We start from the raw sequence: 240859 nt of genomic DNA on the forward strand, positions 1-240859 counted from the left end.
ATTGCACTTCTTGTAGTGTTGACCTTCGACAGCATGTGCAGACAAAGTAAAAAAATAAATAAAAAGAATAAAAAAGAATATACGACTTCTGACCATGTGTAGTATTATTTTTCATATACACAATTTAATTTAGGTGATACAAACTATAACTGTCTAAGTTGCAAAAGACTTTGTCAAAGACATAGATCAGCCATTATTAAATTGTTTTTAATGATAACAATGTTCCCATTGATAGTAAAAAGACCTTTTATATGGAATTGTAAACATCAAAGATTGAGGAAAGCTCTTCTTAATATTAATACTGGGCCACAAATATCAGGTCAATGCTGTATTAGAAACACTTTTAGTTGGAACCGTCTTCCCCCGTTTGGGTCACCATGGAGTCTCATGTGGACAATAAGATTTCTTTACCTTAAAGATATATTGTCCTGTATGGATTTGGAAAACATTAGATACACAGTTGGTGGATCTGAAGACAATTTTTATAAATGATGTTGCCCTTTCCTGGATTACTTTGAAAGACCCACAACTTTATGTCTTTGTCCTTTTTGTTTTGTTTGGCAGCTGGTTACCAGTGATTTTCTGTTTAATGTTTATGTGGTAAAATCAAAGAAAATGTCAAATTCAACATATGTTTATTGTACATTGATACATTGTTTTAAAAAAAATAAAGACTTTTACTGTACATTGATACATTGTTAAAAAAAAAAAAAAAAAAGACTGTCGAAAAATAATGAGGGGACCGTGCCTCTGGTGGAGGAGGCACCCCTAGTTGGTTTGTCCAGGGGTGGGGGTTCTGTCACGGGTCCGGTAGCTGTGCTGAGGCTGTGGAATGCTATGAACCATTCCTGACACCTTCTTTTAGGGTTCCCAAGCTGGAGCAGCTGGATTTAACGCCTGGGGAAGGAAAAGGTTGAAGATGAGTTCAAACACAGAAGCACCAACAGTTTAAGAACAAGTGAGGGGGGGCTTTCTGCTCCCTGGGTTACCTGGCACTTCCTGTTGGGGACGGTGAGGGGGGAGGAATGTGTGCTCCCCTCATCAGATGAACCCGAGTGATAGAAAAATGTCATCTCATTCTTATCAGTGGAAAATGTGGCAATTGAGAAATCAAAATTCTGCTCTCCGTACCTGTGCAACAATAACACACACACACACACACACACACACACACACACATGTCAGTTCAATGACAAACCATTTGAGTTTGATTTTAATAATAAACACGACCAATGGCTGAACAGTATGACCCCAGACACACATATCTGACATGAACATACCAATATCTGACCCCTCCCACATATCAGATTAAATGTTAAAACGTCCAGCCCCCCATTTTACAGGAAAAATACCTTGGAAATGTTTGAGTTGGTCCCAAAACATGAGGGTTTAGTCTGTGTCATTTAGCTGTTTCCTTTTGGACTCACCCTCAAGTTTTGCACAAAATCCCACCCAGCCATGTGTTTACGTAGAGTGAGATTATGATCGAGATTGTGTATGTAACACTCGCTATTTATGGAATAAAAATTGCATGTATATGTGTGATATTGTCCTAAAACATGCATGTGAAGCATTTCCATGTCATATTGGGACCAGATTTTAAATAAAGAGAAAAAACTAAAAAGGTTTGGATTTAATTTTATGATTCAGAACATGAATTCCACGATCATAGATAATCAGAGGCCCTAATGTATATTATTTTTCTTTGATTATCAATAAATATTGTACTTTGTAAACCAGACGTCAAATGGGGGTGGGGCTAAACATAAGCTTGGTCTGACCAGAGTGTATACTGTTTATGCTCTGACTGACCAATAAACCAATAAACCAAACCTAGGAATAGAAAGTCTAAAAACAGAGTGAAGAATAATTGTGTGTTTTTGTTCCTCACCTGCCACAAACCTCTCCTGGATCCACCCACAGAGTGATTTCCCAGGGCAGCCCCAGGTCACCGTAGTGAACCCCACTTTCCCTGCAGGCACGCAGCAGCTCTGGGTCATATTTGTGGAACGCGTTCACTCTGATGCACCTGAAAAACACACAAGGATCAGCACTTTTAGCTGCTGAGGCTGACCAGAGGACAGCTAGGGTCACTCCATGTCATTTCAACACATTTTCAGGACATCACATGCACTTTGGTCTTAAAGAATTCTGAAATGTTTACCAATTGTTCCTTAATTATTCAATTGTCACAATGTTAATGACCCACAAACCATGGGTGTCCCACTGAGCGTACCTGTACGCCTGGCCTTTGCTGGGCTTTTCAGGGACCCAGTGTCCCTCAAACTTCTCCTGCAGCACCACTGTTAGCCTCTCAGCAAACAAATCCATTTTCTCCACCTCCACCTTATTCTTTAATTTCACCAGCCTTTTCAGGAAGGAAACCACCGCTGCAATCTCGCTCTTCATCCTCTATAAGTAAAATAATAAAAACTTATATGATGATATACATAAAACAAATAAAACCAAACTTAGTCTAAAAAAGTCAAGAGATGGAAAACCAGAATCCTGACCCAAAATCTCAACCCTATAATAAAATCCAAAATATTTTTGTTTGCTTACATGTAAATAAAATAAAACAAAATAAAACTTACTATGAATATCACAAACTGAACAGTCAATCAAATCAATATCAAAAGGTTGATGTAAGAAATTATTACATGGATATTATTTAACATTTCTTTAGCCTTTGGAGTGATCAGCAAACACACACATCTTCTTTCATATCTTTCAGGTGAGATACACTTAACAATATCATTTATTTTCAAAGGAAGAGAAATAAATTAGAATTCAATGCTTGTCTATCGAATTTACTTTTTATCCATAAAAAAATTAATTTGAAATTGTGAAAAACGTGGCTAAGTTTAATTATCTACACTTATGAATATGAAATTATGCAAAAAAATAAAACTGACTTTCACAAAAAAATATTTACTTTAATCTTTTCTTTTAAAATTAAACTTCATCTGACAAAACTCAAGTAAATCAATCCAAGAAAAAGAAAGAAAGAAAGAAAAAAAAAAGCCGTATTGCTGTAAAATCTCACACATTGCTCACGGGGAGCCCCTAGTGGTCGAGATGTAAAATGCATATTTAAAATATTACACTTACTTTATTTGTTTGTGTTCGTCTTTAGTTTTTCACTCTGATGGGGAGGATAAAACATGTAGTTTATCACCAGACTTTGTCTTAGAACTACTTCAGAAGCTGCTTTCATCTTCTATTAAGTTGTGCTTTATGACAGTTGATAACCATGGCAACCGGAGCAGAATCTGCGCATGCTCAGATGGCTCTAGCTGTGGTAGACACGTGTGTTGTCTGTCGTCTCCATCCGTGCCTGCTTCATACAGTCTACTTAAATATTCCCTGCTAGGTGAGCTGAAAATATTCACGGTGTAACACTGACTGTACTGCAATTGACTGTCATGGAATATACATTTAAATGTCTTGTTAAGTTGTATTTTCTGATGGAATGTTACTAGCATGCTAATCGCTATTTAAGCTAATCGCTATTTAAGCTAATCGCTATTTAAGCTAATCGCTATTTAAGCTAATCGCTATTTAAGCTAATCGCTAGTTAGCTGCTGCGTTCAGTAGCTTAAGAAAAGATGGTAATTTCTTTTTGTACATTAAGAGCTATGTAATTTAGTTTTGCTGTCCAGAAATTTTCATTTTAAAAAAAAAAAACAAAAAACAAAAATCGAAGGACATCTGTTTATTTTTTTATTGAAAGGACTATATTTTTTTGAAACAAGATTGTTTAACTATTTTTTTTATATATCATGGGCTGAGACAGAGTCTATAAAAGCACAAGCTTATTGGATTTGAATCATTTATTTTTTTCTGAGTCTTTTATTTTGCTTGGTACATATGTCAGTTTTGTTTGGGTGTGAATAAATGATATGAGGTTGACTGTATTTATTCTCATAATATTTTGTTTTATTTGGACTGATAATAAACTGCTGTCAAAAAGTCGTCTGCTCCTTGGTTACATTATGTTATGTTATACGTGGTCAAACTTACAGCTTTGAGGATAGATTTCTGTTAGCATCTCTGATAATATCGAGTCCTAAATCAGCTGTAAAATACACTCAGAACAAATATCTATCATCTAATTTCTTTTCCATCTATTCCTAATCTATGAAAATATAGGTTTTAATATTTTGGGCGTGAGCATCTGAGCCTTTTTTTGTGTATACCTCTTGATTTAAAATTTTTTTTCAAAGGGAACATATGAAAAGTCCACTTTTGCAGTGTTTTTGAACACATATGAGGTAACGTGAGTGTCCACCGGCACACAACATGTGAAATAAACCATCCAGTCCTATGTTTGTGGTCTGTGTAAGTCTTACAACACAGAAAAGTGCCCTGTTTCAAATTTTCTCAGTTTGTGATGTCACAAACTAAATCTGGAACGAAAATACCCTCCCCTCCGCTGGTATCTCCACCCATGGGCTCCACCCCCAACCTGATGAAAACTTTTGCGAAAGTCCGCCATTGTTTTTCTCACTAGATAAGGAGGGATGGCTACCGTAAAAGTAAATACACAACTTTTTACGGCGTACGAATAAAACGTAAAGACGACATGAAGTCGATAAGTTACCATTGAGAAACGTCTCCCTGAGGTCTTGGTTGACGTACTACTTAGGGAGAGCCTTCTCCCTCAGGGTCGGATTCAGGTTCATATTGATACGGCTGCACCGCTGTGTGGTCTCCGGAAGCCATGTTTTTCTCAGGGGTCACGCTGACTAGTTGCCATGGAAGCTCAAAGCTGACCCTGACCTGAACTTGTTTCGGCACACCCTGGGGAAGAGAAGGGGAGGTCTTTGTAACTCCAGGGACACACCCTCCAAAACGGAGCGCTCTGAAAGAGCTGGATGATACAGGGTCATAAACCTCATGTTATATTTTGACCAAACCCCAGCACAGATGTCATTTAGAGCACATGTAACTGTTATAAAAGGTGAAAAATAAGTATAAGATTTCCCCTTTAATGGTAAAATGTGGTAAAGTATGATTTGAAACATATTTTAATATTTGTTAACTACATATATGTTGAACTGTACATAGAACTGTAACATGGTTCGTGAGTTTTGCATTTAAATTATTATTGACAATATTTATAGAATTTCTATGGCAATTACAATTACAGTTGCAATTTTGCCAGCAACAGTTAAAAAAAAAAAATACAATTATGCCAGAATTACGTATCATCACAAAAGAAGACACATTGTGAGTCATGTTTCAAGCTAAATGGAAGAGGGACACTAAATAACAACCAATGCTGAGAAAAACTACATTCTGGGCTGGAGTCAAAGTGAGATATTTCAAGCCTTTAGTTGTTTTAATTCTTATGAATATGGCTTACACCTTATAAAAACCCCAAATTAAAAATTTCAGAAAATTAGATTCCATTAAATCAATAAAGAATGCTTTTATAACAGAAATGTCTCCTCCCTCTCCCTAAAAAAAAAGAATCCCAAGCATTTGATATTCAGCTGACACACACAAAAAAAACAAGCAAGAAACCTGTTTGCATACATTTTTATTTATCTTAAATTTTGTGTAAAAAAAAAAAAAAAAAGGAGATCAGATCAGAGAAACAGGCATTCTCCTTTTCCTTCAGCCAATCATTTTTCCTGTTAACATTTCATTAGTAACAGGAAAAGATAATTCTTACAAACGCATGTACAAAAAAAAAAACAACCTCAGTCAATTAGTTCATGTGAAGCACAAAGTTGGAAGGTCAGGAATAATTTACACACATTAACGCAGAGACAACAAAGTGAGCAGGATTGTAACGCGAGAAGAGAAGGATCAGCGGATGTTGGCTGGTTGGATGTTGGCTGGTTGGATGTGTGACATGTTCCAGTGGTTAAAAAAAGACCAGTCAGACCACAAGCTCCGAACCACCCGTCCTGAGCCTAAGAGCTGCAGGCAGGGCTGAAAAAAAAAAAGGGCTTTTTACTCCCATCGTCATCATCACCATGGCAACAGCTCTAAGATCATGTTGATAAAACAAACACAAATAGTGTTTAGAACTTACAGAAAAAAAAAAAAAAACTGATCAGTATTTAGATAATGTAAAGCTTTTATTTATTCTATTTTTTTCTGCATTATTATTTTTTACATACTTCTACCACATGATGTCATACTTAATTATACATTTTCATTGAATAATGTGAAATGTTTCTGTCTGTATCATAAAAATTTCAAAGTGAGGAAATTAATATTTTTAAACTGAGGTGCGTGGCCTCTGTTGTGGTCAGTTATTTACAGTAGAAGGCATGGAATACTGTAGAAAAATGATATTAACATCATATATATATAGTATGGATGGATGGAGGATTTGATGCAGTAGTAGTTTGGGGCCTTAAAACAGGCTGCTTCAACATACAGTCAGCCTTATTATAATATGTTAAAGAAATTAAGTGTACAGTGCAACATTTTGGAGTAATTAAACGTCCTTTAACACATTACACAACGCTGAACTGTTGCTTTAATTAAACCCAACAGATCGTCTTATACAAACCTTGATTATAACAAGTTTTAGTATTTTTTTTAATTAACAGGAATTTCATCAAACAGGGCAAAATAAAAACAAAAAAGTTATAGATCAAAGCTGGACAATTGTTTATATAAATATTAATCTTACAGAAAATTGATCGAGGAGCAACTGTGGCTCAGGTGGTAGAGGGTTGTCTTCTGATCGAGAGGTTGGGGGTTCGATCCCAGTACCTGACTATGTGTCGAAGTGTCCTTGGGCAAGACACTGAACCCTAAGTTGCTCCCAGTGGTCGACTAGCGCCTTGCATGGCAGTCCTGTCCCACTGGTGTGTGAATGTGAGAGTGATTGGGTGAATGAGCTGATATGTAAAGCGCTTTGAGACTGTTTCAGTGTGGTGATAAAGCGCTATATAAAATCAAGTCCATTTACCATCTAGAATAAGTTTTCTGTCTTTACCCTGAAAAAAAAAACACTTCCAACTCCTCAGAAACAGGAACATTATCTACTATCAAGATATCGCATTCGTTACAGCGTCATCAATAAACTTATGGTCAGATTAAAGGCCAACAAAGAACATACTTTAACTCTTCTTTTTTTTCTTGCTTGGTCCCCAATTTACCTCTGAGATGGTTCAGGTTGTGGTTTGATTTGGATCCTTTCACAACAATGAGATGATCATGCCAGCCACACAAACACAAATGAGGTGTTTAGTTTCACTGTACATGTAAATAAGGTCAGAGAAAAAGAACGAGGTAGATGGCAGAAGGAATTACAAGAAAAAACCGTCCTGGAAAAGGAGCCGAAAAATCATCTGAATGATGGGTCTGAAAGCTGAGGTGTTTTTCCAACACCTGGAGAATAATAAGGAACATCAGGAAGGTCCAGTTCTTTCACTGTACACTGAATAGGCCTTTTTCTTCATTTAACCTCATTGTGCGCTTTATTTTTTTAAATTGTTGAGTAAAACGCAGGGTCTCAGTGCTGGTTCCTGTTCTATCCTGGTCTCATTTTACACCAGTGTGTTAGCGCCACAAGAACCAACTAAAGCACAGAGTCAGGAGAACAAATTCAACACATCAGGAATAAAAAAAATCAAACCGGGAATAAATAAAGCGGACGTGGAATGAGGAGGGGAATAAAAATAAAAGTTTGAGGACCAGGTTAAAATGTGTGACAACAATTCCTCAAAAAAAGGTTCAATAAAAAAATAAAACTTTGATTCCAAATAAAGCTTTTGTTTGGATGGATTTTTGAGGGGGTTTGAAGTTCTGCGTCAATTATTAATATTATTATTAATATTTTAGAACTGGGCAATAATGAAAAGACAGCAAGACCAAAGAAAAACCAAATAAAAATAACAATAACAGAGAGGAGTTAAGGACACGCACGCACACACACGCACACACACGCACGCACGCACACAAAGGAAAAGTCTAAAATGAAAGCAGAACAGGCTTCAACTTCTCTCCTTGACCTGAGATTTAATTAGAACGCCTGGCCTCAGCGCACACAGCATGTCCACGTCGTCTCAATCGTAACGTGAAGGAGGGGGCGGGGCTAAATGGTTGGTGTTTTCCAGCACAAGACAGAACTGTTGTAGCTTTGAGGCAAAAAACAAACGAAACACAAAAGCAGCTGAAAAACACTGCAACACAACAACAAGCACTAAAAAAATGACTCATGAAAACAATCAAAGATCTGACCTGAAGGAGCCTTTTTCTCTTTTTAATATATAGATATCGACTATATTACAACCACAAGAGAGATAAGGAATAGCAGCTTCTTTCTGTACACGATGAACATCTCCAACTGTAGAAAAGTTAGAAAAAGTGACACAAAAAAACAAGAACTGGTGTGTACATAAACGTGCTGCCCAAGAGGAGATGTTTTAATGTTTGTAGGCCTCTGATGGCGGCCCGCCACTCATCCTTCCATGTCGTAGATTTTTGCTTCCCGTTCGGCCAGTTAACCATTAGTGGAACAGCATTTTGTGAAAAAAAAAAAAAAAAAAAAAGACGCTCCCTGTGAGAGGATTCAGCATTAGCAACGCAAAAATGACGTCAATTTGATCAATAGCAGCAGAGACGGAGCAGCCGTAAAAAAGGAGAGCTGCTCCTCTGACTGCCAATTTACAGGTTTATTCAAAATCATGTAAGAAAAATAAAATCAATAATTTGGCAACACGTTTGGCACGTTTAAACTCGCTCTCTTTAAGTGGGCTGCTGACTCAGCGTAACAGCCACTCACAGCCTATAGTCATCGTCCTCTCTGAAGTGCTTTTTCTTCGTTAGATATGCTTAACAGCTCTCCCCATAATGCCCCGTTCACAAGCCAACAAACCACGGTCATTTATAAAGGCTTTACACATTTGGATTTCCCATTTGGAAACACATAAAAAAAGTAACAAAAGGACAATTTATAAAATATGTTCAGCCACAACGAGAAAGCCAGAGCTCCCTCACACTATTTTTCTAGTTTTCTTTTCCAGTATTGTTTTTTTTTTTGAGATGTTCTTCCCTCGTTGCAGCGAGCTGGTAGCAACCAAACCTAAAGTGTGGAGATACAGCAGAACATGAACCTTCCTCTGAGTGTGTGCCTCGTGCTGCCACACCACACTAGTGTTTAAAAAAGAACAAAAAAAGTACTCCCACACACCGAGACTCGCTCCTGTGGATGTGGCCAATCAGCAGGCGGACGACTGAGGGAGGGGCATCGTGCGTTCGTTTTTGCGCCCTCCGTTCATGTGTGCGTACGGTGGTAAGTCGTCCAGAGGCGCTCGCATGGCGACGTTGGAGCCTGAGAGGCCGTTGGCCGCCTGCTGCTGCTGCTCTGAAGGCTGCTTGTCCGTGGTGTTGCTGGAAGTGGAGGGAGAGGAGGGGGAAGGCGGGGCTAGTGATGGCACGGGCGGAGCCTCTGACGTGGGAGTGGGGGGCGTCTGTTGGGGGGCGGGGCTCTGCTGGGGCTGAGTATGCATGGAGGAGGCGTCCAGCTCCGTGTGGCCCTCGTCCTCCTCCAGCTGGTCCAGGTGCAGCTGTGCCTGCAGCTGGACGTCCACAGGCTTGTTGTCGGAGCTGTAGAAGAAACTGACCTCTCTGAAGGACGGCTCCAGCTCCTCCTTCAAGCTGCTGATGATCTCCACGAAGGACGGACGCATCTTAGGGTTGTACTGCCAACACATTCTCATCAGCTCAAACCTGCAGAGAAACACACTTTTACCTTCATTGGACTTCATTAAGAAACGTTCCTCAACCTTTAAGAAACATGTGATGGTGTTTGTGGTGAGATGAAGTCTCACTAGGAGAAATACGATATCAGGTTCACGATGCCAAATACTCACGATATGATATAATAAAATTGGAGAACATTCCCATCGAAGAGTAACAAATGTGTAACCAATCTTTGTTGATGAAAAACTATTTGACTGAAAAAGATGGAGACAGTGTGTGGGAGTGTTCATTGTTCATTGTTGCCAGATTGGGCTGTTTTCTGCCAAGACATTTGAGGGTTTTTGAGTGTGTTTAGATTTTAAAACATAATGTATATCTGGCAACAGTGCTGGTTGTATTAACCCTACATTTCCCATGAACACTATGTTGTGACGTGTCATACAACAATTGGCTATGTGCTTACGTTAGCATGATTGTTATGGTTTGGTATCAGAGAAGACAAACGAAACGGCGAAAAACAAACAATAGGAGCTGAAATTAAGTAGGAAAAACCAAACACACGTAGAGATATTTATCAGGTGTTGAAAAACCTGAAATGCTAAAAAAGAAGGCTGCTGCTGACACAGGGGAAAATGAAGATGAAAGAGGATCTGAAAAGAAGAAGAAATTGAGGAATTTTATTACTAAATGGATGTCGGTCGTGAATGGCTGGTATTCCACCATTTGTTCACCTTTAAAATGTGCACTATACAGTTTGTGGCGAGTGGGATTTGTTTACAGTTGAAGAGCATGCATGTTAGTAAAACATGTTTTCTCTACAGTACATGTAATTCTTAGTACTGATCACTTCTATTCTTTCTAACTTCAGTGTTCCAGGGATTCAATTTTCATCTGAGTTAAGGTTGTTTATTAAGTTATGAGAAAATACTTTATTCACTTCTCCGACACACCCAAAGTTCCATTTTACACCTTTTAGGGATTGTTATAACATTATTTTTAAATTAAATATTTATATTTTTACCATTTTAATATATTTCTGCAATCCACTAAAATAAAAACTATTTCAAGAAACATGAACGCTTAAATTTATTCTGTGGCACTCATAATGTTGTTTATTTATACTGGGAAAAAATTTGGCTGGTGGAAAATCCGGTTGGTTGGTAACTGAGTATATCCGAGCCTGTGGTCCCGTGAATGCCATCAAGTGATACATTCTCCAGGTCACATGACCTGGCCAAATACGGTCCGTCTCGCCAAACTTACATGGGCGGTATTTCAAGAGGGAAGCCCCGCGCGGGGCATTTATACTGTCAAACCCTGTATATTGGCCCGAGGAATCATTTAAAATAACTCATATTGGTCAAATCTTTAGGTCACAAAGTCAGCAATGTGGCTTTAAAGATGGAAAGCATTGAAAGGAATGTATTTGGACACAAACTCAAAGTGTGGGTGTTTCTTACAGCATGTCGGGACAGTTCTGCGGTTTCTCCAGCAGTCCTCCTTCCATGACAAAACGGAGAACCTGTTCGTTGGACAGACCCTGGTAAGGCTGCTCTGCCAGAGTGGAGATCTCCCACAGCACCACCCCGAAGGACCTGCACCCACACAAAGGACAGAGGGAAGACGTCAGCTTTGATCAGGACACACTATAAAGTCCCAAAAAAAATGGATGGCTGCTGATGCTGCTCGTCTGCTCACCAAACATCCGAGTAGGTGGTGAACACTCCATCCTTCAGGGACTCGGGGGACATCCATCGGACAGGGAGCAAACCTTTGCCTCCTTTGCGGTAGTAGTCCGTCTCATAGATGTCTCTGGTCATACCGAAGTCTGACAAAGACGGACAAAGACGGTGAAGATAAATCAGGGAAAGGAAAAGGTCAGACACCACATAAAGAGAAACTACGCTACCATTTAAAAACCTCACATATTTATAAAACAAAAGAGCAGAAATTAGATTTATGCTTCAAGTTTGACATTAGCTAATAAAATCTGGTGCTATATCTGGCATATTTATGCACTGTTATGTCCATTAATATGCATTCTCCCTCCGAAATAAACAATTCTAAATTAATTACCAGAAAATATTTCAAACATTGAAACATTGATTTACGACATTTAAATGACAATTAAGGCCTCATTTTTAGATTCATGAATTGAATGCCTTTTAAGACTTTTTAAGGATCCATGGGAACCCTGTTGATGTTCAACTATTGTAAGCATGAGTTGTTATACTTGGACAATACATATTTGTTGTCAGGAACAAAACACTTTAACATGACATGAGTCTATTTTTTATTATTATTGTACTTTTTAAATATTAAAATTGACCTTTTTTTTTTTTTTTTAAAGGAATATATGAATTTACAAGGGAGGTGGAAGCTGCGTTTGTTCCCTGTGGGTTTACCTCCTATTTTTACAGTGAAGTCCTCGGCAACCATGCAGTTCCTGGCAGCCAGATCTCTGTGCACAAACTTGTTGGCGTTGAGGTAAGCCATGCCATCTGCGATCTGGCCCGCCATCTGAAGCATCGTCTTGAGGGGAGGGAGCGATAAGCTGGACCACTGCTGCTGTGGACGGACACACACACACACACAGACAGGATAAGTTCCTCCAAACCTTCAGCTTCTCCAGCTGGGTTCCAGCGACTTACTCAACTCCAGGATGTTGCACAGCGACACTAATCTAAATCTAAAACTTGCTAGTTTGATCTTGAAAATCCAGTAGTTTATGTTTTTAGTCTTTTTAAGGTTCTTGTTTCAAGAACTACTTTAAAGACAGAAAAAGCTGTTTGTTTAAATTTTTGTGTTATTATAGTCATTGTTATTGTTTTGCTCCCTTAAAGAGTAAGTACACCTCCAGGTTGTTGCTGATCTGCCACTAGGGGGAAATTCCAAAGGTGGATTAGGATGATGAGTGTTCCCACTGAAGTATACGGCCAACGACAAAAACCTGAATTACACTGAGGCTAAATATATCTGTTGATTCTCCACCTTTGAAAGTTCTGAAAACATTTTAAGTGACAATGTGACCAAGTAGAATATTAACATGTGGTCATTTGATCCATAAAACTCACATATACACATTTCATGTCGATATTTTGGAGATTTTCGGAGACCCTCCATTGTGCTACTGACAAAACTTCAGGTTAACTTCAAAACAAGAGCCTTATTTATAAAAGTGTTAAAACCTAATGAAACACAAGAAGAGACGCTTTTGTTTTGAAAAAGGGATGTTTGATATTTAGCGTGAAGCCGGTCCCAGGACAATTTAACATTCTGCTTGCAATGCATCATGGGACAGGTGAGTATAAGTAGTGTGCCCGCCGTGCATAAAATGTCCCAATTTAGTAAACATCTGGTTATTTCTCACGTACTGAATCTTTCCATATTATCTAATGTAAATGCACTACATACTCATTTTGCTGTCAAATTTAGTAAAAGTAGTAGATTATTACATTTACAACACAGCCTTGGACTAAAATGTGAAGAGTGGGACTAGAATAAATAAACTGCATCACTTCATACCAAATCATTGATGTATTCAGCAGAAAAAGTGGTTTTAAGGTATACTTAGACTTTATGACCTAAAACAATGTGTAACACCTGTTTAATTATTCTTTCCTCTGTTCAACCTGTTTTCACACTCAATATGAAATAAACTGGGTTTTCCAGGTTTAAAGTGTTGTTTTGTTTTGTTCCCAGGAGTATGATAAGTGCTGTACCTCTTTAGGGCGAAGGGAGCGTAAGTAGCTCTTCAGATCTCCTCTAGTCATCAACTCCATGATGACCAGGGTGGGCTGACCCTGGGAGACCACACCCAGGAGGCGTACCTGCAACAGACAGGACGTGATTACTAACGGCTGACTTCAGATGGGCTCCTGGTCCACCGTGTGCGCCCAACATACCACATGGTGACAGTTGAACTCCTTCATGACGGAGGCTTCGTTGAGGAACTCGATGCGCTCCCTCATGCTGGCCGTCTCGTTGACGGTCTTGATGGCGACGCGAGTCTCCGGCTCGTCTTTAACCACGCCCTTGGCCATGCCCTCGTACACCATGCCGAACGAACCCTGACCCAGCTCTCGACTCAGGGCGATCTTTTCTCGGGCCACCTCCCAGTCGTCCGGCACATACACTGCAACGGGAACAAAGCTCATCACGTCAGCACGCGATGACGCCGCCACTTTAAGAGCTGCCAAACAAACGTCACTCACTCTCTGCAGCACTGAAGTACTCTGGGTTCACTGAAGCATACAGGACTCCGTTTCCCAGCCGGTCACTGTTCCTGACCAACACACACAAAAGCATGAATAAAAGGTGCTGATAGGCTGGGGTCAATTACATTTTTCAATTACAATTACATCTTCAATTATACATGTTCAATTACAAATCAATTATCATGACAGTGGCTGGCATTTTTTCCAATTACAATTATTCATTTTTTTACAATCACGTCCTCAATTACTAAAGTTCAATTATAATTAATCACAGTTACATTTTAACTATGATTATAACAGAAACAGTTTTTTCCAATTACAATTTCAATTATAATTATGCCATAATTGTAATTAATCATCAATTACGCGATTACAATTATCATTGACTCCAAACCTTGGCTGGCACACAGCCTCAAACGCACATGATGCACTCACAGTGTGTAATGATCACATATTTATTATCACAGCTTTGAACAAGCACTGGAAAAGAAAACCATCAAAAACATTATGTGAGAAAACTCTCTGAAGTTATGCTGCAAACATTACGTTACTGTATGAATGGCTGCAGTGACATCCTTCACAAATAATACATTAATGAGTATTTATTCACATTTCTATAGAGTGAGTCATTTAAATGTGTTTTTAAAATAAAAATGCTTAGCACTATTTGGCTAAAACAAGGATAAAACACAAGCTGTTATACTGAAAACTAAAGGTTATATTGCCACCTGTTGGTTCAACTGGCCATATACATATTTGATGGTTTAATATTTTAAGGATGAGGGATTTCTTTTCTCCCCATAACATTTTGTCACATTTCAACAAAGCTGAGAATAGTTACGTTAAAGTAGTTCAGTGAGAAAGTAATTATAACTTGTGAGGAATACAGATTTCTGAAAACACCAAATGAAGAACAGTGACAAAAGAAAGGTCAGGGGGTCAGACTATGGAACAATCTAAATGACGACATCAAATATCAAGATCACTTAAGAATGTGAAATGTATTATGTTTAAGAAATATGAGACAGAGGTGTAACTGTATTGTGTTTTCAAATGAGTTGTGACAATGACTGTTTTGCAGTTTGCCTTTGTTTAAAGCAGAACTAAGTAACATGTGCTTAGCGCTCCCCCTAAAGGTCCCTTTTGGTTATGTCACTGTCGTAAACACTCCGCACCCCCCGCCCCACAGCTACATGTGCACCTTTGCTCTCCGAAGACCGTAGCAACCGATCACTGAAAAATTACAATACAACAGTGACACTAAGGGTGCTTTCACACATATAGTCCCATGTGACCATGTGAACAGTATGAGGAAGAGAGACAAGTAAAATAAATGAATGATGTGGGAGTAATACAGAAGGGAGTGTGGGAATGTGTGTGATGTTTTTGTTTGTGTGCTGACAAAACAGCTCTGAAAATGGATGGATGAATAGATAGATGGATATTTGTGTGTGTGCTGCCTGATGACCGGTGGATTGTGAGTGTGTGCCTGTTGCCGTGACAACCGTGTGTGTGATTGTTGTGTTGCTGCTGCTGAGCTGTCACTGCATGGAGTTGCTCCGTTCCTTGGACAAAGGTCTTCTCTGCCTTTTTTTTGCTGACTCCGCCATGATAAAAGTTTGAGAAAAGTGAATTTGTAGACAACCGTGTGCAGCCACGGGGCTGGTCATAATCTAGCATTAGTTTGTACTGAGCTGCCGTAAGGCAGTACGTCTGCCACCTGGTCGGAGGCAGGAAACTTGCAAGTGCTGTTTTCTGGCCAAAGACAGCAGGGGGAGATGAAAGACCCCCCAATCACCCCATAAACACCTGTATTACCCTCACAGGGACTACGAGAAGGATTTATTAAGGTGAATGGAAGGGGCAGATGTTATAAGTTTTACTTATTTCTGCTCCTTTTCTTTTTCTTCTTTTTTTCAATGTAGAGAAAGACAATGGTTTTAATGTCTTAAAATAAACAAACAAACAAAAGCTGAGAATGGCAAGAGATGAAGGCTAAAAGCTTAATAGATTATTTACCATAACTTTACTGTTATTATGTTTTACAGATAATGTTTATATTGAAAAAAAAAATGGTTAAAAACCAAAAAGTTACCTTTGAGACAAAGCTATACTAGTATTATTATGTCCTAATGTAAAGTTGACAAACTAATCACTAACTAATGACTTGATCTTGTATGTTTTTTACTGCTGTATTTTAGCTCTTCAGTCTGTTGTGTGAAACTAAATTCTGTGTGTGATTTAGATATAAAAATACAAACGTTAGCACACCTTTTCTTGTTGAGGACGACCAGCAAACCAACCATTGAGCAGATGAGGAAGACGATAGCGAGAGGAACGAAGATCATAGCGTAGAGGAAGTTGTCGTAACCTTTGATGTGTAAAAAAAAAAAACCTTGGTTATTCCAGTTGTTGTTGACCAAACCATGTACAGTACGTGATGTAAGCAGTGTTAGGCTTTGACGTTTCTTACGTTTGGCGACGTAGAGATCCACGGTGTGCGTCCACGAGCCGTTTCCTGCCAGTGACGTCGCTCTCACTCTCACTGAGTAGTTTCCTGGACTCAGGTTAGAAAGTCGCATTCCACGCTGGGTTCGAAACGCTTGACCAGAGACGCACTCGTGCTTCTCAGGCTGTGAGACACACACACACACACAAAAACAGAGACAAATCAGCTATTAATATAGGCTGCCATTTAATCCAGGCTGACCCACCATTAGTCTTTGGTTCAGACTCTGTAGGTACACAGTATTACACTCAGGCTGCCTCAGAAATAATAAATGGTAGAAGTGACTACATCTAGTCCAAAAGGGACTTAATAGTGTTATAATATTTACACATGAAAACAATAAAAGAACAGTTCCTTCTGTTTTTTGTTTTGTTTTCTTAAAATCACTTTATAATGGTTTTGCTACAGTTTATTGTTTATTTATAAGGATCCCCATTAGCTGCAGCTTTGCAGCAGCTTCTCTTCCAAGTAGAACAAAAAAACACAATCAATGTTATTCTCATTACCTTTACCTCCTTCCCAACCAACCAACCACCTCACCCTACAAGTCTGCACACAATTGAAGAACAAAATAGGCCACACGAACACAGGGTACACAGATGGACAACAATCCCACTATATACACACAAACCAAACCCAGGCCACCCTGTATACTGTAAATCCCTTTAGCCTCATTCAGAGGGCCAAAGTGGAAAAAGTTCTGTTTCTTTCCTCCCTTGTTATTCCACATTTTGTAAAAAGTCAGCTCCAAATGGGCCAGTTGGATTTTTCTCGCGTTGTGTCGTCACAATCTCAAACTACCTCACAGGTAAAACAAACACTGCGTTTTAATATAGAATACATATTATACTTTATTGTCATACATGTAAAGGTAAAGTGACTTAGCAGCTTAACACGCCAGTGAGTGTTTGAAACAGCTGAATGACTCTGCTGCTGCTGTGGACTCACAATCACAATAGCCGCTTAAATACATAGCCATGTGTTTTACTGTAATGTGCATTTTTTTTTTGGCTAAAAACCATAACAACAGTGTGTGGATAGCAAAAGAAAATCGCTTTAATGATCATTGATCTTGCTAGCAAGAGCGAGGCATGAATTCTGCGTCTATAGACACGCCCCCTCATGAATATGCATGAAGGCCCCAAAACAGTCTGTTTATAGAAATGTCATTAAAGTGACTTTTCAGAGGACTAAAACTCCAGAAAAACAGCGAATTTGGGAAAATAAACCTCAAATACTATGTTTTTTTTTTTCTTCTTGTCTGCACATGCTGTCAAAGGTCAACACCACAGGAAGGGCAATCATTATGAGACAGCAATGCATATTTTGTTATTGCAATAAAATACATTGATTTATTTTATTGACCATCACCAGCCCTCCCTAAGGAAGGGTAAGAAATCTTTTATTATAGGGAGGATATAAAAAGGGAGAGCAGTGTTACACCTAAGTGGAGGGGGAGGGGGAAGGGGAGGGGAAAGGGAGCAGGGAGGAGAGACTCAAGGCAGGAAATAGAAAAGGTGGGGAAGAATAGACTGTTCTTCGTATACCAGCATATGTGCAAAAAAAAAAAAAAAAAAAAAAACGCTCCTGCAAGCCCAGGAACTGCCCTGGGCCCGCAGATGCAGCCAGGCCAGCAGAAAGAGCGGAGGCCAGGGAGCCCCAGGCAACCCCCCCGCGGCCGAGCAACCCCCCAGATGCCCCCAAGATCCCAGGCCGAGAGGCAGCCACCGCCCCCCACACACACATCCGAGGAAGCCCCAAGCAGCCGAGCACCCAGCGCATCCCCCCACCGACCCCAACCCCCAACCCCAAGGCCCCCCGCCAGCATCCAGCCACAAGTAAAGTTATTATTACATTTCAACACCCAACCATTACTGAGTAAATTCATGTTTTTTGTGATTATCATGTTTTGTTTCCAACCTCAGGCCAGCAGGTTATGACGGCACATTGAACGTGGCATTTCTGATCAAAGCCCAGCCACTTTCTATGGTTCAGGATCTGGTTTCTACCTATTATGTTGTTACCACCATGACACGTTTAGCATGGCACTGTTTTTAATTTAACTGAGCTACTTTTTACTTGTACGTGAGTATTTTATGTATGACATACTTGTACTTGAGTACAATTTCAATCAAGTAACAGTACTTCTACTTGAGTAGATATATCAGTACTCTTTACACCTCTGGTTGTCAGTGTGTTGTGGTGTTTAGCAGACGGTGTGCTACCTCTGCGCCCAGTTTGAACTTGATCTCATACATGAGGATGAGTCCATTGGGGTGAGGAGGCTCCGCCCAGTGCAGGAATACAGACTCCTCCTTCCCCTCCCAGCTCACTTTTCCTGGAATGTCATCGGCTTTTTCTGGAAACACAGAGGCACAAAGTGTTACCATGACATTAGACCAGCAGCAGTGCAGGTGGTACAGATGTGAGTCTTACCTGCAGGTTTGGTTCTGGAGAACACAAACTCTGCTGCGCTGCACCGCTGCACTTGGCGGTTGCACGCGTGAATGTCAATGCGGTAAACCGTGAAGGGCTGCAGGCCCGAGATCTGCAGCTCACGCTCCGTCACCGCCTGCTCCACAAACTCAAACTCTCGCTCTGCTGCCTCCGGCTCCCCAGCGTTGCTGCTGTTGCCAGCGGTTTGAAGAGGTGGGACCGTGCTGCTATTTGTGTGGGGCCGCGTGCGCCGAAACGACAGGTGAGTGGCGTTGGCGATGCCAAAAACATCTCTGCGGCGTCGGTCCGGTGGTCTGGAATAAATGAAGGGAAATAGGTGAGGACAAAACAGGTCAGTTTAGGTGTGAGAAAAACAAAAAAAACACATCGTCTCAGAGCTATCCTCCATGATGCAGAAAATGACCTGAAATGTAACAAGACCTGAATTATTATTTTTAAAAATGCAATAAAACCCAAAATGTAATAACTGGTCAATAAATGTAAGAAGATGCTGATGCTACGTTTTATATGTACGCATATGCATGTGTGTATGATAATCCATAAATCATTGACTCAGTCCATGATGTAATAACCTTATTACACTATTAGGGGGAAAATGATTTGCTGCCCTATAATGTAATAATGAATATAACACAAAAAGTTTTTAGGATCAGCATTTTGTTACATTATTGACCAGTTATTACATTTTGGGCTTTATTACATTGTTTCTTTATAATAACTTGGGAAGTTTTTACAAATCGGGCTCTAACAAGGCTGTAAAATGTTGTATTAGATCAATGGTTCCCAAACAGGGGTACAGGAGCACATTACAGAAAGATTTGATTAATAATTCAAAAATAATCAGGAAATGTTCCTAGTTCCTTTTTAGGCTATTTTTTGGACAAAATTAACCACAAATTAACAGTACTATTGCTACAAACTCCCACTATATTTTATTTTAATTTATTGAAACAGGATAATTTTATGCTGAGGCTATTTTATGACACTTTTTACAATAATAATTAGCTACATTTTACATCGAAAGCCACATTTTCTTACTATTGAAGTAATGACATAAAAGTTGCATTGGTAATTTAAAAATAAAATACGTTTTTAATTTTATTGTTTTGAATTTGTAGATGAAGCCTTAGTCAACCAATGTTCAAGACGCATTTATAGGGTTAGGAGAGCTCGCTGTTCCACAAATGAAAAAGCATATGTGAAATTATGGAGAGTGTATTTATGATATGAAGAGGGGGTACACATGAGCTGACAAAAAAGCAAAGGGGGTACACGGGACAAAAAAGATTGGGAAGCACTGTATTAGATTAATGTGGTGTGTGTTTCGGTGCTAAACATGTCAGCCCGATTTCAGTTAAAAAACAAAACAAATTCAGTTCCTTAAAAGTCCTAAGGCCTTGTTTTTCAGTGAGATTTAGTCTCCACATCAGCAGCCTTTATTAGGCAGAAGTCAAAATGTGACAAACGTAGGAAGTGGCTTGGCTTGAATGACAAAGAAGCAGCAGTCCTCTCTCTACTGTTTAGCAGTTTGTTTTTAGTCCAAAACAAACCGTGGAACCGTTTAAACATTTCAATATTATTTGTATCCTCGCTCACTGCAAATGAGGCGTGTGTGACCGACACACCTCTTTGAGCATCCATTACAGACTGACAAATAACAATTGGAATAATTCCAATAAGTTAATTTTCTCTTCTTCTTTGACTAATCTGTTAAAATCCGTGTAAAGCAAATTCAGCCATTTTCTTCTAAACACATTAAATAAGTCATAAATGTATTCCTTAAAACATGTACAAAGCCATTTAATTATTTATAATTTTATTGATGAGCTAGGCTTCACAAACTGTTTCAAATTTCTGTGTTAGGGATTTCATGGGCGTGTCAGAAATCATAGCCGCGTTACGTAACAGAGCCATCATTAGCATTAACCTGCCTCTGCTGCTGAGGCACTCCAGCGAGCGCAATTCGGCCCCTAGCCGAAAACAAACCACATATTCGGACTCGGGGGGAATAAAACGTGTCCGCTGGTTTTACATGAAATAAGCACTTTTTTTGCACTGCAATTGTGTATTTCGCCTCTAGTGGGTGCAGTCCTGACTCTACTCGGGAGAGATGCACATATTCGGACTCGGGCGAAGCAGACCTTTCCATTGACACGAAGTTTGGCCCGATCCAAGCACTTTTGGAAAACCAATGGGAGAAGCAATATCGATGCTGGAGCTGCTTTCACACTGCTCTCTCCCATAGACACAGTACATGAAGGCGGAGCCCTTCCCACACATGGGCGTGGTTCCAGCGCCTCTAACTGACACGCCCCCAGCGTCTCAGAGCAGAGAGAAGTGCTTGTTTTTCAATGATTTTGAGACCTAATTGTATATACTTCTGTGGTCTGACAAAATCTTAACCCGAATTTATTTCTGCTTTACACGGACTTTGTTTCAATTATTCAGACAACGTTTTTCAGGAAAAATGGCTTCTTTGATCCAGCTTTTGTCTTTGTTTCCTTCTGTCCCAATTATTTTTGCGTTTCCCCATCGACCTCAGGAAGCTGAGCTTCAACATCAACAGGGATGAGTGAACATTTTTACTCTCCCACACCTGGGACTCTCTTCTCCAGAAACCATCAGGCAACAGGGAGTGTCAAGTTGGCCATGCCTGAAAAGACCTCATAACGACACATCAAAGCATTCAGCAGACACCTCTGAGGAAGTCTGACAGTTGGCAGTCGAAACATGTCAAGAGATCAAAGTAAATTTCCTGAAAAACTTTGTCTGAATAAAGGAAACCATAACATGTGAAACAAATACCAACTGTGTTTTTGTCATTTGTTATGTAGATTATTTCTGTCTGAATGCTAAATAGCATTAACTAAGGAAATGTGTGTGTTAGAGGAGACATCATGTAATGCAGGGGTTCTCAACTGGTCTCACCCTGGGACCCACATTTTGCCACGGTTATTAAATCGCGACCCAATTTTTTTTTAGAATTAAACCAACCAAATTTTGTTTTTCAAAAATAGCTGTTGAAAACACACATATGTAATCTTTTCTAAAAACATAAATCTATACATTTTCCTGTGCAGCATGCATTTCACAGCATGCCTGTCAAAAGAAAAGTTTCTTTAAAAATGAAAGGCATATTGAGTAATGATTTATTTTTGACTAGTTGTCCGCGACCCACCCAGTACAGGTCGGCGACCCACTTTTGGGTCGCGACCCACCAGTTGAGAATCACTGATGTAATGCAAACATCTTTTTACAGAGAGACAGCAAGTCAACAGCTCAGAGTATCACAGCGCCGTGTACCTGTAGGCAGCACTCAGGGAAAACCTAGCAGCATTGTCTGCCCTAAATATAAGTCTAGAACCTGGTTATTCAGCTGAGTTTCATCAAACACACACACGCCTGCCCCTATTCACTGATTCCCAGGATTTTCTCACATTAGTGTTGCCAATGCCAAAATAATTTATATATATATATATATATATATATATAGCATCGACAACATCACCTATAAATGAGTTCCCATGAATGCCTCAGCTGTTCTTCCTCCACTCAGTGTCAGATAATAAACTCTGGCAGGACATGAAGACTTTCAGATGAAGGTTTGCCTACAGGGCGACTGCTATTAAAGTTGTCCATAAAATTCTAAATAATTCAGGTCATGCAGTGTTGAACTATCTGTGGGGTTTGTGCAGTTTGTTTCTGTTGACACATGTTTATTTTGTACACACCATGTCCTGTTTTTATCAGCCTGATGCATGTCCCCATAGTGTGGAGATCACACTATCATCAGGGGCAGAACATTTAAATAAAGTACATTTTATTTTGAATTCTTTTTGGAAAATATATTTGGGAAATTGGCAAACAAACGCTTCAACTAGGGTTTCAAAATTCAGGGAATTTTAAAAGTGTGAAAGTTTTCATGGGAATTAACAAAACAAAATGGGGAATTGTACTAAATTAAAAATTAGCCCTTAACAGAGATGTTAAATGTAGTTTGAAATTGAATTTTAGCATCATCTAAAATATCAGCATCTGTTATTAAAAATTACTTCAAATTTCCGGTTAATTCCAATCAATAATTCCCATGAAAAGTTTATATTTTTGAATATTCCCAAATGTCCCTAACTCTAGCCCTAATAGGGAACGTGAGCTGGGTTTAGACTGAGACAGGTTATTTATACCTTACTGATGGTGTGTTGTTGCAATAGTTCTAAGTTCCTGTAGAAATTTACCAGAAATATTCCATCCCTTTGCAACCCTAAACCTACATACTGTATAACACTTGCAGGTGATATTACCTAAAGACTTCAAATAGTTCAAAAGTTAAATTCTGTAATAGGAATAAAGATGTTTGTTCTAGATCGAGATAAACGAATGGTACGGCTTCAGGTCCTGTGAACCAATAAAAAGCTGCGAAGTTGTTAAAGTTTAGAGAAGTAAATCAATGTAGTTAACATTTACAAAAATAAGTTTATGTTGAAACAAAATGTACGAGAGGGGAAAAAAAATCCTCTTTTCTCTCAATGAAGAGCTTTTAAAGGTCACACGTCATGCTATTTGTCACCCATCTCCATTTTGTTCTAAGAACTCCAAAAATAATAGTATTTGAGGTTTATTTTCCCAAACTCGTCCGGTTTTCCAGAGTTTTAGCCTCTGAAAAGTCACTTTCTGAGCAACTCTACACAAATAAGCTGATTTGCGGCCTCGTTATGAATATTCGTGAGTGGGAGTGTCCATAAACGGGACACTGACTTCCTCCTCCCCGCACGGTAACGTATGGCCAGAGGACGGCCCGCCCTCCCCCCACCCACTCCGTAGTTGAGCTCATGCTGCTTTATAAACACGAGACAGAGTGTGGGGGCGGGGCATTCACCGGTACATACATTGACTGTAGAAAATACATACATAGCACTCAAGTGTTTGGAATAACAGCGTTTAAAATATGGACGTTTAGGTAACTGCGTTTTTTTTTCAGTAACGAGGTAATCTAACTAATTACTTTTTATGCCGTTACAACGCCGTTAACGTTTCTGAACGCTAAATATGGTGCGTTACATGCATTGATTGAATAAACTGTTATCTGAAAGCATCCCTGGCTTCATACACAGCTGTAGTGAGGAGGTGGGTTAAAAACAAGGTGAGCGATTATGATTGGCTAAGGCAGCATCATGTTCCATGGTAGCCAATCAGAGCCAGTGTTTTTACACATGTGCCAGCACACACACACACACACACACACACACATACACACACACTACAGATTTGATGAAGCAGCAGTGATGCGAGCGTGGAGCAGTCCAATGAAAAGTTGGCATTTTAAAGGTATTTTAAACAAACACTACTTTAAATTAATTGTGGTCAAAGACAATTGACCACATTATATCAGGAGTGAAGACTTTGTCCACATCCGTTGTAAGTAACTCAAATTTAATGAAGCACCTCACAACGACACACGCATCTAAAAAAAAATCTGAATTCTTTGACATAGAGCAACTTTTTTTTTTTTTTAAACAGTAACGCAAATAGTTACTTTCCTTGGTAATGAGTTACTTTTATTATAGAGTAATTCAGTTACTAACGCAGTTACTTTTTGGATCAAGTAGTGAGTAACTATAACTAATTACTTTTTTAAAGTAACGTTCCCAACACTGATAGCGCTGCGTGAAGGACGCTGAAATGTGCACCTTGGTGGGTGTGTCTGTTTACATGTCAATCACGGCAGAGAGCTTCCTGGAGGCGCGGCTTCTCCAGCTCAGTGCAGCATCAAATTCGTCATCAAAGTGGGAATGCATCAAATTGGAGTGAGGTGTTTGGGCTCACCCTGCAGTAAGAAAGGAGCAAATCACCCTGAGGGAATCAATGAAAAAAACACTTTGGGCATGTGTATGAAGCCCTAATAACACTTTGATGTTTGAAGCACAGAAAAGTTAATTTAGTGTAACATGGGCCCTTTAATCCATACCTGAATATTTCACTGTAGAAACAACATCGATTTTCAATCACAAATTAATTAAACCGTTTACGGCCTAGTAATTTGACTGAACAACAGACATTCCATGAGTGCTGATAATATAGAGTAACAATGGCACTGGGCCTTTTTACAGACATTATCACTCCACTGTTCAGGCATTCTAATAAAGGTCAACTTTCAGTTAAAGAATGTTTGTGTTGCCTGGCAACAGCCTCGTCTCCCTTACAGTTGTGGACCTTTTTGATTTGGCGGAGCCAAAAAAAAAAGAATAAATAAAGAAATCATAATCTCTTGTCATTTATTACTTTTGACTAATAAAATGTGCTTGCAGAACTAAGGATGTCCTGATCCGATCACGTGATCGGAACACGGGCCCAATCATGTGGTTTCAGACTCGATCAGAATAGGACTTTATCTCCCAATAAGGACTCGGATATATATGTATATTTATTATCATTATAGGGGTGGGCAGTATACCGGTTCATACCAAATACCGCTATATATTTTCTTTGTATATACACTTTTAATATACCGCCGTACCGGTATATTGATTACACAATGTTCGGAACGCTGCGCCGCATCAGACTGGAGCCTTTTCAATGTTGCACTGTGAACAGTAGCGCTCTGGTTACCCTGGTTACGGTGTAAATGAATAAGAAAGCTTTGAAGCTGCAGAACTAGTAGAACATGATGACAGAAGAACTTGCGTCAAAAAGAGGAGAAGCCCTGTCTGTTGTTTGGTCGGCAGAACAAGTTGGATGCAGAGCGGAGGTGGAGAGTCAGACCCAAGTTCTCAGACATTTGTGAATAAAGGAGATCAACAGCAGGTAAATCCCTACAACATTTGTTCTGTTTGGAAGAAATTAATCATATCTTTAGCCTCTCTGGTAACTAGCCTGATGCTAGTGTGTGTGCGCACTGCTGGCCCCCCACCCCACGCAAAACTCTGTGAAAATGGTCTCAATCATTGGTGCTGCGTTAGTGCTGAAAGAATTATCGTTTGTGCTTTTTCATTTTTAAGATACAACAAGTTTGTTATAAGGTGATGTCATCACTCAGCTCCCCACATCGTCCAGATTGAACAAAAATGGTGTCAATTGTTTGTGCTGCGTTAATGCTGAAAGAATGACGCTAATACATTACATGCTCTGCACCTGCACTGCCAACAAAATTAAGTTGTCATACTTTTCATCAAGAAAAACATACATTTAAATCTGTGAAACTAAATGAGGAGAGTAAGAATTAAAGTGCAGTTCCTAAAGCACATTACTGGCCTTACTTTACAGCACTGTGGCACTTTTATTTTATATTATTTAATCTTGCACTAAAATCTAACGTGATTTTTTTAATTTTTTTATTGCTTGATTGATCAAGCTACGTCACAGAAGTGTTCTGTTTAGGGTTGAATGTTAAAATAAGGTGAATAAAATAAATTAGGGACATCCTGGATCTGTTTTTTTGCTCTTCTTTATCTTTTTAATGTATTATAGAAGTATCGGATCGGAACGCGCTATCGGCAAGTTCTCAAAATCAAAGGACTCGGAGGCAAAAAACCTGATCGGGACATCCCTATATAGAACTGTTGTATAAAAGCAATATCACACTTGAGGTCGTAATGTTGTGCTGAACTGGTGTGATTCGGTTGTAGATAATCACACCAGTGCTGATATTTTTAGCACAACAGCACTTCCACTCGTGTGATATTGCTTAAATGAAACACTATAAAAGGGTATTTATATACCTTTTTTTGGGGTGTATAATCAGCATTCTGCTGCAAACATACCTACCTTTCAAAGTAAAAGCACACTTTTTTTCTCCTTTTTGGGGCAGAGGTATAAACTACCGACTAAATGAAAATGGTTCTGTAGCACCTGTTGAGAACCTTGGTTGTAGATGATCTTTAATGGTTTAGGCAGAATATGAGCACACTGGTGTTGCTCGGTGAAAGCGGGGATGGACTGGGTACCTTGGGGTGAAAATGGAGTTGTGCAAGAAGTTCTCAAAGACTTTTCTGTAGGAGGCGTCGGCAGCTTCTGCCTCCAGGTCCTCCACTGACTTGGGGCAGGGGCAGCAGGGGCCCTTCTCTGGCCCGTCGAAATCGGTCTTGGTCGGCTTGGTGTCCTCCTCTTGATCTCCCACTCCGATCGCAGCCATTCTGATGGGAATCTTCAGCTCTGGGAGAGGTAGAGAATGTATGAGCTTCTAAATTCAACTTTATTTATACTTAGTGCAAATTACAACAATAATAATCTTGAAGTTCTTAAATTCTTAAGAAAAAAGAAAAAACCCAATAAATGAGTGGTGCTTGTCACGAGTGGCTGCTATAATGGATGTGTACTGGTGCAGAGGTGATAGTAATGGAGTACAAGAACTCACGTTACTGCAATTGAGTTGCTTTTATGTGTACTTGTACTTTTTTGAATATATTGCTAAATCAGTATTTTTACTTGTACTTAAGTACCTTTTAAAAGAAGAAAGGTAATTGGTTACATTTCTACACCCAACCGTTGCTGAGTAAATTATTATTTTTTGTTTAAAATAATCAACGGAAAATGTGAAACAAAAAAAATAAATAAATGATCAGACAACGATCAAATGCATCACATCAAAGCCGACCAATGAGATTAAACGTAATAAACGGTGCCAAAACAGCACTGAATGCAGGTTATTTAACGTTAGCCAGACAGAAACATCACAGTAATATAACATGCTCTGTTAAAAGCATATTACTGCAGCATTTCACTCTCTCAATGTGCACACACCTCAGCAGCAGCAGCAACAACACAGTGTCACTTACAGCAGCCCACACGGAGGCTGCTGCGCACACATGAACAACATCTGAACTACAGAGTTCTAGTGTAACAATTACAAATCAAACATAATGTAAATCAAGCAGCAGTAATTAGACGGCACTACAGCACCAGGAAAGGGGCGGGGACTGTGAGCAACAGCTGTCAGACAACCCATCAAACAGTCCTGGCTCTGATTGGTTCTTTTTGCTCGGTCGCGGTGCACTCTGGCATCTGCCAAAGGCTGCAGGAGCAGCATGGAGGACTCAATGAGTCTGTTTTTTTCACACAAACTACTAGTTTGATGTAAAGCTGTCCTTACATAGTGACAGCTTTAGCAAATATGACAAAAATTCAGTTTTACAAGAGTTGCAGACTGCACCTTTAAGAGTTCATAAATTGATTTATATCCTGAGAATTAAATTGTTTTTAATTTAATTTATTGTTGTCATTTTATCTAAAAAAGAATTGTACATTTTGACAAACCTTTTATTTTATACAGATGTCTTTGTGGGAAATAAATCAAGTTTTAATTGTGCAGGATTTGGTCTCTTCCTTTTTAAGTTTATACATGAGTTGTTTACTGTATGCAAGGGAACGTGGCAAGATTTATTACCAACAATAAACATGGCGTTAGAAAGTAACTAGAAACTTTTTCTTTGAGTACTATTTAAATGAGCTAATTTTTACTTTTACTTGAGTATTTTATGCATGACTTGCTTGTACTTGAGTAGAATTTTAATCAAGCAACAGTACTTCTACTTGCGTAGGATATATCTGTACTGTACTGGTGTGTGTGCGTACCTTTGGAGCAGTAGTTGTGCTGATACAGCTCTCGGTCCTCAGCTTGTTGCTGCCATCTCACCAAGTAGTAGGTCTGGTTCCCATTGGGAGAGACTGGGGGCGACCAGCGTACCACCAGCTGTGTGGATGAGTTGGAGTATGCTCGAACATCCAGAGGCATGGAGGGGGCTGAGGGAGAGAAGAAGACAAAAGGTTTCCTCTGTGAGGCTGTGATGCACACCGGCTGCCGGGAGCGGATGTGATTTTCTGACATTACAGAGCGCTGCAGCTGGATCCATTTACAGCACACTCCCATTTCATCTAACTGTATCCCAGTTCCTGTAAACTCGATTTTTTTTCCTCCCCGGGGCCTTTGAGTTGCAGCTGTGTTTATCTCAAGTGGTCTTTCCCTCTGGAGCTTCACAGTTTGTTTGGATTACTTCCTGAAAATGCCATCAAAATGTCACAGGAAAACATTTTTATCCTTAAAGAAGCAAAAGTGCGAGGTTGCGTTTGAATTTTTCTGTTTTCTCTACATATTACCGAACTCTAACCAAGGCCTGCTACAATCATCACATATTTTAAAAAGGTGAAATCTTTCAAATCAAACCCCTCTTTAGGAACTCATATCAATGTACTGCCATTATCAAAACAAGCCACCAGGGGTCAGTATTAACACAGCCAGTAGGCTCAGTGAGGGTGAATGGGCATAGGATGAGACACAATTTAGGGGTGTGCATTGCCATGAATCTGACGATACTATACAATTCACGATTTGCAATATAATTTACAATATAATATATCCCAATAACAAACAACACAATAGCTATCATGATATCAATAATTATAAATTTTCCCATTTACAAGTACAAAATTATATGAAATATAGTTTATTTCTTTTTTTTTTTTAAACTTGTGAGAACAAATACATTTTAATTAGCTGTAACTCAAGTACCAATATCATAAACAAGTGATATGTTTATTAAACCGTCAAAACATTTTTCAAAAAAGTTACATTTTTGCTTCCAAGACAGATTCCGATTCTGTTAAGTTCTTAAATTCTTTTTTAAAAAGTAACCACATACATCTATAAAAGTGTCCAGTATGTTGTATGAAACTAAAGTGCAATCAACTTCTAAGCTAAAATGCATTGAGCAGTGAGGTAGTTTTACAAGGTCTGATGTGGTTCACTGATACCTAGTGACCGGGCGTTTACGTTTATTGTTTAAAAAAAACATAAAACAAATGACTTGGATCGATGCGATAACCACACGGTGAAATATCACGATATATCGCCAATTCGATTTTTTTCTTACACCTTTACAATGTACATTCAAATGTTAAAATGAACATTAAAGAAGACAAATAAAAAGGATGATTCAACAACGCATCGTGACATTAGAGACTCATGATTTGAGGGGGGCCACATTAGGGCTTTTGAGGGGATATCCGATTTCCTGGAGGCGTGTTCTCATCGTGTTGGACAAATTTTCAAAATTTCCATGTTGTTGATTGAAGGCAAGAAACAAGGCAATGCACCTTAAAGCTGCTGGAGAATTTTTTTTATTTAGATAAAGACATAGTGGAGCCCTCAGAGATCAATAAATCAAAGATCATTTACTGAAAAAAAAAATGTAAAAAGTTGAAATTGCTGCTTGAAAGTTTGTTCTCATCTCCACTGGAGAAACTATCTTGTTGACATCCTCTGTTGCACATTGCATTGTGGGATGTGGAGTCCTGTAGACAGATTCATGGAAGTGTTTTTACTTCATTCATTCTGTGATTTTTGTTGTTTGACCCCAAAACACGACAATACAAAAGGGACTTCCCAACACATTTCTGGTGTTTTCACTGAAAGTTGATGCAAAACAATGGCAGATGTTTGTTTTGGGGTTTACACGGGATTGTATGAGCGTGAGGTAACGTTTCGGGAACAAACTAGAAAAAAAATGGGTCAAACCAAATCACTGTCCTTGTCTTGCAAATAAACACAAGATAAGAATGACAGAAAAACACTTCTATGCATCCGTCTATGGAAACAACATCCCGTGATGCAATGTGTGAAACTTTTTGACAATGTCAATGAGAGTGTTTACAGTGGAGATGAGAACAAACTTTCCAGCAGCAATTCTAACTTTTTACATTTGGAGTAAATTATTATATATTATTTATTGATCTAAGAGGGCTACATTATGAATTTATCTGATAAATAATTATCATCATAATTTTACCATTTATATTCTGGCATATATGGATACACATTGATTCAGCTACAACGTTCTCTATTGTGAAAATGTGTTAAAGTAAAAGACCTTTAATGAACAGATGTCTTTATACAGATCAGTCTTAACAATATGCCCACTGACAGATGATGTGCTGAACACTGATATAGCTTCTTCATGGCACCTGTGAGTAGGTGGAAAGCATCAGGGGAACATTTTGTCCTCTTGTGTGGGAAGGAGGGAAATTAGTGAAAATAGACATTTCAGTGGATTGATAAGGGCGAGACTGTGATGGCTCAACCACAGCCTGAGAGCATTTGTCAACACCTGCAGCTCTTGATGGCTGTTCTCTTTACAGCATCTATAGAAGTAGGTCAGGAAAGGCAAAGCAGTGAACCTGTGTGCGTGTGGTGATCACCTGTGGAACACTTTCCACAAGGCAGCACTCTAAGGAAAAAAGGCATGCTGGGAAGCCTTTGGCCCTGCCATCAATCCGTCAGTGACGCGTATCTCTTACTAAAACAGTATTCCTGTCCTTCTGTGTCAGTTACACCTTCCCTTCCAGCACAATCTTTCAGAAAGCAACAGTAGTTTGGAAGTGGTATCACAAATCCAATCTGACCAATGCCTGGAGGGTGGAGCCAAACCATATAACTTGCAAATATTTGTTGCAGACACCACAGTACACCTTTTAGGACCTGTACTACGAAACTGGATTTACCAATTTCCGGGATTAATTTGTCGTGTCCTGTACTGCGACACTGGTTAACTTCTTACCAAACTAAATCATCATAGTAACTTAGGCTAAACCCCTAGCCTGGTCAGGACCAGGTTATGAAGTGGATCAGATATGAGCGAGTACAAAAGTCCCGCCTTCTGACCAATCAGTTCTCTTGAAAATTGAGCTGTCCATACTTAGAAGATCCTGGTTTGTGCAGATCAGACAGCTGCGTTTAGGAAAGAAAGACTATTAATAGATAAACGCAATCTTTTAATTTACCAATGACATCCTTTAGGAAAGGTATAGATTTACTGTACATCTGATGGACTAATCTATAGTCAGCTGATGATGCCTGCCGGACGGATGAACTCATTCTTTCATTCATACGTACATAAGTTATCGTGACACTGTCAGCATCAGCAGGAACATATTACAGTGAAACAATGACTGAACAGAAACACGTCTGTGATGCTATAAAGTGAAACTGATCAGAGCGCTGTCCGTTTATCATCCCATGAATTAATATGGTATAATCTCACGCTTTTACGCATCAACAGTGTCAGCAGATTCCTGGTCCTACCTGTATTCTTCTTTTCTTGCTTTTTCTGCAGCAACAGTGTTGTTTTTGGTCTGAATTGTAGATTTTAATTCTTCAAGAATTATTCCTCAATTCTGACGTAAGTTGCTCTACACAGTTTCTCTGTGATTGTGGTTGGTCTGACGCTGCAATCTCCACAATCTGCCGCAGGAGCGTGCACGTAGCCCAGCTGAAACCATTTAGCTTAAGTGAACATGTTTATATCCTGCTTCTTAGTACAGCTGCTCTCTGACAGAAAATGTTTGGTTAGATGACGGAGAGATATCCGGGATATACTCATCCAGTTTCATAGAACAGGCCCTACAAGCCCAATAAAATGCCTAACTGGATAGGCCAGGGACTGTTATCGCAACAAAAACGAGACCTACACAAATTAAACAAGTGGTCCAAATCGTATGTTGTTCCCATAGCAACACTAGTCTTACAGTCATCCTCTCTGTCCTCACCTGAGGGGCTGGTGCGGATGTAGACCACTTTGCTCTTGGCCCCCGGCATGTGTTTGTCCTCCACCATGAGCGTGATAGCTTTGACAAAGATGGCGTACTGCGTCCACGGCTTCAGACCGGCCAGGAGTACTCCAGGGTCCGAGTCCTTATCCGGCCTCAGCTCCACGTCCACCATGTTCCAACTGTTAGAGCCACAGCCGTCCTGGCCCTCGAACTCAGTGATGTTCTGAAAAGGCCTGGAAGGAAAGAAGAAAGAAAGATAAAAAAAATTAGCCTTTATATACTGTACCTTATAGATCAATAAAATGAAGATCATTAGCATAAGAAAAAGGTTAATATTGCTGCTCAGGAGTTTGTTTTGATCTCAACTGTTAACACGGTTTATTGACATTGTCGCAAAAGTCTCAGAAAGAAAGGGCTCAAAAATACTAAAGTAAGTGTTTTAGGTTTAACAATTAGAGACAAGGAAACATATATTTTCACATTTCTTTTCTTAATGTGAAATGCAAAAAATAAAGACAGCATAGCTTTGAAAAATCAATAAATGTAAAATAATTTACTCACAAACAATTGTGCTTTGCATTGTGGGATGTAGAGTCCCATAAGTGTTTTATATTGATTCTTACTGATTCTTCTGTTTCATCCCCAATAATGAAGGACAGTGATTTGCTTGACGTCATTTTTGTTCTAGTTTGTTCCTAGTTTTACTACGTAGATCTGTCTGGGCAAGGCCCAAAATAATTTTCTACCATGGGTTTGTTGCTACTTTCAATGAAAACATCAAAAATGTGCTGGGAAATCATTTTGGCAGAGTTAAGAATCAAGTAAAAACACTTCTATGCAACCGTTTTACAGGATTCCACATCCTACAATGCAATGGCCAAAACTTTTCCGACAATGTCAATAACTGAGTTTTTACGCTGGAGATCAAAACAAACTTTCAAGCAATTCTTTTACAGGTTATTTTTTTGACCAGATGATCTTCGATTTATTAAAATATGAGGCCTAAACTATGCCTTTATCTGATAAAATAGTTATCTTGAGCAGCTTTTAAAAAATTCCCCTGCTGTGAAATCACTGTGAACAAATTACAAATATAATCAAACTCTTAGTTTTATAAGCTGCTGGGAACCTATTGTTATCCAGCATGTTCTTCTTTTACAGAGGAAATCCTACTTCCCATGCATAAACAATCACCAAATTTGCAAAAAGAATAAGTCTCATGCCAGACTGTCTCAGCTGCAATAAAGGTGGCACTACAGGGAGACTTGGAAGTTTAAAGTTTTTTAAATTCATAACAAATCAACCATATGGACGACAGATTTCCAACTTCCACCAAAATGTGGCCCCAATACTACAGAAACTTTGGTACATTTAAGTTTATTGCAAATTATGAAGCTTTGCACTGAGTTTTTTTAAAAAAAAAATCTATCAAAATGTGTTGCTTAATTGACACAAACTGTCCGACACAAACAATCGACAAAGATTTAGCCTATGATGTAAACTTTACATCAGCATGCCACCTTTTTCCCCTTCTTTCTACACTATAGCACGTAAGCCATGGGCGACCGTGACTCAGGTGGTAGAGGGATCGTATTCTGATCAAGAGGTTGTGGGTTTGATCCCAAGGCTATGTGTCGATGAGCAGGACACTGAACTCTAAGTTGCTCCAAATGGTCGACTAGTGTCTTCCATGTTTTAGTTTTGCCTGAAATTGGCAACGTGGCCATCCACATCCCATGCACGTTACATGCTCACTGACGATTTAACAAAATGAATGTGTTAGTAGTGTTATGGTTCCACTGATGATAGAAAACATACGCCTCTTTGTAGTAGACGATGAAGCTGATGAGGTCTCTGTAGTCAGGAGGCCGGTAGCGCTGCCATGTCAGCTTGATTCTTGTGCTGCTTGTACTGTTCGACTTAAACCTCAAGATTGTGCTTTCACCTGTGGGGGCAGCAGAGAGTCAGAACGGAGCATACAAAATCACATTCAATGATGATATAGTGCAGTGTTTCTCAAATGGGATTAGAGCACGCGAGAGAGAGGGGAAAATTAACATATCAAATCATTAAAAATATGAGGTTTTATAATGTTTATTTTTTAGTTAAAAATGATACACACTAAATATTACCAGCAACTCACAAAATGACAACAAAATAAGAGAAAAATATACTGAATAATAAAAAGAACAGAAACAACAACAAAACAAACAAAATGACACCAAAAACACACACACTAACAGAGAAAAATACTTACTATTAACAGCAACACACAAAACAACAACAACAAAGACAGTAAATGAGAGAAAAATACACAAGATCACGACAAAATACACACAAATAATAAACATACAACATACAAAACGACATAAGAAACAACCAAATGACACCAAACACACACACAGAGAGAACAATTTAAATAATACCAACACAACACAAAACAACGACAAAAATACACAAAATAAGAGAAAAATATACTGAATCATAAAAAGGATAAACAAACAACAACAAAATACACAATATGATGGCAATTATGTTGATTAGAATGTTCTAATGTTCTAGTCCCTAAGTTCCCAAAGTGGGGTACGGAAACTGTCATGGGGGTTACGTGAATAAATAATTAAAACACTGACAACATTGGAAACTAGAATATATATAGAGCAGTTAATGTTAATGCTAGGTTAATGCTAATGTTAGGCTAATGCCGGGTTATAGCTATAGATAGGTGAATGCTAATGCTAGGTTATTGCAATTGCTAAGTTAATGCTAGGTTAATGCTAAAGCTAGGCTAATGCTATTGCTGGGTTAAAGCTGATACTGAGTCAATATTTATTCTAGGCTAATGTTAATATTGCTATGCCAATGTTAATGATGATGGTAAGTTAATGTTACTGCTAATGCTAGAAAATGCTGATGCTAGCTAATGCCAATGATAAGCTAATGCAGTGTGACGCTGGCCAGCATTTGCAAACACTTCTATTTTCTACAGGAAATGAAAATATTCTAGTTAGTAATATTATTATATATTATTCCTCAACAGGATAGGTAAAATTCACTGTAGTGCTACATTGTATATTACATTACATTATTATGTTTTTTAAGTTTGCAGGAGTAGGGCGTACATGGCCTCAGGTTAAATGTCTGAAAGGGTACAGGACTGTGTAAAGTTTGGGAACCACTGTTCTAGTGGGACAAAGGGGGTACTTGGATTCAGAAATCAGATAAAGGGGGAAGTGATGAAGTTAATGTTTGTCGCATACAGCTGGCTCTGTCGCCGTTGTTCCTGAAGTCTCCCTCGTCAAAGCGGCCCTGGATGCTGGTCTTGTCCCACATGCTGCGGATCTCAGACATGCAGAGCTTGGGGTTGGCTCTGAAGAACAGCTTTCCCATTTTGATGGTGAGGTTGTGCTGCTTCCAGTCCCACAGATACTGGAGCTGCTGGTTGTCAAACGCTGAGAAGGCGTACATGCTGGGGAGAAAAACGAAGAAGAAACCAGGATGACGGTGGGAAAGATGCTGACGTTTATCCATCAGTGCATTATGGGAACAGTAATTCATGGGTTTGTGCTTTTTCGCCAAGGACAGCCACTTATTTACAGTGCATGGAGAAAACTCCTCCACCTTTCCTCAGCCTCCTTTTCTATAGGGCTAAAACAGCACTAATTTGGGCTAATGCTACCATTTCACCATTCTCTGTAGATTTCTATTTTCATCTCCTGTTTAATGACCCAGTTAGCCAGCAGAGGGACTGCTTATCAGGAGGATAAAAATCACCTGGCAAATCGGATTAAGCAGGGTCTGTGCTTTTTTGTGCTTTTTATGAGTCACTGGGTAACACCCAGACATCAAGGAATGACTGTAATGTTGGCCTTGGGACAGAAAGATTCCAGTGAACTCAAAGACAAACAGAGGAAGGAGGGAGTGAAGGCCTTTCAGTGACCATGACAAAAGTTCACAGGAACTGGTGGAGGTTTTGTTGCATTCAAGGTCCAATCGAGACAAAGGCGTGCGACGTTTACTTCAGCAGGGTGAAAAATAAAGGGAATTATGCAAACTCATTGCAAGGGCTATCTATTTCCAAAAAATGGCCAAAATATATATATATAAAAAAAACATTGATGTATACATATAAATGTGTGAATAAAAGCCTCAAATACTTGGGTATTTTCCTTTTAAGCCAAAAAGCTAGAATATGCTACTGTATATGATTGGAGGAGTTTTTAATTTCAGTAAGTTCATTTTGTCTTCTTTTTGAGTGATATGATAAGCTTTCATTTATTTAGACAACTTTTTTCATAAAAATGTACTTTGATCTCCTGACATTTTTCAACTGTAAACTGCCAGTGTTCTTCAGCGGCGTCGGCTGATCGCTTTGATGTTTTTTTGACTTCCGTTCCACGTGATAACATTATATTATCCAAGAAAAAAAAAAAAAAAAATACAAAAAAACTTGCTGGAATTATCCCGCGGAAGTCAGGAAAACATCAAAGCAATCAGCAGATGCCTCTGAAGAAGACTGATCTCCTGACATGTTTCGACTGTCACCTGCCAGTCTTCTTCAGCGACGTCTGCTGTTCGCTTTGATATTTTCTTGACTTAGTTCAGCGTGATAATTCCATCAAGTTCATTTTGTCTTCTTCTTGAATAAGGCAGAAGTCAAGAAAACAAAACGATTAGCAGATGCCTCTGAAGAAGGCTGGCAGGTGACAGTCTAAAACATGTCAGGAGATCAAAGTACATTTCTTTAAAAAAAATTGCCTCAATAAATGAAAGCTTAACATATTATGGAGGGAGTTTAGCCTGCCTTTCCATATGTTTGATAATCAATCTGAAGCTAATCTTTAATTAGCCACATTATTAAGGTCAATGTGTGAAACTGAATAGTATCTATCCTCACGCGTCTACAGAGCACAGTGGTTGGTGTATGATGCAGTAGCACAGACATGGTCACATGTTGAATACTTGAGCCTCACTTGAAGAACTTAAGAATCTTCAAACTGCAAGTCAAAAGATTATTTTGTATCTCTTATCCATCAAACAACGTCATGGCCTTGATTAACTACATCAGAACTAAATAGACTAATTACGCTGGTTGGTAACTATGGCAACCCGGTTCAAAAAGGGATATTCATTCACAAAAATCTCCTCTGTTTAATTGAATGCCTCAAGTCTCATAAAACTGATTCACAAAATGTTCAAAGTTGGTTTGACCTTATCTTTATGGACCAGAACACATTGTAATCGGTTTGTATCAATAACATTAAAATTGGGGGTAAACAAAGATTGGTCACTGTATGTGTGACATCCATGTTCTTTAGTATGCTAGTTATAGAAATACACAATAAATTGAATTGGGCTACGTTCCAATGGAAGGCAAATTCAGCCCAAATCCGATTATGAATTTCTCTTACGGGTCATTTTCAATAGGCAGGTGAAGTCATAGTTACTGGTACCAAAAATATTAGGAAAAACCACCAATAATGTTTCTGTTGGTTTTACACCACAGTCATTCCACAGGCTGAACTTTTCCCCCTGATGGACTGCAGGCTAAAGCTTTAGCAGCTCTATGCAGGATTGGGGTCAATTACATTTATCATTTACAATTACGTTTTCAATTACCCATGTTCAATTACAATTCAATTACGATTACAGTGACCAGCTATTTTTCCAATTACAATTATTTTTTTGTCCTCAGAAAGTCAATTACAATTATGTTCCCAACCTAACCTTCCTCTTGTGTTAGCTTTCTGTCATCATCTCTAATGACAACAGGTCCTAAATCAGCTGTAAAATACACTAAATACGAATAACCCTCATCAAATCTCTTTCATATATATTGATTCTGGAACTCACTCCCCATCCACATCAGAAACTCAGACTCACTGACCACCTACAAAAAACTGCTCAAAACTCAACTGTTTCAGCTCGCCTACAACCTACAATAGCACTCCCATCTTTGTTTGTCTGTTTCAATTTGTAAAGCTTCTTTGAGTTCCTTGAAAAGTGCTGTATAAGACTTATGTATTATTGAAGTACACATACAATTATAATTACAACATAATTGTAATTAATTATCAAATTACACAAACATACGTGATCACAACTCTGGCCCTATGCTACTAGCTTTTCTTTTTCTGTGTTTTGACAGACTTTGAATAGGTTTGACTTAAAAACATGACATTGGAGGCTTTTTCTTTTTAACATGAATACTAAAAGTATTCCTTTACTTTTTAATCAGATAAAGACATGCAGACGTGCAGGCTTCAAAGATCAATACATCTAAAATGATTTACTCACAAACAAGTGTGCATTGCATCGTGGGATGTGAAGTCCAGTAGACGGATGCAAAGAACTGTTTTTACTTCATTGTTCAAGTGATGTCTTGTGTTTGCTCCCAAAAACTCTGCTAAAGTGACTTCCCAACACATTTCTGGTGTTTTCATGGACTGAAAGAGGATAGGGAATGTTTATTTTGTGGCTTACACGGAACGACCTAAATCTGGCTGATATTGAATGTCTCGCAGAGTGAGGTGATATTACACGGAACACTGGGAACGAACTAGAACAAAAATTGTGTCAAGTGAATCTCTGCCTTCTTTATTTGACAAAGAAACACAAGAAATCACCCTTCTATGCACATCCCACAATGCAATGCACACTTGTTTGTGAGTAAATCATTTTATATTTATTGATCTTTGAGGCCTGCACGTCTGCATGTCTTTATCTGATTAAAAAGTAAAGGAATGTGAAAATATATCAGGTTTCAAACCTAAAACACTCAGTCATCTTTAAGCACAAATATTTTTTTAGCCTTTTCTCTTGAAAAAAAAAACCCCTGAAGTTAAAATGTATCAAGATCTATGGAGTCACAGTTAGATACAAACTATATTTTTACATCTTTGCTTTTATTTAGTTGACCAAATAATATTCCTTAAGATGTTGAGGTTTTTTGTTTATTTATTTATTTAAAGAAAAAGAAAAGAAAGAAGCAAAACGTAAAAGTTATCCATATAGCTTCTGTAACTGATCTGATCAGTACAGCCCTAGTACAGAGCCATACTTATCACACGAGAACTCCCAGAATGCTTTTCCTTCTTATGTTTGTTTAGGAATTACAAGGCTGCATGTTGCAGCTTGTTGTGCCATAAATTATCTGAGTGTGTGTGTGTGTGAGTGTGCATCCTTACTCGTCCTGGAGCGTTTCCCCATCGATGTACCTCAGGCTCCGCAGGAAGGCCAGGGAGCTGAGCGTGTGAGAGTGTGTGATGCGTACGTAGCCTGTCACCCTCTGGATGAGGCCTGTGAAACTCTCCAGCTCTGCCACCATGTTGTCTACACACAGGAATGAAGGCACACACGCACACACACGCACACACGCACACACGCACACACGCACACACGCACACACGCACACACGCACACACGCACACACGCACACACGCACACACACACACACACACACACACACATCAACTCTTCCCTCTCTATTGTGTGGTAGAAGCTTCCTGCTGCATTAACCCTTCAGTAACATGCCTTTTTAGCACTTTGACCTCAAAATCTCTCCGATGTTGACTTAATTCATTAAAAAATATAAACATTTTATATTTGCATTATTCTTTTACACATCAATTTAGACTTTTTCAGACCTTTAACGTGTCTTTCTTTGAAACTCTCCACCTGATCAAGCCTAAGGCTTCTGTCTGGGTTGGGATCAACTACATTTTTAAATTACAATTACGTCTTGAATTATCCATGTTAAATTACAATTAATCTACAATTACGCTGACCGGCATTTTTTCTCAATTACAATTAACATTAAAAAGCCCATGTTACGCTAAATCAACTTTTCTGTGCTTTAAACATCAAAGTGTTATTTGGGCTTCATACACATGCCCAAAGTGTTTTTTCCCTCACTCATTAGTTAGAGGGTGATTTGCTCCTTTCTTACTACAGGGTGAGCCCAAACACCTCACTCCAATTTGATGATGCGTTCCCACTTTGATGACGAATTTGACGCTGCACTGAGCTGGAGAAGCCACGCCTCCAGGAAGCTCTCTGCCGTGATTGACATGTAAACAAACACGCCCACCAAGGTGAGCATGTCACCGTCCTTCGCGCAGTGCTATATATGTATTTTCTACAGTCTACGTATGTACCGGTGAACGCCCCGCCCCCACGCTCTGTCTCGTGTTTATAAAGCAGCATGAGCTCAGCTACGGAGTGGGTGGGAGGAGGGCGGGCCGTCCCCTGGCCCTACGACACCGTGCGGGGAGGAGGAAGTCAGTGTCTCGTCTATAGACACGCCCACTCATGAATATGGATAAGTCGGACGCAAATCAGCATGTTTGTGTAGAGTTGATCAGAAAGTGACTTTTCAGAGGCTAAAACTTTAGAAGACAGGCGAGTTTGGGAAAATAAAATTCAAATACTATGTTTTTGGTGTTCTTAGAACAAATGGAGATTGGTGACAAATAGCACGACATGGGACCTCTAAAATTATAATTTCCCCCTGAAAGTCAATTACAATTACATTCTCAATTACTAAAGTTCAATTAAAATTCATCCCAATTATTGAGACTTTAATAAATAAGCCCCTTGTGTTAGCTTTTATTATAATCTCTTATGACAACAGATTGGTTTTGTCCCATGTCTTAAATTAGCTGTAAAATTACACTAAAAAACATTATCTAACATCCAATTGGTTTCTCATCTCTTGGTTAGCGTGTTAGGCTTCCTCATCAATGAAAATATTGGTTTTAATGTGCGTGGTGATGGCGTCTCAGCATTTTTTGTGCCAGTACACCCCTCGATTTTATTTTATTTTTTAAATGGTAAAATGATCCTCAAGAAAATTGACAGGAAAGCTTGATAATTAACATATTTTAATAATTGTTAACTACAGTACGTACAGTATGTGTCTGCCATACAACTGTAACTTGATTCCCCCGGTTTGTGTTTGATTAAATAGTAATTGGAAGTTCTTATAGAATGTTCATGCCAATTGCAATTACAAAGTCAATTATTTGAATTTAATTGCAATTCAATTATGATTAAAACAGCAACAGATTTATCCAATTTCAATTACAATTCATAACTAAAATATTTGCATTTCCTGAAGAAAATGGAAGTGATGATGCAGGTGCTGGCCCGCGTCATTGAACACTGCAATAACCTAGCATTACTATTAGCCTAGTGTTAGCTAGCATTAGCATTAACTTGCATTAGCATTAGCTAACATTAACCTAGCAATATCATTAGCATTGGCTAACATTAATTTTACCATAGCATTAACCTAACAATAGTATTAGACTAGCATAAACACAAGCTAGCATTAACCTAGCATTAAAACTTAACCTAGCATTAACGTTAGCCTAGCACTAACATTAGCTAGCATTAGCCTAACATTACCATTATCTAGTAGGGATGTAACGATTAATCGTAAGGCAGTTAAAAATCGATTAATTAGTATCACGGTTCACATTGATACTGTGAAAATTGAATCGCAGTATATATATATATATATATTTATCCTTCTCTTGTCCAGAAGTGTTGGCGGCGGGCGGAATCTGTTACAACTATTATGCAGTTTTGCATTGTTTACTATAGAACCAGAATTTAAATTAATAGGCTTCTTCTTCATTTGTATTATTCCTTTATTTATTTATTTTAAGATTTATTTTTAGTTAAATTACATTGTTTTGAATAGTTTATCAAGGGATTCTTTTGACAATGAAAAATAAAAGGAAAATAATACAGTATTTTCTAAAAAAATAAAGGAATATTTTTCAGTCATCATTTGTCTACAGTCCCATTTTGTAAAATAAATCGTGAGAGAATTGTATTGTGAACCCAGTATCGTGAATCGTATCGTATCGGGAGTTGAGTGAATCGTTACATCCCTATTATCTAGCATTAAGTTGCATTAACATTAACCTAGCGATAGCATTAACGATTGCCTAGCATTAACATAGCAATAGTATTAGCCTAGCATAAACATTAGCAGGCAACAATATTTAGCTTAGCATTAACATTAACCTAGCATTAATCTAATAGTATTAGCCAAGCATTAGCATTAACTAGAATTAACATTTACCTAACATTAAAATAGCAATAGCTATTGATTAACATTTGCTTAGCATTAGCCTAACACAAACATTAGCTAGCAATAACATTTACCTAGCATTAGCAGTAGCCATCAAACAGCTGAAATTTGTAAAAGTTGAATGGTGTAAATCAGTTGAAGAATGGCTGAAGAGCTAAAGCCAATAAATCTTAAAACACTGAAATTCCCAATCAAAATAAAAGGGACATTTTTGAACAAAAAACCCTAAAAAATGATTATTGATAAAAGTTACAAATCACAAAAGTACACTCCGCTCTGTGCTGAATTTTTGACACATTCTGATATCTTAATTGTCAAAATCAGTCAAATGCTGAAGGAGTTGAAACACGCCAAAATTCTGTGACGGAAGAAAAAACATTCTGTGATGGATGCCTCCTGACCTGCATCCTCACTAATTATGTCATAATTGTAATTAATTACCAATTACGCGATTACAATTATAACCGACCCCAACCACGGCTTCTGTTGAGCTGTTTGTAGCCAACGTATCTTTATTCTCTCTCTAATTCCAGCGTCTGTGCTACTCACGGCCTCTGCGGATGTTGATGTGCAGGTTGCCTTTGATAACGGTGCAGCCTTTCAGAGACTGAGCTGCATCCATGGAGTCGATGACCTTCTCCTCACACACTTTATCACACAGGCCATCGCAGGCTGTGCACAACATGCTGCAACACACACACACACACACACACACACACAGGCAAGAAACACACATCATCAGACACATGCTCAACTCTGTAATTTCCCCTTATCTACGTTAATCATCTGTTGAGCGAGACTTTTCAGCTTATACAATCCAAGCAAGAGGATATCTATCCAGAAAAATATACAATTTCACTACATTGTTTTCAGGTTTGTTCAAGTATTGCTACTTTAACATAATTAATGAATAATGACATTAATTAGATTAAGTATTTAAATACCCCCTGCAAAAAAATGTAAACCTAAGGTCACCTGGAATTTAAATGGGGTCACCTGAAATGTTTAGTAATTGATTCAAATAATTAGTGATTTAAAATATATTTACAAAAAAATCAGTTACTAACTTCTTAATAATAATCTATATATTCTTATATATATAGATTATTCTATTAATGTATCAAATAAATTATTGTATTATATGTTGTAATTATCGCTATGTAAATAAAGTTGAACTGAATCATTATTCAATTATTTTATAATTAAAACACAATAGACAATTTTAAACAAATGTAATTTCTACTTTCACTTTCTCAAATATAAATCTAGTTCAAATAAAATGCAGTGTAAGAATATCTGAGCTAATGCCATTTGTCAAATAACAAAATGATCAAAAACTCATTCTAGAAGAAAAAAAAGTGTCTTTGAGGTCAAATTTGTGAAATCCAAATGTGGAAAAGTTTGGGAACCATTGCTGCTTATTACAGTTTAATTTTTAAAAACGGCTTTCATCAGAAACTGTAAGCCTTGATCAGAAACGTATTTAATCATTTGAATGAGATTGTGAGGATATAATTCTTTTATATGACGATAAAACACTGTCAGAATTTCTAAAATATGTAAAAGGAAATGTTTCAGATCAAAACATGAATTTAAAAATAAAGAAAACCACTCATTGGAGTTCAGATTAAACCAATAAAGCAGTATTTTTCAACCTTGGGGTTGTGACCCCGTGTGGGGTCGCCTGCAATGTCTAGTAATTGGTAAATATAAAAATATAAATAAAAAAACTGCTTAAAATTATATATTGACATTTTTTGAATTATTATTCCTTTTCAAATTAACACATCACACACAATAAATATCAAACAACTGCTTTCTATACTCAAACTCTCTTGAATAAAAACATCTGAGGTGGTGCATCTTGTCACTTTGTGCACTAATCCTGGCAATTACTCTAACACACATGATCAAACACTTATTCTTGACATTTGTGATATCAAAATGGGGTCACGACCAGAAAAAGGTTGGGAACCTCTGCAATAAAGAGTCGTCAAAAAATAAGACCTGTTGTCGTGCTTAAACATGTAAAACCATCTAAAAATCCTACTTCCCACAGGTAAAATGTTTAATGGTATTTTCTATCACTTGCAGACACATTGGTTGTGCATATTACTTTATTTATCCTATGATACAGCATTGGGCACCATCACTTTGATTTTCATTTTATTTACACTGACTGTGCTCGGTATTGGCAGATCAACAATAAAAGACCGTCCTCATACTGGTTTAATCCCAGTCTAATGGATGCTGACCTGTTGGGTGCAGTGCGTGTGTATCCTGAGGGGCATTCCTGCATGCACTCTCCTCCATGGATGACGAAGCTGTCAAAGTCCGGAAGATGAACTCTGGAGCAAAGCTCTGCACTGATGCATCGCCAGCCCTCGAACCTGTAGGTGTCTGGAGGACAGTCTGCCACGCAGCGCCCCTGGTGGTAGTAGTGCATGCATGCGGCACATGCACTGTCGCTGTCAGGGGCCGTGCAGCTGCCAAGACACTGAGGGTGGCAGCATTCACCGTCTGCTGTGCACGCCCGCCGTGCACACTTCTCAGGACACTCTGATGGGGCGACAGAAATAAAGAGAGGAAAGAAATCAGTGAGATGAACTGACAAAATAATATACTTAATATACGTCTTATTTAAATTTAATCAAGAATGTTTTTAAGCACTTGCACAAAATGTCCCATCATAGCATCACCGAACAGGTGCTTTATCCAAAACAATGTTCCCACATCTGGAAAAAATTCAGTGTCAAAACATTTGACTACAGTCCAAGATAATGTTCGGGCAATCAAGGAAAAGCAAGTAGTCCCAAAGCGATTTATATATCAGCTCATTCACCCAATCACTCTCACATTCACACACCAGTGGGACAGGACTGCCATGCAAGGCGTTAGTCAACCACCGGGAGCAACTTAGGGTTCAGTGTCTTGCCCAAGGACACTTCGACACATAGTCAGGTACTGGGATCGAACCCCCAACCTCTCGATCAGAAGACGACCCTCTACCACCTGATCCACGGTCGCCCAAAAGTAATAGATCCCCTCCACAATTATCCAACGTCCAGCCAATCCAGTTGGTTATGTGACACTGAAGCTAGAAGAGAAAGTAACGATGTCGGCCAACGGGAGTGATGGAGCTTTGGTCAAAAGTTTTACTTATTTGTGTTTGTAATAATTAGCAATAAAAGTTGGGAATTAAATTGAGGAGGGGATCTATTACTTTTCCTTGGTTGCCCGGATGTTGCAGTCACATTTTTAAACTGAATTTTTTGTAGGTGATTTTTTTAACACTGACAAATATTTATTTATTTATTTATTTTTTTTAAATATATTTGATTTTTAAAAAATGTTTAAAAATAAGAGTTTAAAAAGTTTTAAAAAGACAAATTCAAACTCTGATGGCACATATTTACTTCCATATTCCACACGAGAACCGACCAATAATCATGAACCCTTCTCCTCAGACCTGAAGCCACCACTGCTCCAATGCTATAAATACATTTGGTCAATGAACCATTTATTTGTGTTAAATGTTAAATAGGACAATGGATTTCCTGTGTAAGCAAAAGGTTTATGTGCAGAACACTAAACACAAAGAGGTGAGTGATAGTAAAGCATTTATTATATAAAAAAATTAATCTGGATATTAGAAATGCATATGGCATCAGTGTTCTGCATAGAGTGTGTATACATGACTTGTATCAGACAGTAGGGCTGGGCAATACAATTAGATAGATAGATGCTTTTTTTATCCCAGGAATGGGAAATTCAAGTGCCCAGTAGAATACCGTGTGTGCCACACATTCCACACACATACTCATAAATAAATAAATAAAAAAATAGTTAAAAAGTTATTAAAAATAGTAAATAAACTGCACATTAGCAGGATTTACATTCACGATATATCGAGTTTTCTATTTTGCCTATATATAGATATATTATAGCTTATTTTGTATTAAAATACTTGTTTCAGGAGTCGCTGCTTTTATTACTTCTCAGAACATCATGTAAAGCTCAGTTAGATGAGTGCGTTCTAACCCAAACCTGTCTTTAAACACGTCACACTATAGAACTCACTCACATGTGCTGTCCCTTAAAGGAGAAAAATACCAAAAGTGTCTCATAATAATGTTAATAAATGTGCTGTGCGGCATTTTGCATCAGCAAATTTAAACCTGAATTGTCTTTCTGGTTAAACTTCATCTGAATTCAAATGATTGAGATTTATATTGCATATCACTATTTTGAGGAGAATTATCAGGATATAAGTTTTGGTCTGTATCATCCAGCCCTAAGCAGCAGGACCTGAGGGTTTCAGTCAGATGTTGTTCCTGCCTTAGAATGCACTAAACTCTTAAATTTAAGCTACTGCTTTGCCTTTTATTACTTCTTATTGAGGTTGGGCGATATACGATATAAATCTCGATATTTTTAATTCAAATAAAGTCAGACCAGAAAAACAATTCTGATGCAAAATGTCACGCAGGCTCATTTATTAACAAACAGCTGCACAATGTGTCACTTTTGGCTTATTTCTCCTATAAGGGACAGCATGTGTGAGTGAGTTCTGTAGTGTGGCTTGTTTAAAGGAAGATCTGGTTTAGAAGTTTAGAATGCACTCAGTAATTCATCTCACTGTGCTTTACATGCTGTTCTGAGAAGTAGCGAAAGCAGCGACTCCGAAAACGATTATTTTAATACAAAATGAGCTAAAAAACTCAATATATCTTGAATCTTGATTATGATATATTGCCCAGCTCTACATCTTATACATTCAACAAATAAGAAAATTCTTCACCAAGTTGAAAAGATTCCGTTTTTAATTACCCCCCCCCCAAAAAAAACCTGTTTTAAAGTCAGCTGCTAATAACTAACTATAAACATTGGTTTGTATTAAACAAAAAAAAACAAGTTTTAACAGAAGACAAAAAACACAACAGTCCACAGAGTTCATCTGCCCGAGGCAAGACACAAATGACGTATGGAACAATGGCTCTGAACAGATGATTTGAATTAGCCATGGGATAGCTAACACACTTGTTAAGAACGAGAGAAACTAATGTGATGTTTGATTATTGTCTTTTGTTTAATAATAAGTAAACACAGCAAACCAAAACCATTCTACAGACAACCCCACGAGAGCTTTCCTCTAACCCAGTTGTTAGTGCTGAGACAGCAGCAATGAGCATCAATCCAGATCCAGTGAGGAAAAAAGGCTCACTCCAGGTTTTCCCACAAACACCGCTACAAATAACTCCTCCAGTTGCTGTGGTGTCACACAAAATTGGAAGATATTGTTACAGAAGAGTAAAAAAGTAAAGAGATGGTGGATGGATGCACATATACACATTAAACAATAAGCAGTTCTTGTAGTATGTGTAGTAGATGAGTTTTCCACAGGTAAGAGTTAATACAAGCATGACAGAAGCAGAAAAAAGTAAACATAAAAAGGCTTTGGATCCCTTTGAGGTTAAGCTGCTCACTTTAACTCAGCTTCTTTAGCTCAACAGGACTTTTCATGGTAAACATCTTTGACAACAAACTCCTGTAATGCTAAGTTTGTGCTTAAAGGTTTCTAGGTGTGTTCCTGTGTGTTAGAGAAAGAGAGTGTGTGACTGTGTCCTGTAAGGCCAAACAAATGAGATCTGAGGTAAAATACCAATGTTGTGAGACGCACAGATTCTGATTATGTCATCCACTTATGTTAGCGAGAAGCAGTGTTTAGGCCAAAACCAAACAAAGCGAAGTTAGAGGTATGTGTTGTTTCACAGATGCAAAGCGATAAACTCGTGAAACGCGTTTGTTTGACAGATTTGACAGAGCGAATACGTCTGAAGTGAAAACAATGGGCCAGAGGAAGCAGCTCTTGCTTACATTTCAATGATCTATCCATGAAAAGCCATAGCTTTAATGACAGTAAACAATAAAACAGCAGCTGGACAAACGTCTGCAGAGCTGCATTAGAATGAGAAACATTTTAATACACATGTCAATCCAAAACAGCAAATTAGTCTGACCTGCAGAATGACATTGCACTGATTTGAACAATCTGCTTCATCAGGAAGACGTGGGCGACTGCCTCGCTCTTATTTTATGCAGCCCCCACAATAAACTCACAAAATTACTCCAAAAACACAGAAATATACAGGAAAATATACTGGACAACAAAAATACATGAATAGATTAAAAATAATAATAATAGAACACACAAACAAGTAACATAAAATAAGAGATACATTTACAAAATGACAAACTTACAAAAACACACAAAAGTCAGACAAAATGAGAGTAAAACATGCAAAATGACCAAAAAACAACACAAAAGCGACGTCCAAAACGACTACAAGTATACACAATGTAACATAAAATCAGATAAAAATTAACAAAATGACAGAAACTTACAAAACAACAAAAATACATAACTCCAAAGTCACGAAAGGAGAACAAAAACACACAAAACAAAAGCAAAAAAACTGACAAAAAGCGAGGAAAAAAAGACTCAAAACGAGCACAAAACAACACAAAAGTGACACCCAAAAATACTAGAAAATACACAAATTGATAATAAAAAAAGAAAGAAAATTACAGCAATCCAAGAAAAATTTACAAAATGACAGAAACTTAAAAAAACAACAAAAATGGCTTCATAAACACAAAAGGACATGAAAAATACAGAAAATAAATCATTTCACACAAGACAAAATGACTCCAAGATGAAAAAAAGCAGAGCGAGAGCAAAAGACACAAAACGACCACAAAATATCACAAAAGTAACACCCAAAACGACTAAAAAATACACCAATTAATAAAAAAAAAAAGAAAGAAAACAGCAACAAGTAACAAAGTCAGAGAAAAATTTACAAAATGACAAAAATGAAAAAAAAAAAAAACATAAAAATGACTTTAAAGTCACAAAAGAAGAACAAAAATAAACAAAATGACTCACAACACACAAAACAACTTTGAAAACACACAAAACTACAACAAAAATACACACGACAAAAACAGCATCCGGACAAAATGAGAGGAAAAAATGCAAAACGACCACAAAATAACACAAAAGTGACACCCAAAACAAATACAAAAAACATCAATTAAGAAAAAAAAAAAAAAAAAAAGATAGCAAGTAACCAGAGAAAAATCTACAAAATGACAGAAACTTACAAAACGAAAATACACAAAAATGACACAAACACAAGATGAAAACAAAAAACGAACAAAGTGAGAGCAAAAGACGCAAAACAACCACAAAATATTATATAGGTGACACCCAAAACAACCACAAAATACACCAATTGATTAAATAATAAATAAAAAAATGGTAACAAGAATAAGTCAGAGAAAAAACTACAAAATGACAAAAACTTACAAAACAACAAAAATACATAAAAAATACACCAAAGTCACAAACTGACAACAAAAGTACACAGAATGACTCACAACACACAAAACAAAACGAAAATGACACCCAAAAACGTCGACAAACACACAGAACACCTTTGTTCTAATCTACATGTATCAATGTTTCTCCCATGCAGGTTTTAAACTCTCAGGCAGGTCGAATACTTTGCGTAACCTCTCAAACCTAGTGCTGCTGCAAATGTGCAAAACACCACCAGACTAGCACACCTGTTTACAAAGCCCCTGTCATAACATCAACCACAAGCAAAAAGGCAAACACAGCACCTGGCTGTGGGCTGTCACACACTCATAGCACTCTGATGTTGCAGGATTTGTTTTGACTGTTTCTGCCCTGATGACAGGTAAAGTAGAAATCTGCTGGCCTCCCCTTATCAGGCAGTGACCATGAGATGACCCTCCTGCCCGCCTCCTGAACAACACGGACCAATCGGGAGCTACGGACTGTGTGGTCCCACAAAATATGTAGCGGGCTGTGATCTGCAGCATGAGACAGACTGCTGCTACATTTTAGTGGCACAGAATGTTCTCTCCCTGCCCTGGCCTACATCATCCCTCTCCACTCCAGCCTCTGGCCTCCTGTGATGATGTGAAAGGAGCTGGAAATGTGTGATTGTTGCAGAGGGATAATGGAAGCTCTCTGCTGACGTTTCGCTCAGGATGGAGCTGCCACACAGCCCAGGTGAGGCTGGACTGGAGAGAACGAGGGTCACTGGGTGCACGGCACGCACTACAGCACATCAGCAACATAGTTTCTCATGGGTTTCCCCTCCATCTGTCCCTCCAACCCTTCTTTTTTGGCATCGCTTTTTTTTTTCTTGTAGCTAGAAACAAATTGATGCAGAGCTGCAGCACGAGGGGGAGGAGACTAGGAGGTGGATGAGGAAGAGGCAGCAGGGAGAAATGTGAAGGATGAAGAGCAGGGATGCACCGAAATGATAATCCAAAAATGGCCCAAAAGTGCATTTTCGGTTCTTGGCCGAAAATTTCCGGTGGCTGAAATTTCTGTGCATCACTAATGAAGATCATGTGATACAGCAGGTTGCAATCATGTGAAGCAGAGCAGAGAGAACCTTTACATGGAGATAAGCTGGTGGGAAAGAAGTAAGCTATATGTACCTGCATTAGCATGGAGCTAACTCAAACACATTTCACCAGAACAAGCTTCTACTTCTTCAGCGATTTAATCTAAACTTGCTCATCTGTTGAATATTAATGACACAATATGTATTTGCTACTTGATATATTCCATCAACCAACAGGTGATAATATATCCTTTTTATGGTTCACCTGTGTGCACTCATAGTGGTATGGCTGATAAATGTAATCTAAACTCTCTGCTGATCAGTCCAACAAAAACATTGATCTTTCTGGATAAAAACAAGGCACATTTTCACTGTCTGTGTCCATATGAACCAGCTGTTCAGCTGTTACTTTATTCCAAACTGTAGCGAGACACACGCACAATCTATTAAAGCTGGAGCTGCCAATGTCTGTCCTCTAATCAGACATGTGATAAGGAAAACTAACAGCCGTCTCCTTGTTAGTCATTGTTTTTGGCCCTAATCATGGAGGTTACGGTCACTCAGTCAGGCTTCACAGTAGAAACAACAGTGAGTGGAATAGCTGATGTAAAGACTGATGACCACCACACAGTTTATTAAATAACACGGATAAAGATCTAAACGGGTCTCGATTGTGGCATCAGTTACTGTTTTATAGGTCCAATACAGTATGTATGAGCAGGTACTGTATATAGTACTAATGCACTCAAATCACAGTTACAAGAGAGCTTCCCTGTCATTACAGGCAGCAGGGTTTACATCTTTAACAGGAAATATTTGTTTGAATAAAAAAAAAAAAAACCTCTAGTTCGTAAAGCTAACTGTATGCATACCTGTATGTAACAAAGTCTGCCAAGGCGTATGATGGTTGTAAGCTAAACAGACGATATTATGGACCCGACATCTGGCTAACTGTGACTTATGGTGCATTTCCATTGGTGGTATCGGCTCTACACGGCTCCGCACTCCTCGCTTTTGTAACCCGATACTGTTTTTTGAGAGCATTTCCTTTGAGCCCCAACCTGACACGCAAAACTGCCAGACTCCACGGATTGCACTTTTTTGCTGCCATCCTCACAAGATCGCCAACAAAAATCAATGGTGGCCAAATGCTTCCTCTCTGTGCGTGAGTTGATGGCTCTACGCTGTGAAGATTCTCTGAACCAATCAGTGTCTGCTATGAGCCTATGTCACAATTTCAGACCTTTTTTTGGAACCTCAATAAAGGAGGTACTAAAAATGGCAGCACCATTTACCACGGAGGAGGTACTTTTTCCCGGTGGAACGGGAAAAAGGAGAGTCAAGCCAAGCAGAGTAGCACCGATACCGCCAGTGGAAACACGCCATTAGTATCGTTCATTGACTTAGGGACTCAAAAGAAATGTTTCTGCAGGGTTTTTCTCTTGTTGTTATGGCAACCATTGACTTCACACTCTGCCATTGTTATGAAACTGTAGACCAACGGAATCAAACACACGTCATATCATGACCAAAATGGCGGCTCTATAGTTTATGCCCCAAGGTATAAAATCATTCTAGGCAAGGCAAGGCAGATTTATTAGTATAGCACATTTCATACACAAGGCAACTCAATGTGCTTTACACGATCAAAAAGTGCAACAGAAAACAGCTTAAAATCAATAACAACATTAAAGTAGGGAACAAAACATTTGAAATCATCAGTAAAAACATTTAAAATCATCATCAACAACATGACCAAAAATCTCTCTCTCAATCATACGCAGTAGAGAAAAAAAAGCCATTAACTTTGATTTAAAAATGTTCACATGTGATGCTGACTTCAGCTCTGCTGGCAGTTTGTTCTACTTCTTTGCAGCATAACAACTAAAAGCAGCATCACCATGTTTACTGTGAGCTCTGGGCTCCATTATCTGACCTGTGTCCACAGATCTGAGAGACCTGCTGGGTTCATACCTGACTAACATCTCACTGATGTATTCTGGACCAAACCCATTCACGGATTTATACACCAGTAGCAGAACTTTAAAGTCTATTCTGAGGCTGACTGGGAGCCAGTGTCAAGACTTTAAAATTGGAGTAATGTGTTCTGACCTCTTTGTTCTGGTTAAGACCTGAGCTGCAGCGTTCTGAATCAGCTGTAGCTGTTTGATGCTCTTTTGGGGGATTCCTGTCAGAAGACCATTACAATAGTCCAGTCTGCTGGAGATAAAAGCATGGACCAGTTTCTCCTGCTCTTTCTGAGTCATTAAACATTTCACTCTGGAGATGTTCTTTAGGTGGTAGAAGGCTGATTTTGTGATAGATTTGATCTGACTGCTGAATCTGAGTCAATCAGAACACCAAGGTTTTTGAGAGTCTCAAGGTACTTGCTGATAGCAGTCCTCTTTTCCTTGTTACCAAAGACAGTCACCTCCATCTTGTCATGGTTTAGCTGAAGGAAGTTTTCACTCATCCAGAAATATATTTTTTCTAAGCAGTCACATAACACCTCAATGGGACCAGTTATCTGGGTTCAGTGATAGATATAGTTGTGTGTCATCTGCGTAGCTCTGATAATCGACCTTACAGTTCTGTAAAATTTGTCCTAATGAAAGCATATAAAGGCTAAACAGAAGTGGTCCAAGAACAGAGCCCTGAGGCTAAAAAGTCCTTTTAATGTGTTTTTTTTTTTTTATAAAAAGGTAGTGGGTACACAAATTTTGTTCATTGGCAATGCATTAAACACTTTTTGTTATATACGTTTCCACTACAAGTACCTTTTAAATAACTCTGAGAGACTGACTATTGACAACATGTCTTATCTGTGATCAGGAACCCAGCAGAGCTTAGACGACGGTAAACAATGCACTGGGCCACAAAGGAGTCCACCCACTGACCTCACTTAACCTTTACCTTAGACCATTTATATAGATTCATCACACAAGGTTTCAAGCATTCGCTGTTAAAAATCCTTAGAAAACATATTTGTAATATATTATTATTGCTTTCAGGTAGCTAAAGATAACGAACACGTTGACGTTTTACTTTTTTCTGTTATTTGACATGAAAAAACAGACGATGAGGCTGAAAAATTGCCACAAGTTGAAAGTTTAAGACACACACTTTGTAGACTTATTCTACAGCCATTTAGTTTAAATCAATCTAAGTGACATAAAACCATGCAGTATTATGTTGTTCATATACCAGGGTTTAACATGAACGACCGTAGTTGTATATCCTACATAGAGCTGTCCAAAGCTCACGTGAGTGCACAAAGACGATGTAATGAAAGGCTGTAGAGTAAGTAAGTCCCACATTGTGTGTCTGTGCACTGCTGAGTCATAGAGGGCAATGACACTAAAAAACAAGACATTGATAATGTGCAGAAAACCAAACAATAGTGGCAAATTTCCTGTTTGTACAAAGCTTGTTCTGTTTTTAGCCAGACTGTCTTGTCTGCAGGTTAAGTCAGTGAATCAGTCATTCAGAAAAGCAGTCAGTCAGACGTCTGTGTGTGGTGTCCACAGGACGATGTGCACCAGTGGAACAACCAGCTCAATTCATTCAGCCTCCTCACGTCTGACTGGTGCTGTTCCGTTTGTCTGTGGAGGCTTCGAGCAGACGCTGGACATCTATCTATAAAGCAAATAATCTCTGTCTGTCTGTGTGTGGCTCAAATATCAATATCAAAATCAAATACTGTTGATTAATTATTTCATAAAATTGTCCACCGGAGGGAGTCACGTGCGCGGCAGAGCCAATCGCTGGATAGATCACCCCCACTTCCTGGTTTTGAGCAGAGCAGCGACTTACTGTGTGTGTGTGTGTGTAATTTAGAATTAAATTTACATTAGGAATTAAGTGTTTACAAGGTCAGTTTAAAGATAATTTAACTTTTGTTCTGAATTGAAGAGGAATTAAAGCTCCTATGTAAATGTAAGTGTTGCTTTTTCCTAATTTATTCATTTAAATATATGAAAACACAATAGTTATCACTCTACACATTTCACAACAAACCTAAACGTCCCTGATGTCCCACCTTCAAATACAACCTCATTTGGCATCCATGAAAAAGCTACTTAACCTCCCACTTTTCTATAGAAATACATACTTCCTACGGGCACTGCACTAGTCTCTATAAGACACTTCACCTGCTTAGAAATGTGGAGCTGAACTGTTCAACAAAGCTGTGCACAAAGTGATAGAATACACTGCCTCTCAACTGCTAAGGCTTTAGGACCCAACATTATCCCTTAATAATGGTTAGATTCTCTACCATAAGTTTAAAAGATAGTGCTTATAGTCACTTACAATCAGTTACAGTCAATAACTGGGGTATTTCTCTCTGTTACGAACACAAAACTAATACAAATACTACTCTACTAGAATATAAATCGACCGGGACTCAGGAGGCTCCTTGTATTGCAACAAATTACACATTGGTCAATGTAAGACTACCCATTGTTGTGACTTTCTTTATTGTTTTATATATGTATATTTTTAATCAGTATTTTTTTTTTTAATTATTATTATAAATTATTAGACATTACTGGGGACCCCATTTGAATTTCAGGTAACCTCACATGGGGTCATGACCCCAAGGTTGAAAAAATGATGCATTGCAATTTTTTTTTTTTTTTTTTTTTTTTTAGTGTGCAGAAGTAAGGAGTACATGGCTTCGGGTTAAATGTCTGAAGGGGTACGGGACTAACAAAAGTTTGGGAACCACTGATCTAACCTAACATGACCTACAGTAACCTCTCAAGCATTGTGCGTCATGTTTTAATTGTATCCTTTAGCATCTGAAAAGGGAACAAACCAACATTGTGAGTCCCTCTTTATAGTTAAATACATCAATGAACGTGTCAAAACGTGTCAAACATACAAAAAAACTCTAGCTTGTACAAACTAAAACATCAGGTGAATCACCTTCTTGTGAGGAATCGATTCCAGTAAAGACGTGTGAGAAGAAGCTTCCGCTTGATAATAACAGTTGGCCCACAAACTCCAAAAGACCATCATTGATGTAAGTGAGGAAAGATGAATGAGCCCAGGAAATGTGCTCTAAACTATGAACACCACCAACACCTGTCATATTACACTAACATGGACTGCAGTTCTAGACCTATTGAGTGGAATAAATAAGACTAATTTGATGATGGTTAAGGCTTTATCATGTAAAATTCACTTTTTCAAGTTTTTTATATCATGTTAGTGTGTCATTCCCTCCTGAAAAAAATACCTCCAGTGTTTCTCAGATTGATTCATATATTTTTGAGTAATCTTTAAATCTCCTGCTAGCAGCCATTTTCCCGCTGTTATGCGCTAGGGGACGAGGCTCCGCCTTGGGGATGAGGCCCATCCCCCTCCTATGTTCTCTTCCTTAGTTCAGCCCACAGCACCCGCCTCCGCAGATTTATTATTTATTTAATGCATTAAAATAAAAAAATTAAAATAAAATAAAAATGTAAATAAAACTTGCACCCCTCCCCTTCTTCCAGCTCCGTTAAAACAGCTGCAGTCACAGCAAACAGCTGAGAGATAACTGCGTGTCTATCGGTTTACTCTGCTCACCGTAGTAGCTACCTGCCTTTAGTTTTTAAAAATGCTTTCAACGAGAAAATGTATTTTTGGATGCAGAGAAAACAATGCGACCCCTACTCTGGACTACTTCTTCAGAGCCAGCAGCAGCACGGGTAAGCAGGTGTGTGTGTGTTAGCCAGTGGCAGGGGAGAGATCACTTCTCCTCCGACCGTAAGTTAGCATTCCTCACTTTCATAGCCATTAAAAAATGTAGAAAGTATCCAAATACAGCACGCAGAAAAACAGAAGTAAACAAAATCCATGTGAGTTTGTATGAGTACTGAAGGGGGCGTGTTCATGGGCGGGTCAGACAAGCTTGGAGTTTCTTAAAGAGACAGATGCGAAATTGAAGCGTCATGAACTGTGTGCTAGAGGGAAATTTCTTTTAAGTTTTTTTTTAATATTTGCTGCATTTTCCCCAAAAAATTTGGTAGTGTAGTTATTTGAGTATGCTATAGAGTGGTACTATGTGCGTGAAAAAAACATGATACCCCCACTAAAAAAATTATTGTATTTAGAAAATTAAAAAAAAAGAAAATCTAATTCTAATTTTTCTTTTTAAATCTGTTACCACTACCTGTAGAAATGGAGAAATTCTACAAACACTCAATGAGAACAGGCAAACACTGAAAAAACTTGGCTTGGTAAAATTGATGTTCTTAAGTAAAAATAACCTGTTACACATCTACAATTGAGGGAGGGGTCATGTTATCCATCATTTCATTTTTAAATTCTATCTTATTTAAAAAATGAGGTTTACAGCATTAATTTTGAAAAAAATAAATCTTCTTTTGATCATTCTTTATTAAGTTGCACAGAATTCAGCCAAAGTATAAATGGTAAGATACCATTTTAAAATGATTCATTTTGCATTAATTGCAATTACATTTTTAGTTTCTAGTGCAAACAATGATAGACAATACTAATATTGTCCATTTTACAAAAACAAAGATTATTCAGATGATTACCCATTTTGTGGGTTTTTATAATAAGCAGGTATTTGATTTCTAGCCTGCAAGGCAATAGTCAAAAGTTTTTAACAAAAAAAATATTACGAAACCCCGTTTATAGCAGTATTTAAAGCATTTAATCAGTATTTTCAAAGAGTGTTCCACCATTAGGGCCTCCAATTTTCCATGGTCGCAGAAGACGAACGGAAGAAAACGGAATTTGTAACAATTCAGATTACTTAAACTGCATTCAAATCAATTACAACAATTACACGGCTGCGCAGGTAGCCGGTATTTAAAGATTTCACAAATAATGTTTCAGAGCCATATGACATTTTTATTGTATTTTTCATGTTAACTGAATGGCTGAGGGTCTAGCTTTGTAGCTAATGTCGCTATTACGACAATATAATAAGGGTGTCTCAATCCAATATTGATATCGGATATCGTTCCAATATCAGCCAGAAAACGAATAACAGATTTTATTGGACTGCATCTAGAATCTCAGATATAAGTGCTCCGATAAGTTTTTTGTTGTTTTTGTCTCCGCCCTCAGTTGTTCCAATTATATACTGACAGTAAAAATAAGTGAAGTGAACTGGAATTGTTGACTATTGTTCTCGGTTAAAGTAACATCACTTGATCAAGCCTTTTCTAACATTACACACTACAAAATATGTAAGTAATAAAAGTATGTATAAATTGTGCTGATATCGGTATCGGCCAATACTCAAGGCCGCAACATCAGTATCGTATCGGAAGTGAAAAAGTTTTATCAGTTAATCTTGCACGATTGTAAAAGTAATGACAGTAGCTGACTAAGGATGTAAGGACAAACTGATTCTGCAATATATTGCGATATTTCACCGCGTGATTATCGTTTTGATCCAAAAAAAATGTCCAAATTGATTTTTGAATCATGGTTTTTCACGAAAAACCATTTCTAGGTGCCAGTGAACCACATCAGACCTTGTTAAACTACCTCACTACTCAATGCATTTTAGCTGGAAGTTGATTGCTTTTTATTTTTAGAAAACATACTGGGCACTTTTATAGATGAATGTGGTTACTTAACAGAATCAGAATCTGTACAAAATGTACAGTATTTTGACAGTTTAATAAATATACCACTTGTTTATGATGTTGGTACTTGAAATACAAATAGTTACCATTTACTTGTTCTCGGAAGTTTAAAAAAAATAAAATTGTATCTTGTAAAGGTGTAATTCTTGATATTGCGACATATCACAATGTATATCGTATTGTTTAGTATTGGGATATATTGTTTAGTATTTCGAATCATGACATGAAAGTCGTAAATTGTATCGTATTGTCAGATTCATGTCAATGAACACCCCTAGTTGACTCTACTGGGGGTAAACCCTAAAATAGAAATTGTGAAATTTGAAATGGACCCAACACCAGAGGACAGTATACGAGATGAAACTAATAAAAATTAACCTTGCAGTGAAGATTCTTTCTAAAACAAATAATCTTTAAAATAAATAAATGGCATGTTTCTATGAGGATCAGTTCTACAATACTTTCATATCACCCAAGGGTATATTGATCATAAAAACAGCGGTATGACATGTTCATAATGATGGCTGTCTGCCTTGAAAGCTGGGCCTCACACACAAGCACCTGATCAAAGACCTTGCACCAAAATATTTTACATAGTGTGACACACTATTCTGGTTTACGGGCTGTACAAGGGTGAAAATATGGCTGCCATTCAATACGCCTGGTTGGTACCCTTGTTGACGGCACACGCATTCTTGCATTCACGCCAGCACGACACAACAGCCAGAATCATTTAATAAACAGTGATTGTTGACGGAGCCAGTCAGTGCAACAGTCGGTGCTAATAAACCACTGTCAGAGACAGATCCTGTTTGAGGAAGTCTAAACAAAGCCAGAGATTAACCTAACGTCTTGTAGGAGCGACACATCCGTCAAATCAGCTGACGCTAAAGGAGAAAAGCAGACAAGGAATTCCTGGCATCCCTCTGTTGACTGACCTGTAACAGACAAGACTAATCAAATACTTTGCCCTTCTGGAGACTCCACAAAGCAAACGAGTAAAAAAAACAAAAAAATAAAAAACGGGGCAGGTGAGGTTTACCAGGAGCAGTATCTTGATCCCTCCTGTGCAATGATAAGATTAGGAAGGGAAATTGTAACGGCTGCAGTGAAGAAACAATACAAGGGTGTCTCCTCACAGTTGTGTCTAGTTTAACATCTAATACTTCTGAAACCTTAGACAGAGTGAGCTGTGGCCTTAACACATGCTCTACATGCCAGAGGTTCAATCAGCTCAGGCAGGATGAAGTCATGTGATAGAACCTCTGTCATCCTAACGTTTTCAATTTAAAATAAAAATCACGCCGTTCTATCTCCATATTTTTTCTCAAAATTGTGACATTCGATATAAACAAAGCCTTACCAGAAAAGATGATTCTGGGTTACATTTGCTGATGGAAAATGCCACACAGCCACATTTATTAACAAACAGCTGCACAATATGTGAGACTTTTTCTCCTCTAAGGGACAGCAGTAAAAACAATGACTCCTAACAGGAGTATTTTAATACAAAATAAGCTATAAAATAAAATATATCGTTACAGGCAATATTCTAATTTTCTACATCGCCAAAACGCATAGTCATATATAGGGATGTAATGATTCACTCAACTCCTGATACAATTTTCTCACAATTTTTTTTAGAGTGAAAAATATTCCTTTATTTTTTTGGGGAAAAAACTAGAAAATACTGTACTATTTTCCTTTTATTTTTCATTGTCAAAAGAATCCCTTGATAAACTATTCAAAACAATGCAATTTAACTAAAAATAAATCTTGAATGAAATAAATAAAGGAATAATACAAATGAAGAAGAAGCCTATTAATTTAAATTCTGGTTCTATAGTAAACAATGCAAAACTGCATAATAGTTCTTTTTCTTTGTAAAAGTGGAACTGAAAATGTATTTTGTGCCTTAACAATGTGACTTTAAAAAAAAAAAAAAACCAGTCTGCACTGTATTTATGTCAGATATTTGTTTGGACCAGCAGAGGGCGATGGTAACCCAGTGGTCGGTTGGGATGCAGCTATTCTGTGCAGTGAAGAAGAGATGGTATGCTAGCAGACAGAGCTAATAGAGAAACGTGACTTTTACAGATATTCTTTCGGTGCTAAAGGGGTAAGGAATCATTTATGAACATGTTTAAGAGTAGAAGGTGGCCAGAAAAAAGTAGTAGGAGATTCCGCCTGCCGCCTCAGCATTTGGACAAGAGAAGGATAAATATATATATATATTAAATAAGTACTGCGATTCAATTTTCAGAAAATCGACATGAGCCGTGATACCTATGAATTGATTTTTAACTGCCTTACGATTAATCGTTACATCCCTAGTCATATATATCATCAAGCTCAATATATTGCAGAGTCATACATCTTCACACATTCTTTAAAGCAGACTGGACTCTACTCCAACCAGTGCTTCTGATCTCAAGTACCGCCTTTGTCCGACTTGCTTAGAAAACTATTTAAAAACAACTATAGAGCATAATGATGTAATGAATCAGTGATAACACATATTTCAAAGAATGTCATTTTGTAAATAGGTGGAAAGAAACAGTATTTAGAGCAGTGGTTCCCAACCTTTTTTGAATCGTGACCCCAGTTTGATATCTAGAATTTCTGGCGACCCCAAATACATTTTTTTTTTAGAATTAGTTTTAAAATCGATTTAGATTTTTCAGAAATTTCAGTGACCCCACATGGGGTCATGACCCTAAGGATGAAAAAAAAACGATTTTGTTGCTCCTGAATAGATTAATTTCTAAAGTTTTCATCATTTCCGGTCATCTCACACCTGGGTTGGGTTTATTTTCCACTCTATCTCTCTGAAGCACCCCCTGTAGTACCATTATGTACTTTATCTAATTTATAAATGGAAGTGCAAACTTGAGCACATTAATGTTGAAATTGTTTGTTTTTCCCGCCTAAAACCTGAGGTCCACTTGTGATCAAACTGGTATTTGCCCTCTGATCTAAAATGAGTGTGACACCCCTGCTCTAAACATAGTGTTTACAAGTTGGGAAAAGTTGAGGGTGTGTGAGAGATGATTCAAAGTTATCTGGAAGGGGAAAAAGAAGAAGAAACGTCATCGAGGCTTACTTTCTGGCTAAACGGTCGAGCCTTAATGGACGCATATTAAAAAAAGATAACGTTTAATTCAACACCCCTAAACCCTGGCGTGCATTCTGCAGCCATGGCTTTTTCCCCACTATACAAACCATGCCAGATTAGGCCCAGAAACATTTATAGTGTTTATCCTCTAAACAATATGGCTCATTGTATGAAAATGTCAAAGTGTAGTAAACAGGGACACAGACTCAACAACTGACGACCCTTTGGGATCACCAGTGTTTTCAGTAAACAGTCCGTGCAGCGTTGCATCGCTACATCCCGTTCTACTGCTCAATTAGAGTAGTCCGAGTGGTTCCTAATACATTCAACCATTCAGTGCCATTAAGCTTGTTTATAAGGCTTTAAACTCTGGTCCAACCTGCAGCAAAATACGCGTGTATCTGCACTTTACAAGGGACTTTTTTACTTTAAAAGAAGATAATCCATTAATGATAAGCCATTCAGTGTACCTCAGGCTAACAGCTTTTATCTTTAAACAAAGACCTTTTGTGTTAAACTGGATGCAAAGTAACAGGTTTACAGGAAGGACGTCACCCCTATTAGTTAAAACCAGAGGATGCAAAATTAGAAAAACAGTATTTTCTACTTCTTTAGTTTTTCTGTAACAGCTTTAGCAGTACTCAACATTTCAGCTAAACTATATAATCAGGTGTTACATTTGACAAGATTTTACACTGAGACTTGATTGATTGACTTGCAACAATCAGGGATAATAACCATCATCTCCTCCTCTTCATTCTAATCAACAAGAATGTTTTCAACCACTGTGTAATGACGCACTAGTGTGCCATATAAAAATGTATAGTCAGTTGGTATAATGTAGCGGCTCAGATTTTCTGTTTATTCCCAAATGTGTGCAAAACTTGCTAAATACAGTTACGGTACTATTACTATTAATTTCATATTTCTCTGTAACTATTATATAATATAAATGTTGCTGTTTTTGTACCAAATGCATGTGAAAGCACATGAGATTGAGACTTCTGTCCATTTCTTCAAGTTACTACACATTAGACTACCCGTTTCACAGTGGAAATTGCGTGTATATGAGTGATTTTTTTACCATTTTAAAACACGTTGGTAAAGGTTTAGTCCGTGGTATACAGCAATTTCTATTTCAGGAGATGAACGCCATCATATTGTGTCATATTACTTCATATTTTGGGTAAGGATTGCCATTCCCGACTCTTTGTCTACTCGTTTACACTGAAAAATTGTGTGTAAACATTGGCTGTATCCAAAGGAATTATCTGCATTCCTGAGTCTTTGTTTTTGAATATTTTCTCTACGAGTAAAGACAGAAATATCCCAGGAATTTGATAGAAAGGGCTAAAGTTGGCAAGTCATGAGATTCCCAATTACCTTCCAGTCGCATTGACTGTACTTGATATTATGTACAGTACCTCTGAGGCTTCTTTTAGCACAACCTGAATGAGACCAGGAGCAGTATTACTTAAACCTTAATTTAGGTGATGAACAGACAAGGCAATTCTGCACAAATGCCTTTCATTTTAGAAGATGAATATAGGTAGCTGAGCATACAGGTGATCAGAATAACAATCAATTAAAATGTGCACTCAAGCAGTTCTACCTTTTGATCAGAAAAAGATTATTATACCTTTAACTAACTTCATAGTCATTTGTGGAATTTACTTAGATTTTATGAGCTGCAGACTAAGGATTCACCGAATATTCGGCCACATTCGGCCTTCGGTGGAGAGTTAAAAGCAAGGCCAAATAATAGCGTATGACACGATGACGCAATCAAACAACGTGCAGTGATTTTGAGTCGGAAAAGAGTGTGGGCGTTGCTGTAGAACCAGAGCAGCAACAGCTCCTCCTTTCCGCACACAAACACAGCCAGACTCTCTCCTTTCTTACCGCTCTCCGTCGTCCGTTACCGCGTAAAAGTTGGAAGCTGTCTATATCCACAACCAAGTCCGCTGTTAACGCTGTGAGCCACGAATCCATGAACATCCCCATCGTATCATCCACAGTTCACAAGCGATGTCAGGTCTCATTGCATAGACTGGTGTAGCATTAGCACAGAGTGCTAACAGCTGATGTGTGTAAACAATGGGTCAGTGGCTCCAAACAGCGACTCCAAACAAGATCGGCAGCAGAAAAAGTAGTGCAGTTTGTGCGTCCAGTAGTGCAGTTTGCATTTATATATATGGCAATATATATAATATATATTCTATATTAAACCGCAGTGTTTGTTTTAGCTGTAAGATAGTTGCAGAGGGAGGAGCTCACATTCTATGAGGTGTGTTAGGTGACGTCACCTGCCAATGTGGGCAAAATCCAACTCACCTGTTCAGAGCTTTTTACTAAATGTGGAATAACAAAGGAGGGAGGAAACAGAACTTTTTCAACTATGTCCCTCTGAATGAGGCTAAAGGGATGTATATCACTGTAGCAAAACCATTAGAAAGTGATTTTTGTGTTTGTTTGTTTTTTGGAATGCATGTTTTGTTTTATTTGAAAGGCTTTGTTGTGCTTTTTTTGAAAAGCAAAGGCTACTGGAATATTTAAAAAAATATTCAATAATCATTTACTTTTATGAAAAAACATGTCTAAAAATGTATTTTAGGCTATTCATGCACTATTAAAAAAATAGTGCAAAACTTAACAACCGCATTCGATATTTGGCCAAGCGATAATTATTTATTCGGCTTCGGCCACAAATTTTAATTTCGGTGCATCCCTATTGCAGACTTTAATTCATCAAATTAGGGATGCACCTATAGAATAGGGATATGCCTTACAAGAATGAGTATTTGAGCACTTACAGATGCAGGCTAGGGCTGGGCAATATGAACCAAAACTGATCTCTCAATATTTTCTCAAAATGGCAATAAAATATACAATATAAATCTTGATTATTTTAATACAAATGAAGTCTGACCAGTAAGACAATTCTTGGTTAAAGTTGCTGATGCAAAATGCCACACAGGCACATTTATTAACAAACAGCTGTACAATAAGTGTCACTTTAGGCTTTTTCTCCCCTAAGGGACAGCACGTGTGAGTGAGTTCTGTAGCGTGGCTTGTTTGGAGGAAGTTCTGTGTTAGGACACACTCAGCAATCCATCTAACTGTGCTTTTCATGATGTTCTGAGAAGTAACAAAAGCAGTGACTCCTAAAACAAGTATTTTGATACAAAATAAGCTATAGAAATATATATATATATATATATATTGATATAGGTGATATTGTAATTTTCTATATTGCCAAAAAAGAAGCCTCGATATATCTTAAATTTTAAAATATCGCCCAGCACTAATGCAAACCACACATAATAGTATTTGAAATTAAAGTTCCTAAGCTTTTTTTTATATGTTTGCTATTGTTATGACTAAACGTGAGTTTTACATTATCTGTCAATGAGAAGTTAATTAGCATGGCTCTGCAAAGGGTTTATTAAAAGCTGAAATAGTTTGGTTGGAGTGTAAACCAGTGAGGAGTGCACATTTAAAGCTGTGCTAGCATGCTGATGGTTGAAACAGGAGTGGTGCTGCTAGTCCAAATACCAGTAATGAAGCTAACGGACAGTTTATCCAGCGCTATCTCTGTATCATATGCTGAGGATCTCATAACATGGCATCAACGATGAACCGTGATGCCATCCAGTGTGGAGTCCTCAGTTACAGCTTCATTGTCACTGCACACGGGCTGCAAATTTTAGAATCGTGTCCGACCGTTAGCCACTTCCATTTTATGCTCTTTAAAGTAAGCAACACTTGTTTGCCAAAAGTTCCTATCAAGTTGCCAACATGAAAGGAAATTATTTTTGCAACTGTCTACTCTACGGTCTTCATTTCACATATCTCAGTATCAGTAATTAGATCAAAAAATTTTAAAAAATTGCAGCCTTTGCGATTAGAAAATTGCATTTTATGATATTGTGATATCGCAAATGCAATTAATTGTTCAGTCCTAGCATTTACACGCATTTTTTTTACGTAAACGGGTGGGCAAAGAGACCACAAGTCAAAACTCGTGCAAAATCTTGTGATATGATGGTCTTGAACTTCTGCACTGGAAATAGCTATAAGACAAAGGATAAACCATCACCTAAATGCCTCAGGACAATATCATACATTTCAACAAAATTTTGGCGAAACATTGGTCTTTCGTCTAGCAGTGTATACCAAAAACAGACGGGTTACCCTAGGATGATTTTGAGTTACGCAATTTCTGTACTTTCAGCGCAATTCTACAGTAATGATAAAATAGTAAGAAAAGTTAACTCAATTAATCATATATGTTACCATTTCGTTTATTCAGACAACTTTTTTCAGGAAATGTTTGGACTGTCAACTAACTGCCAGTCTTCCTCAGAGGTGATTGCTTTGATGTATCCCTACCAGTTCTTAAGAAGTCATGAGGACACATGAAAGCCATCAGAAGATGCTTTCCTCATGAAATAACTTGTCGGGATACATCAAAGCAATAATCTCTGAGGAAGACTGGTAGTTGACAGTCAAAACATATCAGGAGATAACATTTTCTGGAAAAAAAAATTAATAAACAAAACCTTAACACCTATTTCAATTAACCATGTTTGGCACAATTTCCAAAAGTTTAATTGACAGTAGTGAGTGACATCTAATTAGGGAAAGATAAGGGAATGTGTAAACTCTGAAAGTGAATTGTGGACATTCGAGAGGCTCTAAACTCATTGATATTTGCATTAGTGTCCACTTATTTTCACATTATTTCTTAGTATCAGCAATGAGCAAAATGATGCACTTACCGGTAATACTGTCTAACAGCTATTGCCGCCAAAAATTGTCAACCTCAAAATCCTCAGTGAGGAACTTCTTCTAGTTCACTGGTCACAGCTCATTCCTATACGACCGTGTTAACAGGGCACAATTAAAGGCTGCGTAATTACAGTAGGTCCTTTAACAGAGCCAAACCAGTAATGTTCTCCTGCAGGAATTCCACGATTGGGTGTGACTGTTCACTAAAAGCAGTCATGGATGTGCCTGCTTTACAAAGCAGCTCCTATAATTAGTGGCCCCAACAGACTCCAGGCTCTGGGTCAGGGTAAGGGGTGTAGCATCATTCTCTGTGATATTTGTGTTTTTGTGACAGTTTCAATTTGGAAGCTCTAACTTTGGAGATATATTCAATATGGCTACTGATGGAGGGCCAAAATGAGGAGACAATCAGGCATTGACACATCAACACAATTAGGGTGTTTTTTGATATTTGGTTTCAACTAAATATTACTAAATGGCACTTGTACTTTTAGGAATCAGGAAATTAATTTATTTACAGCATACTTAGTTAGCTGTGAAAAGTGAGATGGAAACCAATAATAACTTCAAAAACAGACAATTGTCAGAAAACATAATAGATCTCAATTTGATGACATTATTTGAAATAAAATAAAGCGTTTTAGACAGATGAGCAAAAAAATGTGAATAAAAACACGACAGCAATCCAATCATGCCACGATGAGCACAGATGTTGCTTCATTTCCCATTACCAGAAATGTGACGTCTTTCTCACAAAAGTCTGTCTAAACTTTGAAAACTATTTTGTGATACACAGTTAATCCTTTATTAGCTGAGTGACAATGTTTCAATATATTAGTATTAGTAGTACTGCACAATATAATTTGCCTCCAATGGAATCAAAAGCTCTGTAGGTATGTGATTACAGTCACTGATTGTTTTGAATAAGTATTAATATTTCACATAAACTTTAAATTATAGGAACTAGTTTGCATTGTGGCCACACAAAGAACAGGTGGTTTACTGGTGTTTTGGTGGAACTGGTCCACTTTTCTAATTAATATGGATGCACTGAATATTCGGGCACCAAATATATTCGGCCAAATATTGCAAAAAAAGCAATATTCGGCCTTCGGTGAGTGAAAAGCAAGGCAGAATAGTAGCGTGTGACGCAATCAAACAATGTGCAGTGATTTTTGAGTCAGATAAGTGTGTGCGTGTTGCTGCAGAACCAGCAGCTCCTCCTTTCCACACAAACACAACCAAACTCTCTCCTTTCTTAGTGCTCTCCGTCGTCCGTCACCGCGTTAAAGTTGGAAACTGTCCAATTCCACAACCAAGTCCGTTGTTAGCGCTGTGAGCCACGAATCCGTGAACATCCCCATCATTTCCTCCTTACACTCCACTGGGTCTCACTGCATAGACTGGTGTAGTGCAGTTTGTATTTACATATATGGCAATATATATATAATATATATTCTATATTAAACAGCAGTGTTTGTTTTAGCTGTAAGATAGTTGGAGAGGGAGGAGCTCACATTCTAGGAGGCGTGTTAGGTGACGTCTCCTGCCAACGTAGGTAAAATCCAACTCACCCGTTTAAAGCTGACTTTTTACTAAATGTTTAATAACAAAAGAGGGAGGAAACAGAACTTTTTCAACTCTGTCCCTCTGAATGAGGCTAAAGGGATGTATATCACTGTAGCAAAACCATTAGAAAGTGATTTTTTCATCATACCTCCCCTTTAATGCACTTAACTTTTTTTGGAATGCATGTTTTGTTTTATTTGAAGTGCTAATATAAATAAAAAACTTAGATAATATTCAATAAACATTTACTTTCTTTTAAAAAAAAAAACATGTCTAAAATGTATTCTCAGCTATTTAAGCACTATTTAAAAAAATTGTGAAAAACTTAACCGCATTCGATATTCGGCCAAGCGCTTCTATTTTATTCGGCTTCGGCCTCAAATTTCCATTTTGGTGCATCCCTACTAACTAATGATTATATGTCTAACTGTGTGTTATCTGAACAGTGTTTTTTGTAGCTGAGAGCTTTTTTCCTGGTTCTGTACTGTTCTCCTGTAGGGATTTCAATTCCAAATCTGCTTTTTTCCCTTACATCTCCTTATGTTGTTTTCCCATTTTTCAAATACGGGGGTGCCTCCAATGCCCCTTGGTGACCCAGAGTTCTCCCTTTCTTGTCTCCCATGTTATTTGTGACTGTTCTTCGATGTTCTCTTTAGACGGGATGATACTGAAATGTTTGTCCAGCACTTTGTAGTTTTTACCTGTGAAAAGCGCTCTAAAAATAATGATTTTTTTTTTTTACTTACGTACTTACTAATGACTGTTTACAATCAGGCTGTTTTCAGACCACCAATGTCCCATTTGTGATTTAGAAGTCTCTGAACAATGCAACTTCTTAGTGCAGTGTTTCTCAAATCGGGGCACGTGTATCCCTAGGGGTACGCGATGGTACTACAGTAGGTAGTTGTGAGATAAAGTGGAAAATTAACAAATAGTGTCAGTCTTGGTACCACCCAGGCGTGATAAGACCGGAAATGATAAAAACTATAGAAATAAATCTATTCAGGAGCTACTAAATCAGTATTTTATAATCTTGGGGTCGAAACCCCATATGGAGTCACCTGAAATTTCTGAAAAATTTGAAATGTTTTATTTATTATTATTAAAATAACAATCTTAAACAACTATTTCTATACTTTCACTTTGTGAATCCATATATATATATACACATATATATCCTAGAAAAAAAATAATTTGGGGTCGCCCAAAATTCTTGATGTCAAAATGGGGTCACAATCCAAAAAAGGTTGGGAACCACTGCACTAAATACTGTTTCATTACACTTATTTACAAAATGAGATTTTTTAAAATGTGTGTTATCACTCGTTCATTCCATCATTATGTTCTATAGTTGCTTTTTTACTTTTCTCAGCAAAATATTGGAGTCGGACAAAGGGGGACTTGGATTCAGAAATAAGATAAAGGGGGTACTTGAGCCAAAAAAGTTTGAGAACCACTGTCTTAGTGGACACATCAGAGGGTTGAAGTCTAGCTTTAGCAACTTGCACATTACGGAATACTGGGTGGATGGGAAGAGGGCGGGGCCCATTTGGTAACCGGTGTGTGAGCACTTCTGCTTACTATACATCGTTGACCCGGAGCAAAGACTTCTACGGTTTTATTTGGTGTATCATCTAGTTTGAATGACGACGAAAGAGCCCAATGATGTACTTGATGGTCAGAAGGGCACGGTGATTGGTCACTGAGCTAAGGGGGAGGGGCAGAGGAGCCACAAATGGCTCCAGAGTCAAAGGTTGCCAACTCCTGGTAAAGGGTTTTTGGCAACAAAAGGGCAAATCAATGTAGAAGAATGAATGTTTAGCTTAATGTTTTAAAATACAGTCAAAGCTCCTCTCTTTGATAACTTTGATTTAATATCTAAAATAACAATCTATTAAAGAGCTACTTTTTTATGTATTTATTGTCATTGACCAGTTCTATTTGGGCTTAGAGATACTGGGCCCCTCGTCTACAGCAGCCTTTAGTTTTCAAAGGTGATGTGCAACACGTCTAAGGCCTTTGACCACCAGGAGTCGCCAAAGTTGCGAGCATATCCAAAATAACTATGACAACCATGGGGCATTAAGTTCAGAAAACAACTTCCATTCTTGAGTTTTTACCTGGAAACAGACGGGCACAAAAGACTATTGTGAATGCATTATTGTCTCTGCTGCAAAGAGCTAAAAAGCTGTGATTTATGTGAAGCAGTGCAAACACTCTCACAGGTCAGTTAGAGTAGATTAAGCCATGAGTGAGCTCAAGAAGACGTCAAATGACAATCCCCATGGTTTAATGTGTAATCCTTTCTGCCAAGCGTTGACAAAAGACAAAAAAAAGTCTTTCCAGTAAATCTTAGCAGACCTCACTTTGTACTTTAATGATGTGCTTTCATCTTCTCAGACCATACAGAGCACCGGAAAAACATCCCCCATGCTGTTCAGTGTGTGACTGTAGTTCCCTTCGTGTGTGTGTGTGTTGGGTGGGGGTGGGGGGTGGGGTGCAATCTTGCGTGCGAGGGCAGGAGGGTTTGTGTGTTTGAATGAGTACAAGAGTCAAGCCATGCCGTTTGCTTCCCAGCGAGCATGTGCACAGCTCTTCTTAAGAAGATTATGACTTCAGGAAAAAAAAAGACAAAAACACTCCACCCAGATTCCAAAAAACAAATGAGGGAAGTAAACATGGGAAGCTGCAGCCCCCCCTTGACCACCGAGAGCAATACCACCAAAACAGGAAAATCTCTGCTGCTTCTTTACAAAAGGTGCAAATTTGAACATGTGTCTTTAATATGCAGTCTATAGGGAAAAGTAAGGCATTTGTCCTTAGTTTTTAGCACCTATTGATCACAGGAAGCACATGTGTTGGGATGCTTCAGGGCAGTAGAATGCCTGCAAACAAGGCACATAGTCAGACTATAGATGCAGAATATGAGTAAGTAAAGGTCACAGTATCTGAAACTATCATTGTTGCATCAAGTAAACAATACTTCCCAGGCGTAACTTCTCTTTAGCCTTGAATGCAACGTATTTATAAGCAGAGCTGGGTATCATGGCCAATTTCCTGAATCGATTTGATTAATACGATTTTGAATCGATTTATCATGATTTGATTCCGATTCAGTATTGATCTTTCAAATTTTACTTGGATATTATTAAGGTTTCAAACTTCTGACTTCAGTTGGGCTGGCTTTAGGGGTGTGCATTGACATTAATCTGATCACTAATGACAAATTTCACCTTTACAAGTACAAAATGATATGAAATACAATTGATTTATTTTTCTTACCAATTCAAGTACCAATATCAAAAACAAGTGATATCAAACTGTTGAATTACATTTTTCACAAAAAGTCAACAACAGATTCAAATTCTGTTAAGTTCTTAAACTCCTTTTTTTGTTTTAAAGTTACCACATACTGTATATCTATAAGTGCCCAGTATGTTTTCTGAAAATAACTTCAATGCTAAAATGCACTAAAGGGGTGAGTAAGTTTAACAATGTCTGATATGGTTCACCGTCACCTACTGATCGGGCGTTTACGTGCTATATAAACGTTAGCGCAGTTAAATGTTTTTTCATTAAAAACCCATGATTAAGAAGATCGATTTGGATCAATACAATAACTGCGCTGTAAAATATTCCGATATATCACCGAATCCATTTTTTCTTACCCAGCAAGGCTTGAATTGAATGCATTCTTGCTAATGCCAGACTAAAGCGCGAGACTACTGGGGTTAGAGTAAAAAATGAATAAAAAAATCCATTTCAGTACCTGTGAAACGATTTTGTAAAATTACAATGAAATCAATTGAAGATCGATTAAATCCATTTTTTACCCCAAGTGTAACAAAGAAATAACTAATGTGTTGTATCCATTATAATAGCGTCAGTTTAAAATGAGTCTTGTTGCCTTGTGAAGTAAATGACTTGAGTTTCATGACAAACGTTCTTTTTGTGGTTGCAGAGGAAGTTATGGCAGAGGGTCTACCCCTTAGACCCCTGGGATTTTCAAATGCCAATGTACAGGATTGAGAGTTGTCCTGTGTAAACTGTAAACTGTTTCTAATGTGCATGTGAGGTAGCTGCTAGCAGAAAACTGTCGTCCGGTCAGCCAGCTTGACCACCTAACTGTCGGCCTCTCACGCTTTAATGAAGCCTGACTTTACTGCCAGACTCCTCCAATAAACCGCCTAATAAATAGCACAACAGAGCAGTCTGCCGTGAGTGCAGCAGCTTTCATGTTGTCTGGGAATCAATTGTGCTTTGAGGAAACAGCGGCAGGCGCTGATGGCCTGTTTGCCCTCGCTGACATGCTCCCTTTGGAGCGCCAGTGCATTGCTTAAGCATGCACTCCGGGCTATTCTGCACCTTTTCTAGATTAAGGCTGCTTTGATCGACTAGAAAAATAAGAAAATCATGACCATCTCTTGGACGAAAAGATGCCACTAGCAGCACACAGCTAGGGGGAATCAGCACCTGTCCTTCCACTCTTTAAAAAATACTTTTTATACATGCTCATAGGCAGTTATGAACCACCCAGAGGTCTCTGATCATCTAGGACAAACCTGCTTTATGTTCCCAGAACAAAAACCAAACAAGGAGAAGCAGCGTTCAGGTTTTTATGCTCCTCATCTGTGGAACAAACTCCCAGAAAACTGCAGGTCCGCTAAAACTCTGAGCTCTTTTAAATCAAGGTTGAATAGATTTTTATTGAACACTGTTTTGAATAAAAAAATAAATAAATAAATTTAAAAAAAAACTTACAGTAGTCTCAACTATTTCTCTATCAATATGGGTAAAGCCGTCATGCAAATGTTATCGTTGCTGCTTCCTGGTTATTTTGTCTACAACTTCTGTTTTTTTGTTCATGCTTGGTTTATTGGAAAAGACCTTTTGGAGGAAGCTACTTAGTGGGTCAGAAGGTTGCAGCGTTTCTTCTCAATGAGAAAGCAGTGAGTTCAATTGGACGGTGTTCATGTCTTTCTGAGTGGAACTGGGCCTTTTCTCTCTCCGTTCCCGCTCCAATGATTAGGTATGTAATGGATTCTAAAACAATATAGATTTAATAGAATTGTTGGCATGCATTTATTTAGACTTTGTGTCTAGAACATCTGTATTCCTTAGGGGTGTGTCCTCAGTCCAATCCCTAACACCCGTTCCATCTCGACTGCATCGCATCCACATAGAGAACATCATCCTGAAATTTGCGGATGACAGTGACACAACCTCACCCTGAACACTAACAAGAAGAAGGAGATGATAGTCGACATGAGGAATCCATTCCAGTGGAGAGGGTGAGCAGCTTCAAATACCTGCGGGTGCACGACATCCGTGAGGACTAACTTCACACAGCTGGTGAAGAAGGCTCCACAGCAGCTGTATTTCCTGAGGAGACTGCAGAAAATTTGGTATGTCAGCAGAGTTCCTCAGGAACATTTACAGCTGCAACCTCGAGAGCATTATGATCAGCTGAATCTCTGTGTGGTACAGCAGCACGACCGCTTAGGACCGCAAACGCCTGCAGAGAGTGGTAAAGACCTTTGAGGATCAGCAGGACCCTACTGCACTCTCTGTAGAGTAGTTAACACCACAGAGTCCACTGGAGAGCTGCCTCCATCATCACCCACCCCCACCAGCATGGACTATTCACACCTCACAGGAGTGTGAAATGTAAAACGTCAAAGTTCTTTTCTGCCACCAGACTGGCAAACAATAAATAAGGATTCACCATACTTTGTACACAAAGTATGTAGTTTTCTCTATCTGTATATGACGTGTTTCCACTGGTGGTATCGGCTAGGGTGTCACGATCCGATATTGGTCCGATATCAGCCTGAAAACTTATATCAAATTCAAATTTACGATTTGAAAAAAAAAAAAATTCAAATCATTTTTTATTTATTTTATTCAATTGTAGAATGTGTAGATATTATGTTGAAGGTTAACATTTATGTAACCAATTGGTTAATAATAAATGAGTCAGTTTTTCTCATACCTACTGTTGCTGACTATTGTTCTCTGTTTCAGTAACATCATTTGATCAAGCCTTTCCTAACATTCCACACTATAAAATAAGTCATTATTTTTTTTTTATTAAAGAAAAAAAAGAAAAGTAATAAAAGTATGTATGATTCATGCTGAATAATATCGGTATCGGCCGATACGCAAGGCTGCAATATTGGTATCATCAGAAATGAAAAAGTTGTATTGGGACATCCCTAGTATTGGCTCTACTCAGCTCTCATTTTACGCATTTCCACTGGGAAAAAGTACCTCCTCCATGGTACATGGTGCTGCTTTTTTTAGTACATCCTTTGTTGAAGTTCCAAAAAAAGCAGCCCTGGTCTGAAAATGTGAGGCTCAAAGCAGATACTGATTGGTTCAGAGAATCATCACAGCGTAGAGTCATCAACTCACACACAGAGGGGAAGCATTTGGCCAACATTGATTTTTGTTGGCGATCTTGTGAGGATGACAGCAAAAGAGTGCATTCCGTGGCGTCTGGCTGTTTCGCATATCAGGTTGGTGCTCAATGGAAATGCTCCAGAAAGACAATATCGGGTCCCGAAAGCAAGGAGTGCAGAGTCATGTAGAGCTGATACCGCCAATGGAAACGCACCATTAGTGACATTCTTTGCAAGGAGCAAAATCAGTTACACATATTCCAACAAGAGCACAGGGGGCACAAACCTCTGCCAAGCGCCAAATTAATTGCCAAATATTGGCAGTTCGCTGGATCAGTGATCCTCATCATGTACCATGATCATTCACAATTTAAACAACGGCTTGGAATACATTTCTATGACATTTATTAAATATACAGCAAGTCCAAATGTATAGGCACCCCATTTAAAAAAAATGCATTGAAATAACCAATTTGGTCGATTTCTGCTGTGTAATTAATTATTTCTTATTTTTTAAACTATTAACTATATGTTCCAAATAAAGACATCAATCAATTTAAATCAATCAATCAATCTGGATGAAACTAAGAGTATTTGAGGAATCAACCTGACATAGTCAAATTTCATAAAGATCAGTTAATTAATGTGATTTTTTTCAAATTTCGCCAATGATGAGAGATAGGTTTTTTTTCAATTGATGAAACTGATCCAGAATCTTTATATTGATCTGGATCCCCTCAAAAATGTCATGGAATCTTTCATGGCTTAAGGACAGGTTCATCATTGTCTCAACTTCTGATGTAATCCTTCTAGCAGACAGAAAGAAAATAAACTCCGGTGAAAATACTACCTCTTTGGCCAAGTAATTAATTACAACTTGGGTTCATATTCTATCACACCTGAAGTTATTCAGAAAAAATCCTCCATTATATAACTGGAGGTCATCTACATCTGGAGCCACAGCTACCACAAGGTAGTCTGATGGAAGTGTGGGAAACAAATGTGGCACATCTGATACAGCTTGAATAATAGGAAAATGTTCAGTGACATGTCAATCATCAGAACATATTGTACAGTATTGTTCAGTTCATCTCATACTGATCTATATTATGAATACAGACTTCTTACAAACTAGAGTAATGATAAACATGCTAGATCTATGTATCCATCTAATTGTACCTCCTTCAGAAACCAAGCATCCCTGTCTTTTGGGACTTGTATCAGGTCGGTGCATACATACACATATTTGCTTCTTTGTGATTTTGTCTCTGAGTTCCAAAAACCTTCAGGGTGTGTACGTATGTATGTGCACATTTAGAAATCAATGCAGTACAGGCGAGTGCTGCGACAGCTTCATGTCAGAAGAGTGAAAACATCAACATGCTGAGGCTGCAGCAAGGCGCCAGTCACCAGGGAAACAATTCAGCCAGACGCACATACACACTCACACATACACAGTCAGCCAAAACACACTGTCTGCGAGGCAACAGCAAAACAAATCATCTAAAGCACTGCCCTCGTAAACACAAAATTAAAGGCAGCCTTTAGACCTTTTCATACTAAATGCAATTGCAACTGCTTAGCTGTACAAGCTTTTGTTTGTTTTGGAGGGTGGGAACAACTAAAGTGACCTGCCACTAAACACCTGAATAGACTGGATGCAATTCCAACAAGATCAATACATCAACACAATCCTTTAAAATGGGGGCAAATGTAGATTTTTCTAAACAATGTTTAGCCGTTAACACAAGGACCTACAGACTTGTACATCATTCCCTGCCAGCTTGCCAGCTTTCTCACAATCAAAATCTAAATTCACATTTACACAAATCAGGGCAAGAGAACAGAGCACTTGTGCACACCTATTTGCAATTCAAATCGCAATGAACACACAGGAGCGGCAGAAGGCTTACCTTTCTGACAGTGATTAGAATTCCAGCAGCGATAGTTGTAGTTGTTGTTGAACATAGTCTTCCTGCACTGGGGGTTGTTCTCCATGATTCCGGGGCAAACGTCGCTGCACTCCTTAGACTGCTTGTTCCCAGCGATGTAGTTGTTGAATTCCGCGTCCAGTATGAGGGACCAGTCGATGGAGTCTAGGTAGCAGAGCTCAGGGTTCTTCTCGATTCGAATGGCTCCCCGGGTGATGTTCCTCAGGTTGTACAAGCCAATGTCCTTCAAGCTCGTCATCTCAAAGATCACCAGTGCGTAGTTGTAGAAGAGGTTGCGGCCACGGATGACGGCCAGGTTGGGAAAGAGCGTGCTCAGGCTGTCCAGGCCGGACACTCGGAAGAGCAGCAGGTAGTCGGTGATCATGGTCAGCTTGGGGAAGCTGAGGGACCGGAAGACTTCCTGGTTGATGTTGTTGCTGTTTTTGTCACCAATGAGGAGGATCTGCAAGTAGCCCTCCACCACTGTGCAATTTTCCAGGCTCCGGAACTCACTGATGTCATTGCCAATGTCAATGCTTGGGCCACAAACTGGATTAGGGAGAAAGCAGAGATGAGGAGGTCATTATTCAATTTTTTTGCAGGTAACAATTATAAAACAATGAATTTACTCTCTTCTGTTTTCCCCCTTTTTTGTGGAAAACCCTATGATAGAAATGTAACCTCAAATCTGCATTGGTAACACAAACTGGGATTCCATTACAGATTTTCGTAAAATAAAAGCAATATTTCCAAATGTTGACAAAGTATAATTGTGCTTTGAACGTGTTTCCACTGAACATTGTTTTGGCCAAGAGCCTCGTAACTCCCGTGAAATCTCATCCCGTGAAACTTTGCTGCAGGAAGATGGACGCTCAGAACCACCTTATAACACTTCGTATTCTTTTCTTGTTTCACACCTAACACAGTAATCCTTTTTAAGTATAATGCTAAGAAACGTCTCGGTCTCCTCTTCTGTCTACACGTACTGCGCCATGTTTTCTCAGATATGTGACCAGGTACATCACACTCTGTGACGTGTATTTTGCGATACATTTCAATATCAAAACTTATCAAATTCCTCCTCATGAAAGCGTAAAAACTGTTTAGCTATATTTGAGGGGTTTTTTCAAAGTTCAGGTATTTCCATTACCAGTTTGTATTGGCCTATTTAGATTTTGCACATTTCCAAGGGTAATGGAAACAAAGCTACAATGACTCAGTCAAAGGATGCAGTTGGGCGACAGTGGCTCAGGTGGTAGTGGGTCATCTTCTGATCGAGAGGTTGGGGGTTCGATCCCAAGACCTGACTATGTGTCGAAGTGTCCTTGGGCAAGACACTGAACCCTAAGTTGCTCCCAGTGGTCGACTAGCGCCTTGCATGGCAGTCCTGTCCCATTGGTGTGTGAATGTGAGAGTGATTGGGTGAATGAGCTGATGTGTAAAGCGCTTTGAGACTGCTTCAGTGTGGGGATAAAGCGCTATAGAAAATCAAGTCCATTTACTAATCTATTTTGAGTTGAAAAACCACATTACACACAGGCATCACGCTCCACCTGTATGAATATTTATCCTTCTGATCCTCTAAAAGTTTTAGAAAAATCCTATTCTCAAAAGGCAGTAAGTATTAGATCACACAAGTGATTAAACCACTTTGTTCATCCATCAAAAGAAAGAGATTTTCCTTGAACGTGAAACAGATTCTAAGGAAATCTCCCTAAACGACACAAAATGTAAAAAACAAAAGAAAAAACAAAATACCCTATCTTTTTTCACTTACAATTTTAAGACTTTAGTATCTTAGGCAAAGCCAGAACTCAATCCATAAATCCTGAAAAACAATGACCTGAAAAGAAATCAGCTTGTTGACATCATGACATCCTATTAGTCAGACAGCATACACACAATAGTCCTTTGAGCCAACGTTTGCGTTTCACGGTGGGAGCTCTGTGTGGTAATAAAGGAAAACAACAAAACATGGGGCAGATGTAGGGTTGGTATCAATAAATCCATATTTGTTGTTTAGGACAATTAAATGCATGGATTTTTTCCATGACTCACGGCTAACTATAAAGTTAAATGATTGGATCAATCTCAAACAATCTTATATATTAAAAATTAGAGGTATCCTGATCCGATATTGATATCGGATATTGGTCCGATATCAGCCAGAAAACGAATATCGGATTTTATCGGCCAGCATCTAAAATCACTGATAAAAGCTCTCCGATAAAAATTTCCGCTCCAGCACTTCTATCCATAGGTGACTGTAGTTCACACTCCAACATAGTAACCTACTGTTGCTGACTATTGCTCCCTGTTTGAGTAACATCACTTCATCAAGCCTTTTCTAACATTCCACACTACAAAATAAGTAATAAAAGTATGTATGATTTGCGCTGATATCGTATCGGATGAATATTGGTATCGACCGATATGCAAGGCTGCAATATCGCTATCATATTGAAAGTGAAAAAGTTGTATTGAGACATCCCTAATAAAAACCCGAATGTCCAAACCTCACCGTGGGAATCCTGATTACTCAATCAAGAAAAAAAGCTTTGAGAGATTTAAACGGTATTGATTTGAGAAGTCCAACTACCCGCAAGTCTTCTTTTTATTCACTTTTATTTACAAAATAACTTAAGGGTAAAAAAAATGTGTTGAAAACATTAAGAAACACTCTTCAATACATATAGATAGTGATAAATACACAGAAAATGTCTCTATTTGCTCTTCAATATTGACAGTGCACATGAACAGTACTGTTGTTGACAGAACAGTTTTGCTTTGTCGTTCTTATTTCCAACCTCAACTTAAAATGAGTGACAGTGTAAATAATTTTGTTAGTCTTGATTTAGTAAACAATGACTTTTTTTTTATTTGCCCTGATACAATGACACTTGCTTGTCCACTATAGGGACAAGCTCAAAGTACCTTCAAGAAATCAAAGGCCCACACACTCCAAGTCCATAAAAGACATCATCAATAACACAGGGTACACACTGTCAGTGGATCAAAGAGCGTGTGAAGTGAAACCATTGACAATTACAAGGAGAGAAATAATGATGAAGTTTACCAGGCACTGTGGCATCACTGTTCTGCCACAGGTTCTCCATGACCTGGTGACAACCTCATATTTACAAAGCATGATTTTCCCTTTATTAACCATATTCATCTTCCAGGCAGCCACACAAAGAGCACTGGCTTACATGTTTTTGGTCTGGAGGATAAATCTTGGTAACTGAGAGAAACAGTTAAACTCTTCTTGTTAAAGTTGAGTCCTGAAATCAAACTAGTGACTCTCTAGGGCAGAGGTTTGTGAGTCACGTGGTTCTTGTAGTACAGGCTTATTTGTGCTGATATATAGAGATCCTTATTTAAATATTTCATGATTCAGTTTTCTTTAGATTAGAAACAGAATCACAAGGCAAAGTTATTCAAATAATAGACATATGAAAGGATTACAAAAACGGTATGTTCAAAAAATGGATTTTTCATGATCACGGAAAATGGCAATCCAAACCATTTTTGTTTTGGGACAATATCGTCCATTTACCTGCTATTTTTCCTTGGAAAACAGGTGACCGAATGTCTAGCAAGAAGTGTAGCAAACAAACATACGTCTAGTTTACCTTATAATCTTGTTTATAATTTGCGCTACGTAATCACACGGCTACGCGGGATTTCATGCAAAACAAAATGGAAATAGCTATACGACAAAGACTAAACCCGTGCTTACATATTTTATGAACATAGCACACATTTACATGTACATTGTCATGTAAAACGTTGGTTGAGTGCTGAGCAAATGTAACTAAAGGATATGTAAAATGACTCGCAATGTAATGTTGCGTGATTTTAGCGTAAACCTCCCTTTTTCTTTAAGGCATCTAAAGCATAGAAATATAAAACATGATTTAAGAAAGTTTAATAGCCAGAAAAGTCATCGACATAGACTATAGTGTAATTATTTGTGTCAGGTTTTTCTCAAAGTAACTACTGGTATAACTTTGGCTAAATATGGAGCTCATTCATGTGCAGATTCTAGTAGGATTTTGAATAAAACAAGTAGTCCTGTTCAAACTTTGATGGGTTGAGTAGCTTTGGATTGATCGATTCAGTAGAAATTCTTGCGGAGCTCAATTTTAAAAGTTCATGGAGCAACAAATCGGCAGCAAAAATGTTTTAGACTCGTTAGAGGAGAGGTGTCAAATATATAATCAATGAAACTTTTAAATAACTGCAAAATTTAATGGATGGTATTTATTAAATAAGACAGTTACCCATGAACTGAAACAGTGATGTTTGAGGTTCCTGATAACATTAGAAATTACACACTTTGATATACTTCACATGGATCATTTTTAGTTTTGAAGCTGGAGTTATTATATAGGTTATGCTGTGAATATATGGTTCCAGCTCTCTGGAGAATAACTTATATAGCTATATAGGGTCCAAAGAATGAACAGAGTTTGCAGTTGCAGCGAACAAGGCTAAAAATGGGTCGTAAATGAATGACCCAGTAACCTAAAAAAAAAAAATAACTGCTTTGATTTCATTTTAGATGACCAACTCTGTAAAAGACGGAAGGAATGTTCCATAAAGAAACTCCTGTTATACTCCTTAACTGATTACCAGTCTATGCATACTGTGTATTTACTTAGGCCTAACATCAAGATCATACATGGCAACTGGTGGCGTGGGGGCCACATGTGGTCCTCGGTCTAATTTTGTGCGACCCCCAAAGTAAATGCACAAAATGACTCAAAAAACAAACAGGATCACTACAAATAAATAACTGAAATGACAACAAAAATACACAAAAATGATTTCAAAAACCAACAAAAGGGCCAATAACAGACAAAACAACAAAAATATATGAATGAAAAAAACAAAAACACCAACAAAAATACTCCAAGTGACTCCATAAAAGCACACAAAACAACAAATAAAATACAGAAAAAAACAACAGAAATTTAATAATAATAATACATCAATTTTATATAGCGCTTTTTTGGACACAGAGAAAAAAAAGCAGGAAGGTGAATTTAAAAACAGCGTTGACATTTACCATCTGGCAAGCAGATAATTGTTGTTCATATTCAGTCTGTTGTTTAAAGGATTACTATTAGAATGCTACAGTTACAAATGATAGAGAATAGTTTGCATACATGGTGATTAGAGAGCATTTGAACCTGAAAACAATCTTGTAAAAATGTGATTCATCACCAAATAGATGTAAAGTGTTTTTCTGCCTATCTTAGTTTCTTATCCAAGACATTTTTTCTTTTCTTTTTGTTTTGTTCGTGCTTGGATAGGGACTTATATTACCATGAATAATTAATTAATGAATATAGTGTATGCTTAATGATAATTGAATCAATAGTGACAATAGAATGTAATAAAATAACTACATTTTCTATTTTTCTTCTTGTATTGGGACTAAGATTCAGTGTTTGAGATTAAAGGAAATTAAACGTTTGAAATTGAGCGAAAAGAATCTTAATATTAGATTAATACTGAATTCATAGGTGGAAATGTTTTCAGTCCCTCCTCAGTTGTATTTAGACAGCGGAGGTGAACAGAAAATAACAAATAAATATTTTGTTTTACTAAATTAAAACCAAAACAGAATACAGAAAAATCAAAAACCAGACAAGCAGCGTTTTTCTGTTTTAAAATTAAATCTTCCGTTTGTGTGATATTTGGATATTTACGAGAAAACTATGAACAAAAGCTTCATGTTTTAAGCTCAACACACAGAGGGGATCCACAGATGTTAGCGGACTTTTAGCAGCAGGAGGCGGAGCTTTTATACTCACTCAGATCTGATCCACTTCATAACTTGGTACCGACCAGGTTGCTGAAGTTTAAAATGAATAATTAAAATCCATAATTGAGACCAAAGACAACCCTGTTGTTATAGAAAAGGCAGGAATGAGAGAACTCCGGCAGGAAGCTGCTGACTCTGTTAATGTGTAAAAGCGCAAGATCATTTATTATATTAATCCACTGGATGATAAATGGACAGTGCTCTGTAGTTAAACTTTATTACAGCACACACACGCTTCTTTTAAGTACACCCATTTACCGCACACACTGGGATGAGAGATGAGAACACATTGTTTAACTGTAGTATGTACCTGCTGAGCCGTCAGCGTATGAATGAATGAATGAATTAATTAATTATTTCACCCGTCTGTGCATACGATCAAGACACAGGCTTCATAAGGTGACTGTAAATCAGTCCATCAGATACAAATCTTTGTAGTCCAGCACACACTGACTAAATCCCGGAAGTTAGCGCTATAAGAGCTAATCTAGGTTCGTAGCATACCCCCTCACTCCTGGACAAAATAAAAAAAAGGAGCAAAGCATAAGTCACATTACTGATGAACTGGTGAACTTATAAAGTTATTAATACATAAATAAATAAATAAATAAAAACAAAACAATGGATGCTACGTAAAACATGCACATATGTTATTAAAGGAACCAGAGGTGGTGTAATGATTCTACTGGTGCTCCTCGTTTCTTGTGATTGACTTCCTTGTGTGTTGGCGGAAAAATATTTTTACTGCCCTTAAAAAAGCTGTAATTGTTTTTGCAAAAGTGTCTAAGAAGTTTTACCATCTATTGTTCCTCACACCAGCCTCACAGTCGATAGTCAGTCACCAGTTTATTTGGATACTATTTGGACCGTAACACTGTTCGGTAAAGTTGGCAGATATTCACAGATTCAGACTTCCAGCATCTTTAACAAAACGTCAACTACACACAAATTGCGCCTCTTTACCATCGGTGTGAGGTGGACAACCCCAACCACCTCAGGAACTCTTTTTACCCCTGGGCCATCAGGCTCCTGAATGATGGACACTAAACACTTATGGTGCAATATCAGTATCTGTGTGCACATGTGCGGTTGGGGGGAGGGTTCTCATTGGTTGTAATAGGGGAGGGTATTTATAGAATGTAAATGTTTACAGTTTTTATGTTTATTATTCTTATATTGTAGGTATTTTTATATTTATATATATTTTTATGACTGTCACTGCACTGTAGAGGGAGTAGTCCATCATAATTTTGTTGTTCAGCTGTGATCAATCTATTCTATTCTAACAACATGCTACAAGACCATTTATCAAACGCAGAGAATAAGTCTGCCCCCGTCTGTGGGTCCCCTCTGTGTGGTGAGATTAAAACATGAAGCTCTTGTCCTAGTTTTCCTTAAACATCCAAATATCACACAAGCAGAAGATTTAATTTTAAAACAGAAAAAAAACGCTGCTTGTCTGGTTTATTATTTTTCTGTATTGCTGTTTTGGTTTTAAGTCAGTAAAACAAAAATAACCACAACATTTATTTGTTATTTTGATTTGATTTTAAAACTGAATAACCAAAGAACGAAGGGTACACAAATTCATTAGCTGCTGGCAAACTACTACAAAACAACCTTCACCATTTTATTTAAAAATGTAAGCAGTGTGACATCTACAGTACTCCTCCCCCACCAAGAATAAAGAAGTTTCAAAGTACATGACTTCAAATAAAGATGTGATATTAGATTGAAAGCTGCTCTGCATGAATTTGTAACTTGGGACTGGACGGGATTGGTATCTCTCTGGTGTCACTCATGGGGTTTTCACCATCACTCACGTGTACACTGTTGGTGGAGCAAAGAAACATAGTCCACCTTTCATTATAGCTTGTGATGAGGAGCAAAGTGCTCCATGAATAAAAACAGCAGCGCAGCCATACGGTTGACATGAATAAAAAGAAAAGAGTGCTCCTACAGCGTAGCGCCCCCTTACCACTACAGTGCCCCTCAAATCACACTGGTCTACTGAATTGTAGACTTAAAAGGTCTGCGCTTTTGATCAAATAGCAGACAACAAACCACAGCAGTGTGCTGCTTCTGGTGTCAACAAAATGCTAACGTGTATTGATAGGCTTTTGTGTGTTCAAGTGAACATTTGTCTCATGTTTTTAACCCCAAGAGGAGAAACTTGCCATTCACAGGAACCTTCCAGAAAGCAAAGCCTAGATTTAAAAAAAAAAAATGCAGCATCTGCATGGTCGCTGACTATTCACCATCAGACAATTATTGGTGCTGAATAATGGGGTCATTCTTTGGATCTCTAACTGTACCTCCAATCGGAGTGAGGTGCTCTGAACCAGTGATTTTTCTGGTGACCCCAAAGACATTTTTTTTTCTAGAGTTAGCTTTCAATCATGTTTGATCTCAGATATGTATACAGTATATATTTTATCTTTTTTTTTTTTTTTACTGCATTTTAGTTTAAATTTATATTGAAAGTGAAAGTATGGAAATACAGTTGTGTGTTGCTTAGGGCTGGGATAAACAATTATTTTTTTAAACGATTAATCTAGCAATAATTTTTTCTCTGCATCAATTAATCTAATGATTAATTTTTTCAGTTTGATTAGATTCGATTCGACTCAATTATCTCCCCATTAATTGACTAAAAGTAATTTATACATGTTGACTTGCATATCTAAAATGAAAAAAAAAAAACATGAATTCCTTAACAGTGCAATATATGTTTATTGCTCTTCAACTCAAAATTCCAAAATAAAGTTCAAGTAAGAATATAAAAGTACAAAATAATGTATTCAGAGTCAGAGGTAACATTCATTAAAAAACAAAAAGGCAGTGGAATGCGGCAGCCTGTCATGGTGTCCTTCCTGAATTAACAGAATTTAAGATTTATGTTGAAAACACAGGCCTAGCTTACTGAAAAAAATCTTTAAAATCTTTAAATTCTTCATTCGAATGAAAATAACAACAACTTAAAGCAATACACTGACACACATTTTTCTTAAACTCAAAATTCCAAATGCTAATACAGGAAGTGCTTTTCCAACAAAACATTTTACCTTAAGAATTGTGTGTGTGTGTGTGTGTGTGTGTGTGTGTGTGTGTGTGTGTGTGTGTGTGTGTGTGTGTGTGTGTGTGTGTGTGTGTGTGTGTGTGTGTGTGTGTGTGTGTGTGTGTGTGTGTGTGTGTGTGTGTGTGTGTGTGTGTGTGTTGCTGCTGATGTCATGGCGGGTCTTTCCCCCTTGTCCCGTCGACGCGCTGCCGTCCGGTCACACCCGGGATAAAGGACGAGGGTTACGGGAAACAGCTACCCTAGACGAACGAGTGCATGCCTTTACTGCCTTGCACTTTTGAAACTCGAGGAGCCACACGCATTAGTTATTCTCCGGCACCGCCATCTTTGTTTTTCTTCGGACGACGCATCGGCACGCATATTTTGCTTCAAAGTATTTTTTGCATTGATGTCATCGCTGACATCGACGCGTTGTCCCAGCCCTAGTGTTGCTATAATAATTTAAATAAAGGAATAATTCTAAAAATTCTAAAATCCATTTTAATTTAATAGAAATTTAAAGTGACCCCACATGGGGTCCTGACCTCAAGGTTGAAAAACCCTAATCTAGTGGCTCCTGAATAGAGTTTTTTCAATAGTTTTTATCCTTTCTAGTCATCTCACGCCTGGGGTAGGACCAAGACTGAAACTTTGTTAATTTTCCTCTATCTCCCAAGTAGTGCCATCGATAGCAGTCCGATAACAGCCTGAAAAAAAATATCGGATTGAAATTTCCGATTTTTTTTTTTTTTGCAATTAATTTTTCATTTAGAATACTGTAGATATTATGTTGAAGGCTAAAATGTATGTAACCATTTAATAATAAATAATAATTAATGGGTTAATAATAAATGGGTCAGTTTTTCCCCATACCTACTGCTGCTGACTACTGTTCTCTGTTTGAGTGACATCATTTGATCAAGTCTTTTCTAACATTCCACACTACAAAATACATATTTTTTCTTTTTCTTTATAAAAAAATAAATTAATAAAAAAAGTAATAAAAGTATGTATAATTCATGCTGATATCGTATCGGATCAATATCGGTATGAGCCGATATTTCAGCCTTGCGTATCGGCTCATACCGATATTGATCCGGTACGATATTATATCGGAAATGAAAATGTTGTATCGGGATATCCCTAATTGACATTAACACTTATTAATAAAAAAAATTGTGCTTACCACTAAAACAAAGTATATAATTTCTTTAAAAAAAAATAATGAGGTTTTCACTGTTGGGTCGAACTCGGATGAGAAAAACTGTGGCACAGTTATTTATTTACTTGCTGTTCATGTGAGTGTGTACTGCAAGACCTGTGCACATGCCTCTGCATACATCTGTGGAACCAAACAGTAGTTTAGTCCACTGTACTTTCTTCTTCTTCTTTTTTATTTCCAGTATTCAAGCCAACGAGAATGCGCACCAGCGTCATTTGACTTCATGTCCGCAGAACTGCGTGGGAAATATCACACAATCTTCTCAAAACAATAGGTAAAAATATGTGTGGGCTGAATACCTTTGGTTTAGAGCGCTTCATCACCCATAGCATTAAAAAAAAAAGTTTATTTTTTCTCGAATCCTGCCAGATGTTCCTTTGTAATTTGCCTAACTTGATAAAGAACAAAAGACCTTGACCGCATCAAGAATCCAAAAACTGTTAATAGTTAGCCTTGGAAAGCACACTTCAAGAATTTGGTGACAAGTATCTTGTGTGGAAGCAAATAGACTGGCAATGGTTGAGTGACCCTATCCTTTATGGTTCATTTTTCCATTCCGTTAGTTTTAAAGCTTCATTAGCAATAGCATTCCTCCTCCAACAGCATTGGATTCCTATTCATATAGGGCTCTGTTCTCCCCTGTGCGCAAGTCAAAAAAGCAGCGCAGCGGCGCAGTTATTGGCTGCGTGCTATTCTCCCCCTGTACTTAAGTCAGTTGCTGTGCGCCTCCATCTCAGTTACACACTCTGGGTGGAGCAGCCCTGAAATGTGGGCGTTCTCATTCAAATCTGGCCTTACGCCCATTCTCACCTCTGCTTAAGTCCTTTTACGTGTTTATGAACCTCGAATAAGCGCAGCGCCCCAATAAGGTCAAACATTATATTGCACTAATAGTTTGAACTTTCAGTTACAATTTCAGCCACACGGACTTATAATATTGCAGAAGAGACTCCCAGAAAGAATCTATCCAAACGGATGCTGTCAGGGGGGTGGGGGGAGTCACACAAGCACACCAAAGGATTGACCATCAGCATTTCTAATATGTTCACATTTCAGTTCTAGACGGGACAAAATTGTTACATTTAATTATATTTTATCCGTGTCGTCCACTCCTTGTCCTGGAAGGGGGTGCGTTGTGGAGCTGATCAGCTGTGCCGCGGTGCACGCGTCAGCTGCTGCAGCTTGTTACAATGAAACTCTGACAGAAGTCAGACTGATGAACCTATTTCAACACTGTGTATACAAGTGTAAATAACAAGTGAAACATTGACGGCAGATGATGAGAATGACTAATGCGTACTGATCATTTCTGAATGCAGGATGTATGAAGCTAATAAAATCAGGCTTTCCACACAAACAAATGTTAATCTGGCGTTAATATGAGGGGGAAAAGAGAGATTTTAACAGTGGCTTGGACAGAAAAACGTGTCCGATCCTCATCCTGCAACAATCTGATCAATAATTTGATCAAATCAACCTGTTACATTGTTTGTCAACGAAGGCCTTTCAATTTAAAAGTGTGCTTTATAAATTTCATGGATTTCAATGACATTTAAAAGTGTCAGGAAAACTCCTTGTTCGGTGATTTCTAAACAGCCCCAAAAAAATGACATCATGGCCCAGTCCGCCACCTTTGCTTCAGACCGCCTTCATTCACAGACTACATGCTTTTTGACAATTAACGCGTGGTGGGCGTGTCAGGATCCTGGAACAGAGAATACGCACAGGAGAGAGGCGCATAGCTACAGGTGCGTAAAAAAGCATTTCAGTCCATACCAGCGAATAAGCCCATTGTGAGAAGATGATCAGGTGGTTTTTCTGCTTCTAACAAAGCAAGGTATTACACTAAATCAGCGTTTCCTAAACTTCATTGCCCCATGTACCTCTTAGCCTTTATTTTTTATCGCAAGTAGCCCTTAGCTCATGTTATACATTATTTATTTGTGTCTGCAGGCTCGTCTAAACTCTTTCCTTTGTCTCGTCCAACATTAACCTTGAATTTAGGCTTTTTTATTCATTTATTTCTGATATTTCACTCGTTTCAGAATTTGAACTTCACCTTTTGGTGTATTTTAAAGAGTTGTGCCACAAATTATTATTGATGGATGAGCGTGTGTCTGGAAATTGGGCCTAATAATCAGCATAATAATTTATTTTGGTGTTTAGGTTTCGACCAAGAATTTTCATTTTGATGCATTTGTTTGTTATCATAGTTCTCCATTTGGTGATGTACAAAGTACTTTATCATGTTTTTATACAAACCATGATGAGAAATCATAGTATTGTTTAGGAGGAGCACAATTTTTTTTTCTCTTGTTGATCTTTCACAAAATCATTTTTAATCTACAAAGGAGACCATTTGATTACTTTAATTAGAGTACCATATTTTGGGGAGAAAAGATACACAATTATAATTCAGTTAAAGAAAAACACTTGTTTTTATTTCTATAAAAAAGCTAAGCATACTTTGTACTGTACGCTTCACAACTAAGTTTTATTCAGTATTGTCAGTATGTTTTATAACAAGTTGATACACAATGCATAGTCTATAAAGATAGCAAAGGTGTGCAAGTACTGCAAGTTAGCAATAAGCAATTTAAAGATTAAAAGCATATTCATAATTGAAGAGCTACAATTTCATTGCCTATATAGTTGTAAATTAAATTATTTTGGGGGAAATAAAATGCAAAACTGCCCTTTAGAGTTGCAAATAGAATGGAAGCTTCATCTCACAATGATAGCTACATTATCACAGAGGAATAAGGTGAATAACACATATTTACAAGAGTTTATTTCTATTCTAAAATAATAATGTCAGCTTTTGAAGAGTTGAATGAGTTGAAGTTACACATTTTTATTTTTACTGCAGGAACATAAATATTATGTGGTATGACCATTTAATGCAAACATTTTTTTAACACTTGGCATTTCGTACAGAAACTTCAAGTGGCCTCTGCAGAGATCATGAGGCAGGAAACTGCGTGCTGGTATGATGGTTATGTCTCTCTCTGTAATCTACTTGTCAGCACACACTGTCAGCGACCCTCAGCCAGCCGCATACCTGTTAATACTCTCCCCAACACCCTGGCCAGTAAAAAGACACACACAGTCTGGTGTAGTTACGTCACAGAAGCCCTGAATGCTTTCACCCTCTGTGGCCTCACTGCAGCGCCAGCATGGCCGTCTTTCATGGGAACTGCCCCTGACTGCATGTCGCAAAAACACTAAACAACAACACCAAAAAAAAAAGTGTTCAGCTTGTTCAGCAGATGGGTGAAAATACTAAAAAACGGGAGAAGGTGGTTAAAATGTCTACCTTGTGTTGCTGCTCCAGCTGTGTGCACAAGTCAACTTCACCAGCTTTGATGAGTGATAACCAATAATTATGTGAATCTTTGGGTGTCTCACGATTTGATTCCAAATCTTAGGGTCACGATTTGATTCAAAATCGATTCTCATTTTAACCGATTTTTAATTAAAAAATTGATACATTGCAGAGTGTGTTGAGGCAAATGATGGCATCAAAACAATTTGTAGAACAGTTTGTAGAAGATACTTTTAAATAAATTGATTCCAATGATGTAATCACACAAAGGTTACATGTCATTTACTCATGTTAAACAAATAAAAACACACACTTACACTCCTTGTGCTGTCTATGTGATACATTGTAAGTTGGGGTCACTGTTGTTTCCTGTTGGGATCGTGTCATAGACTGTAAAGTTTGTGTGTGAGTTTGTATGTTATGGCCTAACACTGTTGCCGTAGTGGTGGGAAGTGAAAAAACACATGCTTGTGAGTATGTTTAAGTGTACTGTTTGATAACACTCCTAAGACTGTTTGTGAAAGTTAAGCATAAACAGTGTGTTATATAAATCATAGTCGATCATGGTAAATTTTAGCATAAGCATATACATGGGTCTTCCCACAGACGTTAGCATGAAGCTAGCACACTTTTTGTATAGTGGTATTTTCTATTAGAATACTAATGTATTTGTATGTTCAGTTTACAGTCTTTAATGAGTAAAGACTCTAAGCAGATCAACTGAATCAGAGTTTTTCTTGAAAATAAATAATTTAAAAAATTATAATTTTTTTTTTTTAATTGATTTTTGAAGTTTATGAACCGATTCAGAATTGTGGATGATTAGAATCGCGATGCTTATGTGAATCGATTTTTTCCCCCCACCCCAATAACCAGGGTTGGGAATTGCATTTTTCAGTTACAATAACGTTCTCAATTACTAATGTTCAATTACAATTAATCACAATTACTGAGCCTCAAATAAATAATAACCTAATAAATGGTAAATGGTAAATGGACTTGATTTATATAGCGCTTTATCACCACACTGAAGCAGTTTCAAAGCGCTTTACATATCAGCTCATTCACCCAATCACTCTCACATTCACACACCAGTGGGACAGGACTGCCATGCAAGGCGCTAGTCGACCACTGGGAGCAACTTAGGGTTCAGTGTCTTGCCCAAGGACACTTCGACACATAGTCAGGTACTGGGATCGAACCCCCAACCTCTCGATCAGAAGACGACCCTCTACCACCTGAGCCAAAAGTTAACCATCCTCTTGTGATAGCATCTCTTATGATAATGGCTCCTAAATCAGCTGTAAAATACTTTAAAAACAAATATCTATAATCTCATTTATCTTGTTAGAATTATTATTGAATGAAAACATAGGTTTTAATATTTTTGGTGTGGACGTCTGAGCCTTTTATGTGTCAGTATAGCCCTCAATTTCATTTCTTTTTTAAATGTTAAAATGTGGGAAAGCTTTACATGAAACATATTTTGATTGTTAACTACATATGTGTAGAACTGTAACAAGGTTCCCCAGTTTTGTGTTAAACATTAATTGACTTTTTTTAAATAGAATTTTCAAGGCAATTACAATTACAAAGTAAATTATCTAAACTCAATTACAATTTAATTACGACAGCAACAGATTTTTTAAATTACAATTATAATTACACCATAATTGTAATTAATAATCAATTACATGATTACAATTATATTTGACCCCAACCATGGTGATAACCTTTCCACCGACGATCAGAGAAATGCAGAAAAAAAGCAGGTGACACAAACAGGCTCTCTAAGCCACTGCCACCAAACTGCAGCGAGTCTGTTTATCCCTCATTTCCATCCTGTTAATGACAGACTGCCTGTGGGGGATGGTATATATTCATAAATACTTTTCCACTTAAGAGCCTAGGTGAGAAGAAATGTGTCGGGAAGCCTTGGAATCGAGGGGGTTGGGGGGTTGTAGTAGGGAAAGATGGCGCTTCCTTGGCTAATCTGAAAAAACCATGTGTCTGCAACAGCGAGCTTAATGGCGTCAACTTAACCTGCATACACTGACTGAACCAGCATAGCCATATTAGCGGCGGCACTAGGAAGCTTTCCGGGTTCTACCATCGCGACTCGAGAGAATAAATGTGAAGAACCACAGAGTTGCTCCCAGGTTTGTCCTGTGACCACTGAGGCCAACTGTAAACCCCATAAAACCCAGTTGACAAGCTCCTCACTCTTTCCAATCAACAAAACCCAGTCTGTTTTGCTTGTGAATGTACTTTGGCATTTTCTATTTAAAAACCCCAGACCCTGGTTTAACCTCCAAAATGAATGGGATGAATCAGGACCAATAATTACTGGAAACATGGGAATGTTTAAGGTGGTAGAGTACAAAATAAAGAGTTAGGAATGAGTACAGAAGCTACAAATTAATCTAGTTTAACCATTTACAAGCCGGCAAAAGGAATGAAGTGCCTTACTCAACCTGAGGAAGACGCATTCCTTAGATTTCTGTTGTATCCAAAGTTTACTCTAAAACAAAAAGGCTTCTCTGATCTGAGATATTTCAGCTGATAAGAGAAGATTGAAGCGTCACAACCACGTTAAAAGTAACGATGTTGCTATTTTCCTTGTCGACTACGCTGATGATACCTTATTGGCTTTTGCTTCGTCTATTGCACGAGGTTTTTCCCAGAACAGTTTAATTTAAGCACAAAATAATCTACAAGGTCAAAACATGGTCTTTAGTTATATCGAGTGCATTTAATAACCACCTGATAACAGCCACTCCACACAGAGTTAGTGGTAGAAATACTACTGGAATGTGCAAATCGTGAGAGAGAGACGTGCAGCTAAACATCAAGGTATCTCCTCAGTGATGAATCAAAGGAAGCAAATCACCTTGAAATAAATTCAATTGAGAACTGGAATCAATGTGTGACATTTCCAAGAATGTATCTTCTCTCTATAAAAGCAAGGAATCTCTGTCTGTCTGTGTGTTCCTCAAATATCTCTGTGAATAAGGCTCTGATTGACCTTTCAACATGGCTGATGCAACATCAGATTTGTTCGGACTGCAATGATATCGTTAATTAATTATTTCATAAAATTGTCTGCCGGGAGCGAACAATTTGATCAAATTTTAGAACTGGTGACATCACCACTGTGGATTGAGCCTTTGCTGGTTTTGATGACGCGGAACAGTTGGCAAAAATTTTAGCATAATTGTAATCAGCAATTACGCGAATACAATTATAATTGACCTCAACCTTTGCGCGAGTTATCCTCTCCATAAATAAATCTTCTCCATAGATCATGACATTGTTCCCAAACAATAATGACATGCTAACGTTGGCTTGCCGAGCTGTGCTGCCTTTGCCATCGTCAGGCGCTGTTCTGAGCCGAGGTTTCACTTCGTCACGGTTCAAGATTAACATTTTGTTTTGTTGAAAAGTTTGCATAAAACTTTGTCATTTTTAAGCTGAAAGTATTTCTTAACATCACTAGTCTTCTTTCAAGCACTCATCGCTAATCCTTTAAAAATGTTGTTGTTGTGGGTGTGTTTTTCAATGTTGCTTTATATATAAATAAATAAATATATACATATATATCACACTTGCATTTATTTAAAACACTTGCTGTGGTTAGCTATTACATCACTAAAAACAACAACAAAAAAACAGCTATACCCCAACATCCTTAGTTAAAAGAGAAGTCTAAATGTTCAGTTTTAGTTTGGTTACCGTTTATCATTAGTGTTTACAGTGTGAGCGCCTTAGTTTAACTCCATTTTTTTCCACACTAAAATACAGAGAAACCACTTGGCTTGACCTAATTTTAGTTCACTGTAATCAACACCTTGAGTGCAGTAAATCTATTGTCATTGGGGGTTTTCCCACAGATAGAGACGGCAGACATCTCACTTTTGTAGTGTGCATTATGATTCATCACATTGTGACTCAGACCCAATCGTGTCTAAATATATGTATAGGCTTACTGGCTTTTTCTACTGAGTCATGGTAAGTAAGAGTACTTTAAAGTGACTAATGTTTGTCATGTTAGGGCTTTCATATCTGATGTATATATCACAAAGTAAGTGAGTTCTCCTTTTAAAACGCAAACAAATGATTACTCAAACATGAAATTACAAAGTTACAGGGTGTCAGTAAAAAAATAAATAAATAAAAAGAATGTAAAAACATTTAATAAATATGCACTAAAGCCAGGCTGATATGGATATTTAGGGCCGATACAGATATTGGGGAGTTTAAAAGGCAATAATTGGTGAATTTCATGGTACCATCATCATTCATACTCTAAAGCATGGCCATCCAATTTGATTTTATATATTTTTTTTTTTTATATACACAAATATGTAATCCAGTACAGTGAGCGAGTCTTCTTTGAAAAGCGCTATATAAAACTAATTTTTATTATTATTAAAGCTGAGGTCCAATTACATTATTGTTCTTGAGTTTTAAAGGATTGTTTAAAGGCAGTGAAAGTGTAGTGTTGATTGTATTGGCAAGGTATGTTGTGTCCCATGTTGTTGAATTTTAATTGCACTAAATATCTTTGAAGACATTTAGATGTTTCATAATTTTATGCCATGAAGTACAATAAAGAAAAGTGTTTATTTTGCACAGTTATATTATTGGCATATTAATTTCATGCACTGGAACATGAATGATTAGTTTTGGCCCGCGGCCTTCCACTGCAGTTAGTTTTTGGCCCTTCAATGAAATAAAAAAAAAATAAAAAAAAGTGGGCACCCCTGCTCTAAAGGCTTAAAATACATTTATATCCCCAATTAATAACGATACAGTAAGTCAAAATGTATGGGCACCAGCATTTAAAAAAAATAAAAAAAATTGCGTTGAAATGCGTAATCCAGATGTGATCCAGATGTAACTCTCTGGGGTGATTGAGTAACAAACCTGACATACAGATCGTTCAATTATAACCCAAGATATTAATTTTTTATTTTCTCTATGACGCAATATAGGAATTTTTCAATTCTTTAAACTGATCCACAGTCAGTATATTGATCCAGATCAAATTCATAATGTAATGGAATATAGGCATAAAGTCCAAGTATCTTTGGTTAAAATATTGCCAAAATCCATTAAGTACTATCAACTTGACATAATCCTGCCAACAGTCCAACAATCAAAAAACATACTGTATATTATGAAAATATTACTTTCTTGGTGGAGGTAATGATATTGTACACCAAGTGGAAACACTGACATAGATTTGAATATGGTCACAAAATCATATTTAATATCAAATGTAGCAGTTAACTTTCATCTGCTGATTACACAACAGCGCTCCATTTTCTGTTGTGACACTCATATCTACTGTATTCACGTACATCCCAAGTTTATGCTTGCACACCCCAAAGAGATTCATCACCATGACGTATCCACTTAAAGCCGGATCAATAGTCAGAAATGTGTTTGTTACCCTGGTTTACTGTCACAAGCAGGGTTTCCATTACAGATTTTTGCAAAATAAAAGCAATATTTCTAAATGTCGATAAAGTATAATTGCACTTTGAACGTGTTTCCTTTGAAGGTTGTTTCGGGCTGGAGCCTTGTAACTCCCATGAAATCTCATCCCGCGAGACTTCTCCTCAGAAAGATGGACACTCAGAACCTCCTTATAACATTCTGTCTTCCTTTGTTGTTTCAAGTCTAATATGGCACTAATCATTTTTAAGTATAATGCTAAGAAAAATCCCAGTCTCCTCTTCTGTTTAGACATACCACGCCATGTTTTCTCAGAGAGAAGTGGTCAGATGACCATGTAAGTCATGTTCTGTGATGTGTATTTGCAAAAAAAAAAGTGTTTCCATAGCGCCTTTGTGACACATTTCAATATTAAAACATCTGAAAATCCTCCTAATTAAAGCGTAAAAACTTTTTTGCGATACTCGAGTGTTTTTTTGAAATTCAGGTGTTTCCATCACCAGTTTCTATTGCGCTATTTAGATTTTGCACATTTCCAAGAGTAATAGAAACACAACTACAGAGAGCTCACAAAATCAAGCCAAGAAACTAAATGTTTGGGTAATTGTTTTACATGCTGTTCAACCTGTACGGCCCAACACACCTATGAAAATAAAGGTACATTTAAGTAGACAGACAGGATTAATGTTTTCTTCAACCTGTTCTTAAACAAGCAGTATGTGACTGCTACAGTATTTGTAGATATTTTGTTCTTAAAATAAAGAAAAAGGCTAAATGAGTAATTAAACATTGTATACATTCATAATAAGGATGCTACTATGCAGCTCTTTGCCTTTAAAAGAAATGCTGTTTCATTTTTGGAAGAAAACATGACCATTGACATCATAATGTGTATTGCTACACCACACACACCATTTAACCAGTGAATATTGTGTGTCCACTGAGTGTCATGTAGTATATGCAGTAGTTTGTTAAATCCTAAGTACTTAAACCTGTGAAATTCCTTTGTGGGATGAACTAAGCATCCACTTACCGTCCATTCTGAATGTGTTATTTAAAGCGAGGGCCAGTGATTTATTTTGTGTGCTTATGTTACATCTGGGCTGTGTAGACCGCTCTATTAATGTTAATGTTTTAATTTTAAACTGGGATGAATTTTGTCAGTTGTTTTTTTTTTTTTCTTCTCTATTTTCAGAGGGACACTTTCTGCACTTTAAATAGGAAACATTTGTCTTATTGTTTTATTTTCACCTGAGTTGAAAAGATCATAACCAGAATGTGTATATATTAGGGATGTAACGATTAATCGTAAGGCAGTTAAAAATCGATTCATAGGTATCACGGTTCACATCAATACTTTGAAAATTGAATCGCAGAACTTTTTTTAAACAGCAGAGGGCGCTATCCAGAACTGTTGGCAGCGGGTGGAATCTGCTACTACTTTCTTTCTGGCCGCCTTCTACTCTTAAACATGTTAATAAATGATTCCTTACCCCTTTAGCACCAAAAGAATATCTGTAATATTACGTGAACATCTGTAAAAGTCACGTTTTTCTATTAGCTCTGTCTGCTAGCATAGCATCTCTTCTTCACTGCAAGAATATCTGCATGCCAACCAACGATTGGGTTACCAGCGCCCTCTGCTGGTCCAAACAAATATCTGATGCAAATACAGCGCAATGACTGGTTGGTTTTTTTTAAAAGTCCAATTGTTAAGGCACAAAATACATTTTCAGTTGCACTTTTAAAAAGAAAAAGAACTATTATGCAGTTTTGCATTGTTTACTATAGGACCAGAATTTAAATGAATAGGCTTCTTCTTCATTTGTATTATTCCTTTATTTATTTCATTCAAGATTTATTTTTAGTTAAATTGCATTGTTTTGAATTGTTTATCAAGGGATTCTTTTGACAATGAAAAATAAAAGGAAAATGATAAAGTATTTTCTAGTTTTTTCAGTCATTTGTCTACAGTCCCATTTTGTAAAATAAATCATGAGAGAATCGTATCGTGAACCCAGTATCGTGAATCGAATCGTATCAGGAGTTGAGTGAATCATTAAATCCCTAGTGTGTGTGTATGCATGTATATATATATTAGGGCTGGGCAATATATAAGAATTCCAAGATATACTGAGTGTTCTATTTATATATATATACTGAGATAAAATATCTGTATCTTTTTAAACTTGTTTTTAATTATACAATCACATCATACACTACATAGAGTACAGTAAAAAAGTGTCCTTTACAATTTTTCCATATTCCTGAGATACATATTTTTATAGCTCATTTAATTTGTATTAAAATACTCATTTTAGGAGTCACTGCTTTGATACTTCTCAGAACAGCATGAAAAGCACAATTAGATGATTTTCTGAGTGTGTCCTAACCAAGATATTCCCCAAAAAAGCCACACTACAGAACTCACACACACGTGCTGTCCCTTAGAGGAGAAAAAGCTAAACGGGGAACATAATGAGCAATGGTTTGTTAATAAATGTGCCTGCGTGACATTTTTTCAGAATAGTCTTTCTGGTATGACAATATTGAGTTAAAAATATCAAAATTAATATGATATATCACCATTTTGAGAAATAAAATATTGAAATTTAAGTTTTGGTCCATATCGTCCAGCCTTATTAAAGATACTCAAATAAAAGCATGGTTATAAGGCTGCACGATTTTTGCTCAAAACAAAATCCAGATTTTTTTACTTTGAAAATTCGATTTTTGATTCACATTTTCTTTTTCTTAAAAAAAAAAAAAAAATGGCAATTATGGCAAGTATTTTTCTTTTAATTGAAAAAGGAAAAAACTAATTGGGAATAAAGTGCAACTGCAAAGCTTTAACAAAAAAAAAATTAAATCCCATGTGTGTTTGATAAAATAACAACCTGCCCAATTGAAAACGAATCCCTGAGCATTTCTAAAAAGAGAACCTTGTATGAGAAAGAAAAAAAAACCTTACATAAAATTCACATTAAAAAAGAACAGACTGTAACAAGGGTCTACCACATTAAACATGCATTTTAAACTTGTTTAACAGTTTGTAAAGGGAGCGAGACGTGCTGTGATTACACATGATTGAACAGGAAAATCCATTCTGACTTTTTTTTTAAACCCCCTCAATAAATAAAATGATTTAGATTTTATATCGATTAATTGTGCAGCCTTACATAGTTACTGTTTTTATTCTCTGCATTTTATGCATTTCCAAAAATATTGTCCACTATTGTATATCATACCGTCTCGTGGCCTTTGTATATCGTCCCACCTCTACTATCTGGACAGGTGAGGTAAAATGATCTCCAATGCCATTTCATTACAGACTATATTAAAAGATAAGAGACATTTTGCCTCAAAGGCCCGTCGCCCACACTAATGTAGTTGTGTCGCATTACGCAGTGATTGTATAGTGTTTTATACATATTTATATATGTATATATTATGTGGATGATGTTAGTGTTGGTGACTTACTCTCTGCGGTGGCGGGCCGGAGGCAGCAGGTCAGACCCAGCATCAGACCCCAAAACAAGGTCAAGCGCCTGCTTTCCCTTCCACACCTCATTCCTGAACAGGTGAAGCCTTCTTCTGATACAGTCACTTGTTAGTTGAAGGGCAGAGCCTAGTGAGAGCTGTTCAAACGCCTTTTTTATTTTTATTTTATATTTCAGCAGCTACCCAGCACCTTTAGCTGTTAGCCGGCTAATGGAGCTAATAGCCGCTACACAGGGGCTAGCTGCTGCTGCTGCTGCTGCTGCTTCCCTACGGGGGATCCACAAATCAACGATTTATCCGTGTGAGCATCCACTGCGCGGTCACTGATTAATTCTGAGACGACCTAACGTGTGTGGTTAAGTCATCAGGGGGATCTGGGGATCCCTCCGTCACCCACATCTTTACCCTCCATAACCGGAGGAAAATGCGTCCATCGTCCCGCTGCCGGAGGCTCCTCGGGAGGCAGAGAGCGGATCTCAGAGACGGGATGGAAGCACACGGTCCGGCCTGTGTGGTCTGCTACCTCATCGATACCCTGGTCCTAGACAGCAGGACGTGTGAGCAGCAGTAGTAGTGGTGGTGGTATAGAGGATGAATACAGGTCTGAGACCACAGCAACAGCCTCCTCCTCAGCCGTTCATCATGCGCACACACACGCACACGCAGCGCCTTGTTGTTGTGCTGCTGCAGCCCGTGATTCTGCTCCGTGGCGCCGTTAAACGGGACGCTTGACCTTATTAGAGCTGAGTATGTGTCGAGTCATTCGATCCTCCGGTGATAGCCGTCGATTGATGGTAGATGGCAGCGTGGTGGGGACCGATAAGCACACACAGGTACACGCACAGTCTCCTTGTATCAATCTGCCGAGCCTCGCTGTAAACACGGCGCCGTGTGCGCAGATCGTCTCCTCCTTATGGATGGATCACTCCGACTTATTATAGTGTGGATGAAACAGGGCGTCGCTCTCACTGCGGCCCAGTTAGAACAGTTAGTGGTTCTCAAACTTTCCACTGTCCAGTACCACTTCATACATTTGAACCTGAAGCCATGTACCCCCTACCCCTGCACACTTAAAAATGATAATAATAATAATAATAATAATAATAATAATAATAATAATAATAATAATAATAATAATAATAATAATGTAATGTCATATACTATGTAGCCCTACAGTGAAATTTGTCCCTGAATTTTACCTATCCTGTTGAGGAATAATATATAATAAAAAATACATAAGAAACATAAGAAAGCGTATAAGTTCTGTAACTTGATTGAAATTGTACTCAAGTACAAGTAAGTCATACATAAAATACTCATGTACAAATGAAAAGTAGCTCAATGAAATAGTACTCAATGTAAAAGTTACTTGCTTCTTTCACCCATGGTTCTCTTCCAGACAGTAAACATCTCATGTATAAACTTAAAAAGGAAAAGACCAAATCTTGCACATTTGGAACTGAATTTATTTTCCACAAAGGCATCTGTATAAAATAAAAGGTTTGTCAAAATGTACAGTTATTTTTCTTAAAATTAAAATAACACCAATGAATTCAAGTATAGTATAAAATAGCCAACATTCAGTGCTGTTTTGGTGCCGTGCATTATGTTTAATCTGATTGGTCGGCTATGATGTGATGTATTTGATTGTTGTCTGTCCATTTCATTTTTATTTATTGATTTATTTGTTTATTTTTTTGTAGTTTCACAATGTCCGATGATCATTTTAACACAAAAAATAATAATACTTTACTCAGTAACGGTTGAATGTAGAAATGTAACGGATTACTTCTTTCAAAACGTACTTAAGTACATACAAGTAAAATGACTGAATTAGAAATATACACAAAAAAGTGCAAGTACCCATGAAAGCAACTCAGTTACAGTAACGCGAGCACCTGTAATCTGTTACTTTCACAGACTACAACATTTTGCTCAGAATACTAAGAATAAACAACTATAGAGCATATGATGGATGAATGAGTGATAACACACATGTTAAAGAATCTAATTTTATAAATAAGTGGAATGAAACACAATTTAGTGCCTCCTGAATAAAGCGTCAAACATAAAGCTTCAGTTCAGGAGTATTCAGCCTTCATGTGGTGTTTGGATCAAATCTGATCCTCAAATAATTAGTAGTGATGAACGATATTAGAGTTTTTGGCCAATATCCAATAAGTGTTAACTTTAACAGCAAATTTAGATTTAGTTTTAGTCCAAATTTAAACAATTTTATTCATAGTCTATAGTGTGTATAGTCACCTTAGTTACATTAATATTTTAGTCCACTAAATCAAAGATATAATCAACTAAAGCAGTGGTTCCCAAACTTTCCACAGTCCCCTTCAGACATTTAACCACACTTAAAAACATAATAATGTAATGTCATATACATTGTAGCCATACAGTGAAATGTATCCTATAATTTTACCTATCCTGTTGAGGAATAATATATTATTCAGAATTATCATTTAATGTATTTAATTAATTAGCCTATTGGTATTTTCAGTGAGTAACAATCTTTCTTTCTTTCTTTCTTTTTTTTTTTTTTTTTAATTCATCTACCAAACATTGTTAATTGAACATATTGCAGTAATTATTATGACAATATTAATAATAATGATAATTATATTTAATAGTATTTATAAACTACCATCACAGTGATCAATGCGTTTGGCATGTTCTACCGCGGTGTTTCTCAAATGGGGGTACGCAATGGCAATACAGGCGGTACTTGAGAGTTAGAGAAACAATGAAAGCATTAAAAATGTGGGGTTTTATGTTAATTTTTAGTTAAAATTGATAATCATAATAATGATGATATAAATAATTTTGTTGAGAACATGAACTAAAAATACAAGGGTCAGTCTTGGTCCCACACTAGGAGAGAAATGACCGTAAATGATAAAAACTGTAGAAATTATTAAATTCACGAGGCACTAAATTCTCTTTCATTCCAATGTTTTTACAATGGGATTAAATAAAAATGTGTGTTATCTCTTATTCATTACATTATATAGATCAATAGTTGTGTTTTCATAGTTTTCTGAGCAAAATGTTGTCGGACAAAGGGGGTACTTGGATTCAGAAATAAGAGAATGGGGATACTTGAGCCAGAAAAGTTTGAGAACCACTGATCTACATCGTTGTCTGGAGCCATAAAACCGGAGGAGTGATAGGTCCTCGGCTTTCGTGCATCTCTGGGCTCCGACGAGGTGTGTCGGAAATCCGGGATGCAGATCCAGGATCAGGGTTATTTTGATGCTCATGTCGGCGGAGAGCCACCGACACAAAGATCGGGTCTGTCTGGAGCTCTAGGTCTGATACAGGGGCGCGCAGAGGTGTGGGTTGAGGGGTTCACAGCCCAAGATATAAATAAAAACAAACAATGAGATAGCTGATGTATTTTGTTTTTAAAAACCTGTGTGTTTACATTCTTTTCATCCAGAACCGACATGCCACACATGGCAGGTCTCCAGTCCACCTTAGGGTCTCCACTGGTTCTCAAACCTTTTCTGGTGCCTCCCTTTGAAGAATGAAACATTTTCATGGTCCTAACATCGCAACAAAATTACAACAAAATAGGTAAAAAATTGTAATCTTTATTAAAAAAGGTAAAAAAAAAAAAGAAAAAAATTACTATTTTTCTTCAAAACTCATTAATCAAGTTCGGATGAACCACTGGGCCGGAAGAATGGTTCCGTGCCGAATAGCACGTACTATGTAACTGAGAATTCAGTCAAATGACTCGGTTCCACCGAGTAAAACGAGCATTAAAGTAAGTAAGATCAAGTAGTCACTTGAAGAATGGAGCCCCCAGAGGCCCCCTGGCACCCCCGTGGCACATACGAAGTAATGGGCCCTATTTATGTATTAGTATGTACCAATGATTTGGCACCACCAACCGTCGTAATATTTGACTCACAGATAAATGAGAAATTGACTTGAATTTTGGGGTCCCAAATCAAAAATCGGGCTGAGAGCGTTGATACGTACACATCGATAGATTGTAGCTACCGAATTTCAGGCCGATCTGTTCACGTATAACAGAGGAGTAGCGATTTTAACTAGTGTACACAACAACAGCAACAACAAAGTGAGTGGTATTTGAGTCCTGGCCTAAAAATGACGTAAATTGTGCAATTATATTTGAGAACATTAATAATAAAGTTCTTTGAGTGCAAAGAAAAAGTATTTTTCTTCTTTTACAGCTCAATGTTCAGAGGGCCATTTTCGCACCTCCCACTCCCAGTGGTGATGTCTCGCCCCCTAGGGGACACGCCCCCCAGTTTGGAAACTAATGGGTTACACAGTGGTGGGGTTCAATATCAAATCACCCCAATGCTATCTACAGTCAAGTTAAGGGGGAACTGGGGTACATTTGTGTTAATACATCTCCCCCCAAAACACATGCTAGATCACTGATCTGTGAATTGGTTCTCTGATGATGATTTTTCTTTACATCCAAATATAATAATGATGACTGGTTTATTATTTAGGTTTCATTCTTTTAGGATTACAAAAATAATCATATTATGATTAATTTCCTAAAGGCAATTGACATTGTTTGTACAAATTTCATATTTCTGTCAGGGATAACAATGCAGGTGAAGCATACATTTTTCTATATATTTTTGATTAATGCCTAATAATATCTTACCACACTAGATGTGATTGAAAAGGGCCAAAGTTAATATTTTGGTAAAACCAAAACTTCCCTTTATAGTCAGGTTTTTTTCTGAGACATTTGAGGGTTTTATCTTTGATAAAATGCCAAAATACTGCCATCTTTAGGGGAGTTGTTGTAACTGCAGCACTCATAGCAACACCAGAATGTGTTATTTGTGTTGATCTGTCCTTTCTTGTTTAGATATAAATAAAATTGAGTAATTTGAGTTATTCAGTTGATTCTGTGTGACTCTGAGCTCCAAATATCACAACAAAGAAATACTGTTATATCATAGCTTCCCTACTCAGTAACAGTGGGATAGCTTTCTTCTTTTACACGTCAATGCTTTTAAGACCATTTGGTTTGATCACCTCAGCTTGTATCATTATGGGCCTGTACTACCAAGCTGGATAAGTATAAACGGAGTGGGCTTCACCTGACCAAACATTCTCTGTCAGAGAGCAGCTGTACTACGAAGCAGGATATAAATATGTTCATTTAATCGAGGTGATTTCAGACAGAATACGTGAACGCTCCTGTGACGGGGGTGGAGATTTCAGCGTCTGACTAACCACAATCACAGAGAAACAGTAGAGCAAGATACATCACAATTGAGGAATAATACAGCAAAAATCCATAATTGGCTACGGTTACATGATGTTTTTTAATTCAGAATTAATTATTCTGAATGAGATTATTCTGAATTAAAGTGTTCTGCTTTGTCTTTATATGGAAATAGTCATTCTGAATTGAGGTTTGCATGGAGAACATGTTTATTTGGCTTTATTAAATTCTGCTTTAGGTCTGGGGGTAGGGAAGGGTTCTGATTGGACAGGGGGCGAACATGACATATTCACGTCTATTGGGAAAAACACACAACAAACCTTTTCTTTTCAGCTACAACATAGAAGACCACATAATAAGAACTGTTTTCACTTTTATTTTGATTGTAATTTTGAAGCAGCAACGCAACAATAACATACGGTTTCACTTTCATCTGCTGAGCAGGAGAAGGAGATAGAAGATGTATTTTGGCCCCCTACATTCAGCGGGATCAAACGCACTGTGGTCAGAGATCCCGTAAAATCCCTTGTGCTACGTCACAAGGTAGTCACCCTTCTGGGGAAGGGTGCCATTGAGCTAGTGGAACCGGAGGCTTGCCTCAGGGGGGTTTACCCCACTTATTTTCTTGTGCCCAAAAAAGAGGGCGGATTTCGCCCAATCCTGGAATTGAGGGGGTTGAACCGGTTTCTCAAAGTTCTCCCCTTCCATATGCTGCATGTAGCAGATGTCCTTCAGACTGTCTCAGCAGGAGACTGGTTGGTGACGATTGATCTGAAAGATGCTTACTTTCATGTTCCCATTGCCCCTCATCACAGACCATTCCTTTGTTTCATGTTCATGGACAAGGTTTATCAGTTCAGGGTTCTGCCATTTGGGCTATCCCTGGCCCCTCAAATATTTACCCAGTGTGTGGCAGCTGCTCTGTCACCGTTACAGGCCAGCAGTTTCAATACTATCTGGACGACTGGCTCGTCATTTCTCCGACTCGGGAGCAGGTGTTGAGGGACACTGCTGCTCTTCTCAGTCACGTAGGCAATCGAGGCCTCAAGTTGAATTATGCCAAGAGCAACCTCGTACCCAGCCAGGTGGTGAGGTACTTGGGGCTTGCGCTGGATTCATCAGTAAAGTAACTTCTACGGCATTTCCAGCATGGCACCCTCCTGCAGTATGGCCTGGTCCTGCGACTCATGGGCATGTTGGCCTCGGCATCCATGGTTGTACCATTGGGGCTTCTAATACTGCGCCCGTTTCAGGTGTGGATGAACAGCCTGCCACCGGCACAAGGTGGTCAGGGTGTCTGCCCAGTGTCTCCTTACCCTCCGACCCTGGAGGAGGGAATACTTAATGTTGGGTGTAGCCATGGGGAGGGTAGCCTCCCGCCGGGGGGTTGTCGAGACCGGCGCCTCTCTTATGGGTTGGGGTGCTGTGTGGTAGTCCAGGACTGTCAGGGGCCTGTGGAGTGCCCAGTAGAAGCGGCAGCACATAAATGTGTTGGAACCTAAGGCTGTATTCCTGGTGCTCAGGCACTTTCTCCCTGTTCTGAAAGATCGGCATGTTCTCGTCCGGTCAGACAATACCTCAGCTGTGTACCACATCAACCACCAGGGTGGCATCAGATCTCTGACCTGTCTGCGGGTAGCACACCGGCTCCTCATGTGGGCTTACCTCAACTTCCTGAGCAATGCATGTTCCTGGTCTCGGGAACACTGCCACGGATCTCCTCTCCCATCAGAAGCCTCCATCCGGGGAGTGGAGACTTCACCCAGAGGTGGTGGCTGTGATATGGGCCACGTTTGGCAGAGCAACAGTGGACCTCTTTGCCTCAGAGGCGTGGACCCACTTTTGGTGTCCTGCGATAGGGCGGTTGCACCACACAATTTTAAACTACTCGAGCACCATCCACCAGGGCGCTTTATGCTAGCAGGTGCAGGCTAATTGTGGAGTGGTGTCACTCTCACAACGAGGTGCCGGGGACATGTTCAGTGGTGGCAATACTGCGTTTCCTGCAGTCAGTTTTTGACTACTTCCACCCTCAGGGTGTATGTGGCTGCTATCTCGGCCAATCATACAGTACAAAGGCGGATGGCCAGACAGTGGGATCACATTATCTGGTCAAGCAGTTTTTGAAAGGGACTCAGAGACTCAGACCACATCGGGTCTATGGGTCGCCATCATGGGACTTGCAAGTTGTCCTTCAGTCCCTTTCCCAGCCACCCTTTGAGCCGCTGGGACACACTAATTTGAAGTGGCTGTCTCTCAAGATGGCCTTTCTTCTTGTTGTGGTAACGGCGAAACGTGTGGGGGAGCTGCATGCGCCGTCAGTGAGCCAGGCATGTCTTCGCTGGAAGGCTGATGGCTCTGGGGTGAGTCTCATGCCAAATCCTTTATTTTTTCCCAAGCGGTTGCCCCCTCATCATGTGAACCACCCTATCGAGTTGGCTGCCTTCAGTCCTCCGGGCTCCTCTGGGGGGAATGGCAAGCCATCAACACTGTTGTGCCCCGTGCGGGTGCTTAAGGCTTACATGGAGGCGACAGCTAGCCTACGAACGACAGACTGCCTTTTCGTCTGCCATGTAGGGTCGGCACTTTCTAAACAGAGACTCTCTCACTGGGTAGTGGAGGTCATTCAGTATGCCTATAGTGCACTGAACATCCCGGTGCCTCAGGGCATAAAGTGCCATTCTACTAGAGGCATGGCCGCATCATGGGCCGCCTTGAGGGGCGTCCCCCTGCAGGACATCTGTGCTGCAGCTACCTGGTCCTCATCATGCACCTTTGGACGTTTCTACAGGGTGAACATTGCTGAGGTCCAGCCTATGACAATGGCCGTGCTGTCCACAGCTTTAGGCCTTGAGTAGGTGAGGATTCTTTCATGACCTTTCTGGTATAAGTCATCCAGTGCTTTAAGCACCGCCTCTGGCGGTCAGTAAGGATGAAATAGAATGAGAGTTACGTATGTAACTACGGTTCTATGAATCCTGGATGACCGCCAGAGCATCCTGTCACTTGTGATCATTGTGTCCTCGCGAGAAGATTTTGACAGGAACAGATCACCTGATGACACCGGTAGATATAGACTCTCCGGGTCATCCAGGGGTCACAGGTGACTTTGTTGATATAATTACTCAACCTGCGCATGCGCGAGATGGAACATCCAGTGCTTTAAGCACGGCCTCTGGCGGTCATCCAGGATTCATAGAACCGTAGTTACATACGTAACTCTCGGTTGTTGTGTCTGTGTCAGCTGTTTTGGTTGTTAAGGCTCAGATCAAAACGATGTGTAGCATATGCCTGCAGTAAATACGTAACTGTTTTTGTTTTTCCAACAAGGTCACCTAAACTCTATCCCCAGCTTAACCCCAGCTCCAGTCAGGGTTATGAACAATAACAGTGCGCTCCGGAGGTCTGAGGTCCAGGCCCGAGAAAGTGCACGACTGGTCTCCAGTGATGCTGTGAGAGCAGCAGACAGTAAACAAAGCCATCCTGAGGAGAGCCCCTGACAGTTTTGATTATCCCTGTAATTACAGGCTGCTTTCATCACTTCACAGAGCACAGAGGCATTATTCCAACGCCACGCATTACCTCAGCCCTGGCAGGCAACACTCCACATCCGTTACAATGCAACAATTAACACTGATCACAGACCAAAAATGCACATTAAAAATGAATTGTATATCAGTGGCCACCCAGGAGACTAAATACAGTGAGTCACTCACTAACAAGTGCTTACTGTACCAACAGTGATCATCCTGTGCCAGGGAATGTTGTGCCTGTCCACTTGCATTTGTTAAGCCCCTAATAAAGGCTTCATAAAGGCAGGCGGCAGGCCCACCTACATCGACTGTCCTGGTGCACTTCATTCTCACACTGCACTCATGTGGAAATAAGCCTGTTTACCACCAATGGGTCACACATGCTAATGAGCGCCTGTTTGTTTTCCACTGTGCCCATGAAGAGGAAGGGAATTTTTAGGGGAAATAACAGATGATACGCAGACAACAGCCCGGGTGGCTTCACAGCACTAATGATGAAAACACAGAATTATTGGATATGGAATCAGAGCAGGAAGTGTTATTTAGAACATTTGGACATGTGATCACATGGAGGTAGGACAGCTGTGCTTCAGCAGAACAAGCAGTCACAGTTTGATGGACTATGTGCACAAATTCAAACTTTAGTCTTGTAAACAATCATAAACAATAGTTTCTCTATAGCAACAGATTAATCTGTTTCTACACGATCCATCACTTTTATGAGAATTACACCAACTTGCCACGTCGACTTAGTTGTTCAAAGGATTAAATAATCCTATTGTTGAAATGTTTTTCTGAAATAGCAAATCAATTGCACAATGATTTTGCGTCTTCCATGTAAAGTATTTACTCATTGGTCCAATCCTGTTATGCAAATTAATGCACAAAGCAAATCAGAATCAGTTACCATAAGGCAGGGGTTCTCAACCTTCGTGTCAGGACCCCATTTAGGGTCGCAATACACTGGGAGGGGGTCGCCAGATGCTGACAAGAAAATAAGAATATTCTCTGAACAATTTGAGCCCATTTTTGCTTATTTTTACCCTTTTACTGCAACTAAACCAAACTCCATCACTTTTTCTTGCCATATTTTTGCTCTTTTTAATGCATTTTTGCTACATTACTCCCATTTTTGCCATTTCTCAATCAAATTTCAATGCCTTTTCTGCACATATTTGCCACTTTCAAGATATTTCCAGCACTTATAAACACTTTCCTCCGCTTTTCTCACCTAATGTCACATATGTTGACCCATTATTGTCACTTTTAACCTATTTTCACCATATTTCATGCTTATTGTTTGCCAATTTACCCTCATTCACAATTTCTCATGCCCATTATTTGCCATCTTAAATTAATTGTTCCAATATTGACACTTTGAACCCTTTTTACCACTTTTTTTTTGTCCGTTTTGGCCACTCGAGTTTGCATCTTTTAACCAATTTCCAAACCCATTTTATGTCTCATTAAAACAAGATTTAGATCTTTAAGATTAATATTTACTATTGCCCAAAAAATAATAATAATCATCATCATCATCCATCTTTATTTCAGACTCATGAGTCCATTTTAAAAGCAAATACACAGTTAGTATAGTACACAAGATAAAAGCACATACAGGGCCTGTACTATAAAGCTAGATTTCCTCTTATCGCGCCAACTTCAGGATTTATTCGGTGTGTCCTGTACTACGATGCTGGCTAATGTCTTAATGGGCTAAAAGAGCATTTTATAATGAAAACAACATTGCAAAAATTAGACCATTTATCCCTCTGAGCCAGACTGAGAGGCTAATGCTAGCTTTTATCACTAATAGGCTTGACTACTGTAATGCTCTTCTTTCTGGTCCACCAAAAAATACAATAAATCAAATCCAGCTCATTCAAAATTCTGTAGTGTAGACAGTATAATACTGTCCAAGATCAGAAAGAGAGCACATTATACTCTTATTTTGAAATTTTTGCACTGGTTTCCTGTTAGTTTTTGCATTGGTTTTAACATTCCATTATTAGTTTATAAAGCACTACATGACCTCGCCCTAGACTCAGAGATGGTTTTAGTTTAAGAACATAGACAGACCCTCTGATCCTCTGGTACTTCTCTATAACTGTTCCTAAGAGGAAAAACTAAAAGGTTTGGTGACTTCAGTTTTAATGCTCTATGACGGATCTGAGAGAAGATCACAATTTTTAAACACAGGCTGGAAACCTATTAATTCAGTCTGGCTTTCATGTAGTGCTTTATAATTTCTATGCTTCTAAATTTATTATTTGAATTGTTTGATATGTCAAATCTTTTATTGTTGTTGTTTTTAACTTTTACTGTTTTTATGCAATTTTTTATGTTCCATATTCTATAAATGATTTCCTTCCACCAAGTCACATCCCTTGTATTGTTTTAAAAACTCGACTTGGCAATACACACTTTTTTTTTTTTTTTTCCATCTCTGTCTCTTTCTTATTTGTCATCTTTTTAATTATTTTATTAAATTAAATTTTACCTTTTGTCAATCACTTTATTAAAATCCACCAAAGCATTTTGGACTAAAATTGCATTTGTATGAAAGTTGCTCTATAAATACAGTTTTATTGATTAATTGATTGATTGATTGATTGATCAGGTGTACAGTAAGCTACACCATGGACACAATGAATGATATCTAACTTATTAAATTAAATTACATGATCTATTTCTCAAAGCAGGCTGCAGTGACAGTGATTTATACAATATTCAATCTTCTCCCTTCAAAAGTTTTAATCACAACATTTTACAATAGAGTTTGAAGACATTATTCTTATTTTACAAAAACAAATTGTTTTCTGTTAGTTTAGTTTGGGGTCACCATTTGTCCTCCTTGTTTCCACTTATCTATGTCCTCAGCCTCTCGTTTTCACAAATTTTCAATTGATACTTTATGAAAAAATGAGAAAAGCTAAAGACAGAACTGATTTTCCGTGTCGCTTCAATGACCCCAGTGTATATATATATATATATATATTTTATTTATTTATTTATTTATTTATTTTTATTGCAGATTCATGCTGTAGCATGTTCCCAATAAATCTGCAGATCCTGGCATACCTGACACTATTTTAGTCACAGACATCAAAATCTGAAAATCTGAAAACCTAAAAATGTAAATCTGAATAATCAAAACTCAGAAATTATGTTTTATTCCTACGTATTGAGAACCTCTCTGGTCCCCTTTCTTGGTTTTCTACCTAATAATATTACACATGCTGCTACAATTCTGGGCATTCATGGACAATTGTACAAATATATCCCAAAGCTTTATATTTTCAGCCAAGGTTAAATGCAAATATAAAAATGACGCTGTTAGTAGTTGGTTGACAAAAAGTTATATTATATATGCATTGGTTTGGTAAAGTCAATTATTTATTTTTTACACTCATTTCTGAATCCATTAGTTAAAATGTTTAAATATTCACTCTATATTCTTTAAATAGGCTTGAGTCCTATACGTACATTTATTTATTTTTTTATTTGTATGTCTTGTACCACTTCCATATGTTCAGAAGAGGGCGATCTGCTGAAAAATATCCTCTTGTTTTTTTATTTTTTTAATTATAATTTCGAATTGTTTTACATGTACACCTTTTTGTAATTTGAAAATTGTTTTATCATTTATTATTATTTTACTTACTTATTTTATTTATTAACTTGGTGAACCCGGAACAATTTATAGTCAGTCTTTGTTTCAGATCGACTACTCCGCACAGAGACGCAGCCGGATGTTGTCAGTTGAGACTTCCTGTAGGCCGTCTAGCTTTTCAGGCTAACGCGATTAAAATTCACTAAACGTAATACTTTTATGATTATTTTTCGTTGCGTTTTGGACATTTCCCAATAGTAAACATGATTAAAGCAATATTGATCTTCAACAACCACGGGAAGCCCCGTTTGATCCGATTCTATCAGTATTTTGTGAGTATTATTTACACGATTCCGTTCAAAACATTGTTGGAGTCTAGTGGTGTTATTACAGTCAGGTTTACATTAGGTTTTTATTTCTACACATTAGTCAATGATCATTAACAAAGCCATCTTATGAGCATGACGTTATAATTCACGTTTTGCTCGCATCTTTCAGCTCCTTTTGTCCAAAGGGAAGCTTGTTTTAGTATAAAACTCTGTCAATATAAACGTATTGGTAATAGTGCATTTGGCAATGACAGTGCATGTCCGAGTTCATCTGTTTAGCTCTAACTGTGGCAAACCTTTGTTGTTCTGTAGCTTCCCTGATGTAAACTGTTTACAGACTGGGATTAAGGAAGGATTGATACTGGTAGGGTCATGAATCTATTGAGGTTCCAGTTATCATTCATACCAGATCTGGGTTTTTCCTGAATGTCGGGGTTGGTTGACTTTTTCATTAGTGAGGTAACTTGACATTGTCATTTATAAAAAAAAAAAGAAATAAATAAAAATCAGCTGATCTACCTGATAGAATAGAGAAATAGAGATCATTACTCGAACATTACCCTATGTTATGACTGGTTTATTTTGCATGTTAGATGTGCTGTCACATAAAAACTGGGTTTAGAAAAGCTAGTCAAAATATATATATATATATATATGTCATGCCTTAAAAATTTGTGTTTGTTTTGAGAATTATACATCTTTACATATTTCCACTGCTCCAGAGAATAGGTTTATGGGTCTATTTCTATACAAACTGGTATTTTTGAGTGCATTTTGCATGCTCACATTAATGTAGTAGGGCTGGTCGATGTAAATCTCGATATTTCAAATGAAGTGTCTAGAGTTCCGGACCCGGACCTCAGACTTCCTGGCTATAGTTCCGGCACTTCCTGTGCGCATGTGAAGTTCCGTCACTGCAGAACCTTTTCTATGTAAGCGTAATATGCCTGTGTTACCACTGTGTGGTCTAAGGCGCTAGAGTCAATATTTTTCCTTCCGCTGATGTGGGGTTTGAATCCCACTTCTGTCATACATACATACATATATATATATATATATATATATATATATAACATATTTAATATAAATAACATATTTAATGCGGCAAATTCCACCTTTAAAAATACATATACGAAAAAGAAAAAAAAGACATTTTAGGGTATTTCCTGCCTGGGTTAGAGATAGGGTTAGGGCTAAAATAAACTGATGGAACTTTAGCAAGAAGGATACGGGTCCGGCAGTGGAACGACCGGCATTCGGCTTTCTGCGCATGCAGACGCATGCGCGCAGGAAGTGCCGGAACAATAGTCAGGATTGTCTGAGGTCCGGGTCTGGACCAATAGCAACAGCCTATTTTAAATTAAAAGTCTTACTAGAAATACAATTTTAGGTTATATTTGCTGATGTAAAATGCCAAACAGGCACATTTATTAACAAACAGCTGCACAATATTTGCCTCTTTTAGTCTTTTTTTTCCTCTAAGGGGACAGCACGTGTGAGTGAGTTCTGTAGTGTGGCTTGTTTAAGGGAAGGTCTGGGTTAGAACGCACTCAGTGATCATCAGCTGTTAAGTAGTTATAGCTCCTAAAATGAGTATTTTATTCCAAAATAAGCTATAGATTAAAAATATATCAATATAGGCAATAATGTAATTTTCTATATCACCAAAAAAACAGAAAACTTGATATTTCTAAAATCTCAATATATTGCCCGGGTCTAAATGTGAGTAGATTTTTGTCTGTGGTAGTTCCCCTAAAACATATACACTACCGGTCAAAAGTTTTAGAACACCACACTTTTTCTAGTTTTTTTTTTATTGAAAATTAGTCAGTTTATTGTGTCATTGCATTCTGAAATGAAAGCATAGAAGAAATAAGCAATTTGAGTTGAAAAAGAAATGATGGATCCATGAACAATACTGTTCAGCTGGTGCTCATGAGGGTCTGATACCACAGTGTGTTCTAACATTGCTGTTATGCAGACAGAGGGGGTTGGAAGGAAGTAACCAGGAAAAGTGTGAACACATGTAGGAATGAGTAGCACCAGCTTTCATGGCTGATTCAACCTTCATTGCTGCAGAACAGCTTTAAATTATTAACCTACTTTGTGTTCCCTGAAAAAGGCCTATTTGTATAATTCTTAAATGTACAATATTTTTTAGTTTTAAATAACCAAACCTTTTTTTTCACCTCTGGCTGTTCAGTACTCACCTTTGTATCATTTCAAGCTATTCATTGGACTTGCACGACTTGAATTGCAATAAATAACTGGAAAAATTAAGGTGTTCTAAAACTTTTGACCGGTAGTGTATATTAGATTAGTTTGAGTCTGAAACTGATCATTAGTGTGAAAGTAGTTTCCAAAGGGTTTAACTTGTTTTTTTATTGTTGTTTTTTCAGCCCGAGGACATGCAACAGCAGATTATTCGAGAAACGTTCCATTTGGTGTCTAAAAGAGACGACAATGTCTGCAACTTCTTGGAGGGAGGAAGGCAAGGAGTGTTTTTCTGTTGATCTAATTGTAAAAATATGTGTTTTTCTGCCAATAATGACGTCCATTAAAAAAGATGAGAAAATAATCCCTGGTGACCGTTTAGAGAAAATAGAACAATTATTCCTAAACACATTCAATGTGACACTTTATCTGGACTTTAAGTAACGTTTCTCTCACTGCTAGTCTGCTCGTTTTGAGTCAGATCACACGTGATGATGTAATGATTCTCCTTTATCTTCTTGTTTCATTGTTCGGCCCATTTTAAGTTGCTGGTTTAAAAATGTATCCTAAATTAAAAAGCAATAGTCATGCTTAAAGACTAAGAGTTGTAACTGTAATATCAACAAGAAAGCTTACTGAGAAATGTAATGCATTTGTATGAATAACACTATCAACCACTAGAGGGAGCCAAACAAATGGAAGTCTTTAACTGACATGCCCTCATTGGTCCCCATTAATATGTTTTCCTGCCATGTGTAGGGCCCTATAAAATCCATTTTATTTCTTTCCAAATTCCGTTTTTTTCTTTTTTTAAATATGAATAATATAATAATAAATAAAATATTAGTTTTTAACTCCTGTGAGGACACAGAATAAGTACTAATAAAAAAGAAAACAATAATCAAACAAAAATGTATGTCAGAAATAAAAATGTAATTTTAAATAATGAGTAAGATACAATTAAAAGGTAGATATAAGTTGTACTGACATGGATTATTCTGACTGCTCCTTTTTAATTATTAATATGTCATATGCAGATGTATGAGATCAGCAATATTGTTTCCCTCAGGGATCAATGGTTTACTGAATCTGAGCAGGTTTATTGAATAAAGGTATAGAGGAGGATTTTACTGAAGTTTGGTAAAGAAACGCCCTCACCACTTTTTGAAAAAATGCACATGTGCAACACTCTACCTGCTCCCAAGAGGGAACGCCTATTAAACTTGTGCCAGAGAGCGTGCACGAGGCTCTGTTTACAAGTTGATGTCGGCATCGCTCATACAAGATTACTTTCTAAAAGAAGATTTGCACATTTTCCACTATGTCAGACTTGCTACCGGTAAGTGAAAAATGCACATGCACAGCAAGCGAAAACTAGCTAGGGACGAGCACGTACGACGGCCTTACGTAAACACATCATCAGAATGATTGACAATTAGGAGGACCAATAGTCTTGACGATCGACCCGGAATTTCAAGCCAAAATAACATCCTCCACAATACCTTTAAGTTTTGATCAACTTCATTTAAATGAACCTAATTTAAATGATCTTGATGACATTATTCCAGATCATAATGATTAAGCAAAAACAACAGAACAACTTTATCCACAGATCTTCTGTAGCTCTGATGAGATGTTTAAATGCTCTGAGCAGGTGAAACTGATCATGTTTTCAGGGAGCGCCGCTGCGCTGAAGAGAAACGAGCTTCACACACATTACACACATTAAAGTTAAGCAGGAACTGGTGGCTTCGTATTTTAGAGTCAGTGATGAGTTTGTGTAGTTTAGACGGTGTTTGGGTTAGTTTATACAGTGTTTGAAGCAGACAGGATGGGAGGGGGGCGAGCGGTGCACCTAATGAGCACTCCCCTAAAACATTTTTCTATATAAAAAAAAAAGGTTCCGTGCCTCACAGTGACTGAGTTTCTTCCACATCCTGTCAATTTCCACGTTCAACGGTGAATTCCGTTTTCATTAGTCGATTCCGTGATTCCGTCCGCGATTCTGTTAACGTAGATTTTATAGGGTTCTACATGTTCATCTTCTAGAATAACCTTTTTCTTATCTTTTAGTCTGATCGGTGGCTCTGATTATAAGCTGATTTACCGTCACTACGCCACGCTCTACTTTGTCTTCTGTGTTGACTCGTCTGAGAGCGAGCTGGGGATCCTGGACCTGATTCAGGTCAGTTGGCTTCTTTATACATTTCTTTTGATTTGTTTTCTTTTGGGTTTCCTTTTATGTCACAAAGACAGACTCTTTGGGTATCTGACGAGCACTGGTTGATGCTTCGAATTGAATTTGAATGTATTGATTATTTAAAAGGGACAATGCACATAAATATACATGCTGTAAATGAGCCAGAGTTAGCCAAAAGAGGCTTGTTTTCATCTGGTGTCCATGGCCAGATTGTAAAAGCCATCCTAGAATGTAAAAGGTATTAAAAACAGAGAGAATACAACAGTATTCAAAATGACAAATAACCACAATTACTGATAAAGCAAAACACCAAGCCTGGTGCTGTTTTTAGCAGGAGCTCAAATCTCACTTTACGTTCTTTTTGTTGTTGGAGAAAAATGTTTTTGTTTGACTTGTTTTAAGAAAAAAAGCCCCATTAGAGCCTGATATGTAGCAAGACCCAAAATTGTTGTATAAAAAAATTGTAATAAAACCCAAAATGTAATAACTGGTCAATAATGTAACAAGATGCATGTAAAAACGACTGAAAAACTTTTAGCTGTCGTTATTACATTTTGGGGCAGGCCAACCATTTTTCCCTAATAGTTTATTCATTTTATTGCATCATAAAGTGAGTCAATGATTTATGGATTAAAGGGTGCATGCGTGCGTGTTCCTCACATCTCTGCGGATCAGGATCAGACTGACCTGAGACTTTCAACATGGCTGCTGCTTAGTTCAAGAGTGGTCAACGTCAGATTTGTTTGGACGCCCCACCCTCACGCCCCACCTCCTGAGTCGACGGACTCAGTGATGATGTCATCAGTCCTATCTCCACAGTGATGACGTCCCACCTTCAAACACAACCTCATTTGCCCACTTTTCTATAGCAATAGATACTTCCTACGGGCACTGCACTAGTATTTATAAATTATGGATTATGGACAACATTTAATGGCAGATATATTCACATTTTATTTGAATAAAGTCCAACCAACACTTCAGTTTAACTTAACAAGATGGAAACTTTTCTGCTCTCATTTTCAATACGTTTTCAATAGAAATACTTGTTTTGGGCTCAGCATCTTGTTACATTATTGACCAGTTGTAACATTTTGGGTATTATTACATTTTTTTTAAAAAAGTAACTACATTTCAATGTGTTTTATTACATTCCTAACAGAACAATTTGGGTCATGTTGAATTTCGGGTCTTTGTTACTTATCAGGCTCTAACACGCCCCAAAAACCTTTAAGTAGCTTGATGCAGTTTTTTGTTGGTGATCTAAAGTGATTTATTTTCTGGTTTATCTTCTTTTCCAGGTTTTTGTAGAAACCCTGGACAAATGCTTTGAAAATGTGTGTGAGCTGGACCTAATCTTCCACATGGACAAGGTGAGTGCAGAGTCACATTGGGCTTTCTTTATGAAGACACTTGACTTCTGCTTAGTTCTACTACTGTCAATTTCATCAATCATTTGTGTTGACTATAGTTTTTCAATTTGAACAAACTAGATTGAGAGTGAGTGCATACAAAGCCAGGATGACTAAAATTAATATAAATGTTCTATACATGTATATATATATACTGTATGTAACAATTGATCGCACAATTTTTGAAACTGCAATTATACGTAACTTCACAAACAGACCTGAGGTTGTTTTAGTGGATTATTATTATTTTTTGGATATTATTGGATTGAAATGGAGTGAGTTTTGCTGTCGATCAGATAAAAAAAAAAAGGCAGATTTTCTTTTTTGTGTGCAAAATTAGAATTTAAGACCCTGAACCCTGTTGTTAGTCCCTTTAGAATCCAATAATAATAATAATGGCTTGGCTTTATACAGTATAGTGCTTTTTTTGAGGAGACTCAAAGAAACCATTATTCATTAATTCACACCAGTCACTTACATCAGTCATAGTGGTAGTGGTAAGCTACAATGTAGCCACGGCTGACAGAAGTGTGGCTGCCATTTTGCGCCTATGGCCCCTCTGACCACCACCAACATTCATGCACAATTCATACCTATTCATACGCAATGTGGGTAAAGTGCCTTGCCCAAGGACACAATGACTCGGATAGAGCGGGATTCTAACCCCCAACCCTTCGATTATCAGCCGACCCATAACAGAACTTGGCTTAAATGTGTAACTGGTTCACAGAGGTTTTTCCTAAAGACTTAAATATTAGAAATATATGTGCGTGAGTTTGAGTGTTGTTGTATATGTTCACATCTCAGATTTATCTGCTCAAGAAAACAAAACATTTCACTAAAACAAAGTTCTACACAGTTTACACTACAGTTCTCACCCAGGTAAGCGTTGTAGGGAAGACAAAGTTAAAACGCAACACTGTTGTTTTTTAACTCCCATTTTTCATGAGCTGAAAATCATCCAAAACTTTTTCTATGTTGACAAAAGATTAGTTTCTCTCAAATATTGTTAGCAAAATTTTGTGAACCCTTCATTACTCTAACCCTACTTAACCCCAGTAGAATGCCAACATAGCTCCAAAAGTGTCATAATTTAGCGGACGACACTTTATATATAACAGCTTCATGTATTACTGCTATATGTTCAATCAACTAATGTTTGGTAGATTTCTTTTTTCAAAAATAGATTGTTTCTCACTGAAAATTCCAGTTGGCTAATTAATTAAATAAATCAAACAAGTGATCATTCTGAATAACATGTTTATATGTGTGCTTACAGATCATAAAAATTATATACAGTATTATTGCTCAACAGGATTGGTAAAATTCACTGTCTAATTTCACTGTATGGCTACATTGTAAATAAAGTTGTTAGATTGTGTTTTTAAGTGTGCAGGAGTAGGGCGTACATGGCGTCAGGTTAAAACACGTATCAAACTGTTTGAGCATCAAATTCAGCCTGTTGGAGAAAATAAAAATTATAGAAAAAAAACATGAAATATTTAGTAAATTATCAACTCTTTCAGTTATCGATTTCTCCGCCCCTTCAAATACAAAAATTCAATTTAAATCCACAATATTTGCACAGCTCAGTTTTCCACTTCTTTTATCACATGACGGCAGTTATTTATTTATTTATTTATTTTTATCTCAAATTGTCGAAAGAAGTCTAATTCATTTTTTAAAATCTGGCAAATTTTTCCTTAAATTATTCAAAAATATTTTCCCAAATTTCCAAAATAGGTATAGGTTTAAATTTCAGTGGCAGGTACTAATATACTTACTGTACATACTGGTACTTTAATGTTTATTTATAATTTATACGTGGAAGTGCAAACTAGGGCACAATAATGTTGAATTTCCTCTTTTTCCCGCTTAAAATCTGTGGTCCACAAACTGGTCTGTATTTGGCCCCAGAACTAAAATGACTTTGACACCCCTGGGTTAAAGGTCTGAAGGGGTAGGGGACTGTGAAAAGTTTTGGAACCACTGATATATGGTAATAGGATTTGTGCAAAATTGTGCAAATCTCATCAGCATGAATCATTAGTCTCCTCTGAGCCGAGCTCCACGTGTTGCTGGAAGCTAATGGGACACATTCTCAGCCATCTTGATTGAATTTACACAGCAGGAAATTGATGTCATGTGGTGTGTGGTTTGACCTGAGGAATGTTTCCCCAACAAGAAACTGGGAACTATTTTGGCTTTGGTAGCTGTCAGTGAGTTTTGCTGGTGAGACGACGCTGAACTGTGTTGTAAACTTGTTATTTATAAACAAAAACATGAGTAGGAGAGGAAACAGTGCAGAAATCAGGGTGGGGTTTTATGTTCCCACAGTTATGAAAGCCCACGGGACGTGTAAACCCTGAAAGCGAAAGGCACGCAACACACAGGGGAGATGTCTTCTCCAGTGTGTGTTTTGCTCCTCTCTGCAGGTCCATTACATCCTGCAGGAGGTGGTGATGGGAGGCATGGTGCTGGAGACCAACATGAATGAGATCGTAGCCCAGGTGGAGCTGCAGAACCGCATGGAGAAGTCAGAGGTCAGAGCATTTCTCTTAGCCACATCAAAGACCAACAACATATGCTTTTAGCCATTAACCGCCCTGTGTGAGCCACACCAAAGCCAAAGCCCAGCTGGACGTACAGATAGATGTTTGTTGCTAATCAACACATTCTACTTTGCAATTAGAAGAAAAAGGAAACACTTTTAGGCTGGTTTGTTAGGTGGACCATCACGGTAAACTCCAGAGCTTTGTTTAGCACAGACTCAGTCGAATTTAATGTGGCCCTCAAAGCGAAGGTACAAAATGACAGAAAAAAACACAAAAGATACAAAGAATTACAACATTGCAGGAAAATACAGTAAAAGACCAGAAAAACACAAAGAATACGCAAAAATGAACCAAACTAGAACAATAATACACAAACAGCCTTCAAATAACACAAAACGACAACATAAATACACAAAATAAGTTTAAAAGAAAGTACACATTTACAGAAAATGACTCCGCAAACCCACATCACTAACAAACATGCAAAACAACAACACAAATACACAAAAATTACTCCAAAAAACATACATTTTTCAGGAAAAATACACAAAACTGCAACATAAATGCACAAAATCCCTCATAATAAGCATGACAACAAACATACACAGAATGACAGAAAAACATACAGAACTACTATAAAAACTTTTAGTTATTTCCTGTGTTAACGCTCAGATTATTATTATGGTTATTATTCTGAATGCTAACATGAAAGTACATAATGTGGCCCTTAAAATCAAACAAGCACATTTTTGTGGCCCCTGCTCTGATAGAAGTTTCCCACCTCTGGTTTAGCACGACAACGAGGTCAGATTTTACACACACATTTTTTACTGCTAATCTCAAGCATGTTGCTGGTTTATTTATAAGATAAATGCAAACCATACACAGCTTTTTTTTTTTTTAGGCAGTTTCACATATCGCAATCATTTTTTTTTAAAAAAAAAAGTTTTTTATCAACAGACTGACTCCATGCTGATTAAAAAGCCTGTAATTTCATTTCTAAAGTTTTTATTTGCTTGACAAAGAGGTTTTGTCATAGTTTTATATCCACTACACTAATTCTATCTGGCTATAAGTTGGTTTAAAAAAATTAAATAAAAACACTGTATCTTCAATTATGTTCAATTACAACTCAATTATGAACATTTTCCCCAATTACAGTTAAAATGGCAATTATTATTTTCCCCTGAAAATCAATTACAATTATGTTCTCAATTATTAAAGTTCAATTGCAATTAATCACAATTACTGAGCCTGAACTAAATAACTCCATAAAACTCAACCTTCCTCTTGTGTTAACTTTCTGTTAGCATCTCTTATGATGACTGGTCGTTTTGACCAATGTCTTAAACCAGTTGTAAAATACACTAAAAATATTATTCATCGTCTAATGTGTTTCTCATCAATTGGTTACCTTATCAGGCTTCCTAATCAATGAAAATATTGGTATTAATATTCTTGGTGTGGGCTCACTCTACCCCTAGATATAGATATTGTTTTTAAACTGTAAAATGATCCTAAAGATTCACTGACAGGTAGTGGGAAAATTTGACATGAAACATACTGTTAACTATGTACAGTATGCATAATCTATAGAACTGTAGATTCACAGGTTTGCATTTTAATTAAATTGTAAATGACTTTTATATGTTTTTCATACAAATTACATGTTTAAAATTACAATCATAATAACATCAGAATTGTGAATAATGATCAATAACGTGATTACAATTGTAATTGACCCCAACCCTGGGGTCAGCTTTACCAATCCTCGTTGTTTCTCCCTTAATTAAGCCTTTAAATGGACACCATGATGGGATGTTTGTTGGCAGAAGGCATTTGAACCTTGTTCAGGTCTCTTTTTTGTGACATAAGAACTGCACAAACACCTCCACTGGACAATTTCTCTCTTTAGCAAAATGTTAAAGTAGTTTTATGAATGTCAAGTAGTCCTACATCAAAACTCAAAAAACACACTTGTTATTGGGACACGGCTGAAGGAAATGTGATCAGATCCCAGCACGTGTTGTTTTAAACACGTCTACCGTGTTGCTTTCTGTGGACAGGGAGGTCTATCGGCAGCACCTGCTCGCGCCGTCTCCGCCGTGAAAAACATGAACCTGCCGGAGATTCCTCGCAACATCAACATCGGAGACATCAATATCAAAGTGCCGAGCCTCTCCCCTTTCTGAAAACAATTCCACTGAAGCCGCAGCGCTCCTCCACCCAGCACCACGACCCATGACTGAACACATGTACTACTGAAGCACTGCAGCTCGCCCTTCCCTCCCTGTTCTTAGAAGCTTTCCACATGTTAGAGCAGTGTTTCTCAAATGGGGGTACATGTACCTCTAGGGGTGCGCCACAGCACTACAGGGGGTATTTGAGAGAGAGAGAGAGAGGAAAATGAACAAATAAAGTGTCAGTTTTGCTCCCACCACAGGCGTAATATGTCCGCAAAAGATAAAAACTATAGAATTGAATCTATTCAGGAGGCACTAAATCGGTGTTTTTCAACCTTGGGGTCGGGACCACATGTGGGGTCGCCTGAAATTTCTGAAAAATCTAAATAGATTTTTTAAATTTTGTAATTATTATTATTATTATTTTTTTTATTAAAACAACACACAATCCTAAACAATGGTATATCTATACTTTCACTTTGTGAATATAGTTTAAACAAAAATGCAGTAAAAAAAAAAAATAGATATATCTGAGCTCAAACATGATCGAAAAGTTATTCTCAAAAAAAGTTGAGAACCACGGCACTGAATATTGTTTATTTTCACTTATTTACATAATGAGATTCTTTAAAATGTGTTTTATCCCTCGTTCATTCCATCATTATGCTCTATAGTTGTTTTTAAATAGTTTTCTAATGTCGTCAGAGGGAGAAATAAGAAAAAGTGGGTACTCGAGCCAAAAAAGTTTGGGAAACACTGTTAGAGGACGTACGCTGCAGTCCATCCTGTTGTATACATGTCGCTGCTTTTACTCCCATAGAAACAAATGCACAATAATGTTTAATTTGATTGTACAAATATTTGAAAATGGTATTTATCTTTGTATCTTCTGCTTTGATTTTATTCGTTTGTTTTGTACTTTCCTAAGAAAAATGAAGTGTGATTTTCCAGTTTGAGTGCTTGGACTTTTCTCCATCTCCGGTGTTCATCATCAACATCCTCAATAGGTTTTGGAAACAGTCCCTCTCCTGTACAGAGAAAGCGTCTGGACTCCATTCAACACTGTGAAATATGAGTCTCTGGTTTCTTTTCGTGGCCATAATTGTTTCAACACTGACTCGGGTTCTTGAGGCAGATTATTTTTCTTCCTCTGTAATTTATTTCTTCTCTGACATTATTTTACTTTGTGAATCCTGGTATTGCTCTCCTGGGGCCGAGCTGTGCTGAGTCTAAATGTAAATCCCGCTAAGCTCCAGCCAATGTTTCATGTGCTTTGATAAGACCCCACTAACATCTGCTCAACAAACTACAATGTTATTGATAGTTTTTACTTTTGTATCCCTTCTGTTGTCAAATGGGATCAAAGTTAGACATTGTTGTTATACTTTTTCATAAAATCAGATGATGCGTCTCTGTGTCGAATGCATTTCTCTTGAAGGTAAATACATAATTGGAAATTCCCATCATTCCGTCTGTGTTTCTTGGTGCTGTGCACTGTGGAGTCCTGCAGCAGGAAGGCGGAGAGCCCTGAGCTGTGTTCTAGCTGCATCATGTGAGCGTATCGTCACAATAGCCAGAGAACACTGAACCTCCAGGGATCACAGGCTCTTCCAGCTCCAACACAAGGAGTTTGTGATCGTGTTGATACAGCCACATTCTTTTAGTCCTTCCCACAAATGTAGAGATTTCGAGGGATGATGGGGGAGCCGTTTCCTCCCTCCCAGCCCCCCCCTCCCCGAAAGAATACCGTGCGGTAACCTTCCCCACCTCCCATATCCCCCCACACCAGTATTCCACATCAGCCAGAGTTCATTCCAGCTCAACTTGGACGTCTCGTGCTGTGAACATCCAGCCGCACTGAGTTTGGTATGTACCGTTTTCTTTCTACAGGGTCCCCTCAGTCAGCAAATTCCTGGAAAAGTTATGGAATTTGAAAAAACTATTTTTCAGTCTTGAAAAGTCCTGAAATAATTCGACTGTTTTGGAAAAGTTTTGAAATCATAGCCTATTTTATTCTAGTGTTTAAAATCCAACCTTTGCTGTTACTATGAGACGTTAAGCAAGTCCCTTAACTCTTGTGTGTGTGTGTGTGTGTGTGTGTGTGTGTGTGTGTGTGTGTGTGTGTGTGTGTGTGTGTGTGTGTGTGTGTGTGTGTGTGGTGTGAGTGTGAGTGTGAGTGTGAGTGTGAGTGTGAGTGTGAGTGTGAGTGTGTGTGTGTGTGTGTGTGTGTGGAGAGATAGAAACAAATCACCAGTTAAAAAAAAAAAATCCCAGTAAAACTCTAGAAAACAATCACCAGGAATGAATATTATCTCCCTGGTAAAGACAGTAGCTCTAACAACAGATAAAATGATAAACTTATGATATTACAGCCTGTACATGCAGTACTGGGATGCATTATTTCCACCTCTGGGTCCTAGTGCCTGCCTCCGGTGAAGCCTGTTCAACTTCCGTTTACTGAGGTCCGTGTGTGTTTAATTAATCCATGTGTGTGTCCGTGTGAAAGTCTGCATGTTTATGCCTCTGTCCATCCACTCTTTTCATTATATCCATGTCTTTTAAGGCTTTTATTACATAGTGTCGGCTGTAGTCCGGGCCGCCGCCATCTTGGATTATGTCGTCACCAGCGCGTCATCGCCGCAAGCACAGAATGACTCAAATAACTAAAGAGGACTTATATTAGTATATTTTCTTTTTAAAGTGTTGTTTTTTGTGGCTTTAGACTCCAATTACATATTTGTATATAATATGTTCCCTACAATATAAACAGGTTCACAATATAACTATTTTTTTATAGTTTCTGTTTCCACTGTATCCAGAATAATAATAATAATCTTTCTCAACAACAACTGTTGATTGATTTGTCACATGACTGTTCCAGGGTTTGAGATTGTTTTATTTAGTTTCACCATGTTATTTCTTGGCAGAAATACTTTTAAACACTAGCTGTACATTCAGCTGACATAAAAATGTTGTTTTCAAATATGTACAATAATTGTGAATTTATCAGTAGCAGTAGTAGTTTTAATATTTTAGTTATTTTTTTGCAGGTACCTTTTTTCTCCGTCAAATATATTTTAAAGAAACTAAAATTAAAGAGAGAATGTTATTTAACTGTCGAACCTTGTCATACGTATATTTATTTATATATTTTTTTAAATTTCAATGTTAATGGTCTTGACTCAGTCTCGGCTCCCGGAAGTCTTGGTCTTGTCTTGGTCTCGGTGCATTCTGGTCTCGGGCAAGTCTTGGTCTCGGATAGTGTGGTCTTGAACACAACACTGGTACGCAATGACTCTACAGAGGATATTTGAGAGAGAGAGAGAGAAGTGGAAAATGAACAAATGAAAGCATTTAAAATATGGGGTTTTGCCTTTAGTTAAAAATTATGAATATAATGATGATGGAAATGATCTTGATTAGAACAGGAACTGAAAATATATAGGCCAGTCTTGGTCCCACATCAGGAGGGAGATGACTGGAAATTATAAAAGCTATAGCAATAAATCTATTCAGGAGGCACAAAATATTGTTACATTCCACCTATGCAAGTTAAATTCTTTAAAATGTGTTTTTACTCATTCATTCCATCATTATGCTCTATAATGTTGTTTTTTCTAGTATTCTGTGCAAAATGTCTTAGTCAGACAAAAGGGGGTACTTGGATTCTGAAATTTGAGAAAGGGAGTACTCGAAACTAAAAAGTTTGAGATCCACTGTTCTAGATGTATTCCTTTGATGTCACTTTACATCATTTAAAATGGCTGCAATTTCTTCTGTGGTGTTTGCAGATGTCAGCTTTCAATGTAGTTTTGGAGTCTTTTTCTTTTTTTGGATCTAAGCCTAAATCTGACATCAATGATTTACTGGTGGTGTATCAACATAGTGAACAAGACCTTATTATTTACTGACGCAGACTATATACTATGTGTCACAGGTTGACATACAGGTGGAAAGCACAAGTGTTCCTATTTATTATAGATAAGTGCAGTTAGATGCTCAGACAATGAGACAATGGATCATTAGTTCACACGCCAAATATGGAGCAGTTTGATCTCAAGTGGGCTGCACTTTATAGGTGGAGAAAATTAGTCATTTCAACTTTATAGTGCTCTAGGTTGCACTTTCACGCATTTCACAATGATACATAAAGGATGTAAGGCACTGACAATATCCAGTCAATAAGTGACATATCAGTTCCTGTATGATCTTCACCTGAATTTTCCTTGATTCTACATGTCACAAATTATTATGTATTTGGGAAAATCGTGTGGAATAATTTGAGGAAAGTTGTAACTTTAGGAAAAATTGAGTTATATTAATTGAGATTAAAAAATGACTTCCATCATGTGATATAAGAATGGGGAAAACTGTGAGCCAATGCAAATATATGTTTATTTTTAGTTAAACTGTTAATCATACCAAATATTACCTGCAATTCACAAAATGACATCATAAACACACAAAATATAAGAAAAATATACTGAATAATAAAATAACTAACAACAAAATGACACCATCAAACACACTAAATGATGATGTAATTGATCTTGATGAAAACATGAACTGAAAATACAAGGGTCAGTGTTGGTCCAACATCAGGAGGGAGATGACCATAAATGATTAAAAAAAACTATGGAAATAAATCTATTCAGCTGGCAATAATTACTGTTTCAGTTTACTTATTTACAAAATAAGATCATTTCAGATGTGTGGATCACTCGTTCATTCTATCTTTATGCTCTATAGTTTTTTCTCCTCAAAGTATTCTGAGCAAAATGTTCTAGTTGGACAAAGGGGGGACTTGCACTCAAAAGTAAGAGAAAGGGGGTACTTTGGCCAAAAAAGTTTGAGAACCACTGCCCTAAAGGGCCAGATTTGGCCCCTGAGCCTTGAGTTTAACACAGTCATGCTGTCATTCTGGGGAGTAGGAGTCGTCATCAAAATGTGATCACATATCTTCATTAACTTGTGTCAGTAACTGAAACATGGTTTGATTCAACCTTAATCATTCCTGGTCCATGGTATCGTGCACTGTTTTAAATCCAATTATTCCTCACAAGGAACCAAGTAATGTGTGTGTTTAAAATACTACCATGACACAGCAATAGTCACATGGATCTTTTGTTCTTTTTTGTTTAGTTTTTTTCGGGGAAAATATGTGACATTGAGCCTCTAAGATAAACATTCCTACTCACAAGATTATCCAGGTTTCTGTTGGATTGAGGAAAGTTTCAGCGCTACCTTTTTGCATAGAGCCCCTAATCTCTCTAAATCCATCAGCCCGTCACTTCTCCTCAAATCTGACTTTATAAATGTGCTTTTCAGGAACACAAATGTTGGTCTGTTAGAGGGAATTCATGTACTGTTGGCAATGATGGAAAAGACGTTTTTTATTCTCATTGGAATAAGGATGAGACGAGCAAGGTAATGATTTCTTTTCAGCAATATATGAATGTCACCTCTTATGGAGAACAAAAACAAAGGACTGGTAAGAATTGTGTTAATGTGTAATTTACAGGTACAGGGTCTGCCCATTAGTAAGTCAAATAACAAACAAATGACAGCCTGAATACAAATATTCAGCAAAGTTATTCCTTCAAATGCAAACTTTTGTTTACTCATTTTTATCATCAACAAAAAGGCAGAAAATCAGTCTGTGGCCAATAAATCATTACACATTACTGTGAGAGATGCTATTTTTTTTTTTTTTTAGCATTTTTTATAAAAAAAAAAAAAACAAGAAATATATATTGAAGGCCGTTTGAGCATAAATCTGATATTGGTGATATCAACCATAGTTAAGCTTTACTAGCATTTAAATTTAGAGGACTCAATTTTGGTTAACGGGTGCACGGATACACATCGCAAAAAGTGTCACTTTTTAGTAAACTCTTTGGTTTATGGTCACGGTCTAAAAATAATGAGTACTACCAGTAACCAAGCAAATAAGTAGACCTTACAAGTAAAAAACATTTTGTGCCACTAGTAGTACTCGAATACTTTGAAAATGTTACTAGTAAACAGTGAAAGCTTTACTACTAGTTTACTAGTCACTTTTTCAACTAGTTGAAACACTTCCTAGTAAGTAAAGCACAACAGTTAAACACATTTTTTGTTAAGTAATTATACTCGTAAGCTCAATATTGTTTACTGTAGTTCTAGTATTTATTTGTCTACACTAACTAGTAGTTCTAGTGTTTTATTTTTTTTTATTTTTTAGTTGGTATAAAAAATAGATACTAGTAGTAAAGCTATTCACTAGTAGTACTAATAGACCCAATGCAAATAAGGTAGGAGGGATTATAACCAAATCCAGGACCCTGATTGGTTGTAATAATTTCAAAAGCCAACAGGAATTTTAAATTTGCTTAGCCCCGCCTCCTTTTTTAGCATATAATGCATATGAGTAGTACGAGTGAACCTTTTTAAGTCAAGTAGTTCTAGTAAACTAAAAAGTGTCTACCAGTGGTACTAGGTAGCATTTTTTGGACAACTTGTACAACTAGTGACACTGTTTGTTTCACTAGTAAAGTGTACTCACACACTAGTAAAGCAAAATTTAGTACATGTACTCCAAATGTCAGTACTAGTGAAACTTAACCATGGTTAAAGGTCACATGTCATGTTATTTTTCACCCATCTCCATTTGTTCCAAGAACCCCAAAAACATAGTATTTGAGGTTTATTTTCCCAAACTCGCCTGTTTTCTAGAGTTTTAGCCTCTGAAAAGTCACTTTCAGAACAACTCTACACAAACAGGCTGATTTGTGGCCTACTTATGCATATTCATGAGTGGGCGTGTCTATAGACGAGACACTGACTTCCTCCTCCCCGCACGGTGACGTAGGGCCAGAGGACGGCCCGCCCTCCTCCCACCCACTCTGTAGCCTAGCTCATGCTGCTTTATAAACACGAGACAGAGCGTGGGGGCGGGGCGTTCACCGGTACATACATTGAATGTAGAAAATACATACATAGCACTGTGCGAAGGACGCTGAAATGCTCACCTTGGTGGGCGTGTCTGTTTACATGTCATCAGAGCAGAGAGCTTCCTGGAGGCGCTCAGTGCCGCGTCAAGTTTGTCATCAAAGTGGGAACGCATCATCAAATTGGAGGAAGGTGTTTGGACACACCCTGTAGTTAGAAAGGAGCAAATCACCCTCTAACTAACGATTGAGGGAATCAATGAAAAAAACACGTTGGGCATGTGTATGAAGGCCAAATAGAACTTTATGACGTTTAAAACACAGAAAAGTTGATTTAGCGTGACATGGGACCTTTAATATCACTGATATCAAGTTTATGCTCAAATGGCTTTCTATAGAAATACATTTCACACAGACGTGAAGTGAAAACCAATGTCTTATTACTGTTGGATGGAATATTAGGCCAATAGCTTAGACCAGTAAAGTTGTCTTGAGTCCAGCTCTTCTACTGCACTTTGCTGAGTGTGAGATGACGAGACTCATCCCATGCCTGGACAGCTCCATCCTCCCTGACAACTCCATCCAGATTTGGAATTGAAAACCTTTATTTATTCAAACTGAAAAATGGCTTTGACAGGACCAGTCAAATAGACTTATTCATTTCAGGTTCTTAAAGAAACAAGTCAATGTTTTCAAAGTTCTGTCTGATGAATATTCCACTTAGTTTCAGCCTGGACAATATCTTGGCTCAAAACCATCAGTGGAAAAAACTCCGATTTAACTCATTCTAAACATGTTAAGCTCAGCAAGAATTCAGAGAAAAAACATTTTGTTTGTATGCTTTAGATCCTGATGAGTAAAAGCTACAAAATATTGATTAAAAAAGAGGAAAAAAAATCCATTTGTGTTACCGTTAGTGCTGGCCAACCCTTCTATGTATTTATTATTTTGTCTGTATGGAGCAGATCCATGTTATCGTCGCACTGATTATTATCAAAGTAACAGGTAAAGTGTTTTTGTATGCTTTTTTTCAATGGAAGCATGGAGGGATCAAAGACATACTGTATGAGAGCATGTTTGGTATTGGAGAAAGATCAGAAAGAGTGTGTTTGAGATCATCATATTAAGATGCATCACTTCCAGATGTTTTACTTGCAATGTGAAATGAAGGCCACCGAGTTCACACACACCACTGACAGAGGTGGGACACCTATTTACAAGCCTGATACCTTTATTCTTAATGTCTACATTAGTTACAGCTAGCGATCACCAATGGATCACATATACAATGGATTGATTGGGTGATGATTGCAAAACGATGCTGAGGAAACAGATGGACCCACTCTCATATCGGAATGTAGAAAGAGGTCATAGACTCCTCCAATCCAATCAAAAGATAAAAAAACTTGGAAAACCTGAGCAGTCAGGATTTTGTACTATAAGAGGTGTAAATCGCACAATGACTCAATCAACACAACTTGTTTTACTGCCGATCCTTTGCCATTAACTGTTAAAGAATAACTAAACCTTGATGTTTTGGCTAAATGCAAAAAATAAATTCACTGTGGGCGGGGCTCTTGTAGCAGTAAAGACACGCCCAGTCTACACTATAAAATCTTTGGAGAACGATCTATGCTATGCAGCTACTTACTCAATACTCACTATTCACATTCTCTCCATCCATGCTAGTTTTTCTAGAAGGGGCGGGGGCCAACTGTGGTGGTTCCTGACGTACGAGGCCACCAAGAACAAATCACATTTCTTAACCAATTGTAAAATGTGATCATAATAGCCTGGTTTTAAACCATAGAGGGCAGTCACTCTTTTATTTTTACAACAAAAAATGCCAAATTGAAATAGACTAGAATCCTTTTTTACTTAGTCAAAAAACTGTTACATGGAGTTCTGCATGGGTTTCTTGTGTTATAGAAAGTAGCTTGAAAAAAATGTGTTGTTTCCCTGGTGCTCTTCAGTTTGGGGATCCATCTTAGAGTTTCAAAAAGATCTGATGAAGGTCTTCATCATTAGGCTGAAACATGTTGGCATGGTTTTTATGATTAAATAGCCCTCATGGAATAAAGGCTTTTTAAATACGGTCTCTCTGAGTGCCTCAGATCTTTTTTAAAGTACTTGACTATAATGTCAAAATACATTTGTTTTCAGCTGTTAAAAAAAAAAAGAAAATGGTCAATGATATTTCATTTATGCAATCTGTAAAAAATATTTTCTACTTTAACTTTAGGTTTTGCTGCTTTTAGCAGGTACTGAGTTATCAATACAACTGGTTGAAAATATAACTGTCGGTGTACTGGATGTGCATTTAATCTCTGTTGTAATTTTAGGGATTTCTAAAATATCAAATGGGTTTGATGGTCCTGGGCTCAAACCCTCGGTTGGACACTTCTGTCCTGTCAGTGTGGAGTTTGCATGTTCTTCCCATTTTTCTGTGAATTCTTTCTGGGTGCTCCTTGTTTCCTTCCACCATTCAAATACTGTACATCAGTGCACTGTAATTGGAGTCTCTAGATTGTCCGTACCAGTAGATAGGAATGTGAGTGGTTGCTGGTCTGTTTGTTTGCCTGCAGTGAACTGGCACTTTGTTCAGGGTGTACCATCAAACATGCGAGTCAGAAGATAAATAAATAAATGACTGAAGGAAACAGATTGAATTTGCAAGCTATCAGTTATGTTTCTTGATAATAAAACAGTGAATCATATTCCTTTTCCCTCTAAAAGGGGAGTGATTGAGTTACTGATCACATCACAGTGTTACTTAGAACACACATCATTTAACAAAAAATTAGGTCAGTTTGAGCAACAGTCACTTTTATCTACTCCTGTATCTTGAGTTGGACAATTATTTTTCCCAAGGTGCAATGTGTTTATCAAGCACTTCCTTTGAACCATTAGCTACAGCAGTAGTTCTCACCCTTTTTAGCCTGTGATCCCCAAAATAAAGGTTCCAGAGACCAAGGACCTCCACTGTAACTGAAGGTGGTTGAAGAACAATCATGTGGAGACAGGTCCATCTATAGGGGGAATAAAGGGGAGAGCTTTTTTGGGCCTATCCATAAAGTCAGCAAAATGATGGTCCATTGTTCTATGAATCTGTGATCAATTTTATTTACCTGAATAATATTCACTGTTATTCAGAAAGTTTATTATTATCTGTTCCATAGTATATATTCATATTAAATATATAAATCCTTGTTATAATCAGAAATAAAATGGGTTAAAAGTGACCAAAAATGGTGAAAAAGGTGGTGAAATGGGATTTTAAAAGGTAAAAGCTGCAAACTAGAACATACAGACAGAACTAGAAAAGCACTCGGAGAGCGCAGACCTCTGCCAAGCAGCTTAAGCTCAGCTATCACAGGATTGCCATGACTACCTGTCAACATTGAGCTGTGTTGCGGATGAAAAAATGAGAATATATATGTATAAATAATAAGGAGGAAGAAAATGCAGGTGAGGATGCAGGTGCTGGCCTGCGTCGCACTGCATTAGCTTAGCATTAGCATAGCATAGATTGACATACATACACCATCAGTGTTCTAAAACATTGTTTAACAGAAGTTCCACAGTGTGGAGGGGAAAATTAATGGTATATATATATAAAATTTTGGTAGCCAGAACCTCACCAAAATTTAATCACCTGTTCCTTGTCACATTTACCAATTTTCCTGAAAATTTCATTCAAATCCATTCATAACTTTTCAAGTTATCCTGCTACACACGCACACATATGCGCGCGTGTGCATGCACACACACACACACAGAAATAAATGGAGGGTAATACATAATCTTACCGCTCTGCTCTGCGCTTCGCTCTTGGCAGAGGTAATAAGTGCTAAAAAGGGTTCAAAGTGTCAATATTGGTACAATAAGTTTAAACTGGCAAATAAAAGCATGACAATTTCTTAATGTGGTTAAATTGGCAAAAATAAGTGTGAATTATGGTGAAAACAGGTTAAAAGTGACAATATTTGGTCAATAAATGCGACAGGTGGAAAAATTGAAAATGTCTTGAAAGTGGAAAAATGTGCAGAAAAGGCATTGAAATTTGCAGAAATGGGAGTAATGTAGCAAATGCAATAAAAGGAACAAAAAAAGGTGAAAGTAGATTCAAATATAACACGTTTGGTGTAGTGTAAAGACTTGAAGGCATCTGGTGGACCCCCCTCAGTGTCTCACGACCCCCAGGTTGAAAACCCCTGAGCCATAATACACAGCATTTGGGATTCTGTTCATGTGTTCTTCAGAAATGATTGATAAAAACTTTGTATTTAGTGATAATTAAATCTTTAGTAAATACAATGAAGCATAAACTATATTGCATGTATAAACGGAACGTGAGAGACTGACTAAAATCATCATTTTTTTTGTGTGTCCCTTCAGGGTTAATGAACATGTGTTGTTTGCCATGATAATAAATCAGCCATTAACTGGGAAGGGAAGAGTCCTGGGCAAACACAGACCGAGACCCTTGAGAAATCTGGAATAACGTCCCAAACAAACATGGGGAAAGTGTACTACATCAGCAAGAACATTGGCATTGGATTACTTGTACTGGGGTTCATTGCACTGGCAACAATCATAGCTTTGTCCATTGCATATGACAAAGAAAGAGCCAAAAATAAAGTTAAGCCTGGAGATGGAGCATTGGAAAGCACCAGTACGCCTGCACTCCCAACCACTGCTTTCACACCTAAGGAGCCGTGGGATCGCTACCGACTTCCAGACTCCATCATTCCTGTTTCTTACAACGTGACCCTGTGGCCTCGGCTCCAGCCCAATGCACAGGGTCTGTATATCTTCACCGGACGCTCATCTGTCATCTTCGGATGCATGAAAGAAACAGATCTCATTATCATCCACTGCAGCAAACTCAATCTCACCACCACAAGCTCAGGGTACCATGTTAAACTGAACAGTCTGGGTCATGCCCCTGCACCCACCATTAGGAGCACTTGGCTCGTGGTGAAGACGGAGTATTTGGTTGTTCTACTGCAGCAGAAACTACAAGCTGGAAGCAAGTATGAACTTGAAGCTGAGTTTGTGGGGGAGCTGGCTGATGATCTGCAAGGTTTCTACAGGAGTGAATACATGCAGGATGGTGTGAAGAAGTAAGGCACTGCACGTTTCTCTGCTTTTGACCTTGAACACTAATAATAAAGCTGCTGGAGATGATATATTTGATCAGATAAAGACCTAGTGTAGACCTCATAGATCATTAAGGCAAAGATCATTTGTTAAAAACAAAAAGTAAAAGGTCTAAATTGCCTCTTGAAAAATCTGATTTGATCTCCAATGTAAACAATTTATTCACATTTTTGGTAAATTATAGCGTATTGCATTGTGGGATGTGGAGTCCCATAAACGGATGCGTTGAAGTGGATTTATTCCATTCTTACTGTGTTTCTTTGCCAGACAAGGGTTACAGTGGTTTGCTTGACACCATTTTGGTTCTATTTTCTATCACCTCACCCCCCGAGTCATTGAATTTTGACCAAATTTGCATCTTTCTCTAAGCTCCAAAATAAACCTCCGTCATTGTTTTGCCACAAATTTGAGTCTGTGAAAACACCAGAAATGTGTTGGGAAGTCACTTTGGCAGAATTTTTAGAGGCAAACACTAAAAATCACATTGCATCTTTGTTTACAGTGGAGGTCAAATTATCTTTGAATTATTGATTATGAGGCTTACTCTATGGGGCAGATTCACTAAAGGTTTTAGGGGTATTAAAACATGTGCAAACATTACTCCACGTGCTAATAAGGGGTACAAACCCCAGGGAATCAGGACTGTGTGTCACAATGTGCCCACAATCTATTTAGTGCATTTCCCTCTGATGAATATGTAACGTAGGCGGATCTCACAAGGGGAGCGAAAAATGGGAGGGGGAAGTTGAAATAAATTAATGCAGGTGGTGCAATGCCAATTCATCAAACCAGGAACTGTTTGCAGTGATTGTTTTATGACCCGAAAATAGTACAACCCACAGGCAGGTGCAAACTCACACACAGAGATCATTGCTGCATTGAATGTTGACACAAAACACAGCTGAGATGAAAAAAATGCTCCAGTTAACCTTTCTTGTATAAGAAAATAATTTTAATAAAACAATAGTCAATATTAACAGCCACTGAATAAGAAAATGTAAAGTGTGTGTAAGGGAGAGAAAAAGCTGGACATCCGCGGCAGCGCGTGTGGAGTCTGGTGTGGCTGCGGTGCAGAGGGTCGCTGTGCACGGAGCTCCATGGATGTCGCTCCGGACGCACCTCTCCAATGAGCTCCTGTGTCTTTCTCTCTATGTTTTGACCGTAAAACTCTCGTGTCGCATTGATGACAGGAGCGTCAGGCCAGAACCAGCTGATCAGCTGCATAATTTATGCAGTGATGGCACAATGTTCACATATGAGAGTGTGGTGACAAGCGCTCCTCTGGAGGTCAGACCTGCTGGATGATGCTCAGCAAATCATCTTCAAATGGTGCTGATCGCTGCATTAACTCAGATCAATGGCATCATCAGATCAATAGGACGGTGTCACGGCAAATTTGAGGTTGACCTCATTTGGAGACATGATTTATTGCTCTGGTTGAATGATGGAGTCCAGGCGAGGCATTGATGATTTTATAAAAAAGATTTATTATAAAATTAAAGAAAAAAGGAGTAAAAAAGAAGCTTTCATCCTAAAAGAATGAAAGGCAAAAGGCTCGTGGCAGAGCAAAAAGGCAAGACCCACTCTAACTAACAGTTTCACAGCTTAAGCTTTTATACAGATAACAGAAAAAGTTCCACCCTGAGGTGAGGAGAAGGAGGGAGTCAGATGCCCAACAGTGGAAACATTTGAGGATGATGAAGACGTGTATATTATGAGGAAGATTGGGCGCCACTCTTATCTATCCTTGATAGTGTGTGTGTGCGTGCATATCTGCACCTGAGTTTGAGTTTTGGCCTTCAGCAGAGACTCTGTGTTGCACTGAGTACAATACGATCTGTACTGTTTAATCTAACATGATTCAGCTGTTCAAAAGTGCAAAGAGTAATAGAGTCATCATGTATTAAAACATGACAAATTGTACACATGAACACACATTTGACGATATGATGATGAATATAAAAATTGCCATAACAACGGTTTCTGTCCAAATCTGCCTGTTTTCCATGGTCTGATAAGAGCAAAGTTACAGGACCTGACGGAGCAGCCACATTAAATTAGGTAGAAAAATATAATTAGGTTTTAAAGTTGTTGCTTAAAATTTTTTTTTTTTAATTTTTTTTAGTTTTCTACATTATTAAATGTTTGTGCAGCAGACAGAGAAGTCCACCAGCCTCCAAATTAACTTCTTCAAATGTAATTTTGTGCTCATGTGCACTCACCTCTCTACGTTTAATGAGCAAAATGTTCATTTAAATAGGGCAGTCTCAACCACGTCTATACGTGCACCTATTAGTGCCGCAATCTTAGTGAATTCCCCACAGCATGTGAAGAAACAGCGCCATCAATGGATTTAGGGACGCACCTGGTTTACCACCCTATATTTCAGGTCTTATTGAATCTGCCCCTTAGTATTTATAGTTTCCAGCAGCTTTAAGGTGCTCCAGTGTCCAGATGTTTTATATTTTTTTAGTATCAATCTGCATTAATGGCTCTGTGCAACAATTTCCAGAGTCGTCGCAACCTCACAGATGCAAGCAACACACGCCAGGAAAACATTCCCCTGCTTCGATGAACCAGCCATGAAAGCTGTTTTCAGTGTCACTATCATCCACTCCCCAGACACTGTGGCTCTGTCCAATGGAAAGGAAACTGGTTTGTTTCAGGAAAACCCACAGCACTCACTACAAACAACAATGCAAATAACCAATCTGTACATTTGACTTGTTTGTAGAGGGATATTATAAAGTGTCTTCTAGAGTGCCACTGCAAATCCTAAAAAAAAATTGAATCCTTTTTATGAAGATCAGCAACTTTGAACTAGAGTGACAAGGTCCAACTCTCCCTCTCTTTTGACAGACATTACAGACTCTCTCATTGACGGTGTGCGTGTCAAAGTCACTACATTTGAGCCGACAGAGCGAATGTCTACGTATGTGCTGGCATTCATCGTCTGTGACTTTGCAGAAATTCAGTCAAACCAAAACAATTTGCTGGTAAGAAATGTTTGTTTGTAACTTCCACTCACACCAAACACACAAGATTTACTGTATGTTAAACACATTTTATTCACATTTTTAAACTAAGTTTGACTTTGAGTTTAAACTACAGCTCAAATCTAACCATGTGCTGGCACTTCATCTCCTGACTATGTATGAGGCTAAGCCAGGAGCCGAAAAAATACCTTCTCAATGAAGACGATACAGTGTTAAATTCTATACAGTTAAAATTATATAGAATAATGTTTGATTTAATTCGACTTGATTTTTATTGATCATGTAAATGGAAACATAAAAACAGTTAAAAATCAAATAAAACAAATTGACATCAAGAAAGAAAACAGTATCTTGCATCTTCAAATTCTTACATCTCAAAAAGTAACTTGATTTTGATGATTTGATCATGTATATATATATTTAACATGCACATTGGTGGTCAAATGAATCTGTTCCCACACAATAAAAATCTCTATTTTCTTACAGAATAGTGTTTTTGTTGGTTTAGTTTTCTTACCAGGGATTTAAAACTTAAGGTTAGTCACAGGTGCAGGAAAGTTGATGGTCTGTAGATGTTGTAGGAGGTGAAGTAGGAAAGTGCTGAGTCATTGCACAACGTGATTTATTTTAGGTTAACAAAATTGTTATATCTCAATTTTATTTCAATAGTTTTTTTTTTTAAAGCTACAATATAGGGGGAGCCATTGCGAAAGAGTCAAAGAGCCACATTAGGCTCCAGAGCCGCAGGTTGCAGACCCCTGGGCTAAGCCAAGCAAAGCCTAGAAAGCAAACCTGAATATATGAATGTTTTTATGCATGCTTATATGAGTTTTCAATATCATGCAGATGAGGGTGGTCCTCATATTTTTTTTTATTTTTTTTTGTGGAAATCTTCAGGTCTCACTCTCTAATTTTGTTCTATCATAAAAAAAATAAAAAATAAAGCATGCAAAACAAAAAAAAAACTCCAGATCAGATAATGTTTAGAGGTGGCACATGAGCTCAGTATAGTTGCAGACGTACGGCATTACTGTCAATGCAGTCACGCTAGTAGAATGCACTGGTAGCAAGTTACTGCTGCTTTATGCTTAAATCTCCTTCCTAAAATCAGATGTAAATAGTTCTAGTTTTCTGTTCTAGATTCAACAAATTTAATCCAGAAAAGAATATGGCAGAAAATCCTAAATCAAAGAAATCAGTGATATATTTATTAGGAACAACAGATCAACACGTTTATGAATAAACATCAGCTATTTTTATGATTATAGATCAGTTTTTTATGAAAAAAGATCAGTTATTTTTATAAATATAGATCAGTTTTTTTTTTGACTATAGATCAGTTGTTTTTACGATTATAGATCAGTTTTTTTTATGGATATAGATCAATTGTTTTCATCAATATACAGGTGCTGGTCATGAAGAATATCATGAAAAAGTTGATTTATTTCAGTAATTCCATTCAAAAAGTGAAACTTGTATAATGTATACATTCATTTCACACAGACTGACATATTTCAAGTGTTTATTTATTTTAATGTTGATGATTATAACTGACAACTAATGAAAACCCCAAATTGAGTATCTCAGAAAATTAGAATATTGTGGAGAGGTTCAATATTGAAAACACCGGGTGGCCCACTCTAATCAGCTAATTAGCTCAAAACATCTGCAAAGGCCTTTAAATGGTCTCCAGTCTAGTTCTGTAGGTCTACACAATCATGGGGAAGACTGCTGACCTGGCAGTTTTCCAAAAGACGACCATTGACAACTTGTACAAGGAGGACAAGATACAAAAGGTCATGGCTAAAGAGGCTGGATGTTCACAGAGCTCTGTGTCCAAGCACATTAATAGAGAGGTGAAGGGAAGGAAAAGATGTGGGAGAAAAAGTGTACAACCAATAGGAATAACCACGCCCTGGAGAGGATTGTGAAACAAAACCCATTCAAAAATGTGGGAGAGATTCACAAAGAGTGGACTGCAGCTGGAGTCAGTGCTTCAAGGACCACCACACACAGACGTATGTAAGACATGGTTCCAGCTGTCACATTCCTTGTGTCAAGACACTCTTGAACAAGAGACAGCATCAGAAGCGTCTCGCCTGGGCTAAAGACAAAAAGGACTGGACTGCTGCTGAGTGGTCCAAAGTTATGTTCTCTGATCGAAGTACATTTAGCATGTCCTTTGGAGATCAAGGTCCCAGAGTCTGGAGGAAGAGAGGAGAGGCAGAATCCATGTTGCTTGAGGTTGAGTGTACATTTTCCACAGTCAGTGATGGTTTGAGGTGCCATGTCATGTGCTGGTGTTGGTCCACTGTGTTTCCTTAGGTCCAAGGTCAACGCAGCCGTCTACCAGGAAGTTTTAGAGCACTGCATGCTTCCTGCTGATGACCAACTTTATGGAGATGCAGATTTCATTTTCCAACAGGACTTGGCACCTGCACACAGTGCCAAAGCTACCAGTACCTGGTTTAAGGTCCATGGTATCCATGTTCTTGATTGGTCAGAAAACTCACTTGACCTTAATTTCATAGAAAATATGAGGTATTGTGAAGAGGAAGATGTGAGACACCAGACCCAACAATGCAGAAGAGCTGAAGGCCACTATCTCATAACACCTGAGCAGTGCCACAGACTGATCCACTCCAATTTTTTAATTTCTAATTTTCTGAGATACTGAATTTGGGATTTTCATTAGTTGTCAGTTATAATCATCAAAATGAAAAGAAATAAACATTTTAAATATATCAGTCTGTGTGTAATAAATGAATATAATATACAAGTGTCACTTTTTGAATGGAATTACTGAAATAAATCAACTTTTCATGATATTTTAATTATATGACCAGCACCTGTAGATCAGTTATTTTTATGAATATAAATCAGTTTTTTTATGATTATAGATCATTTTTCTTTCAGAATATAGATCAGTAGTTTTTATGAATATACAGTCAATCAGGTATTTTTTATGAATATAGATCATTCATTTTTAAGAATATAGAAAAGTTATCTTTGTAAATACTGACCAGTTATCTATTTATTTATTTATTTTTTCACTATAGATCAGTTATTATGAATAAAAAATAGTTATTTTTATGATATTGATATCAGTTATTTTTTATGAATATAGATGTGTTGTTTTTATGATTATAGATTTGTTATTTTCACGATTATAGATCATTTGTTTTTATGAATATAGATCTGTTATTTTTATGAATATGCTGACATTTGTGAGCAGGCGAGGGTGAAAAGAGTATCTGTTTACTGTTAGGAAGTCACTTTTTAAATGTATGGTTTTGAACTTGTTTTGTATTGCAGATTCGAATCTGGGCTCAAAGAAAAGCCATTGCAGACAAACAGGGCGACTACGCTCTGAACGTTACAGGGCCCATCCTCCAGTTCTATGAGCACTACTACAACACAACATACCCCCTGTCTAAGTCAGGTAGGCTTTCATCATCATTACCACCGTGTTTCTCCCTGGACTGTTCAAATAAAAAACTATATACAGCATTTAAATGCTTTAAGGACATAAAGCTGTGTTTTTCAACCATGGGGTCGGGACCCCATGTTGGGTTGCCTGAAATTTCTAGTAATTGAAAAAAATGAAAAAAAAATTACAGATAAAAAGAAATATTTAAAAAATGTTTAATAACAATAATAATAATAATAATAATAATAATAATAATAATAATAATAATAATAAAATGCAGTATAAAAATATCTGAGCTGGCGCAACTCTACAATTTTAATACAGTATAACAAACTTGATCAAAAAGTAATTCTAGAAAAAAAATGTCTTTAGGGTCGCCAAAAAAGGTTGAGAACCACTGCCAAAAATTATATATAGCCGGTATATACTGTATATATATATATAAATTTTTTTTACCTTAACTCTCCATCTGCTCATTGTAATGTAAAATTAATTCAAATCAATTCAACTTTATTTGTATAACGCAATTTACAACAAAGTCATCTCAATGCACTTATCAAAATGACTATTTGTTATTTCAGTCTGTTATATCCTTTATTCATTTTGTTCATTTTGTCAGTAATCTAATTTTTTCTCTCTTTGTGTGTGTGTGTGTGTGTGTGTGTGTGTGTGTGTGCGCGAGCTGAGAGAGTGAGTTAGTTTGAATCATTTTTTTAAATTTGTACTTTATTATATTTGGCAATTGAAAATTGAAAAATTGCCAAATACATTGTTCTCATAGGAGTTATTATTATTTTCTTTCAAAACTCTTTTGTCCTGGAACTCCTCCTAGTTTTTTTTTTGTTTTCTTTGGTCCTTAACTCCTCACCTCTCCCATGACACCCCACCTTGTGAAACTCATCCAGATTACGTTTTTTTTAAGACCTCAGTCTGACTCAGAGCGACATCATGTCTACCAAACACCAAAAAGGCTGAGACAATTGGTCTACACGAATCACAATAGCATAACACGGCAAGGATAATATTTAGGATTAATGTCAATGATAAAACACAATAGTTATTCCAAATATTCTGTGTTAACAGGGGCGGCTCCAGACATAGGGTTTCCCATTCCGGTTACCGGTTTAATTTCTACATCAGCGAGGCAGCGACACACGCGTGTGCGCACATATACAGTACCCACTTCACAACATTCTGTGCTAAACACAAGGCTAGCTCGTTTATGTTCACAAGCATACCTAAGTAAACACACCTCTGTATGAATATATAATTCAACACACACAAGTTTACTTTGTTTAAAAAAAAAAAAAAGTTTTCCTTGTGCACATTTCAGTCTCAGATTCAAAGATCACAAACAAATGCTGCCAGTTAACAACACATCGACTATCAACACAGCCCTAATATGAGGGGTCAGACAAGGAGTCAGAATTTGCAACTGAATCACCATTAAATTCACAATAGGCTACATACATATATCACGATTTTTAATTTTTTTTGTAAAATAATGATTTTTTTCATTTGGATCATTTAGACTATTTTAAAGGTCCTGTATCATGCAAATCCTCAATAATCCTGCTCTCTGGGCTGCTTCTCTGCCCTCTTCTGTAAAACGAGCAGTTCAGAATGCTAGTGATGTCACTAGCATTATGACCCGCCCCCTCCAGGAAGTGCCTGCGGCTGGTGCTGCACCTCCACAGTGAACACTGCAGTGTATGACCCAGGGAGTAGACATCGTATCACCTTTGATTTGATCTGACGTGTATGTGACCCAATGCGACGCAACGGTTGAGGTGATAAACAAATGATTATCACCTTTAATGTACTCTTCCTGTATTTAATAACGATGAGGAGGAGAAGAAAGTGAACGAGCAGCTTAAAACTCCGGCGAGTGTTTGAAGCTGCTGCTGCTGGATGAACACAGACGGACTCACACAATAGGCGCTTAAATATCCATGTGTTTTACTATAATGTGCAGTTTTTTGGATGAAAACAATAACAACAGTGTGTGGATAGCAAGAAAAAAGTGTATAGACACGCCCACTCATGAATATGCATAAGCAGGCAGCAAACCTCCCTTTGCTCAGAAAGTCTCTTTTCAGAAGCTAAAACTCTGGAAAACAGGCGCGTTTGGGAAAATTAACCTCAAATACTATGTTTTTGGGGTTCTTAGAACAAATAGAGATGGGTGATGTTATTGTTTGGACAGATTACCGCTGCCAGTGTTAAGCCTGAGATATGAACAGATTTAACAGACACAAAGTTTCAGAGAACCAATAATCAATTATTTATTCATCAAAAGCAGGAAAACGGAATACTTGTCAAAGACGCAGCTGCGGTCTTCTAATGACTATCTGGAACTCGTTCCCATGGGTTTTTATCCAGTTATTATTTCTCGAACCTCCCACATGGCATAAAACATAACTTTCAGCCTTTTATAATAATGCAAGCAGGATTTTTCCACTGCTCTCTGCATTGTCTTCTTTCTTCAGCCGTCAGATGGTGTGCACTATGTTCAATCTGTACTATCTCAGCCGCAGTGGTCATTATATCACGTTATTTGTAGAAAAAAATGAAAGAATCACATTTGTAGTAATGTCATTTATACTGTAAACACCCTCCAGTTTGTCTCTGAAGTTGAGAACAGAGTGAAACCAGCAGTGTTTATTAGGGCAAAATATGATTTAGATTATTCATTATTCTTTTAATTGTTATACATTCAGAGACAAATCTGAGGTCTTTATTCATTTGAATTACAGAAATCATCTTGACACAGTTTAACCAAGGGCATCACAAAAGCATTACACATCATCATATCTGCATAGATACTGTACAGTATGTTGGCGCCTGTCTGCATCCAGTACAAACATTAGCTGAGATATAATTTGTGGGAAATATCTCGATTGTAAAATCTAATGAGTATTATCTTAAAGGATAGTTTTCCCTACTTTAGATTGTTTCAAATGTAATGTTTTATAACCAAATCTAATGATTTTACTGTTTTCTAGATTGTTTTATTATTTCCAGTGGCAGTTCTAAACATGTAGAACACTGATTGGCATTGCAGGTTGTTATATAATTATTCATTTTTAAGTTTAGCTTATACAATCATTATGGAGTTAATTATTCTAAAGTATATGTTGTATGTGTCATTGTCTTTATTTTAAGCTGTGATTAGAGGTTAGATTTCTTTTAAAAAGCTTTTCTAATGTATTTTGGGCTGTTTTCTTTGTATGACGTTCCTTCTATGTCTAAAGATTGATTGGTTGAATATATTTTGTTATGCTGTAGATATTTTAAAAGAAGGTAATATACATACTGTATGGTTTATTTATTCTGAGACTGGAGCTCTTGTTATTCTAGTCGGTTTTGGCCTAACTGCCTCGGGTTTGTGCTTGAAGTCTGTGTCGCAGGTCGATTATCTGGTTTGCTCGAAGTCATGTTCATCTGTTGTTTTGGAACTCACTGTCCTCAGGATCAGACACAAATGATGTGTGGACTCAACCTTCTTATCGACGCCTACTTTTTGACCTGCACCTAAAAATGTACCCTCATGCTAACAGCGAATAATGCATGATATGGGACCTTTAAAGTTATTTACCAATAAAACAAACCAATTCACCTACTTAAAACCATCACCCTCAATGGAAAAATCTGGCACTAACTGAGCTTATTGAAGAAATTACCAATAACATTGATGCAAAAAAATTTCAATTGGCATATTCATTGACCTAGGGAAGGCCTTCGACACGATGGATCACAAATTACTCCTTGAATGTGTCTTTTATCAGATTCTACCTAAACCGCTGCATTGGTGAAAACTTTATTCATCAGTTTATCATGCGCATGTCTCATAGAATTAAATAGAGCATAGTTTCTGCACCGATGCAGCTCCAAATACCGTAAATCCAACACAATCACCACACGATCACCTTGTGTTGGATTTATGTTTGTAGTCTACAATTTTGTTTTATTTACTGCATGTATTTATTCATTTTCAAATGATGGGTAAATTATGGTAGTCTATTATGTCTAACATAAAAAAAGTCGAAATAAACCACAGAATTTTTGGGGGATGCTTGGGGAATGCTATGGGTTTCCTAGGGGTAGCTTCAAAACAATATTAACACAGTGTTAATATCGTTTTACACAATTTTTAGATTCATTGGTGGAAAAAAAAGGAGCCGTCTAATACCAAATTAGTGAATAAATGTTCCTTCTTCAGACTTATCAAAAAGGAACAAAATGCTTTTTTGGTTTAGCTGACCGTAGCATACCTCTGAATGTGATAAAAACAGACAAAATTAACTCAATCTGGAGATTATCATGAGGCAAATGGGTTTTTATTTAGAGTTAAAACAGTTGCACTTCCAGGGATTTCTAAGTGTTGGAATAGCAGGTAGCTCAATTGAACAGGCTTTTCTTCCAAATCCATTATAAATATGCTGAACATAGGATATGTTCAGTGCTTCTAGGGGTTTATTACCTCATACCTGAACTGATTTTTTGCCGCTATACAGCCAGATGATGTGTTCACAGATTCACCTCTTTTCTATCTAAACACTCACATAGTTACATTGTTGTTCGGAATTGCTTGAACAGCCTTACTGCTTTTAAATGTTTTTCCATTCTTGGTATCCATAGATCAGATAGCACTGCCTGATTTCCACGCTGGAGCAATGGAGAACTGGGGCCTGGTCACATATAGGGAAACAGCCTTGCTCTATGACCCCATCCTTTCCTCTACTGGAAACAAGGAACGGGTCACTACTGTCATCGCCCATGAACTGGCACACATGGTATTCCATTGTTTTTCTAATGAATATTGTCATCACTTTTTCCCTGCTTCAGTAAAGGCCACAAACGTGTCCAGATTTTAAACACATCTATTTTGGCCAAAGCAGTCACAATAGATAATACACAGTATGCCATAGACATGCTTTCACAACTCAACAGAGTTGATAAGACACAGAATTAAATACAACGTCCTTGCTCAGCAAAGAACGTCCAGCACTCCTCTGTTATTTGGAAAAGAAAATCTATGCTTCTTTCTTTTTTTTTTGCTTCATTATTACGTCTCATTTTCACTTGTCATTGATCCCTCTCCCTGTATATTAATGGTTAAGACACAGGCTTTTTATGTTTTTTGGTGCTAAATTATTATTTTTTTTATTTTTTTACAAATGAAAGCACACAGTCTTATACAACTGTATTGTCTACTTTCATCACTATGCCAAATACAGATGTAGTTAAAAATTTCTAAATAATACAGTACAATAATACACTAATTTTACTTGTACCAAAGTACTGTACGTTTTAAATGAAGTCAAGTCATTTGTTACAGAATTTAATACAACGTCCTTGCTCAGCAAAGAACGTCTAGCACTCACCTGTTATTTGGTTAAGAAAATCCATGCTTCTGTTTTTTTTTTCTTTAGTACTACGTCTCATCTGCACTTGCCATTGATCCTTCTCCCCGTATACAGTATTAACGGTTAAGCCACAGGCTTTTTATGTTCAGTTTTTGGTACTAAATTAGAAAGAACTTGCAAACCATTTAGCTTTTTGCTAGCTGTTAGCAACTCTAAACACTAGATGTAGCCAATCTTGAAAATGGCAAACGCAACATTTGCTGCTGCTCTTTTTCGTCCTTTAGCTTCAGTTCTTCAATATTTTAACCTCCACCAAGGAGGTAAAGATTGCACTGGCTTTTGAATGTTCGCCTGTCCGTCTGTTAATGTGGATGTTTTTTAGCAGGAAATCGGAAAAAGATCTAAATGGATTTAAATTCAATTTGGTGAGCTGATAGAATTTTTTGTCTAATTGAAGAAGGAGTTTGGGTTTGGAGATGATCCGGAAAGTACTGGAGATACAGTATCCAAAGATTTTTCAGCAAGAATATTTAAAAAAGTTTAAGTGAAATTTGGTGAACTGACAAGTAATGTAAAAAAAAAAGAACAAGTTTGATTTTGGAGATGATCTGGCTGGGCCGGGTTTGGTCAAAGATCTTCATCTCTAGTTTGAAGCTCTTAGCTTAAATGACTGGTGTGTCTCTAGTAAATATATGATGTGGCTTGGAAAGACACATTACATTACTGACCGGAATGACTCAAACACTGGTGTCATGGGCAGTTATTTGAAAAACGTAGGCCTACTTTGTAAGATAAACTCTTAACTAAAAAAATCATGTTATACAACAATAAAACTTTTTAGAAATAGCCATAGTGTCATTGTTCCATTTCAATTTTCTCAATAACATTAGAAATTCTATGGTTTAGAATGATTAATCCCCTCAAGATTAGGTTGTGTTTCACTTGGAGATTGTTTAAAATGTAACTCAACGTCTGCATTTTAGTGGTTTGGCAACCTCGTTACGCTGCAGTGGTGGAACGACTTATGGCTGAACGAGGGTTTTGCCTCATATGTGGAGTACCTCGGAGCTGACTATGCAGAGCCCACTTGGAACATCGTAAGATAGAGGCTTGTACTGTTGAATCTCCATCCCATAATGTTCTGTGGGGAAAATGAACGTCTACTTTCTTTGCTCAAACACAGAAAGACCAGATCATCTTGTATGATGTGCAGAAGGTGTTTGCAGTTGATGCTTTGGCCTCTTCTCATCCGCTCTCCAGACCAGAGGACGAAGTAAATGAGCCAGCTCAAATCAGCGAGATGTTCAACACTATCTCCTACAGTAAAGTATGATTTGCAGATTTTGCCTCTATCCATTTGAAGTAATGTCTTTAAATCAACTAAAAAGTAACCTACAGCTACAAATACAGTGAATAATGAAAGATTGTTTTTTTCAGAAGTCTTTTCTGTGTTTTTTTTCCAACTACTGTCAAATGTTGTGTTTCAGCTTGTCTTCATTGTATCCTGCTGCTGTTTAATGAAGCCAATAAAGCTTGTGTTTCAACAGACATAAATTTATTGCCCCTTAGAAGAAAAATCATAACCAATACCAGCGGCCGGACAATAACACTGCAGACTCTGAGATTTTCTCTTTAACTGTGTGTAGTTTATCAAACTAAAAAGTGTTATCACACATCACTGCCAAACATGAAAGGAAAAAAAATGTTTCATTATTAAAATTTTAGATTTTCATCTGCAAAGGAAGGACAAATTAATACATCTGGAAGAAGAATGGATGTAAAATCAATAATTAAAGGACTGATTTTTTATAGTTTTTTAAAAAATGTATATATATATTTTTAAGTTACTTGCTCAGTTACTGAACAAAAGAATGCGGGACTCTAAGTAGTTGAAAGTGTTAAAAAGAAAAAAGAAGAAAGTGTTTATATAAATCAGCGATTCTGAATAGCCGCAGACCGCTGGTCAAAAATAAATAAATACTTAATGTCTTTCATGTTGAACTTGTTTTTTTGAATTTTTTTTGAAAGAAACTTTTCTTTTAACAGGCATGCTGTGCAATGCATGATGCACAAGAAAATATGTAGATATATGTTTTTTAAAAATATTATATACAGTATGTGTGTTTTCAACAGCTATTTTTGAACAACCAAATTTGGTTGGTTGAATTCTAAAAAAAAAAAAGGGTCACAATTTAATGACTGTGGCAAAATGTGGGTCCAAGGGGGAGACCAGTTGAGAACCCCTGATATTAATAATAATAATAATAATAATAATAATAATAATAATAATAATAATAATAATAATAATGAGCAATACAATTATTTTGTTGCTGCAATGCCACAATATGAATGAAAAAAGAGTAAATGAAGAAATATTATTAACCTAATAATACTATTTTATATAATAATAGCTTTGACATAGAAACCTAACATATGAATGTAATGGTTAGGATAGGGTTTTGGAAATGTAAATGGTAATTATTATCATCATTATAAAGTACATACATACACACTATTGTTGTGCAAATGATATGCACAGTCTGTTCATCAATCTAATAGCTGTTGGGTAGAAACTGTTTCTCAATCTGGTTGTTTTATTTTTAACAATGTATCTCCTGCCAGACTCGGGGTTATTAGGGGTGTTTTTGGTGGGTTGGGTGGAGACTCCATCAAGGACTCTCATTGCAGTGAAATCCTGATGATCTACTGAGCAGCGTTCACCACCCTCTGCAGGCGGTTCTGGTCCTATGCACTACAGACAACACAGTGATAACAGCTGGTCAAAATAGACTCAACAATGCAGCTGAAGAAGCTCCTGAGGATCCTTATGACATACCAAATGTCTCTGCTGAGCTTTTTTTGAGCAGCTGGTTCAAGCATCATCATTAAGCAGTTAAAGTCCCAGTTATTCTGTTGATCCAGTTCATGTCACATATTCAGAGCAACATATGTCTTTGTAATTTGCTTCTGGTTTGCGCTTCCAACCTGTCACATTTTTGTTTTCAGGGTGCAGCCGTGATCAGGATGTTGTCAGAGTTTCTAACAGAGCCAGTGTTTGCCCAAGGACTGAGTGTGAGTGTCGTCTCTGATAAATTGATCTCATCACATTATGGCTGTGTTGGAAATTGCATACTAATAATACTCATATTAAGTCTGACGTCAAAATAAGTATGTAGTGCGCTCCAATTAGATAGTATGAAAACATTGAGTATGCGAGAAAAACTCAGATGTATATGCACGGTGGACACACTTCATACTTAACTATCCCATGATGCATTGCGAGCTGAATGTAAAATCGTCCTGGAACCGGCTTCAAGCTAAAAATCAAACATCCCCTTTTAAAAACAAAAGCATCTCTTCTTGTCTTCTGTTAGTTTTTAACCCTTTTGTAAATAGTTCTTTTGTTTTGAAGTTAACCTTGTCAGTAGCACATTGGAGGCTCTCAAAAAATCTTCAAAATGTTGGTATGAAATGTGTTTCTCCAAGTTTTATGGATCAAAAGACCTCATGTTGATATTCTACTTGGTCACTTTCTCACTTAGAATGTTTTCAGAACTTTCAAAGGTGGAGAATCAACAGAGATATTTAGCCTCAGTGTGATGCAGGTTTTTGTCGTTGCAGGTTCAAAATGTGCATATAGTATACTTCAGTGAGAACGGTCATCATCCTAATCATACTTATAGTATATACAGTAGTAGAATGTATATGCTGTACTCATTGGGTTTGTAATGTACTGTATAGTACGGAGTGTGCCATTTCAAACACAGCCTTTGACACATTTGTAAACAATATATGAGATAAATTGACCTTTTGTCTAAGTAGAAAATGCTTACAATGTGCTGGATCCCCCAACACTCAAACACACATATCTTTCTAATATTTAAGTCTTCTTGAAAAACCTCTCTGAACCAATCATTAAATATTTGACTGAAAAAAAAAATGCAGTTAGACATTTAAGCCAAGTCCTGTTAATAAAGGCTTTAAAGGCAAATTAGTTTGAATCAATAGAGATATTTAGCCTGAAGGGCGGATTCACTAAGATCTGAAATAAAGGGTGGTAAACCAGTTGCTTCCTTAAATCCTTTGGTGACACAGTTTCCTCACCTGCTGCGAGGAATTCACTAAGATTGCAGCGATAATTAGTGCACATGCAGAAGTGGTGGAGACCGCCCCATTTAAATGAGTGTTTTGCTCGTTCAATGTGGAGACGTGAGTGCACAGAAGATAACAATGACCTCCGAGGAAGTTAAATTGGAGGCAGATGGACTTATCTGTCTGCTGCACAAACATTTAATAAAATAACCCTAACTAAATAAACAAAAAATATTTTCTTTTCTTTTTCTCTCAGTCTTACTTGAACACGTTTGCCTTTGGAAACACAGTGTACACAGATCTGTGGGTGCATCTCCAACAGGTATGACTTGCTATCAAAGCTAAATGTTCTGAATTATTCCATGTGTAAATGAGTCAATGTGTGACTCCTTCTGGTTTTCAGGCTGTTGAAAACACTCCAGGTGTGCAGATCCCTCACTCTGTTGATGACATCATGAACCGCTGGACGCTGCAGATGGGCTTTCCAGTGGTTACGATTGACACAAGGACAGGAAGTATCACCCAGAACCACTTCCTGTTGGATCCAGACTCTGTAGTGGACAGACCATCTCAGTTCAAGTAGGAATCAGTTTAACGGGGATACAAAAAGTTAGCCTAAGACCATCAAACCAGACAGAGAGCACATGATTTTTTAGCCATAATATTTAGATTTATCTAACATTATTTACAATAACTAACTCCTTACAGCTATGGAGCAACATTAAGAAAAGGTTGCTAATTCAGAGTGTACTGCAACATACATTATATAGATGTGCAGAATCTTGGATGGCTGCTCGTGAACCAGAAACAATGAAGCTATATTTAATGAATTTCAACATAAAAACATGTATGTTTTAATACAAAAAACAAAACAAAACAGTTATATGATAATAACAAACCAAAGGGCTGTAATGAAAATAGAATTAAGGGTCCACAGTAACATCATGCTGTTTAACCTCCAAGATATACAAACCTCCAAAATGTGTAAAAACTCAATATTTATCACAAAAAAACATCTGATAAAACATCTGTTCCTCAAAATACTGCCTAGATAATGCTCTATGGCAATATTTTTTAACCTTGGGGTCATTACCTCATGTGGGGTTGCCTGAAATCTCTAGTAATTGATCAAATTAATTACTGAATAAAAATATATTTAACATTAAATGTATTTTTACAATTATTGTTCTTTTTCAAATTAAAACACAACACACTCTTAAATAATTATATTCTGTATTTGCACTTTCTCAAATATTAATCTAATTTAAATAAAATACAGTTTAAAGAAAAGAAGAAAGAGAAAAAAGTTAAATAAATTGATAAATATAATTTGGTATGAAAATATCTGAGCTGATTTAGAAATTTGTGATAGAAAAACTAACTTCAGGATCCAAAAAAGGTTGGGAACCACTGCTCTACTGGCATTTGTTCGATTTATGCTTATTTATTTGATCAAATCTCTGTTACAGGAGGATCTGTAGAAGCTTAGAGGAGTTTTAATAACATGAGTTTTAATAACATGACTAATAAGTAGTAGTAGTATTATGCAGAGCTGTAAACTACACAACACCTTAGCTTTAGGCAAAGATTCATCACTTTGTCAATGACGTAACAAACTGGGACAAATTCACTCAGATCTGAAATAAAGGGTGGTAAACCAGTTGCTTCCTTAAATCCTTTAGTGACACAGCAGATAGATAGATAGATAGATAGATAGATAGATAGATAGATATCAGATCAGGGTAGGCAAGGTAGGCAGTGCCTACCCAAGAGTGAATTGATATTTTTATTATTTGTGTTTTATGATGTTGATTTTGTTAGATGCTAAATGCTTGTTCATGTGGATCTTGTTGGGTTTTTTTCTTTCTTATTAAGAATTTTATGTTTTGCTAAGCGCATTGAGATGACTTTGTTGTAAATTGCGCTATACAAATAAAGTTTAATTGAATTAACACTTGCCAGCAGAAACATATGGAATTGTCATTGGTGTTGACATTGGTGGTCTCCTGCCTAGTGCTCACGGCACTCTCCTCCACCCATATTTTTGCTCCTCCTGGGAGATCCACCTACTATGCATATTCATTGGGAAGAAACAGGCTAAATGGATTGAGGGCGCATTGGGAAGCGCAGCAGTGGCGCACTCCTGATTCCCACGGCTTTGTACTCTTTATTAGCCCTTGGAGTGACATTTGTGTTTTAATACCACTAAACCTTTAAGTGAATCCGCTCCTTAGTGTCCTGTGGTTTTAGCTAGTGTCAGCTAGCTCACCATGCTAATGTCAGTGTCAGTTCCTAACCCTTTCACGGGCCTGATTTTTTTCAAATTCTTTCAACGCATGTGCATAGACTACGTCACTTCCTTCACTTGCAATCTTTACAACAGAGCTCCTGGGATGTGATATTTGAATGTAAACCAACCAAGCGACATTTGTTAAATATTTTAATAGTACACATGTAAATATGGGTTTTGTGGAGTTTTTCATTATAAATGCATTTTTAAAAAGACAAAAAGCAGGACGATACATACAAAAACGGATCAAAACACAATTCACAATATTGAAAATCAAAAACCAAACAGAAAATAAAATAGTGTTTTAAACTTTTAAATAATTCATAAACTACTGTAAAATAGGCCGACCGGATGTAGACGCATTTTGTGCATGCGTTGAAAGGTTCCGAAAGGATCAGGCCAACGAAAGGATTGGGCACTGACAGCTAGCTAGCTCACCATGCTAATGTCAGCTAGCTCACCAAGCTAATCTCAGCTAGCTCACCATGCTAATGTCAGCTAGCTCACCATGCTAATGTCAGCTAGCTCACCAAGCTAATCTCAGCTAGCTCACCATGCTAATGTCAGCTAGCTCACCATGCTAATGTCAGCTAGCTTACCTGGCAGTAAACATGCTAATAGCCAGAGCTTGATTTAGAGCAGAGTCTTAAACTTCTGCACACTATTGATTACACAACGCATTACAAACTTGTGTACTTCCCAACTATAGACTATATGTTTACTAATCATCCCTCTGTCTCTATCTCTCTCTACTGTATATTTCTGTCCAGTTACACGTGGTTTGTTCCCATTAAATGGATAAAGACAGGAGTGGAGCAACAACAATACTGGCTCCTTCAAAAGACAGGTATGGTTCTGATGGGTATATATTCATGTATTATATTAAATGTATGTGTGATATTGGCTCACCTGCAGGACTATTAAAAGTGAAATGTGTTACGACACATGAAAGACATAAAGTCATTAAATATTAGTAAATAAAATCCTTCATTTATCTGAATTAGGCACCAGCAGACCTCGTGACCACAGTTTGTCCATAGGATAGAAAAACCTGGATTTGGCCACTAAATGTGGTCTTTTACATTGGACTTAATGGGAATACATAGATTACAGTTTCACAGCCTTTATCAATCCAACTGTGTGTTGTGAGTTTCCTCCTTTTATAAAGCTTACCTTTGATTATAAAGACTTTATTCTTTGTTATCATGAAACAATGATCTACAAAAAAAAACATGCTTTAGGGTAGGGGTTCTCAACCTTGGGGTCTCGAGACACTGGGAGGGGGTTGCCAGAGGCCCTCAAGAAACTAGGAATATTTTTTTTCAACAATTCGAGCTAATTTTTACCCTTTTTCTGCAACTACTCTAAACTTGCCATATTTTAACCTATTTTCATCACTTTTTCTTGCTATATTTTTTACCCCTTTTAATGCATTTTTGCTACATTACTCCCATTTCTGCATTTTTCCAATTTCAAGCCATTACCGGCACTTATAAACCCTTTCCATCACGGTTTCACCTAATTTCAAATATGTTGACCCATTATTGTCACTTTTGAACTCTTTTCATCATATTTTATGCTTAATTTTTTGAAACAATTTTAACCACATTCACCATTTGTCATGTCCATTATTTTGCCAAACTAACTGTTCCAATATTGACACTTTAAACCCTTTTCAACCTTTTTTCTCTTTATTTTTGCCCACACTAGTTTGCAACTTTTAACCAATTTCTGTTGTTTTTAAAAATCCCATGTTACCACCTTTTCCACCATTATTTGTCACTTTTAAAACATTTTAGTACTGATTAAAACAGGGATTAAAATCTTTAAGATGACTATATACTCTGGCTCAAATAATAATACTAAACTTCCTGGATAACAGTTGATATTATTCAGATGAATAAATAAATGTGGTTCTCACAGATTCATAGAACAATGGACCATCATTTTGCTGAATTTATGGATGGGCCCAAAAAATCTCTCCCCTTTATCCCCCCTTATAGATGACCCTGTCTCCACATGACTGTTCTTCAATGTTCATGTCTGTGTTCAACCACCTTCAGGTACAGTGGGGGTCCCTGATCTCTGGAACCTTTATTTTGGGGGTCACGGGCTGAAAAGGTTGAGAACCACTGCTTTAGGCTACGACGCTTATATACAGTCAACATCCTGGCAGAATCAATCTTCTACTAAGATTTCTTTTGAAATCTCACCAGATACCTATCATCCAATGAGGGTATCGGGATCGGACTGGATTTTGGCAAACACAAACGTCTCTGGATATTTCAGGGTGAATTATGATCTTGACAACTGGAACCGCCTCCTCTCCATTCTCAATCTCAACCATCAGGTGAGATGGACTCGATAATCGTTGACTTTTTGGTTCTGCTTTGCTTCCTGGGAAAGAGCAAAAAGCAGAGATTTGAAATAACTTTGGCTGCACACAGCAGGCCTAATGCATTATTGCTCTTTTCATCTTTTACATCAGAGTGTGTCTTTAGTGATGCAGAGATGTCTGACAGCGTGAATACATTTTCAAAGGATTGTAAAAAAACTGTAATGTGTTCATGTGATTCCTTTCAGGAATTATCAGTCATCAACAGAGCACAGATTATAGACGATGCGTTCAACCTAGCAAGGTAAAGGAAAAACTGTTTGAAGTTTTGGCAAAGAATGGAAAGAATTAATTTATTTTGTGCAGGGCGAAAATGATCAGTACGACTCTGGCTCTGAAAACAACCAAATACCTGTTCAAGGAGAGAGACTACATCCCGTGGGAGTCATTTTTGAGAAACCTCGACTACTACACTCTCATGTTTGATCGTACTGAGGTCTATGGAGCTCTACAGGTGACAGAGCATAATAGACATTATTTCCTGTATATGTGATTTTGAATCCTGAAAAGATAGAAAAGACACATGACTATAATAATAATAATGCTGTTTTATTTACAGGCTTATCTCAAGCAACAAATACAACCTCTTTTTGAGTACTTCCAGACTGTGACTGAAAACTGGACCAGAGTGCCAACCATACACACAGACCAGTAAGGAGCTCACATCAGTTACCCAGAACATCATGGTCACTTTTTGTTGAGGAGGATGAAAACACTAATAGCCCTGATGTTATAGAAGCAGTGAAAGTGTGCACACACACAATGATTTAAGTGCTTTGTATCTAAAAGCAAAAGTGGTAAAGTAACAAACTGGAAACAAAAGTCAGAAAGAAACTGTTCAACGATGCAAATGTTTGTTCTGATCAATCAGATTAGACAGTATTGCTCTTTATTAGTACACATCCTCCGTTATAGTTCAGAACTGGTTTAAGTATGGTTTAGGTTACAATTTGGCCTCTAAATTCTACAGTTCTGTATTTAATTCAACTTGTCTGGCCGAAAATCAGCCTAAACTATTATCCTGGTTATTTAAAGAGTAAATGAACCTCAAAACCACTTTTTTTCTGCTGAAAACAAATGTATTTGGTTATGAAGTAGTGCTGGTAATTGATCCTGACACAACCCTCAACATTTTAGTCAAAGTATTTCAAGTTGACGTATTTTGTTGTAAAATGTCAGAGTGGCGGCCCTCTATGGGTTGAAACCCCATAGAGGGCCGCCAATTTTGCTATTGGCTGTGAACAAGATTCTGTTACATCATTGGACCATCATGCGTCACTGTTGGCTCCGCCCCTCCTAATAAAACTACACCTGTTGACTCTACAATTTGTGGTGAGTAAATTGGATTGAGAGAATTGTGAATAAAGAGCTATAGTGAGTAATGAGTAGCTAGTTAGCATAGCATAGATTGCTCTTTGGAGATTTTATAGTATAGACTGGGTGTGTCTTAACTGCTCCAGGAGCCCCGCCCATAATCAATGCATTTTTTTGAATTTCCCTCCTGGTGGCAGTTCAGGGGAAAGCAGGGGTTTAGTTACTCTTTAATTCAATGTAACTTCATTTATATAGCGCAAATTATAACAGTAGTCATTTAAAATATACATTTCTTAAGCGAAAAAGAAGAAAACCCAACAAATCCACATGAACAAGCATCAGCGACAGGCCCGGCCACCTTTGATTACGGTCGTATACGGTAGATAAACATGTATTATTTCCCCTTTACATGGAAATAAGATGTGAACAAAATAGTGCAGTGGAGATAGAGGAAGTCGACAGAAGCTGCGTTGCGATGGTAGAGTGTCTGAAGAAGGCGCTTGGGCAACATTTTATGGTGGAACTGTCTCTCTCCTGCTACATGGAGCAGACGCCTCTGAGGGTGAGACCCTAGAAGCACAAAGACATTGTTGGATGGAAGAAGTAAATAAACAGGAGACAGAAGCTGCTCATTTATGTTTGGTAGAGCTCCATATTAAAGTGAATGTCAGTAAACTCTAGTAAAAACATGTTACAATGCTACTTTTGAGAGTTTTCTGCCTTAAAAACAGCTGTTCATTTTAGAGTAAATAGAGCAGAAATGAACTGATGGTATGTAAAAGTATTGAATACTGAAACAAAAAAAATTGTTTTGTGGGATCCACATTTTCAACAAAAGAAAGTAGGGCTGGGCGATATATTGCGATTCAATATATATTGAATTTCCTATTTTGGCAATATAGAAAATTTGAATATCACCTATATCGATAGATATATCTTCTTATATTTTATTTTGTTTTAAAATGCTTGTTGTAGAAGTTGTTTCTTTCTCTACTTCTCAGAACATGTAAAGCTCAGTTAGATGATCACAGTGCGTCCTCACCCAGACCTTCCCCTAAACAAGCCACAGTATGGAACTCACTCACACATGCTGTCCCTTAGAGGAGAAAAAGACTAAAGTGGAACATATTGATCAGCTGTTTGGTAAAAATGTGTCTGTGTGGCATTTTGGATCAGCAAATTTTACCCATAATTATCTTTCTGGTTAGTCTTGAGTTAAAATGAGATGAGATTTATATTGTACAGTATTTTGGCATTTTAAGAAAAAAAATGAGATGAGTTGTGGACCATATTGCCCAGCCCTAAAAGAAAGTTCTATTATCACTCAAAAATGCTGTAGCTGAAGCACTGATTGTAACTAAGCTGTAAGAAATCCTACACTAAAACTGAAATAATTGAAGACTGTCTTTGTTGTATTTTTAGCATAAAATGTGACTTCCAACACTCTTTTCTTTTTTTAATTTATTTTTTTTCATTATTATTCTTCAGTTTTTTTCCTGACTTTGTCCTGAAAAAAAGGCCTTTGATCCAGTGTTATTGAAACGGCCTCCCTAAAAGAGACATGTAGGCTTTAGCTTACATTGGCCATGTTTACATGAGAGCTTTACTTCCTCTTTAAATCAGAATAAAAGTTAAATCCTCTTTAAACTCACCTTGTAAACACCTAAATCCGAATGCAAATGTAATTCCGAATTAAACTTTAAATCTGAATTCGGTGGCTGGTTTATTCCGACTTTAATTCCGAATTAAATAATTGTAAACGTTTAATTCCGCTTTCAATTAATTCCAGTTGTTCTGCGCATGCTCGGCCAGTCGCAATGACGCGCTGGTGATGACATAATCCAAGATGGCCACCCGGAGTAGAGCAGAGACTATTTATTTAATAAGAGCCTTGGAAGACATGGATATAAAGAAAAGAGTGGATGGATGGAGGCATAAACATTATTTCTGGTTATTGTTTTCTAGAGTTTTACTGAACTTTATTTTCTGGTGATTAGTTCCTATCTCCTTCTCCTGCTCAGCTGACCAAAGTGAAACCGTGTGTTATTGTCCAGCTGCTGCTTCAAAACTACAATAAAAACGAAAACAGTTCTCATGTGGTCTTTTATGTTGAAGCCGACAATAAAGGGTTTGTTGTGTATTTTTCCCGATAGACGTGATACATCACGTCGCCCCCTGTCCAATCAGAACCCTTCCCAACCCCCAGACCTAAAAAGGAATTGAATAAAGCTCAATTCGGAATAACGGTTTCCATGTAAACACGAAGCAGAACACTTTAATTCCGAATTAATAAACATCATGTAACCGTGTCCATTGGCTTACAACATTCAGCATTTAAAACATGGGCTGATGGGAAAAGTTACAGAGACAAAAAGCTTTGGTTTGCAACTGACTTTCCCCTCCTTTGTTCCTTTTGGTCTCTTTCCAAAACCGTTGCTCTGTATTCATAAATAATACTGTCAGATAATTCATAAATTATCTGACAGCATTGTCAATCATGTTCAGCTTGAATCAAACGAGTAGATGAACTTATATGACAGAAGTGTTGCTGGCACTGATATCTGATTTTTTTTTTTTAACATTAACGGAGATTTTGATTTATGAATAGGGTTGGGCACCGAGAACCGGTTCCGGAACCTTTACAACGATGTTTGCATTTCGATTATTTTTTTTCGATTCCTAAATGCCCGCACTAGTTTGTTACCGCGGCTTGCTCTGTTTGTTTTATGCTGGGTCTGTATAAGGTGGGTGGGTGGGTGTGTGTGTGTGCGTGCGTGTGTGCGCGTGTGTGCATGTGTGTGTGCGTGTGTGTGTCGACCATAGGCTGACAGGGGAGAGAGAGAGAACGCTGATCACTTCTTCGTGTCATAGACTGCAGTTCTACGGTTTAAATGATGAATTGAGGGAGTGACTAATGGATGAGTTCACCCAGAATGTAGCCTTATTCAAGAAGTTAGCTTTAATTTAGCCCCGCTAAATGAGGAAGTGTAGAACAGTCCTCTACTGCTGCTGTCTGTCTGTAGCGGGGGAGTGGCTTCTGCCTCGGCTCTACAGACAGTGACGGCCTGGGGAGTTGTTGCTTTTTTTATTTTTATTTTTTATTGACACGTTTACTCCATACAACAATTACAATATACACAATTCACACATTTACCCATTTATTTAAAACATGTAAATTATTTACAGTCATATACAATTTAGATATGTACATAAAGAAAAAAATACTTGGGGCACTTTTACTTTAATCAACAGATTTAAGGATTAAAAAATGTCCAAAGTTTCCACTGCTTTTTTGTCTTGTACTCTATGTGAAGAGGTCTTATATTAGTTCATTTTCTTTTTAAAGTGCTGCATTTTTTGTGGCTTTAGACTCCAATTACATTTATGTATATAATATCTTCTGTACAGTATAAAGACGTTCAAAATATATATTTATAGTTCCTGTTTCCACTGTAATCAGAATAATAGAACTGTTGATTGATTTGTCACATGACTGTTCCAGGGTTTGAGTTTGTTTTATTTAGTTTCACATCTGGGCTGTTGCTCTTTGTTTTTGAATACCCTAGTTACATTACAGCAACCAAATTAAACTGTATCAGCTAAGTTAATTAATAAAAATGGTCTGTGTAAAGGCTTTTTAAAATGAAAAAAATATCCTGTGACCTGTTGACCTGCACAACTCAATGAATGGGAATCGAAAATCAAAATCAGGAATCAAAATCGAGAATCGGAATCGGAATCAGAATCAGAATTAAAATCCAAACGATGCCCAACCCTATTTATGAAATTCTATTACGATGTTTTAACCTTCTGAGACTAATAAAAAAAAGTATTTCTTTTCCATAGGTATAATCAGATCAATGCTATTGGGATAGCATGCAATGTGGGCGTGGACGGCTGCAGGGAGCTGATCAAAGGCTGGTACAGGCAGTGGATGGACAATCAAGATCACAACCCGTGAGTTCAGAGTGCTTAGAGTCACTTGTGAGTGCAAATGTTTTGTCTCTCATTGGCTGACACTGTTTGGCCCTCAGGATTCATCCCAACCTGAAAAGCACTGTTTACTGCACTGCTATAGCTTTTGGCGGAGCAGAGGAGTGGAACTTCGCCTGGAGAATGTTCAAAAATTCCACCCTTGCATCAGAAGCTTCCAGGCTCAGATCAGCCATGGCCTGCACTAAATTACCTTGGCTTCTGAACAGGTGTGTGTGTGCAACGGTTTTCGAGGAGTGTAACTTAATCCCTTTTTGGCATTTGCACGTTTGTCTGAGTGCACATTTGTTTGTCTGTTCCCTAAAACCACAGCGTTCGATGACTGTTAAGGATTAATAGTTTTGATTTATTGAACACCAAACAACCAACCAGGAATGTTCTGGTATAACCTTTGAGATTAAGTGTACTACATAGTACTGTAGTGAATGCGTCTGGACCAATACAATCACAATGGCATGTTTGCGTGTGTGTACATGTGTGTGTGGCATTACTAGGTTTTGAACCACTAACCACCTAACTTTATTGCTTTCACATTAAATTAATTCTACAATAAAATGCATTTCTCCTGTAATCATAGTTGACCCTCCATTGTGCTACTGAGGAAACTTTCAAACAAGAGCCCCATTTACAAAAGAGTTAAAAACTAATGGAAGACAAGAAGAGATGCTTTTATTTTGAAAAGGGGATGTTTGATCATTTAGCTTGAAGCCGGTCCCAGGATGATTTCACGTTCCGCTTGCAATGCATCATGGGGCGGTTGAGTATAACTAGTGGGCTCACCGTGCATACTTAGGAAAAGTCTTCATATAGTATACGTCCAGGTATGTCTCGCATACTAAGTTATTTCATACTATGTACTGCGAATGTACTACATACTCATTTTGATGCTTTAGTGGTTAGCACGTTCGTCTCACAGCAAGAAGGTCGTGGGTTCAAGCCCTGTGTGCACAGAAAGCAAGGACATTTTAAGAAAATTAGGCCTCAAAACACTTATTGTTATATATGATACTGTACCGTGTTATGTTTTCTCGGAGAGCAGTGGTCACGTGACCAGGTACGTCATGTACGTCACATCCTATGACGTGTATTTGCAGAAAAAGTGTTTCCATGGCGCTTTTGCAACACATTTCAATATCGAAACATTTGAAATACCTCCTCATGAAAGCGTAAAAACGATTTTTCAGTGATATTTGTGTGTGTGTGTTTTTTTATATGCAGGTGTTTCCATTATCAGTTTCTATTGCGTTATTTAGATTTTGCACACTTCTAATGTAATGGAAACCCAGCTAGTGTGTCCTAAGGCCAGACACTTCCCCCACATTGCCTCGTATGTGAGTGAGTGTTGGTGGTGGGAGGAGCCGATGGGGCAGCCTCGCTTCTGTCAGTCTGCCCCAGAGCAGCTGTGGCAACAATAGTAGCTTACCACCATCATGTGTGAAGTGAAAGAATAATGCACATCAATGTAAAGCGCTTTGAGTGTCTATGAAAAAGTGCTATACATAATCGTATGCATTATTATTAACTTTTGATAGATTTTGCAATACGTTTTCACTACAGGTTTCCTCAACAACATAGCGGTTCCCAATCATTTTTGTCCCAAATCATGTGCACCCCCTCTTCATATCATTAGTAACCTTTCCATAATTTCATATGCTTTTTAATTTGTGGAACAGCGAGCTGTCCTAAACCCCTATCTGTGTCTCAAACATTGGTTCTCTAAGGTTAAATCTACAGATTCAAAACAGCGAGTGGAATTATTTTACATGCAACTTTTATGTGATTACTTAATGCGGTTTCCTTTGTAAAATGTAGCTAGTTATTGTCCTCTATTGTCAGAAGAGTGATGAAATGGCCTCTACATTAAATAATCCTGTTTAAATACATTACAAGAAAATATAGAACTTTGTTTAGCAAAAGTACTGTTAGTTTGTGGTGAATTTGTCAAAAAATAGCCTAAACTAGGAACATTTCTCAATTATTTTTAAATGAATTATTACATCTTTCCGAGTAACAAAGTGCTCCTGTACCCTGAGGGGTACATGTACCCCTGTTTGGGTTTGGGAACCATTGCTTTACAAGAAAGCTCAAAGATGCTGAATCATTACAAAGGGTTCCATTATTGGTGTATGATGACCTGTCTATGTGTTGTCAGTTTTCCATCATTGAAATGACTCCAAATGGGAGAATGCTTTTATTTATTTTTTACTATTAACTTTTATTTTATTAAAAGGTGTATCCTTTACAAACTGTAGGGATTATATCTATATTAAGCTATATTGTTTACCAAATGCGTGGTTGGTGTTTACAGAACATTGGGTTGGCTGCCTCACTGTTGTTTCAATTTGCAACGATAAGCAAAAGTTTGCATTTGTGAGACAAGAGATCTTGTTTATCTTTTCAAGTGTCTCCAAAAATTAAATAATGGCAACAGTATCAAGTAGGGCTGGGCGGTATGGACCAAAATTAATATCTTAATATTTTTTCTCAAAATGGCGATATATACAATATAAATCTCAATCATTTTAATTCAAATAAAGTCTCACCAGAAAGACAATTCTGGGTTAAATTTGCTGATAAAAATGCCGCACAGGCTAAAATAACATCATAGTGCTTTAAGAATGGTAAAAAAAATAACACAGATATGGACAACTAGCAGCCCAAAAAGTAAATGACAGCACACATACTTAATAGGACAACAAAATACACACACGGAGGAAATGCACAATGGGATAACAAAAATACATAAAAGAACAACAAAAATAAACAAAGAAAACCTACAAAAACATACAAACAACTGGAGAAATATGCAAAAACACCCAAAAAGAGAGAAAAAAAATGCCCAATGAGACAACAGAATTCCATAAAAGAACAAAAATAAACAAAAGGACAAGAAAAGACACAAAAGGAGGAAAAATACACATTGGGACAACAAAAATCCAAGAATATACAGACCAAAAAAAACACAAAATGACACAGAAAAACATCCAAAATTACCGGAAAAATACATAAAAGAACAACAAAAATACATGGGACAACAAAATACACAAAAGGAGTAAAATAAAAAATACACAATGGGACAGAGATATTTATTTAACAAAAAGCTGCACAATATGTGTCACTTTAGTCTTTTTCTTCTCTAAGGGACAGCACGTGTGAGTGAGTTCTTTAATATGGCTTGTTTAGATGAAGGTTTGGATTAGGACTCACTCAGTTGTCTGTTCTGTTATACAGTTATACATATATATAAGTTATACATTACTTTTCTCATTCTCATTTCTCCAAGTATCTGACCACTAGAGGACAGCCTCTCGTTGGACATCATGCTCTTATTGTGGTTTCAGGCTCCAACACTTACTGGTACCATGTGTAGGCTGCTTTTATATTCATGCAACTGTTGCATCGTTGTAATGTGAAATCCATATTCACATGCTTTTACTGTTGGATCCAGGTATCTGGAGTACACCTTGGATCCAACAAAAATCCGCAAGCAGGATGCCACCTCCACCATTCAGTACATAGCCCGGAACGTGGTGGGAATGCCTCTGGCCTGGAACTTTGTCAGATCAAGATGGAGCTTCATTTTTCAACAGTGAGTGATGTTGTCGAACAGGTAGATTATGTAACAATGAAAAAAAATAAATATCATGTTGACATTTACAACTGATAACATCTACAATAAAAACAAGTCGATGGATCCAATAATATGCTAAAAACACTGGGATTATGCCTAAGATTTTTGATATCACAGATTCTCCAGATTATTGTGTAGCGAAAATTCGATTGGAGTACAATTTGCATTCTAGCCTGAGAAAATCCAAAAGCCCTTTGTGTGAGTTATTATATACAGTAGTCCCTCGTTTATCGCAGGGTTACATTCTAAAAATAACTCGCAATAGGTGAAATCCGCGAAGTAGTCTTTTTACAATTATTATACATGTTTTGAGGCTGTAAAACTCCTCACCACACACTTTATACACTTTTCTCAGACAGGAATTAACATTTCTCCCTTGTTTAAACAATCTCAAAGTTCAAACCTTCATAGATTTTAAAACATAAACCTGTTTTCAAACATACGGCGCTTCAAAGTCACACTGCTAGTGATCAGACATTGATGCCGAACGCATTCAGAGTCTTTGTTGACGATGACGTCACATCAGCACAGACACTGGTCTGTTCACCTGTTCAACCATGGAGTAGAAGCTGTGTGTGACCACCTGGAGCTGTATGACACGCCCTTTATAACCGGAACCGGACTACGAAGGATTTGGCGTGGAGGAGAATCAGCGAAGAGGTGGTAGTAGCAGGTATAAGTTCTCTCTCTAGCACTGATCTAGGTTAGCATTAGCTGCTAATGACACCGGCTTTTTTCACTGGTGGTTTATGTTTATAAGAGGAGAAAAAGGAGCACAGCTTCTTGCTTCATCAGGCAGTGAAACTCACCCAGTTGTATGTGTCGCTGGTGGGTGAACGTAGCAATAACCAATCAGGATGCAGAACACAATGTGCGTTCATACGCCATAAAAAAAAATGCATCCAAAATTGCACTGTAAAAAAATCCACGAAACACCAAGGCCGCGAAAGGTGAACCGCGATAGAGCGAGGGACTACTTTATATCTATACAGCCTTGAAATAACTTCAGACTACTACATTTATATGGAAGTTATGTTTATACTTAGCTATTAATTTATTGTTTTAATTTGAAGTGTGTGTTTGTGTTCACCTGTGTATTTATAGTATGTATTTACATTTATGTGCATATGTCTTTTTTTTCCTCAGCCAAAACTCACAAAGACACTTTAACTGAAATGTCCCATCACCACAGTATTACTGGTTTTGTTTACAGACTGACCATTTGTTGCTATATTTAACCCTGATCTCCTCCTGAGGTGCCTATGCTCTGATTTATATTTTTATATTCATATTTATATTTGTGTATGCCCAACTCATATGGGAGCCCTGATGCATCTTATTGTTTGATTTGCACTATTTTGTTTTTCATTTTCCTTCAATGTACCCCCTTTTGTTTAGCTTTAGGGGGTACATTGAAGGAAAATGAAAAACTAAATATTGCAAATCAAACAAATCAAATTTTTTTCAACAGGAAAAAATACACTTTCAAATTACTAATTCAGTTTGAAGTTGTTACTTTCAAATTTAATAGCAACTATTCAAATTCAGTTTCTAGTGGCACAAATCTCAGTTTCCCACTTCACAGTTTGTGTTGTACTAGTTTCACAAATCGGCCTTATCTGACTTCCGAGTGCTAAGCTTTTTTTGTCTCTTCCAGTTATGGAAAAGGATCGTTTTCCTTCTCAAGTCTCATCAATGGAATCACAAGGAGGTTTTCCACAGAGTTTGAGTTGCAGGAGGTGCGCCGCCCACAAATCATTAGCCTCACTTAACTCCCTCTGGGTCTTCCCAGACTAAAAAGAAAATATTGTCATTTGTGTCTGCATGTTTTGTGTCTTTTCAGCTGGAGAAATTCAAAGAAGACAACCAGCATGTTGGTTTTGGTTCAGCTACTTTGGCTCTGGAGCAGGCCATTGAGAAAACTACAGCCAACATTAAGTGGGTGACAGAGAATGAAGCTGAAGTTCTCAGGTGGTTTACTGAGGAGTCTGCATGAGAGCAATAGACTCTCCTTCGTATGGTTAAAGACCGTTGTGACCTTAACAACCCTTGTACATCGGCTTCAGTGCAAAGAAAGCATGAAGCGTTACCATCATACCAGTTGGCTTTTGTACAACAAAGGGATTAACTGAGCCTCTGAGATTAACATTAAAAAATCACACTAATCTATACATCAAACTACACATCCAGTAAGATTTATAGTATGTCAGAAGGAATTTGTATTTATTACGCTGTTATAATCCGTGTACCATTTGTTCTGGTTATTTCATTTTAAACCAAATCAAAATAACAAATAAACAGAAATACAGAAATATCAAAAACCAGACGAGCAGCGTTTTTCTGTTTTAAAATGAAATCTTCTTTTTGTGTGGTATTTGGATATTTAAGGGGAGCTATGGATGAGAGCTTTATGTTTTTATGCTCACGACACAGAGTGGACCCACAGACGGGTGCGGACTTTTACTTCCTGGCAAAAAAAAAGAGCAACGCATAAGTCACATTACTGGTGAACTGGTGAATTGAAACGTTATTAATACATAAATAATAAAAAGAAGAATGTTACCTAAAACATGCACATGATATGTGATTAAAGGAACCAGAGGTGGTGTAATGATCCTACTGGTGCTACTCGTTTCTTGTAATCAACTTCCGTGTGTGTGAAAGGCTGCCGTGAGTGACTAGTGGTATTATACCGTGCAAAAAATATATATTTTTACTGCCTTCAAAAAAGCTGTAATTGTTTCTACAAAAGTGTCAAATTGTTGAAGTTCTAACATCTATTCCTCACACCAGCCTCACAGCTGATAGTCAGTCACCATTTTATTTGGATACTATTTGGACCGTAACACTGCAGACATTCACAGATTCAGACTTTCAGCATTAATAACTCTTTAACAAAACGTCATCTACACACAAATTATGCCTGTCTGTCATCAGTGTGAGGTGGACAACATGATACAAGATCATTTTTTCAAAAGCAGATGAGTAAAAGTCCTCCCCCATCTGTGGGTCCCCTCTGTGTGCTGAGCATAAAACATGAAGCTCTCACCCATAGTGTAGCTGTAAATATCCAAATATCACAAAAACAGAAGATTTCATTTTAAAACAAAAAAACGCTGCTTGTTTGTCTTTTTGAATTTTCTGTATTTCTGTTTATTAGTTATTTTATAACCACAGAACGAAGGGTACACAGATTTTTCTGACACGTATTTGGACTTTTCCTTTCAAACTTTTGAGTCTGAACTAATTTCTAGATCAAATAAAGTCAAAATTATTAAGCTAGTTAAATAGTACATCAGTTTAAGCTCATGTCGCAGCATAATAAAGGTAGATGTTAGCATCTAGCTAACTAATATTGACACCAATTGAGTTAGTGAGCAGAAAATAGCATTATGTTCCTGTTGATTGATTCCAAACATTGCTTTTAAGTAGAAATTTGTTGGTAGTTATAATTGCAAATGTCCGTTCTCAAACTGTATACAAGGGATCATGGGAACTGGTAATAACTGGAACCTATTGTTATCCTGCATGCTCTTCGGAGGAGGAGGAGTAATTTATGCTCCCTATGTGCAAAAAAATGAAAAAAACAATCATCAAATTTTGCACAAAGGTCTTGTTCCATGCCAGGTGGCCTCAGCAGCAAACACGGGCCAATCGTTCTATAGGTGGTGCTACAAAAAGCTTCTAAATTTTGAAAATTCACAACAAATCAACCGTTTTTTTCACCAAAATGTGACCACAATACTGAAGAATGTTTGTACATTTAAGCCTATTGCAAATTTCTTGTTTTTTTTTTTTTTTTCAAAAACTGTAAAACTTAAACCTAACTCCTCCCACAATCTTTGGTCAGTTGACACCAAACTTGCTACGCACATCATCAGACTGTCTTACACAAACTACACAGATTTTTGATTCATCGAATTTGAGCAAGTGTATCAAAATGTTTGACTGTAAACTGTGATGTAAATATGTAATTGCAAATTCCTACTGAATACAATGTCAATGTCACAATCAAAAGCCAATCCCAGCACTCACAACCAGAAACATGCTGAGGTGCTCAGAAAACCATGAGCAAATTGTGATGAGGCTGTTGTCCCCGATGAAGGTCCTCTGACACAAAGCTTAATGTATGTCATTTTGGAATCATGCCAGATGTTTATATGTCAGAATTTTATCTCAAAGACAATTTTTTACGGTATTTTACAGCAATTCATATTACACTCTCAGGCTAAAAATTGCAGTCACTGCAAAAATGCATTTTTAAACATCAGTTTTTCATTTATGGAGCCAATAAATCATTAAAAACAAATGACATCTTCGTGTTTTTGTTTTAATAAATGAATTCTGTTTGAATTTTTGCACAGCCACTTTGCTATGCTGCTTGTTGCTCAGAATTGCCTAATTTTGCCAGTCTCTGGCCGTTTCTGCACAGCAGCTACAGTACAATTCTGATTGTCCCTCACAAGCTTCTATATTGTAGGATATCTAATGTGGTCACGTGACTGCCGTAAAGTGATATGTTCTCCAGGCATTCTCCAGGTCACATGACCTGGCCAAAGACGGTTCGTCTCTCCAAACTCACGTGGTCGGTATTTCAAGAGGGAAGCCCTGCTCGATGCATTGATACCGTCAAGCGCTGTATATTGGCCTGAGGAATCATTGAGAATAACTCATGTGGGTCAACTCTTTAGGTCACAAAGTCCACAATGTGCCTTTAAGTACGTTTTAAAAGAAGTAAAGTAATTTGTTACATTTCTACACCCAATTATTACTGAGAACAATCAAATGCATCACATCATAACCGACTAACCAGATTAAACGTAATGAATGGCGCCAAAACAGCATTGAATGTAGGTTCTTTTCTCAGTTTTAGATTTCATAAATGTAGCTATACTTAGAGCCTGCGATGCCTTTGTGAAAAATAAATTAAGTTCCATTTGTGCAAAATTTGGTCTCTTCTTTTTGAAGTTTATACATGAGATGTTTACTGTATACAAGGAAACCGTGGCAAGATTTATCACCAAAAACAAATGTGGGGGGTGAAAGTAACTTAATATTTAATTGAGCTATTTTTTTACTTGTACTTTAGTATTTTATGTATGGCTTACTTGTACTTGTACTTAAGTACAATTTCAGTCATATACTGTATATATAGCAGTACTCTTTACTCTACAGCTAATGTACAACATGCAATTTAACACTTCATCAGAGTCTATAGGTCGCTGGGCAACAAACTGACCAAAAGGAGAGGAATCTGACCAAAGGTAAAACCCAGACAAAAGCAACAGGCTGTGTTCGAAATGGCACATAACGTACAATACATTACAAACTCAATGAGTATATACTGTCTATTATATACTATCAGTATGATTATGACCTTTCCCAGTGAAGTATACTTCCAAGTTTCCCAAGATACATTTCAAACGCACAGTACAACAAAAACCTGAAGCACACTGAGGCTAAATGTCTTTGATTCGTCACCTTTGAAAGTTCTGAAAGTATGTTAAGCTTGTGACCAAGTAGAATATCAACATGTACTCATTTGATCCATAAAACTCGCAGAAACTTATTTCATTCCGACATTTCCGAGATTCCACATTGTAAGTAAGTAATCTTAATATATAGAGCGCTTTTCACAGGTAAAAACCATAAAGTGCTGTACAAACATTTCAGTATCATCTCGTCTGAAGAGAACATGAAAGAACAGTCAAAAATAACAAGAACGGAAGAATTGTCCGCCATTTACTACTGACAAAAATTCTGGTTAACATCAAAACAAGAGCCTTATTTACAAAAGTGTTCAAAAACGAATGGAAGACAAGAAGAGATGCTTATACTTTGAAACGAGGGTGTATGATTTTTATCGTGAAGCCAGTCCCAGGACATTTTTACATTCCCTGAATGTCCACTCTCAATGCATCGTGGGGTGGTTGAGTGCCTAGTGAGCCCACCGTGCATACTTAAGAAATGTCCTGGTATAGTATACATCCAGGTATTTCTGAAAGCTCAAAAAGACACAAGAGAAAATAAAGAACACTAAAATGCTACACCGATATTATTACATTGAAACAATGAAATTATGAACCAAAGGAGGATCACAGAACCCAGACTGAGTTTCAACGCACAACCTTCAGCGTACAAGACGAACACAAACTGACAGCGAAACATGACAATCTGGGTATAAATACGGGGAAAAAACCTCATATCTATTTCATGGCCACAATATTATTATTATTTTTTTACCTTGACATGTCTGGGGCTGTGTACGAACTAGATTACAGCTGAACATGTAAAATGAACATAATTTCCACAAACCATCTCTGGTTCATGACAATTAGCCATCTTTCTAAAGAAGGAACCCTGTCTTTCACCTTGTGTGGCATGTGACCCAAAAGTATAGAATGAATAAACACATATTGAAAGTTACTGTACCAACTGATGCACTTGTTTTTGCTTTTTCTCTTCTTCAAGTGACAGACTAGAGTCATGTCTGCACCCGCCCTGCACTCGATGGGAGCTGGATACAAGCAAAAGCAAACTCCTGCAGCTCTTAAAGTATGAAGTTAGGACAGAAGTTGGAATCACAAATGAGTGTAACGATAATATTTTGTACAAGAAATTTATTTACAACAGTTTTGTCTTTGTAAAAAAAAAAAAGTGATCTCCAACAATCCACTGATGATCAACTTCAGTCGGAAAAGGGTGTGCATTACCATTAATCTGACAAAACGATACGATTCACGATTTACAGTACATGTCGCAATATGATATATCGCGATATATCCTGAATATGATATACATTGTGATATATCTAAATATCAATAGCTACAAATTTGACCTTTACAAGTACAAAATGGTATGAAATAGAATGTATTTAGGTTTTTATTTATTTATTTACGAGATCAAGTAAACAGTAACTAACTGTAATTCAAGTACCAACATCAAAAACAATGGTATGTTTGTCTCATTACATTATTCAAAAAAAGTTGAACTTTTGCTTCTACAACTATCATTCAGGTAAGTTTTTAAATTCTTAAAAAAAAGTAATTAAAGTGTATGTGCCATAAACTTTCAAGCTAAAATGCATTGATGAGTGAAGTAGTTTAAAGTGTAACTAAACCCTTTCTGCTGAATACATATGTATTTGGGTATTAAGTAGTGCTGTTTATTAATCCTAGTCCCACTCTTCACATTTTAGTAAAAGTATTTTAATTTTGCATATATAGTTGTAAAATGTCAGCTATAGTGGCCAATAGGGGGTGAACGCTGGCTATTGCAATAGAATTTTGCTATTGACTGCGACAGATTATTTTCGATTCCCCTGCGTCATGCCCCGCCCCTCCTCTAAAACCCGAGAGGGGGGAGGAGGGTTTCCTCCAATTACAGCCCACATTGAGCATTGATTGACAGGCTCAATGAGGAAGTCCACTGTTCCGTGTGAGGCAGCCCGCTGCAGCGGTGATGTTTTTGATTCTGTGTTTCTATAAAGAGCAGATTCCACTCATAGGGTTCATCAAGCTATGTGTGTGTGTGTACAGACACATCATGTGTGTATTCCCGTCTGTCTCTGCGTGTGCGCGAACGTGTATGTATGTATGATTGCTATGTGCGTGAGGTGGTGGGAGAGTAGGGCTGTAAGGCTGTGTGAGTTTCACATTGTGGTTGTGTGTGCCTGTGGTTGTACTGACACATCTCAGCTGTGAACTTGCTATGTGTGTGTGTGTACAGACACACCATTGAGTGTATTACCATTTGTCTCTGACCGGCTTCCTGAGTGGGCGTGTCTTACTGCTACAGCAGTAACGCCCATAATCAAGGCATTTTTTGAATTTCCCTCCTAGTGGCAGTCTGATGTGGTTCACTGACACCTTGTGACCGGGGGTTTACGTGCTATGCATATGTTAGCGCAATTAAATGTTTTTTCATTAAAAAAGAAAAAAAGAAATAGATACGATAATTGCGTGGTGAAATATTGCGGTATATCGCCAAATCGATTTTTTCTTACACACTCATCAGTTGATAATAGAAAAACAAAAAGTGACTGAATCACTGATGTCAGTTTACAAATAGGTTCTTTCTTGTTCCTAAGGACAAGTTTTTTGTGTTGTAGTGAGATTTGGCTTTTCATGTTTCACCACTTTTTGGGGTCAGTTTTGTGTTTGGATGAACATGTAATACTGTCTTTTGGTTTATTTCAGCATGTTGGTCATTCTGTGGGTTATAATTTGGGTTGTTTTGGTTTGGCTCTGCTCTTCCTTTAATCAGTATTTATATTTTTGACGGTTTAACTTGAACTCTCGTTCACTTGGTTTTTTTCCCATACTTTGGTTCATGTTGTTTTAGTCGCTCTGTTGGTAAGTCAGTTTGGCTCGTTCCCATTCTCTGTCTCTGTCTGTGAGTCAGGGTTCCTCTGTGTGTCTCAACACTCCCAGTCCTGTCTGTGATTGCGTGTGAGTCCCTCTTGTTTACACTGCACCAAATCTTCTCAATCTTATCTTCTCATTCCAATCCACAGTTTGTTTTTTGGGTTTGAACTCAATTTCCACCTACCTGCTTGCTTCCTGTTTCTATGTCGCTCAGTCTATTCCTATAATCCCACACTTCCAATCCCTATCATTGACTGTGACAACATCGACTTTGTTTGACATCTAAATATTATCCAGATATGGATCCTAGCCTGCTTTAACAATACAGAGGATTTGTTTTCACTTCAAAGGATTAAATATGAGTGTGTGCATCATACAAATTACTTGTAAGGAAAATTGTAGTCTACGAAAGATGCAACCTCTTAATAATAATAATAATAATAATAATAATAATAATAATAATAATAATAATAATAATAATAATAATAATGCGTAAAACATGGATAGAAGATAGATGTGTGAGGTCATTACTGAGCAGCCTGGGGGTAAATACCTTTAACTCCAACAGTATCAACATGACAGCTCATGTTGTTGGTGGAAGTCATTCAATGGTTTTATAAGCCAAGATCTGCCATAATTTTTCATGTTCGAATTTTGTTAAACAGGCAATTTATCAGATCAGAAATATATCACTAGATTAGATTTATAACCCATTTTCAACTTTAAGACACATCCATCAACCATGAAATCACAATCGTAAACCTTTCTTTTCTGTCCAATCTTGTTGTGTTTTTAGTATTGGTTTAGGCACGCAGGTTTTCCATGCTAGGTTAAGCTAAGTTAGGTTCATTGCTCTTTTGGCTAACACTGCCTCCACCACTCAATTCATTTGTTTTGAGGAAACACTTGAAACTTGCAAACCTCCGTCAAGCGCCAAATGTCCTTTTTACCTGATATTCACAGTTATCTGGATTACTGATCCTGACCATAGCACCATGATCATTCACACTTTAAAGCTGCAGTGTGCAAAATCCTCCCTCCACTCCCCTGTTTCAAAACCAAAACTTAACTTCCCTGTGGGGATCTGAGCAACTTTTTTGTCAATCAAGACTAATGAAAAATGTAGGGACTTTATCTTGAGTTATTGGAGAGTTTATTCATGTTTTAGACATGAATACATGTATTTCTCTGTAGTTACTGCCCTGAACAGCAGCTGCTGCCGTGAGCTTATCCCCGTCAGGCGCCTCAGGGCAGAATGACACCCAACACTCTGCATCCAGACTGTAAAATGAATTGCGTCTGCTCCCTCCACCTTGGAATTGCTTCTCTTGGGTTTACACACAATTTATCCCATCTGTTATCACTCTCCCTCTGACACCAGTACATGAGGTTGACCCTGCGTAGTCACGGGGATCCACGAGGACGCAAAGTGGTCTGTTACTCCGGAATATGTTTGTGCCTTTAAATTGTTGCTTCTCCACCTCGGTCTTCCTTTTTCCTCTTGCTTTGTCGTGTAACTGACGCCGCGATGGAGACGTCTCCTGGAGCATCCGTCATTACACTTTTACTACCGATGATACATTAACGCGCTTCACTTCACTCAAACAGCCAATAGTAACGCTCAAAACAGCTCATGGAGCACACATGTTTATAGAAAGATTATTGGCAGAAAACCTCTTATACAAAGACAAGATAAGGGGCAGAGATTCATTGTCTACTCAGAACACTTTGGATTACAATATGCTCAAAGATGGTTATGGATTTTTGACCAAATGATTCCAAAAAAAAAAAACTTACATACTGCAGCTTCAAATGCTTGGAGAAACTTTTATCCTCATTACATTAATAATGATGCAACGGGTCCAAATGTATGGGCACCCCCATTTTTGGTGCAATCCTGGACCAATCCAAATAAAACTCATCAGGGTGTACTCACACTGGCAACCAGGGCCGTTCCTAACCAGCTCTGTGCATGTGTGAAACAATGGGGGGCCATTGTCTGGCCTGCGTAGGTGTGAACTGCACCGCAGGGGGTTTAACAGCCCGATGGTCCTGCTGGAAGAGGTGGTCCAAACAGCGTGCCAGACTGGCACGGTTGGCTGCGCATGCGCACGCACAACTCGACTCGACCTGCGCGCAAAATGTGATGACGTTGGTACCGCGCGACGCTTTACGGCACATAAACATCCGCATTCCGCAATGATAGCGGTGTCAGAAGTGCTCGTTAGCCGATGAAAAGTTCAGAGTTGACGTTACCTGATATATATGATCAACACCACAGAGAACTCATGGAGGAAGAGGACAACATGACCGTCAGGACTTCTCTTTGTTCAGCCGACAGCGGGACAGTAACGAAGTGTAGCAGCTCATCATCAGGTCCGGGTATTTCCGAGGGTATAAATATACATATAAACACATATTACTGGTATAATAACCCATATAAACCAGAAAATATGGAAATAGGACATTTTACTGCTGCAAATGTGTAACATATTACTGGTATTTTGTGGACAGGACACATGTGGTTGGCTATTATATAACCCAGAAAAAAATGGAAATTGGACATTGTACTGCTGCTAATGTATAAATAATATAAATATATATATATATATGGTGTTTCAGTGTTCTGGAACACATACTCACTAACTTATAGAATGAAAACAAACACAGTGTCTTGGGGAGCAAAGTGTAGTGTATTAATTTATTCATCTAAATGTAACCAAAAACAGAACATCACAAATACAAGCCCAAATAAATGAAATGTCTGAAAGAAAGGGTAATAATTTTCCAAACAAAAATAAATAAGCCAGAAATAAAGTGCAACCTTTTGCAAAATGTAAGATGAACCTTAAAAACAAAACATTTAAACATTGGAAGTACAAGGATGGGAATATTATGACAGCAGAGCCTGGAACAATACTGCAAAATGTTGCAACTATTTATTTATTTTTAATCTTATTTTAGTTCTCTTCTTAGGTCGTGTCGCGTTAGTGCACATGTGGCAATACCAATTATCAGTATGTGGAGTTCCTGTTAGTCCTGCACAACTATAATGAATTGCTCAGAAATCTACATGTGTCCTGTTCTCAAAATACCAGTAATATGTTACACATTACACAGCCGTAAAATGTCCCATTTCTATATTTTTTGGTTTATATGGGTTAATATACCAGTAATGTGTTTATATGCATGTTTATATCCTCAAAATTACCATGGAATTTTGGGTTTTACTCGGACCCCTCATCATCACGTCTCTGCAGAAGAAGACCCTCCACTGCACCTCAGCACTTTAACAACTCACTAGTTTCATAATTTAAATAAACTATTTCTACCTTTGTTTTTCTGTTTGCATGTTGTTTGCTTTGTATTTAATAAAATAGTTTCTCCAACAGTTGGTTAAATCTACACATTTATACTGTATATAATGCACATGCAGGATGATGTGTAACAATAATCCGTAAAATTAGCAGTAAACACATTTTGTAGAACTAAATATAAGGTTATGCTGTGAACAGAAAGAAAGGAAGACGAGCCAGATAATCCTAAACTTTAGAATATAATACAATCATAACATTTCATCATAAATATGACTCTTCTCAAAACAACAAACTTTGATATCTTTGTCACACAATATCTAAGCTTCCAATGAATAATTTACAAAAAAATGGTGACATTGAGATCTCAATGTCACCATCAGTGAGATTTTTTTTAATTTGTAAATTATTCACTGGAAGCTTCTCTGGTGGCGTGTGTAGTGGTTGTTGTTATTATTATTATTGTATGAAGCCAACATTACTGCAGCTCTGCACATCATTGTTGTCCTGTTAAAGTATTTTTAAGACTTAAAAACAATCTGAAATTAGTGCTGACTCAAGTAAATCACCTGTATTATGCATTATAACAATCTGTTCCTTAAGTCTCTAAATTATTGAAACAATTAAAAGCATCTCTTAAAAAATAAAATTACAGAAAATTAAATAATCATTTAATATACATTTCAATAAATAAGTGCATCCCATGTTGACTCTGAGCTTTATTCTGTCTGTTGTCTGTAGAAGTGATGGGTCTAGACCAGATGATGGAAACTAGGATCAGCTCATGGTTTTAATGTCCAGGGAGGGTTGTGTCCACTCTGCATGGACTTAAAGAAGAAGAAATAAAAGAAGAGTTAGATAATTTAAATAATAATAATAATAAGGTTATTTAAATTAACGTGATGCGTTCAGGGGCCCTGGGAAACCCAGGCCGTGAAAAGAGCACGTCTCTGGGTAAATCTTGGTTTATAGTTACCCTACGCAACAGAAAATTTGAAATTAACAGAATGTACTGTCAACAACAAACCCAGAGTCGCTTAATGGTGACGTAATGCCATACGTGTGTCATAAATTAACGTGATGATGTGTTTCTCTGTGGGAACCGAGTTGAGCTGGTGATCACGTCCGTTCTACCGTGTCAGAAAAGGGACAGGGAGGGGGGGATTCCTGCTGTGAGCTTGGAACGGCCCCAGTTGCCAGTGTGAGTACACCCTAGTAGGGTGAGTGAGGAACCAACTTGACATAACAGTCAATTACATACCGAGATATGATTTTTTTTTTCTATTCAAACAATCCTATATATATCCTATATATATCAATGATAGTTTCAACCTGGTGCCCCGGCACCCGGGCAAACTTTTGTTTTTGAAGTCAGTACATATGTCTGTGCTCATTTTACTACGTGTTTGAAATAGCTCAGCTCACCAAATCAATTCCAGAAAACATTCCATCTCCTTGAAATGGCTCTGCTGGAGCTCAGAAGCTTTGAAATACTCCTTCCTTGATTTTAAACAAGCAGAAGAATCCAAACACCTCTTCATACAGTACTTCTGTTACTCCAGCTGTCCTTGAATGGCACCGTTACAGGATCAAATTAGGGTCATAAAGATTTTGTGTGTGCAAAAAAATCCGCACCTGTAAAAGACATTTTATGTCTGCAAAATTGCTTTTGTGTACATGTGAGAACTTTTCTCTTACAAGTACAAAACCAAATACACAGACAAATTGTGACCCTGATTTGACTGTGTTTGGGGCCAGCCAATCAGCATTCAGCTTCCAACACACCATCAGAAGGCTTCCAGCTGGAAACGGCGCCTTCCTCTTTCATTGCGTGATAAAAGATGGCGGAACAGGTGAGTTGATAAAATCTCTTAACAAGGGGCGTGGAAGTGAAGTTGAATTGTTAATTATGGTAGACAGTTCAAGCAACTGCATGCTGATGTGTTGATGTTCTCCTTCGGCAGATTCTTCATTTTTGTAGAAATGTTCTCACAAGCACACAAAAAACACACAAATGACCCTAATTGGATCCCATAATGACCTGTCCATGGATAAAAGAAACCTGATAAATGGAGAGATGGTATTTATGAGCTCATTCTCATTCACTCATAGTGAACTGACATTGTGTGACTGAAGTCTGCAGGTGAAAACATGTTATAATGAAACCAAACTGTCGGATGAGAACAGCATAGAAAAATAGTGATGTAATACTAACTGGTGTGTGAGAAAGGTTTACATCCTGTAGTCCTCAGCTCAGGATTAGAATGATTAAGTCTGTCAGTCTGCAGCAGGAGCATTTACCCAAAGGGTATTTTAGTATTTTATAATAATAATTATTATAAATAAGGTGTCACAAAGGCTGTCATTAGGTGTCATTTGCTGAATTATGACACCTATATATATATATATAATAGTTATATACAGACAGAAAAATCTACTATAATATGAAACAAAAACCTGTTCAATAAGATAAAAACTAGGACAAAAGAAACAACAGAAACGTGTTGTTCTTAGTCCTGTGACATGCTTGGTTGACTGGCTCCTGAGAAATTTTTCTTAGGAAGACGAGACTCAACAGGTCCAAAAGTATTTTTTTTTGGTAATGTAAGTAGGTCATCTGGGTCTAAGCATTGTGCAACAGTTGTGCGGCACCTCTTTGGTTCAACCGACACTTATTGGATCCAGATTGATATTCACAAAGGAAAATTTGGCCCGAAGTCTTTCAACTTTTCCCTCATAAATCCTTGCGGGCACATGACGAAAAGAAGGCTGTGGTATAATAATTGTTGCCTGTAAGTGAGGTGTCAGAAGGCATCCTGATAGACAAGAGTTTTGAAAGAAAGTATCAAGATCTGCAAGAGGAAAAAAAACAAGGTAAGAAGAATTAAAAATTCCTGCACGTGTGTCAATATGTGATAAACTATTTCCTAATTTTTATTCTCAATTATGTGCTAAAAATATGCAGGGTGTGTTTTCTCTGAATGGGATGAATCTGTCAAGCAGCCAATCATTTTAAGTACATGGTTATAAAAGTTACATCTTTGTGAACTATATAAGGGTCTAATACTGCTCCTATAAATAATATGGCTGTATTGGTAAATGTCTTGAATAATTTGTGTTGAACTATATACTGATGATAATGAACTTATGAATAGTTCTTTTTGTTTTTGGTTGTTTTTTTTTTGCACAAAAATAAAAAGTACTTTAATTAAACTGATTTTTACCCCAAAATACTGGAGACGGTAAGCTACAGCAGTAGCTATGAATACTCTAAGCCAGTCTGACAGGCGTGGCTCACAATTTGCACACAATAGCCCATATTCATCAACCTTGCATGAAAACAGGTGCAGATTTAAACACACATAGAAAGCTTAAATATTCCGTTTATATCGGCCTCAGTTGTCTGCACGCTGGAGGCAATAAATAAATAACACATTCAAAGAAATTAATTCAGTGTTTTTTAAATTCCGAATGGAATAATTCCTATATCGTGCATACGTTTAATTCCACTTAAAGTTGGGTCATTCTGCGCATTCTCGCAGATGACGAGCTCGTGGTGACATAATTCAAGATGGCCGCTCGAGCCGAGGCTATTTATTCAATAAGAACCTTAGAAGAGATGGATATAATGAAAAGAGTGGAGGGACAGAAGCATAAACAAGAGGACATTAACACAGACTTATAACACACACAGACTTATAACACACACACAGACATCAGTAAACAAAACAGACTACATACATAGGAGGACATGAATCCCTGCACCAGACCCATCATAAAGTTCTCTTTCCACTCAACATCCTGTAGAAGTAGAGCAGCTGTAACATTAATGCAGTGGCTATCCGTACAGTTCCCGTATCAATATACCGACATTCTAGCCGTACGAAGCGCCTCTATTTGGCCAGTTTAGGTCACGTGATAGGTCAGTCATTGGCCAGTTTAGGTTGCGTGACTAAGACTAAAACTAACCCTAAACCCTAACCCTAAAAATTGTTGCGATATTGGGTTATAACCTAACCCTAAACCTAACCCTAACCCTAAGATGCTACATACTTGTACTTCAGTAACCGTACCAATAGCACCGGGGGTTGTCCTTACGGCAACCGTACAAATAGACACTTTCTTACATTTACCGCTGAATTTGATTGGCCAAAGTACTGTTGTCTGCCTCACTTCTCCTCCTTAGTATGTTGTCTTTGAGCTGCTGCTTCAAAACTACAATCAAAATATAAGTGAAAACAGTTCTCAAGTGGTCTTCTATGTTGTAGCTGAAAAGAAAAGGGTTTATTGCGTTTTTTTCCAATAGACGGGAATAAGTCACATTTGCCCCTTGTCCAATCAGAACCCATCCCAACCCCAAACCAAAAGCAGAATTGAACAAAGCCGAATAAATGTGTTTCCATGTAAACCTCAATTCGGAATTACTTTTTCCATGTAAACACGAAACAGAACACTTTAATTCCGAATAACTTATTTTGAATTAAAGAAAACGTTTAACCGTGGTTGATGAGAGCACTGAACAGCAACAGATTCACAGAGGCACACAATCAAGCTATTTAACCTCCGAATCCCAGGGTGGTGTGTGACATAATAAACCCTGTGTCCACATCTGACCAGCAGCCCTAAAGCTTGACTGCATCTCATTCAGCATAATCGCCACAACAATCATGATGTTCTTCAAAAAAAAATTATTGCTATCGGTGCAAGTTTTTTTAAAAACATCAACCTCGAAGAGTCCACACAGGCCAGATTTAAGACAGGTTCTTTTTCAACAACAGTAGCATGGCTACATTTTCTGACAGCAAAGAAGATATTTAGACATTGATTATATCATCTGCAGTTAAAAAGACATGCTTGCTTGATTTAGAAAGATGTAGCAGAAATGGAAAGGTATGCTACACCATCACCCCACCCCTTGCAATGACACATTACCACTAGTTACCATTACTACATCAACATCATATCATGTTGTGACATTTTAATATTGCATCAAGCAGCATCAATCCCCCTATAGTGTAACTGTCACATTAGATTGATTCCCACTGTCAGCACTGCCTCTATTACTTATGTAAATGTAAGGTGTGTCACTCTCCAGGCAGTGTTTCATCTGTTAACTGGCTTATCCTGTGTGGGGGGTGCAGGAAGTAGGAGCTCCCCAGCTTCACAGAGTGGGAGATAAAAAAGATAATATTCCCTGCTCACAATGCACATCTGGAATGCAATGATCCCACCAGTGCAGTGAGATTTAACCACGTACCAGATGTCTGCTATTCTTTATTGTCCTTTTTTTTTCTTTTTTTTTCGCAATGCAAAACCCGACAAATGAGTTACCCGTGAGAAAGAAGAGCTGATGACATATGAAATTCAAAGTAGTTTCATAAATGTGCCAATGAATTATAATTCCCCTTGGTTCCCAAGCTTTTCCCAGATTTTTTTTATAACAAAGTGTGAAGTGTGATTGCCTCAGGAAAAATTTAAATTCTATCAAAACTTGATACTTAACATAATAATAATTACATTCACTATTGATTTCTTTTCATTTCTATTAATCTCCACATATTAATTAACATTTATAAATGATACAAAAATTTGATGAGTTTTCTTTTTCTTTTGGGGTGACCGTGGCTCAGGTGGTAGTGGGTCGTCTTCTGATCGAGAGGTTGGGGGTTCGATCCCAGTACCTGACTATGTGTCGAAGTGTCCTTGGGCAAGACACTGAACCCTAAGTGGCTCCCAGTGGTCGACTAGCGCCTTGCATGGCAGTCCTGTCCCACTGGTGTGTGAATGTGAGAGTGATTGGGTGAATGAGCTGATGTGTAAAGCGCTTTGAGACTGCTTCAGTGTGGTGATAAAGCGCTATATAAAATCAAGTCCATTTACCATTTAATCAGTTTTAATTAAAAATAATTATTATTTGGAGAAAGAATCAACTTAATGAGGTAATGTTAATGATAAACCTCATTTGTGCAGAAAAAACAATAAAATGTTTCAGGGGTTTTTAAGGTCAAGTGATGGAATCCAATTCATTTTGTAGCAAACAGAAGGAAACCCACCCAAAGAGAACATGTAATCCCCGTGCATTGTTGTTTTGTCTTTGGGGAGACACAATGGTTCTCATTTATCAACCGTACGCTCAGATCTGTGCGTACGACTGGCGTACGATCAAATTCACGCAAGCTTCGGTATTTGTCAATTTTGACGTGAGCGTACGCTACGATCAGATCTAGCATCACGTCCGACCTCTTGTACGCAAATCTGAGTGTGAAAGAAAATAGTACACAAACCTCAGCTGTATGTTTTTTTCCAACTGCATTTTTTTTGGTCTTTTTTTTTCCTTTTTTAAAGACATTAAAATAAATCAGGGACTTTCGTCTTTATTTATTGTCATATATGTTTACACTTATATGACATTTGTTCTCTGCGTTTGACCATCCCTGGGGAGCAGTGAGCAGTTGGGGGTTAAGGGACTCAATTTCCCACAGTGATGGCCCAAGTGAGATTCAAACCAGAGACCCTCCGATTACAAGCCCACTTCTTTAACCAATAGGTCACCACTCCCCGAAAAAATAAACTAGTGGGGTTTCCATTACAAATGTTTGCAAAATAAAAGTAAAATTTCTAAATGTCAAAAAAGTATAATTATGCTTTGAACGTGTTTCCAATGGACGTTGTTTTGGGCAGAAGCCTCGTAACTCCCGTGAAATCTCGTCCCGTGAGACTCACTTTTAATGTGGCAGTAATAATTTGTAAGTATAATGCCAAGAAATTTCCCGGTCTCCTCTTCTGTTTGCACGTACCGCGTCATGCTTTCTTGAAGAGAAGTGGTCACGTGACCATGTACGTCACATTCTGTGACATGTATTTGTGGAAAAATTGTTTCCAAAGCGCTTTTGCGTCACATTTCAATATCGAAGCGTCTGAATTTTCTCCTCATGAAAGTGTAAAACCTTTTTCGCGATTATTAAGTATTTTCTCAAAATTCAGGTGTTTCCATCACCGGTTTTTATTGCGCTATTTATGTGCGCATTTCAAAGAGTAGTGGTAACACAGCTACTGCCACATAGCGTGATTGTGAGCCCATGATCGTATATCGTTTCCTCTTGTGAACTTTGTAAAGTATCAAAGCGTGCTTGTTGTTGTCTGGATTGACATTGAGGCACGTATGTGAAGAACAGAGCGTGTGAAGAGTAACATGCAGGAATGCCAGTGTGTGCGTATACTAGTCTGCCAGTGTGAAGTGTGGATACGTGTGTGTGTGTGTGTGTGTGTGTGTGTGTGTGCTAATGTCATGAACATTTGAATAACAGAGAATATAAACCGATTGATTTCATTGTAACATTAACGAGTTTCAGGGCTTGGAATTAGAAAGAACAGCACTGTAAGTGAGCAACACACACACACACACACATTGTGACAGCTGAGGATCATTGTGAGTGACGGTAAATAAAAGGGTTGGTTTATAGTTTCACAGACAGCATTGGAGGCATTACTCAATTAGATTTCAAGATAAGAAAAAAACAAGTCCAAAAGTATTTGTGCTTGTGAAAAGGTCGTATGATCTGATTCCAAGGATTGTGCAACAGATTCGCTGCACCCTTTGAATCTGCCAACTTTTATTGGAAACAGATTCAAATTCACAGAGCAAGTTTTTTTGCCCCAAGTCTCCAAACTTCCTCACATCCTCAGTGTGAAGGTCGGGGCACGCGACGATGGAATGAAGGCTCTGGTGTAATAATTGCGTTTTGTTGGAATGGATCTTAATAAACACGAGTTTTGAAGGAAAGTTGCAGGATCTACAAGTGTAAAGAAGTGAATTTCCAGGGATAAGAAAATCTTAATGAAAGGTAAGACAGATGGAGCCTTTCTGCTTTTTTGACTGTAACATTGATTTCACACTTGCAGTAAAAACTACAGATTGCGCTGTCCTGGGAAACTTATAATTACATGCAATTACATTTCTAAACTTCTCCATTACTCCATAAAATTATCTTTTACTATAAAACATTACATCAGTATGATGGCATTGACTTTCAGCGTTTACTGATGATCATGACTGTATGACGAAACACTGAAAGCAATTTTAGCTGCTGCACAGCAATGGTCGGGGACAGTACAATGTTAGTCACAAAGAAGACAGCACCTGTTAGCGTTTAAAGACAGATTTGTACAGCTTTCAAAAATTCAGTCATTAAGACAAAAAATTGAAAACACATAACGTGCACCAAGACAGGATCAAGATGTCGGTCATTTTAACAATGATTTAATAGCTCTATAAGTGAAAAAAAAATTGCATTGACTTCATTAGTTCACATGAGAGCAAAACACAAAATGCTGTAAATAATAATTATTTTAGATGAAATGAATTCATCTCCCAGAACTCCAACATTTTGTACTTGTATTGCAAGAACTTGCAAGTATAGGTTTACATTTTTGTTTACAGTTAAACATTTTGATGCTCTGTAGGCACATTTTTTAATCAATCAAAACTCTGTGTGGAGGGTTTGTGTGGGAAACACTGAAGATGTGCTGTAACAAGTTTTGTGTCAGTTGAGCAAAAATTGTGGGAAAACAGAGTGATGGACTTTATAATTTGCAATTGGTTTAAATGTACCAATGTTTCTTTTAGTTCTGGGGCTAAGATTTGGTGAAAGTTGCAAATCTGTAGCACATACGGTTGACTTGTTGGGAATTTTCTTCAAGGACAATTGGTCTGTTTTTTGCAGCTGAGGTGTGGGACTGAACGTGGACTTTTGTGCAAAATTTGGTGATTGTTCAAAGCAGGTTTTCCTTGGAAGAAGAAGAAGAAGATGTCTGTTCCTCGTAATACTGCTCAGCCCATCCAGGAAACATTTTTCCTCTTCTTTTCGACACTTGTTTTCTACTCGAGTGAAATATGGGGGAGCATTGTTTGAACTCTAAAATACACTGCATGCATTCCATTCAGGTTGGAAACAGCTGGATGTTTTTTTCCTGTTAGTATCGTATCTGGAGTCTCAGCAGTACGGTTTTCTTTACCTTAACTCAGACTCTGTAGTTCCTACACATCTTGTCATTTTGTGACACAGGATTGGATGATTGGATGTTCTCTCACACTAAGTCAGTATTTTTAGAATGCCAAAAAGTAACTGATCTGAGCCTTTTCTTTTTTTAACAACTTGTTCTGTCCTGCTCGGCTATTTTTCTTGGGGTAAAAATAGTAGAAACAAGTTGACACTTGTCAGCTTTGACAATGATTTGTTATTATCTTCTGTTAAAGTGACATTTCTCGTTAAAGAAAGAATCTTACACATTTCTTAGCTCCAAAGAGGGAAGAAATGAACCAATCAGCTTTGTTACAAATCACGATTTATTATTCTATCATTGTTGACACAAAAGTGTCCAATTGAGGATCCTCCATTCTGTAAGTCTCACCATAGAAAGCTTGTTTTGTATGATATTGAAGACACAGATAAGCAGAGGTGTAAAGAGTACTGGTATATTCTACTCAAGTAGCAGTAGAAGTACTGTACTCAAGTACAAGACAAATAAGTCATACATAAACTACTCAAGTAAAAAGTTGCTTTTGTTGTTGTTTTTTTTCTTCCTTTTTTCTTTTCTCTTTTTTCCTTTTTTTTTTTGATTGTTGTCTGGTAATTTCATTTTTTGTAGTTTCACAATATTGTCGATCATTTTAAAACAAAAAATAATGATTTGCTCAGTAACGGTTGGGTGTAGAAATGTAACGGATTACTTTACTTCTTTTAAAACATACTTGAGTACAAGTAAAATGACTGATTTAAAAATATACTAAAAAAGTACCAAAAAAAGTAACTCAATTACAGTAACGTGAGTACTTGTAATCCATTACTTTCACCTCTGCAGATTAGTTTTATTTTCTGTAAAGTGTTTTCTTATTAAAATGCTGGTTGGTTCTATAACTGTCTTCATATCCACGTGGTCGAAACGAAGTGCAGTCAACAAGCAATAAAAAACATCTGGTTGTGACTTGGACATGGCTGTGTACTGGCTGGATCGTTGTGTTCCAGATGTGTGTTGAGAGCAGAGCATGTGAACTTTAGTCTCACACTCATCTCAGTCTTGGCTAATGTAGATTTGATGGACTTTATAAAAGTGTCGCTCAGACACTCATTTTTCAACTGTTTGTACGTTCAGATCTGAGCCTACGACGTGCATTCGACGATATTCACGCAAGCTTTGCTATTTATCAATTCTGACGTGACCGTACGCTACAATCAGATCTCACGTCAGGTTGTTATGACTAACACCACTTTTTTGGTTTTCCTTTAAAGGAATACTGTATAACCCCACTCATCACTGGGGGCTGTACAGCAGAAACAGGACCTCATTCATGCTTTTAAATGTAAATAATTCCTAAAACCTTTACAAATGCGCTACAGTAATCAGTAATGTGATGAATTATAAGTGAAATTGGCTGAAAGCATAATAAACAAAATCAAGGGACAAAAATGTGTCATTTTTAAGGCTATTTAATGTAATATTTATTGCCTAAAGCATGTGAACTGAGGTCGATCGCAATTGTAAAGTTGCTCGCAGAGCACACGGGGGGGCAGACGTCACTTGCTCAGTAGATGATCCTCTTAGCGTTTAAATGCGCTTCCTTAATTGCAGTTTTCACAAGTTCAAAAAGCACATCTTTGTTTTCCTCCACCTCAGATTGGAAAGGCTTCTTTTTTCTTTTCTTGTTTGACCTCAGTGGGCGGGGCCTTCGAAACAGGAGGGCATAACAAGTTAATGGCGATCAAACTCAGCCGCCTCATTTATCAACACCTGATCATTTGTACGCTGGGATTGATCAGATACGAGAGTTTCATAAATGACACATTGGTCCTGTAGTATGACCAAATGCACACTCAGACTTGCACTCGTTTTCACGCAAGGTTGATAAATGACGGCCAATGTGTGCTGCTTTTTTTGCCTTTTCTCACACGAACTCTGATCCGTGTCATGTCGAAAGTATCACTACACCCAAAACGCTGAAGTGTGAACTCTTAAATGGGAATCCGTAAAGTCAGCCGTAGAAAAAGTTAAGCTACTTATAAATAAGAGAATAGCATGAACCTGTTCACCACTTTTGCCTATGTCACCCTGAAAGTTTGGCCAGCAGAAGGAGTGAGTGGCTATATCACACACAGAGGAAGTTTAAAGGTAGTTTAATTTTCATTTTTTCATCAAACTATTTTTCTTAGACGTTATTTCAAAGTTAGAATTGACAGTGTTAATCAGTTCATCTGGTTACCTTTTGACTATGTTAGCTATTAAGTGTAAATACACTGTTTGTAAATGTTTTTTGTGTAATTTTTCTGGCAAAAAGAGACACACCAAAAAGGTGAATTCATTGAATATCATGATAATATGATTATCGTATTATTTCTGCCCATGTAAAAAATCTGTTATTGTGGCAGCCCTAGTCATGATGGACTAATTGCTTTAATGAGGCACGCAAATGAACTTGAGACTTCACATATGTAGAGATTAGAGATTAGACCAGGTCTGGGCTAATGGAGCATCCGCTGATGGACAGGAATCTGAGATTCAAGGCACAAAATGAAAGGGCTGCGCTTATGCTTCTTGAGACAGAAAACTGCAAAATGCTGCACAACTAAGAAAATCCGCATAGTGAAACAAACTCAGGAAGAAATTGTTGGACACTGAAAACCAAATAGGGAACGAATTGTGTTGTAAATAAGAAGAGGGTGAAGAACAGGTAAGTGAAACATAATGGGCCAGTATATCACAGCTGTGTTTTTACTGTAGTTACTTATGTAGAAGGTGGGGTACCTTTCTTTTCTTTGTGATAAATTAATACAAATGTATAACTCTGATTGCACTTTCAGTTCCTAAAAGAAAACAAATATGATGATCTTAAAACGTTTAATTGTGAAATGTCTTCGAAATATGAGCTGTTATACCTAAATGCATAAAGGTCCTCAAATATGTTTTAATGAGGAATCCTCTGTGTGTATATGTATGCATATAACCTTAAATTGTTTGCACTAAACAAATATGAATTCCCTTTTTACTTGTGTTTGTTCGTGAAACATTGTATTCATTTGTCTGTCAGTTTTGTAAGATTATCTTGTAAAAGAGATTGTCTTAATGGGATCTTAAAAAAATGAATGGAATAATTCTAACCCTATTTTCCAATTTATGCTATTAAAGAGTAACTAAACCCTGAGGTTTTAGCTGAAGTGAAACCCCTTAATGCATGTTCTCACTCATTCATACTCTTATGGATAAGATGTTCTCAAATACAGCAGCATATCCCAAGTATCATTTATCGTTTGAAAGCTTAGAATCTTCCATTTTTAACCATATAAACAATTTTAAGACTCAACCATCACAGCAAACACAGTCAATTAATTTATCAAACTTGGGGAAAAATGATGACATGAACAAGCCAGCACTGCTCACCTTTAAAGGTCTCAAAATCTTCCTCCGACATTCAAAAATCCATTTTTTCTCCAAAACACAGTAAAACTGCTGTAAAAAAAAAAAAAAAGGAAAATGTAACCTCCTATTTACAAGAAGAAAGCAGCTGATTTCTTCCTACTTTTTTTTAGCTCGGTGAGGCTGACCTCGTCATTAAAAATTCTCATTTTTAGATTCATGTTAAAAATCCAAGATGAAATCAGGCCAGCGGCCGCTTTCTGCTTAATTTTTGCTGCAGTACCATCCATAAACTGCTGGGTGCAGTGTCGCTTCACCATTTACATTGTGAAGAAGAAATGCTCAACAGAAGAAGAACCAAGTCACATGACTCGAGCACCAAAAGAACAACAAATGAATTCATATATATTTTGTCCAGTCACTGTCTTTTAAATGGCACTTAAAATATTTGTATATTATGTACAACATATATTAAAACTTTTATTTTTTTAAATTAATTTGGGAAAACTGTTATGAAAAGTTTTGACCACTCTTCTCCCCTGCATCGGCTCATGGAGCAGTTAAGACACGCCCAGTCTATACTATAAAATCTCCAAAGAACACTTTATGCAATGCAAACTAGCTACTTATTACTCACAAAAACTCTCTATTCACAATTCTCTCAATCCAACCTATTTCCCACAGATTGCAGAGTCCACAGGTGCTAGTTTTTATAGGAGGGGCGTGGCCAACAGAAAAAAGCCACCAAAACGTTCTAAACCATTTTTCTCAGCCAATAGCAATATTGGATTGTATGGGTTTCAACCCATAAAGGGCAGCCACTGAAAACAATGTGACGATTTGATCAAGAATCAATCAAAAACACAACTGCATACCCAAATATATTTGGTTTTGGCGTTTAGTCACTCTTTAGTAATTAACTCTGGGTCAAATCTATCACGACCACATACATTTAATTTGTATTCTGTGTTTGTTCTTCTCTAGTGGAGCCATGGGGAAAGGATACTTCCTCAGCAAACCTTTGGCGCTAGCTGGTATTGTTGCAGCTGTTGGAGCCGCAGCCACCATCATTGCCCTCTCTGTGGTTTATTCAAAGGAGAAGGCAAAAAACAAGCATCTGCCAGTGGTTGCAACTGAACGCATCGACAGTTTTGTTCCTGTGTACACCACGCCCTCCACTCCAAAAGAACCATGGCAGGGCCACAGACTTCCCGGCAATGTCAAACCCATTAACTACCATGTGACCCTGTGGCCCCGGCTGGAGCCAAACTCTGATGGTCTCTACATCTTCACCGGGAACTGCACTGTTATCTTTAAATGTATAACAGCAACAGACCTCATCCTCATTCACTCCAACAAGTTGAACCTCAAAAAGTTTGGGGATCACCATGTGAAGTTGACAGGTTTGAATGGAGCGCCTAACCCCAGCATTAAGACCACCTGGCTGGAGCCACCCACTACTTTCCTGGTGATCCAGCTCAACAGTCCCCTGAAGGCAGGTGGCACATATGAACTCTTCACTGATTTTGACGGAGAGCTGTCCAACGACATGGGGGGCTTCTACAGGAGTGAATACGAGGAAAACGGTGTCAAAAAGTGAGTCATCACGCACAGTTTTGGAAATCGCATAAACTAAGAGAACGTCTCAAATAAGACAGAACCACCATGAACACATACTACCACGGGGGGGACCATGGATCAGTGGTAGAGTGGGTCGTCTAATAACCGAAGGGTTGGGGGTTCAAATCTAGCCAATTCATTGTAATTGTGTCCCTGGGCACATTGCCTGGTATGTATGTGGTGTGAGAGTGAGTGTTGGTGGTGGTCGGAGGGACAGATGGCGCAGAGAAGTGGCTACAATAGTAGCTTACCACCACTGTGTGTGGAGTGAAAATGCTTTGAGTGTTTGTGAAAAGCGCTATATAAAATCCAATGCATTATTATGATTACTAACATGAGGTACAGAACTACTGGCCAATCTACATCTGCTTTTGCAAACATGAACGACCAATGTCTTTGAAGCAGCTCACAAGTGGAAATGGACACAAGTTGTAACACCTGCTAATTACATGAAGACACTACATCCAATGAAAACCATTTGGAGTTACCTGCTAGGGCATTTACTATCTATTACATTGAATTGAATTAGATGTTTTGTTTGTGACGTATATTGTTCAATGACTAGTTAGCGGTTCTTCCTGGAGGTGACACACCCCACGTAGAAAGCATCATCCATATAAACATTAATACAGGTCAGATAGTGGAGCCCAGAGTTCACAGTAAACATGGTGACACTGCTTTTAGTTGTTATGCTGCAAAGAAGCGGAACAAACTGCAGCAGAGCTGAAATCATCGTCACATGTGAACATTTTTAAATCCAAGTTAAAGTCACTCTTTTTCTGTACTACATATGACTGAGAGGGAGATTTTTAATCATATCATTGATGGTTTAAAGTTATTACTGCTGACTTTAATGTTATTATGGATTTCTAAAAGGATTTTCTCATGGATTTTGAGTTTGGTGTGTGGTTTCATGGCCGTGTTCATTGCTCATTGTATTGGTTATGCTATGCTAATTGTGTATGGTATTGTTATCATGTCTTTGTAGGAGTGTCCTGCTTTTTGTGTGTGCTTTGCTTTTCTTTCTTTGGGCTTGTTCTTGTTTTTGACCTGTTGTTTTCTCTTATTGATGTCCCATGTCAGGTACTGACAGCATTGTAGCGCTTGTTTGATGTGTTTTTCCTCCACGTGTCTGTCCTCCTCAGTGATGATGCTGGCTCGCTCATTAAGTGTCCTGACTACTGACAGTTTGTGTGCGGTGGGATGCTCAGATGTCCAAAGATGGTATCGGTCAGTGTGTGTAGGTTTACTGTAAGCTGTTATTTTGATGCTGATGTCGTCTTTGTGGTGGATTTCCTTGTCCAAAAAGGCTATTGTCCTGTTCTTTTCTTTTTTGTGGATGAATTGAATATTTCCGGTGGTGTTTAGGAGGTCTGTGAGTTCTTGTGTTTTTCCGTGTTTGATTTTTTTGTCCAGAATGGAGTCTACGTACCTATTTCAAAGTGAGGGTCTGCATTGTGTGGGTGCTGTATTTATGGCCTTGGCTTCCAGATCCTTCATTTAAAAATAATCGCTCATGATTGCTGATAACAGGTCTCCCATGGCGAATCCATCTTTTTGGCTGTATAAGCCCCAGCCATTTTTTGTCAAAAATCACATACTGTACCTATAATAAATAACGTTTTTCTAAGTTTCCACCATATCTTCTACTCTCAGAGTTGTTGCCACGACTCAGATGCAGCCAACAGATGCGAGGAAAGCCTTCCCCTGCTTTGACGAACCAGTGATGAAAGCCGTCTTTCACATAACTCTTATTCACCCTCCCAACACTGTGGCTCTGTCCAATTCCCTCAGCTCAGGCAAGCTTTTTGTTACTGTGTAATGCTCAAGTTACCTTGAAAGACTCAACAACTCAACAAGTCAAACGAATTCCAAAAATATTAAATGTCTATTCATGATCTATTGTTTTACAGAGATTATTGTGAAATATTACACCTACACCAAACAGGAGCAATGTTCTGTGTGTAATGCAGTTTTTCATTACTGTTGCTAACACTGATCCGTTCTTTCACACAGATCCAGAATCAATTAAAGTAGAAGGCCAGGATTTGTTGAAAACCAGCTTTGATCCCACGGAGATCATGTCACCCTATTTACTGGCTTTTGTTGTGTGTGAATTTGCATTTATCAAGGCGCCAAAAGACGAGGATGTGTTGGTAACGTATGAGTCATGACTAATATGAGCCAATGAGTTATGATGAGTTTATTATTACTCCAAGTGCACAAGTCTTATTTTATTTTACATTTTTGAGTATCTTGGACTCAAAATGTTTATTTATTCTTTATTTGATGCTGAACGATAGAATTACACAAATAATTTTAAATGCTATTGAATAATATAAACATAAATAATGTATCTTTTTAATCTTTTCATAAAACTTTGATTTCTTTAGTTTGCCTTATCACTATAGTTCAGATGTGTAACATTCAAAATCAAATGTAACCTGTCATGGCATTCAATGCAATCCATTGGAATGATTTTGTATGAAATTGAGCAAAATTTCCATGGGAGGAAAAAGTGATCAGTAAAACAATTTCATTAAAAAAAAAACTCTTTATTAAAGTTTTATACATAAAGGCTGACATTACGGTGTCATTATTATGACATAACACCTGTCATTAGCATTAATAAGGTGTCACAAAGGCTGTCATTAAGTGTTGTTTGTTCCCCTACCTACCTACCTTTACTCTCAATGGCTTTGGTTTTGCCTCATCTCGCCTGGATTAAAAAAAAAACCTTCTCAATGAAGACAATACAGTGTATAAAAATCTACACAGTTAAAATTATATCAAACAATTTTACGAGTTCATGGATTTGAAGGGCTACAAAAATAAATTGAATTTGATAACACATGATCATGTTGGTCAACACGTTCATTGCTAATTTCTTGTAACACATAAAGCATGTATTTTAAGGCGACATGTTGGCAATTAAATACATCTTTCCCCACACAAATACAATCTCTATTTTTTGATCTACTTTTTGTTAGTTTAGTTTTCTTACAAGGGATTTAAAACTTAAGGTTAGCCACAGGTTCAAGGAAAGTTGATGGTCTGTAGATGTTGCAGGAGTTGAAGTAGGAAGGTGGTAGAGTTATTGCACAATGTGATTTATTTTTAGGTTAACCAATTGTTTTATCGGAATTTTATTTGACATTAATGTCATTAATCATCAGCACCCTCTGTAAGAAAAAACATTTATTTATTTATTTTTATTTTTTAAGCTAGAAAGAGCTGTTGCAAACAAGTCAAAGAGCCACATGAGGCTCCAGAGCCGCATGTTGCAGACCCCTGCCCTAACCCTTCATTACCCTAACCTTAACCTTAACCAAATCCTAACCCTACCTAACCTCAGTAGATCCCTCCACCTAACCCAAAAAATGCCAACATAGCTCCAAAGGTGTCATAATTTAGTGAACAACACTTAATGACAACCTTCATGACACCAGATTCATGCTAATGCCAGATAATGACAGCGTAACGTTACCAAAACATTATAATCAGTAGATGACTGCTTTGCACCTTGGTTTGGAGGACTAATGAACTCCTACTACTTCTTGTCTTGTCTCTATGCTGCACTCTGCTGGACTCTGTGTATCACCACCTTTTCCTAGTTAAGTCTAACCTTTTCCTATTGCAGGTGAGGATCTGGGCTCGAAAGAAGGCCATAGAGGAGGGCCAGGGAAACTATGCTCTGGAGAAGACAGGATCTGTTTTGGCTTTCCTCGAGAATTATTATAACTCCTCTTATCCTTTAAAGAAGTCAGGTAAGTCAATCCTGACACAGTGGAGCTATTCATTTTGAAATGTTTTGCTAAATACACTCTAACACAGTGTTTCTCAAATGGGGGTACGTGATGGCACTACTACTTGAGAGAGAGAGATAAAGTGGAAAATGAACATATAAAGTATCAGTCTTGGTCCCACCCCAGGAAATGATAAAAACTATAGAAATAAATATATTCAGGAGCCACTAAATCAGGGTTTTTCAACCTTGGGGTCGGGATCCTCAGTGGAGTTTAAATGAGTTTTAAAAAGTAAATAAATTAAAACACCACACATTCTTACTTTGATTTTGTGAAATATAAATCTAGTTCAACTAAAATGCAGTAAAAAAATAAATAAATAACTGAGCTCAAACATGATCAAAAACTAACTCTAGAAAAAAAATGTCTTGGGGGGGGCGCCACAAATTAAAATGGAGTCACAATCCAAAAAATGTTAAGAACCACTTCACTAAATAATGTTTCTTTCCACTTATTTACAAAATGAGATTCTTTAAAATGTGTGTTATTACTCATTCATTCCATCATTATGCTTTATATTTGTTTTTAAATAGTTTTCTAAGCAGATTGTTGTAGTAGGACAAAGGGGGTACTTGGATTCAGTAATAAGAAAAAGGGAGTACTTGAGCTAAAACAGCTTGAGAACCACTGCTCTAACACCTAAAATGGTGTGTTAGAGCACGGTAATAAGAAATGACTTTTTCACAGAATTAAAATTTTCAGGATTTGCATCAATAATCGGTGCATTAGAGACCCCCAATGTCATCTCTGTGGTTGCTTTCAGACCAGATTGCTCTTCCTGACTTCAGTGCTGGTGCCATGGAGAACTGGGGATTGATCACGTATAAAGAGACTTCTCTACTATACAACCCTAAAATGTCCTCTAATGGAGACAAGGAGGAGGTGGCAAAGGTCATCTCACATGAGCTGGCTCATATGGTACGACTCCATTTGGTGCCATGACTTGTCAGATTGAAATGAAGTTAAACACATGCAGTGAATGTGAGCTTTTTCCTCACAGTGGTTTGGGAACTTGGTGACGATGAAGTGGTGGAACGACCTGTGGCTCAATGAGGGCTTTGCCACCTACGTCTCCTATCTTGGTGTCGACTATGCAGAGCCCACTTGGACTATGGTGGTTCTTTTATCCATTTTGCAACCTTATTCAGGGTTGGGGTCAACTATAATTGGAATTATGTAATTGATAATTAATTATGGCACAATTATAATTGTAATTTAAACAATCTGTTGCCGCCGTAATCATAATTAATTTGTTATTGAGTTCAGATAATTGACTTTGTAATCGTAATTGACATGAAAATTCTACAAAAATTGTCAGTTGTCAAAAATTGGGGAACCATATTACTGTTCTATGTACGGTTCTACATATAAGTAGTTAATTATTTAATATCAAGCTTTTTCCCACATTTTACCATTAAAATAATAATAATAATAATAAATCGAGGGATATACTGACACAAAACAAGGCTCGGACCCACACCAAAAATATTAAAACTTATATTTTAATGGATGGAAGCATAACAAGGTAACCAGTAGCTAGGAAAGAAATTAGATATTCGTTTTTAGTGTATTTTACAACTGATTTAGGACCTGTTATCATATGAGGTGCTAACAAAAAGCTAACACAAGAAGAAGGTTAACTTTTATTTATTGTAATAATAGTAAATTGTGATTATTTGTAGTTGAACTTTAGTAATTGATAACGTAATTTTAATTGACTTTCTGAGATTGAAAAAAAAAAAAATGTAATTGGAACAAATGCTGGTCACTGTAATCATAATTGAATTGTAATTGAACATGGGTAATTGAAAATGTAATTGTAACTGAAAAATGTGATTGACTCCAACCCTGACCTTATAAACAAAATGTTACTTTGTAGAACTAAACTAGCAAAATCATCTTATCTTGGGTTGTATGGACTCACATTTACTGTGTTTTTTTTAAATCTACGCACATCCTTTCTCTGGATATCAGAAAGATTTAATAATTCCAAATGAAATCCTAAATGCGATGGCTGTGGACGCTATGGCCTCATCCCACCCGCTTTCAGCCAGAGAAGAAGACATCATGAGGCCAGAGCAAATCAGCCAACTGTTTGACAGCATCACCTACAGCAAGGTCATTTACACAAATAACAACATACCACAAATCTGGCCAACATTTTGGTTTGTGAGTTGAGATTTCCATTTAAAAGATTGTATTTTTTCCCAGGGAGCAGCAGTTCTCCGGATGCTCTCAGATTTTATCACAGAGAAGGTGTTTTCCAAGGGACTTCATGTAAGTGCAGGCAATCAAATTATTCTTAACTTTAAAATCCGCAAACTTCAAATAATCTCAATGACAATTGTAACAGTTGCTTTTGTGTGCCTGCAGACATATTTAGATGAGTTTAAGCACAGCAACACGGTCTACCATGACCTGTGGAAGCACCTGCAAATGGTGAGTGACATCACTTTCACTGCATACGTATCTTACTACTCATTTCAACACATTTATTGTAAGAACTACAAATGCATACAAAATGAGTACAAACAAGAGAAAAAAAAAAAAACATTCTAAACGTCTCTTAAATTCATGTCTTGTTGACTATCATCACTGTGCATTAACCAGTGGTTCCCAACCTTGTTCTGTTGCGCTCCCCTTTGAAGAACAAACATTTTTCAGGCCCCTCCCCATTAGAACAAAATGTCAACAAAATAGGCTAAAAAATTTACCTTTATTAAAAAAGGTCAAAATTGTGAATATTCTTCTTCAGAACTATTGAAAATAATATAAAATCTGTAATCATATATTTTAAAACAGTAATAATTAAGTTATTTGAGTGCAAATATTTTACATTATTAATATTTATTTATTTCTGAGAATTTTTTTTATTGTTTCCAGAAAAGTTCATAGCGTTGTGTGTTCTTAGAAGGTAGTATACAGAGAGGGAAGATTACTTGCATATACATACAGTAATACTGAACAGAGGATAAATAGGTGACAGGTTAAAAAAAAAAGCACATGCACGATTAGGCTAAGTCTGTCCCTCTGTTCCCAGTCATTACAAGAAAAGTATGAATAGGAGAAAAGTTAAGTAAAATACACCACATCCAGCCCATACCCACCAACCCCACCCCGAGGACCCCAGGAATGAACCCAAAAGGTAAAAAATAAATAATAGAAGAAGATGAAAAATGTAAAAGGAAAATAGTAAAGCTGTTCATAATAAAGCTTTAAGAGTTCTTATGGTGTTAGACCAAAATTATATATTATTAAGTTTACCATGGTGCATTTTAGCTGCTCAGCATTCCATGTTTGCAATATCAATAAAATCCAGCATTCATTGTAGGCACTGATAATACATGGGGGATTTCCATCTACATGCTATAAATCTCTTGGCGGTGGCAAGGCCAGCCAAAAGGACACGCGTCTGCTTAATTGAAAGCTCTAAACTAGAGCAGTCATTAAGCAAAAGACCTTGTGGTGAAACTGGAACTTGTTTATTTAAAATATGTGAAAGAATATTGCAAACTTCCCTCCAGAAATCTGCAACCCCTGGGCACTCCCAAACCATATGTAGAAATGGGCCAACAGATTTGTCAGGGCATAAATTGCAATTTGGAGATGGTAGGGCTTTCATTTTATAGAGGGTGCGCGGTGTATAATGCGCAATGGATAAAGTTCAAATGAATAACTTGATGATTAGGGTTTCTGGAAGATAGAATGGTATTTTGCCAGATTGAGTTCCAGATACAAACCATAGATGATAAATCCTTCATCCATGCTTGGTAAAGGGACAGGGGAATAGCAGTTGCTTCACGTAAAGTGCCATAAAATGTATAAACTATGTGGTTGGGTTTAGTAAACAATGCTTGACATGGATGGCTGGACAGTAAGCTGTTCCAGAGAACACCATAGATGTGCATTGCTGTGTGCAGCTGAAGGTAGAAAAAGAAAGAGCTTCCTGGTAAGTTGAAGAGATTTTGAATTTCTTGGAATGAGCGTAAGCCCCCTATCCCAAAAATATCGCCAAAAGTGTGTACACCCTTCTCGCTCCATTTATGGAATGAGATTCGGTGTCCTCCGACCTGTAGAGAAGAGTTGTGAAATATGGGTGAATGAAGAAAGCATTTTGATGTAATATTGCACAGGGTATTTGTGTGTCACCAGATGGAGATAAGCTCAGTGATGATGCTGCCAAACAGTTTGTTTTGGGGAAATATTGGAATATATTATGTCCTGAAGTTTATGTGGGTGGACGATGTAGATTTTTATTATATTTTATTTACTATATCTCAATGAGGGTTAAGGTGTTAAAAGTAAGCACCAAAATGCAGAGGAATGAGAACGTTTCAATGACAATTTAAACTCAGTATATTGTCCAAACTCAAAATTAACAAAGTCCATGAAAACTACAAAGTGTAAGGCACCCAGGGAAAGTAACGCAACAGAAATTGATAAAGGAATATGAACAAATTCAATGCACAAGACCAACACAAACCAAGGAAATGTCTACTCCAATCAGGGATTTCATTTACAACCTTCATACAAGAAGAAAACCAAATGAGTATAAGAAAAAACACCAATTATACTCACAAACACCCAGGTCACGACAGTATGAAGTCGAACAGAGTTTCTCAAATTAAGGTACGTGTACCCCTTGGGGAGTACTTGGAGAGAGAGAGAGAGAGAGAGAGAGAGAGAAAGAGAGAGAGAAAGAGAGAGAGAGAGAGAGAGAGAGAGAGAGAGAGAGAGAGAGAGAGGAAAATAACAATAAAGTGGCCAGGCATGAGATGACCAGAAATGATAAAAACTATAGAAATAAATCTATTTAGGAGACACTAAATCAGTGTTTTTCAACCTTGGGGTCGGGACCCCATGTGAGTCACCTGAACTTTTTGAAAAATTAAAAAAGATTTTTGAAACTCTTTAATTTGTATTCTTTATTTATATATTTATTAAAACAGCACACAATCTCAAACAACAGTATTTCTATACTTTCAAATACTTTACAAAAACTGATTGTTGAAAAAAAATATATCTTTGGGGTGCCCAGAAATTCTTGATATCAAAATGGGGTCACTATCCAAAAAAGCAAGAGGAACCAATACACTAAATACTGTTTCTTTCCACTTATTTACAAAATTAGATTCTTTAAGATGTGTGTTAACACTCGTTCATTCCATCATTATGCTCTATAGTTGTTTTTTCAAATAGTTTTCTCAGCAAAACATTGTAGTCGGACAAAGGGGGGACTTGAATTCAGAGATAAGAGAAAGGGGGTACTTGAGCCAAAAAAGTTTGAGAACCACTGAAGTAGAGTTTCCAAACTGTGACATTCCTTTGTTGTAAACTGTCAAAGGATAAATTATCCGTGGATGTTTTCAACAGGCCGTGGATGAAGCTGGCGTAAAACTACCGGATACTATTGAGGTAATCATGAACCGCTGGATCCTTCAGATGGGCTTCCCTGTTGTCACCATCAACACCCAGACTGGACAGATCAGCCAGAAACACTTCCTCACAGATCCGGAGTCTGTGGTTGAAACACCGTCAGAGTTTAAGTACGAGCACTTAGCGTTTCTTAGCTTCATTAATATTAATGCTGAGATTTTGCTCACTTTCCATAACTTTCTGTCTTGATTTGCTCTGCCTCAGTTATGAGTGGATTGTCCCTGTCACCTGGATGAAGACAGGTGGAGATGAACAGATGCATTGGCTTGTTGATAAAGAAGGTAAGATTTATATATTACAGTGAGGACACCATATGGACGTGGCACTCATGAGTAATTGCTACTCAAACAGGCACAAACACAGACATGAAGATTGGGTCTAATGAGTGGTTGCTTGCCAACATCAACATGAAGGGCTTCTTTAGAGTCAATTATGACTCCCAAAACTGGGAGAATCTCATTGCTAAACTGGATAGTGACCATAAGGTAGGAGCCATGAGGCACCTCTGCAGTGCGTCCACATGACAAGCTGTGCCCACAAACTCAGGTTTTTGTTCTTCTTTTAGGATATTCCTGTCATTAATCGAGCTCAGATCATTGACGATGCTTTTAACCTTGCAAGGTGAGGATTTACTTTCACAACCATTGTTACTAATGTCTGAAAGAGAGAGATATACAAATATCTGCAATCTCTTTCAGGGCAAAATATATAAGTATAACTATGGCTCTGAGTACGACCAAGTTCCTGGACAAGGAAGTAGAACACCTCCCATGGCAAGCAGCCACCAGCAACCTGAACTACATCATGCTCATGTTTGACCGCAGTGAACAATATGGTCCTATCAAGGTTTGTTAAGTTGTCTGTGTGATGTATTTGGTTCACACTTGTGAATTCTGATGCTGCTCATGGAGCAAACTAAATGTTACCTTCATTCCTCAGGCTTACCTTAGAAAGCAGGGCACTCCTCTATTCCAACACTTCACGAGAATCACTGACAACTGGAAGAAGATCCCTGAGAGGCACACTGACCAGTAAGAGCTGTGAATTTTTGTATTTACCACGCAGAGCTCTTGAAGCTGTTGTGTAAAGTATTAGTGGTAGAATAAATAATAAGGTGTCTTTGTCATTTAGATTTTCATAAAAATGATTGGACATAATGAAGTTTGACATACTGTAGACCAGTGGTTGGCAACCTGCTGCTTGCGACAATAACTCACATTTTAAAAACGGTACCTGTATGTCTTTCAAAAGTTGTCTTCATAAAATATGAGGGGTTTCACTTACAAGCAATTATGGGGTTTGGAGTACCGAAGAAGAATGCAAAGATGGTGCCGAAGCAGAAAATAAGTGCTTTTACTTCATTGTTACCAAGATAGAGTATCTTGTGCTTCTTTGCCAGACAAGGAATAAATTGACTCGTGTTCAGATCAGTGCTTAAACTGATACAATAAGATAAATTATTTTTTGTTATTTTTGTGCATTGTCAGTAACTCAGGGTGATTTATCCTTAATGTTTTCACTTACAGTTGTTACAATGTCGTCATTATGTTGTCATGGTTACTTTGAGACTTCTACACAGTAGTTTCAGTGAAAAGAAAGTTGTTGCACTTTATGTTATGATGGCAGTGTGTAACACTGCATTTTCTTTTTTTCGGTGAAAATGTGCAAAAACACTACTAATAAATAATAAATAGGATGTTTTGAATCAAATAGTTTTAACTCAATTTGTCCTCTGAATGATCAATACCTTCTGATAAACATGCAGAAACTTGATTTTTCATCTCTACATTTAATTTTGATATTAACTGGGTAGAATATCGCGATGTATCATGAAAATATCGTATCGTGACCCACGTATCACGATACGTATCGTATTGCAACATCCTTGCCAATACTCAGCTCTAATCTTTCCACATATCAAAGATTAACAATTAAGTGTTCATCTTACATCAATGTAAGACCTTTGGCAGTGTTAGAGCAACAGTGAAGCCCCGCCTCCTCCGGACAGTAAGTGACGAAAGCACGGTGGGACAGCAGCGTGGCACTCCTTACTACTGAGTAAAGTTGGTAAAAGCTTTATAAAGTAACCCTTACTGTACATATACTGTAAATGTACAACGACGTGTCCCTAAGTGTTTAAATTCAACTGGTTGTGCTGGTACTGACCAACATGAACGACCAGTCTTTTTGTCTCTATAATGCTCTACAAGAACTTTTAAAAACAGTAACCCGACTAAAGCTCTAGTATGTTTTATGATCTTTTGATAAAGAAAGCAATCAAAGTATCTCTATTTTGAAAATCTACCACAGGGCTTACATCTAAGCAATGTTCCTGCAATTTTTCATTTGTTCATTGCAATTTTGTTGTACTTGTTGCAATGGCAAATAAAGTTCTATTCTATTCAAATGTTTGCAGTGGTGTTGTCCCATGCTCTCTTTATTCCGTCTTTGTTTGTTTTCAGAGTCTTTCAGTTATTTTCCGAGAGGGAAAATCTATGTGGTTATGGGGGGTTACGGACATTTAAATTGCGGTTGCTCAAATGTGAACATGGTGACAAATTCACATTTGGTGGGAAACCTTCAATCGTTGTTGGCTACTTTTGATGTGTTGAGCAGCAGTGACGGGTATTCTAGTCCTTGTGTCAGATTAGAGTTTGTGTGTAGGTATGTGTGGAAGTGGGAGGGGCAGGGACGTGAAAGGAGGCAGACGTAAAAGTGCTGAATCAACTGGAAATGAGGAGCACGAGTTGCACTAGATCATGACATTATGTTTTTTACGGGGTTTTTTTGAGGGACATATAATGGTAATTACTTGTATTATTTATTTCCAGGTACAATCAGGTGACTGCAATCTCATTGGCTTGTGGTTCCGGAGTGAAGGGATGTGACGAGTTGGTAACTGGCTGGTTCAGAGAATGGATGGCAGAACCTGATAACAACAAGTACGTCTGTTCAGTATTTATACATACAAATGGAAAATAGAAGAAGTGTACATTCTGGGTTATATATTGGGATATTCTCTACTACTTTCCCTTGATTGGTGAAAACAAGAACAGCAAATGACTTGTGTTGTCAGGCATCAGTGCTTGAAATGTGCTGCCACTCAATTTAATATCCACCATGGCCAGCAGGAAGCAGTAGACAGCACAATAAAAGTGACCTTGTATAGTATTCAATCCCATTTGAGATATATGACAAAGCCAGAACAATCAATGACACAGATTTTGGGCATTGTTAGCTCTGATTGCTGCTGATTCCTGTGTCAATAATAATCTTTGTTTTGTAAGAATTATTATTTTTTTTTTTTTAACAAGGCCTGTATGGTACGCAGGAAATTCTTCACAGAAGTGAATGTTACTCAGAACACAGTGCAGTTTCTTCAAGGATCAGACAGATTCAGATTCCTCCAATTACAATTAAAAGCAATTACAAAATTTTATCACAATTATGTTCTCAATTACAATTAATCACAATTACTGAGCCTTTAATAAATAAAGCCATAAAAGGAAACATTTCTCTTGCGTTAGCTTTCTGTTAGCATTTCATATGATAACGGGTCGTTTGACCCATGTATTAAATCAGCTGTAAAATACACTAAAAATATTATTTATCATCTAATTTGTTTCTTATCTCTTGGTTACTTTGTAAGGCTTCCTAATCAATGACTATAATGGTATTAATATTTTTGGTGTGGGCGTCTGAGCTTTTTTTCTGTCAGTATACCCCTAGATTTAAACAGGTAAACTTAATCTGAAACATATTTTTATAATTTATATCTATGTATGTGTAAGCCATAGAACTGTAACATGGTTCCCCCAGTTCTGCATTTAATTTAAATTGTAATTGACAGTTTTTATAGTATGTCAATGCCAATTACAGTTAAAAAGTCAATTATCTATGAACTCAATTACAATTCAATTACGATTACAACAGCAACATATTTTTTTTCAATTATGACTACAATTATAATTATGTCATACTTGTAATTGATCATCAATTACGTGACTAGAATTATAATTGACCTCAACCTGGGCGGTTAAGGTAACTAATGATTTATATCAAAATTTTCCTTTGAAACATTTTTTTTTTTTTTGATTATCTTAAACTCAACTGAGAGTAAATATCAATAAACATTCTGAAGATTTCTATACAAAACCTATTGTGAGAATCCTGTTTTAACTCCCCATATTAATACATGTTACAATTTTTTTAGGATAAATCCCAACTTCAGGTCCACGGTGTACTGCAGGGCAATAGCATCAGGTGGAGAAGAGGAGTGGGACTTTGCATGGAATATGATGCAGAAGGCAAGCATTGCATCTGAAGCTATGAAACTCATGGGTGCTCTGGGCTGCACCAAACATCCATGGCTGATAAGCAGGTGAGTAGCTCTGGCACCAGATTAGACGTATCCGCCAGTTGGTTCAATATATTTTAGTGCTAATAAAAGTGCAAGTCTGTTCTTGCACTTTTATTGTTGTATTGCTTTATTGCTGTATTGTTTTAAGTAGGCTATAATTGTGTTATCGCCTCACTCTATAGTGTCAAATGTTTCCCTTTGAACTTTTAGAGTGTTGATTTATTTTGTCTATTTTGGTGTTTGTTGTTGCTGTAGTTGAGAAACACCCTCAACTTGAGGTATTTTCATTTGAATTAATTACATTATTGTGGCATATAAAGGTCTGATGTATAACAAAGCGGCTTTATAAAGTCGTTTATTGTTTTTTTTTTTTTTTTTTTTAATTATACCTGTAGTGAAAATTAATAAAACAAAAAAATTGTTAAATGTATTCCCAATAGACCAAATCCGTGCACCTTTTTATAAAAACAAAACACATTAAAATAACTTTTTAGAATGATTTAATGCCGTATGGAGAGGTTCCGTGCTGTCTGAAGTGCAAACATAAAAAAAGCGATTAATGACATTAATTTTTTTAGTGCGTTATTTTATTCTGTTATTAATTAATCACAATTAATGCATTAAACTGACAGCCCGAATGTATTTATCCCAAACTACAAATTCTGTCTTTTTTAATGTAAGTTGCAAGAGATTTTAATGCTGCACATTTGCCTGTTTCAGATATTTGCATTATACCTTGAATCCAGAAAAGATTCGTAAGCAGGATGCACCCATTGTCATTGCAAATGTTGCAAGTAATGCTGTTGGCCAACCACTGGCTTGGGACTTTATCAGATCCAACTGGGAAAAGTTATATGAGTAAGTATTTACCAGTTATACTTGATGCACAAAACTGCTGAGTGCACCATCATGCTAACATGTTAACAATATGACTTGGGTGCTCTTCGTTTATTGATTCTTTCCTCTACACACGAGAATAATATCAAGATATTAAAATATTCCGCTTTGTGATTTATGCTTTCCCTGTTTTAATATTACCATACAATACAAGAGATACAAGCCCCAGTTTAAATCCCTGTTTTATTACTGCTTTATTGCTGGTTTATGGGAAATGTCTAAACCCGGATGGCTTCTACTACTGAGATGTGGTTAAAATACAACATTAAATAACAGTGCAAAGTGCAACAACTCTTCCTTGTAGCAGCAAGGGTAGCAGTGAAGCACATAATGGAGCAAAAGCATGTGTGAATGAATGACACATTTCATCAGCTGACTGTAGATCAGTCCATCAGATGAAAATCAATACCTTTCCTATAGGATATCATTGATAAATGAAAGGATTGCATTTATCCATAAATATTCTTTCTTTCCAAAGAACAGCTGTCAGATTTGTGCACCAACCACTAACAATCGGCAGGTCATTTTCCAAGAGAACTGATTGGCCAGGAGGCGGGAGCTTATGTACTCTCTCAGATTTTATTCACAACTCAGCTAATGTTACCGTGGTGATTTACCCCAGTAAGAAGTTGACCAGTCGTAGTACAGCACACAGAATAAATCCTGGAAGTTAACACGATAAGAGAAAATCTAGCTCCTTAGTACAGGTCCAGTATGGTATACCTCTTCAGTCCCATTGGACCCGCCCGCAGGGGCAGCTCTTGCTTTCGTGACTCTCACGGGTCTTAAAATTGTAAAGAATGAATGAAATCACACATTCTACACCTCTCTATAATCCTAAGTAACGCAGATAAAACTGTAGCCAACCCAAAGTCAGAACAATAGACCACAGCACACACACCAGGCCATTATGTTCAAAGGGAAAAGTCAATAACTCTGCAAACTCGGCCTTTTTCCACGGCTGTAAGTCACAAAAAAAAAAAAAACAAGAGCCAACGTGAACCTACAGGCTGAGCTGAATCCACTGATATACAAGTCGGTTTGTTACGTACCAAAAAAAAAAAAAAAAAACGCCACAAGAGCAGAAAATACACAGCGGACAAAGTCAGCAATGATGACAAATTGTGTCTTACTTTTATTCTTTCTGATCCAAAGTTGCTCCAATGTGCATGAAACTCCTTATTTTGATAAATCCAAATTGTGTCATCAGATAGTTACCGCCATTACTAATATCACGCCATGTCTCAGTTGAGAAATCTGTCCAATGAGCGCATAGCGCTCCTGCGTAAAATGGCAGGTCCCTCGTTTATCCAGCTCTGAATGGCCAGGGCTAAAGCCCTGTCCCATAGTGTTTAATATCACCAAATTCTACAGGCAGTGAGCTTTACAACTCTGTCTGTCAAACATTCTGATTGATCAAAGCACTGCAGAATTAGAGCCATGCGTAACGGCATCAAAGAGTGGAACAAAAATAGCATTACGCATGGCACAGCAGAAACCTGAATAAAAATGTAAATATGTTCATTTCAAGCCGAATTGCAACATCTAGTGGTCAAACATAAGACTAACAATGATTGGAATCAATTTGACTGACATATTACAGTTACACACTTGTTTTCTAACTTGTGGAAAACATTGGCACAGTTGTGGCAAAGTGGGCTTCTGCCTGAACCTTTTTGTACAAAAACATTTGTGTCTTTGGCCTATTGTTTATTATTATCACCAAACTTGCTGTAGTTGATGTCTGCTTTTCGAGAGAATCAGAATCAGAAATGTTTTAATGGCCAAGTACAGTTTTAAGGACAGTACAAGGAATTTGTCTTGGTAGTTGGTGCATGAAACAAAAAAAAAAACAAAGAAAACAAGAACAAAGAACAACCCAGCAACAATAATAATAAATAATAGTGATAAATAAAGGATAGATAAAGAATAAGGATAAATAGGATAAATATATCAGTTGGTGACTGGGTGTGTTCATGTGGATGGTGGCAAAGGGAAAGAAGCTGTTTTTGTGTCTGGAGGTTCTGGTCCTGATGGACCGAAACCTCCTTTCAGAGGGGAGAGATTGAAATAGTTTATGACTGGGGTGGGAGGGGTCGGCCACAATCTTTCCTGCACACCTCAGAATCCTGGAGGCGTACAGGTCCTGGAGGGAGGGCAGATTGCAGCCGATGATCTTCTCTGCTGAGTGGATGATACGCTGCAGTCTGGCCTTGTCCTTGGCAGTAGCTGCAGCGTACCAGATGGAGATGGAGGAGCAGAGGATGGACTGGATGATGGAGCTGTAGAAGTTCACCATCATCTTTGTTGGCAGACTGAACTTCTTCAGCTGCCGCAGAAAGTACATCCTCTGCTGAGCTTTTTTGATGAGGGAGCTGATGTTCAGCTCCCACTTGAGGTCCTGAGTGATGATGGTCCCCAGGAAGCAGAAGTACTCCACCAAGCTGTCTGTATGAAGGAATCAGGTGGACCATCAATTGGTCTGATAGGCCCAGTGCAGCACGGGAAACGGCGTGATAAGCACTGCTTAGTGTGGTGTAACAGTGATCCAGTGTCTTCTCCTCTCTGGTCGGACATTTAATTAATTGTCTGTATTTGGGGAGCAGGTGTGAGAGGTTCCCTTTATTAAAGTCACCAAGCACAATGATAAAGGAGTACGGGTAGGTCCGCTCCACGCACAAGATCTGGTCGGCGAGTGTGCGTTGTGCCTCGCGCACATCAGCTGACGGTGGGATGTACACACCAACCAGGATGAATGAAGCGGGGGGAATAGAAGGGTTTGCTGTTGATAATAAAGATTCCAGGTGAGGAGAGCAGTGCTGAAGGATCACTGTCACGTCGTTACACCAGTTGCTGTTCACATAAAAGCAGATTCTAGCCTTCCCTATGGAGAATTGGCTTCATACGTGATGTAAATCTATAGTTTCGTTTGGGCGGACTACAGATTTCAGTATTTGCTTTTTAAATGTACTGTCACTCAGTATCATATATTTGAAAAAGTTCAGGGTTTCAAGGGTACTACTTCAATCTGAACAAAAAATAGCCATTTAGGTCATGGAGAAGCTTAGAAAAACGTTATTTGTTATGGTATGTGAATTTTTTGGAGAAAAATTGATCACGATGAGAAACAGTAGTTTACCAGTATTATTAAAGGAGAATGAATAAGACAAGATACATTATTCAAATATAGCAGAAGACTCAGCGTATACGCAACATAAATACAACACAATAAGCTGTAACGTGACACTGGTTTTGGATTGGTGTAATTTCAGTGCCTTTTGTTTTTTTCCCCTTTCAAGATATGGGGGCGGAGCTTTTTTTCTTGCCAGTCTCCTTGGTGGGGTGACATCCCGTTTCTCCTCCGAGTTTGAGTACAAGCAGGTAAAGCATCCTCCAGCAGTAACAGCACTAATGCTCCTATTTGAAAGGATCACATTCCATCTGAACTGAATCCCATTTCTTTTGACTGTCTTGCTCTCCAGCTAATGCAGTTTAAAGATGACAATGCAGCAAAACTGGGCGCGGCCACCATGTCTGTGATGCAGGCGATGGAGGTCACCAAAGCCAACATAAATTGGGTAGCAGAGAACAAGGAACAAGTTTATGAATGGTTTCTCAAAGAAACAACTTCCTCCAGGTAGAAACTTGAAGATACAAGTTTTGCATTTCCTGGGTTTTAATCCTCCTCAACAGTCCATCTAACAGAGAGTTCAGTTTAGTTTCATATTTCATGTCCTCACAGAGAATACAAAAGCTGCCTAAATGTTGTAAATATTTACCAATCTGTAGAAATATTTCAGGTTTCTACCAGGCTTCTGTAAATACAAAGTCTGAGAATGTAATAAAAGTTAAATAGGTGGAACTTTTACTTCATGGTCCATTAGAGCTGCCATGTAAATTACAACCAAATAGTGGACAGGGTTGGCTGAAAATTTAGTAGGAGAGTATTATTTGGGTAAAACAAAAAATTGCATGAAAAACACACTTAAATAAATCTCAACCAGTGGTATGTTACTGGTTCTCCTGATTCTCTGACTAATGTGTTGTTTTGTTAGTCAAAGATAAACGACATTTTCAAATGTAGAGGAGACCTGTATCCAAAACTACAGATTTTAGCTTAGCACAATAACCCTCTTACTTTGACACTACAATACATCTCATCTCTCCTCATTCTTCTTACAGACAATGATCATAATACTGGAAAAAACAAAGTTCCTGCTTAGCTTTTCCTTCCATTTTTTATTTTTTTTATTTTAATTTTATTGTTTTGCTCATCCAGCTTTTTCTGTGAACACAAAAACCTGATAAAAATTAAATGTATAACTAAACTGTGTGTATACACTAAAGGTAGAAAGGTTTTTTTCCCCAATCATGTAAATTGTTGCAGTATTTTACTGATAAGATGTTGCTCATTCTGAGTTCTAAAATTAGGTTGTATATTTCTACAAAATAAAGTTTGGTTTTTTTGCATTTAGCAGGACAAAGTGTAGCTTTGGAGTAATCGTTTTATTTCAAATGAAGATCCTTGAATAACATCTAGTTCCTCAAACGGTGCTACTTACAATAATATCTTTCTTAAAAGGTGGTTGTAAATAATAATTGACTTAACAACAATAAAAAAAATTAAAATAAAATAAAATAAAAACCATTTCAAGAGGGAGATGAAACAAAAGCACACTGCATACATTTCTCTTTTCTTCTTTTTCCCCCCGATACATTGAATTTTGCCAAAATCCTGTAAAATGCAGCCATAACACTTTTACAGTGAGACTTAGATAGTATTGGTTGACTGTGGAATACCAGATTAAAATGAATAAAACTTACTGAATTACTTTAACCATAAACACTAATGCCTAACGTATTTAAGTTAAGTACAAACTACAAATTAACATAGCGTTCAGTATTTTCAAATAGTTATAGTTAATTATAATAGTGTATAGTTATAGTTAATTATAATAGTTTATAGTTATAGTTAATTATAGTGTATAATAATGAATTTGTTCTTCATCACATATGGAATAAATCATGACTTTATTAGTTATCGCTCTGTCACTAAATAAATGGGCCATTAATTTAACTTAAATTGTATTTTCTCAACCCTTGTGTCTTTTAAAACTTAAAAAATAAAAAGTTGCCCCCCCCCAAAAAAAAAACAAAAGGAAAAATCCATACATTTGTGGCAACATAACTTTGGGATTTTATCTATTTATATATTATTGACACATTGACACATGAATAAATAAGATGGAATATTTCTGCCAACCCTTTGGTTGTTCTACAAAAAACCGTATCTTGTGCAAGGTTGACCTTTGGTTACATTTAACATTGAATAGAATACTTTTATACTACTTCCACTTCTACTTTTTTTTTTTTTTTTTTTTACTACTTTGCGTTTTTCGTTTTGATATGTGTAACTTTCACGTACTTTTTTCAGTGTTTCCAGATGCGTTAAACTGAATGTGAGTAGCAATCACGTGAAAATCTTTATTTTGTAAGCATGCTAAGTATCTAATCTTTATTGTTTGCTCACGTTAAATTAGACGTTTCTATTTAGTAAGCAGGTGTTATACAATTCTGTTCATCTGAATTCACAACATGATCTGTTTTCAAGTTGCCTTGAAACCTAATTGACCAATAATTAGCTCAAATAATTGAAATATTTTTACAATGCATTTCTGTTAACATTTCAGTTGTCACACATCTTCTAAACACTGCACGTTTGTCATCTTTGTAGAAATTTGAATATTCTGCTTTGGAAATTGGTGAAAAATAAAGATTTATAAAAACCCAAGATTTGTTTGAGAGTTTTAATCTGAGGCCGTTGGGGGGATGCTTTTCTATTTAGTTCTTATACATGTGTTCACTTTGTTTGTTGGCACACCCTGATTCGTTTTTATTATTGTATTTGGTTAGCCTTTGCTATAGTGGGTTCAACAGTGTCTTGTTTAGTTTATTTCCTGTCTCTCTGTATGTAATGGTTTCCTGTTGTGCCAAAACACCACGTCTTGTCAGCAGTTTACTGAACACTGCTGAATTACTGGAAAAATAGTTACAGTTACTGGTTACTTCACGAAAAAAAAAAGCAACTCATTTGCATTACTGATTAACTTAAATTAAAAACAAGTGCATTACTGTGAATACTAACTTTTACATTACTTGAAAAACCATTTTATATGCTTTAACTGATGCTCTGATACTGTTACTGTACGGTGATTTATACACACTTGGTCCTGGTTTTACAGTCTTTTGGTTCAAAGCTGTTGCAACAGTGTCTTTGGATGTGAGTGTGTGTCCTTTGGCTTTGAGCTTTGTCATAATTCCACAGATTAGAATAACTTCTTCTGGCAGTAAATTGGACCTTTGAGCCAAGACGCAATGAATTTATTTTATTGCATAGATGTGACCATCACCAGGAAGGATAAGAAACACTTTATTAAAGAGAGGGCAGTGTTACACCTAGGTGAGGGGGAAGGGAACAGGGAAGAGAGAGTCAGGGTAGGATTATGGGCAGAGTTACATTAGAGAACAGAGAGAAGGAGTTAGTGGTTATATCTAAAACTGGTATTTGGGATTGTGTCTAAGGTTAAGCCCAGTGCAAGCTTGTCCCACAGCCCTGTTTTATATATCAGATCACCCAATACATTTTATCTGTGGTTTTCAGGTTTCTCCAGTGTTTTTGTAGAAGTTATTGAAATAAATATTGCAAATTGAGGAAAATCAACTTATACAATACAATCCAAAATCACCAAAATGTTTTTTAAATTTTTTTAATCATTATTTCTTTCATGTACTACATATAATAACGCCAATGAAGATTATCTGTTGTTTTCAGGTTTCTCCAGTGTTTTTGTAGAATATATTGAATTAAGAGTGTCAGGCCTGTTTCTGTGAAATAACCATGGAACTAAACATACATTCTGCATTATCTCAGTCCTCCTCCAAGGACTTAAAAATTACGGTCTCCATCATGTTTTCTCAGAGAGAAGTAGTCATGTGACCATGTACGTCACGTTCTGTGACGTATATATACAAAAAAAGTGTTTTCATAGCACTTTTGCAAAACATTTCAATATCGAAACGTCTGAAATTCCTCCTCATGAAAGCATAAAAACTTCTGTGTGATTTTTTTTCTCAAAATTCAGGTGTTTCCTTTACCAGTTTTTAGTTGTGCTATTTAGATTTTGCGCATTTCTAAGGGCAATAAATACATAGCTAGACAAACGTCACAGTACTATACATTGTATAAAACATTATGTAACTGACAGATTGCCATCACTCAGCTTTCTGCTAAGGCTAACAGGTTTTTATGAGTAGTCGACCTTAAGTTAAAATCTTTTTACTACTGGATGTATAAACATAAAAGGGAAGAGACCAAATCTTGCACAATTTGAACTTTATTGATTTTCCACAAAGGCATCTGTCTAAAATAAAAGGTTTGTCAAAATACACAATTCTTTTTTAAAATAAAATACCACCAAAATTCAATTAGATTCAAAATGAATAAAATCTCAGGCTCTAACTCCGAAACAGTGCCAGATAGAAACCCCAACCTGAACCATAGAAAGTGGCTGGGCTTTAATCAGAATGACTAAGAATATTATGGATTATGTTCAACGTGCATGAAATTAGCAGGTTATGAAGAGACCAGGAAACGGAAATAAATACTTTACTCAGTAATTGTTGGGTGTGGAAATGTAAAATGTAAATGTACTGATTTAGAAATATACTCAAAAAATTACAAGTACCCATGAAAGCAACTTCATTATAGTAGGATGAGCACTTGTAATCAGTTTTCTTTCACCTCTGTGCATACCTTTGTGCATCGTCATCCTGATCATTACATTCCACACGTGAGCAGAGCACGTGTCCTTTGATCGCCCACTCATCTCAGCTTTTGCTATCATAGATTGTAATAAAGTTGTCCAGCTTCTCTGTACGTCCCGAATGACACAAATCAAGACACGGGCTGTGATAGTGAGACAACACACGTAACAACATACAGCTCATTAAATGCCACAATGCACCTTCTGCTTCATCGAAATAGAATCAATAACACCAGGGTTTTGTCAATAGACAAACTGCCAGGTTTCTGTCTTTCTTAGGTTTTTGTCACACAATTGTTTTTTGGTAAGAATATATCACCATAATAAAGATTTTAGACTTTAGAAAGCACAAACCACAAAAAAAAAAAAAAAAAAAAAAAAAAAAAAGGACAAGAGTGTTTTATCTAATATTCTAGGATTCATGAACTGGCACTAAAATAAGAAACACTGAGCATGAAAGAACCCACATACAGGAGAGGGTCATGGGATTAAGAAAAAAATGTCACTGGAAGACACCAGAGGAACAGTTGATAAAGAAGTGGGAGGAATTTGTAGAACTTGGAGATCAGAGAAGAAAATCGTGTGTTTCCAGTATGGTTTCTTTATCATGAAGTTTGTAGTAAATCAGTGTTGGTTTATGGCAGACATACGCAACTGGAGACCCGTGGGCCACATGCGGCCCTCGGTTTAATTCTGTGCGGCCCCCCCAGACAAATCCACCAAAATTTGTAATTCAAGAAATTGGAAGTAATATGAAGCCCAACATAATACACAACATAACTGCAAAAACAACAGAATGCCAACAAAAATACATTAGGCAACAACAAAAACACAAAAAAGATTTTTTTTTTTAAAATACACAAAAAAGACTCATAATACATGCCCACAAAAGGACATCAGACACACAAAACAACCACCTAAACACACAAAACAACAATTACCCAAAATGACAAAAAAATACCCAAAATGTCTATTGAATTAATATTTTTTAAAACCACAGATTGACAATAAACAAAATGTAAATACAACAATAAATAACAAAAAACACATATAATGACTCATAAAATACAAGAAATTCGCAAAGTGACTCCAAAAACACACAAAATGACCAAAGATTCAGAAAAAAAAATACACAAAAAGACAATGAACAACGACAAAAAATCCTTTGTAATTTCTTGTGTTAATGCTCAGATTTGTCGTTATTCTTAATACTGACATGGATGTTGATAATGTGGCCCTTGGATCAGACAATCACATTTTTGTGGCCCTGCTGTGATAAAAGTTGCCTCTCCCTGGTTTATGGTGTCAAAGCGCACACAGAAACACTCTGCTATCAGGACGAGCTCCTAAAGAAGTCCTTGATCTTGAACGTTATGCAAATACATCCGTGTTCACAGATTAAACGTGACTCTTTTATCTGAAACTCTTTGTTTTGGACTGTCAGCTCTTTTTCCCACCAGTGCTATCAGTCATTAACACTGGGCAGGAGCTGAGAACATAAATCCCGTTCACAGACCTACTGGCCAGGCTCTTCTTCTCTGGAGACATGGGGAAAGGATACTTCATCAGCAAACCTGTGGCAGTAGTTGTGTTGGTTGGAGCTGTTGCTGCTGCAGCCACCATCATTGCCCTTTCTGTTGTTTTTGCTCAGGAGAAGGCAAAAAACCAGTCACCTACTACCACTGTTGGACCAAGCACCACTTCCACCCCAAAGGAACCGTGGCAGCACTTCAGACTACCCCAGTCCCTCAAACCAATCACCTACAATGTGACCCTGTGGCCCCGGCTGGAGCCAGACTCTGACGGTCTCTACATCTTCACTGGGAACTCCACTGTTATCTTTACGTGTGTAGCAGCAACTGACCTCATCCTCATTCACTCCAACAAGCTGAACCTCACAATGTTTGGGGATCACCATGTGAAGTTGACAGGTTTGAATGGCGTTCCTGCTCCCAGTATTAAGACCACCTGGCTGGAGCCTCCAACCCAGTATCTGGTGATCCAGCTCAACAGTCCTCTGGAGGCCAGCAGCATGTATGAACTCTACACTGGCTTTGTTGGAGAGCTGGCTGATGACCTGGGAGGTTTCTACAGGAGTGAATACATGGAAAACGGTGTGAAAAGGTGAGAAATTGCAGAACATATCTTCATCAGGGGTTTAGTGCTTCAATTTTGTAGTGGTTAGTTCTTCCTCTTCCAGTAAAAAGATACACAGTAGCAGTGATGCTTTGACAGTCATGCACATGTCACAGATGTACTGCAATAAGTGATTATGGCAAAAAGCTATAAGCTTTTAAAGGTTGAGGATTTAAAAAAAAAACATGTCAAAATACAAAGTAAAAACACAGTGAAAAGTTAAAATATCAAGTGGCTCAGGTAGTAGAGGGGTCACCTTCTGATCAGCAGGTTGGGGGTTTGATCCCAGTCTGCCAAAGACACTGAACCCTAATGTGTGGCCATTCCAGCCTGTCTTTGCCCGATCCCATTAGATCTTGAAAGCTAAGCAGGTCTGGGTCTGGTTAGTAGTTGGATGGGAGACCACTGAGAATTCCAGGTGCCACAGTGGAGGACAGTCGCTCCAGTGGTCTCTGTCATTGGGTCCTTGGGCAAGACACTTCACCCATATTGCCTAGTATGAATGTAGTGTGTGAGTGTTGGAGGGGCCAATGGCGCACTATAGCAGCCTTGCTTCCAGGGCAGCTGTGGCTACAATAGTAGTTTACCACCACTAAGTGTGGAGTGAAAGAATAATGCCTTCATTCTGTAAAGTGACTTTGAGTGTCCAAAAAAGTGCTATATAAAAATTGATGCATTAAAACGAGGTGGGCTTCATTGATAATTGGAGATCCTTCTGGGGAAAACCGAACCTGATAGGAAGAGATGGAATCCATCCTACTTTGGAGGGAGCATCTCTACTATCAGAAAACATGGCACAGTCACTGTTATGACATCTCATGAATGAGACCATGTTACAGAGGGGGAGTCCTCCACGCCCCTCTGCGCTTGCCTTAGGACAGTTTCCCTCCCATTGCTATTATGATAGCTGTGTTCATCGCCATGGCAACTGTTGTGATGGTGGTGAATATTATTTTATGAAGACGGTGTCTGTCCCCCGACCCATATTTCACAATGATTTTAACATAAAATCAAATAAAAGAGCTATCAATTATAAAAATCTGAAAAAAATTAAAATCTCAAATCTAGAAACACCAAAACATAAAACCATTAGATGTGCTCTATTAAATATTAGATCACTGAGATCCAAATCTCTACTAGTAAATGACCTTATCTCAGAAAATAACTTTGATTTATTCTTTTTAACTGAAACATGGCTGTATCAAGATGAATATGTTAGTTTAAATGAAGCCACTCCTCCCAGTCATTTAAATACTCATATGCCACGAGACATAGGCCGTGGAGGTGGTGTAGCAGCTATTTATCATTCCTCTCTCCTAATCTATCCTAAACCAAAGGCCAACTACACTTCCTTTGAAAGCCTGGTTTTAAATTTATCTCATACCAAATCAAAAACCTGCCAGCCAGTCTTATTTGCGATAATTTACCGTCCTCCAGGCCCTTATTCTGAATTTCTATCAGAATTCTCTGAGTTTATATCAAACTTAGTCCTAAATTCTGATAAAATACTGATAGTAGGAGATTTTAATATCCATGTGGACAAAGATAGTGATAGCCTGAGCTCAGCCTTTATGTCCCTAATAGACTCAGTTGGCTTTTTTCAAACTATTAATGAAGCTACTCATCGTTTAAATCATACTCTTGATCTTGTTCTAACATATGGCCTTGATATTAATGAACTAAAAGTCTACCCTGAAAATCCTCTGCTATCAGATCACTTTTTAATATCTTTTAACATTATATTAGAGGATCTCGCACTGTGCAATAAAATAGTTACGAGTAGAAATCTGTCCAATAGTGCTGTGGCTAAATTTAAAGAGGCCATTCCTGCTGCCTTAAACTCAGTGCACCATCCAATAAATAACTATGATATTAATTATAACCCCTCTCAACTGGATCTGCTTGTCGATAGCTCTGCTAGTCTACTAAAATCCACCTTGGACTCAATTGCCCCATTGAGGGAAAAAACTATTAAAAGTCAGAGGAAAGCTCCGTGGTTTAGCTCTGAAACTCACACACTCAAACAAACAACCCGTAAATTAGAGAGAATGTGGCGCTCCAATAAAACAGAGGAGTCACGAATACTCTGGCAAGAAAGCCATAGTAAATACATGACAGCCTTACGACATAGTCGATCTACATACTACTCCTCACTAATTGAAGAAAATAAAAATAATCCGAGGTACCTTTTCAGCACTGTAGCCAGGCTAACACAAAGTCAGAGCTCTATTGAGCCCATGATTCCTTTAGCCCTCAGCTGTGAGGACTTTATGACATTTTTTAACGATAAAATTCATAAGATTAGAGATAAAATTAGCCACTCCCTGCCTTCACCTGGGCCTGCTGTACCATTAAATGTAAATAGGCCTAACCTAAACTGTTTCACACATATAGGACTTCAGGAACTTAACTCTATTATTTCATCCTCCAAACCATCGACCTGCCTTTCAGATCCGATCCCAACTAAGCTGTTTAAAGAAGTTATTCCCCTGGTCTGCCCATCTTTGTTGGAGACAATAAATATATCCCTATCAATAGGCTACGTGCCACAGTCCTTTAAAGTAGCTGTAATCAAACCCCTTCTCAAAAAACCTACTCTTGATTCCAGCACTTTAGCAAACTACAGGCCTATATCTAATCTTCCTTTTATTTCAAAGATTCTTGAGAAAGTTGTGGCGGCTCAGCTCTGTGAATTTCTTCAAAACAACAGCCTGTTCGAGGACTTCCAGTCAGGTTTTAGAGCTCAACACAGCACAGAGACTGCTTTAGTTAAAGTAACTAATGATCTACTCTGGGCTTCAGATGAAGGACGACTCTCAGTGCTGGTTTTATTAGATCTTAGTGCAGCTTTTGACACTATAGATCACTATATTCTACTAGAGAGATTAGAGAAATTACTTGGAATCACAGGGACTGCCCTAAACTGGTTTAAGTCCTACCTATCTGATAGGTACCAGTTTGTACACGTGAATAATAGGTCTTCTGTGTACACTAAAGTAAGCTACGGGGTTCCTCAGGGCTCTGTGCTAGGTCCAATCCTCTTCTGTATCTATATGCTCCCCCTTGGTAATGTTATGAGAAAATACTCTGTTAACTTTCACTGCTATGCTGATGATACCCAACTGTATGTATCAATGAAGCCAGGTGAGACAAATCAGCTATCTAAACTTGAGGCCTGTCTAAAGGACATTAGGGCCTGGATGGACCAAAATTTTCTTCTTCTCAACTCAGACAAGACTGAGGTCATTGTACTGGGCCCACGATACCTTAGAGAAACCTATGCTAGCCTAACTGCCCTAGATGGCATTACTCTGACACGAAGCACAACTGTTAGAAACCTTGGGGTTCTATTTGATCAGGATTTATCCTTCAACTCTCACATAAAACAAACTTCAAGAACTGCCTTCTTTCATCTCCGTAACATTGCTAAAATCAGATCTATCCTGTCTCAGGGCGACGCCGAAAAACAAGTCCATGCTTTTGTTACCTCTCGACTGGATTATTGTAATTCTCTTTTAGCAGGCTGCCCGAGCAAGTCGCTTAAGACACTTCAGCTGGTTCAAAATGCTGCAGCACGTGTACTGACTAAAACTAGGAGAAGAGATCACATTACTCCTGTATTAGCCTCTCTGCATTGGCTTCCCATAAAATATAGAATAGAATTCAAGATTCTTCTTCTCACTTATAAAGCCCTAAATGGACAGGCACCAGCCTATCTCAAGGAGCTTGTAGTGCCATACAATCCCCCCAGAACACTACGCTCTCAAAATGCTGGACTACTCGTTGTTCCATTTGTCTCTAAAAGTAGTATAGGAGGAAGAGCTTTCAGTTATCAGGCCCCACTTCTCTGGAACCATCTACCAACCACGGTTCGGGGGGCAGACACCCTCTCTACCTTTAAGGTTAGGCTCAAAACATTCCTCTTTGGTAAAGCTTTTAGTTAGGAACCAGCTCATAGCTCTTAATTAAGATGCAATAGGCATAGACTGCCGGGGGGGGGGGGGGGGGGGGGGGGGGGGGGGGGTCTGGCATGCTCGGTTGGAGAGAGGTTGGAGAGGGCGTTAAGAGAGAGGTCATTTAGGCTAGAGAGGGACCGGAGAGGGTCCCATTCCTCTCTCAAACACTCCCTCTATGTCTGCTTCTTCCCTTGTGTGTTTGCTCCTGTACTCCTTCTGGCTTTTGTCTTGCAGGTCCGTGGGATCCTTAGTGTGGAGTTACAGAGACTCAGCGGCTCTGTCTCCACCCTTTCCTCTGCACACACCCAACACAGCATAACGTGGATGGCTGTTCATCATAGGAATGGGATCCACACAAGGTTCCTGCTGCTTAACAGAAGGTTTTCCTTGCCGCCATGATGAATTCATGTTGGGTGTGGGATACATATGTATGTGTATATACGTATATATGCATATGTGTGTATCCATAAAATGAAGAGTCCGTCCTTAAGACTGCTCTACTGTAAAGTGCCTTGAGATACCATTGGTTATGATTTGGCGCTATACAAATAAAGATTGATTGATTGATTGATATTATTAAGTGCCTTGCATGGCAGCTCTGTCCCATTGATGGGTGAATGAGTTGATATTATAAAGCACTTTGAGACTACTTCAGTGTGGGCATAAAAGCGCTAAATAAATTAAGTCTGTTTACCATTTAATCACAGTAAAATCTGAATGTATCAAATGTAAGAAAGTCTTACATTATTTATGAAATACATCATTAATTAAGGTCTTCATTTGGTGATATTGTGTTTTTTCAGTGAATTAGAATTAACTCATAATGTGCTTTAGGAAAAAGTAATTCACAGTAAAAACCAATCTCTTCTCAAGGTTTTACTGAGAGTGACAGCATTCTGTTATTTAATCTCAAAAATCAACTGTGTCCAAACTTTGTAATTAATGGCCCCAATCCAGCATGATTTATACATCGCCACACTGTAAACCTGAACGCTCATAGTAATTAAATAGATTAACTAGTTTATACTCAAAGTTATATAAAAAGTTCTACAAACGTAATAATGTCAAGTTGAGTAACTAACTAATAATTTTTTAGCAAATGGAACTATATTTGTTTATAAGTTAGCATAACTTAAAAACACAACTTAAGTGTAACTTAATAGAATTAAGTAATTACATGCTAAGAATGATAAAGTAATGTTATTTATGTTGTTTCAAATAGGGATTATTTAGAAAAGAAACATAATTCATATAGCACTTTAATTTAACTGTTATTAAAAAGTGCAAGTAGCCAGTCATCCAACCTTTTAAGTTCTGGAAAAGTTTTGACTTAAGTTAATCAACTTAAGTTAAATAACTCAACTTAAAAAAAGTGAGGCATTTTTTTTTAGTTCTGGCAACTTATTTGGGTTTACAGTGCATGTGATACTGATAAATGTGCAACACTGCAGCATGGCCGGAAGCCTGGAAACCAGTTTTATCAATTAGGTTTGTTGATGCTGGTAAACCCTCAGGGACTGAGGCCCTGATTAGGTGTGGATTTACATGCCCTAAACAGCATGCTGCTCTTCAACTCAGATATTCAACCAGAAAAATGTGTAGCCTACATATACAGTATTTACTTTGTTTTCTTTTTTGCTACTGTCAGGGTTCTGGCCACGACTCAGATGCAGCCGACAGATGCGAGGAAAGCCTTTCCCTGCTTTGACGAACCATCGATGAAAGCTGTTTTCCACATAACTCTCATTCACCCTCCAGACACTGTGGCTCTGTCCAACGCTCTTCCACTTGGCAAGTTCTTCTGTTCGGTTTACCCTACATGTTTTCAAGGCTCGACATTCTTTACGCCATCTTGACTTAACCATACGGTCAAATAACATTTTTTCACTAAGACTGCATTTGAAATCGTATATTAACATACTACTCATACTAAGTTTGACATCAAAACAGAATCGGCGCCAGGCAGTATTAAATGGGGGGGCATTAAGAAAACTGCGGGGGGCACAAAAACACTCCGTCGAGTAGCATAATCCCCCCCACCCCCCAATTAAATCTGGTTTTGTTTGTATGATATTTGGATATTTAAGGGAAACTAGGACGAGAGCTTCATGTTTTAATGTCACCGCACAGAACGACTGACAGACGGACTTTTATTCTGCTGTGTTTGATAAAAAATGTATCATGTTGTCAAACTCACACTCGATGACGTTTCGTTAAAGAGTTATTGATGTTGGAAGTCAGAATCTGTGAATATCTGCCAACTTTATCGAACAGTGTTATGGTCCAAATAGTATCCAGATAAACTGGTGACTGGGTGGACTTTCGCTCTCAGCCCGGACATAAAAAGAAGCAATGCAAAAGTCACATTACTGGTGAATTGAAATGTTATTAATACATTAATAAATCAAAACCAAAAAATGGATGTTTTGTAAAACATGCACATGTGTGGAACCAGAGGTGATGTAATGAATCTACTGGTGCCCCTCATCTCTTATGATCAACTTTAGTGTGTGTTGACGGCTACTGTTAGCGGTATTTATAACTTGCAAAATAATTTTTTTTACTACACTAAAAAAAGCTGTAATTGTTTTTTGCAAAAGTGTCAAATGGTAGAAGTTCTAACACCTATTGTTCCTCACACCAGCCTCACAGTTAATAGCCAGTCACCAGTTTATTTTGATACTATTTGGACCGTAACACCGCGAAACAAAACTACAGCGTGAGCAGCTTTTTACGAGCTAAAACATCCACACTGAATGAAAACATGAGCAGGACCAGAAAACTGCTGAAATAAATCCTAAACAGTCCTGTTGTGTGAGGAGACCTGGACCAGGACCTGGGGAGGGAAACCAGGTGCAGAGGACTTCAGTTCTCACACTAATTTCTCCATAAACATCACACAAACAGAACAAGTTTAAAAAAATAAAAATAAAAATAAATAAATAAACAGAAAAATGCTGCTTATCTGGTTTTTAGTTTTTCTGTATTCCTGTTTTGGTTTTAAATCAGATAAACAAAATAACCACTCTGTTTATTTGTTATTTTGATTTGGTCTTAAAACGGAATAAACAAAAAACGAAGGGTACACAGACTCCTAATGCTATATAAACACAGCGACAAAAACAAAGTTAGCTCGCTAACATGCCTCTGGCGAACAGAAAAATATCCAAAGGAATAGCAAAGAAACAAATGTTTACCTGATGGATCATAGTGATAGAGAGGAAAAGCAGAGAATCCTGACAACTTGAACTGGATGGAGATGAGTGCAACTATTAACCAAAGCAGTGTTCATTTTGCTGACTAAAAATGTTTGCCATGGTTTTCCTTCATTTTGTCAATTATGTAATTTTACTAGTTAAAAAAAGCATGTGGGTGAAAACTATATCAAAACATTTTTGTTAACTAATGGGACTAAATCCAATCAGAACTCTGTGACCATGTGGTCTCATGCATTGACTAAATCAGTGGTTCTCAAACCTTTTTGGCTCAAGTACCCCCTTCTTTCTCTTCTTTCTGAATCTAAGTACCTCCTTTCTCTTACATTTGAATCCAAGTTCTCCTTTGTCCAACCACATTTTGCTAAGAATACTGTGAAAAAACAACTATAAAGCAAAATGACGGAATAAATGAGTGATAACACACATTTTAAAGAATCTCATTTTGTAAATAAGGAATGTAAGTTATGAGTAAGATCAGGACTGGCCGTTTTATTTTCACTTCATTGTGTTTTTTGTCATTTTGTGTATTTTGTTTTTTTCTTTTCTTTTTATTATTTAGTATATTTTTCTCTTATTTTGAGTGTTTTTTGTGTCATCCTGTTGTTTCTTATGTCGTTATGTATGTCTTTCTGTTATTTTTGTGTATTTGGCAATGATCTTGTGCATTTTTCTCTCATTTAGTGTGTCTGTTGTCATTTGGTGTGTTGCTGGTAATAGTGAGTATTTTTTAACTCTTATTGCGTCTTTAATTTGTTGTTGTAATTGCGTAATTGTGTATTTTGTTGTTTGACTGTTTTTTTAATTCTTCAGTCTTTTTGTGAGTGGCTGACAGTGACATGCCGTGACCACTAGGGCTGGGTAGGCACGTTGCAAATCGAGACCACCAATGACAATTTCATATGTTTCTGCTGTCAAGTGTTAATTCAATTCAAATCAATTTTATTTGTATAAAGCAATTTCCAACAAAGTCATCTCAATGCGCTTATCAAAATATAAAATTCATAATAAGAAAGAAAAAACCCAACAAGATCGACATTAACAAGCATTTAGCCATATAACAAAATCAACATCGTAAAACACCATTAAAGAAACATAAACAATTATTTTATATAACCCCCATTCTCTCCCAACAAGATATATCTGATGACACGGCAGCGCATCTGTTGTTTGTGTTGGAAACACAGAGAAAATGACAACAACAACAACTCGGAACAGCTTCAGTGAGGAGCATCCACAAAGTCAATCTTTCCTTTTGTTCCAATCACTGTGGAAAATATGAAACATGTTCTGACCTTACCTTTGCTGAAGGTCTGGTAGCTCAGGTGTTGGTCTCCCATCTTTTAAAAGCTGTAGTTTTTCCTCAAAAAAAAGTTTCTCTATCATCTCTGGCACTGTTATCCTGACTGTAGTGTTATCCCACCCACTAGCTAGAGAACGTAGCAGCAGCGGTCACATGGCATCAATTCACTAATGTACTGTGAACTTACGTATAGCATTTAGCATAGCGTGGTTGCGTCCAAAGGCAGCTCTCTACGCTGCCTTTGGACGTAAATGGTTGTCATCTTGAGGACCTGACTGCGCATGCGCAAACACGTAAAAACACGCAATGGGAACGGAGGCAGAGGAGCAACGTGCCTTTGGGAGGGGGCGTGGCCTCCATCTGCCTTACAGCGGAGTGAGACTGTGCAGCTGTTCCAGGAAATAGCGCTGTTTAGTTATTCGGGCTATGAAATGCACAAAATACGGACACTTTCAAACTTATAGGTACTGTAGGCTATTGGAAATGGAAAAATAAATAATTTATAATGATATTATAATTAAAACAAATAATCAAAAAATCAATTCACCCTTGGGTAGGCACTGCCTCCCTTGCCTACCCTGATGGCATGTCACTGGTTGCTGATAATATTTAGGATGATTGTCATTTTTAACTAAAAATTATCATAAAACCCTCAAAATGCTTTCATTTGTTAATTTTCCTCTCCCTCTCTCAAGTAGCCCCTGTAGTGCCACTGCGTACCCCTAGGGGTACACGTACCCCCATTTGAGAGACACTGGACTAGAATACAACTGAAATTGACTAAAGCTAAATTGTATTTGCGTCAAAAGACTGGGGCTGCATCTAAATAACCACACCACGTCCTATTGACTTCTACAAAGGACGCACTTGGTTTAAGTACACTTGGAATGTAAAGTGTGTAAGGTGAACAAGTATTGAAAGGGTAGGATTGGGACAGTTGGCCCAGTTATGTCATCCACCTGACTCAGGACTTTGTCAATCGTGACGGCAAAATGGTGATGATAGCAGTGCTGGCAATGTATCTTTATATAATACATATTACAAAACATAATAAATATCTTACACTTGAAAATACTTTTTTTTTGCCATTTTTGCTGCCAACAAGGTTTATTGTAAGAGTTTGTCCATCATCGATTTAAAAAAAAAAAAAAAATGGAACGTTCCACAACAAAGGGACTTATGGTTAATGTCCTTCATCAAAGTCCGCTTTCATGCACATGTGTGCATGAAGGGTGCATAGTGGGCGGAGCTAAAGCACATTTTGTACAACTGGGACACCCTACTAAAACTAAATCAAAATTTGCTGTCAAAGTTACCACTAAACCAAAGCTTTTAGCTTTTAGCATAATGATAAACTATTTCGGACACTTTTATACTCTATATTAAACTGTCAAAATCTATTTATCACTGTCAAAATGTATTTATTAATGTCATAATGTATTTATCACTGTCATACTGTATTGTCCTATCCACACAGGCAGTGACAACATCACTGTGGAAAGCCAGAATCTGACAAAAACCAGCTTTGAGCCAACAGAGATCATGTCGACCTACCTGCTGGCTTTTGTTGTTAGCAATTTTAAAGGCATCAGTATGATACTGGATGATGTTACGGTAATGTACATAATATGATACACATTTTAATAACCTAAAAATCACTATTTATACTTTTGTTATAAACGGTTTTTCCTTTTCTATTCTTTATAGACTTACCTTCACACTGTTGCTGTTGATTTATTTAGGTCCCAGATTTTGAGCTACTGTAAAACAAAAAAAGGTCTTCAGATTTGTCTAAATTGTGAAAAACTCTGGTTAAGTTGAGGTTTTGACCTCCTGAACAATTAAGATACATGCAAGGTGCAACTAAATGTGTATTACCGGTAAATGGTACTAAGAAGTAGCAAACACCTAATAAAAAATAAGAATTTAATGTGCTTTGAGGCTGGATACAGTGCCATTGATCTTATTATGTATAACTTTATTTTTGCTGTTGCAGATCACGATCTGGGCTCGTAAGGAGGCCATATTACAGGACCAGGGATCTTATGCGCTGTCGAAGACAGGACCAATATTAGATTTTTTTGAGGACTATTACAACATATCTTACCCTTTAAGCAAGTCAGGTAAGCATCTTGCATACATGTATACAGTATATATATTTATTTTTTCCCTCACGTGTTTAAGGTTTAATCTTTGAAATTGAGCAATTGTTTGTCTTAAGAGCACAGCATTTACAGTTGCTGCATATGAGCCTTTTGATTTGATCACTGTAATCTCCTTGATGCTTTTAGACCAGATTGCTATTCCTGACTTCAGTGCTGGTGCCATGGAGAACTGGGGACTGATCACATACAGGGAGACTGCACTGTTGTACAACCCTCTGGTGTCCTCTAATGGAGACAAGGAATGGATAGCAACGGTCATCTCCCATGAGCTAGCTCACATGGTATGACACAATATGGCAGGCGTCACCAATCTTTCTGAAACTGTGAGCTACTTCATAGGTACTGAATAATCTGAAGGGCTACCAGTTAGAAATACTAAGGGACGAATTCATTAGGATCTGAAGTAAAGGGTGGTAAACCAGGTGCACCCCTAAAACCTTTGATGGCGCTGTTTCTTCATCTGCTGTGGGGTATTCACTAAGATTGTGTCACTAATAGGTGGTTGAGACCACCCTATTTAAATGAACATTTTGCTCATTCAAGGTGGAGAGGTGAATGCACAGAAGCACAAAATGTCATTTAAAGAAGTTCAATTGGAGGCAGGTGGACTTCTCAGTCTGCTGCACAATCATTTAATAATGACCATAGCAACGCTTGTCACCACACTCTCATATGTGAACATTGTGCCATCGCTGCGTAAATTACGCAGCTGATCAGCTGGTTCTGGCCTGACGCTCCTGCCATCAACTCGACATGAGAGTTGTAGGGTCAAAACATGGAGAGAAAGACACAGGAACTCATTGGAGCTGTGTCCAGAGCAACATCCATGGAGCTCCGTGCACAGCTACCCTCTCCACCGCAGCCACATGCGCCGCCGCGGATGTCCAGCTTTTTCTCTCCCTTACACACACTTTACTCTGCATTTTCTTATTCAGTGGCTGTGAATATTGACTATTGTTTTATTTAAACATATATATATATATATATATATAAACAGAGTGGTATATATACAAGACACCATAACTTATACACTTAAAAATATTGGTCACAATGTTTTAGTGAATACGAACATTTAAAGATTTAGATGTAATTTATTGTTAAACTTCATTAGGTGCAGCAATATTTAACTCTACTGGGTGGGCTACTATCTTCATCAGTCATATGTATTTATCTTTGTGAGTTTGAATCCTGAAAAGTAAATCAGATTTTAGATGGAGCTCATTGGTGACTAGAGCTCCTGAGGGTCCCTCACATGGTCCATGTGGGCTATACCTGGGGCCCGCGGGCACCGTGTTGTGACCCCTGCAATGCAGTGTCATTTCATATAAGAAAAAGACATGTGTCATGTTAAACGTTCTGTCCTCATAGTGGTTTGGAAACTTGGTGACGATGAGGTGGTGGAATGACCTGTGGTTAAATGAGGGCTTTGCCACCTACGTCTCTTACCTTGGAGCCAACTTTGCTGAGCCAACTTGGAACATGGTAAGTTTTCTTCAAAGTACAGAAGCAGGAATATAATTATTTTTTTCAATTGCTGATTTCAAATTGATGATTTGAATATCATTATGAATAATTGTCCAAATGATTTACTCATAACCTTTCTCTGTGACTACCAGACAGATTTAATAGTACTGAACCAAATCACTGGTGTGATGGGTGTAGACGCTTTGGCGTCCTCACATCCGCTTTCATCCAATGAAGGAGACGTCATGAGGCCGGAACAAATCAGCGAACTGTTCGACAGCATCACCTACAGCAAGGTGCGTTCATTTCAAAGAAAAACACATAAAAACAAGGAAAAATTGTACAGGAAAAAGTATACATTTGTTTAGTCTGAACCTCTTATCACCCTATAAGTCATTACAATATTACTGTTATTTCCTATACATAATGGTGGATTTTAATGTACAATATGCATTGAAATATAATCAATTAACTACTCCAAGAATGCTACAATGTCTTTTTTATTCCCCAGGGAGCAGCAGTTCTCAGGATGCTGTCGTATTTTATCACAGAGGAAGTCTTTTCGAAGGGACTTCATGTAAGTGCAAGCAATCAAAGTATTCTTAACTCTATAATGTTGAAAAATGTCTGTAACAAATACAGCACTCATTCTTCTTTGTGCCTGCAGACATATTTAGAAGAGTTCAAGTTCAGTACAACAGTTTACCAGGACCTGTGGAAGCATTTGCAAATGGTAAGGTGACCCTGACTTTGGGTATACACCAGTCATCCATGAATTTAGTATTTTTTTGTCCACCATCATGCTTCCAACACAACATAGACTAATGAAGGCCTGAAGTACTTCACCAACATGTCTTCAATGTAAGCATTTTTGCTGTCACTAAAGGTGTAATGTCGCAAGTGACAGTGTCACATATCCACAATTATGGGGCGCCAATTGTAAAATTGGGCATGCTAAAATAAACAGCAACTTTTTGCAAGATTTAGCAACAAACCGTGTTTTTGTTATTTTTGACCAGATATATGGCAATACTTGTGAATTTTGTGGTATTTACTTTTCTCATAAAAATATAATGTCAATGGTAAATTTAAATGTTAAGTTTAAATATAAATGTTAAATCTAAATGCAAAATGTTAAATCTAAATGCAAAATGTTAAATCTAAATGCAAAATGTTAAATCTAAATGCAAAATGTTAAATCTAAATTAGCTTTTATTTTGATACTTCAGGTGAATTAGCTAATTATTTAATTTCACCTGTCACATTCAGATTTACCATTAAAAATTTAGATTTAACATTTAACATTCAGAAAAAAATGAGAAAAAACTATTACAAATTTCACAGATATTGCTGTAAATCTGGTCAAAAGTTACATTAAAAAATGTATATACGTTTTTTAAACATGGTTTTGTTGGGAAAAGTTGCTGTTTACAATCGGCGCCCCTTAGTTTGTTGGTGATGAAATTGTTGATATTTAATTGATATTTACAATGTTAAATATTAAATCTAAATGTTAAAAATTCAATCTATATGTTAAATGTGAAATCTAAATGTTAAATATTAAATCTATTTGTTAAATATTAAATCTAAATGTTAAATATTAAATCTAAATGTTAAATATTAAATCTAAATATCTATTTTAATATTTAATATCACACATTTTACAAATGATGCTGTAAATATGGTCTAAAGTAACATAAACCTGGTTTGTTGATATATGGTGCAATAAGTTGCTGTTTATTTTAGCATGTGCAACTTTACAATTGGCGCCTCATATACAGTACAATAGACCAATTCAACATCTCAGTCGCACACTGCATTGTGGGAAAGGGTCGAAGGTGAAAAACCCCGGGTTCGGATATCTACAATCGCAGAGAGCCAAGATACAGTATATGTAATATTGATTATCTTAAGCGCTGGAAAATACTGCAGTTCAACAAAATCTGTAATGAACAAGGGTTACTGGTAAGTGAAAGGATGAACTTCAAGGCATGAGCAGATGCCAACTGCTAAAATTAAGTATTTAACTGAAAGGAATCCAAATGAATCTATCAGTAATAAGACTGCTGATCATGTTAGAGTTTGAGGGCAACTTTTCTTGTTCAGGCTGTTAGTATCGGAACAAAGTGTTTGAAGGAGCTCCAAATAGCTCGCATTCCTCTTTGAGGCCTAGCGGCACATGGAGCCTGTTGGCCTTTTCACCCTGTTGCTCTTTTGCTCTCATTTGACCTCTACAGCAGATACAGACATGAAACTAGAACATGAGGTCTCTTAGTACATTCTCATAGCATCCTTAGCGACACCATAGTAACAGGACAAAGTGGAAATAATGTATGTTAAAACAAACAAACTATCTATCGTATACAAAAACCAAATGGACTCAATGAAAGTTAAGGGTACATTTCTCACCAGCAATGTTATCAAAAATTAAGCTAAAGCCAGAAGCTCTCCTAATACTGTATATGACAATTTCCAGTGAAAATTTGCCATGTTTTCTGTTTCTCAATGGGACTGACTCGGTGGTCACATGACCTAAAGTATGCCCTATTGAAAGCACTGGGCAGATGATGTGTAGTCATTGTACGCTTTCTATGGTGTATGCGTGAAGTGTCTACGCATCATGCAGTGGACAAGCATAGTTATTACATGCTTGGAGTGAGATTGAGTTGTTATACAATTTTGTTTTAATTCATTACCTTCTGTAAATTATTTTCTTAGCACTCTGGTAGTTCATGGAGACATGCTTAAAGAAACCTTGTATCATCACTACAAAAGCAATTCATCTATAATTGTCTTTAAAAGACTTATTTTGATGTTTTCAACAGGCCGTACATGAAGCTGGCATACAACTACCGGATACTATTGAGGTAATCATGAACCGCTGGATCCTTCAGATGGGCTTCCCTGTTGTCACCATCAACACCCAGACTGGACAGATCAGCCAGGAACACTTCCTGTTGGACCCGGAGTCTGTGGTTGAAACACCGTCAGAGTTTAAGTATGAGCACTTAGCGTTTCTTAGCTTCATTAATGTTAATGCTGAGATTTTGCTCACTTTCCCAAACTTTCTGTCTTGATTTGCTCTGCCTTAGTTATGAGTGGATTGTCCCTGTCACCTGGATGAAGACAGGTGGAGATGAACAGATGTATTGGCTTGTTGATAAAGAAGGTAAGATTTATATATTACAGTGAGGACACCATATGGACGTGGCACTCATGAGTAATTGCTACTCAAACAGGCACAAATACAAACATGAAGATTGGGTCTAATGAGTGGTTGGTTGCCAACATCAACATGAAGGGCTTCTTTAGAGTCAATTATGACTCCCAAAACTGGGAGAACCTCATTGCTAAACTGGATAGTGACCATAAGGTAGGAGCCATGAGACACCTCTGCAGTGCGTCCACATGACAAGCTGTGCCCACAAACTCAGGTTTTTGTTCTTCTTTTAGGATATTCCTGTCATTAATCGAGCTCAGATCATTGATGATGCTTTTAACCTTGCAAGGTGAGGATTTACTTTCACAACCATTGTTACTAATGTCTGAAAGAGAGAGATATACAAATGTCTGCATTCTTTTCAGGGCAAAAATTGTTAATACAACGCTGGCTCTAAGAACTACCCAGTTCCTGGACAAAGAAGTTGAATACATGCCATGGGAAATAGCCAGTAGAAACTTGAATTACTTCACTCTCATGTTTGACCGCAGTGAAGTATATGGGCCTATGACGGTTTGTGAAGTTTTAAAGTTTTCTGTTTGCCTTAACTGGTTCAAAAATGAAATCTAATTCTGCTTTCTAAATGACTAGTCGATGATGCTACACGTACACGATGAACAGTAATTCATGGCTTGTTCACTGTGCCTGAGCGGAAATAAAATTGGTGTTTTACCTTCATTTCGTAGGCTTATATTAAAAAGCAGGTCACTCCTCTGTTCAATTACTTCAAAAATATCACTGACACCTGGAAGAAGATCCCTGAAAGGCACACTGACCAGTAAGAGCTTTAACACAACACTATACACAACATTCCTTGATAGTTTGCATTCAGAACCCTGATTATTCTCATCCACCTTCACATTAGCAAACTCGTCTTGTGTAGTGCACAGGTGGCATTCTCAAAATTATGCGTTTTCAAGTGTTTTTAGTTTGCTGCTGACTCATATTTACGGTTGTACAATTTCTAGAGTCATGTTTCTTTTTTGGAACCTTGTAAAATATTAAAACAAGGAATAGCTGGACTGCGAACCCATATTCTCAAACAATAGCACTGATATGGTGAAGCTCTCCAGAGCCATAGAGGGTTTTAACCCGACTGCGCGGCCATATTGCAGGCACTCGGAGGTAAACACTGCGATGGATAAATGTCGGAAACCACAGAAAAGCTCATCAAAATACGTTCTAGATGCAAAGGCATACAGGGAATGACTTGGTCAGCAGGACAGGGCACAATATTTGGCAAAGTTAGGGTTTGTTGGTGGTGCAGATCCATACGAGTTGGCTACCTCGTCATGGATCAATGACAACCCAAAGAGTCTTCCGTCTATTGCGTATTCTAACATTGTCAACTACCTGGTTTGAACCCTAACCCAATCTGGGTCATCCTTTTGATAAAGGTCAGACCTTTACAATTAGAAATACAGCACATTTCAGCTCTACATTTTATGAACTGTGTTGCTACTGTAGCAGGCTAATAAATGTGATTATATTAAGTCAATAATGCCACATGCAGTAGCTTGATATGAATTATATTATTATCATCACACAAGAAAATGAGTTAAGGGTTGCTGCTATCAAAAATTCACTTACCTGACAAGAAATGGGCCGAACAAATTCAGACGTTGTCCAGATTTTTGCCTCATAGATCCTGGTTTAGCTTCGCTAACCACAAGCACATCCTTTCCTCTGATCATTTTTGACATTGTTCTCCCTGATTTGTTATAAGTTTTGGCAGTCTTTTAAACTCCAAATGTGTTTTCACTGTCTGATCAATTGGTACAGCCAAAAACACATCAATATATCACCATTTCCTTTTTTTTCGGGATCTGCTTTGTTTACCTGCTGAGTACCTCCAATATGGCGACATCCGGTTTGATGAGGCGCCATGAAAACCCTCTATAGAGTGTCAGAGACAGTAATCCTAACATGGTAAATGGACTAGATTTATATAGCGCTTTATCACCACACTGAAGCAGTCCCAAAGCGCTTTACATATCAGCTTATTCACCCTCACATTCATACACCAATGGGACAGGACTGCCATGCAAGGCGCTAGTCGACCATTGGGAGCAACTTAGGGTTCAGTGTCTTGCCCAAGGACACTTTGACACATAGTCAGGTACTGGGATCGAACACTCAACCTCTCGATCAGAAGACGACCCACTACCACCTGAGCCAGGGTCGCCCAGAGAGTGGTTGAGTGCTATATGTCTCTAATGTTTTGCTTGTTACTTTCCCAGGTACAATCAGGTGAATGCAATCTCCATGGCTTGTAGTTCAGGAGTGGAAGGTTGTCAAGAGTTGGTAACTGGCTGGTTTAGAGAATGGATGGCTAACCCCGTAAATAACCAGTATGTCCTCCTTCATCTTATGTCTTTTCTACTCTATGTCGTACTCTCCTTACACATTTGCAATTGGTGTTTTACCAAGTGATATTTTGTTTAATTCAGATGTTTTCCAATCATTTTCTGGTTATAGTTCTTAACATTCTTGCCTTCACCAGCACAGCAGCTTTACAAACACCAGGCTAATATTGGTGTAACATAAATTCCATAGGAATTACTGTAAAGTAATACCATAGTCACTTACCATTAAAGCCAAAACGACAAGCACTCGTGCATTACTTTAAAAAAGGTCCAATACATTTGCCTTGGCTTGTCTTATCATTATTCATATTTTAAACATCTTTAACTTGAGCTAAAAACTACTCACATTTTTGGTGATGGCCTGTTAACCAAAGACGGCTCTGAATGCATGCCTTGTCCTTGAGGATTTTACTGGGAAAAATTATATTCACAAAATAAAGCTGCTTCACTCTGATGTACCACTGCTTCATGTACTGTATCTATTGCCATTATTGCATTAACTTCAGTCTTTTCTTGAATACACTTGTCAACCTCTCTAGAATCCATCCAAACCTGAGGTCTACAGTGTACTGCAGTGCATTAGCAGCAGGCACAATGGAGGAATGGGATTTTGCTTGGACCATGTACAGAAATGCTACAGTTGCATCGGAAGCTGAGAAACTTATGTGGGCTTTATCATGCACTAAGGAGCCATGGCTGCTCAACAAGTGAGTGGCTCTGACACAGTACACCATCTGTGTCATTTATTGTATTATTGTATTGTATTATTTAAAGTTTTGTGTTTGTGTTTATGTTGCAAATGATGTTTTTACAGCCACGTGTTTGTCTCGGTTCTATCTGACCTAACAGCAGAGTTCAATACAGTGGATCCTGGAAATTAAGAGACACTTTAGGCCCATTGACACATCCTAGAATCTAGAGTGTTTTACTCACTCTAGGCCAGATATAGACAACTGGCGGCCTCGGGGCCACATGTGGCCCTTAGTCTAATTTTTGTGGCCCCCAAAGCAAATCCCAAAAAACTGTAATTCAAGAAGTTGGAAGGAATATGAAGCCTGACTTAATACACAAAGTACATGAATGTACAAAGTACACAAAAACATACAGAAAATTCCAAAAATACTCAAAATGACTCATAAATCATAAAATGACAAAAAAAACACACAAAACCACAACATATTACAGAATAGCTCCAAAGACACACAAATTATTACACAAAATGACAGGAAAATACAGGGAACAACAGCAAAATTACAGAAAGTAACCCCATAAACGCACAAATGGACAACAAAAATGCAGAATGTGACCCTCAAATCAGATACAATCACATTTTTGTGGCCCCCGTCGTGATAAAGTTGCCCATCCCTGCTCTCGGGTTTGTCACCCTAGAAAGTCTGCATATGCGCGTGAAAAAAAGATCTGGAGTAAACAAGTTATGCTCTAATCTAAAAACATCTATCGTGGAACGACAAACAGGCTGTATTAAGAAAAGTTAAAAAAAAAAAAAGAAAAAAATAGCGCCTGTCAAAAGAATAGTCCAACATGAGAGACATTAAGTTTTGATTTATTTTTGACCAGCTGTTCACGACCCACCCAGGACAGGTCCGCGACCTACTTTTGGGTCCCGACCCACCAGTTGAGAATCGCTGGTTTATAGTGTGTATTTAAAAAAACTAAAACAAAACAGATGTCATGATGATGAGATGATGACCATATATTAGCTGTGTGGTTCAGGCTGCCACAAATTGTCAGTCCGGTAGTGGCACTTTAGGTTTTTGCACTTGAAAAAGTAAAAGCCTTACTTGTTTTTTCAGTTTGAAACGTGAAAAGCTCATACAGAGTTTAAAGTAAAATCAATTTTAATTTAATTAATTTGACAGTAATAAATCATTAAAATAATAATGTTTTGTGTATTTTCCGTTTTTAAAATGTCATGTCATATCGATGCCGTGAATACAATATTGTGCTCTTAATGTGCACTCACTTACTAGCAACTTTTCATTGAGATTAGTTCGTTTTCATATTGATTTTTAGTATTTAATTTCATAAATGTCCTCTTGCCTCATAGTACCTCTTTTTTTTTTTACATAAAACACTATTAATTAAGTTGGCTCGTTGTTTTATTTGCTGAAATTATTTTTTTTATGTATTCTTCTTTTGTTTTTAATTAATGTATGTGTTTCTTGTGGTCAATACATGGTTTAATATTTAGTATGTTTCATGTTTCTGTGTGATATTTGTAGATATCTGCAGTATTGCTTGGATCCAGAGAAGATTCGTAAACAGGATGCTGCCTCTAACATTGTTAATATTGCAAATAACCCCATTGGTCAACCTCTGGTTTGGGACTTTGTCAGATCTAACTGGAAACATATGATTAAGTAAGTATTAGCCTAATATTTTTTGCTTTCTTTCAGGTTATGATTTTTCTTGCCTTTTATTAATGTACCAACACATAGCATGACAACTGTTGATCTTTTTTCTTGATATATTTTTTGCCCATATTGGAAATACGTTTTCATGAATCTTGTCAAGTTTTTTTTTTTTGATTGTTTTGCATAATTATGTAACCCAGCCAAAAATAATAGCTACTGTATTAAAAAAATACTGGAGGAATGCATATTTTGGAGCTTTGTAACTCAAATTGATCACGCTTTGTTTCTGCTTTGTCTTCAGCTACGGAGCATTTTCTCTTGGTGGTCTCATTAATGGAGTGACTAAACGTTTCTCCTCTGAGTTTGAGTACAAGCAGGTAGTTTATTGATCTATTATTTACTCTATAATTCCAAAGATATCCATTAATATGATTTTTCTCTCCAGCTGCTGCAGTTCAAAGAGGAAAATGAAGCACAACTGGGCTCAGCTACGATGGCTGTGCAGCAGGCGTTGGAGAGAACCCAAACCAACATGAAATGGGTCAACCTGAATAAGAAACCAGTTTTAGACTGGTTTATTAGTGAAACAACATCTCCCAAGTAGAAACTCCATTGAAGGCTTTTGTATAACTTTGTAATGTGTACAGACAATACTTTACTTTAGCTGTTTGATGATGGAGAAAGGATTTGTTCCAAAACATTTGATTTTTATAAGTGTTTTTTCTTTCACAGAAGCATAATTATTTATCAAATTACTGCATCCACACAGACTACACTTATGTAATAAGTACAGAAGCTCACGATGTAAAACCTCATATTGGAGCTAATGTATGTGCGAACTATATTTATACACTGTAGCTGTTGAGAGATGAGACATATTTTTGCTCAAGCATTGATGTATATTTTATTTTGTAATTAATTAAATTATCCTTCTAAAATGTATATTTATAGGCTTTGTGTTTTTATACTTATTCACGCCATTCTATACTGGTTTTACCGTTTTTAAAGCTGCAGTGTGTAGGATTTTTTGGCATCATTTGGTCAAAAATCCATAATCATCTTTGAGTATATTGTAATCCAAAGTGTTCTCAGTGGACAGTGAATCTCTGCTCCTTTTCCTGGTCCTGTAAATGGGTTTTAGAAATCCAGGAGCGTGATGCTTTACTTCAGACAATCAAAGGTCTTTGTACCAACAGAGCGATTCATGAGCTGTTTTGGGGGTTACTGTTGGCTGCTTGAGCTGCTGGTCAAAAGTCTATGCACGTTCACAATCTGAGAGTAGGGAAAGTGTAATAGCAGATCTTCCAGCAGAAGTCTCCATTGCGGCTTTTGGAACAGCGGTTACAAAGCAAAGCAAGAGGAAAAAGGAAGACCAAGGTGGAAAAACTCTGGTCAAGCCAGCCGCCGCTCGAAATATGATGCGCGTCAGTGATGTGCCATGAGCACTAGGGTTGGGTAGGCAGGGCAGCTCAGGTGTTGGTCTCCCATCATTTAAAAGCTGTTGTTTTTCCTCAAAAAAAAGTTTCTTTATCGTCTCTAGCGCTGTCATCCTGCCTGTAGTGTTATCCTGCCCACTAGCTAGAGAACGTAGCAGCAGCAGCGGTCACATGTTATCAATTCACTAATGCACTGTGAACTTACATATAGCATTTAGCATAGCGCGGTTACATCCAAAGGCAGCGTAGAGATCTGCCTTTTTACATAAATGGTTTTCATCTTGGGGAACTGACTGCGCATGCACAAACACATAAAAACACGCTATGGGAACAGAGGCAGAGCAGCAACGTGCTTTTGAGAAGGGGTGTGGCCTCCTCCTGTCTTACAGCGGTTAGGAAACAGCAATGTTTAGTCATTTGAGCTATGAAAAGCACAAAACGCTGACACTTTGAAACTTATAGGTACTGTAGGCTATCGGAAATTGAAAAATAAATCATTTATAATTATATTATAATGAAAACAAATAATCAAAATATCAATTCACCCTTGGGTAGGCACTGCCTACCTTGCCTACCCTCACTGCTCGTCACTGATGTGCATCTATACAAGGATTTACGGTACGGGTACTTGGAGCGCCCATGAAGCAGGAAAAAAGCCGCATATTTTCAAAAACTTTTATTGAATATGAAATGAAAATAAGGTAGAAATTGAATTACAACAATTATTATTGCTCTTGACAGTTTAAGATGTATTTTTCTGAAAAGTTTTTGTGATAATTCAAATTTAATTCAGCTCAAATTTCAATGAGAGTTTTGATATTTTGGAAAAATATGTGAAAGATCATAAAGATCTTGTATCCTCAGACTTTTCAGAAGATTTCAGTATCTGTATAGTTTTTGAGAAAATAAAAGGTAAGATCTGCTCAAACTGCATTGGGACACTTTGATATTTCAATCAATATTTTATTTTGAAAAAATCTGTGACAGGTGACAAAGATCTTTCAATGGATCCTTGTTCCTCGTGTGCCTGGCTTATACCCTGAAACTTTTCAGCAGATTTTACTGTGTATTTTTTGGGGTAATTAAAGGTTAGATTAAAGTTAGATTAAATTAGATTATTAATGTCAATTTAATTATTCATCATCATCATCCTTTTTTTCAGACTCAGGAGTCCATTTTAAAAATCATAGTAATGGGAAATTAATTAACGCAAAAATAATTGTAAAATCGCAATTCTTCTTATAAAAATAATCATACCAAGATGATAATGAATGTAATTTTTGTATTTAGAAGGAAAAAAAAACATAAAGACAAATCAGCAGATTTTTTATTTTATTTTTTACAGGACCATGCTTGTGGATGTGCATAATGTGTAAATGGTTCACAACAGGTATTGATTTTTTCAGTATTTTGGTCAAATTTAAGCCTGTATCTTGCAGGTTATTGGTGACGGTAAAAAACCTAAAATCAACATTTTTCCCCAAATGCTCCATAGGCGAGTGGTTGGTAATAATTTTGTATACATGTGGGCACTTTTTGCATACATAATCCACATAATATCGAGCCAAAACAAAACCTCCACTTGTAAAATTTTTTGTAGTATGGTAAGCAGGGCCGGCTCTACGCAGGGGCAAGAGGGGGCAGTGCCCCCTTGAATAAATGGTTTACCCCCTCAAATCAAAGATTATGATTCCTCACTCCATGTTCAGATTTCACAAGAGACACATCTATTACACTCTTTTCCTGCACGTTTTTACACATGTATTAGCAAGCAAGCCTGCCTAAAGAAGGTCCTTTTAAGGACCAAAATGTTGCGTTACCGGCTTGCTTTTTCTTCCTTTTGGCTGTTTTACTCCTGATATGGATAGACGGGGATATGAGGGCGGGTGGACGGTGGTCTCCTACCGTCAGGGCCGTGACAAACAGTGCCGCATACCTCTTCTGTGACAGCCGCGAGCGCTGCACCTATGCGTCGATCACATGGACCGGGGGTCGCCGCGCTACACACGGCTGCAGAGAGAATGAGCTGTGGCTGTTGCTGCAAGAGGCACCAAGCATATGGGGCCAAGCACCGCACACACAGGTTTCCTGTTTTTAGGGGTTGCCTGAAAATTTTTAACATAAAATTGTGGTCACGATCCATATTCGGTTGGAACCATTGCACTAAACACTGTTTCATCCCACTTATTTACAAAATTAGATAATTTAAAATGTGAGTAATGACTTATTTATTCCAGCATTATGCCAGTTGTTTTTTCATAGAATTCTGAACAAAATGTTGCACAGGGGTACTAGGATTCAGATATAAGAGAAAGGGGGTGCCAAAAAACAACGAGAACCACTGTCTTAAGGCTCTTCTATACTTCTTGAAAGTAAAAAAAGACTGGGGAAAAGGAAAGAGAAGTTTACTTTTTTCCTATTTATTTTTTCAAATTGAAGTACATAGCACAAGAACTTACCTTCTCCCATACAGTAGGTGGTGATATTCACCTATTCCAGTTGGTTGTAACACGCCAATAATCAAGAAAGAAGAAGAAGAAGAACTGCTAAATTATAGCAGTAGAAGAAGAAACAGCGGAAAATAACAACATGTGTCTCTGAGTCTAATACCGAATGTTATTAATATCCAGCCTACAGACGGAGTCAGGCCACACTATAATAGAGCCTTAAAGCTCCAGTGGAAGGTGAGAGAGCACAACACGGTGTCAGAAGACGGAGTTACAGAGACACGGAGAGGCTGGAGCAGAGTGCTAACCGAGCTAGCAGAGGAGCTAGCACCATGGAGCAGTTCAAAGCACCGTCACCACTGTCTCTCACCGGTAACCCTGCTGATAACTGGCACAGCTGGGAACAAAGCTTTCGGCGGTATATAGCGGCCTCAGGGGAGAAAGATGAACAGGTAAAGATTGACATTTTACTCCACACCATCGGCGAGGATGCACTGGAAGTGTACAACACACTGACTGTTAGAGCTGAGGGAGATGAACTGACAATGGAGGATGTTTTTCAAGCCTTTAAAGATCACTGCAGTTCACAGAAAAATGTTGTGTTTGAAAGATATCAATATTGGTCCCATCAGATGACAGCAGGGACATCAGTAAACAGACTCATAACAGAGCTGAGACAGAGAAGCAAAGACTGTGAGTTTGGAATAAGTGAGCATGACATGCTGAGAGATAAACTTGTGTTAAGCATCACAGACTCTCACCTAAAAAAGAGACTGATACAGGAAAGAGGTCTAACGTTACACAGAGCAATAGAAATATGCAGAGCAACAGAGCAAGAAAAGACTGAACATGGAGTGCTAGAAGTTCCAGTGGATGGTGAACTGGAAATGATCCTTCCTGACAAGAGTCTCCATCATAACACCAGTAGACAATTAGGTTCCCAATCTGTTCCAAATACAGATCAAACAGAAAAACTTGTGCTGGCTGCCTTCACGCCCAACGTTCATCTGCACAGATTACAGCTCCAGCAGCCGTCAGTCACTGATTGTGTTTTCAGTGAGAGGAAGAATGTGGAGCAGCTGCTCCCAGAGCGTCTCCACATAAAGGAGGAACCAGAGATGCTCAGTGAAGGTCAGGAGGAAAAGCAGCTTTATGTGCAGCAGGAGACAAACAGTGCTGCTTGTCCTGTTAAATGTGAAGATGAAGAGGAGAAGTCTCAGGCCTCCCAGCTACACTGGAGACAACTAACAGAAATCAACATAAAGGAGGAACCTTCAACCTGCACTTTAGATGAATTAATGAAAATACAAAGTTTAGGAAATAACAGCAAAGGACCAGAAGCAGCTCAGAACCCAGATCCAAGCAGTTTAGTACTACAAGGTCCTGATGGAACAGAAACAGACTCTCCTCAGGCTGAAGATAGTAGTGATGATGATGATGATGATGATGAAGGCTGTTGGCAGAAATCTCTGTCAGTGTCTGAAACTGAAGCTGACTTTGACTCCACCAGGAAAAAGAGAAAGATGTCTGACTCAAGTAAAAATGCTGAAATAGGAAATAAATCTTCCAAAACACAGATTAGTTCATTTCAACAGATTTCTTCAAAAAATAAGATTCAGGTAAAAATGACATCTGAATGTGTGGGTGGTGAGAAACCATCACTCAGTGCATCTTCAAAACTCAGAATCCACATTGAAAGGAAACCATTCAAATGTGATATTTGTAGGAAATGTTTTTCCCGTAAGGATTACCTGCAGTTACACATGAGAATCCACACAGGAGAACAACCATTTAAATGTGATGTTTGTAGTAAATGTTTTAACTTTAAAGTCTCCTGTATGAGACACATGAAAATCCACACAGGAGAAAAACCGTTCAAATGTGACGTTTGTAGGAAATGTTTTACCTGTAAGAATTACCTGAAGTTACACATGAGAATCCACACAGGAGAAAAACCATTTAAGTGTGATTTTTGTAGTAAATGTTTCAACTTTAGAGTTACCTGTATGAGACACATGAAAATCCACACGGGAGAGAAACCATTTCAATGTGATATATGTAGTAAATGTTTTCTTCAAAAGTCTGACCTTATGCGACACATGATGATCCACACATGAAAAAAAAAAAAAAAACCTTTAAATGTGATTTTTGCAGTAAATGTTTTAATACAATGTTTCACCTTAAGCAACATCAAAATCCACACCGGGGAAAAAAAAGGTTTCAAATGTGATGTTTGTCATAAATGTTTTGCCCGTAAGGATTACCTGCAGTCACGTGAAAATCCACAAAGAGAAACCATTCAAAGGTGATGTTTGACAAAGAAAATGTTTTAAACTAAAGTCTGAACTAAAGGTCCACAACAGAGTCCACACATAAGAAAAGACTTTAAATGTGAATTGTGTAGTAAATATTTTCTTAATAGTTTAAATTTTTTAAATTGTTTTTTTTTTTTGGCTACAAAGATTTAGGTATAGTTGAAGATTGAATTGTAATTAGAGTTTTGTACATTTGTTTTTTAAGTAAGTTAACGGAACAGATTTTGTCGTAATTTTTAGAGTTGGGCAATTTTGTATATACAGTTGATTTATTTTGTGTAATTGTTTACTGTAATGATTTTTGGTAAATAGTTTTACCTTTGAATATTAAAGCCTCATCTGTGCTACATTAAAAAAAGTTTGCTCTTTATTAAATAATTTGCATCATTCAATTATTTTTTAACAGATTGCACAAAAATGTAGTAGAAATCATGGGATGTATTTGAAAGCGAGCAAACTCAACATTGGTCCAGTAATCTACATGTGTAAATATGTGAATATATTTTTTTAATAAAGAAAAACCCTAGACGCCCAGATCAGATGGTGAAAAAGTAATGACAGAAAAATATACAAAACAACAACAAAAGAATCTAAAAGCACAAGAAACGACAACAAAAATGCACAAATCACTCAAAACACACTAAGCAACATAAAAACACACACAATGACATAATATATAAAATGAACAAAAACAAAAATGTTAACAAAAATAAAACACAAAATTACATGAAACTATACAGAATGACTTAAAAAAAAAAAACATTTGTTCTGTCCTTTATTAATTGATTG

The 240859-nt window shown here is 37.6% G+C and overlaps 6 protein-coding genes and 1 pseudogene across 8 annotated transcripts; 5 read left to right on the top strand and 2 right to left on the bottom strand.

Annotated features, from left to right (window-relative positions):
- Nucleotides 1-1887: 1887 nt before the first annotated feature.
- Nucleotides 1888-3218, bottom strand: LOC114461212 (protein BTG3-like). Its single transcript, XM_028443120.1, has 3 exons — nt 3112-3218; nt 2237-2412; nt 1888-2029 (listed from the first exon to the last, which is right to left on the bottom strand). Exons 2-3 carry the CDS (start codon nt 2407-2409, stop codon nt 1888-1890), a joined length of 315 nt encoding a protein of 104 aa, XP_028298921.1. The 5' UTR covers nt 2410-2412; nt 3112-3218.
- Nucleotides 3219-6880: 3662 nt separating this feature from the next.
- On the bottom strand, nt 6881-99667 carry LOC114481603 (insulin-like growth factor 1 receptor). Of its 2 annotated transcripts, none has more exons than XM_028476569.1 (21): nt 98745-99667; nt 76349-76915; nt 44752-45055; nt 43046-43182; nt 39582-39726; nt 35655-35863; nt 34213-34339; nt 32392-32627; nt 28426-28593; nt 26799-27006; nt 18838-19151; nt 18627-18760; nt 16366-16525; nt 16164-16263; nt 13890-13954; nt 13581-13810; nt 13398-13505; nt 12081-12243; nt 11374-11503; nt 11136-11270; nt 6881-9702 (listed from the first exon to the last, which is right to left on the bottom strand). In XM_028476569.1, exons 1-21 carry the CDS (start codon nt 98833-98835, stop codon nt 9192-9194), a joined length of 4242 nt encoding a protein of 1413 aa, XP_028332370.1. In that variant the 5' UTR covers nt 98836-99667; the 3' UTR covers nt 6881-9191. The 2 variants fall into 2 exon arrangements, with proteins under 2 accessions (XP_028332370.1, XP_028332362.1); XM_028476561.1 differs by having other exon boundaries at nt 13890-13960.
- Nucleotides 99668-111277: 11610 nt separating this feature from the next.
- ap3s2 (adaptor related protein complex 3 subunit sigma 2) lies at nt 111278-122442 on the top strand. The gene is made up of 6 exons (XM_028437067.1): nt 111278-111479; nt 113876-113967; nt 115764-115875; nt 117192-117263; nt 119738-119845; nt 121924-122442. Exons 1-6 carry the CDS (start codon nt 111411-111413, stop codon nt 122047-122049), a joined length of 579 nt encoding a protein of 192 aa, XP_028292868.1. The 5' UTR covers nt 111278-111410; the 3' UTR covers nt 122050-122442.
- Nucleotides 122443-123635: 1193 nt separating this feature from the next.
- On the top strand, nt 123636-168178 carry LOC114455418 (aminopeptidase N-like). Its single transcript, XM_028436653.1, has 21 exons — nt 123636-123906; nt 133368-134095; nt 136645-136787; nt 136992-137128; nt 140444-140570; nt 145200-145354; nt 146911-147024; nt 147111-147254; nt 148934-148999; nt 150276-150341; nt 150423-150598; nt 153080-153156; nt 154526-154659; nt 154893-154948; nt 155011-155158; nt 155264-155355; nt 159865-159975; nt 160053-160220; nt 163460-163600; nt 165300-165381; nt 165486-168178. The coding sequence occupies exons 2-21, from the start codon at nt 133488-133490 to the stop codon at nt 165636-165638; spliced, it is 2898 nt and encodes a 965-aa protein (XP_028292454.1). The 5' UTR covers nt 123636-123906; nt 133368-133487; the 3' UTR covers nt 165639-168178.
- Nucleotides 168179-177952: 9774 nt separating this feature from the next.
- Nucleotides 177953-209042, top strand: LOC114459708 (aminopeptidase Ey-like). Of its 2 annotated transcripts, none has more exons than XM_028441877.1 (21): nt 177953-178196; nt 188715-189326; nt 191007-191149; nt 191367-191506; nt 192991-193117; nt 193920-194074; nt 194157-194270; nt 195131-195274; nt 195368-195433; nt 195530-195595; nt 198530-198702; nt 198797-198873; nt 198944-199077; nt 199158-199213; nt 199291-199438; nt 199532-199623; nt 201424-201534; nt 202806-202973; nt 203673-203810; nt 207149-207230; nt 207332-209042. In XM_028441877.1, the coding sequence occupies exons 2-21, from the start codon at nt 188722-188724 to the stop codon at nt 207488-207490; spliced, it is 2898 nt and encodes a 965-aa protein (XP_028297678.1). In that variant the 5' UTR covers nt 177953-178196; nt 188715-188721; the 3' UTR covers nt 207491-209042. The 2 variants fall into 2 exon arrangements, with proteins under 2 accessions (XP_028297678.1, XP_028297675.1); XM_028441874.1 differs by lacking the exon at nt 177953-178196 and adding an exon at nt 182794-183166.
- Nucleotides 209043-212998: 3956 nt separating this feature from the next.
- LOC114459727 (aminopeptidase Ey-like) lies at nt 212999-234814 on the top strand. Its single transcript, XM_028441888.1, has 20 exons — nt 212999-213796; nt 219413-219555; nt 223760-223896; nt 224279-224405; nt 224574-224728; nt 225816-225929; nt 226064-226207; nt 226423-226488; nt 226579-226644; nt 228737-228909; nt 229004-229080; nt 229151-229284; nt 229365-229420; nt 229497-229644; nt 229818-229909; nt 231372-231482; nt 232037-232204; nt 233741-233878; nt 234174-234249; nt 234318-234814. The coding sequence occupies exons 1-20, from the start codon at nt 213219-213221 to the stop codon at nt 234474-234476; spliced, it is 2862 nt and encodes a 953-aa protein (XP_028297689.1). The 5' UTR covers nt 212999-213218; the 3' UTR covers nt 234477-234814.
- Nucleotides 214121-214238, top strand: LOC114461356 (uncharacterized; annotated as a pseudogene).
- Nucleotides 234815-240859: the final 6045 nt, after the last annotated feature.

The sequence above is a fragment of the Gouania willdenowi genome, chromosome 3 (genome assembly GCF_900634775.1).
Source record: "Gouania willdenowi chromosome 3, fGouWil2.1, whole genome shotgun sequence".
Lineage (NCBI taxonomy): Eukaryota > Metazoa > Chordata > Actinopteri > Blenniiformes > Gobiesocidae > Gouania > Gouania willdenowi.

Excerpts from the sequence above, each read along its gene's own strand:
- LOC114461212 (XM_028443120.1), bottom strand. The coding sequence starts at position 2,409 with ATGAAGAGCGAGATTGCAGCGGTGGTTTCCTTCCTGAAAAGGCTGGTG. Across the intron at positions 2,030-2,236 it reads AGCAAAGGCCAGGCGTACAG|GTGCATCAGAGTGAACGCGT; the intron begins GTACGCTCAGTG and ends TGTGTTTTTCAG.
- LOC114481603 (XM_028476561.1), bottom strand. The coding sequence starts at position 98,835 with ATGAGGTGTGGAAGGGAAAGCAGGCGCTTGACCTTGTTTTGGGGTCTG. Across the intron at positions 35,864-39,581 it reads GGGGAAACGCTCCAGGACGA|CATGTACGCCTTCTCAGCGT; the intron begins GTAAGGATGCAC and ends TTTTCTCCCCAG. Across the intron at positions 16,526-18,626 it reads AGTTCAAACTGGGCGCAGAG|CCTGAGAAGCACGAGTGCGT; the intron begins GTAGCACACCGT and ends TGTGTCTCACAG.
- ap3s2 (XM_028437067.1), top strand. The coding sequence starts at position 111,411 with ATGATTAAAGCAATATTGATCTTCAACAACCACGGGAAGCCCCGTTTG. Across the intron at positions 113,968-115,763 it reads AACTTCTTGGAGGGAGGAAG|TCTGATCGGTGGCTCTGATT; the intron begins GCAAGGAGTGTT and ends CTTATCTTTTAG. Across the intron at positions 115,876-117,191 it reads GGATCCTGGACCTGATTCAG|GTTTTTGTAGAAACCCTGGA; the intron begins GTCAGTTGGCTT and ends CTTCTTTTCCAG.
- LOC114455418 (XM_028436653.1), top strand. The coding sequence starts at position 133,488 with ATGGGGAAAGTGTACTACATCAGCAAGAACATTGGCATTGGATTACTT. Across the intron at positions 150,342-150,422 it reads TGTGGGTGCATCTCCAACAG|GCTGTTGAAAACACTCCAGG; the intron begins GTATGACTTGCT and ends TCTGGTTTTCAG. Across the intron at positions 165,382-165,485 it reads CAGAGTTTGAGTTGCAGGAG|CTGGAGAAATTCAAAGAAGA; the intron begins GTGCGCCGCCCA and ends GTGTCTTTTCAG.
- LOC114459708 (XM_028441877.1), top strand. The coding sequence starts at position 188,722 with ATGGGGAAAGGATACTTCCTCAGCAAACCTTTGGCGCTAGCTGGTATT. Across the intron at positions 191,507-192,990 it reads CAAAAGACGAGGATGTGTTG|GTGAGGATCTGGGCTCGAAA; the intron begins GTAACGTATGAG and ends TTCCTATTGCAG. Across the intron at positions 198,703-198,796 it reads GAAACACCGTCAGAGTTTAA|TTATGAGTGGATTGTCCCTG; the intron begins GTACGAGCACTT and ends GCTCTGCCTCAG.
- LOC114459727 (XM_028441888.1), top strand. The coding sequence starts at position 213,219 with ATGGGGAAAGGATACTTCATCAGCAAACCTGTGGCAGTAGTTGTGTTG. Across the intron at positions 225,930-226,063 it reads CTGAGCCAACTTGGAACATG|ACAGATTTAATAGTACTGAA; the intron begins GTAAGTTTTCTT and ends TGTGACTACCAG. Across the intron at positions 228,910-229,003 it reads GAAACACCGTCAGAGTTTAA|TTATGAGTGGATTGTCCCTG; the intron begins GTATGAGCACTT and ends GCTCTGCCTTAG.